This window comes from Hoplias malabaricus, chromosome 18 (genome assembly GCF_029633855.1).
Source record: "Hoplias malabaricus isolate fHopMal1 chromosome 18, fHopMal1.hap1, whole genome shotgun sequence".
NCBI classification, from domain to species: domain Eukaryota; kingdom Metazoa; phylum Chordata; class Actinopteri; order Characiformes; family Erythrinidae; genus Hoplias; species Hoplias malabaricus.
Window position 1 is genome coordinate 26,229,605 of NC_089817.1, and position 219,871 is coordinate 26,449,475.

General features: G+C 41.8%; 12 protein-coding genes across 24 annotated transcripts; 8 read left to right on the forward strand and 4 right to left on the reverse strand.

Annotated features, from left to right (window-relative positions):
* Positions 1-1,793: 1,793 nt before the first annotated feature.
* On the reverse strand, positions 1,794-12,351 carry gal3st1b (galactose-3-O-sulfotransferase 1b). 2 transcript variants are annotated; one of them, XM_066651690.1, is made up of 3 exons: positions 12,189-12,351; positions 4,105-4,253; positions 1,794-3,308 (listed from the first exon to the last, which is right to left on the reverse strand). In XM_066651690.1, exons 2-3 carry the CDS (start codon positions 4,221-4,223, stop codon positions 2,162-2,164), a joined length of 1,266 nt encoding a protein of 421 aa, XP_066507787.1. In that variant the 5' UTR covers positions 4,224-4,253; positions 12,189-12,351; the 3' UTR covers positions 1,794-2,161. The 2 variants fall into 2 exon arrangements, with proteins under 2 accessions (XP_066507787.1, XP_066507786.1); XM_066651689.1 differs by lacking the exon at positions 12,189-12,351 and adding an exon at positions 11,099-11,144.
* A 2,913-nt stretch (positions 12,352-15,264) lies between these two features.
* Positions 15,265-19,382, forward strand: srsf9 (serine and arginine rich splicing factor 9). Of its 2 annotated transcripts, none has more exons than XM_066650869.1 (5): positions 15,265-15,353; positions 16,750-17,130; positions 17,258-17,430; positions 17,593-17,765; positions 18,617-19,382. In XM_066650869.1, exons 2-5 carry the CDS (start codon positions 16,973-16,975, stop codon positions 18,836-18,838), a joined length of 726 nt encoding a protein of 241 aa, XP_066506966.1. In that variant the 5' UTR covers positions 15,265-15,353; positions 16,750-16,972; the 3' UTR covers positions 18,839-19,382. The 2 variants fall into 2 exon arrangements, with proteins under 2 accessions (XP_066506966.1, XP_066506967.1); XM_066650870.1 differs by lacking the exon at positions 15,265-15,353 and adding an exon at positions 16,018-16,043.
* A 1,007-nt stretch (positions 19,383-20,389) lies between these two features.
* triap1 (TP53 regulated inhibitor of apoptosis 1) lies at positions 20,390-23,027 on the reverse strand. Its single transcript, XM_066651469.1, has 2 exons — positions 22,662-23,027; positions 20,390-21,201 (listed from the first exon to the last, which is right to left on the reverse strand). The coding sequence occupies exons 1-2, from the start codon at positions 22,806-22,808 to the stop codon at positions 21,124-21,126; spliced, it is 225 nt and encodes a 74-aa protein (XP_066507566.1). The 5' UTR covers positions 22,809-23,027; the 3' UTR covers positions 20,390-21,123.
* Positions 23,028-25,216: 2,189 nt separating this feature from the next.
* Positions 25,217-46,232, reverse strand: sgsm1b (small G protein signaling modulator 1b). Its single transcript, XM_066650166.1, has 25 exons — positions 45,958-46,232; positions 45,804-45,847; positions 42,448-42,523; positions 41,031-41,193; positions 39,226-39,384; positions 38,284-38,351; positions 36,962-37,104; positions 36,561-36,692; positions 36,342-36,466; positions 36,041-36,108; positions 35,751-35,914; positions 35,540-35,666; positions 34,137-34,263; positions 33,905-33,969; positions 33,661-33,806; positions 33,110-33,238; positions 32,856-33,026; positions 32,124-32,195; positions 30,625-32,031; positions 29,739-29,863; positions 29,547-29,629; positions 29,080-29,189; positions 28,066-28,162; positions 27,467-27,634; positions 25,217-27,354 (listed from the first exon to the last, which is right to left on the reverse strand). The coding sequence occupies exons 1-25, from the start codon at positions 45,962-45,964 to the stop codon at positions 27,266-27,268; spliced, it is 4,065 nt and encodes a 1,354-aa protein (XP_066506263.1). The 5' UTR covers positions 45,965-46,232; the 3' UTR covers positions 25,217-27,265.
* A 2,479-nt stretch (positions 46,233-48,711) lies between these two features.
* Positions 48,712-67,653, forward strand: git2b (G protein-coupled receptor kinase interacting ArfGAP 2b). 3 transcript variants are annotated; one of them, XM_066650828.1, is made up of 20 exons: positions 48,712-48,963; positions 50,990-51,123; positions 51,441-51,553; positions 52,677-52,782; positions 52,925-53,011; positions 53,192-53,322; positions 54,462-54,556; positions 55,210-55,255; positions 55,452-55,500; positions 55,611-55,683; positions 56,861-56,958; positions 57,066-57,177; positions 57,286-57,428; positions 57,747-57,899; positions 58,292-58,504; positions 59,269-59,358; positions 59,909-59,991; positions 61,083-61,274; positions 64,104-64,167; positions 65,271-67,653. In XM_066650828.1, exons 1-20 carry the CDS (start codon positions 48,912-48,914, stop codon positions 65,487-65,489), a joined length of 2,253 nt encoding a protein of 750 aa, XP_066506925.1. In that variant the 5' UTR covers positions 48,712-48,911; the 3' UTR covers positions 65,490-67,653. The 3 variants fall into 3 exon arrangements, with proteins under 3 accessions (XP_066506925.1, XP_066506924.1, XP_066506926.1); XM_066650827.1 differs by having other exon boundaries at positions 55,449-55,500; positions 65,271-67,652; XM_066650829.1 differs by lacking the exon at positions 59,269-59,358 and having other exon boundaries at positions 55,449-55,500; positions 65,271-67,650.
* A 531-nt stretch (positions 67,654-68,184) lies between these two features.
* Positions 68,185-92,416, forward strand: LOC136674263 (glycolipid transfer protein-like). Of its 3 annotated transcripts, XR_010796030.1 has the most exons (7): positions 68,185-68,487; positions 69,735-69,793; positions 70,100-70,233; positions 70,626-70,776; positions 72,423-72,643; positions 91,856-92,049; positions 92,299-92,416. XR_010796030.1 is itself a non-coding variant. In XM_066650169.1 (6 exons), the coding sequence occupies exons 1-5, from the start codon at positions 68,385-68,387 to the stop codon at positions 72,603-72,605; spliced, it is 630 nt and encodes a 209-aa protein (XP_066506266.1). In that variant the 5' UTR covers positions 68,185-68,384; the 3' UTR covers positions 72,606-72,643; positions 79,692-79,815. The 3 variants fall into 3 exon arrangements, 2 of the variants coding, with proteins under 2 accessions (XP_066506266.1, XP_066506265.1); XM_066650169.1 differs by lacking the exons at positions 91,856-92,049; positions 92,299-92,416 and adding an exon at positions 79,692-79,815; XM_066650168.1 differs by lacking the exons at positions 91,856-92,049; positions 92,299-92,416 and having other exon boundaries at positions 72,423-73,678.
* Positions 80,104-99,717, reverse strand: LOC136674262 (protein FAM222A). The gene is made up of 3 exons (XM_066650167.1): positions 98,930-99,717; positions 92,220-92,356; positions 80,104-83,119 (listed from the first exon to the last, which is right to left on the reverse strand). Exons 2-3 carry the CDS (start codon positions 92,308-92,310, stop codon positions 81,753-81,755), a joined length of 1,458 nt encoding a protein of 485 aa, XP_066506264.1. The 5' UTR covers positions 92,311-92,356; positions 98,930-99,717; the 3' UTR covers positions 80,104-81,752.
* A 6,807-nt stretch (positions 99,718-106,524) lies between these two features.
* Positions 106,525-114,510, forward strand: LOC136674229 (ankyrin repeat and LEM domain-containing protein 2). 3 transcript variants are annotated; one of them, XM_066650125.1, is made up of 13 exons: positions 106,525-106,553; positions 107,382-107,746; positions 108,703-108,885; positions 109,022-109,212; positions 109,303-109,491; positions 109,578-109,700; positions 110,993-111,056; positions 111,136-111,317; positions 111,539-111,645; positions 111,723-111,844; positions 112,006-112,498; positions 112,586-112,717; positions 112,814-114,510. In XM_066650125.1, the coding sequence occupies exons 2-13, from the start codon at positions 107,392-107,394 to the stop codon at positions 112,989-112,991; spliced, it is 2,319 nt and encodes a 772-aa protein (XP_066506222.1). In that variant the 5' UTR covers positions 106,525-106,553; positions 107,382-107,391; the 3' UTR covers positions 112,992-114,510. The 3 variants fall into 3 exon arrangements, with proteins under 3 accessions (XP_066506222.1, XP_066506221.1, XP_066506223.1); XM_066650124.1 differs by lacking the exon at positions 106,525-106,553 and adding an exon at positions 106,761-106,892; XM_066650126.1 differs by lacking the exon at positions 106,525-106,553 and adding an exon at positions 106,761-106,892 and having other exon boundaries at positions 109,025-109,212.
* A 1,513-nt stretch (positions 114,511-116,023) lies between these two features.
* zdhhc8a (zinc finger DHHC-type palmitoyltransferase 8a) lies at positions 116,024-136,497 on the forward strand. Of its 2 annotated transcripts, XM_066651421.1 has the most exons (10): positions 116,039-116,274; positions 127,566-127,687; positions 129,099-129,256; positions 130,222-130,394; positions 131,030-131,132; positions 131,902-131,993; positions 132,411-132,540; positions 132,931-133,045; positions 133,967-134,064; positions 134,595-136,497. In XM_066651421.1, the coding sequence occupies exons 1-10, from the start codon at positions 116,171-116,173 to the stop codon at positions 135,534-135,536; spliced, it is 2,037 nt and encodes a 678-aa protein (XP_066507518.1). In that variant the 5' UTR covers positions 116,039-116,170; the 3' UTR covers positions 135,537-136,497. The 2 variants fall into 2 exon arrangements, with proteins under 2 accessions (XP_066507519.1, XP_066507518.1); XM_066651422.1 differs by lacking the exon at positions 127,566-127,687 and having other exon boundaries at positions 116,024-116,274.
* Positions 136,498-149,625: 13,128 nt separating this feature from the next.
* On the forward strand, positions 149,626-169,641 carry arvcfa (ARVCF delta catenin family member a). 3 transcript variants are annotated; one of them, XM_066651379.1, is made up of 17 exons: positions 149,626-150,147; positions 152,660-152,818; positions 154,243-154,353; positions 155,034-155,985; positions 156,155-156,338; positions 156,449-156,566; positions 156,908-157,076; positions 157,434-157,451; positions 157,692-157,763; positions 160,626-160,753; positions 161,002-161,152; positions 164,203-164,395; positions 165,937-166,048; positions 166,196-166,283; positions 166,485-166,561; positions 167,912-168,015; positions 168,414-169,641. In XM_066651379.1, the coding sequence occupies exons 1-16, from the start codon at positions 150,127-150,129 to the stop codon at positions 168,002-168,004; spliced, it is 2,646 nt and encodes an 881-aa protein (XP_066507476.1). In that variant the 5' UTR covers positions 149,626-150,126; the 3' UTR covers positions 168,005-168,015; positions 168,414-169,641. The 3 variants fall into 3 exon arrangements, with proteins under 3 accessions (XP_066507476.1, XP_066507477.1, XP_066507478.1); XM_066651380.1 differs by lacking the exon at positions 157,434-157,451; XM_066651381.1 differs by lacking the exons at positions 157,434-157,451; positions 157,692-157,763.
* A 919-nt stretch (positions 169,642-170,560) lies between these two features.
* On the forward strand, positions 170,561-177,347 carry LOC136675040 (uncharacterized). 2 transcript variants are annotated; one of them, XM_066651423.1, is made up of 6 exons: positions 170,561-170,784; positions 172,441-173,030; positions 174,181-174,217; positions 174,405-175,814; positions 175,982-176,358; positions 177,015-177,347. In XM_066651423.1, the coding sequence occupies exons 1-6, from the start codon at positions 170,715-170,717 to the stop codon at positions 177,102-177,104; spliced, it is 2,574 nt and encodes an 857-aa protein (XP_066507520.1). In that variant the 5' UTR covers positions 170,561-170,714; the 3' UTR covers positions 177,105-177,347. The 2 variants fall into 2 exon arrangements, with proteins under 2 accessions (XP_066507520.1, XP_066507521.1); XM_066651424.1 differs by having other exon boundaries at positions 172,453-173,030; positions 177,015-177,346.
* A 13,178-nt stretch (positions 177,348-190,525) lies between these two features.
* npffr1l3 (neuropeptide FF receptor 1 like 3) lies at positions 190,526-205,118 on the forward strand. Its single transcript, XM_066650883.1, has 4 exons — positions 190,526-190,809; positions 194,912-195,310; positions 197,564-197,663; positions 203,149-205,118. The coding sequence occupies exons 2-4, from the start codon at positions 194,950-194,952 to the stop codon at positions 204,089-204,091; spliced, it is 1,404 nt and encodes a 467-aa protein (XP_066506980.1). The 5' UTR covers positions 190,526-190,809; positions 194,912-194,949; the 3' UTR covers positions 204,092-205,118.
* Positions 205,119-219,871: the final 14,753 nt, after the last annotated feature.

Here is a 219,871-nt window from a genome sequence, read left to right on the forward strand (position 1 = left end):
CAGAGCACTAGAAGCAGTTAAAACCTTCATAAGACCCTGTACTTCTCTTTTGGACGAAGTGTTGGATGCAGCGTCCACAAACCTTTGGCCATATAGTGTATTTTCTATGATATATGATGCTCCCTCAATCCTTTGTAAACATCCTAATACATCCTTTTGTTTGTCTAAATAGTGATATCAGATGGTCTCATGGTTGTGTCAGGATTGCAATATTTATGAAAGGACTAGGCTATTCCAGTAAGGAATTTCTCTGCCAAGGAACCCACTGAACCTCATTTATCTGTATTTCTCACTAGTAAGAGCAAGCTTCCGACTCCAAACTGCCACCTGCAGATTGCAGCTGGAATTATACACTGTCTACAATGTCTTCAAGCATTTTGAGGTAGAATATCCCAGGACATCACATCTCTAGCACAACGTATTCTGAATTCGTACTTACATTTAGAAGTTTTTATAATGGTTGCTAGCTAAACCCCAACTCTACAAACCTTCAACCTTTAATGGTAAAACACTTTAGAGGTGTTTATACCTTATAAGTGCAAGAAAAAGATAAAGATAAAACAATAATTAGATTCAGAATTTAGAATATACTTTTACAAATGTACACAATCTTTCGCTTACTATAAATTCAGTCAGTCAAGACATGTTTTAACTTAGCACTGGAGCTGTGAGGCTAACATTGCTAACAAACAATATAAAACAGCCAATACCTAAATCATTACGATTTTTTGTTATATCTGTAGTTTCTTTATGTCATACTGTGTCTTATACCACATCAACAAATCTGTAAATGGGTTCATTTTAAAGATTCTTGTGACAAATGATTATCAGTGTTTGTTAGCTCATTAGCTTCATTCAAAAATCCACCACAGTATCAAAAAGACCTACTTGTTTCTACACTCATTGTCCATCATTCTCTCAGGTCCATTGAGCATATATGTGCACCCTGTAGTTCTATAACTGCACACAGTGGTTCATTGTTGCTCAGCATAAATAATTAGATACCTTGCCCCCTGTTCTTCAATTTTGAGAACACTATGGGACCACCACATTTTGGTGGTTATCATCCTCAGCACCCCGGTGATCTTAAGGTTGTGGTGATGTGTTAGTGTGTGTTGTGCTGGTAAGTGGATCAAACAGAGCAGTGCTGGCAAAGGATTTAAACACTTTGCCCATTCAATACCCCCTCTATTAGACACACATATAGCAGGGGGCTTGTGGCAGATTTAAGGCAGTCAGACTCACCCTGACTCGGCGCCAATAATCAAGGCCAAATTTGGGCTATAATAGAAATGAACATGTGCCACATCTGGGTCAAACATTCATTAACATTCATTACTATCTGGGTTGTTGGTCTATCTTGTAGGTGTAAAGTCAGAGACAGTAGCTCATGTGTTGTATAAGTGACATAGTTTGTATTAGTCATCTTCTAGTTCTTCATCAGTGGTCACACGACACTGTTGGCTGGATAGTTTTAGTGGGTGAAATATTTTCAGTGGGTGCAGTCACACAGCTCCACGGTCTTGGAAGTTTTTTGGTTCAGGTTCAGCTTTAGGTGACTGTCTGTGAGGAGTGTGGTGTGTTGTCCCTGTGTCTGCGTGGGTTTCCTCCGGGTGACTGTCTGTGAGGAGTTGGTGTGTTCTCCCTGTGTCTGCTTGGGTTTCCTCCAGGTGACTCTCTGTGAGGAGTGTGGTGTGTTTTCCCTGTGTCTGTGTGGGTTTCCTCCGCGTGACTGTCTGTGAGGAGTGTGGTGTGTTCTCCCTGTGTCCGCGTGGGTTTCCTCCGGGTGACTGTGAGGAGTGTGGTGTGTTCTCCCTGTGTTTGCATGGGTTTCCTCCGGGTGCTTCGGTTTCTTCCCACAGTCCAGAAACACACGTTGGTAGGTGGATTGGTGACTCAAAATTGTCCGTAGGTGTTCCTGCCTTGTGTCCAATGATTCCACATTAGCTTATATGCCAATGATTCATAAATATATGAATGTATGTTTCCATCTTTTTTGGAAATAATTTACAGCTGCAGACAATGAGATGCCTTTTAAGTGCTCTTTCACCTTGGTCCAAAGACGTGGGCAAATGCATCGTCCTACTTACACAGACTTGCTAAGTAGTAGTCTTCCTACCAGTCTTTTCTACTGTGCTATACCCTTTGGGGTTCTTGTTCGCTATAATGGTAAAAAATCCTTAAACCACCCCCATAATGTTGTGGCCCACAGATTGACTCCGAGTTCTGCCAAATAGTGGATCTCAGGAGTGAGCATTTTTCGGCAGAGCTCACTGTGTTCTTGGTCAATGTTAGTCCTCAGGTTGTATCCCAAAATAGAGCTTTCTCCCAGCGGCTGCCAGGGCTTCATGCTTTCATCCCTTATGTCCCCCTTTTCCACCGCCATACCACCATCAATACAGATGGCTGACATTTCCCTGTTCCTCCTACGCAGTTCCTGCACGTCCTTTTCCATCCGCTCCCTGCCGTAGGCATCCACCTTGGCCCATAAGGTGGAGTTAAAGTGGCGGTAAATCTTCCAGTCTGCACCATTCCAGTCACGGGCCTTGGCTGTCAGTTCAGGCGTAAGCTGGGATATACTAGCACCTCTCCGAACATTGAGCTTAAAAAACAGCAGGTCGTCCATCTGCCAGCAGAGGGCATCCTTCAGCAGTATGAGTGACTCCTCAAAGTGCTCGGAAATCAAAACCAGTTGGAAGCGTTTGGAAATTTCCTGGGTGGCCTTATCTACTGCTGGATCTTCTGGCTCCAGGGTGTTGTCATATCCAAGGTCAAAAAACTGCAAGTTCTTCAGATAAAATGAATTGATTCCATCTGGAGAAAAGTAGTGCTCAGGCTTGTTCAAAAAAGTGCTCAGTTTGTTGTCCCCATAGATTGTCCAGGTCAGAGGCACCACCGTCCTGAAGTAGTGGAAGGACGACTCAAAAACCATTGCTGGATCCCTGAGAATGGTGAAGCCGAAGGTTTCTTGTGGAAGAAGCGCCTGCACCTCAGGAGCATTGAAGCGCATGTGATTGCAGACTATATTGTAACACTCGCCTGGCCTGTAGTCCTGCACCTGCATACGGTCGAAAGGAGCTGGGTAGAAGAAGTCATTGCGACCATTGGGGAGTGCAAACTTCAACTGGTTCTTCTGCCCAAATCGCAGTAGAATGTTCAGGACGGTGCTGCTTGCTGTCTTGTGGGTTTTCAGGAACATTAGGTTCATCTTTGGTTTGCAGTGCTCTGCCTTTTTTGCTCCCCGATACAGATGGAAGGTCTCTCTTTTTGATGCTGCTTGTTGTGTACATGAAAGTGCTACTGGAAATCTGAGGATTTTAATGAAAAGACAGATTAGAAGGTTGTTATTTACTGAAATTTATGAGTCAAAATCAAGGGTCAATGAATTGTCTAGAACAATGTTTTATAATTGCCTAGGACATCTTCATTAGAGCTGGAGATGAATCAGGTGTAACAGGCAACAAATACAGTACTGTGCAGTCTTAGGCACCTAATATAGTGATATATATATAAACTAATGCCGTCTCAGTGAGTGTGGTGCTTGTATAAAGTTATATATAATCCCAGTAAATACAAAATAATAATAATAATAATATAAAACAAATAAGAAATATAAGATGATTTTTTCTATAAAGTAGTAGTGAGAGTGAGTTTGAAGAACAATGTTGTGTTCAGATTCTCACTGATTGCATGAATTTCTTAAATCAACAGCACACATTATTTAAAATCATTATTTATTCACCGCTAAAACTAGGTGTTGGATGATAACCTCAAATAATACGAGGAGATATTTGGAAAAGGTTAAACAACACATTTACACACAGAATATCACACTCACTGAAATAATGTTATTTGGTTTTATTCTAATGTTGGGTGTTATTTATTGTTTGTTTGTTTGTTTTTAGAAAATAAACACTGCTAAGATAAATAGCTTTACATTTAATAATAAAAATTATAAATAGCAGTAAATTTTAAAAAAAGGATAGTTTTTGCAGGATAGTTGCTACTCATTATTTCTTCCATTTATAATGTTGCATTTCTCCTCAGTATTTTGATACAAACTTAAAACGAATCTCTTTAATGACTTTTATTTTGGTGACATACCTTTGTGTATTGTCTTGGAGAGCAGGTGTGGAAAAGCAGTACAAAACCATAGTGACGCAAGTGAAGAGGAACCCCAGTATCAACTTTTGTATAGCTGACCTAGGCGTGTGATGGTTCATATTTCCTCTCTCTCTCTCTGAATTTGATTCCTGGAAGCATATTAAAACATAAATAAACAAAATGTTTCAATAGCCCTGTCATATGTTGATTATATGATATGAGTAATAACCAGCCTCAAAGCTGATAGGCAGAATGTTGAAACTAATAGAAAGTTTTGTTTACTTAGCTTGTTCACTGAGTGATTAACTCACTTGTATGTATTAAGTATTTACTTTTTCTGAGATATTCAGTTTTGAGTGAGACAAAAAGCTGTGTCTCAGTCCTCTATACCCCGCTGCCTTTATCTGTATTGTCTACAGAGATAGCTGTGTTGGTCAGCAGCATTTTCCTCCAGAAAAAAGTTTGAATTCAAATAATGTTCCTGACCAGCTGAACTTGAACTTGTGATGTGCTCGATGCCAAATGTAGACTACAATGAAACAGTGTCCTGCTGACATTCATTCATTCATTCATTCATTCATTATCTGTAACTGCTTATCCAGTTTTGGGGGTCCATAGCCTACCTGGAATCATTGGGAACAAGGCGGAAATACACCCTGGAGGGGGTGCCAGTCCTTCACAGGGCAACACAGACACACACACACATTCACTTACACACTCACACCTACGGACACTTTTGAGTCACCAATCCACTTACCAATGTGTGTTTTTGGACTGCGGGAGGAAACCGGAGCACCCGGAGGAAACCCACGCTTACACAGGGCCTGCTGACATTACTGAAATAAATTTTTTGTCAGGGGGACTGTCACTAATGATCGGGATTATGGGAAAGTGTTGCAACTCCAGCTAACTTATAATTTACATAATACCCTGAGGTGGCAGAGCTAGCTAGCATGCTAATTTGTAAATAGCTTTCACCTACTGGCATGTTAAAATGACTAAACTAAGAGAAATAAAAATAAATAAATACAATTTGAGGGCACACAATGGTGCCTATGTACAATTTAATTACAGTTTAAGTACAGAGACAGTGAAAATGGACAGTTAACATCTGCTAGCTACATTTAGCATATAATCTTTTGTATTTAAAAGTAGGAGGGAAGCGTATTTTCCCACGGTCCTATTTTGACCTGTTTCAGCATTTTATAAATGTCCATTGGGGGTTGTTGTTATAAAATTCTTCAAAACAGCTATATAAACTGATTAAAAGTACAGGTTATCATTTTAATGTCTCAAAAAACAGTTACTCGTGATAAAACGTGGGTTTAATTTTTAACCGGCAGAGAATATTACAGAGCATGGATGGTTTTGTGGATACAATTGTACTACAGAAATTGGGCTTATGTTGTTTTTTTTTTGTTTGTTTGTTTCTTTGTTTGTTTTTGATGCTATATTGAGCTAGGGATCATGAGATTTTGTCACAGCTACATGGCATAAAAACATAGGAACATAGAAATTAATCCATACAAATGAAAAAACAGCGGAATAAATAACTAATAAAAATAAATGCTGAATGTAAATGATTTTAATGTGTAAGTAACTCTAGACATATTGGTATTACACAGATTTACTTATCTTTCCTCAAGGTGAAGGATTCTTAAACTTGATCCATTTATGATAAGTAATAAATTATTATCTGCTTCAAACATATAAACTACTCTTCGTCACTTTTATTGTTGAGGTAGGGCTTGGCCCATATAGCAGTCGGTTAAATACAAACCGGACTCCAAAAAAGTTGGGACACTAAACAAATTGTGAATAAAAACCGAATGCAATGATGTGGAGATGGCAAATGTCAATATTTTATTCGTAACAGAACATAGATGACAGATCAAAAGCTTAATCTGAGTAAATGTAACATTTTAAAGGAAAAATATGTTGTTTCAAAATTTCACAGTGTCAACAAATTCCAAAAAAGTTGGGACAAGTAGCAATAAGTGGCTGGAAAAAGGAAACTGAGCATATAACAAACACCTGGAAGACCAATTAACACTAGTTAGGTCAATTGACAACATGATTGGGTATAAAAAGAGCTTCTCAGAGTGTCAGTGTCTTTCTGAAAGCCAATTCTGCCGTTGTTGCGCAGAAAGATAGTGCAGCAATACCAGAATGGTGTTACCCAGCGTAAAGTAGCTTTTAAGACTTAAGTTGTCATCATCAACCGTGCATGACATCATCAAAAGATTCAGAGAATCTGGAACAATTGCTGTGCGTAAGGGTCAAGGCTGTAAAACTCTACTGGATGCTCGTGATCTCCGGGCCCTTGAACGTCACTGCACCTCAAACAGGAACGCCACTGTCAAGGAAATAACAGAATGGGCTCAGGAATACTTCCAGAAAGCATTGTCAGTGAACACAATCCACCGTGCCATCCGCCATCGCCAGCTGAAACTCAACAGTGCAAAGAGGAAGCCATTTCTAAGCAAGCTCCACAAGCTCAGTTGTTTGCACTGGGCCAGGGGTCTTTTAAAATGGAGTGTGGCAAAATGGAAGACTGTTCTGTGGTCAGATGAGTCACGATTTGAAGTTCTTTATGGAACACTGGGACGCCATGTCATCCGGACCAGAGAGGACAAGGATAACCCAAGTTGTTATCAACGCTCCGTTCAGAAGCCTGCATCCCTGATGGTATGGGGCTGCATGAGTGCTTGTGGCATGGGCAGCTCGCATGTCTGGAAAGGCACCATTAATGCAGAGAACCATGTTCAGGTTCTAGAACAACATATGCTCCCATCTAGACGTCATCTCTTTCAGGGAAGACCCTGTATTTTTCAACAAGATAATGCCAGACCACATTCTGCAGCAATCACATCATCATGGCTACGTAGGAGAAGGATCCGGGGACTGAAATGGCAGCCTGCAGTCCAGATCTTTCACCTATAGAGAACATCATAAAGAGGAAGGTCCGACAAAGAAGGCCCAAGACGATTGAACAGTTAGAGGCCTGTGTTAGACATGAATGGGAGAGCATTCCTATTTCTAAACTTGAGAAACTGGTCTCCTCTGTCCCCAGACGTCTGTGGAGTGTTGTAAGAAGAAGGGGGGATGCCACACAGTGGTAAAAATGGCCTTTTCCCAACTTTTTGGGGATTTGTTGACACTGAAATTTTGAAACAACATATGTTTCCCTTAAAATGACACATTCTCTCAGTTTAAACGTTTGATCTGTGATTTGTGTTCTATTCTGAATAAATTATTAGATGTTGGCACCTCCACATCATTGCATTCAGTTTTTATTCACAATTTGTTTAGTGTCCCAACTTTTTTGGAATCCGGTTTGTATGTCGGTAATATGTTTGTCCAGTGTGACAAAACAAACTAAATGTATGTGCAAGTTAAGCTTTACTGTACAAAACAACGATCTTAAAACTACAGGTAGCACCGTTTGTTTATCCAGCCCTTAATATGTATAAAGCATGTTATTTATTTGCAAGTGTTTTGTTACACCTGAAATTTGAGATGAGGAAATTAGTCCTGTAAATTGTCTGTGTACATCGTCATGTAGATTGCTTGAAATGAGGTGTCATTCTTCGAGAGAAAGCTTGTCTGACTGGCTCTTTCAAAGAGTTCTAAATTTAGACTAGAGGGTTCAAGAACTTTCATGAGTTTGGCTTGTCACGTATTGCTTGCATCATTGCCACATTAACTTATATGCTGCTTAATAGCTATGACTTTAAATTTATAGAACAATCTATACAATACTACCTTTAAAATACCACCAGCTTAAAGGGAATGCCAATGTACTTTGACTGACACCTTACTAAAATTTCCACTTTAAAAAAATCCCCATTTAAATTAGACTTCCGTCTCAAATGACCACTTCAAATAACCCTTAAAACAACCGCCGATACATTTTGATTGCCACCTTTAAAAACATTCCACCTTAAGAAACCCACAATTTTATTAAGACGTCCCCCTTGAAAACAACAACATTATTTGGATTTCCACCTTAAAGAGACTGACTGTATATTTCTGTGTCCCTCACACCCTTCCCCCTCTCTCTCACTCTCTCCCCCTCCCCCTCTCTTTCCTTCTCACACACACTCACGCAGACACACAGTGGAATCCAGAATTCAATTAATTTCTATAGGGGTCCACCCTCCAAACAAATGTTTATAGCTCAAAATTTGTCTTGTTCATTTTTTAACCAAACATACCGTAGAGACAAGGGCACACTGTGGATCGATCTGGTGTAAAAAAAAATCATTTTGATCAATAATTGCTGTGTCATGATGAGTTTTTTTTTAAACTGTGCGCCGAGCTGCTTTGAAATACATTGAACTCTATGGGAGCCGAAACCCTCCCTAGTGTTGAACAAAAATTCATAACTAAAAATCCGTATTTTCGCCATGCTCAAAGCCATGGGTTGGAGAGCAGTGTAACAGTTCTCTGGAGGGATGGAGCATTATCCAACTCCTCTGGGATGATTTGGAGTTGTATTTTTAGTACTGAATACTGGAGGTCAACATTGGTCCTAAAGGCTTTTCAACTTTGAAAATTGTAATGTAAACATAAATTTTAATTAGTTTTTGTTACATCACAACAAACTATTGGAAGGAACTGTTAAGTAGAATAGTGGAAATATATTTAAAATAAGAAAAATATTTATCAAAAGAAGAATATCAGAAATTTAGTGGTAGACAGGTTTCTGAATTTTTAAAGGTATCAATAGGAAATTAACATACACTTAATAGAGCTCACACAATGGTTTTAAATAATTCTGGAAAAACAGGAACCATAACAACACAGAAGCAACATGAGTACACAGATTTTGCTGAAACACGCCCACTTGACATCTCGAAACTTAAATGCTAGTGATAGTGTCACTAATGCTATTGTCTGATATTCCTGAAGACAAACCTAACATGCTATTGACACGGTAGAGGCAGAGCCACTCTGTGTATTAAAGGAGTTCCTAGAAAGAACTATTTAATTGTTCTTCGTAGAACAACATTCAGCTTATTTCAAAGTGAAAAGGCCAGTGGACTTAAACAAAGAGACTTTTTTAAAGGCTCATCAAATACAATATACACAATATTCAAAAGCAGCTACAGCGTATATGGAGATGGGTTAAAGGTAATGGGCAGCGTGTTTACCCAGGAAACATGCTGAAAAATGTAGACATCATAAAAAGCATAGATGCATCTGTTCTCCATGGCGAATGCCTAGTGTCAAGTAGAAGGTCTACAAGTTTGCTGTAGTAACCGTTTTTATTCCGTGACAAATTCTTTAAGAGTAGATGTTGGAACATTTCTGTAAACATATTCCACCATTAGTTCTGGAACCTCAGTTCATCTCAGTGGTATTGGATCAAGCTCCATCACTCTGGAGAACACATTTCCAAATGCTCACACTCCAACACTGAGGAGGTTTATTCCACTTTTAGCCCACAATTGGCATTAAGCATTCTGACTTTGCTCAAAGCATCACATTTTTTTCATGCTTTTCTAAGGTGTGTGCACCACTGAACACCTGTGTCCACAGTGGGTGCATCTTAAGTCTCTGAATTAAACATTTTGGTAATATTGGTCCTTGTCTCTGGGGCATAGAATCAGAGGTGTTAGTGACAGGAATCAAGGTGTTGGTTTCGCTAAAATCCAGTTTAGGTTTTTGGCCCTTTAGCTGTTTAGAGAACCCGTTCTACAGGAAGTGGCCCAGCTCTGTGCATAAAGTTCAGTCAAAAAGACAGGATAGAGGTCAGGTGATAAACAACAAGGGAAAATATTCAGAGAAAAGTGCTGAAATGGGTAAAGAATGAAAAATGGGTCTCAAGGAGAAAAATAGCCATACGATTCAAATGTGTACATTTACACACACTTAGTCAGGAATGTTGACATTTGTACTTATTTATTATTGTATTATCTTGTTAACAATATGGCCAGCACATTATGGACACCTGTTTATATATACATATATATATATATATTAATAATGTAATTATTTCTACCTCATATATTTAAAATAAAAACATAAAATAGTTAGAATTTCACCAAAACACTGACCCCAGACACAGCCAAACTAAGTCAAAACAAATTAAAAAATAGTTTGTGTTATTTACTTGAGGTGATAAATACTAACCGTAATAGATTTATTTATGTTAAAAATGATGTATCTAAAGTAAATTATGTAAATCTAACAAAAGCTGTGTTTTGATGTGAAATGGCTTATTAATGAACAGTATTAGTGATAGGAATCATCAGTCATGATGGAAACCACACAAATATAGACCCATATAATTAACTCTAAATCAGTTATGTGTGTAATATTGAGAATTATTTAGTCAAGAAATACAGAGAAATAAATAACCAGTTTTGTTCAGGTACCACTTGGCCTCAGCATGTTGAGGTTTTAAACAATAATACATTTAAGGTTAAAATATTTAAACGAATCTCAGTGTAAACAAACATTTTTCATTCATCATCATTTCTGTGGGAAAGTTTTCACAAGCATCAAATATGTCAGACGTCTGGTTCCTGACAGAAACTCTATGAACGATTGTATCTTTGCGAGGTTTTCGAGAACAAATCATATCACAACAACAATAATAATAATAATAATAATACTCTGTAAGACTTGGCCATTTAATTGTGAAGAAGGTCTAATAAATCAGTGGACAACCCCTTTAATGAAGATAAAGAGGGTTAAACTTCATTGCGTTAATTTGTCTAGTTGTTTCGAATAGGCACCAAGAAAGTTAATAATGACCCTGAAGCATCATGTTTAACTCTTTCATGTGTAGTTTGGCACTTCAGAAACATTTAAATGTAATTCTTCAATGTAGATTTTATCATTTAAAAATATGGTTGAAAATTAATACAAATTGGATATCTATTAATAAAAAATATATAATAACGATAATAACAGTAATACTAAGAATATGTTCACAAGCAATAATCATAAAATGTACATTCTTACAAAAACATGAAGCACTTACACAAATGGGACACATCCATCTGGAGGCATGAGTAGAAGCATGAAAGGAAACTTGAGACTGCGGTGTATAGGAGACTGTGTGAGAAGCTGCTACCCAGCCACAACGGTTTACCCCGCCCAGGTTTGGTAGAATGGGGCAAACGTCAAAAGCCTGAACACAGCTGTGAGAACTGATCGCCTAAGATTCACATTCAGATTTCAGCTGTGGTGTGTGTCCACACTTTTGCATGCTTTCGTGTACGCTGGTCAGTTTAAATATCTTTGTTTCAACATTCAGGGTCCATTCTCTCATTCCCACTGAACATACAAGAGCCCTTTGTAGTTCTACAATTATACACTGTAGTCCATCTGTTGCTCTGCATACTTTGTTTGCCCCCTTTCATACTGTTCTTCAATGGTCAGGACCACTGCTGTGCCTGATATACTAGTATCAACACAACACACACTAACACACCACCACATTAGTATCATAAATATATATATTATATATGTAGTGTCGCAGTCACACAGCTCCAGGGACCTGGAGGTTGTGGGTTCGATTCCCGCTCCGGGTGACTGTCTGTGAGGAGTTGGTGTGTTCTCCCTGTGTCCGCGTGGGTTTCCTCCGGGTGCTCCGGTTTCCTCCCACAGTCCAAAAACACACGTTGGTAGGTGCATTGGAGACTCAAAAGTGTCCGTAGGTGTGAGTGAATGTGTGTGTGTGTCTGTGTTGCCCTGTGAAGGACTGGTGCCCCCTCCAGGGTGTATTCCTGCCTTGCGCCCAATGCGACCCTGAATTGGATAAGCGCTTACAGATAATGAATGAATGAATGAATGAATATATAAATATTCAATATATTCTTCCTGAAGCGTAAATCTGACCAACGTTGTAACTTTGCATATATTTGTATAGTGACCTTGTATTGCAGAATATTTCAGTATGTGATTGAGTTTACATGGGGACAGATAATACAAATAATACCCAAACCCCCTGTGAAAAATGTATATAAGATTCAAGTTACACACTTTGAAACATTACACTGTAAGCAGGTGAATTTAAAGGTTTATAACAATTCATAAATTAAAAGTCGAATAGCTTTAATGCTTCATACCTCATTAAATCGCCAGCTCTCAGGATCAGTCCAATCAGCGAAGCAACACTGTGCTGAAGACCTCCTTCATGAGCTCCTGATGAAACTTGATAATCCCAGCATTTTGCTGTAGACTGGATCTGCTGAAGGTAAAAGTCCTGATCACTCTACGCCTGCATCAACATTCTCATTATATTTGCTAAGGAAAATGTGTCACAGTACCACACACACATCAGATACACACAGTCAAACCTGTTCTGCTACATGTTGTGTCTTTGTGTGTGTGTGTGTGTGAGTGTAAATGAATTGTACTGACACTAACATGGGCAGGGCCTCAACAAAGAGCCAATCAGAAGCTCTGGTTTGACAAAGTGCCTGAAACCACAAACAGAAACTGGTAGCAGTAGGGAAAAGGCCCATGATGTATTCTATAAATCACTGCCAATATTTTGTGAGCTCTTGTCAGTAATGAGCACCTGAGAAAAATTGGCATATAGGCTTTAAACATGCACTACTTTTATCAAGTAGATGTATTGTTTTTACACTGTGTATATAATGTGCAACTTACATTAGAGGAAAAATCATATTACATTGTAGTCCTTGAATTACTGATTATAATCTGTAAAGTGGGTCTTCTACATATTAAACAAGCACTGAACCCAATTTGCCTACGACAACATCAAAGCGGTTTTGGCCCAAGTGTATATCCCACAATTCCACATGTTGACATCATAAATATTGGGAAGGACCACACAAACTCATTAACCCCAAAAAAATATATGATGCATACCCACAAACTCCATGACTTAAAAAGCACTTATGCACTTTTAATAAATGAAGAAATACATCATGTTAGTGTACACCAAACCGGTGTGAGGACCTTATGATTACAACTCAATTTTTGTGTTTGTGCCTTGATAAAATTTTGCTTAATATCGCCATTGTCAGTTTCGCTCATTATCTAAGACACTTTGACTTCCAGCCTCAGACAGCAGCTGTCAAAGTCAACATTTAGTTCATTGCTTTATTTGAGAGCCCATATTCCAAACATTTTATAAAAAATTATATAGCGTATATTAGAAAGCAGAGTCTTGGCCTAAGGTGATAAAATCTCAAAATCTTTGCTCTTCATTCCTTTCTGGATGTTTACATACCTAGTATGACATTTTCTCACAGCTTACACAAGTGTGTTCATATTTTAAGAACAACAGTCAGGAATGTACTCCACATGATACACCCAAAAAAGCAAAACAAACAAAAAATGTTATTTATGATAGATATCTACAAACACTTTTACCTGAAACGCTGGGACATTGTGCAAAAATAAAAATGTGTAACTCCTCACAGACAGTACCCCGGAGGAAACCCACGCTGACACAGGGAGAACACGCCAAACTCCTCACAGACAGTCACCCGGAGGAAACCCACGCTGACACAGGGAGAACACACCACACTCCTCACAGACAGTCACCCGGAGGAAACCCACGCAGACACAGGGAGAACACACCACACTCCTCACAGTCACCTGGAGGAAACCCACACAGACACAGGGAGAACACACCACACTCCTCACAGTCACCCAGAGGAAACCCACACAGACACAGGGAGAACACACCACACTCCTCACAGACAGTCACCCAGAGGAAACCCACACAGACACAGGGAGAACACAGCAAACTCCTCACAGACAGTCACCCAGAGAAGGACTTGAACCCACAATAGCCTGGAGCTGTGTGACAGCGACACTACCTGTTGTGCCACTATGCTGCCCTGACCAAGTTTATTGTTTTTTGTAAATATAAACACTTATTGTATTTGTTGCCTCCAAAACATTCCAAAAAATGCACAAGGGCAAAATGGGAAAGTTCAAGTTCAAGTTTTTAAACATTCCAGTTTAAGCATGTGTTTAAAAATGGTATGCACCAAGGAGGGTTTGTGTTTCAATATGTTTACTCATTTACTGAACATTATATTGTGTTATATTCTGGAAATTCAGTGAAATACCCATCTGTGTAGCACAAGGCTGAAAACTACACTTAAGTCCTCAGACAGCATTACACGAGAAGCAATTATGCTATGTTTAAAGCTACATGGGCTCAAAAGTACTTTTGGAAAACTGTAGTCCATCTCCTGCTAATGTGCTAATGCAATCGGAAAGTGTATTATGCAAGGAGCAAGTCATATATCAAAAACTAAAAAAGAAATATAAAATCCTGCAAATTCTTTTGGCCAATGCTCCTCTCAACTGGTATGACTGTGGATGTAATCAGTTTCATTTTCACGGTTCAGCTTGTTTTCATAAAAAATGAAAATAATTTCTTGGAGCCAAAGACCAGGATGGTATCAGCAAAAATTGCAAAAGACAAAATTTGCCATGGTATGAGCAGCATCAGTGCCCACAGCCTGGGGAACATTGTACATTGGGGTTTTGTAAAGGCATGCATGGTGACACCTTATTCTGGGAAGTCCATGGTTATTTCAGTAAGACAATGTCAGGCCTCATTTTGTATGTGCTACAGCAGCATGAGTTCATAAGCACAGACTGCGTGTGCTTGCCTGACGTGCCTGGAGTCTCCTATGTAGCATCATTAAGAGCAGAATGAGACATGAGTGACAGACACTTTAGTAGCTGAGATCTTGTATTAAGTCAAAAAGAACAAAAACGCCACCATTTAAAACTTTCACAATTATTATACTCAGTTCCCAAATGATTTATATGTGTCTTTAACAAGAAGGGTGACATAACACAGTAGTAAACATACTTCTGTCCTAGGATTTTTAGATTCTAAATTTGTTCTATTTGCAAACTACAGTCAAGTTGGGAAGACACTGGACATAATTTCAATTTCAATTTGTAACAATTAACTTGTGTCACTTAATTAAAGATTTAAGAGAATTTAATGAGATTTTTCTAGTTTTTATTAAATTTGACACAAGTTTTGGTAATGGACTGTATATTATGTATTTAATATTAATAAAAACAAGTATAATTGTTTATGCCGTTTATTACAATGAATGTTTGGGGGCGTTCTGCTTTGTTTTGTCTTTATGCAAATACGTAACTGTTTATTTATTAATTTATGCGGCGGTGGGAGGAGCCAACGGCAGCGCGCAGTTCCTGTAGCGGGGGAAGCGGCGGAGAGGTCGATTAGCTTCCGCGCAGCTAGCGGGTGTCTGTTTCCGCAGGTACGGTCTAGTTTTATTATTTTAAACAGGTTTGTGCGCATGGGTGCACATGGGTGCACAAAAATAACTTGAATTCTCCATATGCAGCTTGATTCAGCCTTCTCTACACAACAGAGAATAGTGTATTTATCCGCTAAGCTAAGGCTATCTGTATAGTCCTAACAAAGAGGCACAGCTCACAGTTAAACCTAATGGAGCTTTAGACGGTTTCCAGCTGTTTACGTTCCCAATAACACAAAGAATCGGCTTCAGAATAACATAAAAATAACACTGTGTGTTAAAACGTGACCTGTTGACTTTTCTAGACGGAAATTGACGTCTAATTATTCCAGGGTCTCATTATAATTGTCCGTTCCACCTTAAATACTGAGGCGCCAGAATGGAACCGCTGCAGCTTTTAAGGTGGAATGGAAAGTTTGAACAAGACACCTCGCCTTAACTATTAAGGAAGGAAATGGTGGGGATGTTAACTAGCCAACAAGGCTGTAAATAAGTTATACAAAAGTATATGGCATAAAATAAAGGTAACAAACAAAAGATAATTTGTAAATTGTTATTTAGGTGTTTAATATACATTTCTATAGTATTGCAAATAACAGATATGCATATTACCGTAATATTATTATATTATGCACGTTATAGGTTTATTATGCACCCTGTTTTTCAGTGTTCAGGACCACCACAAAGCAGGTATGACTTTCTATGCTGCAGTGACCCTGAGGTGGTGGTGGTGTGTTAGTGTGTGTTGTGCTTGTACTGATTGATGAGACACAGCAGTGCTGCTGGATTGTTAAAAATGGTGCTTTCTGACTGTCCACTCTATTAGATACACCTATTTTGTTGTTTTATCTTGTGGATATAAAGTCTGAGACAGTAAGAAAGTCTGTTGGGGTACGGTTTGTGTTGATCATCTTGCAGTGCTTTACTAGTGGCCACAGGATTCTGGTGGGTGGACTATGCTCAGTCCAGTAGTGATGGGGTTAGATAAGTTTCTGAGATGTTAGGTGCTGGATGTAACAAGTTCACTGTAGCTCTACAAGTTACTTTGAGTAGTCTGAGTGGCAGCTTTGTACTTATTCTCTCACTGTTTGGAAGGTACCAGAATGTTTATTTATGTAATTATTTAACCCCTTGTAATATTTTATTTCATTATGGATTTTGGTTTGTTTTCCCTTCTTCGGCTAAAATATTGCGATGTGTACTGTGTATTCTGAAAAGGCTTCTTTCTTGGAACAGAGCTGCAAAAGGGAAGTGGCGTGTTAAAAGGGGGCTTAAAACTAAAATAGATTTAATTGCAGTAGACATAGAAAGGAAACCTGCTTAGAGCGGATCACAAATATGTTGATCATGCTTTTATGGACAGAAATAACCACTCATTCATTTTCCTGTTTTTAAGTTTTCAGAATCTGGTTGCGGTCTTGAAGAAGTCCTGTGGTGGCTTGCTAGAGCTCATCATGTACTGCTTCACCTACTGCTCAACCCAGAGTTTAGAGTTTTAATTAAAGACAATTTTAGGACGACGGACTAGGATCAGGATTAACGTTCAACGCCTTTTTGTGGAACCTTGTATATCCTCAAGAGCTGCAGGTCCATTCAATTTCATTAGGCCTGTTTAAACTATGGCGGACGGGAGGATCTATGTGGGGAACCTTCCCATGGACGTGCAGGAGAGGGACATTGAGGATCTCTTCTTCAAATATGGAAAAATTCGGGATATCGAGCTGAAGAACAACCGAGGGACCATCCCCTTTGCATTTGTTCGTTTTGAAGACCCACGGTGAGTCCCAGGGCAGATGTTTCATTTTCACCATCACTGACTGACGTCAGGAAACACATGGAGGAGACATTTCTCAAGTGTCCCTCAGTAGAAAGAAAGTTAGGAGCACTTTACTCTCTTCCCATAGGGATGCGGAGGATGCTGTCTATGGAAGGAATGGATATGGATTTGGAGATAATAAGCTGCGTGTGGAATATCCTCGATCATCAGGAGCCAAATTTAGTGGACCTGTTGGAGGAGGACCAAGGGGAAGGTTTGGGCCTCCATCACGCAGATCTGAGTTTCGGGTTATAGTTACGGGTAGGTCAAAATGTCTTATCTTCAATGTTACAGGAACTGCATAGCATACTTTACATAACATATATGCAAATAGTTTTTGGGGTTATGTAAGATAACATCTAAATGTTTTATTTTACTATTTATTTTTGATTAAATATTTGAATACTGTTCTTATCCTCGCAGGCCTTCCTCCTACTGGCAGTTGGCAGGACCTCAAAGATCACATGAGGGAGGCAGGAGACGTATGCTTTGCTGATGTTCAAAGGGACGGCGAGGGAGTGGTGGAATTCCTTCGACGGGAAGACATGGAGTACGCTCTACGTAGACTGGACAGGACAGAGTTCAGATCCCATCAGGTTAAAGACTTAATTTCGGCATCTCAGCGTTGTAGTTATTAATAATAGCCTACAGGGGTTGAGCCTTGTGGGGAAAAATAAAGGATTGCAATGGTGTTTAATAAGTTGGAACTGAGCGTTGTTTTAGATACTAATAAAAACTGAACACACCAGAAAAACCAGAAAACATGGGATAAAACTAGTCGTTCTGAGTTTGTGCTGAATCTTACATATATGGCAGGCACTTCGGAACTGTCCTGCCGCCTTATGAGTCTCTCCTTTATGTTGGAACTGAAAAATGAGATTAAATGGAGCCAAACAAATACAATAAACGTGAAGAGGTTTCAGTGAAAACCATCAAAGAAGGAAGGCAAAAATGGCTAAAAATTAATGTCAACCCTTTTGGTTTGGTTGGTAGAGGCTCATTCAAAGGAACAGGAACTGAAACCAGTTGTTCTGAACAGAGCTGTTTACACAGTGGGAGAACGCTGATGTGATGTTAGATCCTTGTGCTTTTTCAACTAAAACATGTTAAAGCCATTTAATGAAGACCACAGAACTGTTTGCTTGTGGAAATGGGGTAGAATATGTACCCTTTAAACAAAAATTACACAGGCATAGTTGTTTCATGAATGTACACCATTGTTATTTAAGGACTGAGGACCATCACAATATGCCACGAAAACCATATTCTAATGTAACATATGTATCATTCTCATGACATTTTGTAATCCTGTACCAGTAATGACATATTTAAAAATGTGCCACTGAATGTAATTATGGCTGACAGTTTAAGACTGCTAGTTCCAGAAAGATCAATGCTGAAACATTTCTGTAAATGCATTTTAACATCCTTTCTGTTGGTTGTACAGGGGGAGACTGCCTTCATCAGAGTTATGGAGGAGAGGGGAACAAGCTGGGGACGTTCACGTTCCCGGTCCAGGTCTCGTGGGCGCTATTCACCACCTTATCAGAGCAGAGGATCCCCACCTCCTCGCTACCGCTCCCCTCCGCTCTCAATGTCTCGTCATAGCCCTCCCCCCCGACGAGCTCCACCCCAACACCACAGCCCACCCGCACGCCACTATCGGTAAAGAGCCAAGAATTGCCAGAGCTAGTGAAGTCACCCTGCCTCTCTTTCTTCTCATCTGAATTTTTTTTCTTTCTTCATATTTTTGCAATTTACATTCCGTCATACAGACACCCCGATGGCCTTCACTGTACAAAAACGGTCTCAACAACATGATTCCTCTTCTGGTTATGACAGTGGCTGGATAAATGCTACTTTCCAGAAAGGGTGAATGAATGTTACAGAGATGTTACAGATGGAAATGTAACTCCAATGTGGGCGTATTTACTCTGTGGCATCAAGTTTGACCTCTTCTCCACCTTAAGTGTTAATAACGAGAAGCAACTGTTGAGACGATGTGTAGTAATTTGGTCACTCTTAATCTCTCAATCTTTAAACATTGTTTGTCTTTTCTTTTAAAATGAAAGACTGGTCTTTTTAAATTTTGTTCCATTTTTGGCCTGTGTGCCCTACTCCCTTTTTGTATCATGACATGGATGTATGTAAAGTGCTTTTTTTTTTAATTAATTTTTTCCCCCCCTTCTTCAATTAAAGCATTGAATCATGAAGTTCTCCCAAATCTACACTCCTTATTACTGAGAAGTAATTATAATCAAACATGGCATAAGATTAGAGCTTCACGTAGGGGCCACCCCACTCTTCCCACCTGCATCCACAATTTCTGTTGTCTAAAGTGTACGCCTAAACCCTAAGGTCGATGTTGCCATTTATGATCCGATCAGCAACCAGCTACTTTTAACTGGTTGTTAAAAGGTACCCAAACCACCCACTGCATCACTAGCTCTTCACAGGGGTCATCAAGTTGGTATCTTCCCTCATCTGTGTTTTGCTGATTTAATCCTAATACACCTCCAGGATCTCTACAGTAAAGACTGGCGTCCCAGACACAGCCCTGTCCAAGCTAGGTTTACAGTCCTATCTTATCCTTACACATTAACAACTGTAAATCCACACTGCCCTCCCTGGTGACTAAGGCTGTACCGAGCCCCACTGGCACCGTTAATACATGCTCAGTGCCACCAGTGATCTTTATGGGCTACATTACCAACAACCACAACAGCACCTCTAGAAGGCATTTCATCAAGACATCTGTGCTCTCCTTATCCACAACCACTAACTAGACCTTTGAGCTGTTTCTGATAACCTCTTCACAGCTGCCTTTATTTTCCGGCCTCTGATGTTCAACGGCATAAGGAAGGATGTGGCAGACTTGGGTACAAATCCCCTAACACCAATTTCCACAAGTCTTACATGTACCTGCCACCTGCATTCCCTCACCTCAGCTGCCAAGTCTGTGTACTTCAGAATGTTCAAACTGAACTGTTAACTCTATGAAAAAAGCTGTTCCCCCCCCCCCCCCCGAGTACACCACCATGCCTCGCCTCAGTGTAGTAATTAGTAATACTAATTGGGTTTTGCAGGATGAATTTATATCTTAAGCAGTTCAGAATAAGTCACATTCCAATACCTAGAATAAGGTTCATACCAATGCCAAGAAATCTTGTCCATTTTAGCTAACTCAAACAAACTGCATGCACATTTCAGCCAAGGTTCCTCTCTGCCTTTTTCAGTATTTCACCCATTGTAACAAATTGAGACTCGTGATTGAGACTTCTGGTGATTTCACTAGATTCCCGTCATATCTGCCAAACCAGTCACATACAGACAGACATCCTAAAGCTGTCTGTCTCACACATGGGAATATGAGTACGAGTTTGAAGCACACAGCTGGTGGAAGAGTGGGCTGACACAGACAGTCTCATTTGAGTGAATGTGTGGTGCCTTGTGGTGGACTGGCACTCTATCCACTGTGTTTTCCTCTGGACCCCTGGCAACCCCAGACAGAATGACATTGTTATAGAAGATGAATGAAATGTAGCCAACTTATATCTTAAAAAAACATTTTAGAGGCAGGTTCATAATATCAGATTATTATTCCAGTTATCCAATAATTAAAACACATTCATCGCAAGAATGCACAATATCTGCCACCAGGTACACATTGCCTGAATGTCCAAAAAGCAATGATAGTTACAACAACCATTAACACCTTTATAGCATTTTCAGCAACTAACCTTGACTTCAAACTATTAACAAGTCTCTACAACACAGTCAACCCAACATTTCAGGTTTTCTCTACACCCAAAAAGTTCTCAAAAGCAAGCCTTCATATACAGTGCTTCCAGATGATGGCAGCATCACCAGTGCACAAACTGTCAGGAAGATATCCCTGACAACCATGTGGCACACCACATTTGGGAGGATAAATGCTCCCTGTTTCAGATCCCATCAACTGCCTGGCTTCTCTTTGTTTGGCCCCATGAACTCCACACCATCAATAGGGATGTCCTTTTCCTTGATGGCTTTCTGTAAAAGAGGAAAGACATTCACAGTGTTAGTGAAATTAATCCAATCTGTAATATTACCCCATACAAACAATAACTGAACATATCTGAGTGGTAAAACTGTCAAAGCACTGGCCCCAATCATCAGGGGATGGGACTTTTGTCGCTCTGAGGCTGGGAGCCCAAAAACAGTAATATGGTCTTACTGCACCATACTATCCCTGTTTGGTTAGCCTTAGTCTAGGACCTTTACTGACTCTTTGACTGGATTCGTGACACCTACAATGCATTTACTCTCATTGTCCATTCTCTCAGCTCCACTGACCATAAAGGAGCATTTTGTAGTTCTACAGTTACAGGCTGTAGTCCCCATTTCACATTAATGGTAGATCAATGACACTGATATGGTGGCGGTGTAAGTGCTAGTACAAAAAGATCAGACACAGCAGTGCTGCCTGAGAGTTTAAAGCCATCAGTGTCACTGCCGGACTGAGAACAGTCCACCTACTGAACATATCCATCCGACAGTGCTCTGGGGGTGGCGTGTTGTATCCACTGATGAAGGACTCTGAGTGGAGAGTAGGTGGACAGTGTTTAAAACTCAAACAGAACTGCTGTGTCTGATCCATTCATACCAGCACAAAACCACCACGTCAGTGTCACTCCAGCACTGAAGGATTCACCACTCAACTCTGTCTGTGGGGGTCCTGACCATTGAAGAGCATGGTGAAATGGGGATAAGCTGCATTAATCAATCTCCTATACACCAGGTGTTGTTCACCCTAAGACCCAATCAATAACCTGGTGCGGTAGTCAAGGTGACCTCCAGCAGCCAAGCAGGCGAACTACAACAAACATACAGCACCGCCATCTTGGAGTGCAGTTCTGAAACAAGTTTTCTCAGGTACAAAGTTCACTTGTGCTGGTGCCTAACTTGCTGTTTAAAAAAAAAAACACCAGGTAGACTTTTACCTCAAACGTACAGCTTCAAATTAATTGTGATGCTACTCTGAGCTCCACACTGCAGAAACAGCACCCTCTATATCTTTGGAGGAGGTCAGGAAACCACCCATCTCCCTCCTATCCCTTTATTCTGTAGGAGGGAGCCCAGGAGCAAATATACCCAGTTTTACCTAGTGTTCCTTTAAATCATATTCTCAATGTTTCTGAATTAAATTTGACTAGATATAAAATACAAATAAAATAGCCTAATGCACCTTTAAAACAACGTGTATGGGCCTCACTAGGCTGTACATTCTAGGGTTGAATAACAGTGAACTAGGGACTGGAAAACAAGGTCCTGCATAGTACGGATCCTCTATAGTAGCTAAATATACAGCGCACTGTGTGTATTCAGACGTCGATAACAAATAACCCATAAAACAGTTAATCTTAAGGCACTATACTGAGTAGGAAGCCAATTAATCCTAAGAGAGACAAACAGCGATCAATAAATCAATGTTTGAGCTCACGGAGTCGTACCTGGACGCAGGACTGATATTTCTTGAACGTCTCGGTGCAGGGGTCCGCACTGCGGTCTCCCTTCAGGAATTTCTCGGCGAACCAGCGGTTAAAGCACTGGTCATACTCCCGCTTCAGCTCCGTGCAGCCTTCGCCAACGCTGTTCATCCTCGGCGCTCAGTAGGCTTCAGTCTCTGAGCTGTAGTTTTGAGACTCCGCTGCAGTGTCTGTGTTTACAAAGAGAGGCACGACTCCCCGCGCTGAGCTCGCGGAACCCCGCTGCTTGCCTTTAGCTGTACCACGTGGTCAACGAGGTCCGGGCGCGCGCAAATGACGTAAGCGCGCAGTGTCTGACTCAGTTTGCTGCTAAAAACATTTAAAAATATCCTAAAAAGTATTAACTTTCTGCATAAAGTCTTTATTCACAAACAGAAGCCCTCCCCCCAAACTTCTAACCTTTCATGGTTAAGTTACGTCTACAGTCCTCACATAGTGTACAAATGTAGAGATTATAGCTAGGGTTACTATGGCCAGCAATTTGCAGAGAAACCTTCCTATTTAGTACGACGGAGGTTTAGGGCCACAGCGGTAAAAAAAAAAAAAAAAACAAGATTCCGAGATTAAAGTCGGAATAATTCTGAGAAAAAAAGTCGGAATAATTCTGAGAAAAAAAGTCGGAATAATTCTGAGAATAAAAGTCGGAATAATTCTGAGAAAAAAAGTCGGAATACATCTGAGAAAAAATCTCGGAATTATTCGCTGCGTATAATGGAGCAGACACAGTGTAACTGTGGAACGCAATGTGTTGCTTAAGTCCTGCTATGGTATAGATTTCAGGAATAAACACTCTTCCCTTCCACATCAGGGCCACAGTGTGATTAGTGTTTAAACCCTGAATCGGTGCACGAACACAGGGCATGTAGTTTCACGTCACAATTAATGATCACGAAAGTGATGGATACAGAACGAGTAGAACTCCGGCGCCCACGAAGCTCCATCGCGTTACGGCTCGGACTCGTACAAAAAACTAAAGCCTTATGCATGAATTATTTATTAAACGCATTCACAGACATGACGCAACTGAGATGCATAAAGGCTTTAGTTTTTTGTACGAGTCAGAGCCGTAACACGATGGAGCCTCGTGGGCGCCGGAGTTCTACACTTTTACACTGTGTCTGCTCCATTATACGCAGCGAATTATTCTGAGATTTTTTCTCAGAATTATTCTGAGATTTTTTCTCAGAATTATTCTGACTTTTTTTCTCAGAATTATTCCGACTTTTTTTCTCAGAATTATTCTGACTTTTTTTCTCAGAATTATTCCGACTTTTTTTCTCAGAATTATTCCGACTTTTTTTCTCAGAATTATTCCGACTTTAATCTCGGAATCTTGTTTTTTTTTTTTTTTACCGCTGTGGCCCTAAACCTCCGTCGTAATTATACGCAGCGAATTATTCTGAGATTTTTTCTCAGAATTATTCTGACTTTTTTTCTCAGAATTATTCCGACTTTTTTTCTCAGAATTATTCCGACTTTAATCTCGGAATCTTGTTTTTTTTTTTTTTTTACCGCTGTGGCCCTAAAACTCCGTCGTAATTTAGAAGTGTTTTTTTTTCCTTCTTTTATTTGTGTGTGTGTGTTTCTGAAACGCCATTTGTGTACGTATTATTTTGTCTTTTCATTCTAGCTTGTTAGCATGAGTTTTTATTATTATTATTATTAAGTACTTAATTTGATCTGATGGTATCTTGAACATCTAATGTGATTTTTCAACTGGTGAAAATAATTTTATTTGCCTTTTCAAATTTGAGTATTTGCATGTACAAGAAAACCTCACGGACCTATCACATATGTCACTGGTTTTGGAAAAATATAACCACCCAAACAGGATAGTATTAGTGTCTCCCAGCATTTACAGAGAGGACTGTTCTGAAACACTCTGAAAAGGAATCATATGACTGAATACATGTGCATATAAAATGTCCAAACATTTGGGAATACCCCATTTTAACCAATTCAAACTGGATTACTGACAACTGAAGTTTCTGCGAAACTTCAGCACCTGAAACTACGGATACTGGAAGCCTGTGCTAGCATTTCTCCTGCGGTGTTGCTATCAGTGTTTGAAGAGTGGGAGAAGAGGGTTGTGTTGACAATCCAACACAATGGGCAGCACTTTGAACACATTTTTATAAGTGGTCAGAAACTTGTAAATAACTCATGAAAGAATAAAGTTATGTTAAAACCAAGCACACCATCGTTTCTCTTGTGAAAATCCCAATAAGTTTGATGTGTCACATGACCCTCTTCCCATTGAAAAAACAAAAGTTGGATCCAAAATATCCAACTTCAAAATGGCCGCCATGGTCACCACCCATCTTGAAAAGTTTCCCCCCTCCCATATACTAATGTGCCACAAACAGGAAGTTAATATCACCAACCATTCCCATTTTATTAAGGTGTATCCATATAAATGGCCCACCCTGTATATAATTAAGTATACTTTTTTCACATTTGGTGCAACAGCACAATCAGTTTGCTATGATGGGAAAACAAAGCACCGTCATTCACCACAGTTCACATTTATTCCATATTACAATACAGATTATCGTTAGTGGCACAACATTCTGACAATGTACTACATTGTTACACAGATTACAATAAAAATATATAAGCATAGAGTATAGACTTTGAACATGGTTAGGTTATCTTTCAGTTACATTTCCATTCTCATAAATAAATTATCACTTTCAAATACAACACTTTGTACAATTCACAAATAATTTCATTCAATATATTCTTTGTACTCTTTTCTATTATTTTAGAAATAAAGAAATGACAATTTGCACAGATATAGACGGAAATATGGTCATATGGTTGAAGGTTAGTGTTGATAACACTGGCACTTGAAACAAGATTTTCTTTTTTTAGCAGATTCCTACTATCACATTGAATCCAGTGCTAAAAGATGAGCCAACCATAAAAAAAATTTGGTTGCTGGTAGTTGAGAGCTTACACACACACACATACACACTCATATTCTCTCTCACACACACACACACACACAGAGACTCACTCCCCATGTAAATGTTATATATGCCATCTACAGTAATGTATGAACAAGTCTCACATATAATGGTTTCAGTCAACACACATTCTTTTGCCGAGACACAGCTTATGAAGTGGCCTTGATGTATAATCATTCACAGAGCAGAAACAAACTCACGGCACTTGTCCCTAAACCAAGGAACTTAAGGCAAAAAGACGGATAGAAAATAAATATGTCTCAGATATTATCTTCTTTAATAGATTGTTTCGAGTTAGGTTGATTCGCTGAGTGAGGTACATAATTGTGTAGCAGCTCAACATGTCACTGAGTGACAAAGTCACTGGGGCCAAGAAAGCTTACAAAAATCACTGTTATTATCTTCTATAATACAAGTTCAGTAATACCTGAAAATAGAAAGGTGTGCTGATGTCTGCTAAGACTAAGCTTTCCGTGCAAATATTGTGATGCAATTGATGAACAAGCGATACTCAAAACATTTGGGACCTGGTAGGCATTCCCCTGCATTAAATATATTTCTGTTTTACAACAATGACTTCAGAATGATTTCAAAATTTGTGCTTTTCTTAGAATCAGTTGGCTTCCCTCACAACCACTACTGGATTTTGAGTCCTCAAATTTAAATCTATTCTGAATCCATTTCCCGGGCTTGGACTATTTAATCACTTGTAATTCACTGAACCTTTCAACAGCCCTCATCAAACCCCAACATCATAATGATAACTCTTTAAACTCCAAACGGGCACAATTTTAAACTCTTTTTCTTTTTTTGGGGGGTGGGTGGGAGTCTAATCCCCACTCACAACAAAAGGGCCCAAACTGGGACAAAATTCTGTCCAAGATTGACACGAACCAGTTTGTAATCTCACAAAGTGCTGAGTAAAAAACCTGAAAATTCTTTGCATGTGAAACACCTTGTGGTAGTCGTCACTCACTCACTCACATTAACACATTTCAGAAATACTCAACAAGGGGGTGCTATTCCGTGCTTCATGTCAATGACACTGAGTCCATATTTTAAACCAAGTTTCAATGTTCATTTCCACTCACTAGCTAGGACCCTCCCATCACACACTGCAATCAAGCTGGGACGGTGAAGCCTAACATATCTTAATGAACTGTGTTAGGAAAAGGATAAAACTGAGGTTAAAAAATATGAACATGAAATCTGAGCCTGACATTTCTTTGAGAACTGATGACTGAACCAGACTAAACTTGAGGGAATCCAACAGATCATATTTGGACAAATATTTCATACATTTCATATAAAATAATCTCTAATGTCTTATAATTTTTACAAAGTAAAATTAAATTAAGTAAATACTGATGTCCCACTAATTTTTCCATGTTATTGCTCTGCAGCATTACATTTGAATTGCATTTTTGGCCTTAAATTATTCTATACTTGGTGTAGAACCTGCCCTTAGCAGTGTCCTGTGGAGGTCAAAAGGAAGATGAGATAAAACTGCTGGGTCTCAATGCATTATACGCAGAAAAAGGGCACAAGTAGTTGTCTTCTTCATTAGACAATGGAGAGCGAACGGAGAGGGATGCAGAATCACTTGTTCTCTATGAGGATCTGGACCTTGTGGACCAGGTCTCGGGCCATGACCAGAAGTTTCGGGACCTCGTGCCTCTCAGCCATTTCTGAAATGAAACAGAATTTGAACAGAGTTTGTGGTTCTGGCTCAAACTGGCTATACATATGATTGATTAGTGCCAGCTGAATGTAGGTTCATTGTTCTAATATTAGACTCACCATTGAAGAACTTGATAATGTCAGTGAAGTCCATGTTGTTCTCCAGAATGATGTCTCTGTACAACTCAACCAGAGCCAGCGCGATGAAGAGCACAAAGTGGCCAGACGAGATGGTGCGAGCAGCCCAGATGGTCTCCCATACGGAGAACACGTCATCATACACCATTTCTTAAGAAGGGCACAGAAGCAACTAGATTTACATCATTATCATTTCTATGAGAATTGTTTTAAAGGGGAAATCAGTTCAAAATAATGTCATTTTAAATAATTCTTATTCAAATCAAATTCACATCAAAACAAAGACAATACAAACATTTTCATGGGTATAACGCCATCTAGCATTGAGCTTTGAAGCAATGCAACAACAAATCCACACAGAAATTCTGATTTCTGGTTCTGTCAGAAGGGAGGAGGCTGTTACTGCTGAACATTGGGACAAACTACTAACTAATACCCTAAGGGGAAATGGAAGATGTGTCCTTATACAGTACTGCCTTTGTTTCAGGCTGTAATATAAATTAAGGATTGTCGTTATTTGGACTACACTTATGATCTTGGTACACAGCAAGTAAATAATAATAATATCTCTCTGATCTCACCTCTCTTAAAATCTAGGAGGAACCAGCGGTAGCAGAAGTAAAAGTGAGTGTAGTCTCCATTTTGTTGCATCAGCTCAAAGAGTTCAGAGTCAAGAATCTAGAAAAAAAAAAAATAAAATAAAAATAAAAATCACATGGCACTTAGATAAAGGGAACTATGTTAACTTGTAGAATAGGACACAAGGGGGTGGGGATAAGGTCACGCCCCTCGCTGCAGTTGTATGCTTAGCTGAACCTATGCGTGCTCTTAGGTCCTTTACACCTTTATTTGCTACACAAAACATGGGAATTTATTTTTTAATTAATCCGAGAACTTACATTTACGTTTCGGCATAGTTGCTCGAAATGAGGGTAGGTACAGGAGCTTTGCCTGACGTAAACAAGGACTACTGACATGCAGACTGGCCAATTAAATGTTTACAGAGAAGGTTATCGACCAATAACGGTAGCTCTACAGTCAGACCGTCCAATCAGAAGATTTTAGGCTACTTCACCACGCCCCCTTCTCACTCAAGCGAACCAATCGGAGTAGAGGAGGGCGGGACTAGTTTGTGAAGGAAACTTCTCGAAGTTCTATGTAAGCTCTAGAAAAACAAAATCCCGGACGTTTGTGAAATTCCGCCCGGACATTTTTTTAGGTCTAAAAAAGAGGACTGGTCCGGGTAAAAGAGGACGTCTGGTCACCCTAGGTATGACGAACAAAATAATGTGTGGGAACTACTTTTTTAGGTTTGTAAACTAATTCATAATGTGTGTGTATAACTTCATAATGCAAGGGAATGACTTTAAAAGGCATGGGAATAACATAATAAGGCAGAGGAATGTGGAAATTAGGTGTGAGAACAAGATATTTATTTCACCTTTGTGTCACCTAAAGTTGTTAATGTGTATTATTAAATTAAGTCATTCACATGCCTAAATTGATTTTGAAAGACTGTCACAAACAGAGCTCATTAAAATAGTGCAGAAACACATAAGCCAATGCATTCAGAAGAAATGCATCTTATGTCTTACTTGAATTAGAGAACGCATGTTGGCAAAGTGAGTGTCCATTGCTCCTCCATGTGGAAAGTTCTGGTTCATCCTTTTCATGAGTTCTGTGAAGCAGCTAAAAGCCATGGCCTCTGAGAAAAGAGATTGACAGCTAAACTGTGAGCCACAGAGCCAAGAGCTCATAGGATATAGCTAATGATTTGATTGACATTTCTTCGTCTTATGAAAGTGAAGGAGATGTGAACAACCTTATGTTAAATCACTCTGAATAATTCTATGTTTCTATAGGTGAACTATTAAGACCTGTGCCTGTGGAGACTACCTCAGTGACAAGACGATGTAATTTAGTACAGTGGTCACCAACCTTCAACCTGCCAGCACCATCTGCTTTTTTAATTGGCTGGATCAGAGGTATTAGTGTTAATGGGGCTCTCCAGATGGAGTGCTGATGTCCACTGACATAGTATAGGACCTTATTGTGAACTTACCATCATCAAAAATAACAAGTAGAGGTGCGAGTAAGTCACACATTCCTTGGACATAGCCGATATCTAGATGCTGCCAAACATAGCTAGGAAGAAAGTAGAAGCAGACCGGAAAAAAATTAGTTTCAGGGTCCTGTAGTAAGCAGTGTTCGCATGTGGGAATTTTTATTAGAACAAACTGTGTTTTAGATTCACCTGCACATGATGTTGCGCAGTTTCTCCAAGTTAGCAGAGGTGAAATACCAGTAGTTCCTGTCACATCGTTGGACGTCCTTGTCGATACGATGCAGATTGAGGGTGTACAAATCTAGCAGCTCTTGCTTTACAGCATGAAACAACAGGGAAAATGGACACATCTGTGATTTTAGTACTATGCAGTGTTACAATAAAAGACGTTATTAATATTATTATTCTAGTTAAGGAGTATACAACAGGAAAACATTATACTATTAAGACTTTTTCAAGGAATATGCACCATACTTTGAGTATATGGAGTGTATACCAACCCAAAAACTGTGAAACAAGAACACCCAGTCAGTTTTTGTGGTCTGTCTAGGTCAAAAAACTTGGGATAAAATAAGCCGCTCTGATTTCATGCTACTTCTTACATAGATATAAGACACTTTAGAAATATGCAAGAGCAAAAAAACGAGGTTAAACAGTGCAATATTTACAAGAGTACTGATTAAATATGGAGAAAATGAGAACAGAGAATAAGACAACCGAGTGAAAATGGATCAAATCTGGTGTATCTGCTCCTTTCTCCTGGGCACGAATAGTGAACTGAGCTGTGACTCATTCTACACAAAGCAATGTAAATTGCACTGTGGACGAGCCAGGCATATATAGGGGACAAGCAAGGGCCTGCCTAACAGCAAAGCTAATAATAATAGTAATATAATATAATACTGTAATAGTAGCGTCACATCCAACGCTGACTTACGGAAGATACTCTACTCTTCAATTTACAAGATCCACATTTTGTGTAAAACTACTGTTCTTTTTAGAAGGCTTGCCCCACCCCTGAGAAGACAGTAACTCTGACTGCTTGTAATGATGCTTTTGAGTTGATTATACTCACAGAATATGTGGTTCCAATAGAGGAAACTGGAGAGGCAACATCATTTTTATGTTCTCCACCTACAGCCAGAGAATCAGGTTTAGGGAACAGACTCTCCATCTCGGGCTCCTCCTCAGACAGGGCAGATTCAGTGCCTTCTGGGCTGGTGTTCATGCCTGATTCCATGCACAGCTCTAGAGCAGGCATACACACTGCAGCCTTTTCTGGGGGGATTGTTAAAGCCAAGGGAGGACCCATTGTAATGGAAGCCTTGGCCTGCATATCCTCAGCAGGCATGAAAACCAACGCAGCAGGGATCTCCTCCATTTCTAGAGCAGAAGGGGAGTCATCTGACATATCCGGTGAATGCTTTGATAAAGACATAATGGAAACACAGCTCTCAGGTGCGGGTTCAGTCATTTGTTTGATTAATGCCTTGCTTCTGCTCTGATCAGAGTCCCAAGACAGTATTGTTTGTGCAGCTGGCTTCTCTTCCCCAGACGGATGGCTCATTGGCAATTCCATTTGTGGTAATTCAGGGAGAGATTGAGGAGGCTTTGTTTCATTTTCTGAAAGCCCCATGCTCTGATCACTTGTCAAATCCGGCACCGCGAGTTCTCCAACCTCTTCAATACTGCTTGCATCTGTGGTTCTAGGTTCATCCACAGAATACTGTTTCGTCAGCACAGGATGCTCGCATTTGGCTGGTGTTTTTTCTTTATCTTGCTTTTCTAAATCTAGGGTAGAATTGGCTTTATCTAAATCAGGCTCCAGCACTTGCAAGTCCTTGATCGCCTCTTCAGCAAAAGACCCTGAATGAATTCCTTGCTCGTTGCTGTCTGGAGATATTGTTTCCTCTGTGCCAAGATGTTCCTTCTGCTGCAGTTCTGGTAATGTGATGTCTGCTGTTTTTGAAACCTTGTCTACATGTGATGTCTCATTTACATCCACCTTCTCCTTCTGAGATTCAGATTCAGAGTCAGTCCTGCTACCTTCTTTAACTTCTTTGGCATCAGAATCGTCCAACTTCTCATCTTCATGAGCTGTGATCATCTTATCATCTCCTGGTCGTAATTCCATAGGATCGTTTTTTTCTACAACTGCTGAGTTTGGCACTGCTGGTCCTTCTTGGACCTTATTGTCAAGGACAGTGCTTTTGGAAGTTTCTTCTGCAACCTCAGAAGTCACCGCCGATGGCTCTGATGCTGGGATTTTGGTTCCAGACTCCTGCGTGGAAACATCTTCCGTGCTTGGAGAGCAGTCTGAGAGACCAGACGTGACTGAGAAGTTGCGAGAAGATGGGTGCCCAGAGTCTGGAGAACTGGTGCAGTTCGGGAGGGTGCCGTTTGGGATTTTGGGCTGTGGCTTCTCATCTTTTGGCTTAGGTTCAGATTCAATCGGGTCAACTTCGTCAACAGACCCGAACACCTGCAAATCAAAGACAACCACAGGTTAAAAAAAAACAATACCAGGGAAAGCTTCCCTTGTGAGAACCTTGAAGCTTGCTTGTTGGTGCTCACCTGAGTGCTACTGTTTGACTCACTCTGAGAACAGGCATGGCTTTGTTTCTCTGAGCTGCTGCTCTGGGAGGACTGGAGGACAAAATATAAAAGGATAAAACATAATTGTAATTAATTTAGACATTTATTCCATCATCTATTAATCTGTATAGAGAAACAAGTGTATAATAAAAATATATCTCATTGTGCAACGCAGTACTTTGCTGGGACTGGCATTTTGTGTTTTGCCTGCGAAACTGTTGTGTGAACTATTTTGATCCTGGGTGCATAGGAATTCTTAAATATTAGGTGTACAACACATTTTTCGTGTAACATATAATTGTAATTCCAAATGTATATCTCCTCCTGCTCTTTTGTCATTTTGTGGTAACTGTTGCTCATTTTCATTCATTCATTGTCTGTAACCACTTATCCAGTTCAGGGTCGCTGTGGGGCTAGAGCCTAACCGGAATCACAAGGTGCAAGGCAGGAACACATCCTGGAGGGGGCGCCAGTCCATTGCAGGGCAACACACACTCACACCTACGGACAATTTTGAGTAGCCGATCCACGTACCAACGTGTGATTTTGGACAAGCAACTGAATCCAACAGACAATGACAAAGACTTGCAACTACTATTTTGGAATACATCATTGGACCCTACATTAAACTACAATGCAACCCACATTTGAAGTTATGTGTTTAACCAGCTATAGATAGTAGGCACTCTTTTCTAGGGTAGCATCTCTTACGTCAGTGCTGATTGTAGAATCTTGCCGAAGGCTGTTGTCCACACTGGCTCCGGAGGCACATTTGGCAAGGGCCGCTGCATGCTGCTCCTTCTCTCTCTGCTTCACAATGGCCTCGCAGCCCAGCCACTCACTCATTGTCTGTTCATAACAGGCTCGAACCTGGTCATCTACCTGCAGAGATAGCACCAAATTCAGGATCCCTGCTTTGCATCCCAAAACTCACACCTCATTCACATAAATGGCTGTCCCCCTACCTCCTTTCTATCTTTGGGAGTCATGGTGAAATGGTAGTGGCCTAGCAGGAAAGGCCACACCTCTTTACGCAAGGTGGGGTCTACACCACCGTAGTACACCAGCCGGAGAAGCTCTGCCTCTTCATAAGACTGCCAGATGGAAACAAAGTAGGTTAAGGGAATAATCTTGTGAAAATAAAATAAACACCAGACCCTAAACTACACTGACTATAGGTTTGTTAGCAATGATATCCTAGTACAAAGCTCTTCAAATTCAGACCTTGGATCCACATTCTTGGCTGGGATTTTGAAATAACCGGTTGGTGTGACACTATAGAGCAACTGCTAATGGACCTGACAGACCAGGTAGTGTAATACCAGTCAGCCAGTGTAAATCCAGGTCTGGAACTTAGACCAAAGGTCTGGATTTGAAGACCTCTGGCCTAGTACTTACAAAAGTAAATATCCAAATTCAGATTACAAACGTGCCTTGGCAGGACAAATATATCTGGGTTAAATGCAAAACTTTCCCCGTTTAAATGAACAGGCTGCTCTTGAAAAGGTGTGCTCACCGAACTATCCTGAAGAAACATCTTCCATACTTGAGCAGAGAGGCCTCCTTTGGCATCATAGGGAATGTCAGGCTCAATGATTGTAGGATTGACCAGAGCTGAGAGATGTGTGCGGACTGTGGACAAGTGACGGCAGTATGCCAACCCTTTATGAAAGAAAAACAATGAGAATTATGAATGAAGTTTTTATCCATTTTAGAATAACATGTGGATTTGTTAGGTCTACATTGGTAATGCTACGTACAGCCATAGAAAGCACGGGATATGATCTGATACTTCATGGTCTCGCAAAGCAACTTCAGAGGGGCCCTGTAGAAAAAAATCAATATATATGAACAGTTTTATTACCACAGATGTCAATGTTCAAATAGTTACAGAGATCTTGGGAGACTTTCCTGGTGAAAGAACTAACTATGGGGTCATCCAAGCATATAGAAAAAAATGTATTAAAACTTGATGCTATGTGCCATACTTGCCTGTCATGATTGCACCCATTGGGAAGTCCACCATCAGAAGAACCATTCTGAGAGCAGGAGGAACAGGAAGACTTTCTTGGAGTGGGCTGCCACATACTTATGCTCTGGTCCATCAGCTCCGGGCCAACTGCATCATTATGAGAGCATCCTAAATATTATCATCTCGTGCATTTCCTTCACCTTCATCCTCAGTGTCTGCATCATATTTCTGTTCCAAGTTACATCTGAGAACTAGAAGCTTTAACAAATGAGTGGGTGATCAGGGTTGAAACTAACAAGGACAAACCAAGGTTAGAGACAAGGGGTCGGATTCACAAAAGTGCCTTAAGAAATTTTTCATAAAATTAATATAAATATCCTTCAAAAATCTTCTTAAGAATCGTCTCATTTTGTTTATAAACTCTTCTCTTAAAAAAAATTCTAAGAAAAATTAGTAGTCTTTAAAAATACATGTTCTTATTTAATTCTATCAATTACTATCAATAATGTCTAATTTAACACAATTAACAGTAGAATACTGTTAAATTACCGTTAGATTCTACATAAAGAAAATAATGGCAAACTTGAATCTGTGGTGTTTTTTTCTGTTGATTCCACCCTCCACTTCTTCCACCTTCACTTCTAATTCGTGTTTATGTACATTTTTTAACGCATAGTTTGATTATTATCTTCATCCATTTTGCTATCAGCTGCATGCCATTTTAAAAATGTCAATGCTTGTTTAAATTGTAAAAAGCAGCATAAAAGGCTTCTAAACTATTTGCCTACAGGAGGAAAAGCAATGAAGAGTGTCTTGAGAATACAGGGGGTCTTCGACTTACGACGTTGGTCCAATCCTACGTCACGTCGTAAACCGATTTTCGGTTCAAGTCGGAACATACGTACATACTGTACGTAAATAACATACTGTAAGCACTTATCCTATCCTAACACCTATCCTCCTCGGTCCCGAGCCGCGTAACCGTGTATTCTTCTGCCGCACACACCAAACACGAAGTTTGCGTTACGACGTTTACGACACAAAACCACTTAAGTCAAAACAAGGCTTTATACAGTAAATGGGAGATGTGTCGTAACCACGAAACATCGTAACTCTGGACTGACGTAACCTGAGGACCTCCTGTAGTCTATTAATTCAAATTATCGTAAGATCATATTTGAGAACATCTTTAAGAATTTTTTGAGAATTGCTCTTAAGAACATTCTTATCAAATTCTTAGTGTTCATCAAAAGATCCTGCGTAAGTTTTTTCTTAGGAACGTTTTTGCGAAGCCGAAGGTTCTATTTAAGATTTTTTTTTCAAAAACAGAGTGAACCTTGAGATGACTGGTAGACAAATGGAGATGCAGAGAGATGAGGGAGATATTCATGCCTGATGAAAGATCCTGCTGGTTTTAACATACCAAATTCCTGACTGCCTGGATAAATGATTCGGAATACGTAATCCGTCGCCTCGTCATCGTCCTTATCAGAAAAGGACTCACAAGAGCCGTGTGGACTTCTTTTCCGCAATTTTGGGAAAACCTTGCCCTGTTCAGCAAAAAAAGTAAATGTTAATTGTCCTCTGCAACCCTAGACAGAGCCATACGTTATTATAACGTATTTCAGGAATACCTTTCCTCTTTGGGACCACAGTGGTGGATCAAGCTGTCCGTGTGGAAGGAGACCTGTCTCCAGACATGTGAGGAACTGTAGCAGGTGACCTCCTTTTGGGAAACGGAATGGTGGTCTCTGAATCCCATCCTGACTCACCAAAACCACAGTACCGCCACTATCGACTGGAAACACAAGATGTTTCAGGAGCACGTTTCATGCATATATGGATATGCATTTCCGATGAAAAGTCAAGCATTCCGTTACTTTAACAAATACCAGTATGTCATTAAAGTCTCTGGAGACTTTACCTTGTTGATGGCAGTGCAAATATACAATTTCCTCTAGACGGATGGTCATTGCATAATCCCAGTACACACTACAAAAATAAAAAATAATAAAATAAAATAAAAAGCAAATACCACAACCCCCAAGTCAACAATAATCTCTAAATTTTTAATTAATGGAGTTGTATGTAATACCATTTTACACCATTTTACACCATTTTACAATCAGAATTACAGTTTTAGACGATACCAAATTCATAAATCCTCATTTGACCTAGTGTTCCTTGCAAAGGAACGAGACCCATAGATGTCTAAAAGTCTATACCTTTTTTCATAATCTAATTCTCCCATGTTGCCATTCATCAACTGGTTTGGTGTCCACTTCAGTGTCATCAGCTCCGCAGTCTGATGGAGCGAGAGGTATCCTGGGATAGCCTCCATGTCGTCGGTCTATAGAGACAGAGTGAAATACATTGTTGTTTGTACAGGCTTTCTCATCGAAGTCATAATAACAACTCTGAAATAATATCAGTTGATCACATACTGGCTGGACTAGGACGTTGTTCTTGCCAAAAAGTAGAGTAGCTCTGGAGTTCTGATGGAGGGACTCTACGTAATCCCGGGCCCACAAAGAGGGTCTGTCATCCATACTGCCACTTGACTGCCTCTTCTGGATCTACGTAAATAAGAACATATGGGTTGGGTTAATGTGCTTATCTGAAATGAACATATATTGTACTTGACATTCATAGGATCTGGCAAATATACAATTTATTTATGTTACAGGAAAACAGTGTTAGTGTCTTTCCCAAGGGCCCTTATTTGAGTAGCTTATGATTGCTTATCAAAGCAGGGAATCAAACCATGCAGAAGGCAACATGTTATCGTCTATGCTCCACCTCTACACTGAACCAAATTCTGAAGAAGAGACTCTAGACTACTCACGAGAGCAGGGCGTTTGGTTGGAGAATCCTGGCGGCAGTGGCCGCTGTGAATGCGGTGTCTCTGCACCAGCTCATCAGCTGATGGATCTGTCCAAAAGTGGTTGGCCGTCTTTGCCTTAGTATACTCAAGAGCGCAGGGGCCAACTGGAAGAGGCAAGATGGGACAAATGCTTTCTTAAAAGGTGTAACTCTCATTAGCAACTTGGCTAACAGTGAAAGAAAGCTACCTAATATCAGCTAGCTTTAATATATTGAGTTTTCAGTATCATGCATGTCTAGAATATAAACAAACCCATATACCACCAAGTGAGCCTTCAAATGCCATTTTACCATTTATTTTACACTCCAAAATATGTCTTCTTCAACAGATCCTACAGGTTTTAAGGGTTTTAAAGGTGTGACGAAATGCTTTAAATCGGTATTGTAAATTCTACAAAGAAGAAAACCAATGCTACTTCGGTCAGGGCAAAAAATTGTAAAAATCTGCTTTTAGAGTTAAACAAACTGTTTTTACTAGTTTGGTGTTCACAGTCACAGTCCAAAAACACACGTTGCAGGTGGATTGGCGACTCGAAAGTGTCCGTAGGTGTGAGTGAATGTGTGTGTGTCTGTGTTGCCCTGTGAAGGACTGGCGTCCCCTCCAGGGTGTATTCCTGCCTTGCGCCCGATGATTCCAGGTAGGCTCTGGACCCCCCGCGACCCTAAATTGAATAAGCGGTTACAGATAATGGATGGATGGATGGTGTTCACAGTGAGGTCTGCTCTGATTGGCTAGTTTGGGTACAAGTGGAGAGAGCATATATATAAATGAGTTGAGACTCATTAAACTGTTTAGGATTTTGGAATTGGGTCGGTTTACCACCTTCTTTCGCTTATGAGAGGAGACCACAGTGGCTGAGGATTACTGTGTGTTATTTCCATGTACCAAACTGTCCTTATTCATTTATGCCATATTAGATACAGTGTTCCATTCTATAGCAGCTTTAATTATTAAAATCTATTTAAAATATTTTAAAACTTATTAAAGCAAAATAAAACATTTATTTGGTAACAAAAATGCATTTTATTACAGAAATAGCCCATATCTTCATAATAAATGTCTCAGACATGTTCTTTGAGGCAATAGCTATCTATGAGCACACTTTCAGAGGCTTTAAATGATTTGCCACAACTTTGAACAACTGATTTGGCCCAGTTTTCTGGACTGAAGCATTTCAAATCAAACCACTCTCAGCAATTCATAAAAACATGTTTTATTTATCACACTATGAAGTTAATGATTTTATTAAGCAAAACACACTTGGAAACAAATGTGCTTCATACCCAAAAGAGATGCAAGGATTGGACCGTCAACAGGATCCCTCAGCAAAGCCTCCCTCTCATAGAATTTACTGCAAAAAAACACAAAATAAACACACATTCATTCTTTCATTCATTGTCTGTAACTGCTTATCTATTTCAGGGTCACGGTGGGTCCAGATCCTACACAGAATCATTGTGCGCAAGGTCACCCAGAGGAAACCCACACAGACACAGGAAGAACACATCAGACTCCTCACAGACAGTCACCTGGAGGAAACCCACACAGACACAGGGAGAACACACCACACTCCTCACAGACAGTCACCCGGAGGAATCCCACGCAGACACAGGGAGAACACACCAAACTCCTCACAGACAGTCACCCGGAGGAATCCCACGCAGACACAGGGAGAACACACCACACTCCTCACAGACAGTCACCCGGAGGAAACCCACGCAGACACAGGGAGGACACACTACACTCCTGATAGACAGTCACCCGGAGGAAACCCACACAGACACAGGGAGAACACACCACACTCCTCACAGACAGTCACCCGGAGGAAACCCACACAGACACAGGGAGAACACACCACACTCCTCACAGACAGTCACCCGGAGAAAACCCACACAGACACAGGGAGAACACACCACACTCCTCACAGACAGTCACCCGGAGGAAACCCACACAGACACAGGGAGAACACACCACACTCCTCACAGACAGTCACCCGGAGGAAACCCACACAGACACGGGGAGAACACACCAACTCCTCACAGACAGTCACCCGGAGCAGGAATTAAACCCACAACCTCCAGGTGCTCTGGAGCTGTGTGACTGCGTCACCACATGCTGCGCCGCAGTGCCGCACAAAATAAACACAAATATAAAACATATAGCAATATACAGTTGCAATAGCAGTATATATAAGGGATAAACAGGTGTAACTTTAAAATCCCAACCTGCTGTTCTCCACCAAGTACAGAACGATTTTGTCCAGAACTTTCTCAGTCAGTGCTGTGCGGATCCACAGGTGTTTGATGGCCTGGGGTGAGAGGTTGGCAACCCGCGGCTGCTTACGGATGCTTTCCTGGCTTATCTGAGACTGACTCTGTCTGGAGCTGTATAAGTGGAAACAATGGATAGAGTAAAGATTAACTACAGCTCTGTGCAAAAGACAGATACCCCTTTTTATTTGTTTAAATATGTAATTCATTTAAGAGATCGGATATATAGTCATTTACTTGGATGGGGAGGAGGAAAGTGAAAGGAAATAAAAGTGAAGCAGCAATAATTTCTAAAGCCTGTGTTAACAATATATATATATATATATACACACACACACACACATCATCATCATTAGGCTGGGATTTAGTCAAAGACTCCTGCCATTTTCAAGTTTTTCTGGCAACACTTTTGGTTCCATAAAGAACTATATTTGTCATGACATGTGTGACATGTGTGAGTGTGAAGAACCTTTAAAGGTTTAAAAATCTATCACTAACCGTAAGGTTCTTTACCTATTTGAACATAATGGTAAAAAATGAAAAAGTGTTATTTCTATACTTACTTTATATATACAGGGGTTAGACAATGAAACTGAAACACCTGTCATTGTAGTGTGGGAGGTTTCATGGCTAAATTGGAGCAGCCTGGTGGCCAATCTTCATTAACTGCACACTGCACCAGTAATACCATGTGCATCCAATGGTTCAAACACTGCGTCCTGAAGGCGGTGCCGTGTATCAGGACGACAATGCACCAATACACACAGCAAGACTGGTGAAAGACTGGTTTGATGAACATGAAAGTGAAGTTGAACATCTCCCATGGCCTGCACAGTCACCAGATCTAAATATTATTGAGCCACTTTGGGGTGTTTTGGAGGAGCGAGTCAGGAAACGTTTTCCTCCACCAGCATCACGTAGAGACCTGGCCACTATCCTGCAGGAAGAATGGCTTCAAATCCCTCTGACCACTGTGCAGGACTTGTGTATGTCATTCCCAAGACGAACTGATGCTGTATCGGCCGCAAAAGGAGGCCCTACACCATACTAATAAATTATTGTGGTCTAAAACCAGGTTTCAGTTTCATTGTCCAACCCCTGTAGATATGGACATAGACTAACATTAACTTGCTGCATGTTTCGAGTTTTTTCTCGCAACCTGAACACAGCTCATATTAACGTTCACTAACTCTCAGATCCTCCTGTGTTCCCCGTTATATACAAGCCGCTTTCATAACTGTAATTATCTGTCATTGTGATCTACTGTGCTCTCGTTACTGACCTCAAGCCCAGAGCTGGTAAAAACTAGTTTTATAAACCTGGCTCTGATGGTGAATTGAAGGCCAGTGAAGCTGATGATTGGAGCAGCTCTATATTTGAACAGGTGCCTTAACAAAGACTGAAAGAAGACCCACCGTCTGACTCACTTCCAAAACGTTAACCTCAGTGGCGCACTTTCAAAATAAAAGCTTGTGAAATATACCCGTGGTATTAATTTTTTTTGGGGTCCAGTTTGTTAATATAAAATATGGGTCTGAAAGGACAGGGAGCTTTCAAGAAGCCATATTTACAATTTACAAATCAAACAAAGAAGCAGTTATTTTTCCCAGAGCAACAGACTGGCCCCCAAGAGTCCTTGGAATGAAGTGGATCATGTGAAGCAAAAAAAAAAAACATAAAACAAAACTTCTAACATTGTAGTCACTGCAGATTTGTAAACCAACTGAACCACTGTGCATTCACTCGTACGTAGTACTCACTTGTTTTCAATGATCTGTTCCAGCTCCTGAACCTTCTTACACAGGTCCTCAGCGGGAGTGAAGATTTTCCCCACCTTTGTGAAGAGTGCTGCCAACTTATTACTGCGGAGGAACCCAGCAGCTCGCCTCTTGAGCCCATGCAACACACAGGCTTCCACCACAGCTGAGAAAACATCACATAAACACCAAAGAAAATAAAGTTCCTGTGTGGATCTAAGGTTGGATACATGGTGGTGGGGAAAAGATCAGCCATCTTTCACTCCATCTCCTCCCAGTGTTATTGATGGGTCCTTTGTCATTTCAAAGAACACTGTCCAACTGTTTCACAGTCCAATGCTGGAGGGCGGGCTCTATACCCTTCCAGCTGAGGCTTAAAGGAACGCTACATAATATCTGGTATTTTTTTTCTCCTGGGCTCCCCTACTGTCAGATAGTGTTATTCACTTCTGCAGCACTGTCCTAAAGAGGAGGGGGGTGGGGAAGGTGTTTCAACCCTCTTCCAAAAGCTACATAGTGAAGTTTCTCTAGTGCTGAGCCCAGATTAGCAAAGACAGAGGCTCTGTTCTCTCTATATCTATAGAAACTACTTTTAAGGTAACAATGACTAACTAGTGTTCTTTTAATATTGTGCATGGTACTTTAGGCTTTGATCTTGAGTGCACCATTCTATTGGCCAACAGATTTCTATGGAGACTGGGGTAAATGTGGGGTGGGGGGGGAGGCGTCACTCGTTAGAAAATATGTCTATTTTTCATTTCAGCATAGCCCTAAAATGTCCAGTCTAATATGATTTGTCTGGTTCTCAAACTACATGGTTTTCTACTTTTTAATGCGCATACAGTATGTGCACTGGAAGCAAAAAACGTGCACTCAGTAACATTATGTGAATGCTAAGTAGCACACTGTCACTTGCTGATAATACTACACAACATGGACTCCCTCTCTCTCTCTCTCTGTGTCTCTCTCTCGCTCACTCTCTCCCTCTCAAATCCTGTCATGAACAGATTGGTAGGTGGAGGTGGCAGAGCTTGACATTTCAGGTTGTTGACACACACGGATATGATCTCTGCCTTCAGTCAAAGCAGTGAATGTCAATGGTCATTAACCACCATTAGAGGCATGCCTTCACCACCCGCCAGCCTCATCAGTGTACAGTCCCCTCCACCTCTGCCAGACCTTTCATTTACCCAGAAACCTTTCAACCAGTTTTACCTCTTGCTTTGTTAATTGACATAGAGACAGTCAGGAACCGAATAAAAATAGGCACCCATTCCGCTCCAAGTGATTACCACGGAGTAAAAATATTCATCAGCAAACGGTAATGTAAATGAGTCACGTCTTTTACAGATCACAGTGCCTCATACACCAGAGATGTAACAAATATAGCGATGAAAAGTCAAGAGGGCAATGAGCTTACCACAGAAAGATATGATGTGGCTGCTGTCTTCGTGGACAAATTTTCGAGTTACGGCCTCCTCCATAATCTGCTTCACCTGACGAGTGGGAGGGACATATTACAAAGTTGCACAAAGCAAAGGTTTCTATTTGTGGCTGCAGCATTTTCCAGTTTTATCTCTATGTCCAATATCTGCAGCATTTAGATGTGGCCTAATGGGAGCAGTTTTGCTTTGGTTACTAAATAAACATTAGGAATCCCAATGGAATCACTGACATTTCATTCATTCATCCATTGACACAAGCATCTACCCACACACACCTCAGCTGCCTGAAATATCTCTGAGTAATGTGCAATTAAAATGACTAAAGGAGATCAAACTGAAGGAGAAATTTAGAAGCAGAAATAAGCAAAAAGTATAAAATAAAGTACAAATTATTAGGATACAGAGGGAAATGGGATTGAATTTTTCATCTTTAAAGAAATGGGAATGACATGAGGTTCTTTTTGAACCAAAATCACAGCTAGTACTTTTAGCGTAGTCCATTATTTTTCATCTTTAACAAAAGATGATTTCCTCTTGCTTCAGTTTATTTCCCAAACCCCATTTTTCTATCCATCCATCCACTGTGAGAAGAACATATGCGACAAATTTCTACTAGAACATTAACCTTTGACATCTGAGAGGTGGTTTTATGGAATAATTGTGATTGACATTTGTACTGGAGATTACTTGAAATGAAATAAGTACACAACAGATTTGAAAGCAAGTCTCTGGAAAAGAATATATGTGGGAATAAAGGAAAATAGATGATATATGACACGTTGACAATTGCTATATCACATTTATACAGGAAGATTCCTTTAAAGATGATGACGAAGGCTAGAGGAAGTGTAAATCCACATCTGAATTAAACATGAAAAGGCATGAAGGTAGAATACAGCCTGTGAGGTGTGTGTGTGTGTGTGTGTGTGTGTGTGTGTGTGTGTATGTCATTTCCACTATGCGTTCAACATGTTGGCAATGAGTCATAGGCGATGTAACCTGGCAGAGCCTGGGGTCACAATCTCAAACCTCCACAATGTTGAGTAAACTATATCCAACCTCCCCAGTGTCTACAGAGGCAGCGTGTTATTCTCAAGCTTTTGATTGGCAGGTGGTGAGTGCCACATGAAAAAAATAATCTTAATTATGGAGAACAGATTCATTCTTGTCAATGAAATGATAAATAATTAGACTACCATGGCCTGAGCTGTTTTTTTTAATAACAGTAAAGAAAAATAGTTGACCTCATAAAACTCTAGTCCTAAGACTAAAAAAATCAATATAAACCAAGTCATCGTCATCGTTTATTACCTTTCCCATTTCATGCCTGACTGTGTTAACTGTCTGCAGTGCTATTCTCACTTTTTCCTTTTTTATTCCTAGCCTTTTCCTGCACAGTTTAAACGGGATGAGGCCAGGCTTCATTGCTATAGGGCCACAGCTTTGGCTTTACACACTAAAAGTCAGGCCACTGCACCATAAAGGAAACATTCCACTGCTTCTTCCTCTGCAGGTGTTAGACCCGCCCACATTAGACCATGAATGATCTTCTCCGGCTCAGTGAGAGCGCATGTGATTAAGCTAAAGAGTCAAGCCAAGAGCCCACTTCCAGTGGACTGTGCAAGGCCACCACAATACAGTACAAACATCACCACTGCAGGGGTCCATCTGTGGATGTTTAAGAGACAACAGCCTTAAGGACTGCACAGGACTCAGAGACCACATTTCATGTATTGGTACCATGAAGGATTTATAAATGAGCATAACATGAGGTTCTTTTTGAACCAAATCACAGCTAGCACTCTTAGCTTAACACCGTTTGTTGATATTGTTAAGTCAGAAGTATATCTGCCCTCTTCTTTATCAGTTCCTCGGTATATGGCTTAATAAATAACTATACATAAGCTTTCATAGAAATCCTAATATCATCGTCAGTGTTTACTGGGTCCACACTTTGCATTTGTTTATTTCCAAAGTTCAGTTCAGTCCTAAGGCTTATTTATAAGGCTCTGTTTAATAACGTAGATTAATAAGTTAGTTCCAAAAATTGTAACCGCCACTTCCCATGCTTCCTTTACATTGGCGTGGATGTTAAGCAATGCATCCATTAGAAGGCAGCTCAGAGTCAAAGGTTTTTTGACAACATTGAAAACTATGGAGGGTGGTGCAGCAGGTAGTGTCGCAGTCACACAGCTCCAGGTTGTGGGTTCGATTCCCGCTCCGGGTGACTGTCTGTGAGGAGTGTGGTGTGTTCTCCCTGTGTCTGCGTGGGTTTCCTCCGGGTGCTCCGGTTTCCTCCCACAGTCCAAAAACACACGTTGGTAGGTGGATTGGCGACTCAAAAGTGTCCGTAGGTGTAAGTGTGTGAGTGAATGTGTGTGTGTCTGTGTTGCCCTGTGAAGGACTGGCGCCCCCTCCAGGGTGTATCCCAATGATTCCAGGTAGGCTCTGGACCCACCGTGACCCTGAATTGGATAAGCGGTTACAGATAATGAATGAATGAATAAATGAAAACTATGGCGATGGTGGAGGTGGTGATGATGTAACATAACTTACTAAGGTGAAAGTGGCAGTGGTGTAAATGTAAACGATGCTGGTCTGAGCTTGTGTTTTGCTTAAATTATCGGCCGCACTGCACCGCCGGTTTCTTCCACTCCATTCCTTCCATATCCATAAGCTTTCAGAGAATGTGCAGAAATATGGAGGAAATTAATGCATAGGAAAGAAGTGTCCGTATCTAACGTTGAGCATAAATTAGCTTTTAAAAGTTGCATTTTCTGCTTGGTGTGATCTGGATAATCTCAAACGTTTTCCGTGCTGCTGAAATCTGGGCTCTATTGTTGTGAGAAAAAAAACAAACAGGTCCAAAATGTCTTCCATTTCCTAATAATGTCTTCTTGACAGCTCTGCGTCCTTTCAGACCCAGTGCTGGGTTTTCTTCCCTCAGCTGAAGGATGGTTGATCTGAGGGGGGCATGAGGTCTTGAATGGTTGCTGGGGGTCCCAGGTTCTTTTTGACTTTGTATTACCCTTGGCCATCTCTGAACACCTTGTACCCCATGGGTGTGTGAAGTGGATGTAAAATAATGAATGGGCGGTCTCTGAGTTTTGCACAGTACTCCTAGAGACAGGAATACAGACAACAGGCAACAAAACAGCTGCAACAACATCATTTGTTTATCTGTTTACCGATCCCACAAAACATATAAAGTGCTCATAACATCTAAAGCCTGATGCATATGTTTTGTTAGGATGTAAATAGGCCTTTCTATTTTCTGATTTCTAGAAGTTTGATGAATGTAAAGCTCAAATATGCAGCCTTTATTACCCACCTCCTTCTTGACGCTGCGCAGCAATCTCTGTCTGGTCTCTGATTCTACAGGGTAAACACAAACAGTCTCACAGTCTGCTCAGTATTAAGGCCTTTAATTCTTACTGAAACCTCTCCTAAAGCCCCAAAACCTAAACAGCCCCTTGGTTTCCTACCTCCCATTTTGAGAAGAGCCCCAGGTCTCCTGTGAGTGATGGTAGGGTGGATGTTGTGCTGTAAATGGACGCAGGAGCGGTCACACACGGCCAGGAAAAAGCCTCGGTCTGTCACCGTGAGTCAATGCTGCGCATTTCTCGGGGTGGGGCAACGGCGCCGGTGAAAAGCACGCGGAGGGTCCGGCGCGACCGCGACCACAAGCTGGTGCCGTGACCTTTTTCCAAACACCCCCACAACGCACTTGGAAAGAAACCCTCCGCGCCCTGGGTAATTTTCCCTGGTTCGAGTCGTGTTTATGGAGCTCCTCGCACGCCTCTCTCGTCCGCGCTCGCACCCCGCGCTGATTGGTCGAGCCGAAGCCAATCCTCTCGCAAAGTACGCTGCGCACGTTTTAGCCCCGCCCCCATCGCTTTCTGTTTCTCTCTCTCTCTCTCTCTCTCTCTCCGCATCATTTCTATAAAACCTAGTGGTGGAAATATATTGATCCGGGCATGCGTGAATTTGTGGATTTACGAGCACACGTGACAGGCGTTTTTTTTTTAACGTGGGGACTATTCACGAAGATATCATTCTCCTCAGCACCAAGGACAGCAACCTCCAAAAAAAGGACGCTGGGATATTTAACCCCTTGCTTTCTTGGGGGCTTTGTAAGAGAAATATACAAATATAAGCCCCTCGTTTCAACAAAAGTACACAGAGGTAAATAACTCTACACCTTTCCCCCACTCCACAGTCCCCAACCCCACCCCACAACTGGACAGGATTGATTCCTTAAGTTTATGATGTCAGAAACCCTGGCTCTCTGATTCTGAATGTTTAAAACAGTCTTTGGAACCCTGCAGAGTCAAAGTGTAAATGCTTAGCCGTGGCGTCGACTTCTTTTTTTAACACATAATGCCTTCCAGCACAAACCCAACCCTGGAGGGGGGTATTTAAGGAATTAAGAAATTGCTGCCACAAGTTAAAGATATAATCCATGTGTCTGGTAATGTCACTGTCACACAGCTCCCTGGGGTCGTGCGTTCAGTGCCCGCCTCAGTTCACTGTCTGAGGAGTTTGGTGTGTTCTTCCTGTGTCTGGGTGGGTTTCCTCTGGGTGCTCTAGTTTCCATTCACAGTCTGAAAAACACATGCTGTTAGCTGGACTGATTATTCAACAGTGTCTGGTGTGACTGAGTGAGTGTGTAATGCCCCTGTGATGGGATCACCACAGTGGTGTTATACAGTTTGCTTTGCCATTGGTTTACTCCATGTTCAGGGAAAAAAATGCAACATTTATTAGCATTACAGGGGAAAACAATAACATATATGTCACAAATATGTAAAATGAACACAACACACCAGAACACACCAGAACATCTCAGTTTTACCCACTGCGGCAATTTTGTGCCTCCAGTCTCTGATAATGACACAAATTTCTAATTGACTTCATATGAAACTTATTATGACATTCATTATAGTAGTATAGTATACTACTTTAACAACTTTAGCTGTTCATACTGTTGCTTATCCGTGTCAAAGTATTTTAACTACATAGCTAGTCCTCTGTCAGTTTAATGCAGAGCATCGTTAGCTTGCATGTAGCTACAGACATTTTAGCTTTGAATTTACATCTTACTAATCTGATCTCTCAGAAAATTGTATATGAGAACAATTGTATCTGGTTTGAAAGATTTAGATGTTCAGGTTTTGAAAACACTGCCCATTTAACCCACAGAGAAATCCGTTTTAATATTTTTTAGTATGCTTATGACTGAATCACTACACGACTAGCAAACAGTTAGCATTTTGTCTTAGATCACGTTCAGCTATACAGAGAGTTACTGACCAATCACAGCGCAGGAGGCGGGGCTTGTAGGAACAAAATAACACCGCTCCGACACCTCCCCATTCAGGAGGGATGTTCGATTCCTGACATGTCAGTGTCGACTCATATTCTGATTCCAACTGATCTGAATCGAGGGAGTCGACTCTAAGAATAAATTCTAAGTTTTAGTTATATTTAAACGTAGATGTGAAATATGTAAAATTAACACTAAATTAACGCATCTAAAAACAGTGCCTGACTGAAATGTACTTGATTAAAAATTTTATTTTTGTATCAATTGATTTTGAATTGAATTTGTATTAGTATTGCTATTAATAGCAATCATTTTAGATATTCCTTAGTTATTCCTTAGATATTCCTTACTTTTAAAATTACAAATTTAAAGTAAGGGTGCCATGGTGGCGCAGCAGGTAGCGTCACTGTCACACAGCTGCAGGGACCTGGGGTTGTGGGTTCAAGTGCCACTCCAAGTGACTGTCTGTGAGGGGCTGGGTGTGTGTCCCCGGTGTCCGCGTGGGTTTCCTCCCGGTGCTCTGGTTCCCTTCTGGTGCTCGGGTTCCCTCCCGTGGTCCAAAAACCCACGTAGATAGATTGGCTACTTATAGTGTCCATAGGTGTTAGTGAGTGTGTGAGTGTTTGTCACCCTGTGAAGGACTGGCGCCCTCTCTGGGGTGTGTTTCTGCCTTTCGCTCAATGATTCCGGGTAGGCTCCGTACCCACCGCGACCCTGAACTGGATAAGGGTTACAGACAATGAATGAATGAATATAAAGTAGATGTGATTTAAACCAGACATGAGTGTAAGTTGATGGAAGTGGGTAAATTACTGACTGTAATGGACAGTTAATAACATGCTCAGAGAGGATTTACATTCCTGACCTGCTGGAATCGACTCTATTTCTAAACCAGCGGAATCGAGGATTCGAATCTTTTGTGAATCCATCCTACATCCCCGCTGTCGGGGAAGTTGAAAAAAAAAGGCTCAACAAGGGCGAGATTGTACTCAGTCTGGTTACTTGGCACAGCGCGGTACAGTTAATCAATAGTTATTCTGCTGTCTCAGATGTATTCCGTCTCATGAGCGTGAGAGAAAGAACCATTTTCCGAGGACTTTTTTGCAGTAAAGGATGTCAATGAGGCCTCGAAACAGGGAAATCTGCGCTGACTGCAGCGCCCTCGGTAAGAAGCAATCAAAACTAGCAAGCGTCTTATTCTAATTATAATTTCCACCTTAAATTGTGCAGTTTTACGTTATGGCGCCTCGGGGTCCAGTGGCTATCTTACAGCGTTATTTAAGGTGGAACGGAATTGAGAGTCGTCTTCAGCGTTCAGATTTGTGGTTGGCTCGCTAACAAACATAGTCTCTTATACATTGAACGGAAATAGTTTTAAATGATATAGACACATCTAATTCCGTTCTGTTTGATTGAAGAATGTTTTACACGAGCTTGTTGCGTCCATTTTCAGTTTGCCCGTTTATTTTTCCTAGTGGCTCAGATGCTAGCTCGCTATAGCACTAGCTCGGTGCCCACAAGTGGGGGAAAAAATAACGATACAGTTAAAATACTTTAATGAAGACAGTTTTGTAGCTGAGCTTTTGAGAAACGCAACATTTTAGCTACCCTGCGGGGTTCTTTTAAAAAGCCTGTCGTGTTTTGTCACTCAATTTGTCAAATTAAATCACAGCTTTTTACAAAACAATTGAAAGGGGCACTTTGGCCAAAATATAAATAAAAAAATGAACATGACTGCATTTGTTTACGTAAACGTTTAAATAGCAGTGTTCAAATATCTTGAAGCTGGGAGGAGGTTAGGAAAAAGAAATACAGTTTTGGGATTCAGACTGTATATGAAGGCTGTATTTACCAGTAGCTATCACTAGCTAACTCAGTAAAGCTTATGTTGCTGATAGAAATACTCTTTAACATTTGTATTTATTTGTTTCTTCATCAGTGGCTATGGTGGTCGAAATTGTTGTGTTTTAATACACTGATAATTACAGTGTAAATGGGAATACTGTGTATTTAATAAGAAACAGCAGTAAATTAAAGTCCAGAATACCCCTTTAACCATGGTGTAGTTTATATTTGCGATAGCCTACATACAGATGCTCAGAGAGAAAGAACAGAGATGTTTTATTCTCTTTTTTTTGTTGTAGTAGACATTTCTCATGAAGTGAAGCCTGACCTTTTCTGTATTTTGTTAGAAACCATGAGGCTACTAATAAAGAACCATATCAGAGACAGTTAAAATACATGGTTTACATATGACATTTTTAAAATTAAATGTTGAATCCTGAAGCAAGAGAAAAGCATTTACTAATAAAGTTCAGCCAAACCACTCGGTTTTTATTTAGTACTGGAGCAAATTTAATCTGAAAGCATAGTCTCCTCTGCATCATACCCATCATGATTAGAAATCGCAAAGGAAACCCACAAGACAGAGTGCAGTACGGTCATTACCCATGAGTCTCTGGCTTGATGGACATTGTTAGGCTGGTAGCCCATCATAATTAACTATGAATTATATTAAAAAAAAAAAAAAGACGCTCTGAGAATGACAGAGTATCACAGGCAAAAGTATCTTTTTTTGTTAGAATACACAGAGTTTTTTTCTTTTGCTTTCTTATGAAACATTGTTGTGGTCAGGTCTCTGAAAAGTATTCATCCTGAAACTAGAGGGGTTTGTAATGGTGACTCAACATTGCCAATTCCTGATAAGACCAGGCTTGACCAGTGTTTAGGAAGCTGGAGTGACTGCCTAGTTTCAATGCACTATACGTCCAAAAACAGACAACAGAATCCTGCATTTAGTCAGAAATCAAGAGGATTAAGAGGTTATTTGTATCATTTTTCTGCAGTAACAGCGGTTTCTCTTCCAGGAAGTTTTGCTCAAAGATATTAGACATTTTTTTGTAAAATATGATGGCATTCAGCCATGGTTATTTTAAGTACTGATGGTGAGTGATTCATTTGTATCACAAACCCCAGTCTAGACCATCCCAGATGAACAAAGTTCCAGTGCCCATGCTTGGCAGTACTCTATTTAGAGCACCCGTTCTAATGTAAATGATTTTCTGTGGAGATTATGCAAAGTGTGTGTGCAGTTGAGTTAGAGCAGCAACTAAAAAAACAAAAAAAAACAAAAAAAAAACACCTGATCACACACATATTTTTTCACGTATTTATTTTTGCCTGTTTTGCAGAGCCTCGTTGGGCCTCGATCAACAGGGGAGTCCTTATATGCGATGAGTGCTGTAGCATCCACAGGGGCTTGGGACGCCACAGCTCTCAGGTCCGTCACCTGACCCACACGGCCTGGCCTCCGTCCCAGCTACAGGTAAAGAGCAAGCATATGTGGAATATGTTTTTAGGCTCAGCCTAGTGCTGCACTGTGGATGGCAACTTTGAGGAAATGAGGTATTGTTTCACAGTTCCCCAGACATAAATAGAGCGAAGCAAAGTAGGGGCTATTGTGGTTTCTTCCTTTTCCTTCTGTGTTTTTCTTTATAACACGACTTTAAATATCTGTTTGTACTTTAAGGAAGGCTGAGTATTAAAACAAAATGTTGGCACTTGTTCATAAAGTTAAACTAACCACAATGCTTCATGTGATTCTCAGGCTCTCATGTTCCTGTAATTTGTGTTCATTCACAGATGGTTCAGACTTTATACAACAATGGAGCAAATTCAATCTGGGAGCATAGTCTTCTTGACCCTTCATCCATCATGAGTGGAAAACGCAAAGCAAACCCACAGGACAGAGTGCAGTGAGTGAACACCCACTTAGCTCCTTGTTGTTTAACCTTCTCTTTGTTACAAATAGCCACATACGTATTCTAAAGTAGCGTGAGCAGTAATTTGTTGGTGTGATATCGAGCTTGTTAACCTTGTGGCATAATTTGTGATAACTGAAAATGATATTTAATATTACATGTAAAATTATACTATACTGCATGATTATGTTATTAAGATGTAGGTGAAGTCATACAGAGTGGTCTGATTTCATGAAAAGCACTGTAACAGATGTTTATATAATTATAATTTTCATCCATATCATTATAAAATGCTCTGTTCTAGAGAAACGTTCTGAGTTAGAATTGTTGCCTTAAAGCCTTATATGAAAATTAATGTAAATTACAAAGGTATTTTTTTATTATAGATTTGTGACAATGTTTTTCAAGTACAGGGGTTAGACAATGAAACTGAAACACCTGTCATTGTAGTGTGGGAAGTGTCATGGCTAAACTGGAGCAGCCTGGTGGCCAATCTTCATTAACTGTACACTGCTCCAGTAAGACCATGTGCATCCAATGGTTCAAACACTGTCCTGAAGGCGGTGCCGTGTATCAGGACGACAGTGCACCAATACACACAGCAAGACTGGTGAAAGACTGGTTTGATGAACATGAAAGTGAAGTTGAACATCTCCCATGGCCTGCACAGTCACCAGATCTAAATATTATTGAGACACTTTGGGGTGTTGTGGAGGAGCGAGTCAGGAAACGTTTTCCTCCACCAGCATCACGAAGTGACCTGGCCACTATCCTGCAAGAAGAATGGCTTCAAATCCCTCTGACCACTGTGCAGGACTTGTGTATGTCATTCCCAAGACGAACTGACGCTGTATTGGCCGCAAAAGGAGGCCCTACACCACACTAATAAATTACTGTGGTCTAAAACCAGGTGTTTCACTTTCATTGTCCTTTCAGATTTCTCACAGTAATAAATACGATTATCACCATTTCATATAAAACTCAGAAGAGACATGAAGGTTCCCTAATCTTTTTGAAATGTAGATATAATAAATATGTTGAGATCTTTTTTTTTATAGCAGCTTTCAGCAGTTGAATTATGCCGACGTTTTGCCTTTAACATGAACTTCTTTTTTAGTCCTAATAAAACAGAGTTTATAAAGGCCAAATACCAAATGTTGGCGTTTGTCCATCGAATGCCTTGTCGAGAGGATGACAGTGTGACTGCAAAGGACCTGAGCAAGGTAAGAAATTGAGTTGTTTGCAATTAGTTGTCATTTGGTGGACACCTGTCCTTTTTCTATAGTAATATATTAATAGAGAAATCTGTATTAAATCTGAAAGTGTATGCAAATCTTTTATATTTATTTATTTGACTGTTTTTAGCAACTCCACTCGAGTGTACGGACCGGTAATCTGGAGACGTGTTTGAGGTTGCTGTCTTTGGGAGCGCAGGCTAATTTTTTCCATCCAGTAAGTTACAACTATATAGGAAGTCAGTGTTTTATGACAGGATAGGTGTTGACGTTCTGTTGTTTAACACAGCTGTGGTTGATTTGTTTCCTGTTTGTATATGATGTGCTGTTACCTTCATAGTCAGAGAGGTGATTGTAATTATTCTGGGACAAATACATAAAACATTCATTTCTGTAGGAGAAAGGGAACACTCCATTACATGTGGCAGCTAAAGCTGGTCAGCTGCTACAGGCGGAGCTCCTTACAGTGTACGGTGCTGACCCCGGTGCTCCAGACAGCAGTGGAAACACACCTATTGATTACGCAAGGTAACGCTGACTTACAACTGTTTTGTGAAATTGTGTTTTGAATGATTTGAGGCCTATGAGTGAGAACCAGTTTTTACGGCACATTCAGCTAAAATTCAGCCTCATAAGTTTAAAGAATTCACATTTTGTGTCTTGTCTTTTATGTTCTTTTACTACTACACCAAGCGTGAATTACACAAATATGTTCAAAAATCATAACAGCTGTCATAGCTGCTGGTGTAATTTAAGTTTCCTAGCAGCATCTGACCTCTGGATTCATTAGTCAGCTTGTCTAAAGTGGGGCTTTCATAGTTTTCAACCAGCGAATATGCGAATATGCTAGTGGCTGCTTTGATGCTGCAGTTCCCATGTTTACCACAAATCTAGCAGTGACTTCTTTATTTTTTTTGGCCCAAGTTTTTCTTTTAAAAACTGCTTAGGGCTGATAGCAGCACAAATCATTGAAAAATTTAGGTGCAGCAGGTTAGTGTCGCAGTCACACAGCTCCAAGGACCTGGAGGTTATGGGTTCGATTCCCCCTTCCTGGTGACTGTCTGTGAGGAGTGTGGTGTGTTCTCCCTGTGTCTGTGTGGGTTTCCTCCGGGTGACTGTCTGTGAGGAGTGTGGTGTGTTCTCCCTGTGTCTGCGTGGGTTTCCTCCGGGTGACTGTCTGTGAGGAGTGTGTTGTGTTCTTCCTGTGTCTGCGTGGGTTTCCTCCGGGTGACTGTCTGTGAGGAGTGTGGTGTGTTCTCCCTGTGTCTGCGTGGGTTTCCTCCGGGTGACTGTCTGTGAGGAGTGTGGTGTGTTCTCCCTGTGTCTGCGTGGGTTTCCACCGGGTGCTCCGGTTTCCTCCCACAGTCCAAAAACATGTGTTGGTAGGTGGATTGGCGACTCAAAAGTGTCCGTGTCCGTGTGTGTCCGTGTGTCCGTGTGTGTGTGTGTGTGTGTTGCCCTGTGAAGGACTGGCGCCCCCTCCAGGGTGTATTCCCACCTTGTGCCCAATGATTCCAGACAGTCTCTGGACCCACCGTGACCCTGAACTGGATAAGGGTTACAGATAATGAGTGAATGAATGAATGTAGGGATGAAAATGAAAAATAGTGGGGGAGATGATGTAAATTATAAAACCAAAGTGTGACTATCTTAATTTCACTCTGTAGACAAGCAGGGCACCAGGAGCTGGCCGACAGACTGGTGGAGATTCAGTTTGAACTGACAGACAGACTAGCGTTCTACTTGTGTGGGAGAAGGCCAGGTAAGTAAGCACTGGATTAAACAGTAGCAAGAGGAAGGGTTTTTTCACCAATAATTGTATAGGTATTTGCTTGTGAGAACTGTGAATGACCTTATATCACTGCTTAGATTTTGCTTTAATTGCATCAAATTTGCTTTCAATAACAAAAGATTCTCCCACCAAAAAGTAGTAGCATTTCTTACATATAATTCAGACTTTCAAGTGTTAGCTTTGCCCCAGAAAAAATGGTTATATTTAATATACTTTTCACCACTAGGTTTCTTGTTTGTTCGTGGTATTCTCCCAAACCAGAACCTGCTGTCTACTTTGGTAGATAATGAAAAACATATAAGCATGGTATCTAGTTACATCCTGACAAATGAGTATGGTTGTCTCATTTCCTGTGTTAGCGATGGCCTCACACTTGTTACTGATTCAGATGCTCTGAATCATACTGCACCATCTGAAAATAAACATTTCAAAGTGTCTTAAAGGGTGTGGGAGGGCAAGCAGCATGAACAATACGACTATCTTTCGCAAGACTGGAGAGTTCAGTTTATTAGGGCTGTGGGTTTAAACAAATGAAAAGTGAAAAAGTAAAGTGCTCAAGTGAAATTCACAAAATCATATCACTGTTTGTGAACAATAATCACATTTAATCACATTTATTTCAGATCATAAAAATGGACAACACTTTATCATTCCTCAGATAGCAGACAGGTAAGATTCACGCTCTTATTTATCAGTATGTTTAAGGGAAAATACACACGGTGTAATTTTGGTTTGATTCTCTCCTTGCTCACATTAAATGGATAAGAAATGTGTAAGTATAACTGATAGTGTGTATGTTTTAGTGTTTTATAATAATATCCCTTTGATATGATTGTAAGTTTTTACCTGTGGTCTGATACAGCAGTCTGGATTTGTCTGAGCTGGCTAAAGCTGCCAAGAAAAAACTGCAATCAGTAAGACGTTTTTAATTATCTTTATTTATTTTTTAATCAATATTAATTGGACTCATTAAGCCTTTAATACTTTTCTGATGCCTAACAAAAGAGCATGTGCTTGGTTGCAGCTCAGCAATCATCAGTTTGAAGAGCTGGCCATGGATGTTTACGATGAAGTCGACCGAAGAGAGACAGATGCCGGTTTGTATAAAGTCTTTCTGGTTGTTGTCATTGCACTGCATTTGAAATTCTTTAAATAATTGTGCGCTCTCATGCCAGAAAAAAAATTAAAACATATGTCGGGGTTAGTCCTTAACTCAAGCTCAGTCAAACTCTCTGCTGCCTCCTAAAGGTGTGTTATAGTATTTGTCAGAAAACTGTATATCCACTGTTTTTTAGACTCCCCTTGTATATTATAATTCAGATGGAACTAACTGTAGTGGACAGAGCTGTTCAGTTTGGGCGCACATCATGTACAATCTCCACAGAAAAAAAGAAATTAAATGGGATACACTGGAACAGCTGGACATGAGATTTAAATCATCGTGCCCAATACAGTGGAACCTCTACCTACGAACTTGATCCGTTCTGTGACTCGGTTCGTAAGTGGAAAAGTTCGTTTCTAGAGTCAATTTTTCTCATTTAAAATAATGGAAAAGCAATTAATGTGTTCCAGCCCCCACCCCGAAAGTCACCCTTTTTGCACTGATATATGTTTACAACACTCTCATATTATTAAAAAAATACATGGAGCGTTACTAAAAATAAAAGAGAAATACAGTGGTAACAGAAATAAAAAAGAAATAAAGTTGTAAGTGGTTACACATCGCTACCTTGAAGATGTGACGACTGGCTGGAGGAGTAACACAGGCACTGGCTGTATGACGGGAGGTGGGGGTGGGTGGAATAACGGAGAGTAGGCGGGTGAATGTGGGGAGACGAAGTGTAGACACGGCTTAACTTAGCATGAATTTCCATGTCTGCTATTTACACTAATGCTAAATTGCTAAAGCTACAATTTGCTAATAATTTGCTAAAAAAAGCTCACTCCAGTCTGGGCGCTGGGAGACTCGCCTATTGGGGTCAGTGGTCATTTCCAGCCGCCGGCTCGGCAAAGGCTCTGGTTTGTTTCTAGAGTCATGGTTCATTGGTGGAGGCAAAAAATATTCAAATGTCTGGTTCGTATCTTGGAAAGTCCGTTAGTATAGGCGTTCGTTAGTAGAGGTTCCACTGTATTAGCCTCTGATTTAGGGACATAAAGCCACCAGCATTCAGTTGTTATGGACCTAAGATATAATTCAGAGGCCTAATCTTTAAAAGTGCAAATTAATCAAGTGAAATGTTGCAATACTTTGTTTCATCTAATTTGTGTTTACAGTCTGGCTCGCGACTCAGAATCACAGCACTCTGGTGACTGAAACCACAGTGGTTCCCTTTCTCCCGGTTAACCCTGAATACTCATCCACCAGAAACCAGGTACAAACGAGCAGCACATCCTTCTCACTCTCTTGTACCTTGTCATAGGTTATATATCATATGATGTTGCTAAACCTTCCATTGTGTTTTTGGCTTGTGTAACGCAGGGCAGACAGAAGTTGGCGAGGTTCAATGCCCACGAGTTTGCTACGCTTGTTATTGACATTTTAACTGATGCCAAGCGTCGTCAGCAAGGGAGTACCCCTGACAACATCAAAGGTAGGGAGCTCTTCTTTTTAGCTTATCAATACATTATAGCAGCGTATATTGATAACCTCTCATTATGAACCGTTTGACATCTTATTTTTTTATCACTTCTTTTCTCAGATAATGTAGAGCTGATTCTAAAAGATATTGGGAGCCGCCATGGGAGTGAGAGTCAGGAGCTGGATCAGCCTGACTACGACAGTGTAGCCTCAGATGAAGATACAGAACGGGAGCCAGCCTCGGGGAAAGATGAAAGGACCAAGGTACCAAACATAAGCAGTCGTGTGTGATTCCTTCTCATTTAAACTAATTATAAGGAACAGGCTTAGTGTAAAATGTTATTACTGTATATACAGGTATATGATAAGAGTGTCCGTAGGTCATTGATTTAGTAAATTAGGCCACTTTAGGCCTTTTAGAATGTCCTTGCAGAGAACATGAGCGACAGGGGGCGGGGCGGGGGGTGGCTGAATCAAAGAGCATGAATACGAAGCATTTGTTTTGGTCTGAGATGCTGGTGCAACATCTAGTGGCAGAACGTGTCATATACAGAACCTGTAACCCCTCTCACACCCTCCCAGAGCTCGGAGTCATCCGACCTGTCTGACGGACCAATCACGGTGCAGGAGTTTATGGAGGTGAAGAGCGCTCTGAACGCATCAGAAGCCAAGATCCAGCAGCTGCTCAAGGCCAACTGCCACCTGAGTGAGGAGCTCAGGATCATGCAGAGCAAGGTGCATACCTCATCTTTTTGATCTCTAGACTATTTTAACTATTCTATTGTAATCTGTACTTTGTTTGGGCTCTGTCAAGCAGAACACAATGCATGCTGGTTGCTAGGACCCTGTTGCCCCTTTGCTTACTTACCGTGGTTATCTGATCTGCATTGTTCAGCAGCCTCTCTCAGAATCTGATCCTGTTCCCATAGCTTTCCTGGTGCCTCTGTCAAGGCCTGTTTCTGATGAGCCGTCAGATAGTGTCCCCATGGCGGGGTGCTTTTGTTACCAGCGTGTTTCATTTCCTTACAATATTTACTGTGCAAACTGTTTTCGTTTTAAGGAAGCAGGGTTAAAGAAATATATTTATATTTATGAAAACAATAAATGTTTGTTTGCTTCGTCTCCAGCTTAACTCCCTACAAAGTGAGAACACCTCTCTGAGATGGCAAGGGACCAATAGCATGTCTCACACGCAGGACCCCCAGCGCCGAGTGGCCTCTCGTGGAGGTCGGGCAATGTCCATGTACGAGACAGGCTCGGGCCTGAAGCATTACCACCACAGAGCAGATGGTACCCATGCTGACCCAGGTGGTCTCACCCTCCAGCCCCTTCCGTCCAATGTAAGTGCAGCACAAATGAGGACAGTGCTTGAATTCTGAGATTCCCACTTTTGCTTTGGGTGTGTTTACATTCTGTCAACAGTACTTTTAAGTATTTCATCCTGCATTTGAGGTTCAGTTAATCATCTGTCTTTGTCATATTCCTCTCATTGTGTAAAGCTTATTATACAAAGGAATACTTTGGCGGAAGAAGAGTTTCCCTTTAGGCCAAATGGAGACAAGCCAAGAGTTCTTCAGTTTTATTTTTTTTTTTTTTTAAAGTTTGCACTGGAGCTATGATGCTAAAGTAGCCAGCAAGATTATTTATATACTAATTATGTCTAATTATACATAGAATTGAATGCTGTCAGAACTAGCACTTCTAGTGTCCTAGCTACTCCTCCAGCGCCAGCCAGCTTTATTGATTTTAAAATAGAGAATTTTAATTCAGTTGAAACGTGAATACATGCCACATAATAGATAAAAGTTACATATGTCTGTCTTATTATAACTGAACTGAATCTGTTACCACATGCCTTGTGTTGAGTCTAGTGTGTGTTGAAGGTATTCACCATGCTGTTTTACGTCGCATAGGCTTGTATTACTTGTGAGCTACGTTAGCCTCAAAACTCCAGAGGAAAGCTTAATAACCAAACTCCGAACTTGGCTCATTAGACTGCATTTGGGCTAAGGGAATGATTGTGTAGATCATATTTTTTTTGCCAAACTGTTCCTTTAAGATACTCCCTGCCTTTTTACATAAACTGGATTTGAACCCTTTCTAGATTGGGAAGGGTCCTTCCGTGGCCGCCTCCTCCTCCCTCCCCACCTTCCCTTCCTCCCTGTCCTGGTCCTGGGATGAGCGAACCCAAAGGGTGAAGTACTCGCTCACTGAACAGGCCATCCGCTTTACGGAGTGCCTGGCTTCCCCTCTCCTCCCCTTCCCCAGCCCACCTCCACCCACTGCTTTATGTCCCCTCCAGCTGCATATCTGCATGCATCTTATATCTACACCTAGTTCGTAAAAGTCTCTTTGTAGGAGACACTGGCCTGCTTACTAATTTCACTGAAATGACAAGGCACACTGGCTGAAAAGCCTCGCTCACCATCACACACCTGATGTATGTCCCCATCTCTAGCTCATGCATGTGTTTCCAAAATGTCTCTCCCTCTCTGTAGCAGTCTGTTTTCCTAGAGTTAATTATCACATCTGTGTTATCACACTCTGTTGTGCACCTGAAGCATGAGGAATGCCTCTGTGCTGCAGCATGGCCCTGAGCACCCTGCCTGGGCTGCTGTTACCATAAACATGTCTCTGTTAAGCAAGCCATGTTGAATTTCTCTGTAATTGGATAGTCTCTGTGATGGAAGGAGGCATTGGGTTTATGAGGAGGGCTCTCATCTCTCACTCTCTCTCTCTTGCAGGGCTCCAGGGTGGAGGGTCAAAGCGACGTGTCTGAGAGCGACTACGATAACACCCCCAACCACGCAGAGTTGAATGACTCTGGGTATGGATCCTCACGTTTCATTTGAAAGTCTGAAGCCCTGCTTGTTCTAGATTAGATTTACCTGGGGAAGTCATTTAAAGGTGCTTTTCCACTACTCGGTTCAGCTCAGCTTTGGCTATTTTTTTATTTTTATTTTTTTTTTTTAATTTTTTTTATTTTTATTTTTTTTTAATTTTTTTTTTTTTTTAATTTTCCTCCCCCCCACTAGGCCAATCTGGTACCTGTAATTGGAACCGGTGCTGTTTTTAGTCCATACTCGCATGCGGTTCCAAGCAAGCCGAGTAAGGACTTAACGTGACGTGTGAACCTTACAGAGTGCTGATTGGCCAGAGAGACTTGACAATCACCATGAAATGTAGACTTCCAGCACAAATCACCAATTTACAGTAGTGATCAAATTCACCTTCGGTTGGCCTGAAAAGCACGTTGAGCCGCACTGAGCCAAGCCAAGTTGAATAGGTACCCTGCAGTGGAAAAGCACACAACTGAAAGGATCCATAATTATATTTCAGTACTAATCCTCAGTGTCTGTTTATCTGCTTGTATGAGATGTAGTCATTTAAAGAGCAGTTGTCAAAACCAAAGGGCAGTTCTGTCAGTAATTCTAGTCTTGAACTGACCTCATGGCAACTCATTAACAAAACCTGCTAATAGACTTGTACTCGATTACCCTCTCCAAAAAAGCTTGCTTATTCCTTCTGTGTTTGCAATGTTACAAACTTTAAATCTAATACAAAACCCCAGGTCCAGTTTGTCTGTAAGCATTTGACTGTCAGAGACAATTGTGTTAGATTAAAGGTGGTAGTAAATCTGACTTTCACTGAGATCGTCCAGCTTTGAGGCATTATCTTTGACTGCCACAGGGACTAATTCAGGCTTCCAACTCCAGTCCTGCTCTGCAGGTTTTAGTGATTCTCTAACACAGTGTGTTTAGCTCAGCAATTGGGTTGATAATTTAAATTAGCTAAGATATATATTCATACAGTTACTCAGAGCAAACAAAGCACCAAAATGAGTATTGAAGTGGTAGAATAAGACCAGAAACCACTGGATTAATGTACCTCAACACAGTTTTTTTTTTCATATACCAGGCCTGGGTCAGTGGGTGGCCCCAAGACAGCAGCTTGGTTGGGAGAGGGGGCGTTGCCAGAGTCAGCCGACTCTGATGAATGTGAGCCAGACCCAACACTGCCCTCCACAGAAGACGTCATCAGCAAAACAGAGCAAATCACCAAGAACATCCAGGAGTTGCTGCGGGCTGCACAGGAGAACAAACCAGAGAGGTGAATATGTGCTGATAAATAATGCATTGATATTACTTGATTCAGATACGCGTATTGTTTCTTATGAACAAAGTTTTACATTAAAATGTTATTGACAAATCTTAAGAAATCATAAAACGATCGTAATGTGGAGCTTAATTTGAATTGTGAATGAAGTCCATTCTATCCATGGCTTTAATCAGTACACACAGGCTTTAATCAGTACACACAGTACACACAAACATTTTTACACTAGAAACATTTCTGTGAGGATCTGACTGGGTTCAGCCAGAAGAACGGGATTAGTTCTGGATCCTAAAAAGCCACTCCTGCTCATCCCAGACCAGCTAATGTCCCGTTTCCTAGAACATTCCTGCCACATCTATATTAATGCCTTTATTTATTATTTAATACCCTATGGGACGAATATATAACACCCATGTCCTGACATTTTTATCTGAACAAACATGTATATATTTTTTATTCTTTTGAGGCCGCTCCCAGCTCAGCTTTGGTTGTTTCTGTGGCCTGCTGCTCAGCGCTGGGCATGCTGAGAGAGACCCCTGTCTGCAGGAAGCCGTCTCCTGGTACTGCGCCTCGGGGACAGTGGTTCATTTGTCAGAGTGCTCAGTGGTGGGATTTTGTAGAATGCAGCTGGCATTCAGAGCAGCATACCCCCCATGATTACAACAATCAGCTGTTTCCTTTGTAGAAAATGCTGCACATGTCTTGACAAATTATAGTCATTTTATTTACAAAAGTCAGGCTTTTTTTCATTTTAACCACTGTTAGGTTTTGTCACAAAATGGCTTTCATTGACATTGAGATTGTTGGTTTCCTTTTGCTGTCCTTCTATTATTGTGGGGAATGGCATTCAGCTACAAGAGCATTAGTGAGGTGAGGTACGGATGATGTGCTCTGAATGACAAACACCACTCCAGTTCACTAGGAATTGGGTGGTGCTACATGACTCCAGAGTGTACTCCGTTCCACTGACCATTGCTAGAGGCCTGTAAACCCCTCCAGCTAGCCCTAAAGATGGGGCATGGTGACCTTGAGGTCATATTCAGTTACTCTAGTTAGCTCCTTTAATGGAGATGGTGTAAGCTGTGTATATACAGTGGAACTTCTTTTTACAAAATGGGTTTTGAAGGTAGCTGAATTCACTAAATTTAAGGGTTGTCTACAAATATTTGGACATCTTAGCTGTCTGCTTCCTGCTCATGTGATCTCTCTCTCTCTCTCTCTCTCTCTCTCTCTGTGTGTGTGTGTGTGTGTTGTTTTTGCCCTTTTCATTGCCATATCCATGAAAATAAAGCACTGCTGGAGAGTTTTAATTCACGAGATGCATTTTGCCAGGAGGGAACTGTTTGGTATCGTACTGACACAAGCTGAGATTTAATCAGAAATTATGATGCAAGGCAGTTATTGTTATTATTTCATGAGGAACTGATACCAAAGAGTAACTTAACTTGTCTTTGGTTAATAACAAGAACCAAAGAATAGTGCAGACTTTGAAAAGCTGTTGATATCAAACTTGATATAAGTTGAATAATGGAAAATTGTATAATGAGTATATATTTATTTATTTATTTATTATATATTTATAAATATTACACAAGTAAAAAGGTAAGGTCACAGAAGAAAGGGAACATTATTCCTAAAGTTTAATGGAATTTATTGCAGATAATATGTATTCCGTGCGGCACGGTGGCGCAGCAGGTAGTGTCGCAGTCACACAGCTCCAGGGACCTAGAGGTTGTGGGTTTGATTCTCGCTCCGGGTGACTGTCTGTGAGGAGTGTGGTGTGTTCTCCCCGTGTCTGCGTGGGTTTCCTCCGGGTGACTGTCTGTGAGGAGTGTGGTGTGTTCTCCCTGTGTCTGCGTGGGTTTCCTCCGGGTGACTGTCTGTGAGGAGTGTGGTGTGTTCTCTCTGTGTCTGCGTGGGTTTCCTCCGGGTGACTGTCTGTGAGGAGTGTGGTGTGTTCTCTCTGTGTCTGCGTGGGTTTCCTCCGGGTGACTGTCTGTGAGGAGTGTGGTGTGTTCTCTCTGTGTCTGCGTGGGTTTCCTCCGGGTGACTGTCTGTGAGGAGTGTGGTGTGTTCTCCCCGTGTCTGCGTGGGTTTCCTCTGGGTGACTGTCTGTGAGGAGTGTGGTGTGTTCTCTCTGTGTCTGCATGGGTTTCCTCCGGGTGACTGTCTGTGAGGAGTGTGGTGTGTTCTCCTTGTGTCTGCGTGGGGTTTCCTCCGGGTGACTGTGTTTGAGGAGTGTGGTGTGTTCTCCGTGTGTCTGCGTGAGTTTCCTCCGGGTGCTCCGGTTTCCTCCCACAGTCCAAAAACACACGTTTGTAGGTGGATTGGTGACTCAAAATTGTCCTTAGGTGTGAGTGTGTGTGTGTTGTCCTGTGAAGGACTGGCGCCCCCACCAGGGTGTATTCCCGCCTTGCGCCCAATAATTCCAGGTAGGCTCTGGACCCACCGTGACCCTGAACTGGATAAGCGCTTACAGATAATTATTTAATTGTTTATTCCCAAACAAATTTGGCCCATTTTAACAATATTTAAAAGGCAACACACATTATTTTTATTTAAGGGAAAGGTTGTCTTATTGACATCATAGACTATGAAATACTGTACTGTCAAGTGGTTTGGAAGGGAATGAGTAGTAGATCAATATGAATAGGGTATATTTGTATCTACATGATCGTCTACACTTCAGTAATCTACGCTACGTTAGTTTGTCCAAGTGAAACTTTCCCACGGGAGAATGCTTTGCACCTCCATAATCTTTGGTATATATTTACATTTTCACTTGACAGCTGAATGACGTTATCTCTCTTGTCTGCCAATCAGCTTTGTTCCATGTGCCGAGAGAATTCATCAAGCTGTGACTGAAATGGCCACCCTTTTCCCCAAGGTAATCTTTTTGCAGTTGTCATGCATTTTTTTTTTTTTTATATTTATTCTGTAATTAATTCGGAATAAGGGTCAGTTGTCACAAAACAAACCCGGCTGTTTTCAGATCAGTTATAGTAGCTTAGAATATAAACACTCTTATACTGGATCAGCGATATACTGTAAAACATTAATACCTAGGCTTATTATTCAGCTGTAAGCTCGGGCCAAACTGAAAACTTTGTGGACGATAATGTTTAACATGTTCTCAGGCTAAAGTTATATAGCTAAACCACGTCTCGCCATTTTTTTATTTTGGTCAAGATTTCTAAGTACAGGAGGTCCTCGGGTTACGTCAGTCCAGAGTTACGATGTTTTGTGGTTACGACACATTTACTGTATAAAACCTTGTTTCCACTTAAGTGGTTTTGCGTCGTAAACGTCGTGTGTGGTGTGCGCGGCGGAAGAATACACGGTTACGCGGCTCGGGACCGAGGAGGATAGGTGTTAGGACAGGATAAGTGCTTACAGTATGTACGTATGTTCCGACTTACACCGAAAAACGGTTTACGACGCGACGTAGGAACGGATCAACATCGTAAGTCGAGGACCCCCTGTGTTGATCATTTTAATTGCCTAATTTTTAATAAAGAACGAAAGAAAATATGGAATTTCAGCGTTATTTGAGATGTAAGCACCTTATATTGTATTTAACCATCTTATTGCTGTCAAGGACATGTCTGTTGTGATACGTGCTGCTATTGATACATCTCCAAGGCCGATTTAAAAAGTATACATCATATGTTTTGTAATACACTATGGTGCTTTTGTCTAGTCTCATCAGTTCTGTTTAACTGTGTAATAGTTCAATCAAAGGGGTTCCATACTGTGCTCGCAGCCACAAAAAGTTTGAACCTTTCATTTGAAGTCTTTTTGAATTTTGCTTTTGCTTTTACTGATATAAACCTAAATCATCACCAGTAGGTGTTATCAGCAATTGATCTATCAAGAAGTGCCCCTTACTTGCACCTCCACCTTGCTCTGCCAGAGGTGGTGTGAATTTAATACACAGCTGATATGACATGGTTGTGATAAGCGATACTCTTTGTGTCTCCCCCTTCTCAGAGGCCAAGTTCAGAGATGGTGCGTGGGTCACTGTGCTTGCTGACCTCCAGCGCTAGCCGACTGCATGGCGAGTGTCACCGGGCCACGCCGGTAGACACCTTCCCTGCTGGCACGCAGCTGGTCACCCAGCAGGTCACTCAGCAGCTCATCCAGTGCGCCTACGACATCGCCAAGGCTGCCAAACAACTCGTCACGGTCACCACCAAAGAAAGCAACTGACCTGCCAGAGGCTTGGCCTGTATTTTCAGTGGACCCTAATGCTGGTGTTGGAGGACACATGCCCAGCATATTTTAGTGCAGTGGGCACCAGGCTTGACCCTGAAGACCCCCTCGTGATACTTAAGTGTAGGTCATTCTCCATAAGACACTACATACCTTCATAAGCCTTTTATGATTACTGACATAAACCTACATTGACTTATTCCTACAAGCCTCATAAATGTATGCTTTAGTGAATGTCAGTCTAGAAAAAGTTTACAACTGCTGTTTGTGGGTATTAGCCCTTATAGAGGTTTGTTTATGTTCAGCGTATTTTTATGAAAGGTTTATGTAGGTGTCACGAAGCCCTGTGACGGATGATGACCTTCTGTAAAGTGTTAGCTGACCTCCTCATCCAGCAAACTCTAGTTCTAACAACAATCTGTGACCTCTCGTCCAGCTAAACGTTTTAGAAGTCCTTGCTTTGCCAGATCTGATGCTTTGGTGTTAAGTGAAGGTACAGCAGGTTAGAACTAAACTCTGCATTAAAGTAGATCTCCAAGGGAATGTCGATGACCACTGCTTTAGTTTTTTCCGTGCTCTAACACTCCTGATCCAACTAATCAACTCAGGAAAGGCTTGTTTATTAGCTGAAAGGAGTGTGAAGTAGCAGGGAAACGGTAAAATATGTAGAGTAGGGGTAATCTAGGACCAGGGTTAGGGACCACTATCCTGTTCACTTCAACACAGTGGATTCAGCCATCATTAATATTTTTTACGGCATCAGTATTAAGTATGATAAAGTATTTTATGTTATTTTTTTATTTAAACAATTTCACAGTCCGATTTTGTTAACCAAATTTTAAATTATAATCCTCGGTATATAACCTAATGTTAGTGTTGACACACAACGGCATGTTCACATATATTTGAAGACTACGGGCAGTCAATCCACATGTAGCTCAGTCTGTACTGCCATTCACCGGTAACTCGAGTTTTGATTGGTGCAGTCTCTTACAGTAATAAAACTCTGCTGCAATCTGTTCAGTGGATATTTAGTCCTCTGGGACTTTCTGCATGTTACACCACTCTAATCCCTACCCTGTAACTTATAACAGATGTGTAGAGCGTCTTTTCATGTATGCTTTAGTCTATAAGCTATTATACCTCACTCATTTTATATATATATGTGTGTGTGTGTGTGTGTGTTTAAAAACATACACTCAACTGCTCTAACCTCCTGTTACCATGTCCCAGAGACTCAAACAATGTCTTAGATTCTGACGCATATTTGGGTTTAAATCAGACACAGAACCACATTTGTATTCTATTACTTTTCCTCTTCAAGAACTTTTTGTTAACAGTGGAAAGAAGCACCCCCAGTTATTGTTTATCATTGCGTTTATTTTGTACCTGTGCTTTGTGCAATTGTGAATAGAGATTCATCCAAAGGATGTGTTCTATTACTAATGTCTCTAACATCCACCAGCAGTTGCGCTTGTGATTTTTCTATGTGGTGCTATAAGTTTGTCCTTGTTTTATTATTATTATTATTATTAATATTATGATGATTATTATTATAGTACCTTGTATAATATACACTGATCAGACAAACTATTAAATGACCTCCTTGTTTGAACATTTTTTTTTATATATATTATTAGCTCCACTTACCGTACAGGAGCACCATGCACTTGTAGACATTACGGCAGAAAGAGAGCACCTCATCTGTTGCGGCAGAACATGTTCATCCTCTAGTCCTTCATCAGTGGACACTGGACGCTGCCCGGTGGGGGCGGGGTTATTACCAGTGAAAGGGGGCAAACAATATGCAACAGATGAACTATAAAGTGCACCTAAATGGAGCTGATATAAAGGACAGTGAGTGTAGGAACAAGGTGGTCATGTTTATGTTATGACTGATCAGTGTATAAATGCTGCTAGCTGTCTACTACATATGCAACTAATAAGGTGGTGTTGGCTAAATCCCATGCCTTTACTGTTACAAGTAGATATCTGTTCAATGGGCCATGTGGACCTCCTACAGGAACTAAAAGAAACGTTGGTTTTGCTTCTGTGAAAACCTTGCCATCGAATATAATAAACCAGAATTTATATTGTGTCATGCAAAAATCCACAGCTGACTTCCAGTGTATGCATGTTTGGGTGGTACTAAGAACTAGACCCATGGGGTCCCTGCAAGGTGTCCACATACAAGGATGCTTTTTTTATACATATAATTTAAGTCTGAAGACATTATTAGGTTTCTGTTTTAAAGTATTTTTGTGCATGAAAGGGTTAATTCATCTGCTTCAGAAACACTGCTGCTTCCTGAGCCAATGAGTGTGTGCATACAGTTCGTTTTTCATATACCAATGTCTGTTCTTAAATACTTGAGTAACAAAACAGAGTTGGTTTCCATCTTCATTCCGATTTCTGAGTGTCTCTATGGAGTTTAGCCAATGAGAGTATCACTGAGATCTGATTCTCCAGCTCATCCCAAAGGTATTGGATGTTGCTCCATGACTCCAGAGGATAAAGTTAACCTGCTTCATACCTCTCTGGCGGACGTTTGGCATTGGCATGGTTACCTTAGGCTTCGGAGCTTCTCTAGCGTTTCTATGGAGAGGACGCAAACAGCGCCCACCCACAGTGCGTGCACCTTGAAGGAGGAGTCTGCTATTGGCTTCAACAACAAGCACCTGGTAAGCACGCTTCGTGTTAATTTGCATAGCTCTCTCCTATTGGCTCGTTCGATACTTCACCAGTTGAATATTCAGCAGGAGCCCCGCCTACTCGCTCGCTGCGGTTGGAGACACTCCCCCGGGTTGTTCCGGGCTTTTCTTATTTATTTATGGTGCTGCCGTTGACATTCGGCTCAATTTCTGTTTGCGCTCAGTTTCAGCGCTTTTAAACATGGCTCTTCTGCTCGATAACCAGTTCGCACAGCTTCCTAGCACCAAAGAAGTTGCTACTAAACCTTTTTTGGACTCGGTTTGTCACCTTCCGCCTTTTTTTGGTGAGTAACGTTAGGAACTCCTCTTCCTCTCAGTGTACACCGCGTAGAAGAGAGTCTGTAGCAAACGTTAGCCTTAAACTGACCGCCAGAGTTATCTTAGCAACAGATAAGTTAAATTAACAACATAAGCGCACTCCTGCAACTCTCCTGTTTTCATAAAAGCTCCATTTCCTCTCTCCCCTCAAAGCTTTGAGAGCATTTGAATAAATTAAGGGAGCCGTTCCTAGTTCTGTCCTAATACTAAACTCAGGGTCATTAAATATTCAGGGATAGTTCACCCAGCTCCTCTCTCACTTCTAGGTCACCAGGGTCGACAGAAACCCACACACTTTAGCTGCATAAACAATTAAAATTTTATGTTTTTTTTATCATCGTTGTGTCAGCCTCCCTGACCATATAGTTGTTTATTTGTAGCTTTACAGTTACAACGTGGTGGTGTGGTTGTGCTGGTACGAGTGGATCAGACACAGCAGTGCCGCTGAAGTTTTTAAACACTGCACATTCACTGTCCATTATTGGTCAACCTTGAAGATGTAAAATCAGAGTCAGTGGCTCATCTGTTGCTGCACCGTATGTGTTGGTCATCCGTCACTGAGCAAAGGATGTTTTTGGTTGGTGGACTGGATCAGACACAGCAGTGCTGCTGGAGTTTTTAAACCCTTCAGTGTCAGTGCTAGACTGAGAATAGTGTATATGCAGTACCATATTGCTAGGGTGACCAGACGTCCTCTTTTTTAGACTTAAAAAAATATCCGGGTGGAATTTCACAAACGTCCGGGATTTTGTTTTTCTAGAGCTTACATAGAACTTCGAGAATCATTTCTTTCACAAACTAGTCCCGCCCTCCTCTACTCCGATTGGTTCGCTTGAGTGAGAAGGGGGCGTGGTGAAGTTGCCTAAAATCTTCTGATTGGACGGTCTGACTGTAGAGCTACCGTTATTGGTCGATAACCTTCTCTGTAAACATTTAATTGGTCAGTCTGCACGTCAGTAGTCCTTGTTTACGTCAGACCCCCGAGACGTGTTCTCTTTTTCACCTTCTCAGCTATCACCCTATATATGACTCTAAGCAGCAGAGTTGAGTCTGTATATATTATGCATATGTAATGAGCTCTGGAGTTTTCCAAACTGACTTTGTAATTTTATTTATTTATTTATTTATTTTGAATAAAATAGGTTGGTTTTAAAATGTATGGAAATAACATATTAACTTTTCAGTTATCATATTGCTTTGCTTTTTTTGACAGACTGCCTCGGCTCCAAAGTTTTCGCTCCTATTAAAGCTGACATAAGTGGAAACATTACAGTAAGTCTTAATGTCAAATTAATCTCAAAATATGTATTTTTATTTCAGCATATATAGCTTGGTATAATCACTTTCAGCAGTTTTCTAAAGACTGGCATAGCATTGTGGGTAACACTGCTGCTGCCTTCCATACTGCGGAACAGGGCTTAATTCCTAGCTCAGGCAGGAAAACAATGCTAACAAGTCCCTGGCCAAGACACCTAACACTGCATTAGCCCACATCTGTAACGTGATTAAACCATTAGCCTATCGGGATAAAATTATTCATCAAACGCCATAAACGTACATTCCCATGTTGTTTTTAAGAAAATCAAAGGCGTTTATGACTCTGACCCCGCAAAGTATGAGACGCTTCAGAAGATTCTGGAGGCAGAGAAGGACATCTATGGCGCAGAGTGGCCTAAAGCTGGGGCCACGCTTGCTCTCATGTGGTTAAAGAGGTGAGATGGGATTCTGCACCTGAATCAAACCAAAATCACCAGGACTTTACAAGTTTCACTATAAACTGTTTGCAACATTCGTTACAAGGCCAGGCAACATGTCATCTATAATTTATACCAGTGTAAGGACAATAATGGGCAAAAACTCTTAGCTACGAAGTTTACTGGAGGCTTTGGCAAAACTAATTTTGGCCTTGGTCTAATTTTAAATTTGTTAATACACTTACATATATTCTAATAACATGCGTGACCTAAAGTCATGCCTTTAAATAAGTTGCACTCTCAGCATAGGAATAACATAAAGCCACAAGAGGTTTGATTTGCAAAGGTAGACTCTACTTTTGTACTGTGTTGTATACATAAGGAGTCAGGAATCATGCTGCTTTCCACAGGGGTCTACGCTTCATTCAGATCTTGTTGCAAAGTCTGGCAGATGGGGAAAGAGACGAAAACCATCCCAATCTCATCCGCGTCAACATCACTAAAGCCTACGATCAAGCACTCAAGATGTACCACGGCTGGATAGTCCAGAAAGTTTTCAAGGTGGGTGTTACAAAAGTAAGGGAGATGGGGAAAAATGCAAATACAAGAAGAACAGTAAAGTACCAAACATAAGCAGAAATACACCTGCAGCAGTTGTTAGAAAGTATTTAAAGAGCCACATTATCACTAACCAAATATGCAGCACCTGTACTTGAAAGATGGCTAACACATAGTACGTATTCTGACACTATGTGCTGCACTGTTTTTATAGCTGTTATAGGAGTTGTTCATTCATTCATTCATTATCTGTAACCCTTATCAAGTTCAGGGTCACGGTGGGTCCAGAGCCTACCTGAAATCATTGAGCGCAAGGTGGGAATACACCCTGGAGGGGGCGCCAGTCCTTCACAGGGCGACAAACACTCACACATTCACACCTACGGACATTTTTGAGTCACCAATCCACCTACCAACGTGTGTTTTTGGACTGTGGGAGGAAACTGGAGCATCCGGAGGAAACCCACGCAGAGACAGGGAGAACACACCACACTCCTCACAGACAGTCACAGAGAGAACACACCACACTCCTCACTGACAGTCACCCGGAGCGAACCCACGCAGACACTGTGAGAACACACCATACTCCTCAGTCACCCATAGGAAACCCACGCAGACACAGGGAGAACACACCACACTCCTCACAGACAGTCACCCGGAGGAAACCCACGCAGACACAGGGAGAACACACCACACTGCTCACAGTCACCCGGAGGAAACCCACACAGACACAGGGAGAACACACCACACTCCTCACAGACAGTCACCCGGAGCAGGACTCGAACCCACAACCTCCAGGTGCCTAGAGCTGTGTAACTGCGACACCCACCTGCTGCGCCACCGTGCCGCCCTACAGGAGTTGTTGTAGTCAACAAAAGTGGACATACATAAATTTGGTCACAAAGAATAAACACACGCTAGACAGGTCACAGGAATCACACACTCTCACATTCACTCACCTATGGGCAGTTTCACACAGCCAATCCACCCACTAACGTGGTTTTGGATAGTGCGTGAAAATATGAGCACCCAAAGGAAACCCACACATGCAAAATAATGACCAGACGCAAACATCAAACCCAAAACCCCAGCATCTGGAAATGTGTGGCACCCACATTCCAGGTCACTGTGCTGCCGAAGACGAGAATACAAAACACAGTTAATACAGATCAGTGAAAATGAAATCCAGTGAAGGGTGTACTGACTTGTGTAATGACCACACCAGCACAAACAACTGGTTATTAATTATAATTTACTTACACACTTCCAACAGTCATTTGAAGTCACCATTAGCCACCCAGAGAGAGTCATGGACCCTGATTGGCTGTGGCCTGGCAAGGATATGAACTCAAGTCCCAGGCAGAGTGCACAACCTTCGTAGCTGATTGCGCCATGCGGGTTGTGTTATTGAATAAACGTAATGGAGGGGAGCTGGCGGTGGTATGATGCTGATAAACCCATAATCATAGATCAGATCTCAGTGCTATATTTATTATATGTAGCTGCGATGTTATAATGCACCTGTGAGCTGAGCTGAGTTGGCTGCTGCCCTCCATACAACAGACTGGGGTTTGATTCCTAGCTCGGGCAGGAACACCACACCGCATAGAAACGTATTCCTTTTTTTTCTCCCCCCACCTCTCCTTTAGGCTGCACTTCTTGCTGCACCTTATAGGTCAGACTTTCTGAAGGCCCTCTCCAAAGGTCAGGAGGTCGCGGAGGAAGACTGCCTGGCAAACGTCCAGCAGTTCTTGGTGAACTTTACATCCACTGTGGACGCCATCTACGAGATGTACACGGTTATGAACGCTGAGCTGGACTACACAGTGTGAACTCTTTTTGGGCTTCAGTTCCACTGTGATGTTCTCAGGTTGGACAGCATTCCACTAACATAACCCCCACACACACTCGGTCCATGAATGTCAGGTGTCATTTTATTTCTTTATCTATGTGTTTTTTAATGAAGTAATACTATATGTCCAGTGTGTTTTTGTTGACACTCCTAATACTACATTAAGCAGTACCCACTGTGGATAGAATAGTAATAGAAGCTGTTGCCGCAGCAACAGTCTATAACCCTAACCCTAAATGTATGCCCTTCGTTACAGAGCTAATGTTAGATGAGCAGGTGTCCTCATACATTTGGCCATGTAGTGTATTTTAACAGGGGCTATTCACAGACCTAAAGTGCATTATATGCATCATCAACTCACCAGGTCTTTGGAGGCTGTAGGCGCAAGGGATGCACAACATAGACATATTTTATTATTTTTTTAATGGATATTTCAGATCATTGACTGACTGCGTGAACCATAACATTTCATAACCTTTCTAACTATGGAGAATTCCTCTGATTTATTCCTCTGCATTCTGGGATTTGGGTATAAAAGCCATTCAGAGTGGTTTGAAACATAATAATTATAAAGAAACCTTATAATAATTTATGATAGGAACCAGAGATCAAACGTTTTACAACAAATATAGCTTTTTTTTGTTTGTTTTAATTGTCATCAAACACCGGTGAATCTACACTTATCTGTTTTTGAAAAGTAATCTTGATAATGGTATAAAAATATTACATTGATTAGAAGATCTAATCATATGATGTGTTATTAATCGTAAATATCATGTATTTCTCCATCAATAATGTGTTTAAAAAAAAAACAACATTTCAGGGCAAAGCCTTGTCTAATTACTATTGTATATCAATGTCTCAGGCGTCTGACGTTGTGTTCACTGCTATTTCATGTCATATCCTTCTGTGAGGAATGTTCTAGATCGTCTGGTTCCACCAACACTGACCGGTTCTGACTACGTAAGCTTCTCCAGACGAAACTGCTCTGAATTATTTTGTTTACATCTAAAGCGTTACACACAACATAAGGATTTTATTTATTCAAATGTGAAATTGGTACATTTTGTGCCTCCGACTTATTAAAAAAAACACAAGAAAGAGTCATTATCAGGGTACATATTATCATTGTATTGTATGTTATAATATTGGGGCATTGAAGATGAGGTCACGCCCCTCGCTGCAGTTGTATGCTTAGCTGAACCTATGTGTTCTCTTAGGTCCTTTACAGCTTTATTTGCTACACAAAACATGGGAATTTCTTTTTTAATTCATCCGAGAACTTACATTTACGTTTCGGCATAGCTGCTCGAGATGAGGGAGAGTACAGGAGCTTTGCCTGACGTAAACAAGGACAACTGACGTGCAGACTGACCAATTAAATGTTTACAGAGAAGGTTATCGACCAATAACGGTAGCTCTACAGTCAGACCGTCCAATCAGAAGATTTAGGCTACTTCACCACGCCCCCTTCTCACTCAAGCGAACCAATCGGAGTAGGGGAGGGCGGGACTAGTTTGTGAAGAAAACTTCTCGAAGTTCTATGTGAGCTCTAGAAAAACAAAATCCCGGACGTTTGTGAAATTCCGCCCGGACATTTTTTAAGTCTAAAAAGAGGACATGTCCGGGTAAAAGAGGACGTCTCACCCTAAGTTACAAACATGCAGGGCTTTAAATTCCACGCCGTATCATAAGAGGAGGTCAGTGTAGCAGAAAACGGGATTAAAACACTTGTAAAGACATAAATAAAATCGAAGAGACTCATCCACCTCAAGTTTAGGACCCTTTTATTAATGGCTGAAATATGTTGTGTTTAGCAACAGCTGGATTAGAGCCAGTAAAAGTGCACCTAATAAGGTAGGGCTTTCTGTTAAACTGGCAGCGCATAAAGAAGTGCCTCAGAAATCAACCAATATCACACTGTTACTGAATGCTGCTCAAAGATGCTGGTGACTGTTTTCATATGAAACTACTTTCACACTGACCTTTACCAGGCTTCGTGACATGACTGAGTAGCTGAGTGTGAGATTACACACAAGCGTGTGTTTATTCAGCTCCCAGGGTGTGCAGCCTACTGTTTAATATGTATATTATGCAACTGTGGACGTGATAAGAACATTATGCTCATCGCTTGCACACGGAAGAGAGCTTTCACAATAATGTACAGTTTGTTTGAATACTGCTTGTTGAAAGCCAGCATTGTGCAGATTTTACTCTTATTTTTGCATTAGAATACATACACCAGTGAACCAAAGCATTGAGACGACAGGCCTTACGTGTCGTGAAGGTGGGTGGTGTGTGTCAAAACGTGTCACCAGAACCCGGAGCCCAGAGCTTCACACTCCCTCCACTGGCTCCTTTTCTTCCCATTTCCCCTGTGTTCAACTGGTTGACTTTGAGGACAACTGTTAAATATATGGATGTTGAACGTATAATCAACATTATTTGTGTCATCTGTGAGTTGTCTTGATGCTTTGGTTCATCTAGTTATAGAAATACTTTCTCAAGCCCATCACAAAACTAATTTTATTTATCGTTATCATGTTTTAATCTCCACATTTAAAATGAATTTGAACAATTATTTGATGGATTTATACATTTTGCCATTAAAAAGAAGAGCTCTGAAAGCCTTTGTTTTATTATTCATTCATTCATTATCTGTAACCCTTATCCAGTTCAGGGTCGCGGTGGGTCCAGAGCCTACCTGGAATCATTGGGCACAAGGCAGGAACACACCCTGGAGGGGGCGCCAGTCCTTCACAGGGCAACACACACTCACACATTCACATCTACGGACACATTTGAGTCACCAATCCACCTACCAACGTGTGTTTTTGGACTGTGGGAGGAAACCCACGCGGACACAGGGAGAACACACCACACTCCTCACAGACAGTCACCCGGAGGAAACCCACGCGGACACAGGGAGAACACACCACACTCCTCACAGAATCGAACCCACAACCTCCATGTCCCTGGAGCTGTGTGACTGCGACACTAACCTGCTGCACCACCGTGCCGCCTTGTTTTATTATTATTATTATTATTATTGTAGATAATAAAAGTACCATTAAAGACTTTCCTAAAGCTGCGGAGTTGAACGACTCATTTCTAACATTTACCTCGGTAGGTAGTAGATAGCTGCTGTTTGCTGTTCAGACACTAGAGGGAGGCAGAGAGCTGTACTTCGTTTAACTAAACGACGATTGGGAGCAAGGGTGTATAACTGAATGTAATAATTAAATAACTGTCTAGTTTTCAGAGATTTTGTACAATAGCATATAAAAAACCGTCAGCATGTTGTTATTTTGAGATATGATATTGTAAATGTGTAAAAATTATAATATTAAAAAAAGACCCATGAGAATGTATTCCCTGGTTCTGTGATTGTTGGTTCAAGCCCCACTTCAGGTCACTGTCTGTGAGGACATTCCTCCATAGGTTTATTAGCTAAACAAATGTGTCCACAGGTGTATGTGAGTGACTTTATGAGCGTGTTGCCCAGTGAGTAGGCTCCAGACCCAGCGACCCTGCACTGGATAAACAAAATGAGTAATGAAAATGAATGAAGTATTCCCTTATTTCGTGAGGCACACATGGTGGGGCGACGGCTGGTGTTGACGCACAGCTCCAGAGTAAAGGGCGACTTGGAGTTTGCTGTGTTCCTCCAAATTCACATATTGTTTCTTTAGTAAATAATTTATTAATGTTTAAGTATCTTGGTGAATGGTGAGTGTGAACTGACCTAATCAGCCGTAACCTGTCAGAAACACTGAGGCAGATTTTGTATGTATTATAATAATAATAATAATAGTAATTTATTACTACTATTATTATTATTCCATACCTCAGCATTTGAATTTTTTGGGTGGGCGAAAATATTAGAAGAGGGCATGAATGACAGGCATTTTTGTTTCATTGAATAAACAGGTTGCTCTGGGTGGGCCGATGATTCCTCTGGGGGGCAATGCCCAAACCAGCCCAACCATAGACACTTCCCTGCTAATAAATAATGGAACCCAATTATACCTCACATATTAGCACCACGCTAACTGTCTAAATGATTGCTCCATTGCCTCAAACTGTGCTGATTTCCTAAGTAATCTCAAATAGATTACCTTATGGGGTATATTGCATTGAGACACACTGTTATCTATAAATATGGACAAATTCCATACACAGTTAAAGCTGTATTAGTAGCCATCATGAAGTCTGCTCTGCTCCCTAAACTTCAGATTTGTTTAATGCCCCTAAAAACATATTTCACAAGATCTATAGCATTATTCAGAATAAGTTGTGGCTTAAAATGTTTCTTTTTTATTATTAGCCATTCATAGTGGGTGGCACATGCAGGGTACATAGACAGTGAATGGAAGGGGGACGAAAATATCTTTTTACTGTGAGAGAGCAAAGAAAGCAAACAGTACGGTGAACCCACTGTTACTGAGCACTTCTTAAAGGTTAAACCACAAATTCTAAATCTATGGGCTAAACCGAAGTCTGTTTGGCCTTTGCTAACTCTGCTAGCCCCCTCAGCAACAAGGCCTGTGTATGCGCCCGAGTTTCCTGCTGCCTGAGGACAATGTGGATCTTGTGGCACCTCCCAGAGGAGCTTAATCCTCTTTCTGACTCGGAACAGGCCTGGTAATCCTGCAGTTTTATCGCCACAGCTGCTTCTGAGGGAAGCCATACGGTAGCTCACCACACGGAGAGACTGTAAAATCCTCGCTAACACAACTAGCCTCGCTTCACTGAAAAACCCTTAGGCCTTTAGGCTACAGATTTAGCTCTACTCTTTGAACTTTTAGGGGCTAAAGGAGATCGGCTGAGAACATAATCTAACGGTTCTAAAAACAGAGGTGGGTAAAGTAACTTAAAACTAGCCTCAAGTAAAAGTAGTGGTACTTTATTGAAAAAACAAACAGTAAAAACGGCGTGAGTGGGAGGGAAAAAGTATCAAGTCAATGAACTTCGCGTCAACTCGTGCTGAGCTCCCCACAGGCCTGCGGTGGAACGTTTTAATATATCCAGCTTTTATGAAGATAAAAAAATGTGAGTTATATGTTGGTTAAACGATAATGTATCGCAATATAAAGCTCCAAAGTTAGCGATATGTTTGAAGTAGTGAAAGATCCCACAGAACCGACTGAAATAAAATAATGACTAGATGTAAAGGTTAATAGTAGATTAAGAAAAGTATTTTTACAACATTAAGGCCCTTTCCAAGCCAGACTTTTAAAATTATTATTATTATTTGTGGGCAATTATTTTTTTAGGATACCAATTCGTTATTTCACTGTACCTTAGCGTATATTAAACTTAGATCCTTTTATAATCATGACTTAGATTCCTTTTCTAAAAGTAATCTATAATATTGGTATTAAATTAAATGAAACTACACACGTTGTAAGGATTTTTCATGATTTTATGAATCCTGGGGATATTCTGTCAAATTACTAATGATTTTAATAATAGTAATAGTAATAATAAGGGGACTGGACTACTATTGTTTGAGTGTATTGCATTTCCTCAAGCCATTTTACTTTGCCTTTCTTGCCAATACTAACTGCACCAAGGAGAATTAACTCATAATTTCCTGTATTATTTCCCCCTTTTAAGCTAACATTTCTTTCACTTCACATTTTTAGGGTTGACCTTGTGAGGAGCCTTTGTTCAGATTTGGTGATTTGCTAAAATGATCGTGAATTCACATTTTACAATCACAGGTCTTTAAAAGTGAAACAAATCCTGGTCCGAAAACATGAAACATTCGCTCTGCCGCTGGCAGCTGAGCTGAATCATCACTATATTTATCCATGTTGCATTTCCAATTGCATCCTTTACCTCAAGAGAACCTCCTGGAATTGCATAAACGATCCTGGGCCTTGAAATAAAGGGGATGAAGAAAACCCTGCAGCTGTTTTGCATATCCAGGAAATCTGAAGATAAGAGGCCTGTCGCATTGTGTAGGGCCCCCTATTCCACAATAACTGCATAATACGCTTTATTAAAAGTAATATATTCCGAGACATTTAACCCGAGAGGGCTGCACATTTTTCACACACAAATGCAACACTGCGGGGGAAAACCAGGGAAGGAGGCGGCGGCCTTATAGATCCCCAATTTCCATATATATGACTTTCTCAAGATTGTGGTGACTAAAGCTTGGCGCTTCTTCAGCACTTAATAGAAGGGGTAGACACGAAAGTTAAGGTGCTGCTATTGCCAGTAATGAAATCTATACAATATGTACATACATAGAATGTTTCTACAGCGTATACACTGTAGGTCTATCCATAGACCCACCTCTTTAATCAGTGGATTTAGATATGTACGTGCACCCATTGTGAATGGGCAGCTTGTATTATCTTAATATAAAAGCATTTAATGGCTATGCTCAATTTAATGTGTCAGCTGGAGGGGTATAAAAGCCAGCAGCGTTGGGCTGTGGAACAGTGGAACTACTTTCTCCGGAGTGGTGGACTGCCATCCAATAACCTTTAGATGAGTTGGGAGGGGTTTATTTGTTACCCAGAAGCAAATGGCCCAACATCAGTACCTCAAATGTATGCAGCTGCTCATCGAACCCTGTCCCCGCCGTCCTACAGGGAAATGATACACCATTTTGGTCATAGTGAACACATCATGTAAAACTGCATCTATGGTGTACAGGTGTGCGATACTCAGGGCAACACGAGCTTGCTCATGTTATCAACAAACATTAGACATAAGATAAAAGATATGTCTTAGGGCCAGGGGCACCGTGTGGGCTACAGCTCTGAGGGATAAGTACGGAAAAATCAACCCAGTGGCCACAATTATACCGGGTAATAAGATACGCCTGCTGTGAATCCAATGTGAATGACACGTAGGCTTTGGCAGATTTAAGTCTACTACTCTGTGGCTGGAACCAGTGGCAACCTCATGGCCTGGTTTCCATCAGCACCTCTCTCTCTCTCTCTCTCTCTCTGTTTGCTCTCTATGCCCTTGAAGAGCTGATAAAAGAGGCTGAGGAGATGTGTGCGAGCTCAGGTCACACTGAAAGCTGATTAGCCCCTGTCCCCAGGGTGGATAAAGCCAGAGCAACCTCAATGCCCTGCCCTCAGAGGGTATCGCTGCTCTGCCTCTTCTCAGCCGCTAGGCCCCAACTGCCACTCGGATGACAGACCCGGGAGCTAACAGTTTATGGCCTTTTCTCACCACAAGACACCCCCATATTTTAGGAAGTAAACTCGTTGAAAGTGCATCTTGTCCTTTGATTATGTTCCAAATAAATAAACATTTAAGAAAAACCTAATGCCTGCCTGAGTCTACAACTAATTCAGAGGTTGTGACTTAAGGCTCCACAGGGAATCGCTTGCATTCGGGAAATAAACCCCCCCCCCCCACTTCCCAAAGAAGAAAAAAAAGCCATGAGACGAGCAGAGATAGAAAAAACATCCCTAAATTAGATTTATTGACAATCTTAATCGTGGAGGAGGTTTCAGACAGTCATACATACAGTAGTAAATAGAGTCAGTGAAGCATAACGTGGGGGTAAGGGCTTATCTGCCAACATTATAATTGCACTTTTTTTAAAAACATCTAGCCCGTTGTGTGCCATTTTACTCAAACGCTGCTTCAAAATATTCCATTTTGATGAAAAGGAAAAAGAAGAATGAAACGAGATGAGCAGTTGTGTATCTGAACATCAGATACGCAGTAGTACCTTCTAACGTTTTTACAGAAATTCAAATGTCAATAAATATCAATGAATAAAATATGCAGAACACTGATGGAAAAGTCACTTTTAAGACTTCGGTCACAGTAACTCGTGTGGCTTGACATCACGTCACTGATGGAGCCAGCTCAGTAGTGGATACTTAATTATCTTCCCAGTCCATCGCTCGGATTCGTAAGGCTCATTAATAAAAACACCGGACTGGCTACAGCAGACGACAAACATCTAATAATCAACTCGCCAGAACCAGATCCCACACCGCGCTCTGACCTCAGGTGTGGATATTCGTATAAAACCGTTTTTGACATTAAAAAATAAAAACAAACAAAAAATTGGTCACGTATGAAACGGCTAGAATAAAGACTTTTATAAATATGCCCGTCTACTTGTAGACACAAACATAAGAACAAAAATGATTCAAGTTTCCTTTAAAGATGAAATTTTCCAAGAACCGACCCATGCCAGAGTATTCTTCATTATTATCTTCTTTAGAACAGTGCAATTGGAAAAAAATAACTATTATGATTGAGTACTATTAACAGGGCTTTACAAACGTCTGCCACCAGGGGTTCACTACGTTTTTATTCATTTATTAACTTTTTAAACTCGTGATTTTGGAGTAAACAGCACAGACCTGAAGATATCACAATGTCCTGTAACTAGTGGGCAGTTAAAGACTTGCTTCCCATCCTGTATTTGGCAGCTAATCTGAAAAGATCCATTCAGACTTTATTTTCAGTTGGTTCAAGAACACAAAAATCCCTGTTGGTGCTAAACAGTATCTGAGTATATCTGAGTACGTCTTAAAGTCAGTCCAGTTAACGCAGGTGAAACTGCAACACTCTGACCTTTTTCAGTCAGTCAGGATTGCTGTTACCCTTTTAAGCTTTGTAAAGACCCACTGAGCCCTTTACCAATGGCACGCATCCACCAAAAGGCATGTCTGATGCAAATCTACCCCTTGTTGCCTATAAGGCTGGGTATCAAAATTCAATACCGTTTTGGTACCAACTGATTTACACAAGTACTACCAAGTATTGAAACAAGCATTGATGTTCAATACCAAATTCCTATACATCAGCAGTCAGTTTGAGCATCTGTGAGTCAATAGGCATGCTTGATCCAAAATCTAGACCGCTGATTGGCTGTCTAAATTGTATTTTGTAAGCATATTAAGCTATTAACCTCGCTGCTTCTTGATTAGTCTGCAATCCATTCCAGTCAGTAAATACACCCACTTATTGTAACGTACACTTTTCTGGTTTGAGCCACACCCACTCTGTCTGTGATTTAAAAGAAGGTATCGATACTGGTATTGACAGCAGAACTTTCTAACAATACCCAGCCCGAGTTGCCTAGGGGGTGCCAACAGTCCACTCTCCACTTTCCCCTTCAGCTTGGCGCCCCCTATCTGAACACGGGCAGCTGGATGTGTGTGGGCTGGTGCTCGAGAAGCCGCGGCACGGCCACGGCCTCGTAGCCGCGACCCAGCATGCGCTCCTTGATGCAGGGTGGGTGGATCTCGCTGATCAGGCACTCCAAAGACTGCAGGCTGCTGCTGAGGAGCGAGGCCTGGCACAGGCCACGGCCAGGCAGCCCGCAGCACAGGCCTGGGCCAGCGGTGCCATCGCCGGCGTATGACTGAGGTTGGCGCTGGCTGTGAGCATGGGAGAGGCCCACAGAGCCTGGTGGCAGCTCCTGTGGATTGTAACAGTCGCTGTTGGGCGTGGCGAGGACACTGTTCCAAGGTGGAGCGAAGAACTGGCCGACTGAGAACTCCCCATGCATGGCTGCACAGTTTAGAGGCGAGGAGCTGACTGCTATGCTGGTCCCTGTGCTGAGTGCATGGGCCCTATATGGAAGTTGGGTCGTTCCTGTTGGCAGGCAAACATCTGGAGACCTGCTAATTGCGGCTCTGCTGCTGTTGGCACTGTACATGCGCAGGTGGCCTTGCTGATAGTGCTGCTTCTGCTGCTGCTGCTGCTGTTGTTGTTGTTGTTGTTGTTGATGATGATGTCTCTGCTGTTTGGACTGCCATACAGCATAATCCATATTGTCCATATAGCCTGAAGCTTTGGCCATATCAGCGGTTTGAGTGGGTAGCACTGCTCCTGAGTACGCCATGCTGCTCTGAGGAGGTCCCGCCACTCCGAAACCAGAGTCTGCCACAGCCGTGGCTGCCTGGTGCGAGGGGCTGGAATTGACTTCTCCAGGCACCTGCAGTCCATGAGTGTGAGAGTTTCTGGCCATCTGCCTCACCATGCTGTGGGCCATGTGGTCAGAATGGGGAGCCAGAGCCAGGGTCTGTCCTCCAGAAAGAGTTACAGCAGAAGCTGCCACCATGACGTTGTGAGGAGCGGGGATCTTAGGCACCTCAGGGGGCTTGCAAAGCTCCACATTGTATGGTCTTTGCCTGTGTCTGTTGACTATGCTGCTGTTGCTGGGCGGTGCGTAAGGCGCCACAGCCATTTGGATCGGTGACAGTTTAGTCCTCTTGCCGTCTGAACCCTTCACCACACCTTTCGTCATGGTAGCAGTTTTAACGATGGCCAGCAAGCCTTGGTAGCCCCCAGAGTAGGGGTGCGAGTAAGGGCTGAAGCGTTGGCCAGTGGTGTCCAAGCCATTGACTGTGCGGCTGATTTGTTTGTGCTGGGGGACCCTGATGTTGGAGGGGAAAATCTTGATCGACAGTGGACTGTCTGCCGTTTTCTGTGCATATGCGTCTAGCTCGGCAGCGGATGGGTACCGCGGACCCTGCATGGAGCTCAGATCACCTACAAATATAGACAGATTTAGTTAGAAAAGGCAGGTGCGCAGGGTGAATTCACAAACAATAAAAGAAACTCTGCCAAGTCCAGAGTGAAGGCTCCACAAATCTGAGGTGGAGAAGTAATCTGACAAAAAAAATTCACTGGATATTAGGTTGACTACATCCTCCTCTAACAGCCTACTTGATAATACACAAACTCAGAAGAAAAATAAATATCTCCAATTGAGAGTTTCGCTGTCTGACAAAGTGGATACTGTTGGGGTGCTCAGCAATAAACACAAGAAAGTGATGAATACTAGAGGAGTAAAAATGATCAAGGAGCAGACACAAGACAAGAAAAATTGTCCAATAAAAATGCTCTTACCCATTTTTCCCCCCCCACACTCTTCCTCTGCCTCATTTCCTCTTATGGATGTTCATCCTTAGACATCTGCATCTTTCTAAAAACTCATTTTGTGGAGGGAGACACCCCGGGCAATGTTTGATCAGTGCATTATGAAATTAATTTGGTCTTTCTTCAGGACAAAATTGGATTACCCTGGGAAATCAAGAAAGAGATGAGGAGGGGGTGGGGGGAGTAGCTAATTTTGTTTCAGTGGCTTGAGTGGAATTCATTTCATGCCGTTTGGCTATGCAACCCACTCAAAAGGGGCTCGAATATAAGCACAAGTAAGTGCTAGAGATCAGAAGAAGGAAGAAACTGTTAGGCTCAGCCACATTGGGATGGAACAACGCTATCCTTTTCCAAAGCAACTGTAGTTAAGCTGCATCAATCTCTAAATTATAACTCATAAGGCATCATGAAACTGAACCCCCCACAAAAAAATAAAACCCAAAAACAAACGAGTAAGATCACTCTAGGAAAAGAAAACAATGTTTACAGGCATTGGACACTTTAATGCCCAACAGATGGCCTACATTTTCTGTTTTAGTCAGTAATAGTGCTCTTCCACCTCTGCAGTTGAACAGACATACAGTACATAGCTTTGGGCAGTCTCTACAGTAGCACCAGTGCACCAGCCTAACCTGTGCGCTAAGTCTAATAATGGAAAATGGCAATCTCCAAGGGGACCTGCATTCAATGGTGTACGGGAAAGCTGAAGGGACAAACCAAGATTGGATTTAAACACTATTATTCAGGCAATTTCATGGTTGTTTAGCTTTCCGCAACAAAGGGAAGGCAGAAAAAGTGTTCCATTTCTAAGCAATAAATCTGCTGGCAGAAATTATGACCACTCCTCAGAATGACACCTTTATGGAATTTCTGACATGAAAAGAAAAGTGCTGAAATTAAGCGAGATTACTCGACAGTCAGCAGAATCCACCGCGAACCCGCACAGGAGGCAAAACAGGAAGGTCCGGTGAAAAGGGTTCTAAATAAAACAATTCGGTTCGTACTCCAATAACAGAAGCCATTTTAAGCGGCTGCTCAACCATGCGACGGCGAGCTCACTTGTTGTTCCTGTTCAGGATTGATTTGGGAGTTCATTTCATTTTCGAGCCCACAATGAGCCTCCGACTGTGAAAATGATTCAATCTACAAGATCCATCTCATAAAGGAAATAAATTGGGTGTTTAAAATGGAGGAAAGAGGAGAAGGGGAGAGTGCTATCAATGCGTCTCCTGGCACAGCACACTGCCTGCAGTCACACGGTGCTCACCAGGGGTCATTCATCACAATGAAGCACCAGGACTAGACAGACAGATGGGCAGGAATTTATATGTCATTGTTAAGAATCTGTGAAAGACCATTGGAGGTAACAGATCGCGAGAGTGGGGCCCATTTGACACAGATGCTTAAAACAGTAGCAGAAACACAAGACACTGCATCATTGCTTTGTCTGGCCTGGTTTCAAATTGGCTTGCAGTTTAGGAAACGCCTCAAGTAGCTTAGAATGCTCATATGTCATCAAAGGGCTTTGCACCTCAAACTGGAAATTATTTTAATATGCGCCCCTTTTTCTACCATCCTACAAGACTTGGCCGTAAAAGTCATGTTCATCTTTTTCCTACTTAGCTGCTGTTATTCTTTGGAATCATTGGTGCGAACAGAAACCTAAGGCGCTGTGAAGGTACGCTCTTTGAAAGGGGGAACAATTAGCAGTCTGACCCCAAGCACTTAATCACACGGAGCAGCCCAATTGTCAACCTCCCTGAATGCAGCATTGTCCAGGGCTACTCCAAAGCTAGAGCAGAAGTTAGCTAGCAGCGCATCTACTCAGAATCTTTCAAGCACACACATCGCTAAATCCAAAATGTTATTTGTTGTGTCTGTGTTACCCAGGGGCATTTCAGAGTGCTTACTAATTTACACTGTGTAAGCCTTTTAAGTGGCTTTTCCCCCACTTGCGTTAGGATTGCCTGAGGTGGGACGCTTGGGATTCAAACGTGAGTGGTCTTACGCATGCAAGGCCATTACCTGAAACTCCCAGCACTGCAGGAGAAAGAACAGTAGCTGAACACATGCTGCTTGACTGCTCAGCTTAGGGAGGCAAGGTCAACCCTTCGATCAAACAAAGCTCTCAAAAGTGACTTCTATTACATTAGGTCGGCCCTGGAGGGAGAAGTGGGGCAGAACGGCTCTGAAATCTCAATTAACACTCAGCTAATTAACTGCACACGCGATGTGATACAGAATGAACTCTTTAAAGTAGGGCGATAACAAGAACAAACGGGTACGAGGCACGGTGAGGGGATAAGAGGGAAGGAAAAGATGATGTAGGATGGGGGGAGGATTGTTTTGACAGAGTGCTTATTACCGTTCTGTTCACACAGAGCGTAGCCAAAAACAGCACGGAGCAATCTTAACACAGAAGAGGCACAAGAGCACCAGAACATTAACAGCATTTCCAGCCTGTTTAAGTGTTATCGCAGCTAACCCCTGGACTCCATCCATCTCCCTATGAACACACACGAAGCTTTCAGCCCCAGTAAGCTGCCTAATCTTTTTTTCCCATGGCTACACTTGAAGCAGTTCCCCTCAGATCAGAGAGGAGACCTCATTGTTTTGTAGCTGTTTGAGTTAATCAGTGATTAACTGGGAAAACAGCCGAGGCTAAAAAAGGAGCAGCACTCCCTCACTAAATTTCCACCCAGCCCTGGGTTTCAACAGACGCCTAAGAATCAAAACACAGGTACATAATCAGTAGCTTTACTTTCCACTAAGTCACCAGTGGCTATGTGGCAAAGCCTTGGTTAAAGCTATTAGCACGAGGCAATGAGGGGGAAATTAGCTGTCTGCATAAAACCTAAGAATGAGCCCAACAAACGTTTGTTGCATGTGTCTGGTAATAAACCTGTGTTTTACATGGCTTTCACTTGGAATTGAAACTAATGTCAAATTCAACTATTAACACAGTGAGTCCTACTTAGTCCTGTTCTTTATATAAGGGCCCTTTTAGTAGCTACCTGTGTGGGATTTCCCTGGATCATCCTAAATACCTGGAACCTTTAAACTGATCCAAATTCCAAGTCACAGATCAAGAAACTTTACAGAGCTGAGGAAACTGACACTTAATTTGACCTGACCTGCTTGGATCAGCACACATTACAAGATAAATGAGTTATTTGTCTAGCAACTAGGGTTTACCTCATCAATCACTGCATAAATACAGTGGAACCTCTACTAATGAACGCCTATACTAACGAACTTTCCAAGATACAAACCGGGCATTTGAATATTTTTTGCCTCCACCAACGAACCATGACTCTAGAAACGAACCCAAGCTTCCGCCGAGCCGGAGGCTGGAAATGGCCACTGACCCCAATCGGCGAGTCTCCCAGCGCCCAGACATGGAAATTCGTGCTAAGTTAAGCCGTATCTACGCTTCGTCTCCCCACATTCACCCGCCTACTCTCCGTTATTCCACCCACCCCCCACCTCCCGTCATACAGCCAGTGCCTGTGTTACTCCTCCAGCCAGTCGTCACGTCTTCAAGGCAGCGATATGTAACCACTTAAAACTTTATTATTTCTTTTTATTACTGTTACCACTGTATATCTTTTTTTATTTTTAGTAACGCTACATGTATTTTTTACTAATTTGAGAGTGTTGTAAACATATATCAGTGCAAAAAGGGTGACTTTCGGGGTGGGGGCTGGAACGCATTAATTGCTTTTCCATTATTTTAAATGTGGAAAATTGACTCGAGAAACAAACTTTTCTACTTACGAACCGGGTCACGGAACAGATCACGTTCGTAGGTAGAGGATCCACTGTATTTTACCTCTTTTTCATTATAACATATAATATTCCAAGAAATATAAAAATGTCAGAGTGGTTTGATGTGAAATTTGGCATTTTACAAAAAAAAAAAATCCTTTACAATGATGTTGGTCATATACCCTTTCGTTTGCACAAAAATAATCACTGAAACTAGATCATTTTTATTAATATGTAATATTAATGATAGCATTTCAACAGTGGTGAGAAAAGTCTTTAGGATTTTTTTTTCCTTCAGACACAAAAATGCCTACCTCCCCATGTGTATATTTAAAAAATGTCTAAAACGTATCTTAGATAGAACACAACTTAAAACAGTGTTATGAAGGTCTAGCTTTTAGAGGCTTTTTACATGCACTGGACATCTGTTTTTACAACCACTGTTGTGAAAAAATGACTACACAAGTTCTAGAAAGTAGCAATACACAATAAATAAATAAATATAATTATATATAGTTCATTATTTTAACTTTTTACAAAATAGAGGAAGTTCTCTCCCAATATTTGGGCTAATACTCAAGGCTAATTCAGAAATGTTTGATGCCTTTAGCTTGCTTCACGCTTGATGGGCAGATTCCACCATTAATGTTTTCTGAAAGTTAAACATCTTTAATATGCAAATATGAGATATAAGAACTGATAACAGGAGATAAACACTTAGCCGTACAGCAGCAGCAAAATGCATCAGGTAAAAGCCAAACAAACAAACAAACAAAGGTGCCTGCTACCTTATTGGCCTCACACTTTTCATTTGTTGAGTGATTCAGCAGTGTTCCATTAGTACCACAGTGGCTTAGTTGAGTGGTTAAAATGCTGCAGTTAAATCAAATGTGTAGGAGGTAGTCATCCTCTTCAACACAATTACATCAGTTAAAATACAGCAGTCCAAAACTCAGGGTGTCGATTTTAAACATTCAGTGGATCAAAGGCTACGTTTAGCAGGAATATCTCACTACCGCTATATTTTAACCATAATGGCAAGCACGGATATGGAGTCCTAGGGAGTCTGCAAGGCCACACACCAACTCCCCCGGGAGAGTCATGCCCTTGTGAAGTCTTCCCGAGCTTTCAGTGAAAAGGGGAAATAAAAGGGTGTGTGTGTGCACATATATATAAAGAAATAAGAGCTACAGGCCCTCTCTTTATAATTATTATTACTAACAGACATTAATGCTCACTGACATAATTCCCAAAGTGGGCATCCTTGTGTGGAGGTGTGACAGTGGAATGGCAGCTGGGTGATGAGAACCCAGCAGACCCTTTCATTAAATGTTCTAAGGTTAAACCTATTAGCACACATGTGAAGATACTTGTCCTGTCCTGAAGTTTCTAAATGTCACTGTTCACAAGTAAACACTAGATCCACCTGCCAAAGCTCATCTGACTGGATGTCTCGGTTTTGGACAAATGCACCCCTGCTCACCTCATCAGTCTCTCTTCCTTCCTTTGAGCCTGTTTCTGTGCCTCGGAGTTGCAGGCAGGACAATCCAAGAACAGAATAACCTCAGGGGTAGGCGCTTATTTATCTGTGCTTGAAGAGTCAGGCACGGATACCACTTTACACGAGTGTCACTTTCCATTTGGCTCAGGCCTGCCAGGCTGCATTGGGGGGCATGCGCGCTTCGTAGGGGCTCCATGCAGGCCAGCAGCGTGGGAAAAAAAGGCCTGCCTAAACAACCTAACCAGAGGCATAGAGCTTCCCATGGCGGTGCTCCCATTACTACTCATCCGTATGATAAGACAGCCACAGCACTCTCGTAGTTTAAATCATCTCCACGTTAATGGCTGACTGTGGGGGATTGGTTCCTCCGATGTTGTCTGTGTGCTTTTCTTGTGCTTGAAACTACAGGAGACTGACGGACAATGGAAAATGGAATAGAATGTGAATGGCACCCTTTCTACAAAGCTAAGAAGCCAACATCAAACCCAGAGGACGTGCCCTTTCAAGCGATCTTCAGCAATCAGCCTACTCTTGAGTGTTTGCTATTTCCTTCCACTGAAGACAATGTCGCTTTGGTTGGCCTCAAGGAAAGCCATGTTGGAAGTTCTGTAATGTCTTGGGGAAAGTAACAGCTTAAATGAAATGCTGTTCTTCAGACAGTTTAGATAAGAGTGTGGGAAGGTTACAGGAGACACTGTTCAAAAGGCTACGTGAGCAAAGTCCCAAGTTCCGCCTGGCATGTGTGGTGCCAACAGTCAAACCATGTTGCCAGGAATATGGCTGACTGATAAAATCCTGAGGGCAATACATGGTCCAGGAGTTGCTGAGGCAGACATATGCACTGTATATTCCTTACAGGGCTACAGTGGGCTCCCTTCCAAATAACAGATATGACACATGCCTCTAGGCAATTGCAGCTCCAACGATTCATCAACTACATTTCACTCCAAGCATGAACTCTCTAGAGACTGAATGGGTGGAAAAGAAGAATAACGCATTGTAGGGCAGTCAAACAGTCTCTGCAAAAAGAAAACTCCAGTTTCACTGCTAGGGGGAACATCACCTAAGCCCCAGAATGCCCAGCCCTGGATATCCTAAGCATGCATGTGTCAGGGTGTGTGCTGCATGGCATGGGGAGGGGCTGTCAGAGCGCATCAAGCTCTGAATGCTGCTGGGGCCTGCAGGTAAACAGGAGGAGAGAGAGGGGGAGAGGAGTGAGTGGGAGAGAGGTGCCCGAGGCTCTGCCTGCGGCAAAACAGGGCCCTTCTGTTCCAGCATTTAGCAGACAAGTGCTCCACTGATTCCAAATTAATATTTAATAACGCGGCAGACAATGAGGTTTTACCCCAGCTGGTTGTGGGGGTGTGGGGATTTGCTCCAAGTCTGCAGCTGTAAAGCAAAAATCACACACAGTTTAACCACTGCCCACGTGGAAGAGAGACACAATATGGATGGATGGCTTAGTGATAAAAGGCAGACTTGCTCATTTTTTTCTTCTAAATAGCTGAGGCTTTCAAATTCTGCTCACTACAAACCTCATTACTGTGGTAGGAGTTAGTTGACATTGTGCGGTTTATCTAGTCCCTAACCAAACTGCAAGACTCATCATCCTTGTGCTTCATAATGAGAGATGATGTAAATAACACACAGAGATCAATTAGGGGCACACAGGCAGGCTCTCTGTGAGCAAATAATCAGCGAATAATGATCAATGTCCATCGGATTCAGCGGCGCACAACTTACCAGGATGACAAAACGTGCTCTCATTAATTGTGAGTATAATGCATGCTGACAGTAATGATAATTAACAGACTCTGAAATCCATGTTTATGAAAATTCACTCTGAACCACTTTCACAAAGCAAGACAATGCGGGTTTATTAACACCGAGGAGTCTTGAGGGGTTTCGCACACTGTGTAAGGTTGCTTTGGCTGTACGAAGGGGAGAAATTAGATCAATAGTGTATGATGTGTGGACCCGTGAAAGTCCGGGTTGCCCTTAGCGACTGTGCAAAACTCTCAATTAGAGAAAGGTCAGTGCAGATCCTACAACGTTTGGAAACATGTCGGTCTCTGACACGGCCTTTCTTTACAAGCGCTCGTCTCCTCGTACACAGCCCACTACAACAAATCAGTATTGTCTCGTATGTGTACATACGCATAGTGATATGCAAAGAAACATACAGAAGATCTGAATCAGCCTTCAGTTCTCTGAAACACAGTTTTAGACTTTATGCGTCACTTCAAAGTGACTAGTGCTGTTCTTCCGACATCTCTCCCCAGGGGAACGAGACTTCATCTCTATGATGACAGCTGGGCTGGAGAGGAGGCTGTGGCAGGTTGGAGTCTGCCCTTGGAGAGGGAAGGCACGTCAGCCCGCGCTCTGCAGCGGCACTGATCAATGCCCTCATGAATTAAATTAAAGACGGTGCGATGGGTGTCACTGATAAGGGGCATGGGCAGGATTCAAACTGATCTGTGCTGGCGATAAACCTAGAACTCTCTGCGAGCTGGGAGAGGCCAAGGTGAACTTCCCCTCTGCCTTGCCTCTTATCTAATCTTCCAACAGGGTCACCACTTTAGTTTGCTGTTCTTCCCTCAGAACCGAAGAGGCCTAATTAAGGCAAATTAATTCTAGCAAGTAGCCTAATTCATTAAGCTATGTTTTGCATCAGAGAGCCCTCGTTTTTAAAGGGCTTCTATTCAAGTACCCCCATTAGCATGAGAGGTACTGCTTGGATACGAGAGGCAGACGTATGGATCCTATACGGCCACGGTCTAGTTATCTGTATAGGTTAGTCTAAGTAGTCTTTTCTGAGAGTCCTACTTCAGAGCACCAGAATGAAAACGTATCCACCGTTCTCAGCCCTAATGGATGAAAATCCATCGTCTAGATGGAGGATCCATCATCCACTCAATACGCTTAAACCATGAAAATCAAAGGTTAGGTTACCTCTGAAAATTGAATTTACTCAGGTATTTTTTTCCAGTACCTCGCTCCACTAAACCCATTTTTTCTCTCCCACAATTCCCTCTTTTCTTTCTTCTCTCTCACCACCCTCCCACCACTTATAAAAGCACCCCCTGCCATAGAGTCTTTCCATGCTTAGCCTGGGTCTGGTGAGATTGTTCCAACACCTCTGGATAAAGGACTAAGCTCCACTTCAAATCATGTGTTATTGCGGCCAGAGGGGCCTTCTGGTCCTGCAGTTGGAGAGGTGACAGACGGGGCTTTCAACTTCCCACATCAGACGTCCTTCTTCCAACAGCAGGTGACCACGCAGAGAACACAGACCTCACACAAAGAAACAGCAGCATGTCTGAAACTGGTAACAAACTTACATACAAGTGTAAAACCTTCTACAGCGCTGCCATCACAGGCACCATTTCTCATATACACAGGGCCTTCTGATCCTTAAAAGCCACATCTTTTAACGCTTACTTTTCTGATTGATGGAAGTGTCCAGGATCTTGCCAGTACACACTGGGTGCTGGGCTGATTGGTTCTGTCTTCTCTGCAGACACGCCAGCATGGTGCAGCTTTGGACTCTAGAGCTAGAGGAGGAAGCCTGGAGGATTCTGTGGAAAAACAAAAAAGGACAGTCACTTCTCTGAATATCGCATTAATAGCACAACCCAACATTAATATGACACCACACACAGCGTATTCTATCTCGAGCCTTCAGTCTGGAAAATGTCTACATCAGATACAGTTTTTAATAAAAAATAAAAATGCATTAATGTGTACAAATGTGCAAAGATCTTTGTAACAACAGGAAAAACCTTTACCACCATGTTGAAAAAATAAAATGCGTAAACACTTGTTTAGTTTTCCATCAATGGATAAAACTTGCTGTGTTCTCTTAGTTGTAATCTAAGCAAAGCCATCTTAAAAAATGTGTTCATTTAGCTGCACAGGAACAAAGAAGATAGTAGTGACTCAGCAAACGAGTGTCTTTTTGGTGGGATTTGGTGGGAGTGAGGTGCATGCCGAGCTGATGACGGCACTAATCAATCTCCCAGCATGCCATAAATCTCACCTCCCTCTGTTTCCCGCTGCTAAGCTATATAAGGAGATACATCCAGGGGCAAAAACTCACAGGGATAACAACACAATGCCACTGCAGGCTGAACAATCTAAGCTCCCCAACTTATCTCTATCAGAGGCTCTTTAAATGGAGGCATCTATCTAGATGTCTTTTCAAATCAACTTTTCACCTCTTTCTTTTTGGGAAATCGTCTTGGTGGGGATCAATGTGCTGTGACCTTTGTACCCAGCAAACTGCAATATACATTATTTAATTATGTCTGGTATTAAATCAATCTGCGGTCCTTACTGGTGATCGCAGTGCAGTAGCTAACCTAGTTCTTAGACTTAAGGCTAATCACTGTTGACGTCTCATATCCATCTGTTTATCTGATTCTCTCCTTACCCACCCCCCCTTTAAAAAGCATCCCTCTTTGATTTATTTCCCATCCAACTTATTACGCTCATTTTTCCTGCAGGTTCTACGGGGCAGCCATCTAAGTGAGTTCCTAACTGGAGGGGAGTGCTCAAAAGCCATCTGTATAAACTTGATTACCTACACCTCAAAGGATAAAAGAAACAGCCTGGCTTTCATTCTCGTCAGGAGCCTGGAGAAATACCCCCACCCAATCTTTTTTACCCAGTACACACAGAGAGCCTCTCTTCAAACCACACAGCCAGTCTGTGATCACAGACAGCTGAACAGCTAAAAGCCTTTCTCCCGACTATTTTGTGAGAGGACCAATTTCGCAACAAGGCTTCCATTACTGCACATTTGTCAAAAGAAGATACAGGTTTTGGAAGTGGTTGGGGGGGGTGGATGGGTGTATAGAGAAGAGAGACAAATACGGGATCTCCCGAGAAATGCCTGCACAGCTTTATCAACAGGAAATGAGAGACAATTGTGAAACTGACATCCATTACTCTTGTGAGTGGTTCAGGGATAAAAATGCATTAAGATGCACCCCCCCACACCCCCACTCTCCCACTTTTTTTTTTTTTGAGGGTAGAGCAAAGTGCTTTGTTTATTGGGGACAAAAATATATCCATCTACTCAAAGAAGAGAGTGAATAAGGGAGTAGGGCAGAGAAAGATATGCACAAAATAAGGCCAAACAAAGGCTGTACCAACCCCTCTGGCATATCCCATAATACGCGTGCTGCCTAAGAGGCCGAGTGGTTCGGTCCTATGCTCCTAGCTATTAGTGAAGCTTACTTTTCACAAGCGCTCACAAAGCCTTACGAATCACGAACGGCCTGGAGAAAAGTGCTCCCTATTGGCAACGTAATGTCTCTTTGAATGACAGCCAGTCTGTCTCCTTAATTCTATTACGCCAAATGGCCTCGAAAGCTTCTTTCTCCAGAGGACACCGTTCCGCCAAAGCGCACTTCTCGTGCCTACATCATGCGTCACAGCTCGAACTGCGAGTTAGGGTGACAAACTTTGAGCGGCAAGGACAGTAAATCCTTGCCACTTTTCCGTGGCATCAGTCCCGCTGATAAGAACGCTTATCGGCTGCGATGCGGCCTAGCGAGGGCCTGCCAGGGAGATAAGGGTCCTGCACACCACTGCTGATCTTTTGTCTCCCAAGGATTTCTGATAAGATCACATTGGCAGACAAATTGTCCCCTCCATTCTGGTATTTCCCCCCCTCTCTTTTTCATCTCTCTCTGCCTCTGCCGAGCCTGGAGGGGAGCTAGATGGAAGGTGTCTAATTGTACATGCTACAGTGCGTAGCTGGGAACAGAAGAGTGTGTGCAAAGATAAGGTCACGTTGCAGAAGGGAAAATTGGGGGCTGCTTGGAGAAGGGGGTGGGGGGGACATGACAGTAGCTTTATTCACTTATACCCACAAAGGACAGAATGCTGAGATCCTTTTAAATCAAACCTTATCCGTGTAGAATCCCTTTCAGAGCAAAAGAGTAAAACCAACAAATTAGTTACGGTGAGCTGATTGCACAACAAGCAGAAACAAAGTAGCAGTCACAAACTTTGAGTAGTTTTGACTGGCAGAAAAGGCACATTTGCTGCTTTAAAGTCTTGCTATCTTTACAACCAAGTCACATGTAACAATGTAGTAAAGTAATTATAATACAATAATTCCCCTGATGGAAACCATTTTAATCCCTTCATTTTGTTTACTTCCTTATAATACCTCCTGCACCTGAAGCAATCATATGTTGCTGAGCAAAATCAGAATAAAGCAGCCCTGATAACCCTCCCCTCCTACTCAAGCACGCACATATACAGAACCACTTCCCACTCCCAGCTTTACAGCTCTCAAAATCCTGAGTTAATAATTAGATGATAATGAAAAAAGGTTTAAGCCAGGCACTCTCACTCAATGGGGTAGATAGGATTAGCATGAGAGTGCTATGGTAATTTCTTCTCCTTCCCCTCGGTGTCATCCTGGCTGCACCCCAGGGGAACAAGCCAACAGTCAGTCACAGTGCTCAACATGATAGGAGACTGACAGTGACAATATATTAGGTGGTTAACTGATCGTGAAATATTAAGGCTGTATTTCAGAGGCAACACTGCTGCTCAGTCCTCACGTTAAGTTTTCTGTAGGAGTTTCACTAGAGAGAGAGACATACTGCCATTATGTCCACTTTCCAGCACCGAGTACTGCGCAATTAATACATCCCTCATGCCATTGATTCAGAGACTGAAAAATTGTGCTTAGTAGAAAGCTGGAGTCAAATAACCTGAATAAAATTGCCTTTACTCGACGAGAAAGAACGACAACTAAATTTTCGCGGATCGATTGAATAAATGCCATAATACGGCGGCAGCCATGCGAAATCGGGTTTACATCGACTTCTTTTTGTGTGCGTCTTGCAGGTTTGAGCTATGAGGAACGGAGTCAAAAACCCCTGCCCCCGATACCCAGTGGCATGGCCTGCAGACTCTTCCAAATCAGGAACTATTATGAGTGACAGCGATGGAGAAGAGGGATGGCTGCTCTGCCACCTCCTCCAGCATGAGCCCCCAGTATGGTGCTGGCAATCCGGCAGCAGGAGCAGGGGGCTGAATGCCACATCAAAAGCCTGCGTTTAGCCTTGCTGAATGCGCCACTGTGAAGAGGCTACGGCTGGCCAGCGCCGCCGCCGCTCCACGCTGAATAACCTCCCCTCTCTGTGGAAATGGGATCCTCTCCGAAACAGTGAAAAGATAGCAGAGCCATTTCCCACCGGCCTGGGGGCTGCCAGAGGAGGCAGTTTGACAGACAACGGCGGCGGATTCATCTGTAAAGCTCCTCATGCATTTTTAATGGAATCTATTACTTCAGGATTAGGAGATAAGAGACCGGGCCCTGGTTAAATTTTCTGATAGTTAGCATAATTGGGATCAGAGGCGCAGAAGAGACAAAGATTTCGCTCCTTTTCAAACATGGCTGGGCTGTATAACCTCTTAACCAAGTGCACAGGTGCCTCACACAAAGAGCGCAGAGATAAACAGCAACACGCTTGTTCACATTAGCATCAGACGTTGGAAAATAGGGTTACAAAAGGCCTCTCATTTCTTCTCACCTGTCTATGAGGTGTGAATGTAAATATACTCTGTCAAATGTAAATATCTTAGGCAAACTGAATTAACTCCTATCATTATTCCACTGCCAGTGATATATGGCTATATATATCAGCAGTATGACATGTTACAAAAAATGTGCTGGTGAGAGGCCTGTGTATGCATTGGAGCTTATGGCACACAGAGCAGAACTGGCCTGTCTTCTCTCCTCCGCCCATGTCCCCACCCACAGAGCAGGCTGGGCAATTCATTATGCTGTTAAGGGTCACTGGTTCTTTCAAGTCATTAAAAATGGTAATAAAACAGAGAAGTCATGAAAAAGATTGGCCAAATGTTTCCCGCAGGGTATTCACACGGGAAGAACTTTTCCCCCCTTCCCCGCTTAGGCCTAATGAACAGCTTGGCACAGAAAGACTCAGAGGAACCGAAGAGTTCCAGGAGAAAATGGACTTTACTCAGCACGCTAATCCAAAGTGACCTCCACCTGCTGCTTGTTCAATGAGAGCAGGTTAAAACACTTCAGCATTTCCCTAAAGCAAGTAAAATTATTACCAATGGCTTACATAATAACAATGCTGTAAATGAGTTACAGCTTTGTTTTTGCTTTGGTGGCAGGAAGATAAATAAAGAAGAAAACTGCTTGAAATGCTTCTGTAATCTTGAGTAAACACCATACAATCCCTCCCCCCACCTCCCTGAGCCCCATGCCCCTTAGCCCCCTTACACCCTGGCTCCTCATCCCATAAAAATAAAAAGACCAATTAGGCAGATTTCAAAGGATGGCAGCCAGCCTATAATTACACACGACATCCTTAGGAGATAAAAGGTGATTACTGTGGATGCAGGGGGAAAATTGCTTAGCAACCAAGAGATTGACATTATCCCTGTAAGTGGAGCTGGGTGACCATCCGTCCGCTCTGAGGTCACTTAACCTTCCCAGAGCACCCTTATCTCGGCCTTCATTTAACACACAGTCCCATCATATCAACTGAGGGGCTTCTTGCTAGCACTGAGACGGTAGAGAGTGCAGTCTGGCAAAGCTAACAGCAGAATCTACTGATACCGACGAATGCTGAGACATACTTTAAAAAGGGACACGGTGGAAGAGGGCAAACAAGAATAGAAATATGCATTGTTAAAGGGTTATATGAAACTGTAGCTTTATCCCATGTTCCAGTGGCATCTTGGCCCAAGTAATGAGAAAGTGCGGTAGTGTTTTGAGTACAAGCCCAAGGCCATTAGCTGGCAAATATGGACAGGAATACACACTGTAGCCGGACAGAGGGCAGTCAGGCAAAGGGATGACAAATCTTATGTCTTCATAGTGAGGTAGAGAAAACACTGATTGGACATAATTTTAAACCAGGACAAAGAGAAACGCACCATTTGGAATGCATCTTTCCTACTACCAAGAGAAATATAGTACTGTGGGATTATACTGATAACAGGCTCTCACTCAGAACCATATGCCATGAAAGTCAATGCTAATCTTTGAATGACTGTTAAAAATGCAGACTTGACCTTTCTCTTAAAAAAGTGTCAGGTACCCAACTTACAGTAAATGCAATCTAACAATCTAAAAGTAATTACTTTGGCTTTAAATGTCATCACAGTGCTTGTAACGCTCATCTGAGCGATTTATAAAATTAAGATTTCCTGCTGCGGCTTTTCAAACCACAGACCCTGTCAAATACATGAAGGCAGCCCAGTAAAACTGACTGGACGTCAGCTCATGATATATGAATAAAGCAATTTCCTTAAGGCTTGGCAGAAAAGGATTGGGGGGGGGGGGGGTTGCTCTCTTTTTCCCCTTTCAGTCTTAGCATTTAATTATGTTCCCCAACTCAAAAGGCCACAATGTTTATTTCATGCCGTGGATTTGCCTAGACGTAGCGAAATGTCAAATGAAATCAGGAGAAAGAGCAGAGCTTGGAGGAAAGATTCATAAAAGCTGCTGGTGGTAAATTATAACCCTTGTTTTTCAGAAGACACAGGGGAATGCAACAGAGAAATGCATAGCAATGGGTCGGCGTTTTTTTTTTTTCTTTTTTCTTTTTAATCCAAGCCAGGAAGGGCTCAGAGGAAAGGTGTCAAGAGCAGCCGTACTGGCAGGACACTTTCACATGGAGTCGTCTTGTCTGCACGACCCATGTTTTAGCACCTTGGCAGAGCAGGTAAGAATCGGCCAGCCCATAAAACTTCCTTAGCCTCAAAGGCGGTGTGGTGTTTATAGGCCTCTCCTTTCTTTCCTCCAGACCTGACAATAGAATTGCAGTCTTCACCGAGGCTTTGAAAGGCCAATAATCCACTTCAAAGCGTTTCCTGCAGCCATAGGGAGCTCTGGCACAAGGCCCCCTTTATTACAGTGGCAGTCAGCTGACATGAAAGGCAATATGGGTCTGGATAGACACCATTCAAGGGAAATTCACCATAAAAACAACAAAAACCTCAGAAACTGCCTGTGGATGAAAGGGATGTAGTCTCTACTTGAGCAGTTGGGATTGTTTCCTTACAGATTATACAAAGTGCAGGTAAATGTTATACATTATACAAATGAAAAATACTTAGAAGTTGTGAAAAATAGATATATTTACCATCAATTGAAACGCAGAAGGGACTCCTATATCCACAAATAGTTTCCCTGTGTGCTTTAAAATCGTTTTCTACCGACAGAAACCATCCCTGCCGCAATAACAAACCGTTCACAGTCTGGACGGGAGGATTTAATCGCGTTTTTTGACCACACACAAATGTCGAGGTTTATGAATGACTGAATCCAAATCTCACGAAGGGTTCAGCTTCCCAGCTTCCCCTAAAAACAAAAGGTTATCCAGGTGCTGGTTCGTTAGACCCGGCTATCCCAAGGCGTAGTTTAGAGCCATGAAAACGTTTCCCCTCAGTGGAGTGTCGTCGCCTTCGTCTCCCCGGGTTTCCGAAGATGGGAAAGCGGCGGCCGGACGAACCGACAACAGCGCTGCATTATCGGACACACGCTCTCTCGCCTTTCCTGCACCGTGTGAATAAAAGCCACTGTGTATTTCGGACCTATAACGTCCGAATCCCGAGCTCTTCGGTCAAATATTCAACGGAAAAACGCCACAGTGTGCAACGAACTTATCGGACCGTTGAAGCGCAGCTATACAGTGAGAGAGAACGAAGCAGAGCTAACCGTTAGCTATTCACATATAGCCGAGGTTAAACCTCCAACAGCAGCGATTTCGCCGCTTTATTCCGCTGCCCTGTCGTGTCCACGAACGGTCATCCACCGGACAACTCCACTCCAACCGCATTAACGGCCGTTTTACATCAAATAAAGGATTTAAAGCCGGTTAAAATGCAGCCGCGGCGGTTGACGTGACGCCGCTCTGTTCTCCATCCCACAATCAATACACGGCTGTGTACACAACAACGGTTCTCTCTAACCGCTCCACCAGCTGGAGGTCCAGCCAATCAACTCGCAGCGTCTGTTTGAATAAATCAACCACTCGGCCAATCAGTAACGAGCGTGGGCGGGGCTTGGGGCGGCGTCTAGGCTACAGCTCCTTCCCGAGCACGCTGAAAATTCGCGGAATTATTTAAAGGGAAAGCAGCGGCGCTAAACACACAGCTGCTGGGGTTACTGCTCTGACTTGGGAAAACCCAATTAGAGTAAGACAACACAGCTGACTTCAACTCGACATACCAGTGTTCAGTTCTCTGTCTGGGTAACTATGCCACAATACAATAATAGTAGTCCTTGGGCAAGACTCCACACTCAAACACTACACTGAGAAAAATTGAAACCACACAGTTCAGGTGGACTAAAGGCCTGGAGTTGGCAAACACAGGGCCAGCTATTTTAATCTTGAGTTATAGTGAAGTAGCTCTCATTTTATAGCATGGCCTTAGGCGATCTAAATTTGTCAACAGTGTCAGAATTCCACTGTAGCTTTGACTTGGTCCATATGGCAATGGATATCTGGCTTATATTTTATGTGACACACAAGTTGACATTGGGCCCAGGCCTGTAGCTAGAGGCTCTCAGAGGTTTATACAGTCTCCTGCAGATTGATGATGTTGGCTAAAGTAAAGAGTGTACCAGTTACATCAGTGCTATTCAGCTAAGTGTATTCAATCACTTGGAAGAATGCTAATCAAAAATTGCTTACTTGTCAGATACATCATTTTTGGATGTGCCCCTTGCATAATGCAGTATAATGTCCAATTGTTGGTGGACACTCCATATCATTAGCGAATTCAGCTACTTTAATGTGCACACATTGCAGATACAGACACCGACAGGATGGTTTGTAGCCACTGCACATTAGCTTAATATCACAGTGCTCAGTGCCTGGTGTGGGCTGGAAGGGTATAATGTATCACTAAAGCAGTGAAACCAATTGTAATGATAGAGCTTCATCCACCTTTGGGATGGGTTGGAATTTTGTCATCTCGAGCTAAACATCATAAATCAGTATCTGACTTTGCTATTATTCTTGCAGGTGAGAGCCATCAAGTCCTTGCAACAATATTCCAACGCCGTAAAGTCTTTAATGGTAGTGAAGGGGGAGTGGTGTTTGGGGGGGATTACCAATCCATTTCTATTGTAGCCAGATGATTTTATTGAACTGCAATGCTGTTATGTCTCGGCACTGTCAAAAACAAACCAAATCCTATTCAAAAATTTTATAGAATTTGACTTAAAAGCTTGAGCAAGGTCAAGCAGTCAGGTTTTGAAAAAGACCTTGGAGTTTGTGAAGCTATCACATAGTCTATTCCTAAGGTCTATTCGGATCTGAGTGCAGTGATGAGGACACTCTGCTGAATAAATCGTGTCGTCCTTCAGATGAGACATAAAACTGAGACCCTGACTCTGAGGTCATACAATATCCCTGAGCATTTCCTCAAAAAGTGTATGTGTGTTACCTTGACGTCCTGCTAAATCGGCCCAGTGTCTGCTTCTGGCCTCATAATCATCCCCATCTTCCAAAAACTGGCTCTGTGTTTCCCTCTCGTCTCCTCTCTACCTTACCTCTCTGCCGGAGGCCCTTCCTGACACAACCTTCCCATTCATGCAAGCATAGGACAGGTCCTACAAGCACACCAGCATGTGACCTGCAGTGAGTGGGACACTCACACTCTTAAACTAGTGGCTAGTTTCACAGGGCCTGTCCACCTTTGTGACATCATAATCATCATCAATGCATGTCTTGGGACTGTTGCAGCACCCATAGGAAACCCACTCAGTCACTGAGAGAACGCACAAACACTCAGTTTCCGTGGTAATTCAAACAGTGAATAAATGCTTACAGATAAGTTCAGCTTCAGCCACGTACAAACAACGTCGTTTTTCTCCTCAAACATACCCTTCCACCTTAAAAGAAGCGAAGCTTCAGAACATAAACAAACCAGAGAGAACTGCAGTTTCCAACAATCATAGACATTCCTATCACTGCTAACAAACACTAATCAACAGACTGCGGAGGAGGTTTGTCTCTCCTGCTATTGTTGGTCCAACTATTAGCGTGAAAGGTCAGTTGTTCATTATTTTTATGCTAATTTTTACAGTATAATCAAGTGAGCATAATAACTGCTTTTTTGCTGTTTAATTTAGCGTCAAACTTTAGCAAACATTCAAGTGCACTACATTTTTGTAAGTCCATGTTAAATAAGAACAACTGGGGTGGTTCAAAACACATTCTCAAATTACGAAAGACCCTTTAGATTCATACAACGAAGGCCCACCTTCACCAAACCCTTTTCAAAGAAAAATTCATGTGAAGAGGGAGCTTCATCTGGGCTTTATCATGCACATTCAAGGGGTGAAGGACTTTAAGAAGAGTCAATCCACAGAGAAATATTCAAAACCCAGCCTTAATTAAATGTGATGGAGAGGAGGGAGGGAGTGAGGGAGGTATATGGTCGGGTACCAAAGACACACACGGAAGAGGATCCCTCTTATTAGCATTATTGGATCATTTGAATTTCTTATCCAAGGCTAATTATGAGCGAGGGTTGCAGTCTTCATATTCATATGAAAATCTTTCAATTTATTCAATCCATCTCAAAATAACACAATGTGGATCGCGTGTGTAAAAATTCATTTAATTTCAACACTTTCCCCCCTTTCCCTCCGTTTGATGTTGCATTAGAAAATAATGACTTTCTCCACGACAAACGCCTTTGATATTGCAATTAACAAGAAGCAGCAGGGGAAAGGAATCGGCGCTTTAACTTCAAACTCCAGAGCAGTCACTCATTGGAATACATTTGCCTGTGTTTTAATTTCGACAGAATTAACCATCCTCCCTGTTACTTCCATGCAAACAGACTCCAATGGACTGAAATAACACCATCATCATCATCATCATCATATTTGCCTCTGTGTTCGAATGCCATTGGACTACTGTGTTTAAGGTGGGTTCATGTGAGGGAAACACGCACATGAATTTGAAAGCTATTCTAAAGCCGACCTTTTTCAACCTGAGGCTTGTGTGTGAATCTTTGGAGCTACTCCATCCCACTGACCTTCATCATGGTCTTCTACTGTGTTCTGCCCGGCCTGGGAATGGAGGACGGTCTCAGTCTCAGTCTCAGTAAAGTTCATCTTGGTTCCATTTTCACTTTTACTGGTAAATGAATATATGACAAAGCCCTACTTATTAACCCCAGTGAGTAATAGTGTAAATACAGCTTAGTAACCTGAAAAATACACACATTTAAATGGCCCAGATCACACAAGAAACATCACATCTCATCTTACCCCAAAGACAGTTCCACTGCTCCACATCCTGGTGCTTTGGAATTTATACTGCTCTAGCGTCTGTGCTTGGCACTGGGCATGAGGACTGGCCATTTTATTGCAAGAGATTTTCTATGGAGACTTTACATAGTTTACAGACTTAGTGTATGGATTACAGGAAGCTGTGCCAGTAATGTGCACACCTTAAATGAATGAAAATCAATGATTAGAAGAGATGTCTACAAACCTTTGGACACCTAGTGAATATTATAAATTCACTTAAGCTTATCCAGTTCAGGGTCGTAGTTGGTCCAGAGCCTACCTGGAATCATTGGGCACAAGGCGGGAATACACCCTGGAGGGGGCGCCAGTCCTTCACAGGGAGAACACACACACACATTCACTCATACACTTTTGAGTCGCCGATCCACCTACCAACGTGTGTTTTTGGACTGTGGGAGGAAACCGGAGCACCCGGAGGAAACCCATGCAGACACAGGGAGAACACACCACACTCCTCTCAGACAGTCACCCGGAGGAAACCCACTTGGACACAAGGAGAACACACCAAACTCCTCACAGACAGTCACCCGGAGGAAACACACGCAGACACAGGGAGAACACACCACACTCCTCACAGACAGTCACCCGGAGGAAACCCACGCAGACACAGGGAGAACACACCACACTTCTCACAGACAGTCACCTGGAGCGGGACTCGAACCCACAACCTCCAGGTCCCTGTGACACTTACCTGCCGCGCCACCCTAATAAAATTAAAGAATAAAGAATAAACTTAATACAAACGGAAAAGTGTGAAGATGCCGTTGTTGTCCTACTTTTGTGGGAGTCCCCACAGCGATCCTCTGCCATCATGGTTGACGATCCACACATCAGACTTGGGAACTGACTTGACCTTTCTTTACACAACCTTCCCATTTCACCCAGGCTTGGGACCACACAACCCCAACCTCAGAGGCTGGAGAGTGGATACAAGAAGAACCGAATTTTTAGTGATCTGAGCAGAGCTCCAACCCAGGACCCCATGGCTCAGAAGCTGTGCAGCAGCAGCATAGAATGTGAGAATGCTGATGTAGTTCAGGATGGTCCAGCTGCTAATAAACTTAAATAAAATGTATGCTTTGATGGTGGCTGAAACGTACACCCCATGTTTTTAGACAGTGATACGCATCCTCCTTGACAGAGACAGAAGATTTATGATGGTCGTGAAGTCAATGTTTTCCAGTCGCCATTATGATAGAGCACAAACTAAAAGACGACGTAAAGCATGCGCTATTCTCAACACACATTTGTGTGTGTCAGTGTTTTTTGGGGGGCTTTCTCAGAGCTTTTCAGCACAATTACTGTATAAACAGGCACTTCTGAAGGCTTATAAATCTTCATCAGATGGACAGCCGGTGAAATATGCGACTGTCTGCTTGTGTAAATTACGTGCTCCAGCAGCCCGTGCAGCAGAGCGCAGGGTGGGCGGACGACACGCTCACTTGGCCCAGGAAGCGGCACACGGCTCCTCAGCGCCGCCATAAATCACATGACGGAGCGGCTGAGGAGTGCGCACGGTCAGCGGTCAGCGGCCACAGCCAGCTGGCCTCCTCAATCATGGAGCCCCCGCAAGCACTGGACATGAGCCCTGGGATTGAGGGATGGAGGGGGAGGGCCTCCATTTGAAAAAGACTCCCCATGGTAGTGTACGTTATTAAAGGACGGGTTCACTGTTTTTCAACCCAGACCTTCTAAACACTGCCATTTCCCATAATGCATGGCATTTGACCTCATCCTTTACAGCCGTGGGCAAAAGTTTGTAGACACCACCTTTAACTGGTGATTCAAAACAAGCTCCCACTCAGTTGCGCTGGACACAGAGCTCCATAGAGACATGAAAAGAAATGAGACACATCTTAGAATTGTAAGTATTTTTTACTATAGTATTCTATAGAGGGATGACAGATATTTAATAGCCACCCCCCTCCAGTCATCAATAGAACCACTAATACTTATCTCTGTTCATTAAAATGACATCATAAATGACTGCCTTGCAAGTCATCCGAATTGGGTCATTAAGGCAATGATGTAAGAAACCTTGACTGTCTGAATCTGCTTGTTCTTTGACTGTCTTTGGAACACTGCAGTTTCATAGTGGAATATTTTATTATAAAACATCCATCCATCCATTATCTGTAACCGCTTATCCAATTCAGGGTCATGGTGGGTCCAGAGCCTACCTGGAATCATTGGGCTAAAGGTGGTATTACACCCTGGAGGGGGTGCCAGTCCTTCACAGGGCAACACACACACTCACACACATTCACTCACAACTCCGGACACTTTTGAGTCGCCAATCCACCTACCAACGTGTATTTTTGGACTGTGGGAGGCAACCGGAGCACCCGGAGGAAACCCACACGGACACAGGGAGAACACACCACACTCCTCACAGACAGTCACCCGGAGGAAACCCACGCAGACACGAGGAGAACACACCACACTCCTCACAGACAGTCACCCGGAGGAAACCCACATGGACACGGTGAGAACACACCACACTCCTCACAGACAGTCACCCGGAGGAAACCCACATGGACACGGTGAGAACACACCACACTCCTCACAGACAGTCACCCGGAGGAAACCCACGCAGACACGAGGAGAACACACCACACTCCTCACAGACAGTCACCCGGAGGAAACCCACATGGACACGGTGAGAACACACCACACTCCTCACAGACAGTAACCTGGAGGAAACCCATGCAGACACGGGGAGAACACACCACACTCCTCACAGACAGTCACACGGAGCAGGAATCGAACCCACAACCTCCAGGTCCCTGGAGCTGTGTGACTGCGACACCTACCTGCTGCACCACCGTGCCGCCCCATATTAAATATACATTATTATAAAATATATGCCCATGACACATCTTCTAGCATACAAGCAACACAAAGTAAAACAAAGTAAAAAATCGGTAACAAGGTAAAACGTCGATTTTCAGAGCACTTTTATCACTGTGATGTCAGTCACAGCCAACGTCACAGCCCTTCTCAGAATAACACATTATACAAATATTTTCCTCATGGATAATGAATAATTAAACATCAACAGCATTCAACAACACTTTGTAAACATGTTTTTGGCAATTATAGCAGTGATAAAAAGAACATTAGCACATTTAGAGTACTGTAATTAGCCTAGTTTCTGTCAGAATACCCTTAGTGTGTGAAAATTCCTTATACACGGTGTAGGGCCCTATTCAGGTCCTGAAAGCTTATGTACACAGATACGTAATGCAATAAATTCTTAATATTGTTATATAATATTTGCATTTCACATTAAAAAAATGTGCTATACACGATATATGAGTTTTTAAGATCATTTGTGTAACCTCATTAGAAAAACAGTGCATTAGCGCCACCTGCTGTTTGAATACTACAAACAAGGAGTTTCCTTGAGGAAGGGGAAGTTTATGACCACACGTGTAAGAAATGTTGAAATTCCTTTAAAAATCAGGGAGCTCTGCTGGTGACATGCTTTCAAAGTAAATTAGACAAAATGATGCGTAGGAACGATTTAATAATGCTTGGGAATTACTTAATAAGGTCTTAAAAAACTGCCTTTTAAGGATTGCTATGGGACTAAGTGTTGTGACAGAGCTCTGTACCGCGCATGCGCAGTGGTGTGTAAACAGAGTCCCTGCCTAGCTGTGGAGACTGTGGTGTGTTTAACAGTTTAAAATGAACTTTACAGTAAATAAGACTACGTTTCGGATTAGTAAGAGGACCCGCTGAGTTCTCCTGGGTGTGCTGCTGTTTAGACCGTGAGTGGTTTGAACCCTTTCTCCTTTAAGTAGTTCGCCACGTGTTTTAGAGAAAATGGACCAAGTTTGTCCCGAATTCCCCAGTCCACCTTAAATTTCGAGGCGCCAGAATGTAACTGCTGCACCATTTAAGGTGGAACGGAAAACGTATTAATTGTTTCTTTATTTCTATAGCTATTAGCGATTCTATCTAAATTACAATCTAATGAATGCTTATTAATTAAATTAAGTATGTTCTCAGAATTGATATTGTTAATAGTCAGTAAAGGAATATTGTAGAATCTATTTTTAGTGTGATGGCCTAATGACCTACATATCTTGAATGTTTAAATGTATTTTTATTAAATTACAGGGCCTTAAATCCACTACAATCAATTGATCCCAACAGATTCTTTTGTTATATGAGACTGCTCAGACACTGCTGAGAAATCGCAGTGCAGATCCACAGGGGCTCAGACTTCAACAATTATCTGTCAACTTTCCCTTCAGGCTCTACATCATGGAGGCGGTCTTGAGCAGACTGCAGACTCTCACTCCAGATGAGCTTCGGGAGGAGATCACAAGGGCTGGGCTGAAGTGTGGCCCTATAACAGCCACTACCCGGAGCCTCTTTGAGAAGAAGTTGGCTCGGACCCTTGTGGAGAGCCAAGGAGATTGTGGAACGACAGAATTCGACAGTGGAGCTGAACCGACTCAGCCTACAAAAGCACACCTAGAAGACACAAGATCTGAGAGAGAGGATTTGAATTCTTCAGCCCAAAGCTTGGACGATGTGAGTCAAGAATCATCTCCTGAATCACCCTCCATTTTTTATGGAGTGCTGCCTCCTGTGGATGATCCATTTCTTAACAATGGTATGTACAGAACATTTATGGTTGTTGTCACAACATCATCATTTTTACTTTGACACCAGGTGTAGTGCCAAAGTGCGTGAAGCCATTTTGACACCATGTCACAACTCATTCATCTGTCAAATGGCTTATTTAATAGGCAAGATGGGTAGTGTGACTGCATCACATTTCCAGGGTCTTTGGGTCCTGGGTTTGATCTGAAATTCAGGTCACGCTCTGTGAGGAGTGTGGTGTGTTCTCCCTTTGTTGGCATAGTAGCTCCCGTTTGCTTTCACATGTTTTTACACATGAAGTTATCCACCCTGTAAGTGTGTGAGTGACTGGGAGGAGTGTGTGGTGCCCTGTGATGTACTGTTGTCCAGTTCAGGCTGTGTTTCTTCTCTGTGCCCATTGATTCTATATATTCAATGGACCCTCTTCAGCTCTAATCAGATGTGGTTATAGAAGATGAATAAATTAATGACTGAATAAATGTTATGGTGTAAAAATGCTCAATTTTTAGAAACGCATCACCTCAGCTGTCCACTCATGTCGGGGAGGTACAGGCTTGGTGCTTTAAAAAGGAAGCATTACTTAAATAAAGCCATTTCAGGAGCATCTTGGGAGGAATCAGATGACTTCCAAGTAACATGTAATGTAACATGTATCAGTATTCACCACAAGGTGGCAGAAAATACATCAAATGAAACAGTGTGTTACAAGAATGGACAACAATCAGTCTCCTCCTCGTGACCAGGAAGTACCAGTTTGGTAAAACGTAGGAGAAAAAATGGCAAAGTATCTTCAGCATGGTTTTCTTACTATTGACTTTCTATCTCTAATGCATTGACTTGGTATTTTCTAAGGGGTAAAGTCCAATCAGTGCAGTGTTATATGAAATAAAGAATTTGTCATCAGACATCTCTAATATGAATAAAACTATGTTTTGAGAATGATTATAACATTGGTTATTTCTGTAGGTGCCCTACATGTGTATGTCGACCGGCAGAAAGCTCTGAAGGCAGTGTTGAAGATGAAAGGGGCAAGGTTCAAAGCTTTCTCCAGCAGAGAGGATGCTGAGAACTTTGCTAAGGGTGTGTGTGATGGTGGTCTGTCCCCTAGCAAATTCTCAGCAGAGAAATCCCACACTACATCTCCTGCAGGTAGGCAGCCGCACATCACAAACATTGTTTCTTAGGAGAATCTGAGCCATTTTAACCAAGAATGGCTGCTGACATACTTTTTATTATTAGAAATCTTATTAGCATACAGTGTTGAATTGAACTTCCTTTTAATCAGCAGAGAAATCAGTGAATCTGGAAATGGCAAACATGGAGAGAGCAAATGAGTTCAAAAGTCCACGAACACAAGACCTGACGGCAAAACTTAGGAAAGCTGTGGAGAACGGAGATGAAGAGGACTTCAGAAAGCTTGTGTGGAGCAACCCGAGATACCTCATCGGATCTGGAGACAACCCGACCATTGTTCAGGTACGGTTTTGTGGACTTTTGCCTTGTTTTTTTTATTCCAAATGATATCTGAACTTCACCGTGGAGTGGGCTTTGCTTCATGTTATTTAGGAAGGCTGTAGATACAATGTTCTTCACGTAGCAGCAAAAGAGAACCAACCAGAGATGGCACGTCTTATACTGGAGACCCTAGAGAACCCAGAGTTCATGTGTCGCATGTACCCCGATGATCAGGAGGAAATGCTATGGGAACGAATTGACTACATTGTGGACCTGTACCTTAATACACCTGATAAAGTGGTGGGTGATGCACTGGTGATATTGTTATATTGATATTGTTCTGAATCAAAAGAGAATTCATCATTTTTTTTATGGTTTTCCAATAGAACAATGAGACTCCACTTCACTTTGCGTGTAAGTTCGGTTGCTCAGAAGTAGTGAATGTGCTTTGCTCTCATCCAGCCATTGACAAGAACTGCAGGAACAAGTATGGTCAGAAACCTTCAAATGTAAGTACAAACAGGAATAGTTGATGTCCTACTGCTATAAAAACATGGACCTACATCGGATAATTAAATCGTATAGATCCAAGTGGAGTTATGCTTCGTTTTTGGGCCTGTTTTACACCTGGCATTCAGAGGTGATCAGAGATGGATCCCTTCCACTGAGTTTTCCATTACCTTGATTAACTTGAATATCTCTCGTTGTACAAGAAGGAAGGACAGGAGTTCTGTTTCTGTAAAATTCATTCCTCTGGCCAGTCGTGGTGCTGACCAGTTCAGAAATCTCAGCAGCCGCAGGATGGGATCTTTTCCTGCACAGATGCAGATGATTCACTGCCTGCTTTAAACATTTATTCCCAAGCTTTGAGAGCATATAATCCACTGAGAGCAGCATGTGAGAGACCATGTTTACAGCTAGTTAGAGGAAGTAAAACAGAAATGATGAATGCGTTTGTGTGCTGTTTATGCAGCAAAGTAAAATCAGATCTCATCTAGTCAGTCTGGGGATGCTTTTTAATGAAGAATGTTAACAGAATCTGGTAAATGTGTATTTAGATACTGTCCAGATAATAACCACCTTAATGCCAGGTCCAAACAGGCCCTTGTGACATCAGTTTTTCAGATATAGAATATATACATAGATACTAATGCAAAAAATAGTCACAGTTGTAAGCTGAAAAAGCTGATTCAAAAGTGATAACTGGTTTGTTGATCTGACAGAAAACTAGAGTTGGTCTATGGTGCAGTTTCTTCGCTCTCTCTCTTGGGTTTTAACATAACATCTGAGGAAAATTCTAGTGCTTTTCTGTACACTTTACATGTCCTGAAGGACTGGATGATATTGAAAATTATGAAAATATCCTATTTCATTGTTTCAGACAGGAATATATAAATACAGGAGGTCCTCAGGTTACGTCAGTTCCGATTTACGATATTTCGTGGTTACGACACATCTCCCGTTTACTGTATAAAGCCTTGTTTCGACTTAAGTGGTTTTGCGTCGTAAACGTCGTAACGTGAACTTCGTGTTTGGTGTGTGCGGCGCGGCGGAAGAATACACGGTTACGCGGCTCGGGACCGAGGAGGATAGGTGTTAGGATAGGATCAGTGCTTACAGTATGTACGTATGTTCCGACTTACACCGAAAAACGGTTTACGACGTGACGTAGGAACGGATCAACGTCGTAAGTCGAGGTCCCCCTGTAAGCTGTTCATACAGAATTCCAGATTCCTATGGGAAAGATAAGGAACTGGTGTAAAGTGGATTACCGGTTTAATTGGAGACATTGTTTTAATAGGTTGTATGCGAGAGGAAAAACAAATCTAAAGAAGTGAAAGAGAAGATCAAAGAATATTTGGAAGGTAAGTTGCTTGAAAAACAGGAAGTAGACTTGTGTTGTTGAAGAGCAATGCATTGACTGATTATAACCCTTTGCTACAGATCGTTTTTTCGTGCCTTTGCTGAGGGCTACAGACAACACTCTTAACCCCATCATTGGTGCACCGTGGGCTCCTGGCTCCTCTGAGTGTGTTGAACCATCACTTAACCCTGGGCTGGTGGATGATCCCAAAAACCCAGTGATGACTATTAGGGCGTTTGCAGGCCCTCTGAATGCATTGAAGGTAACATGTAAATTGTTAGCATTTATGTTCAGCATTTATCTGACAGCAAACACCTGTTTGTTTATAAACCTTTGAAGGAAAATTATATTTTGTACTTTGAAGCAAGATATATTTTGATGTTGATGGTTTGTGTATGACTATATTTTATCCTGACTTTTTCATTTCGGAAACATTTGTGCTACAGGATGTTACTGTTTTCCTAATTAAGCTCTCTTCTACAGGCTGAGGAGTTTCACAAGTTGTGGAAAGTGCCACCCCGCAACCGAGCAAAATATTTCCATGACATTTTAAAATCAGACCCAGATCGAGGAGCGGAGAGAGTGGGAAGGTATGCAGTAAGACTTTGGAATTACTGACTTATTTAAAATTGTACACAGAATTACAGCTGACAGTGTTTGTCCACAGGGAGTTGGCGCATGAGGTGGGGTGCCCCTGGGCTGAGTACTGGGGCTTCCTGAACTGCTTCATGGACCTTTCTTTGGGCGAAGGGTTGAATATGTTGGAGGTGTATTTGCACAAGAGCTTAGGTATTTTAACAAGCTATGCTACATACTTTTGTCTTTATTTATTTATAGAAACCATACCACATACGTAGACTGTGGTTGTCTGCCATCATTTGGAATTCATTGACAGTACGATTAAAACAGGGCATTAGATTGAAAGATCTATTTTCTTGTACTTCTTGCAGGACATAAAAAAGAACCTAGTTCTGTCTCCGAGACATTTCTGGATGACCATCTGCACAGTCCTTCTGGGACACCGTGTGATGGCTGGACTGAGGAAAACAGCCCCAGGTCTTTCCATAAAAAGTCCCCTGTGTGTGACCTGCTGCAGGAGTTTGAGAGGGTTTCTATGAGCCAGGCTTCTGAGAGTACAGTGGATTCTGGGTTGGGTTGTCTTGCTGGTTCTGCGAGAAAAGATGGCCAGAGCTCTTTCAGAGAGTGGGAGTGGACAGATGATGTTGATTCTAGCTCGGAGGAGTACTACACAGCAGATGAGGATACAGATGCCCTCTGTCAGGAAAATGGAAATGGGATTTTGGTCCAAAAATCTCCCTGGTGTTGTGGAGATGGGGATTTAAACAACTCCTGGTCTTCCGATTCTTCCTACAAATCCACGTCCAGTACACCTGAAGAGACGAAAACGACAGAAGAATGCTGGGAAAACATTTTTCTAGCAGGGTAAGCTATTACTGTGTCAGAACTATTTTAGTGACGTAAATAAAGCATCTTAGTTAATAGACTCTTTCAATTTCCATTTGTTTGCAGTGAATCTCCATCAAAACTGGACAACGATGTACTTCTGGCTTTGACCAGAGTGGACATTGATGAGCAGCTGTTTCCCTGCGTTACCAAATGGCAGAAAACTGTTCTGAGTTATCCTGAATCTCAAAGACAGAGGTGAGGTTTTGCCTCGTTGTCTTCCTCAGGCACCTGTATTTAGGGTGCATCATTTACTGTGTAAAGCATAATAGAGCTGTGTTACTCCTTTTACAGATGGCCAAACGTTTCAGTGATAAACACGCCTCTGGAGAACCAGACGTCAACCCCTCGCAGGCTTACAGCAGCCTGGTTAACAGGATCTCCCAGCTTTCTAAACATAAAGAAATTCATCCCTGGATCATGTGTTTATAACAGCACACCCAGCAGCCCTCCACCAACAGCTAATCATTGAATATGCCTCACACTTTCTTTGATTATGAACTTTAAGGAGTGATTTTGAAACTCAGAGTTCACTTCCCAGGTCAGTACTTCAACCATTTTGTAAAACATTAACATACAAAACCAAAAAGTTTATATAATACAACTGATGCACTAGGGATGTAAATGCCTCCCAAAGTTATTCATTCATTATCTGTAAGCACTTATCCAGTTCAGGGTCACGGTGGGTTCAGAGCCTACCTGGAATCATTGGGCGCATGGCGGGAATACACCCTGGAGGGGGCGCCAGTCCTTCACAGGGCAACACAGACACAGAGACACACACACACACACACACACACACACACACATCTACGGACACTTTTGAGTAGCCAATCCACCTACTAACATGTGTTTTTGGACTGTGGGAAACCGGAGCACCTGGAGGAAACCCACGCAGACACAGGGAGAACACACCACACTCCTCACAGACAGTCACCCGGAGGAAACCCACACAGACACAGGGAGAACACACCACACTCCTCACAGACAGTCACCTGGAGGAAACCCATGCAGACACAGGGAGAACACACCACACTCCTCACAGACAGTCACCTGGAGGAAACCCACACAGACACAGGGAGAACCCACCACACTCCTCACAGACAGTCACCCGGAGGAAACCCACACAGACACAGGGAGAACACACCACACTCCTCACAGACAGTCACCTGGAGGAAACCCATGCAGACACAGGGAGAACACACCACACTCCTCACAGACAGTCACCTGGAGGAAACCCATGCAGACACAGGGAGAACACACACCACACTCCTCACAGACAGTCACCCGGAGCGGGAATCCCAGCACTACCTGCTGCGCCACCGTGCCGCCCTCTTCCCAAAGTTAGTTTATATTTAATTGTTGCGTATTGGAAAGCTCTTAAATGAAGGAATTAATATAGAAATAATTTTAAAAACCTCTAAAACAACAAAATGTCTTCAATGTCCAAATAATTGCCTCAATTTGTTTTTTGTGATATTTGAACCCATCTCTTTTTTTTTTGTCTTTTTTGTTGTGTGGACATTTAATGGTGTTAGATCAGTAGATATTAATGGGTAATAAAATCTTCTCTACATTCATTTACATTCAGTTTATTACTTTCTCCTCCTGTGATGTTAAAGTTTGCAGATACGTGGATTTGTTGATCGCGATGATATCTTTGTACACTTTGTGAACGAGGAACAATTCTGGCAATAATTTAATGACAATTGTCACACACTGAAATGAAATTTTTTCATTTGCCAATTTGTAATAAAAGCTGGTTGTGCCTTATTTACTCAGTAGGGTTTACATCCCATTTGGGAGTTTCTAATTCGTCCAGACGTTTTAATGGTCATTGTATTTTTCCTTAGCTTGCTCTGTTCGAGATTATGACACTTAATATAAACAGCATGGATCCACTACTTCCATATGGCTGTAGTTATTGGTTATACAAGGTTTGTAATATAATATATTCTGTATAATTTTATAATAAATAAAGCACTTATTGTATTTGCATGGTAATTGTGCTGTCTGTTTTGTCTTGTATTGCACCTGTATTATATTTCTCATGTTGTTGTTCGCTAATGGAAGTGTGCTTACTGAATGTGAAAACTCTCTTCTTTTGTGACTTGACCTCATTTCTTTTCTGTTGTTTTACTAAGGTGCTCTTACAGGTTGTTTCCTGGAACAAGAGCAACATACAAAATATCTCCAAACGTTTGTACACGCCACTTTATAATTCAAAGTGCACCCACTGTGGAAACACGTTCAATTTGCATGTGAAAATTGAATAGAAAAACGAGATTAATCGGGATTCTCTGGAACAGATTCACATGGCCCAATAGCAAGTGACGGCTTAGAGAGCCATAAATCCTCCCAAGACTGGGCTGTGGAGCAGTGAAACTGTTAACTGGGGTGATGGAGTAGCACCCAGTACCTAGAGTGGCACTTGTGGTCCAGAATCACAACGTCAATCATCAGCATCAGTAGCTGATTTTACTAAGGCTCTGGTCGCAGAATCCAAATGAGCCCTCACACAAATGTTCAAACATTTAGAGTGAATCCATACTTTCCTGGAACAAACAACCTCTTAATACATTCAAAAGAAAACTTTGATGAGCAGGTGTCCACAAACGTTTAACAATGTAGGGCAAATGCAGTGACAATATTTATATGTATCTGTTAATGTGTGTGTTTTGAGAGTGTATAGAACCCTATGCTTGGCGGTAAGGGTTAATTACCAGTTGCATTGAGATGGGTGTTTATCATTGAAACAAAGGTGTGACGTTTACTGCAGTCTTGCAGTTTATTATGTAGACCACCAGAGGGAGCTGCACTTTCTGCAGATCAGCTTTGACTTTAAGGATTTAAAAAATGAATATGCAATGACATATATCTGCATATTAGATTTAATTAGAGCTGTGTTTTTGAATACACAATATACAGAAATGTGTATATTGGGGCTTATTGCGTTGGGACTTTAGCTGATAGCTGATGCCTGACATATTGGGCATAAAGAGCTTAGGTTGGCGCCCATTTTCATTTTATATTTCAGTGGAATTCGTTGCTCCCTTCAAATCCTTTTAGAAATATTGAAATTATGAAGGCCACCAAAATACTGTATTTACCAGTAGACAGATTTTCTAATTTGAAACACTCAAATTCAAATATTTTGGTTGAATAGATGGACACTATCAATTATCTGTTTTATAAAGTGTCTATTTTAATTAAAATCATTATATAGCAGTATTTTCACAGCTCCTTATATAGGCAGCAATATCAAGTCAGCTTAGTGAGTATTGAGACCGAGCCAACGTATTTTTCCAGTAAAACCCTAAACCGCTTAATCACTTCTGATTTGTGGTTGGTGGGTGCTCGTGGTGCCACGCCTCAATCGGTCACAAACCACGCCTACCTCAATATATACCACGCCCCTTTGTACAAACCACGCCCCCTTCGGACACTATTCCACGCCCCCGGTGTTTCCCCCCTCAGGAAAGTGGATGTATTTACGGTGAGAGCAGTGGGGTCCAAGCTGTGTTTGTGTCCGGTTCTCCTCGGCCCTCCTCGGTGTTTACGGACCTTCCTCGGCTGCGGGAGCATGCGCCGAGGTGTATGCGGTGAAGGCGCAGAGTTTGCGGGGTTTTTTTGGCCTGAAACAGAGGCAGAATGCCCAGCGGCTCCTCGCAAAGGCTTTCAGCCGCAGCGTTTATCCCCGTCTCCATCACCGCAGCGCTGCTCTCCGCCGCCTCCACCGGCTTCTTCGTCTTCACGTAAGTTCCCTACTTCCCTCGTCAGTTTACCTCAGAGATAAGAGTCTGAGCACATGTTGGGACCCCCACTTTTAAATACACTTGTGTACATTTTTAAAATTAATACAAGTCCTCATACTCTACAGAGAACGCATTAATTCACTTGTTGTGTGTGTTTATTTGCTAAATATGTGCTCAAACCATGGCCAAATACAGTATTATGCACAATTCAGTTGTGTTTTTTTCTATTTTCCCTTGTATTTAAAGCAGGTATGCTAAGAACAATAAAAACATCCTCCTAAAATTAGTACAACACTGCCATATTCAAATATGTGGCCTGTAGAGAATGTGTTTTGACTTATTTTCACTTAGAAACTCAAGAAAACTTCTTTGAGGTACCCAATCTTTTGCATCCTGTCCTGATTCTCACCTGTTGTGATTTGTGTATGTCACGTATTTCATCGTGAGCAGTGTAATCTTTTTCTCAACATGTTTGTATCTAATGTGTAATAACCAGCAAACATCCACCTTCCCCCTTCATCAGAGATGGAGCCCTGGATGCTTTACGAGGCGTAAACCAGTTAGATATGTGTTTGAGTGAAGCTAGGTATGTGCAAAACAACATCTGCTTTCTACCATAGCCTTCTGTAGAAGGTTCTCTAGAAGTCATGGCCAGCCCTAGCACAGTCAGCGCTTAGAAAACTAAACTTTTATTGCTGTCTGGTCATGAGATACTAGTTTACAGACATCACAATCAATCAGTTGAACAAGGTTTTATAAAAAGTGACTTATTAAAAGCCACATATTGATCTAATCTTGGCTGTGCATTTCCACTTTGAAACTTCAGTGGAACTCTAGGTAGTATTTTTCCTTGAAATTACAGCTTCAAAGTCATTGTGGTGCTTCACTAACCTGTCGTAGGGAGAATAGGCCCTCTGTCTTTGCTACTGTGGGCTCAGCATGACAGAAACTACACTATGTAACTTTTGGAAAAGGGTAAGAATTATTAGTCTTATTTTTTTATGTGTTATTTAGCTTTACTTGAAAAGGAAAAACTTTTTGGACATAAAAACTTTAGTTAACAAAGCACTGATGTTAACATTACTCCACAACGTTTATAGACTGCCTTTTATTTACTTTAACGTCCAGTCAAAACTGCCTTTAAAGGCTCAGCACCAGCGATATGAAAGTGTCAAACAAATAAATACAGTGGAATTTGAGTTCCTAACTTGTGTTTATTGAGAGTCAGAAAACACGTTATTTCTTACTAATTGAAGGAATAAGGTTTAAAAGACCGTTGGTCCCCCCCCCCCCCAACGGTGTTGGGAAACTCTAATAGGCGTCTTGCCTGTGACGTAGATGGTGGACAACAACTCTAGAAGCTGCACTTAATTTAATGCAAAATGACGAAAAGGTGTGTTGTTTTTGGCTGCAATCATTCAATGTACAGTGGGACATCTGTGCACAAATGGCCCAAAGATCCCAAAATATCCAGAAAATGGACTACATTTCTCAACTTTAAACGGGCACTTTGGAAAGGATCATCCTCTCACTCCGTTATCTGTAGCTCATTTCATTGGCGCTTTTCCAACAATATGGGCATGTAAGGACACCAACGAAAAGTGTTCAAGAGCCTCTGTAACATGGAGGTAAACAGGGTAAGGACACTCACTTCGCCTGTTTTAGTTGGTGTTAGTTAACGTTAGCTTGACTCGCTAAACTCGGTGTCTCAGATTATACTCGGCTACGTAGCTGCATTACGGAGGTTTATAGTGTCGGAGGAATTCGAGTTCGACTTCGATCACATTTACAAGAATAACGGTACCTCTACATTTGAGTTTAGCTTATTGCTAGGCTATTGTCATGAATAATGTTGGCTATTTAGCTAGATACTGTCATAACAGTCAGTCATAACGGTGTTTTACCGTGGCGTTGTTCAGCTGTTGTCCACCAGTGACGTCACGGTCGCGTTCAAGAATTTCCGTAGCGAGCTCGGGTTTTTCCGTCAATTTAATAAAATTGTCAGTTTTAAAGCAAATTAAGCAGCTATTTTCATTTTAATTCATACTTATATATGTCAGTAACTAAAATAATGTGAAATATTCATGGAGGTCCCTTAAGTGGTGCTTAGCCTTTAAGTCCAAGTTATTAATTTGTCAGGAGTTATTTCTGAGGAGACAGTCACAATGTAAACCAGTGTAGAGACCTAACAGCCGTGCCAGACCTGGTAAACCACCACAACCTGACACTCGTCAGATGAACAGCACTTAAAGCCTTCACTCTAGCTTCAGATTTGGGAGTGATTGGATCACATGAAGCAGAATATGCAACAAACACCTAAGACTGGACTTTGGATGTCCCCAGCAGTGTCCAGGCTGGGCACACTAATTACTGGAAGACTTGATATGAGGCTTCTGTTTGATTTATGTATGACTGACATAGGGACAGGCCAACAGCAGTTAATAAGGAAAACCCTTCAGTGGACCAACCCTAGTCTTCAGTCCAGATGATATTGGTGCTATGTGAGTGGGTAGATGGGATGAAGCTGCCGTGTTGAATCCACTGCTCTCTGATCTTTCCTGCCATATTTGTCCCAGTTTTGGTAAGGTACCCGCAAACACTGCTGGATATTGGTTGATCGGCTCCAGCAGATGGGAAACTGGGGATTAGGATTTGTGCATTCCCATCTGGAGGGAATATAACAGGGAATCAAATAGTGAATGCCCTGAGAGCTGAGATCATCTGCTCATCCAATATTTCTCATGAAATCAGGTGTTTCAAAATAGTGGGCCTCCTCTTGCTGCAGCTATGGCTGTTTTTCCACTACAACAGGGAACTCCTGAAAGTAGCAAACGGTGCTTCAGAGAACGTGGATCCACAGCTCCAAATTCTGAATTTACATGCTGGATTCAGTTCATTAAATCTTCAGGAGCCTTGTGTGGCTCTGATTAGAGCTGCAATAAAACACTGAACAATGATCACTAGGAACAAAACAATCAAGGACCAGTTAATTGTACAATATTGCTGCCAGACTCCGCTGGCGTAGATCAGACAAGACCGTTCTGTGGATTAAGGTTGTTGCGTAATTTTTGTTTTATGCTCATGTTGTTACACGTATAAGAGCCTTAGGGCTAGAATTGTAGCACCACGTTTGCCTTCATTTGTAACATTATTAGTGTTTTCCCTGTGTCTGAGTGGGTTTCCTCTGGGTGCTGCAGTTTCCACAGTCCAAAAACACATGTTGGTAAGAGGATTGTGTGTGAAACCGTCCATAGGTGTGAGGTTGTGATTGACTGAGTGTGTGTGAGGGATGCCCTGGTGCCGTCTTCAGGGCGTGTTCCTGCCTAACTCCAGTGATTCGCCAGCGATAAGCTCCGGGACCCACAGTATCCCTAACCAGGATGAGTCGGTTACAGAAGGTTACAGGATTAGAACTATGCCACTACTGACCACAAACACTACCACAGTCCTAAAGTAGCTCCACTACTCAGACGCCAGTGCTCTAGGGGGCATTTAAACTCTTGTAGCCCACACTTGGCACTGAGTGTGGAGTCCTTAGGCCGGTATGTGGCTTCTCCAGGATATTTCAGTTCAATTGGTCAGTGCTTTTCTATGGAGAATTCACTCATTAGAAGGAATATCCACAAGATTTTGGCCATGATCAAACGTGGCTAAATATGCATGCAATTATGTAAGCTCTCTTGACTTGTATTTACAAAATGGACAACTGAGTGTTCAATAGCTTTGGTAGTAGCAGCTGTTACAAAGCTTGAATTCTGTCAATAATGTAGTCTACTTCATATAAGACAGTGTACATATCCAGTCCAATGAGCCATAACTTTAAATTACCTCCTTGTTTCGTTCTCAGTGCTGCCGGGACACTGACATGGTGGTGGTGTTTTGTGGTGGTAGCAGTGGATCAGACACAGCAGTGCTGCTGAAGCTTTTATACTGTGCCCACTCACTGTCCACTCCTTTGGACACACCTACCTTGTTGGTCCACCTTGTAGATGTAAAGTCAGAGACAGTAGTTTATCTCTCGTTGCACAGTGTGTCATGGTCGTCCTCTAGTCCTTCATCAGTGTACACAGGACACGCTGTTGGCTGGATATTTTTGCCTGGTTGGTTATGCTCAGCCTAGAAGTGACACCGAGGGTTTTAAAAACTCCAGGAGCACTGCTGTGTCTCATCCACTCGTACCAGCACGTACCAGCTGTTTTGTTGGGGTCCTAACCAAAGTTTAAAGTGCAGTTATTAATTTACATCTTTTAATTTTAGAACTACAGAGTGCTCGTGTATGGTCAGTGAAGCTGACAGAAAGACACAGTGCTTTGGCTAAACGGTGTACAGCTAATTATTCTTATAAACCTCATTGTTCAGTGTTTCCTGGAGGCTTTGCCAGCTAAGGAATTTATTTTTTTCCCTTTCAGAAGCTTCCTATCCATCTGCAGGTGCGCTCACACTGCGGCATTACTGAAGCGCACAGCTGCTTTCCAGCCTGCAGTGGCAAGCTGATGTAAGGCAAGGTTTTAAAAGGGGCTTATTTATGATATTAATCTCAGGGGCTTGCCATTGAGATAGATTGCCTAGTGGCAGTGCCAATACAGCCACTGAGAGCACTGGAGTCCATCTGCTCTTTGGGTGCAACCATCAGTCTTACAACATGAAGAATTAATGTTGGACCTGACAGCTTTTCTTTGCTTAGAAATGTAGCTGCTCTTAATAGTCCCTCTGCGGTGCAAGAATCTTATCTCACTAAAGTCTCATTTATCTGCTGAACTGATTTCAGTGAACGGTACATATATAAATATAATGGAACTATATAAAATGGATCTGTGTTTAATCTTGATGAACGATAGGACTGCAATCTTTAAACAGTTCAGCACCACAGTGTTTGCGATTGCCATCATAATATTTCTCCAGAGTGTCTTCCAGCCAGAGGAGAGAGGCTTGAGTTAACAGCAGAATGTCTTTCCCACACACTGCGTTGAGCGTCCAATTTAAGGGATCAATAAGGCTTTTTTTTTTTTACCACCAACAATAGCAAAAAGAAAATGTATGAACACAATTTTTACATTTACAAGTGCAATACATATGCTTTAAAATGAATCATATTGCTTTATTAAACTGGTTCATTCAGAGTCTGTAAAGAAATTCAGGCACATCCAGGCCCTTAGGTGTCAGTATACTGTCTGATGTGGGGGATAAACTTTAGCGATTGCTCTTTAAAATAATTTAAACAATATGCAGTTGACCCCTCACTAGAGCTATATATATCATAATATATTTCTTAATTTCATTCAATACGATATAATTCTGATATCAATATCACAACACTAGGGGTGAGCGAAGCAGGTTAGTGTCGCAGTCACACAGCTCCAGGGACCTGGAGATTGTGGGTTTGAGTCCCGCTCCGGGTGACTGTCTGTGAGGAGTGTGGTGTGTTCTCCCTGTGTCTGTGTGGGTTTCCTCTGGGTGACTGTCTGTGAGGAGTGTGGTGTGTTCTCCCTGTGTCTGCGTGGGTTTCCTCCGGGTGACTGTCTGTGAAGAGTGTGGTGTGTTCTCTCTGTGTCTGCGTGGGTTTTCTCCGGGTGACTGTCTGTGAGGAGTGTGGTGTGTTCTCTCTGTGTCTGCGTGGGTTTCCTCCGGGTGACTGTCTGTGAGGAGTGTGGTGTGTTCTCCCTGTGTCCACGTGGGTTTCCTCCGGGTGACTGTCTGTGAGGAGTGTGGTGTGTTCTCCCTGTGTCTGTGTGGGTTTCCTCCGGGTGACTGTCTGTGAGGAGTGTGGTGTGTTCTCCCTGTGTCTGTGTGGGTTTCCTCCGGGTGACTGTCTGTGAGGAGTGTGGTGTGTTCTCCCTGTGTCTGCGTGGATTTTCTCCGGGTGACTGTCTGTGAGGAGTGTGGTGTGTTCTCCTTGTGTCTGCGTGGGTTTTCTCTGGGTGCTCCGGTATCCTCCCATGGAAATTACTCCACCTCAGGGCCACTTTCCAGCGTTCTTCACTGTGGCTTAATGACTCATGTAAAGGACGTATGCCATATTATGGGTAACTGCATGATGTAATTACATAAACAAGTCTGAATCTCATTAATATCATGATATGGATTTTTTTATTGTTTTAAAAATGATATTATTGTGAATGATACAATATGGCACAGCCCTACACAACACCCACAGCAACTTCACTAAATAGCCTCTCTCACTTTCACATTTACCTGCTCTTTCTGTTATAATTCTTCTCTTAAAAACGGCCAAGAACTGAAAGTAACATGACATCACCATCACACAAAAACACTTTGAAAATGTGTTTAAAAATCACATTGTTATTGAAACATTTTATAGTGCGATTATATATTGATGTTGAATTATTGTCCAGCCCTCCCCCTGACTCTTATCTCTAGTTACCACTCTGCAGTTCAAAAGCCATGTTATGCAAATGGACAGGATTGGTTACTTGGATTTATGATGTAAGAAACACTCACTCTGTATATCCATGATTTGAGACAGCAGTTTAAAAGCTGAAATGCTCACCCAGGAACATTGCCTTCTTATTTCGTGCGGACGTCTTCCAGCATATAAACAACATGTCGTCTTGAATAAACACTTGATTTAACCTGGAGGAGCTTTTTAAAGGCTCATATCTACACAATATCCCCATTGTCAGTGTAGTATCTGAAGTTTTGGTGAAAAAGCTCTAACTTGATCTCATTTGACTGTGAGACCCAGTTCCTGTGAAACTTATTGATGTTTATTGAGCTTGGAGCGACTGCCACTTACACTCATGGTGCGATGACAACAGAGACTTTCTCCTGGCAATTATTCGAATGGTTTGACGGTTTGAAAGTGTTTAATTGTACGTTTGAGACTTGACTCGGATCATAACCTACTCTTGAAAGTCCTCTGATGTTTCAGAAAGGTGAAATATAAACAAGAATAAAGACTATACGTCAAGCAGTTTGTAGGAATGACTGAATTCCATTACATTCAAGGAGCTTTTAAGGAGCTTCAAGGGGTTAGCCCCGCCTACTGCTCATTATCATATTTATGTCTATGAAGTTGAAAATGAGAACGGAGAAAGTGCAAGATATGTATCAGCAGCGGATGACACTCCTGCTTTTTTTTTCTTTTGTCCTTTTATTTTGACACTTGAGGCTTTCAAGCAGTAAACACAACTGTAGTCTTTGCTTCCTGTGGCTTATCAGATTTATTGGATATGTATGGAATGAATTTTGGGTCAAAATTCTACAAAAGCATAAATAAATCTGACGGTGTGGGCGTGGCTTGGTCCCAGAGGAGGTTACAGAAGTACATGTTGGTTCAGAATCATCAACCAATGGAGATCCGAGGTTAACACCTTCTTCTAAGACCCTCCCACCTGTGAAATGTGTTCCAAAACTCAGAAGCAAAAAAAAAAAAGCAGAAGCAAAGAGAGATTCCAGAAGAAAAAAGACTGAAAACAATACAAGCAAAGACTTGCTAAACTCAAAGGATAATGAGTATTAAATGACATCAAAGAGTATTAAAAGTAAGTAAGTATCTTTTAAAATAAACGTTCAATATATCTTTGTTTTTAATTCGTGTACGTTTTGTTCTTGATTTTAAGAATTTTTCCTTGCATATTTATTTATTTATTTATTTATTTATTTATTTTCTTTCGTAGAACTTTGACACAAAATTCACTCCATAGAAATGCAGCGTATAGCTGTGGAAAACAAAAACAAACGATTGTATTTTCTTTTTTAGTTTTATCACGTATTAAACGTTTTCCCGAAGAAGAAGCAAAGCTGAAGTGAAGCTAGGACTTTCTTTTCACTGTTAACTTTTCAATTTCATTCCCGGCCACGGGGCATCGCGGTGGCACCACGGGTGGCGTCGCTGCCACATAGCCGCGGGATCTCATCGTCCTTGTCTGATCCTCACCTTTGGTCGCTGTCGGTGAGGAGATTGCGGTGTTATTCTGGTGCCCTCCAGGTGCTCAGGTTCCCTCTCAGCTGAGTGGTGGGGGTGAAACTTCCAAAGCTGGGAGTGGGTGAGTGCCCTGCCATGTCTGTAGTGCTTTAATGCCATGTGCCCACTGCTGTCGCCATGAACAGGATGAAGTGATTACAACTGATGAATGAATGATTAAAGCTAAATTTGTTTAATATTTTTGACTGCATATTTGAGCACATGGGACAAAAACGAGTGTGGGGGTGATTTTCAATTTAATGTTTTAATTACAGCATATATTTTGGGGCCAGATTTAAGTCATAAGCTGCTGAAAGCTTTAAGTCCTGTCTGATATCCTTTCAGTGGAAGTCAATGTAAAATACTTTTAAAAAGTAATTTTGGAGCATTTCTATTGGTGCATTCCTAATGAAAATGGGAAAGACATTGGAGAAATTTTGTCTTTGGACACTGACAATATGCAGCTTATACATTAAAAGATAATCATTTTTACGAGTCTATTATTTCTCTTGTTATTTATTAATAAACCTCTGGTAGTTCCCACTATTCACGAACTCAGTTTAGACCTCGGATATGTCAGGCATCTATAGGCTCTATTTGAGCGTAAGGGGGAAACAGCATTTACGTATTTATTTATATAAATACATAGCAATGTTGTGGCTGACACCCAACCACGTGGGGGTTGAAGGTTCAGATCTGTTGTAATAACGCGTGCATCAGAAGCATTTTTGAGGATGCACAGACTTACATTAGAACATTATATAAGTCATTAGTACGTGACGGATACATATTCACGATAGGCCTTTCTGCTCAGGCGTTCACACTAACAGCATCGAGAGCTCAGATTTAGAAGTGCTTGGCAGTTTCATTAGGAATTGGAGCTTGTCTGTGTGGGCTGCAGTGTAATGAACTCTCCCTGTGCTCCAGATGGCCAGAAATCAATGTTGGTCAGGTCTTGTGGAGGCATCCGGAGTAATCCCTTTGAAAAGAAATCAGGTTCTTAAAGGGAAAGGGGCTTTGTCCTCATGAGTTTTCTACTGAAAGGCACCTCCTGTTCATGGAGTGACCCATATAGCATGAGTAATGTACTTTGTTGTCGTCTAGGATGGGATGGGTATTTTTAATGCAGTAATCCATCACACGGAGGGCTGCTTATCCACCATTTCGACTGAAACTAAGACTACTGAGAGGTAGTTTAGTCACTTCGCTGTTGTAAAAGCTCCTCATGCGTTCATTAGTGAGGATGAGGACGAGGACTGAACGGTTGGATGGTGCTCCTTCGCTCCAGAGAACCCAAAATGGCAAATTCTTATTGATACTTGGTACTCGGCAAACTGAACTTATGCTCATATTCAGCTGCTTCTGTCTACAAACATTTGGACACACAGTGTGTGTGAAATAAAGCCAGGCCTTTGATGCTGCACACATTGTGTATTTGCCAGAAATGATGTGAAAATACTTTCTCAGAAAGTGATTGGACCCACTCTAATTGGGAATCAATAGCTTTTTATAAGCCTCTTGGAGTAGAAGGAAGTCTTTGGCACCGTGTCATTGTTTACGTACTTGCGAACCCAAGCCGCTGCAATAAATAACGTCCAGAGACATAAACAACATTAGTCAGATTTCAGCATTTATGAGGATTCACGGGCTCCAGTATCGTCTCATTCTGCTCGTTCCCCAGATGCCAGGAACAATTTAATCCTTAGAGGAGAGGCCTTTGGAGAAAATGATTCCCCTCGATTTGAGCACATTGTTGACATATGGGTATTGTGATGCAATTATGGCTTTTATGGAGTTTTGTCACCAAGTTTTATTCCTCTGTTTAAAGAAGAAACGCATTCGATTTCTTGGCTGGTGTCACGGGAGGTTTTTGCATACGGATTCCCGGAGGTTGCTGATAAGCGGCCGATGGTTCGTGATCCTGATTCCGTAATCTGGGGATTATGGGACTGCAGCTGGCGAGGCAGCACACGCATTCCTTTAGGGAGAGCCTCTCCACCCAGCCCCTCCCCCTGACCCTCATTACTGGAGACACCAGCCACATGGAGCCGGACCCAGGACGAGGCCACTGACCTCTGTGCTGGTTGAAATGGTGTCCAGACTGGCGCTTAATGGGATTAATTTGGGTCTATAAAATGGAAGTGGAGCATTGCGTAATCGCAAAAATATAACATCAAAACATTTGAAGACGTTTCCGTAATAGATGTTTTACTACAGCGCAGACAACCTGCACTAATATTAAAAAAAAAGATGCTGGTCGATGATGGACTGTAGAAGTAGCCTCGCAGTGGATGGCTTGATTTTACACCACATTTTTAACTGACAGTACTTCACTGAATTGCGTTTTAAATTAAAGCTGAAGCTTCATGCTACTAAACTGTTAGCTTCTGAGCTAAACACTCACCGTTAGACGTCATTCTTCCTCAGTTTAATAATGTCTAACAAGGTTAATCAAGAGCTGGTCTCTGTTAACGCCACACGGTCCCTTGTGTGGCCGTTCCACCGGTGGAATGGAAATCTACCCAGATATTTATGATTAATATTGCACATCATAATGATGCACACACCTCTCAACAGTAATGGCCTTGTAGAGGTAACAGTTTTCAAGGCTGCAGAACCCATCTGTAAATCTAATGCTTTTCAAAACATACCAGTTTGTTCCATTAAAAAGAAGCTAATGTAAATTATATTGAAGCTTTGCGTTATAGAAAATGCTGATATACGTCATGTTCATCGAGCCCACACTCTTTGAGCTCTGCTTTAGAGAAAACAAGGCTAATGAAATGGGCAAAAGCGTCCATCGGGCAGTTTGCTGTAGAGACCTGGCCAATCAACAAATCATGATCAGTGCATCCCCAGCCTTTCATTTAAGAATCAATACAGAAGAGCCGACCAATACAATCCAAATTTGTCTGACAGCTGAATGAGTGTGTGTCTGATCTACAGCCCCATCAGTTGTCCAGAGGAAACATGATTACCTTTCCATTTAATCTCCGTCTGTGGATTTGAATCAACCCTCCCACCCCTCACCCCCGACTAATCTCATTTTTTTTTTTTTTTTGGGCTTTATCCACACTTTCATCTTGATAGTGTGAAGCTATATTGTACCCACAGGCTATAAGGGTAGATGAAAAGTCTTAGTTAGACAGGCCAGTGCGGCTTGAAATCTTTCAACATCATCTGATCAAAAGGACTTCTAAGGGACTGAATAAAAAGTTCCATTTTCTGAAGAATGCTGAAGCAGCACATTCAGGCTTGGCCTTAGACGGTCACTACACACATCTGAACTGCAGTAAACGTTGAGGAATGCTGGGCTGTAGCTGTAAACATGGTATCTGACCTCTCCTTTGTCCCCCGTGTCTCGCAGGTGTCCTTGGCTGGCTGAGAACATGTCTCTTGCTTTCCCACCATGCGTCGCCATCACCTTCCTCTTTGTCATGGCCAATTTCACCATGGCAACATTCATGGATGCTGGCGTGCTCCCAAGGGGTCAGTCCTGTTACGTTTATTACAGCCATGTCTGAAATGCTGAAACACTCTTATTGAGGAATTGTGGTCTGTTTTCAAATTTTCTACTGAATGTGCGATTGTTCATACTTCAGACACTTCTATCAAGACAGACTTATAATGTCAATGTCATATTCCTGCTTAAGATGGGTACTGAATCTTACGGTGGTTTCCACTGCACCTACACTGCTTGACTCTGCTCGGCTCTACTTGCTTTTTGGTACCGGGTTAGACTTCCATTACCACAGCTCCCCTCTGAAATGAAAATGATGATGTCACTAACACGGACCCCAAGATTTTTGGTGTGTTTTTGGGATCGAACACATATTCCGCACATCAGTTCAGACAGATCAGGCTTTCGTCTGCCACCAATACAAGGAGTGTTTTAACCTCTTCAAAACATTTCATTCATTATCTGTAACTCTTATCCAGTTCAGGGTCGCGGTGGGTCCAGAGCCTACCTGGAATCATTGGGCGCAAGGCAGGAATACACCCTGGAGGGGGCGCCAGTCCTTCACAGGGCAACACACACACACACTCACACCTACGGACACTTTTGAGTTGCCAATCCACCTACCAACGTGTGTTTTTTGGACTGTGGGAGGAAACCGGAGCACCTGGAGGAACGCATGCAGACACAGGGAGAACACATCAAACTCCTCACAGACAGTCACCCGGAGGAAACCCACGCAGACACAGGGAGAACACACCACACTCCTCACAGAAAGTCACCCGGAGGAAACCCACGCAGACACAGGGAAAACACACCACACTCCTCACAGACAGTCACCCGGAGCGGGAATCGAACCCACAACCTCCAGGCCCCTGGAGCTGTGTGACTGTGACACTAACCTGCTGCGCCACCATGCCGCCCCTCTTCAAAACAGTATGGTTTAATTTTCCCAAAAAAAAAAAAAAAAACACCAAATGTAATCACTTTTAGCCAACTGGATGTCGGCTTTTTGTCGTTGTTGATAGGTTTTTCTGGCCATTCACCAAGCAAGGTTTACACCTCAAGTTTTAGTTCCTACTCTGCTCGTTGGAACCATGATGTACCAGGTAGCACATTTGCTAATGGAAAAGCAAAAAGCGGTTGAGTCAAGTAGAAGAGTGTAGGTACCATGCAGTAGAAAAGCAAAGCTAGTTTACCATATGGAGGGCAGAAGTGTCACAGTAAATTACATAACCAATATTAACAGTCCGATTGGCTTGTTGTGAAGTACTCTCTGAATATTAAAGGTTTCTGCGTTCACAATGGGTGCATCTTATAGCAGCTGAACTCTCTCTCTATATATAGTTTTTTTTAATGTTTTTGTTGTTAGATTATGACATATTTTCATTATTCTTCCCAGAAGATTAATATGTCAGTGTAATTTTAATATATATGTTGTAGCTAATGAGGATGAAGACAAGGACGATGATTTCCGAGCTCCTCTCTATAAGAACGTGGAGGTGCGGGGCATCCAGGTCCGGATGAAGTGGTGCGCCTCCTGCCACTTCTACAGACCTCCACGCTGCTCCCACTGTAGTGTATGTGACCACTGTGTGGAGGTGAGTGAGGGCTGGGTGGGGGTTGGAGAGTGTGTGTTTGTGCATTCATATGTGTCTGGGAGAGGCGGGGGGGGGGGTTGAGAGAGAGGCGTAATGAAAAAGCAGGTTAATCCCCTTTGCCCGATGGTTTTGTCTCCTCTTAGATGAAATCTGCATACAGTCAGCCGTATTTAGGCGGCCAACAGAGTATTATGCACTGTCTGCCATTCTTTCAATTCTCTAATGAGAAAAAAAATCCTGCTGTTTAAAAGTTCTCTGAGCCGGTGTTTCCCTGTAGCAGAACACGAGCTCCCTGCAGATACAGTTAGAAAAGTGTATAAACATAATATAAGAGTTATAACAGTGTTCAATTCATATTTATATCCTTCTCAGTGTTAGGACCGACCTGATATATCAGTTGGCCAATAATATTGCGTGATATTATTGACCTGCAAATTTATCGGTATCTTTATCATTAGCAATTTTACCTTTTTTAGGACATTTAAAAACAAAAAAGAAGTAGTAGTTAACATCATATGTCCACTTCATTTGTTTTGAACATTTTATAAAATGTATTATTTCCATATTTCCAATATTATACACAGCAAATTCATTAGTGTTAAATTAACATTGAGAGTGTTAACGAATGTACGATTTCAACACTGGAAAATTTGCTGGGTATAATTTTTAATTGTGTTTATTTGAGTCTTAAAAATGTGACAATAAAGAATTGAGAGTCTTTCCTGAACAAAAATTGAATTAAAATAAATATTAAATGATATCTGTTAATAATGGTTATTGCAATCTTTGCACGTTTTAATGTTTTTGCACCATGTTGTTCTTGTTAGTCAGGCCCTGTACTGTACTTACAGCATCTTTTGATGAATATACATTGTAGTAACATTAATTAAAATAAGAACGAATTTAATTTATATGTGGATTAATTGCCTGTGATAAATAATCGACAGTGAATTTACAACTCTCAGGACTTTGACCATCACTGCCCATGGGTGAACAACTGCATCGGAAGACGAAATTACCGCTTCTTCTTCCTTTTCCTGCTGTCTCTCACCGTGCACATGGTGGCGGTTTTCTCTGGAGGTCTGCTGTACGTGTTGGAGCACCTGGAGGACCTGTGGGCGTTACCTGCAGCTGTCACGTATCCTTAACCTATACTCCATACAAATTAGTGACTACATACAGAAAGAGCAAACTTGATCACTCTCTGTATTCTGGTTCCAAACAATGGAAATCTATTCCAAGAGCTGATTTCACACAATTTGCCTCTAAAAGTACAGCATTAAGTGCACATTACACAGTTTTGGTTCACCGTAGTAAATGGTAACATCTCTGTGAGCAGTGAAGTTCATAGCTTTGGATTTATATCTCCATCCCTACACGCCTGGAAACAGTCTGGGATTAGTACGTAGCTTACTGTCATTTTATTTGAGGGATACTTCAACCAAACTAATCAAGTTAATCTGTGTAAGAATATATTATGTGTTAATACTGTTGATACCTCACAGCATTGAGTGATAACACTATGATGGTCTTAAAGGGTTAATAAGATATGTTACCTTTCATAAATTACTATTATATATTTAGGGGCACTCTTGTGAACAATTGTAGTCCAACTGATGGTGGTAGAAGTCTTTTACATTTTTACATTGGCCTCTCATTTTCTATTCACGGTGTTGTCCATGACACTATCCAACCTTTCATTCATCAATAGCAGCATTAGCATTGGCACGAGTATCTCTGTAAGAGCACTGCTCCTTGACTGCAATGGCTCAGCCTGGCTGTTATGAGTGTGTCGGGCCTTTTCTTCATCCCTGTCATTGGTTTGGCTTGCTTCCATCTAGTGCTGGTGGCAAGAGGACGAACCACAAATGAACAGGTGAGATCCTAAATAACTTATTAGAGCTAAATCACTATGGCGCTAAATATCTGTTGTAAGTATCATTTTTGAAATTGAGATCTTAGAGATACAAGTCCAAATTCATCCGTCCATGATTCTTAATAAAGCTTCATAAATCACCTGCTAAAAGATATTTGACCATAATTATTGCGTACCTAGGGTGGCACGGTGGTGCAGCAGGTAGTGTCGCAGTTACACAGCTCCAGGGGCCTGGAGGTTGTGGGTTCGAATCCCGCTCCGGGTGACTGTCTGTGAGGAGTGTGGTGTGTTCTCCCTGTGTCTGCGTGGGTTTCCTCCGGGTGACTGTCTGTGAGGAGTGTGGTGTGTTCTCTCTGTGTCTATGTGGGTTTCCTCCGGGTGACTGTCTGTGAGGAGTGTGGTGTGTTCTCCCTGTGTCTGTGTGGGTTTCCTCCGGGTAACTGTCTGTGAGGAGTGTGGTGTGTTCTCTCTGTGTCTGCGTGGGTTTCCTCCAGGTGACTGTCTGTGTCCGTGTGGGTTTCCTCCGAGTGCTCTGGTTTCCTCCCACAGTCCAAAAACACACGTTGGTAGGTGGATTGGCGACTCAAAAGTGTCTGTAGGTGTGTGTGTGTGTGTTGCCCTGTGAAGGACTGGCGCCCCCTCCAGGGTGTATTCCTGCCTTGCGCCCAGTGATTCCAGGTAGGCTCTGGACCCACCGTGACCCTGAACTGGATCAGCGGTTACAGATAATGAATGAATGAATGAATATTGCGTACCTCCTTCCTTACAGGTGACTGGAAAGTTCCAAGGGGGCGTCAACCCCTTCACTCGAGGTTGCTGTGGCAATGTGGAGTTTGTCCTGTGCAGTCCAATCACTCCAAGGTGACAGACCTGCTTGTGTTTCTATACTGCATATTCCTACAGAATTCATTAGAGCCTACATTTCTAAACAGGGCTGAGTGCAATTATTTTGACCCATACTGTGATTTAAAGTTGTAATTTAAAATGTACTTAACTGTTATTTTAGCCTAGAGGATGACATTATTTGAGGCTCGCATTCTGCCACTTAACGCCACTTAACGCCAACATGCGTGTGATGTTGTTGCACTTGGGTGTTTGGATCTGTGCTTTTAGGTTAAATTTAAAATAAATATAAAGTGTGTTGATTATAAAGGCAGTGACTAATGGCTGAAAATAACACTCTTGCAAAAATGGTTTCAAATTATTACTGTTTTAAAAAATCTATATTTGTTTGTTGTCTTGCTAAAGCCACATCACATCTTTGCTCTTCATTTTCAGATACATTGGTAAGATCGGAAAGAGACGACCTGTCTGTGTACAGCCCCCATTCCAAAAACCAGAGTCTCTCAAAATGTCCCCTTTAAAAGCTGCAGACAATGGGATCCAAAAGAAAACGCTTGTCATAAAGGTAGGAAAAAAGCCCCTCCCAAGTTGCGAGTGGTTATTTAATATCGTATAATACAGTAATGTCATAGAGTATGACTACCACAGTCAGCCAGACTTTAGCTCTGAGCAATCCAGCTCCTAATCTAACAGGAGTGTACCACCTCTCTCTTTATGTCTTCTCAAATTATACCTTATGGGCTCGTGAAGAGCCTATTTTAAGATTTTAATCAAGGGATATGAATGTGTCGTGCAAATGAACTGTCTGTGTAGCAGCCTTTGTTTCCTTTCTAACGGCAGGAGGCAGATATCAGGGTGTCTTTGATGGTGCCTTAACTAGAGTCGCGCAGCCCCATTTAATTCTCCGCCACTTGTAATGGGTACATTCATATTTTACTTGTTTATCTCCTGACAGAGGCAGTCCCCAGGAGTGCTGGACGTTCCTGAGCCTAAAAGGCCAAACACTCCACCCCCTCTGCCCCCTAAGCCTGACCCTGTTCTGCTCAAGAGCCACCTGGCTGCGCTGGAAGGTGGGCGTTCGTGTCACTATTGTACCTTAAATGTTTCATCAGTGATCTATTGTAGTTTTGTGCTCTGCACAGCGCCAGGGTCTTGGGGTTGTGGGTTCAGTGCCTGCCTCAGATCACTGTCTGTGGGGAGTTTGGCTGTGTTTTCCCTGTGTCTGCAAGGGTTTCTTCCACATGCTCTCGTTTTCCTCACATAGTTCAAAAACACACGTTGCTAGTTGGATTAGCCATGTGTCTATAAGTATGTGTGTGTGTGTGTGTGTGTGTGTGTGTGTGTGTGTGTGAGTGTGTTATAGCCAGTGATGAACTGGTGTGTTCCTGTCTTGCACCCAGTTATTCCGGGTAGGATCTGAACACACCTTGAACAGTTACAGAACATTAATGAACGATAAAAGTACAGTATAGCACTTATAATATTTTGCGGCACGGTGGTGCAGCAGGTAGTGTCGCAGTCACACAGCTCCAGGGGCCTTGAGGTTGTGGGTTCAATTCCCGCTCCGGGTGACTGTCTGTGAGGAGTGTGGTGTGTTCTCCCTGTGTCCGCGTGAGTTTCCTCCGGGTGACTGTCTGTGAGGAATGTGGTGTGTTCTCCCTGTGTCTGCGTGGGTTTCCTCCAGGTGCTCCGGTTTGCTCCCACAGTCCAAAAACACACGTTGGTAGGTGGATTGGCGACTCAAAAGTGTCCGTAGGTGTGAGTGTGTGAGTAAATGTGTGTGTGTGTCTGTGTTGCCCTGTGAAGGACTGGCGCCCCCTCCAGGGTGTATTCCTGCCTTGCGCCCAATGATTCCAGGTAGGCTCTGGACCCACCGCGACCCTGAACTGGATAAGGGTTACAGAGAATGAATGAATGAACTTATAATATTTAAATTTCTATTAGATTTGGAATTTTTTTTTTCTTAACTGTTAATATCTTGTCTTTCTCAGAGAGCTTACTGCACTCCAGAACTGGCCTGAACGTGAGCAAAATAGGTCCGATTATAGAGTCACCTTCCAGAATGCATTACCAGATTCCCAGGGATCAAGTGAGTATAGAAAACGTAAAGTGTGTGTTTTTGATCGGTGTGTTTGGGCAACACATTTTGTTTGACTGATTCCTGTAAGAACATGGAAAATTCTGTAGATTTGAATGTCACCAAACTACAGCTTTAAAACATGCAATTTGAGTTGTTGTCAAGGTACCCTGCAGTTATATGCAAAATTCGAGTGCCTTTGGTCAAATTACATGCTCCCATAGTAAATGTTTTGTTTTTCAGGGGTCAGTGTTTTGATTTTCCAAGTGAGAACAAGCACACTTTCTTTACCGAGAACACACTAGTGCACATTACAATGCAAATTACTATTTTGTGTTGTATATAATGCAGCAGGCCTTGTACAGGGTGTATTCCTGCTTTGCGCGTAATGAATCTGTGTAAGCCTCAGAACCACGGAGAAGTGCTGAACGTTTAAGATAATTCCCTATCAGACAATTCTTAAGAAATCAACAACACATGTAAACAAGGCCCAGGATGTCCATATTTCTGCAGTGACTGCACTTTCATGTTTGTTCATTCAGATGAGGAGAAGGGAGAACCCGTATCTCCATGTGATCAGTAGATCCCAGGACCAGTCCCCCGAATCCAGCCTGGATCAGCTGGAGAAGCAACCTCCTCTCTCGGCTCACTCTCTCCTGCAGTCCGGCACACTGCCGTTGAACTCGCTCACCCTCAACTCCCGGTCGCTCAGCCTGAAGCATGCCCACCATCGAGGGGATCGGTCCCACCTGATTGGTCAGCGTACCGAATCGCTGGCTCCCCGTCAAGCGCAGAGTGTCATGAGTGGACGTGCTGGTAGCCTTTCATACGACAGCCTCCTTGGGCCATCTGATCTTACCCAACGGGGAGCTTTTCCTCTGGTTTACCGTGCTCCCTTTCTCCCCATGGACCCAAGCAGGGGTCCAGCTGACCCCCAGCATCCATCCCCCCGTGCTTGCAGCCCTGTTTTCATGGCCGCAAACAGACAATCACCACAGCACCGCGAGTCCTCACCGGTGCGCTACGACAACCTCCCGAAAGGCCTCATGGGCTCCATACAAGAACTCGAGGAACGCGACAAACAGCAGCAGCAGCTTCAGCCCATGATGCAGGACGCTCTTTGCCTCTATGACACACCCGGAAGGAGAAGCCTACCACCCGAGCCTCCGTCTCGAGGCCCCACACCACCAGCCTATGGCTCCCGAGAGTTCCTCATGAGCAGCGCTGCATACGGCTACAACAGCCGGACTCAAACGGCTTGCTCCTCCACGTCCTCACTGAGCCGAGCCCCCAGAACTTCCAACTCGCCTCTGGGCTCCAGTGTGGCCCTCCAAGGCCGCTCTCTCTCTCCTTCAGCCTACCGTTCCCTCGAGCGTCAATCCCAGCGCTCACCCTCAACACTGCCCGGTCCATTGCCCACCTCCTCTTACACTGCCCACAAAACACTGGCCTTCATCACTTCCACAGAGCGGAAAGACCCATAGTGCTGACTCTCCTTCCCTGCGCCCTTATATGTTATAATGGAATATTATAAAACCATTATTATTGTGTCCTGGACCAGTTACCAATGGCTTCTGATAGCAGAGAGGCAGATAAGTTTCCCCTGTGTCTGGCAAAGACATGTCCGTAGACTTATTCTGCTCAGATAAGCCATTTCAGACTGTGATGAATTAATTCTAATTCACAATATTTTTATCTCTTTTTGGTACACTCTTAAAAATAAACGCATTCAACAATGTATTTAAAAACAACGCTATAAAAGAACCAAAATCTACACATTTTCACAGAAAGTGAACACTGCTCTTGGGTCTTAAGGAAATGTCTGGTCAAAGCATGGTCATTATGAGGGGAAAATACTCAAACAAAGGGTGGTACAGATCTAAAATGTGTATTTCTAACAGCAAAAAAGCAGCCAGTGATCTCCCAGTATCCACATGGGTTTCCTCCCACAGTCCAAAAACAGGTTTGTAGGTGGATTGGCTACATATACATGTCCATACCTATGAATGTGTGAGTGTGTGTCGCCTGCGAAAGACTGGCGCCCCCTCCAGGAATAAGCGATCACACTTAGTGAATAAATAAATGGAAAAAAAAAACAAAAAAAGGGCAGCCAGATCAGAGCGGCTTGTTGAATCCCATGTTTTCTGACTTGGGTTAGCCATAAAATTGAGTTGAGTTGTCTTGGATTAATGTTTGTATGTTTGGTAAGCGTTCCAAACACCAAAATATATGCACAAGCACTGAAAGGACAAAAGCCATAAAGTTCCTCCGGAAAAAGGTTTTCATTAAGAAGCCAAACCAAACCTAAGATTGAGCCTAACATACTGTAGGAAAAATTCAGGAGTACACTATGCATATAATTACCTAGCATTATAGCTATCTATCCAGCTAGCAATAATATTTCTAGGATTATTCTAGAAATTAGCTAGTTGGCTAATTCGCTAATCTAGCCTGTATGTTCATATATATATATATATATATATATATATATATATATATATAATATCTGTGATTTCTTTGGAGACAACAACCTTCATCCAGGTGCTGGAGGACCAAGACAAACAGCAACAGCTGCTGCTGCCTCATGCTGTCCCACAGCCGCTCGTCCAGGTGCCACCATTTTGTGGCTACTCCACACTGCCCAAAAAATGTTGGCTTTCATTTTGTTACCTCAGACCTCAAATCTGAGTCTTGATTCTCCCAATTCAGGCTTTTGTGAATTACGATGGTAGTCGTTTTTTAACATGTTTTTGCCTTATTTCATACAAGAAGATAATAAAACCAACATTAATATCAGTATTTCAAGCAGTGTTTACCAATGGCTTCTGTGAGCGGAGAGACTGAGGAGGATAATTGTTTGTAGCAAGAATAGGACGATTATTAGCTTGATGCTAAAAGGCAGTCAAAATCAATTTCAGACGGTCAGGATGTAATTCATATTTAAAGGTTCAGTGTTTGGCTTAGGTAGGCACAAAAATGGAACATGTTAACTCAATATTTCTCAACTCTTACTAAGAAAAATGAAAGAAAATGTCACCTCCACTGGGAACTCCTTCTTGGAAGGTGGAGAGATTGTTTTAAATTCAGAGTGAGATGTCAAATCAAAATGGCTGCTCACACGGGAAGTGGTAATGAATGAAGAAATGTCTTTTGATACCTGGCTGCATTACTGTGTACCGGGGGCAGGGAAAATGATATTAACCATTAATATCATACTTCAGCTTGCCCTCCCACCGCCCACAACCTGTGATGTGTTTCAGCTGCGATGATAGCGAAGGAGAACGTGTTCTGATATCTGAGTCACATTGACTTGAAAAGGACAAAAGTTCATCGGCCACAGAAAACTGCCTTTGATTAGCGGTTTATTAGTGCTGGTGTATATTGGGCTTATTCCAAAATAGCTACTTATTTTTTATAATTAAAGCTACTTTTTTCTTTACTTAGTGAGAGATTACTGGAGTTGGCCTAAAGCCTAGAGATCAAACATTATTTGATCTTACCACACTTTATGCTTGATCAAAAGAGCTGTAGATTTTCTACTTTTAACATGATGTAAAAGGGATGTGTGAGTGTGAAAACCCTTAAAAGAAAAAGTTGTAATTAACGATTTTCCCAGCCCAGTGCAGCCGAGCTGGACGCCATTTAGGAATCTTTATTTTTCAGAGTGTACAGCATTGGGACGTTTTGTAATTTTTGAAATTTGTGTTTTTTGTAACTTGCTTTCCTAATAAAGTGTTATTGATTTATTTACCAGGTGCCGTCTGCTTGTTATTGTTGGGATTGCCTCTTGTGTGAATACAGGGCCTCTCTGCGACTAAAAATACCGTCTTGACTTCATACGGAAGCAGGGTGTAGTGACTTGTATTGTTTTCTTAAAGGCCACAAGGAATGAGGCTACTCTCCCTGCCTCCACCCTAATCCTGTCTGACCTCTACTGCTGGCTTTGGATCTCAATAAAGCCTTCAAATGCTTCCTGACAATACTGAGGGATAGTAATGACATATATCTCCAATGGGCCCTCTAGTGTTCATGAGAAAAACTGAATGGAGATAATGTATGTGTTGTTTGCCGAGATGGAGCTCAATCCTTTACCTTTGGGATGAGATGTAGGACTTCCAACCTCTGTTCCTGACCTCATTAATGCTCTTGTGGCTGAATGCCATCAAACCCTCACACATCTTTGATGGCACGTTTCAGTCCGTCCTTTGTGCTATTTCTAATTTTTTTTAGAAATGTGTCTGGGGGTATTTTCCTTATTAATACGCTTGATTTTATGTTATATAATGCGTAGAGCGATATAATGCTTTTTACGATAATGTCTGATGATGATTTTGTCTATCTTGCAGTCGACTGACAGCTGGCGGATGACAACTGTGCGCAGAAGGCTTCTGCTTCTTTTCCGAAACATCATTCTGACATATGGCACTGCAGTGGGACTCTTGGCACATGCCCACATGATAGTAGACATGTTGTTTTTCCAACAGCACCAGATACAGACCAAAAAAAAAAAGCTTTCGTCTGATAGTTTCTTGCTTTCAGATCATTTTAAGATGGTTCAATTCCGTGTAGTATTTGTTATGGGCTTTCACTGTTTAGCTGTCAAACACACCCTTCTTCACACTAACTTTCTCCACTTGCTTGTCCTTAAAATGTGAGGATGCTGTCTCCCATCGCACCTTTCATCTCAACTCAGAGCCATGACCTAAAATACGTCCAAAGAGAATACCTTTTGATGAGTAACTCTCAGTATGCCGGTCGTATCGCTCCATGTGCTGTGGATACTCTACAGAGGAGCCGCTAGAACAGAGAGCAGTGTGGAGCTGAATTAGAGCAGATAGGCTTTGTGAAGCAGAGGGGGGGGGGGTCTAATTAGTGAATTCTATAGACGCCACTCCTTATCTTTGAAGGCTGTCCATGCGCTGAAGTCTTTTTTACTTCACACGCTCCTTGGGGAAAGAGAAATGCAGCCTTCTGACAATGCGCATTTAGAAGAACCCTAGTTATATAAGGAAAGCATGCATTAAATGGGAATGCCTGGCAACTATGGAAACAGATTAGACTGTGGTTAAAATAGATATAGATGAGGAATGAGTGAATAAATAAGAATTGGCAGGGGTTTATGTAACCGAACGTCTTTAAAGGGGAGGATCTGGAGTCAACCAATCCGCACACTGAAACAAGACCACCCTGTCTTTTTTTTTTTTTTGTGGTCAGAAAACAGGATTAGAGTTGTCCTGATTTTGTGCTGCATTTTACACAGTGCAGAACGTTCAGAGTGGCTCCACCCCCTCATCCGAGTCCCTCCAATCACAGCCCTGGACATTGTTTATGTATGAGCATAAAAATATGGAGAAACTGAGAACCGAGCTGTGGATTATTCTCATTTAAAGTGACAGGCACTGAAATGAAGCTGTTTGCAACAGGGCTGTTTAGACAGAGGAGAACACTCCAGTGCTGTTTGATCCTTGTGGTATTTTTAACAAAGCATGCCACAGACTCCAGAACTGTGTTCACTTGTGGACAAGGGGTCGAATATATCCTCTTTAACATGACTTCTATCACATTACTCTATATGTGTCCACCATGTACACTCTCAGAAACATAAAGGAACTCAGCTCTCATTGAAGTGTTATCTGTGGCATTTAGCAGACGCCGCTCTTATCCAGAGCGACTTATAAATCTTGTCTTGTTACAGAGGAAGGAAAATTAATTATTAGGAATCTAGCTCAAGGACTCTTATTGTTGTAGTATAGTGCACTTACACAAGCAGGTGCATTAAAGGGTCTTAAAGAGGCCCTGCTCTTTCACAGTTTCACAACTCTATATATACACTGTCAGAACATTTGTCACTGTGGTGGTCCCTTTTGCTGTCTCTCTGGTGGTACACTGAAGGGTACATTTTCCATGAATTAGGGAACATATTTGCACCTTATTCTATTATAATTGTAGATTTTAAAATGGTAGAGTGGCACGGTGGTGCAGCAGGTAGTGCCGCAGTTACACAGCTCCAGGGACCTGGAGGTTGTGGGTTTGTTTCCCGCTCCGGGTGACTGTCTGTGAGGAGTGTGGAGTGTGGTGTTTCCTCCGGGTGACTGTCTGTGAGGAGTGTGGTGTGTTCTCTCTGTGTCTGCGTGGGTTTCCTCCGGGTGACTGTCTGTGAGGATTGTGTTGTGTTCTCTCTGTGTCTGCGTGGGTTTCCTCCAGGTGACTGTCTGTGAGGAGTGTGGTGTGTTCTCCCTGTGTCTGCGTGGGTTTCCTCCGGATGATTGTCTGTGAGGAGTGTGGTGTGTTCTCTCTGTGTCTGTGTAGGTTTCCTCCAGGTGACTGTCTGTGAGGAGTGTGGTGTGTTCTCCCTGTGTCTGTGTGGGTTTCCTCCGGGTGACTGTCTCTGATGAGTTGAAGTGTTCTCCCTTTGTCTGTGTGGGTTTCCTCCGGGTGCTCCGGTTTCCTCCCACAGTCCAAAAACACACGTTGGTAGGTGGCTTGGCGACAAAAAAGTGTCTGTAGGTGTGAGTGAATGACTGGCGCCCCCTCCAGGGTGTAGTCCCGCACTGCGCCCAATGATTCCAGGTAAGACCCGCCACGACCCTGAACTGGATAAGGGTTACAGATAATGAATGAATGAATTTTAAAATGTTGTCATTTTCATACACTTCATTTTATTTCCAGGAAGTTTTTTTTATTTGATAAAGTTTTATAATGAAATCTTAAAAATATTCACCTCTCCTTCTGGAGAAGATATATAACGTACCTTTAGGGAACACAACTGGACTCTTAAAAGCTGTTGTACCTTTAAAGATACATTTACACTTTTTGTACCTTAGGTAAACAATACTGTACCTCTACCGTACCTTTTTTGTAATTACATTTTTTACATTTATTGTTAAATTTTTTTTATTTTTTGAGAGTGTACATGTACTAGGCCTGTATGTTCTGGATTCCACATTGAGAATGACTGCAATTGACGATACAGTATATTGGTCTCTCATAGGTAGAGCTCCCTCTAGTGCCCATGGCAACAAGTGAATGGCACAAGTCTATGTCCACTGTTTCAGAAAAATAAGATAACACCCCTCTGGCGACTAAGTTGTCCTTTGTTTAAATTACAGACTGTAGTCCACCTCTCTACTCTGTGTGATTTTTTTTTATTATTATTATTATGTTTTGTCTGTTTGGAGGAGGAAGGACCAAGCATCCAGATACTGACCTCTGATTAAACATTAAACAGTGCAGCAGCAGCAGCAGCAGCAGCAGATGAGCTATCATCATCAAGCTGGACCAATAAAGTTGGTGAGTGTAATAAAGCGCACAGTGTCTGTTAGTGTGTATGCAGTGTTTCAGCGCTCATAATCATGTCATTACCACATCAGAGTCCAGAATATACATGTCCAGATGTTTTTAGACACCCCTTATAATTAGAAAACGCTTTATATGCACCCATTTTGTACACAGATATTGCAGTACACCAAGAGTACATGGGATGAAACAGGATGCTCTGGAGCAGCTGCACATGAGTCTGAAGTCACCATGCACAAAGCCAAGTGTGGGCTAGAGGAGTGTAATAAAGCCCACCCGCAGTCAGCTGTGGAGCAGTGGAACTGCATTCTCTGGAGAGATGGAGCTCCATCGAACACCTCTGGGATGAGTTGGGGTGGCTTATAGCGTCTTCAGTGGTTTGATCCACAATACCAGCAATATACTGGGGGCAGATGGAGTGAAGAAACAGCTCTTTCTCCTCACTCAACATCCACAGCTGAAGTACATTTGAGCAACGCAGTAAACATTTAGCCGTTGATTCAACGTTGTAATAACGTAATGACTGTCGTCTAATCAACGTTCCCTTAAGGTTGAAAATGAAAGTTGAAAAGACGTCTAAACACAGACATTGAAAAGACGTATTCTGGACGTCCATTGACGTTATTAATTGGTCCTGAAATAAATGACTTGTATAAAACGCGTTTTGGACGTCCACTGACGTTATCGATTGGTCACCACTTAACTAACTTATTAAGATGGATTTTGGACGTCCATTGACGTTCAAAATATGTCCTTGACGGACAGACTACTTTTAGACCTATTTCGAACGTCCAGGGACGTTCCTTGTTTACTGGGAAGACACCGTACCCTCAAATACTCCCCAGGTGCCTAGGTGGCTACCCCCAACCAGATATGGGTTTAAATAAGTGGCACAGTTTGTTCATCGCGTGGTTCCTGACCTCTGCTGAAGAGTGAATGGGGCTTGCTGTAATTGTCTGTGAATATATGTTTTCCCTTTTAGTCTGACGCTGAGTAATGAACAGCTTATAATGAATTTGACGCGTTGACTGGAAATTTAATTCACGAAGGGGGGTCTGTGGCTTTTGTGCCGTACTGTATAAACATATACCATTGTTACTTTTATCATAATAATGGGTAATTATTACAAAGCTTGGAGTCTGGCTGGTTTCTGGAGCTCCAGCTTTCATGGTGAGGGCCTGCGAGGCGGCGAAGGGCCATGGCGTCGCTTTAAACTGCCTTTGATCAAATATTAACGGCGACCCGTGCGCTTGCAGCTCGTTATCCGCACGCTCCACAGGCTTTTTTTTTTTTTTTGACCGTGTTTGGGTTTGATGTGCGGCGCAGAGAGGGCCAGCCTGGGGTAGAATGGGAATGAAGGGGCAGGAGCTGTCGCTGAGGACAGGACTGGGGTGAGTTCCTGGTTACAATATTTTGCATGTACTGAGGTAAAAGTTGGATGGGCTTAAGCTTTTGATTATTTTTAGCTCAACTATATTGAGCTGGGAAAGAATAATTCACGTTTACTCATTCATAGCTCTTTTAGCCATTCACTTTTATTTCCAAATTCTCTTTCGAGTTGAAAACCATTCTCTTCCAGACGGATATGCGTTTGCTATCAGCGACTTTAAGCTTTGGCATTTTATTCATTTATATTCCAAAAAGGAGAAGAAGGGAGCTTAACAAAGTTAACTTGCTATGCTGATAGATGCTGGGTGTATTAAAAAGTTCCCCTGCAGAGAACAGCTTGCAAAGAAGCCCAAATACAGAAGCTTTTTCTAAAACAATATCTCAGGCAAGGACAAAAAAATTAAGACATTTTCTTTTTTAAATAAATAAACAAATAAATAAATAAAGTGCCCAAATACAACCACGTATCATGAAACAATCACTCAGGCAACAGTAGGGTGACCAGAAGTCCTCTTTTACCCGGACATGTCCTCTTTTTTAGACTTAAAAAAATGTCCGGGCGGAATTTCACAAACGTCCGGGATTTTGTTTTTCTAGAGCTTACATAGAACTTCGAGAAGTTTCGTTCACAAACTAGTCCCGCCCTCCCCTACTCTGATTGGTTCGCTAGAGTGAGAAGGGGGCGTGGTGAAGTAGCCTAAATCATCTGATTGGACGGTCTGACTGTGGAGCTACCGTTATTGGTCGATAACCTTCTCTGTAAACATTTAATTGGTCACATCAGTAGTCCTTGTTTACGTCAGGCAAAGCTCCTGTACCCACCCTCATCTCGAGCCGCTATGACGAAACGTAAATGTAAGCTCTCAGATGAATTAAAAAAGAAATTCCCACTTGAAGGGAGAAAACAGGGAAAAAATTAAATTAGCATTTTGAGATCTTTCGTCAGTCCGAATAAAGCTGGATCCTAAATTATTAATCACTGATCGTGCCAAAATACACAAAACACAAAGAAAGACTCCGGCTGAAACTGTGATTGCATTCACTTTGAAACAGATGGTTAAACCAAGCATGCCATGATGGTTCAAAACTGTCTCCCCGTGTTCACTACTAGAAAAATCGCATATGTTCTTAGGTAAACAAAAGCATCTGTGAAATTCTCTATACGGTCCTTGGGTCTCAGCTGCCAAGATCAGCAAGTGTCAGATGAGCCTTATATGTAAAGACAGCTGCTGCTGCTGCTGCTATATGATTGATTATGACACTATGATATTACATATCAGATATAATAATCTTTTCAGTCAGTATATTGTTTTATACAACAAAATATATACACACTATGGGTGGGCTGTGGCCTAATGGTTATAGAATAGGGCTTAGGGCCAAAAGGTCGCTGGTTCGATTCCCATAACTGGCAGAAAATCTGAGGCAGTGGGAGTGAAGGAAGAGAACTCTCCCCCTCTCTCAATCATTGGCTGAGGTGCCCTTGAAACTGCTCCCCGGGCGCTCTGGGTGTCTGTATGTTCAGTGCCACATGCATTATTCTACTTTACTTAAAATGCTATGTCTCTATTTGTCATTTAATAGTTAATACACTATTCAATAATACACAAATAGCCTACAATATTGCATCATTTAGAATGGCTTAGAGTTTCCTGTGTCAACGTAAAGGCTGGGCCTTGTTGTGCAAGCTAATATGCTAAAAACAAATAGCCACAAGCTAAAATGCTAGCCTTGATATGACAGTAGATACAACAGGTAGAATCACTGGGTCCTGGGTTTGTGGGTTCAATATTCACCTGGTGTGTTTTCCCTGTGTTCCTTGAGTGAACCGACATTCCTATAAGGACTTTAAATGTATTAATATTACTATTAGCAGCACTAATTATAGGATTATATCCCAAGTATCTTCATGCTGATACGTTACCTTATGTGACCCCCATTTTATCGAAACATGAAGGCAATTTAGAAAAAAAAAATGCAGTTCTATTCAGATAAACATAGAATAATTTGTGTTAGGGCTGAGAATACTTGAAACCATGCAGCACAGAGGATCTCTGGGCCTTCAGTTAAACACCCCTGGGCTACAGCATTGTTGACATAGGTCCTGTGTTTTCTTAATTGCTGCGAGATCAGGCCAAAGCGCTGTGTTATTTCAGTCTACATGTCCTACACGGTTATGGAATCGTGCTGAAGATTAATGACTATGTGCTGTTACTTATTATGTTGTAAGTCTCCAGCCCATTCCAGGAGGATGCCATGGCGGTCCACGTTTGCTTTGTATTCCCAACATGACTGAACCGGGGCAAAGATGATGATCTGGCCCGTGCAGTGTTGAAAGCTGCAGCAGCACAAAAAATATAGATTGGTTAGCAGTCCTTGAGCACTGGGCTGGGAAGTGTGGTGCTGTATCATGTAAATAGCAAGCCGTCGCTTAATTAGCCACTCTTGCATGATACCGTACAGGACAGGAAGCTCAAACCTGGCATCTTTCAGGGTAACCGGACAAGCCTTGAAGTCAGCAGAGATTTGCTTTGAGCATTGAATGTGTTATTCTCCTGCTCTCCTGGAGGACATGACCCCTGCATTTGTGATTTATACGGCTTTGTCATAGACGTGCATGCCCCTTGCTCTCTGCCTCTATCTGTCTCTCCGCGTCTCTCACTTTCTGTCTCTCTACCACATGCGAAACAATCCCATTTTCCTTCTAATTAAGATGCCGGAGCATCAGGGTCACTGCTGTCCGGCTGATTTTGCGCTTGAAATGCGGTGACATTCCGCAGCATTCGTACAGTCTTCGGTCTCGCATGATGAAATGCCTCCTGCTGACAGCAAAGAAACCGGATAAATCATCCGCCCAGATAGCTGCTCGCCGGGGAAAGTTGTCTTACATTTATTATTAATCACAATTCAGACAGAGTTGTACCCCATTTATTATTCATCATAAAAGTTGCACTGGGCCCTCACCCAACGCTGTGCTGCCCGAGGGGGGAAAGTGTGCTCCACAAGTGTCTTTAGCGCATTATCCTCTGTGGCAGCATCCACGGTGCCTCAGCCAGTAATGTCATTAACGCTGCTCTTTTTCGGGAGTTAAACAGGTACCGCGTTCTGAGTCAAACTGCTGTGTTGACTTCCGACTTAAGCCCTTGAAAAGGCTTACCATATTTCCCCCGCCATAAACAGACAGCGCCGCCTTCCCTCCCTCACCAAAAGGAGCACGGCGTCTCAGTCTCTCTGTCAAACGTCATTTGCGCTGAAGCCTCTCAGGGCCTCGACACGGGCCGCTGTTGACTCTTATTATGAAAATGAGCCCAGCTCTGTGCAGCGTTTCCAAGCAAAGCACAAAATTTCAAAGGGGCATCATCAAAACGGTCGCGAAGGAGACAGCGACGTTGTACATGTGTAGCCATTTGTCTGTGGGCTGAGACATTCTTGCAGGTGGGAGCGATGGCATGTGCTGCCTGGGCCCGTCTGAACCGTGTTTGTGTGCTCCATCCCTCACTGGCTTACGGTAGCCGCGGGGCTGTTCGGCCTTGATGTTTTTTGGTCATCGCGACAGAAAACAAGCTCCCAGCAAGAGCAGAACATCTCGTTGGACACAGAGCCAGCTGAACCTCCCTGGCCGTGCGGTTGTGAGGCTAGTAAACAAGGTATTATCATATTAAAGAGGGGGAAAAAAGCACCAAATGGTCGAACACAACACTCTACTCTATGGTAATAGGTCCATTACTCAATGTGTGGGTGTTTGTTTACGGCCTTGGTTTGGTTACGACGCCGATTTTAACATCACCCCTCGACGCGCTTCTCCTGCTCTTTGCTTGCCACCAGAAGGCCGTGCAATTCCCAACCTATCTCACCATTATTTTAGGGACACTAATATCATAAAAGATGGGATTTCAAAAGAGACAGAGAGAGAGCTGAGAGAGAGAGAAAGAAAGGGAGCGTGTAATCTTAATTACTATTTTGATAAGTAGCTTACTTTACATATGTGAACGTGCCATTTGAGAAGGATTAATCACTGCTTAAACAGAATTAAATTACATGCTAAATCATTCAGTTGATGGTAATTCTTCACCAGAATGAAGCGCGATGAGGGGTGATGGCTTGCGCCTTGACTGAAGACGAAGCAGGGAGACTGCCAGGAGGGTTCTGCCAAACGGAAGTAGGTCTCTTTAGCAATATATGGTGCTAAATTAATGATAGTTATACTTCTACAGTACTTGTCTACACACTCAATGTGCTGTATGTTCTTTGAAACACAGGGAGGTGCATCAGCCACGGCCAGTGTGCAGCAGCCACCACTCACTCACCACACATTGGCCGAGACGAGATGAGGGGGCATGACTGAGCCAGTTTTTTTTGAAGATGGAGAAGACTCTGAGCCAAGAAGTGGGGTTTTGAGGTAACTTTGGGAATTCTTTTATATCCTCAGGAACGTTTGTTCAGTACAGTGTCCCTGTCACTGCACCCAGGCATTGGGATCCACAAAGGTCACATGGACAGCGGCCACTTCACAGGGACACACCCAAGCTTCTCACTGAGGTCCTCCATCCAAAGTACTGGCCCGGCCCAGTCCTGCTTAGTTTGGGTGGATTTGAATGCTCTGATGCTCAGGTGCTATAGCTGTTGGCCCTGATTGCCTTCTTTCCTGTGTAAAAGTGGGTGGTCGATACTTTCTTGACCATGTGCTCTGTCAATTAAGATTTACAAAGTGAGAGGGAACTTTTAAAAATATTATATATCACCATCTTACAGTGCCCACTTCTAGAGGAGGATGAAACAAACATATTACCACAACAGTTGATAAGTAGATAATTATTAGTGTTGGAAAAGATACAATTAACAGCACTGTCATCTGCCATCCGTGTCTAGGAGTCTGAGGGAGTCCAGCTTCATGTACCAAGTTAACTTCTTAGTTTAAAAAACTGTCAGAGAAACTCAAATTCATTCCAAAGAAAAGGCTTAGATTTGATACGAAGTCGGAGGCATGTAATGTTGCGCACACACACCACTTTCACCCCAGGTCACAGTCTGTGAGGAGTTTACTGTGTCCTCTCTGTGTGTGTGTGGGTTTCCTCCGGGTTTTCCAGTTTCCCCCCACAGTCCAAACACACGTCTACACTGTCAGAAAAATTGCCACTGTAGTTGTACCCTAAAGGGCTCATGTTCAGTACCTTTAGTACATTATTCTATATTAATTAATTGATTAATTAGTTCATTATCTATAAACGCTTATCCAGTTCAGGGTCGCGGTGGGTCCAGAGCCTACCTGGAATCATTGGGCGCAAGGCGGGTATACACCCTGGAGGGGGCGCCAGTCCTTCACAGGGCAACACTCACACACACACCTATGGACACTTTTGAGTCGCCAATCCACCTACTAACGTGTGTTTTTGGACCGTGGGAGGAAACCGGAGCACCCGGAGGAAACCCACACAGACACAGAGAGAACACACCACTCTCTTCACAGACAGTCACCCGGAGGAAACCCACACAGACACAGGGAGAACACACCACTCTCCTCACAGACAGTCACCCGGAGGAAACCCACGCAGACACAGGGAGAACACACCACACTCCTCACAAACAGTCACCCGGAGGAAACCCACGCAGACACAGGGAGAACACACCACACTCCTCACAAACAGTCACCCGGAGCGGGACTTAAACCTGCAGCCTCCAAGTCCCTGGAGCTGTGTGACAGCGAAATATTGAAATATTACAAATATTCACCTCTCTTTCTGGAGAAGGGGATGTAATGAACCTTTAGCGAACACAACTTGACTGTTGTACCTTTAGAAACAGTAATGTACCTGTACTGTATCTTCTAGTGTGAGCGTAGGTAGGCGGACTGGCTGTGTGAAATTGTCCACAGGTGTGGGTGTGTGATGCCCTGTGATGCTGGGTGTGTTCCTTCATAGCACCCAATGATTCCAGGTTAGGCCCAGGACCCACCGTGATTCGGAACAGGATGAATCAGTTACAGAACATGAAGGTCAGGTGCAGACTCAAGGGGTATCGGAAATCAGAAGTGGGGCTGCATTCTCAGCAGTGATGGCACATTATCTAATACCTCTGAGATGGGTTAGAGTGGCTTTTGTGATCAAGAATTAATCATCCAACATCTGTACTCAACCTCACTGATGATTCTTACTGTCAACGTCTTCCCAGACGAGAGCACATAGGCTTTTACTGGAGAAACAAATAAATTAGTATGGTATTGTCTGATACTGAAAGATACAGTGTTGATATCGGAACAAAAACTATGGCATTCCGCCACAGCTCACTAAGATGTAATTGTCTTATAGCTTCTACAACAACGCACAGTGTGTTACAGCTACACAGTTAGCCCCAGCTATATTTATTTTTCCTATTACAACAATGACAGCCTCTACAAAGTTCAATATGTCCAACAGAGTGGAGCTGCTTGTGCATCTCAGCTGAATAGAATAATTAATTTTTAGCACCTCATATAGCCAGAGAATGTCTAGCTTTAATTAGTCTACAGTGTTTCTTTGTAATGGATTGAGCGGGGGGCTTAACTGGAGTGTGACGGTGGATTTGACTGGCTTGCTTTCATCCGCGGAACAGTAAGCGTCCTTCACTGCTTCACTCGTATGTGCGTTGCTAGGGCTTGGCTAGAGCAGTCTCTCTCTCTCTCTCTCTCTCTCTCTCAGACACACACACACACACACACACACACACACACACAAACAGGCGCACATGCACAAACACACACGCACACATACATATACACATCCACACATTTTTAACCCCCCCTCCCTCCCCTTTCCCTCTCTCATCGTGTGGACCTAAGCCTGTTAGCCCCAAAGGGAAGCCTGCCTCTGTGTGTGTGTGTGTGTGTGTGTGTGAGTGTGTGAGAGAGAGAGAGTGGGTTAGGACGTGTGTGCGCATTCTGCTCCACAGCTGAGAGAAGAGAGAAGAGCTGAATCCCTTCAGATTTCAATCTCGGCACTCACTCTGTTCGGAGGCACCCCCTTTCTGTTCCGAACCTCGGATCCCCGTCCTTTTCACAAGGCTTTTTAAAAAAAAAAAAAAAACGTCCTGCGGTGGGAAGGGGGCTGAGACCACCGCTGTTGAATCAGCACAGAGAGACTGGGGGCGTGCGCCTGAGTGTGTGTGTGTGTGTGTGTGTGTGTGAGAGAGAGAGAGAGCATGATCGAGTGCATGTGGACGCATGAGCCGGGAGGAAGGATGGCTGCTTTCGCCTGAGCCGTTTCTGAGAAGACTCCTATTCCAGGGAGCACACACACACACACACTAATACACTACACTGTGAAAAGAGGAGAGGGAGAGAGAGAGAGAGAAAAAGAGCGAGAGAGAGGAGACTAAGTCGTCAGCCGTACAGCTCCATCGCAGAGGAGCAGCACCATGCCTGCGGAGGTGAAAGAGGTGAGTGCTGGGATCGATGCTCCTTTTCTCCGCATGTTTCTTGGCCGAGTGCCTGCAGTGCCCTCACACCGCATGTGGAGTATGCTGGACTGCTGCTGCGAAGGGGCTGGGCGCTCTGGATTTTTCTCCGCTGTGTGTGGTAGGGTACCTATTTGAGAATGTGAGGGGTAAGAAGCTGCAGAAATACCTGTAGCGATGGGTTGCGATTGTCGTCGAACTCTAACCGACTGCGGTCCTTAGTGTGGAAGGGTCTGAGCCTGTTGTAAATTCACAGCTTTGTTGCTTAATTAATCAACTCGGGGTAGGTGTTGAGGGTGATTGTGGTGGTGAGGGTGAGGGGGGGGGGGGGTTATACTGGAGCAGTGCTTGGCTGAAGAAGCATAGGGAGCTGAAAGGGAAGGGAAAGAGAGAGAGAGAGGGGGGGGGGTCCTGTTATGATGATGTTTCCTGCTAAGACTAGCAGGCATACTGCAGAGGCAAGACCTGTGATGCTGTTGTGAAAAGAGCACGCTGTCGGCATGAGTCCGCCCAGGCAAATTGACAGCATGCATGAAAACTTCTGTCGGCAAGCCCTGGATGTCAAAGACAGAGAGAGAGAAAAGATAGGTGAGGTCTGGGAGAACATCCGCAGAGGAGACGGAGGACTAACTCAGCCGGAATGCCTAAACATGGGTGCTGGCTCGTGCACAGTTCAGTGCGACTTATAGTTGGAGTGGCCTGGCTATAACTCGGGGCGGTGTGAACAGTGCATGAACCATTATTTCCCCCCTCTGAACTTTTGTCGTCGGTGGATGATTCATCTGCCATATTCTGAGTTAGTGACAGATATCGTGGCTGGCATGCATCTACGGTGCCCTTGAGCGGGTCACGGTGGCTCTGCGTTCTCATTAAAAACGTTAAGCCGCGTTGTTTCCTCGGCCAGTGCGGGAGGACTGATAAGACTGTCCACAAAGGGGACCGGGCGCACACGTGAGGGAGGGATTCAGAGGCATGGCCAGAGGAGGGAGAAAAATGAGGAAAGGGTGATGGATTCATTATGGCATGAGCGGTAAAGGCGAAGATGTCAGAATATTATCGGGGATGACAAGTAGTGCCATCAAGGTAGGCTTAGTTTGGAAGCTTAGGCAGACCTCTTCGGAGGATTCGGGATTGGGGATTCTGCAAGGATCACATGAATATCCTCATGACCCATGGGCACCTTAGTGATCCAGGCTGGGAAGAGCTTGAACGCAAAACCTCTCTGACAGATTCTCACACTTACCATTAACACATCCATTTCAAACCTATACCTATCCAACGGGTCAAGTTCGTGCCAGTACCTCAAGTTAATGACAGGAGTTTCAAAGATTACATGGTCCTTTCTGGGTCTCAGGAACGATCGTGAACGTTTTCCGTTTGCGTGGCTAAGCATACAACAACCGTAACGGATGTTTGTTACAGGGCATCAAGCGGAACCAGAGGATATCCTCGTTGACGTGCTTACATCTCTCTTTTCATCAGTGCTGGAGAAAAGCTGTACCCTCTGGCATGTGGAGCTTTGTTGTTGAAAGACCAATGCTTGTTTGCAGCCATTTTTTTTGCCACACGCGTCTACTGACAGTCCATCCATCCTAGCATCCTCCTCTAAATGCACGACTGCCTCTCTTAACCGTCTCATCATGCACTGTCATTTAAAGGAGATTGCTTTATGATTTGACGACGGAGCTACCACACTAGAGGCCATAAAGAGCTTGATAGATAGTAATTACTCCAAGAGATGGGAGAGAAATGCGCTCTAACTGAGAAGCAGTGAACATTTGCATTTCTGAAATATGTATCACAAGGAAATGCAGTCATAATATTGGTTTCTTAATAGGCGAAGAAACTGGAGTAGCTTATGAATCTGCCGGTGCATTGCAAAGTAATTATCTCAATGCAGAGCACTGTGGACATGCAATTAAATGGCTTTACATAAGTCTCCACTTTTTAAACTAGGGCATTTATTACTTGTTATTCCTATAGGTCAACTTACAGACTTGTCACTTTCTAGAGGAAAAGCTTGTAAGGAAGATGTATTCCGAGTTTGTTGTGTCTAGAAAGTTCTGGAAGGAGAAATCTGTGGAGGATGTTCAGAGGCCCGGCTCATGCATTATTCACAGATCTTATGTGTAGGAAGATATACTTCTTTTTTTTCCTTAAAAATGTTTGTGAATTTTATTTTTTTTTTGCTGGGAGATGAGAGTAACTTCTCTAAATTGCCTTGGGTGATTTTAAGACCGTATTTCACCACGATACTGTCAAAGTTAGTTTAATTATTTGAGGAACTACTCTATGTTTGAGCGCATGAGGCAAGGCTAATAAAACATCACAATATCCGCCTCAAAGAATAATACGCCTTTGCCCGCTGAGAAGGGCTCAGGTCGGCTTGTCTTTGCTTTAAGATTCTGCTCAGGCCAAGCTCTGCCGAAGAGAGAGGTCTACCACTAAGCCTTCTCTTGACTGATCTTTCTTCTGTTCTACTTTGGTCTAAAAGGAACAGAGCCCCGAGGATCCTCTGGTGGTGCCCTCAAAGAGGCTGACCAAAGAGCAGGCTGAGGAGGTGCCTCTCGTAGAAGATACTCCAGACACTCCCTCCTCGGACCTGTCCACGGTCACCTCCACCAATGGAAGCACACAGAACACAGAGGCTAATGTAGGTTGCGTGGAGTGAGGGTGGGTTAATGGGGAGTTCCACAATCATGGAAGTTGATAGAAGCTATGTATCTGCTGCCCTGTGGTGACATTCCATTAGCTTAGTCACTGCTGACTGAATAGCAACAGGCGATAAGCCTGAAAATGGTCAGGATTATACAATGTTTAGCTTTGAATGCACAAAGAAGACTTGTGTACATACTTTGTTCCTTGATTTGTGTTTGTGGGTAAAAATCCATGGCCGTGGTTTGGTCAAACACAGAATTTACACAGTTGTTCCCTCTTAGCCCAAATGTAGCCGACAAGCCAAGACATGTTTGTCAAAGGGAGTTTGCTTCTTCTGGTTAGCACTGGAGCTACAATGCTAAATGTCCAACAAGCCAACGAAGCTTACAGCCACCTGTTAGCGTCATGCAAACTGCATGCTTAAATCATCCCACACTAGCTTAAACCCTCATCAATTTTTAAACAACATCAAACGGACTCGCTTATGTGATTTCTAATAATGTATGAAATGCTATTTTTCATAGTTTATACTGGTCTGTAAAATCCTGATGCTAACCACTGAATGTAAGTTTCTGTTACTTGTTGGTACTTGTTTTGAACTTAGTAGCCGCAGGGCAAAATCAAATATTTTTCAAACTCATGAACCAAACATTTCTTTAGTTGCTGACCACATTTGGGGTACAGGGGAAAAGTGTGTTGTTTTTTTGTAAAATACGTTATAAGTTTAATCTTGAATACGTCTTAAATTCAAAAGAAGAGACAGGATGGAAACACTCATACCACAATAAACAAATAAATAAATACAATTAAATTAAATTAATTAATTAATATATGTGTATATATAGAGTAATCCAATTTTAGACACAAGCTCTGTATGTGTGTGTGTGTGTGTGTGTGTGTGTGTGTGTGTATGAATATTTAGTGTGTATATACAGCTAGAATGTATTTAAATCATTATAGGGCCTTAAGCCACATCCTACTTGGGAGTCTCCATCCACCCCAATGATATATTTTTGCATGTAAAACCAAAATACTTTTTTTTATTTTAATAATTAATAATAATTAATTATTAATAAATAAAATACATTTCAGGTCAGTTTCCCAGACAGGTATCCAGAATTGTTTTGGACTGTATTTTACTTTTAATGGAGAATCTGTGTAGTTCAGGCCTAGGCTAAATCCTTGTCCGGGAAACAGACCAAATGTATGTTTACGCATCGAGTGTCTCAGATCAGCTTTGCTCATTTTCCTGGAGCAATATCATGATTAGCATAAATGGAAAAAATAACAACATACTCATGAGGTCTTTTGTAACAGAGGGGTTCCGGGCAACTGCTTAAAGCAGGAAAGATCCCTGCATGTATCACGGATAATGCCTGGCATTCAGTCCACTAATGATGTCATTTCGTTGGGCTGCAGAATGATGAGAGTTCGGGGATAGGGACAGAGAAGTCCTCCAGTCCTGACACTGAGTTGAACCCCCTGAGTGCCTGCAGCTCTCATGAGGAGGTTGTGCCAAAACAGCTGGAGGTGAGCTTGCAAATGTAAAAAATCTCATACACATTCATTGAGCTAATTCATTGACTCAAAATGCTTAGAAATGCTTAAAAATATCACTCATGCTTGGGTAGTTTTTTTCAAACCAAAACTGACCACTGTTATCATGTCAAAACAGATATCAGTTATGTAGTCTCTGGCTTCAGTGAGTCCAGTAGTTAATGTCCTTGCCTGTGCAGCCATGTCAGTACATTTAACATAAAAACGCTAAGCCTTGTTAAGATGTGAAATGTCACAGACATGGTCAAAATATTTCACAGATATGACCAAATTGCTCAGTGGAAACACAGGGTTAAAGTAAACTGGATCCACTTCATTGCATCAAATGCTCTGCTGCTGGCAATTTACCCAGCTCAATAGGAGCTCCTCTGAATCGCATTTCATCAAAGTCCACATTAAACAAATTTTCTGCTGAGTGAAAAATTGTTGCATGTGTAAGTTGTGCATGTCAGGTAGTTAGATAAATATATATTCGACACTGACTTGTTGCTAGAACGGCAGAAATCATTATAACATTAACGGAATCCACAGAGGTCTTTTATAATAATCCTCTGTCATCTGAGATTGAAGGAGAAGGGTTAATAACTCAACGATAATACTCAGAAAAACATGCTGAGAAATAAACTTCGTCCTATTCTTGGCTCCCTTCTCAGGAAAGTACAACTGAAGCAGCAGACACATTTCCGGCAGTGTGCAAAGGCTCCCAGGATTCAGAAGACATTCTCCTGCCAAATGTCTCGTTGGAAAAAGAAGATGATTGTGTTCCAACCCAGACTGCCACTGTAACCCCCCATACTGAGACAAACACCTTGTCTGACACTGCGGATGACACTGTCAAAGATCAGCCTGCTCAGCACAGCAGCACTCTTCAAAGCCCTCGAGTAGCCCTTACTAACCACGGCACCATGCCCCACGGTTTCCAGTACCCTCCCCCTTACACAACCCTGCCCACCAGGAATTATTTACCAGAGAACTGCTATACCCTTCCACTTCACCGAGATTTTGGTCGAATCGCTCAGAGTGCATCCGTGTGCAATGGAGCAAGTAAAGGAGACCAAGACGCTCCTGATCTGAGGTCAGGAATCGCTGCCATCAGTCATCCTATGATGGGAGGAACCCTCCACTTGAGGCCTACTATGGACCTTGCAGTTGACGATCATTTGGGTCCTCTGCCACATCCTTATCTGCAAGACCTCTACAGGATGCAGACCCTGATTCCGCAGAAGCGTGCCAGCATGGTGAGCCTGGACACAATTCGCAAGGACCCTCGCTGGAGGGACCCCAACTTGAGGGAGGTCATAGCTATGCTCAGCCACCCCATGGACCCGGTCAAATCCAATGCTGCGGCTTACCTGCAGCATCTCTGCTACGAGAACGACAAAGTGAAGCAGGAGGTCAGGCAGCTCAGAGGTATCCCTGTATTGGTGGGATTGCTGGATCACCCAAAAGCCGAGGTCTACCGGAAGGCTTGTGGTGCCCTACGTAATATTTCCTTCGGCAGGGATCACTTCAACAAGGTTGCCATCAAGAACAGCGATGGCATTCCTGCACTCCTGAGGCTGCTGAGGAAGACCAGTGACATGGAAGTCCGAGAGTTAGTCACAGGTTTGTGTACATTGTGCCAGATTTAAGTAAATTTGGGTTAAAGGGTCGGATTACATACGTAATTAATTACATAACATATGTGTTGAACATTTGAGGTTATTAACCCTCTACTCATACGTGATGAGGTTCCTCATACCACTGCCCTTAAGGCTGACCTCTAACCTCCCAGGAACGCTGTGGAATCTCTCCTCTCATGAACCTCTCAAGATGGTCGTTATCAACCATGGCCTTCAGACATTGACTGATGAGATCATCATCCCACACTCCGGCTTAAGAGGGGACCCCAATGACCCTTCCAGACCAGGAGATCCAGAATGGACCACAGTTTTCAAGAACACATCTGGGTGTTTAAGGTACTTTGTGGTGTGCCAGATGCCAGATGCTGTCTGTATGTCTGTCTCCTGGACTTCTTTAGTAGTGACAGAAAGGTGTGTGTAGCTTACAGGAGCTATATCTCCTGCAGGAACGTGAGTTCCGACGGAGCTGAAGCTCGCCAAAGGCTGCGCGAGTGCGAGGGACTTGTGGACGCACTACTCCATGCCCTTTACTCGGCTGTGGCTAAGAGGGATATGAATAATAAGGTAGGCATACACAGTAAGATCATTGCGAGATCTGCTTAATGTAAGCAAAGGTCGGCCAAGGGAAGAACAGATTAAAAAACAAAAACAGTCTGCAGAGATTGATGAAAATCTATAATGTACAGATGTTTCACACTTGGACCTGGATATTGCTTCTAATATTACACTCCTATTGTTTTGTGCAATATGAAACTCCACCTGCATTCCCATGGGGGACTTTCGCTGTGTCCTGTGACACAAAATGAAATCGCTACATGGTCGACTGCGGTCAAAATTATACCTGTTATTTTTATCTCTGTCCCGTTTACTTTCTTCAGTCCCTTTTTTGATTTTGCTCTTCCCAGTCTGTGGAGAACTGTGTCTGCATCCTTCGCAACCTCTCCTACCATGTGCACAAAGAGGTTCCAGGGGCCGAGAGGTTTTACAACAACCCTGCTACTCAAACAGCAAAGCCAAGGAGCCACCAGAAGAAGAAGGAAGAGATGGACTGTTTCGGTGGACGTAGTACCAAAGGTCAGCTACTTAGTGGCTAAATGTTTTTGAATATCACTTTGCTACTGCACTTATCAATGAAATTCCATCAGTCTTAATGTGGTGTTCATTGTCGCATAAAACAAGATCCTGAGTCACAGAAGGTTACAACCACAGATTTCATCATGGTCTGTTTGAATTTATCGATATCCTATAACGATTTACTGAAACCAGGGTCGATAGTCACCTTCTCATAATATGGAAGATCTGAGCAGTGAATGATATTACTGGCTGTTGTAATCTGCCACATTTAGCTTGTAACATGTATTCTGCCATTGTGCGTGTCTCCTTTTCATGTGGTTGCTTGTACACTGTTGGTCCGACTGTCTTCATCTGCAGAGGAGTGGTTCAATCAGTGTGAGTCTGCTTCTGTTCCTGCCTTGCCTTGTGTGTTTTTTTTGTAGTCAGTGGTGGAAAACCTTGATGCTTTATTCCAGTCATGTCACATACACTCGATTTATTCAGCACTCCCACTCCAACACCCACAGTGCCTCCCACACATACACTCAAGCTTTGGACAATGCGAGCGCTTGTTGCTTGAGATTTTTTTTTTAAACGCGCCAGCGTTGCGTTGCTGATAGTCCTGTGCCTTTTCAGGCAGGAGGCACGGAGCAAGCGACAAAACATACAGCACTTTGGAAATGCCCAAGCGCACGCTGCCGACGAAAGGTGCAGAGTTTTACCTTGGCTTTTGCCTTCGATTTTTTTACATTCATCCTCACCACTATCCATATCCATGTTTCATTTAGTGCCTTTCACTGCTAAAAGACTTAATCCATCCTTTTACTGTGGGCTAATAATAAACGTTTTAATGTAAGAGTGGGCCACACTAAATGCAAGCACTCTTTTTGAAGCGTGTGGACTGCCAATGAATGGAGCGGAAGGTTCAACAGCGTAATAAACAGGGTAGGACTGTGGAGATGTAGGCAGCATATGCAGCCTGTGTTTAGTCTGATGTCGAGTATGTGCTCAGTTGGCAGATGGAGAGAGTGTGGGAGCATGCTTTGCTGAAGAGAGCAGGAGGGTCACAGGAAGAAGACAACGCTTCCGGTGGGGGGTGGCTTTGAGGAAAGTTGAGCTGCAGGAGCCGGGAGGAGCCCAGAGCTGAGCCCAGTGTTTCACACCAAGCGACGGAGGCTTAAGACCAAGCCAAGACAGGTTTTGCTGTGTGTAGGAGGGTAATTAAGCGTTTTTGGCTGCTGTGTCACACATTCAGGGCAAGGTGTTTTAAGAGGAGAGGAACAGCAGGCTGATGCTACAGTGATACACTTGTTACGCTTGTGTTTGGGTGTCAGCGCATCACGTTGGATTAGCAACATTTTCCCTCTGTGTGGAAACATATTAGATCAATGAGATAAGCTTTTTGCACTGAGATGAAGAAGAAAAAAAGAAGGCCGCTTTGTATTTAAGGACAAGTGTCTTGTAATTTTATGGAACTGGGTCACCAAGCCTAAGAACGACTATATCTCTGCCTCACTGACTCGAAAGGCCCAGCACGCTGTTATCTAAACCCTTTCTGATACTACCCCAGCTAAATTGATATCAGACGATCTATTAAGGTCTGGGATCAAATTCAGAACTACTTTATCTGTGTTTGTGTACTCTCCATTCTTCCTGGCACGCATCCTGCCGCCACTCTGACTCTGTACTTTTATATCCCTTCTCTTTGACAGCTTGTGATCTTATGTCTCTTGACTAGAAATATAAAGGTCCCTGTTGGTGTCAGATTTAGTAGCTGTTAGGGTTTTTTGGGAATCCAAGATAGGGTTAGAACATGCCAGAAAATGATGAGATATCTTGGCGAGCGAAAACACTTTAAATGTAGTCGATATTAGTCCTGGGCTGACAGCTGATATAATCCAATATCACATTCATTTAAATAAGTATTACGCCCTGTGAAGGATTAGTGCCCCATCCAGGGTGTATTCCCAGTGATTCCAGGTAGGCTCTAGACCCACCAAGACCCTGAACTGAATAAGCGCTTACAGATAATGAATGAATTATGCCAGTGTTATGCTCATTATAGATTATTAGCTCAATTTCGCATGCCAATTTCTTTTGTACAAGAATTCTCATCTGTATTCAGTTCACAAATGTAAACTGTAAATAGAAGTGAATTAGATTAGTGCTCTAAATACTGAACTACCAGAGTGTACTAAACTACACACAGACTCTGAACACAACTTGGGACGATTATAACATAGACTTTTATTCAAACACCCAATGGAGAGGATCTAAAAACTCCAGAAGAAGGGTCACAGTTTGACGGTTGATTTGATCGCCATCTACTTTTCTATCAGAATTAGTTTGCTGCTGGATGACGTAACCTGAGATGTCCCCAACAGGGACAATGCAAGCTATAGAGAGTAAGGCTGTGTAAATGTCACACATGATATTTCATTGCGATCTTTTAGCAATTGGAAGTCTCTAATTTGGCGTCGTCAGTTTGAGATTTGTTTATAAAAGTACTATAAGACTATTCGCCAAGATTCCAGATATTTAAAGTCATAAAGACAAGATGTTGAGACATTTCTGTGAGGATTTCATGGCATTCTGGCGCTCAAATATAGTGCTCCACAACTCTGGACGCTTTAAACACTTCTAGCCCATATTTGACATTGGACCTGACCTTAAGCTCAAGTGCAGATCCTCCAAAGCAGGGTTATGTAAGGGTTAACCCTAGTCCCGAGCACTTTGATGTAGCTGAATTCAGTAATAGTAGTAATGGTAATAAATGTGATAAGACAATTCGACGTGCCAAGTCACCAAATGGTCATTGCGGTTTTGCTGAATAAGGCATACCCCATCACACGGTGTTATATGGTGCATGTAATACCTTTTATTGATTCGTCCCGACTGTCAAGAAGTCGAGTGGGTGTTGACAAGGCAAACAGCGTCTGATAGCTTCATTCCCTGGCGGAGGCTCTGGTCCCTTGAGTCACCCTTCTGTCTCCTATGGAAAGGTTCAGCGGAGATAAGTAGGTTTGCTCCAGAGGATCTGGAGGATCAGAAACGCGGCTCATTGCTGTGCAGGCTGAATCGTTAAAAGACTCTTGAGGGCTTATAAAAGAGTTCTTAAGAATTTCGGCTCTGTATTCCAGACTAGTTGTGGATACACGCCTTAGGTCATCTCTTGCCATTGTGCATTTCAAATCTCGACGACGCTGTTCGCTGGGGCCTGTCGCTTGAGAGAAGCCTCTGTTGGGCGGGAGGCCTTTAAAGGTCTTATTCTAACCGACGTAGCAAAGATGGGAGCTTGCATAGCATATTAATGCAATATTACCACCATGCACAGAAAAAAACCTGCACATTTCATCTTTTTTTTCTGCTGTAGGCTACGCTGTCATGATAAACATACATCACATTATTATGGCTTTACTGCACACACTGAATGTCTGTTATATCCATTTCATATGGAGGTTGACTTGGTGGATTATGAATCACTCATGTTGGCCTTCTCTGCTTTTTTGTAGCTCACGGCTTTGATGTGTGTGTGTGTTTGTGTGTGTGTGTGTGTGTGTGTGTGTGCAGGTCTGGAGCTGCTCTACCAGCCCGAGGTTGTGAGGCTGTACTTGTCACTCCTCAAGTTGAGCCACAACCAAAACACTCTGGAGGCTGCTGCAGGGGCTCTTCAGAACCTGTCTGCAGGACAGTGGGCTGTGAGTGGGACCACTGGGCATGGAGAGGGACAGGCAAAAACAAAGAGATAGAGTGAGAAAGAGACATACTGAGACAGTGAGAGAGCTTTTTCAGAGGAACATATACCGTGGCTGAACAAGAAACCTTTTTCTTTTTCTTTTTTACAACAGAGCGAAATTATCTTTTGAAAGCCACACATGTAAATGAGACTCCCTTGAAATTAATGCATGCTTTAATAGCTTATCATTCTGTGTCTCCTCTTTCTCAGTGGTCCAATTATATCCGAGCGACTGTGCGTAAAGAGAAGGGCCTGCCAATTCTGGTCGAACTGCTCCATTCAGATGCAGATAAAGTGGTGAGGGCTATCGCTATAGCTCTCCGCAACCTGGCTATTGACCACAAAAACAAAGATCTCATCGGTAAGAGAGCAGTACATTTATCTTCTTTACTTCACTTTCACCCAGTTTTCACCTCGACGTAATTTATGGCCAGTTGGCACCCATTCTTTAAACCACATCAGTATGTAGAACTGCTTCTGATTGATCTTAGTTACAGTTAGTTCACAAGCATTAATAGAAAGCCCAAAGTCCAAAGTTTTCACTGAACAACTTTTACAACTGAGGTTTAGAGTCACAGCATTAAAAAAAACTCTGAGAATAAAGTCAGAAAGATTCTGAGATTAAAGTCGGAGTATTCTGATGCTTGTATAATGGGGCGGACACAACCACAGTGTAACTGAGGGATGCAGTGCCTTACTATGGTATAGATTTCAGGAATAGCCGTCTGGCACATCAAGACCAGATTGTTATTTGAAGTTGAATGCTGAATTGGTTAAAAATCAGGCAAGTATGTTCACAGGATACATTTAATGATCAGGAAAATTATCGAGTGGAACTCCAGTGTACCCACGAGGCTCCATCGCATTATGGCTTATGGACTCATACAATAAACTAAAGCTGTATGCATCACTTTCTTTCAGTGGCTGAACAGAACGGGTTGGTTGTCATGTCGTGTGGATGGAAGTGTTTAATAAATAATTTTTTCACTTCATTGACTGCTTCTTTCACAACTGACTCTATGGTGCACATACTAGGAGTCTGTCTGTCTTTCTATATATTATAATAGATAATAATCCAAACTGTATTTCTCTAAATATTCTGTCTTTATTCTCAGAATTATTCTGATTTTATTTTTAGAGTTCCGACTTTATTCTCATTATTGGGACTGATGTTTTGATTACACTTTTTATTAATTTGGGGACTGACAATACTAATTGCTGCAGTTTTGCAATGGAATCTTTGCTGGATACAAGTCTTCAGCTTCTCTAAACTTTGTGGTCACCGTTGTCTTATTCTCTTCTTCATGAAGTGGCATAGAAGACAGATCCAGGATATGGAAGGAGATTCCGGATCAGGAAAGCACTCCAAATAACCATTGGCTTCATGTATCTCTAAAATCCCACATCACACATACGCAGTGGGCACTGATTGACTTTGCATCTTTTTCTGGCCCCTTTTTTGTCTTTGGCACAGATAACTCAGTGTCTTTTTCCTTTGAAACGTGGAATCATCTGACCACAGCACATGATTTCACTGTCTTTTGATCCATCCAGGACAGGGGTCGGCAACCCGCGGCTCCAGAACTTTGATCCCTCTGATGAAGCTCAGCTTTTGAAAATAATTAATGAGTATTTAATTCAAATGTACTATATTTTGGTTCGTTCATTTTCAAAATGTAATTCTATGAAGATTATGGCGATCTTGTAACATCTAAAATACTTTAATATTTAATATTTAAAATATTTTTGTCGCTCTTAATACACGTCACAACTTCCAACGTGCGACAGAGACGCAGAGAGAGGACCTACGACGGAGTTTTAGGGCCAAAGCGTTGAAAAAAAAATTAAACAAGATTCCGAGATTAAAGTCAGAATTCCAAGAAAAAAACTCGGAATAGTTCGCTGCGTATAATGGAGCAGACACAGTGTAACTGTGGAATGCAGTGTGATGCTTAAGTCATACTATGGTATAGATTTCAGGAATAAACACTCAGTTCTCTTCCACATCAGGACCACAGTGTGATTAGTGTTTAAACCCTGAATCGGTGTGAACCCATGGCATGTAGTTTCACATGATATAATTAATGATCATGAAAATAATGGATCCAGAGCATGTAGAACTCCGGCGCCCACGAGGCTCCATCGTGTTACGGCTCGGACTCATACAAAAAAACTAAAGCCTTTATGCATCTCAGTCAGGGGCTGCGTCATGTCGTGTGAATGCATTTAATAAATAATTCATGCACAAGGCTTTAGATTTTTGTACTACTCTGGATCCATCATTTACGTGATCATTAATTGTATCGTGAAATTACATGCCATGGGTTCGCACTGATTCAGGGTTTAAACACTAATCACACTGTGGCCCTGATGTGGAAGAGAACTGAGTGTTTATTCCTGAAATCTATACCATAGTATGACTTAAGCAACACACTGAATCCCACAGTTACACTGTGTCTTCTCCATTATACGCAGCGAATTTATCCGTGTTTTTTTCTCAGAATTATTCCGAGTTTTTTTCTCGGAATTCTGACTTTAATCTCTGAATCTTATTTTTTTCAACGCTGTGGCCCTCCATCGTAGAGGACAGCATTTTTGTTTGCTGCCAATGGATAATAAGTTCGCTGTTTTTTTCCATTACTACAAGGACTCAAATAGACATTGAGTGTTTTACTTAACCGTCAACACGTCTTTTTTTCTGAGTTAAAAATGTTTTGCTGCATGAAGAAATGTTATTTCATTTTCTCTGCAGTCCTTCATTGATTTCATAAATGTAACACAGTATAGTTTGTTTATACATAGCACAAAGGCAAAAAAAAACATGCGCAGTGTTATTTCATTTAAAATTTCAAAAGGGTTTTGTGGCTCCCAGTGTGTTCTTTACTGTGTGAAATGGGTCCAAACGGCTCTTTGAGTGGTAAAGGTTGCCGACCCCTGATCCAGGATATACTTGAGCCAAGACGACATGGTGGCAACTCTGCAAACAGTTGTGGTGTAGTTTTCTAGTTGTGTTACCAACAGTCAGGTTTCATTTCTTGATGCAGGGCTGGACTGTGTTAAGTGACAGCTGTGTTCAAAGTACTCCTGAGCCCATGTAGCTATATTTATCACAGTAGTGTGATGGTTTCTCATGCAGTGTCGTCACAGTCACCCCCCAGAGTGGGGCTCGAACCCACAACCCCAGATTTAAGATACCAGCTATTAGAACTGAAGTCCCAGTGATAGAACACAATCTTCCTAGAAGAGAGTGGACAATCAGTAGTGTTACAGTTACATAGTAATTACCGGCTATGCAGTTTATAAAAACCACAGATATGTAGCCAGTGTGCCGCTTTGTTGTTGATGTTAGCCCTGCCTTTGATGCTGATTGGTGTAGTATCCACAATTAAATGGTACTTTTACTGCTTGTAGGGAGCTATGCCATGAGGGACCTGGTCAGCAACTTGCCCAGTGGCCAGCAGCGTCCTGCCAAAAACCTGGAAGGAGACACAGTGGTGGCAATCCTTAACACCATTCATGAGATTATCAGTGACAATCTGGAGAATGCTCGCTTCCTCATTCAGGGACAGGGCATTCAGAAGCTGGTGGCCATAAACAGGACAAGGTAACAAGGTCTTATAAATTTGGCACTACTGGGCATTAAAAAATATAATGCATGTATCCAGCTGTGTGGATGGGTTTGGATACCTGTGGTCAAACACAGAGATATCAGTGCAACTCAGTTAACTCAGTGCAAAATTATCATGGGGAATTATTTGTTTTAAATGGTCTATACTATTTATTTTATGATACAGTTTTAAAATCTGGGATAAATAGTGTATAGTTGTATGCCATGTTTATATTCAAAGGCAAGAAAACCTGTTATCTGACCTGGGGTGTCCTAACATTTGCGTACAACTCAGCTCCATGGCTGTTAAGATTAGTGGGCAGAGTTGTTGTTGGTGTGGATTTCTTTTTTTTACATAATACACTCTATAATACACTCGAAACACATGGGAGCAATACAGCTTCTGTTGTTTTGTTTCATCATCAGAAGAAAGCCTTTGTACCCAGACAGAACTTTGAGAGATATCAGTGGCACTGGGGGATGAACTTAAGAAAGCAAGATTCACTTAAGTCACAGCATGGCGCGGTGCATGATACGCAAAGCGGAGATAGCGTTTCACAGCAGACAACAATGACAACTTGAAATCAAAGTGCCGGAGATATAGCACATTTTCTGCTCTTGGTTAAACTAACTTTACCAAGGGGCTAAAGCCACCACAGTAAGTCTGCACGTTAGAAACGAGGACACCTTAGGGAAGTCAAATGAAATATTAGCGATAGCATACAAGCTTTAAATTATTTGGGGGCAGCCATGGCCTTGAGGTTAGAGAAGGAAGCTTGAGGCCAGTGCCCTCGAGCAAGGCGCCAAACCCCCAAACTGCTCCCCAGGTGCCGAGGTGGTTGGCAGCCCCCTGCTCTGGTTGTGTGTTTGTTCACTGCCCCTAGTGTGTATGAAGAATTGCTCACTAGTGTGTGTTTGTGTGTTTACTGCGACGGAGGGGTCAAATGCAGAAAAGCAATTTCCCTAAGGGGATCAAGAAAAGTGTTTCTTCTTCTTCTTTTTCTATAATTTGTTGGATTTATGGCCTAAGCCTTAACCCTGTCTCCAGGAGATCGCTGGTTCAATCCCAGGTAATGCCTAAGTTGTATGAGGATGGGAGTCCAAATGCTAGCGAGCATGGGAAACTCAGCTGATGTGACAGATCTGGGCAGTTTGTGGTATCCTCCAACATTCTGGAGACTCACAAGTCTCAGAAGAAGCACATCTTTGCCGTCATGCTCCCACCTGTGTTCATTTAGGACGATTAATAACTGTGGAGTGAATTTGGACAAAATTCAACAACAACAAAAAATGTAATAATAAAATAATAACATGTATTTATATGTCATGGTTAAATAAGCAAAAGCTTTTTTTCCTATTCATTTGTTATTTTGGGTTGTGGCCATTTTATCGTGACTATAATTTTTATAAATATATTCGACTAGTGTATTTGAATAGTGTGTATTTTAATTCACTTTTAGACGTAATCGTTAGTTCATCAATGCAAAATTTCACCCAATCATTTGCTCCAAAATAAATCTGTATTCTCAATCCCACAGCCAATCTGTCAGAGAGACCAAAGCGGCGTCACATGTGTTGCAGAGTGTGTGGGCCTACAAAGATTTAAGACACACACTTTCCAAGGGAGGATGGAATAAAACGCACTTTAAGGTATCACCTTTTTCAATCATATACCATGCCATGGCGCTAAACAGAAGGCAATGAATAGCTGGTCAAGGTTCGTTTAAAAGTAATGGGAAATAAATGAATTGAATTTCTTTGCTTGATAGTGAATGTGGATGTGCTTTCTATCTCCAGCCAGCAGTCTCTGGAGCCCCCAAAAAGCAGAAGAATGCCAAGCTGGGCAATGATGACATCACACTGCCCTTAATGGAGAAAAACCAAGGTCAGCACTATCCCTGGGCTTTGTCCCCTAGCTTTCAGGATGTACACATTAATGATGCCCTACTTACAAATGAAATGTGTGTGCAAGCCTCTGCGCGGCATGTGGATTGTGATGCATTCATGCGTTGTAGTTGAGACAGGTGGCATTTATGAGGGGAACACATTTGTTTGAGCTTATATAAGCACGTCTCTCCTTCCTTAGATGGGTACTGCAGCAATGATCAAAGTGACAGGGTTGGAGATGGGCCATGCCATATGATAGAACGAGAATCCTTCCAGGTAAATTCACGCACGTCATTCCTTTCTGTGGTAATATACTCACCTACGTCTTGGCCCAAACCTGAGAAAAGTTTCTAAAGTAAATACCAAAGCTAGAAAGGGCACTGATCCAGGAAAGAGCCAAAAAGATATGTAAATGTTAAAAAATACAAAGCCTCAAATCCAAAAGTGAATAAACTGCAGTATCAAAAACGTGATTCATAGTTGATACGTCACCCTTTACTGTGCTAGAAATAATTAGCATCCAGCAGTGCTGTTTCTGAGAACCATTCCTCAAATATTGATTGCAAAGACATCAGCTGCATGCCACTTCATTGTATTCTTCCTGTTTCATTCTTCAGATTTACCCGATTACAGACTCTGACCGAAATGAAGGCTGCAGTCTGCCCTCTGGTGGACATTTCATAGTCTTTAAATATGAGAGTGTCTAAAGTTATGCCTTTTTCACACATGAACTCCAGAGAATTTCTAGAGGAACTCCAGCATATGCAGCTCTCGCAGTGGAAAATGAAACACGTGCTTTAGATGTTGTCCAGCGCCTGTGCAGTGCGTGCAGGAGAAGCTCTGGAACACTTCTCGTGCCGTTCTCGCATGCGCTGACTCTACTAGCCGAATATAGCCAGGGATAAATGTTGTGGATGGTTGCGTTCACACATACAGCTCCTCCGTGTAAACTCTGGACATTTCTGGATTGTGGATGTGTGAAAGGGGCATTAGAGAGCAGGCGTTTTAGTTAAAAAAAAAAAAATAAAAAAAGAAAATATATATATATATATACACAGGGGTTAGACGATGAAACTGAAACACCTGTCATTGTAGTGTGGGAGGTGTCATGGCTAAATTGGAGCAGCCTGGTGGCCAATCTTCATTAACTGCACATTGCACCAGTAAGACCATGTGCATCCAATGGTTCAAACACTGCGTCCTGAAGGCGGTGCCGTGTATCAGGACGACAATGCACCAATACACACAGCAAGACTGGTGAAAGATTGGTTTGATGAACATGAAAGTGAAGTTGAACATCTCCCATGGCCTGCACAGTCACCAGATCTAAATATTATTGAGCCACTTTGGGGTGTTTTGGAGGAACAGGAAACGTTTTCCTCCACCAGCATCACGTAGAGACCTGGCCACTATCCTGCAAGAAGAATGGCTTCAAATCCCTCTGACCACTGTGCAGGACTTGTGTATGTCATTCCCAAGACGAACTGACGCTGTATTGGCCGCAAAACGAGGCCCTACACCATACAAATAAATTATTGTGGTCTAAAACCAGGTGTTTCAGTTTCATTGTCAAACCCCTATATATGCTACATAATCAAACATTCAAATTACTATTTGTTTTTGCAGGGTGTAAATGATAAGAGGCATTTCATCAGGGCTAGTAGGCCAGCTGTTGGCTTAGTGGAGCGAACTCCTCAGCCCTTGGACTCTTGGGTGTGAGGCCCCATCTGGTGAGCTCCATTGCCAAATTCAAGAATAAAATTCCCTCTTGTGTTTTTATGCAGATATATAATGCCATCATTAAATAGCGCATGAAGCACATTCTCTCTTTGGGTAAAAAGGCCTAAAAAGCTTATTTATTCATGTCTTCCCAAACTCTCACATACAGCTTTGATTGAATGAGACCTTTGAATAATAAGGTTCCCTCTGAAAATGATTGGGAGGATATAAGAAAGCAATTTCCAGTCTCTTTGGTTTAAAATAACCTTCTCTTTTCGGTCCTCATTAAGGACATTTCCATTGTGTTACCCAGTGACCTTTGACCAAATCGTCAATTTCAGAAGTATAATACTGAGGTCTCATGATGTATGACTCTTTTTTTTGGCTTAACAGTTCTTTTTTTTTATAGATGTCAGCACACCATCAGTGAGAAATTGGCTTCGTCGGATCTGCATTAAAACTGCCCTCATCCGAATTCATGGTGGGTATAAAGCGAAGGAAGTAAAGCATACCATTGCTTTTCCTCCAGCATCCTCAGAAACCAGAAAAATGGATTTTTGTTTATGGAGAACTTGACTGATTGTGGCTGTCAGTTTTTTTTCCCATGCAGTGTTTTTCTCTCCTAACTGCTAAAATAACCTATGCTTTTAGCTTCTCTCTTAAATTATGCCATTTCTCCAGGATCATTTACAGATATTGTATAATCCCAGTATTGTTTGATATTTGATTATACATCATATCCTTGTATTATTTCAAATTTGTCCGAAAAGACATTGTATAATAGTGATAATATTCTTTAACTGTAGGCAAAACAGACTGGTATTCTATCATGTTTTTCTATGTACAGCAATGAGATGCGACCAGAGCGTACTATGAATATTAAATGTGATTAATAGTATAAGAAAATAACAGAAAACAACAACAGACATCATTGTGCCATATTAGTCAAGCAAGTCATTCCTACTTGATTGATTTGTTCCTTCACATAAGTGTTTTAATTGCTTGAGAAATAAAAGGCTTTATATCTTTTCTTGTCCTTTAAAAGCAAATGGATGTTATCTCTTTCCCTGTGCAGGTCGTGTTGTCCACAGGGTAACAAAGCTAGCAAACTTTTTTTAAACTTCATGCACTTGATTTATACCTCACTCACTCACATTTAGCAGGATATCATCCACAAGGTGGCACTAACGCCACATTTACTCGTAGGCAGCAGACGCTCATTTGAAATTGGATTTGCATTTGGATTTTCATTTTATTCAATTTTCTTCACACATTCTGGGAAATTCTGCAAACTGCAGTGGAAACCAGAACTGGAATCTTCCAATCTGTTAATAGAAGTTCATGTACAACAAAATTTTAACAAAAACACAATATAAAAATAATGTTCATTCACACACACATAGTAACAAGGCAGGGAGTAACAAGTTAGGTTTGATCACTCCGGGGTGTCTCAGGAGCAGACCACATGAGATTTAATCACACTGAAATAACTCAGGAATGGACCAAGTGAGGTTTAATCACACTGGTTTACCTCAGTAGTGGCCCAAATGAAGTTTAATCACACCAGTATAGCTTTTGGAGAAAGCAACTTATACAACACAACTCTAGTTCGAACTGTACATTTTTGTGTTTTCTCTGCTAGCAACACAAGTTCTATCCACATCCAAAATGCTGAGCCTGGAAAAGCAACAACAAATCTATTCTTATTACTGTGCAGTGAAGCATCACAATCATTACCTTAAAATTAAAGCTTCACAATCATCGCGATGCTTCACTGACATGAAATAGGGAGAAGAGATCCACTGTTGTTGCTATGCTGGGGTCAGCACTACAGAAACTGCATTATGTAACATTTGGAGGAGCATACACACCCCTCCCCATTGAGTTCAGTACAGTGCTATAAAATTGATTTATACCGAGGGAGAATTAACACCAGGAAGGAAAAAAAAACCAAATCTTACCTATTGTTACTTTAATGTGGAATTCTGTTTATCAAAACTCAAGTGTTACATTGGCATTGTGAAGCTTCTCATTTTGTTTCATGCTTTTCTGTGGATGTTATACAAACTGTATAGACTTTGCACCTTAATATACACAGGGCGTTTTACTGCAAAACCCCCATCCCTCAGAATTTATTTCCAGTTGTTATTTTATTTTCCATTAAAATTCTAATTAGAAATACTAATAATAGCTTCAATCGTCCTCTTTTTGTTTACATTGTAGACAAAGTGACCTCTGGTTCATATTACCACCATTTTAGGTACAAAATGAGTTGGTATATTTCTCTATAACTCTCTATTTTACACAGTAAAACCCTGAGTGACTTTGTTCACATCATATTCACTGAATTATTAAGACATTTTCAAAACCGTAAGGAATTCCCCTTTAGTAAATTATGTTCAGAGGGCATAAAATAACACGTTATTCAGGAGTAATGTTAACAAAATGTCCCCATATTTAATCGAACAGATGGCTAAATTCAGTGTATGGATGAATAATTGAGATTAGCCGGTTAACTATGGAAACTGAGGCTCCAGTTCAAATGACGCGGTTTGACTGAAGCTAAAGGGCGTCGAACCGAACGAAAACAGAACTGAGGTATTTTTCAAAAATTCACTCGGTGTGAAACGGGGCTTTTGTTTGAACTCCCCGAAACCCACCCCATAAAACACGCTCATTAGGTTTAAAATCGGATTTGAAGAGACCAGTAATGAAGACGAAGCAAAAACTGCCCCAGAGCTTCAACACAGAAACCGTTGGAAGGAGCAGCCCATGGCCAGGTACGTTACGTAGCGTTAAGTAACACACAAAATGAGCAAAACAAGTGACTTTTCTTTAACGTCGAAATTGTTTACTTGTTTAACCGTTGGTATAGTCAAGTTTTACGTCCGTTAAGAAATTTCACATAATTAAAAAACCCTCATATTTTATTTAATAACTTCCACTGTGTACACCAGAAGAGTGCAGTAAGCATTTTTCAGTGCTTAAATATGTTCAACAACGAAAAAATCTTTAATTATTAAAGTACCCCTCTGGTCATCCATTAAGCCACAAAAAACACATCTCTATTCTTCAAATATCCATATTTAAAATTATTTCCAAGGAAAAAAGATATATCCCCTAGCTAATGCTTCGACTCCATTCTGTGTGAATCTAGTCCCTGCCTCAGTCCTATTCCCACAGGCTAGGGTTCCCGGGTTTATGTTCCAAGAAACTTTGGCTGTTTGTTTGGTGTTTTCTCTTTTTTTCCCTCCTCAAATATCAGACAATTATCATTCTGTATTATGGCTTTGTCAATTATTAATCAAAACCGTTATTTTTTTTTTTTACAGCTTAATAATTTGATAATATAATATAGGGTGAACAGATCTGAGATGGTGAAATAGAAGACACGTCTCTTTTACATGTCTTTTACACCTTTATTTGCTACACATGGGAAAACATGGGAATATCTTTTTTAATTCACCCGAGAACTTACATTTACGTTTTGGCATAGCTGCTCGAGATGAGCGTAACGGTAGCTCTATAGTCAGACCGTCCAATCAGAAGATTTTAGGCTACTTCACCACGCCCCCTTCTCACTCAAGTGAACCAATCGGAGTAGGGGAGGGCGGGACTAGTTTGTGAAAGAAACGCTTCTCGAAGTTCTATGTAAGCTCTAGAAAAACAAAATCCCGGACGTTTGTGAATTTTTTTCATAATAATCATAATAATAATAATAAGTTACATTTATATAGCGCCTTTCTAATACCCAAGGTCGCTTTACACAAAGAGGAGGGGGAGAAAATAATAATATATATAGAGGAATACACTTATGCCTGCAGAGTGCAGAAGTACTGAGAGAAGAGATAGGTCTTTAGCTGGGTTTTAAAGGCAGAAAATGAAGAACAGAGACGAAGACTTTGTGGTAATGAATTCAAGAGCTTGGGTGCCATCACGCTGAATGATCTTAAGTCTAAAAAAGAGGACATGTCCGGGTAAAAGAGGACGTCTGGTCACCCTATACAATGTTAAATATTTAATTTCCATTATTACTTTTAGTCCTGCCTAAAAAAACTAACTTTACGACACTTTCCCTACAAGGAAATGTAATGCTATTGCACACATTGATATAAAAGATATTTCATAGATATAACAAGTTCACTTTATGTTAATTTAAAAAACCTATTAGGTAATATTTAAGCGATATCATTAAAAACTGTGTTTCCAAACTTTTGAACGGCAGTGTAGCTCAGTTTGAAAAAGCAGCACTTTTTGTGTTGGCTTGCTTTCATAGTTAATGTGACACTGATCGTACATTATGGCCTTTACTCTTTATAATTTTCAGGAAGTGTTGACATGTTAAGTTTTTAATCTGGTTAGACTCATTAATTTTTAGGAGGCAAATTTAATCATTGCACCATACAAGAATGAAGGTCGCTTATCTCACTGCTCAGCTCTCTTATCAGGGACTGCAAATGACAACACACATTCATCCACGGCGACGCCAAGGAAAAATTATGACCTGGCTGCTAAGATGACTGTTATGCCTCATTCGCCGGGAAATAATAATGACCACAGAGAAAAATGCTCTCCAAGTCTTCCCACCAGTGATAGACCTCCACAGCCCACCAGCAAAGGGGCTGAGCTGAAACCAAGGGGCTTCGCCTGTTTAGATTCAGACATCCACTACAAGATGAACCCAAAATGGTTGTGGAAGCTACCGCAGTGGAGGCGTTTTAACAGAGCCCTGAGGGTTGCCAGCCCTAGACCTGTGAAAAGGAGGCCTCCAGCTTCTAAAAAACAGATAATACAACAGGGGACAGAAGATGTAGTGGTCAGCACATGTCCATTCGCTCGTGTAGTCAGGAACTTGCAGCTGCGCACTTCCAGCTCAGAGTCCTCCCCTTCTCCTCTGGTCACTCCTAAACATCGCCAGGCCACCAATGCTTACCGGACCCGCCGGTACCTGAAGCAGTTAAAATGGTACCAGGCCCTTCAAGATGAGAAGAAGCGAACCCAGAAATTAGATCAGCAGTTCTCCAAGGTTGGTACACTCACAAAAAAAGGTATATGTACGAACAATGTAAAAATACAATGGTCTTTAAGTCCAACTGTGTACCCTAAGGCTATGTTAGATTCTCTTTGGTGTTCCCTATCTAAAAATACAAGAGATGCACCCCAGTGATGTGAAAAGTACTTCCCAAGTAATAGTTTTTTTCCGAGACTGTTGGCAAAGGGGGTCAGTTAAGGGCTGTGTTAATGAATTAAAGCAATCTTGAGTAGCCCTTCACCGCTCACACTGTTTTCCCTGTTTCAGCACACTCATTTTAGACATGAAAATGAGCCTGATGAGTTAAGTCAGCATGTTCAGAGCTGGGCAAACACTTAAAATGCAGCACAAGAGGCACTCTAGACTCATGTGAAAATCTGATATATAGCGGTATGCGTCCGTGGGGCAGCAAGATGAATGATTATATTATAATCCATTTGCAAGAGTGCAATTTTCTAATCGCAAGAGCTACCGTTTTTATTACAGTCTGCATCATCAAAAAACGTTGTCTTAAGTTTTAGACTGGGAAATTAAATCCACAATTAGATGTTTTCCCCAAATCGTTCAGCCCTGTGTGCTTGTATATTAGAAAGACTAATATCCACTCACTATCCACTGTATTAGGTCCACTTTCTAACACCATGTTATGGTTCTACAGACTGCAGTGCATTTGAGCTCCTTAAAACTTCTAACTTATTAACAATGGATGGAATAGGGACCACAGCAGAGCGAGTATTATTTGGGTGGTGAATCATCGCCTGACATTTTTAGACATTAGAAATTCTGAGCGACATAAATGTTACTAATTGTTTTGATTCGGATGCACTGAAAATTAAATGTGTTAAGTAGATGTAGAATAATGCGATGCATGTTGTGTATTTATCATTTAATATGAACATAATGACCCAGAGAAAAAATAATACAGTTATTATGTTGCTAAATATCATTTTTCACATTGCTATGATTGAGAGATGCTTTAATATGTGTAACACTACGGCCCGGGGCTCATTATAGCACCACGTTTTTATGCTCTTTGCCAGTAAACAAAACCCAACTATAAGCTATTTTTCTTTACACATACATTTCATGAAATCCTGTCTGTGAGTCTAGACTGAACATTTGCCTATCTTTTATTTCAAATCAGATGACTCGGTCTCCTGCAGATTCCTCTGTTGTGAAAGGTTAGTCGGTTCCAATGTTTACTTCCGAACAGTTCGATGTTATATTTCAGCTTCCAGTAATTGCATTTTTTCATTTATACTAGGCCTTTTGTTTGTCTGTTTAAGCTAAATGTCCTTGTGTGTGTGTTTGCGTGAGTGTGTTTATATAAGGCCTCTATGAATATATATTTGATTCTGTTTGATGCAGGCACCACAAAATGTCCTGGGTTGGAAAGCCTAGGTTTAACATATCAGAGACAGAAAAGAAAGAGAGGTTCGCCATCAGAACGAAGCCTTCCAGCTACAAAGAAGTTGTCACGGAAGACCAGTCGCAAGCTGTGGCGTCGCCAGTTGGACAGCAGCAGCACGGACTCCCCTGTATCAGAGTCCAGCACCGGTGCCACCCCTTTTCATCTCCGCTCTATGTCCTTCAGAAGCCCTGACACTCTGATGTGCGCAGCTTCAGACACGTTTGCCTCGCCACAGGCTACTTCCTCAACCAAAAAGGAATCCGCCTTAGCCAACATTCCCACAGTTTCACAGCAATGTGTGAACGACAGCAGCGATTCTAGTTTAAGAGAACTGAAAGAGTCAGGAGTAGCAAGATGTCCAGTATCCAGGTTAAAGATTGTTGATGTCAGTACCAGCTCAGGTACGTTCTCTCCTACACACGACACAAAATCTCCAAAAACTGTGAGATTCAAAGACTTTCCCAACCCTGGTGATTCACCGCCTGCGTCAGCCTCTCGTATCTCAGACGATGCCAAGTCTTTTGTATTCTCCCCAAGTCATTTGAGACTGCCTAGCACTCCTCATGTCAGTAAATGCAAAACAAAATCAGCAAGACCTCCCAAAAATCCAGCTTTGGTCAAGTACAAGGCGCAGCTTAACACCTCCAGTGACCTTGAAGTGAATGAGAAACACCAACCACGTAAATCTGATTTGGCCTTAACGTCACCACATCCTCTTCAGTCCACATCTGAGATGATTCCTTCACTGAGGCCCACCTGGAGAGGAGCCCAAAGGGTTAAAGACCCTCATCAGATAAAAAAGAACATCAAAGATGTCTGCCAGATAACTTCAAACAATCCTTCTCAGACGGCAACGAGATTGCAGGCTCACCCCCAAGCCCAGTTTAAGACGCCATCCCTGAAAAGATCAGAGAAGGCTTCTGCTTCCAAAGCAACAGTGAGCACTATCAAATGGCCATGTTCTGCAAGCCAGGGGAGTCTGAAAACCGTTAACCTCACTCCAGGGTATAATTGTGCTGGGTGGATGCAGACACCTTTCCGAAAACCAGATACGCCGAGACCGAAGAGCTGCCCTGAATTTTTAAAATGGAAGAAAGTTCTCAAGCAAAGAACTGAAAGTACTAGACAAGCTTCTAGGAGTGTGTCCATCTGCCAAGGACACTCTGTACAGAAAAAGGCAGGATTGCATTCTCAGGTATTTGGAAATCTGTCGGAACCTTCTCCTGAGCAGAGCCTTAAACTCTCTGACCGTTCAGTGTCTAACAGCAAGTTTACACAGGAGTGTGGAGTTAAAACCCCAGAAATACAGTATTCAGGTGGAGACACATTGACCCACAGTGGCTTGTTGAGTTCAAACAGTGTTCCAGGTAAACATACATTTAAAATCCTCTCTGGAAATCAGTAGAATTCATTCTGTCTGTGTTGAGATGTACCCACTGGAGCTATTAATATATGTATGAGTTTAGACTGAACAAGACAACCATGTATATTTACAAAATTTATTACAAACCACGTCTTCCGTTTTCTCCCCTAGCTGCGGCGCCGAAAGCAGCAGTAGAACAGCTGCAGCTCAAAATCCCATGTCCTTCCCCAACCCTCCAAATCATCCAAGAGCAGTCTTCCAGTTCGTCCAACCCAGAGATCACCCAGGCCACATTCGGCTCCATGAAGCCTTTTAGGGGTGTACAGCAAGGTGAGGCAGAGGACACTTCCACCGACACCACATGGCATCCAGGACCAAGCCCTGATTCTTCAGCCTTCAGCGTGAATGCCAGCCAAATGTCGGCCAGGACCAGCCTTTCAGGAGACAAGTGCTACATTTTCAAGCAAATGGAGCTTACTCAGCTTTCCCACAGCCAGGACACTTCTCGGCTGGTTCAAGTCGTGCCTGTGCCCTGCAGGCTGCCGCAGGTGAGGCTTTTAAAGTAGTCGCCAGACTTTATAAAAAAAAAGAATTCAATATATTTCTACTTTTTAGGAGTTTGGAATCAGTGCTCATACTAATAAAAAGTTTATTTGTGTATAAATGTATTCTAATACTATTAATACTGTTCAGCAATACAGGCATATCATAATTTATATGATAATAAATATGATGTATGTGTAAAAGCTGCAAATGTTAAGGAGGACTACAGTGCAGGATCATTACAATTTTTATATTGTAGCCTTGTTAAATTTCAGAGATTTCAAATAATTCATAGGACACTTGGAAGCTATAAATAACGTATTTAAATAAATCATTGAAATGTAGCCAGAAGGACAGATGTAGAAGACTTTAAAATGTATGAGCACACACCATCAGAAACCATTAAAAACATAGTTGAGACACAGGTAAGTTTAGCAGTGATTTACATCACCTTGCCTTTTAATTATACATTTTAATCATTTGGGAATTGAGGATACTAACTGTTGTCTACTGAGACAAGTCTGTCACAGGCACATCCCACGAAAAGTGGGCTATGTTTCTGCTTACAATGAATGTGTCGTTTTCTCCTTGCATAATACATTTTCAAGTTGCATTTCTTTGATTGTTAAGTGACAACAGTGTCAAATGTGCTTATGCCTAGGGAGGAGGAGGTATCCACACGCAGCCTTTGAGTGAGCCAGAGAAAAGTGGGCGAGCTTCAGAGTCTCACCGAGAGCTTCACACACAGTAATCCCTCTCCATACACTTCCTAACATTCCTGGACAAGGATATAGTATTGATACTGGACACTTGTAGAAAACATAATAGCAGCGTGTAGACATTGACGTCTCAGTTGTATTTGCTGTGAATGAACATAGGATGGCAATGTTGTGCAAAGGTGGGAATGCAGACCATTTGTCCTGCTCAGTGTCTGTGGATTTGCAAGAATAAAAATGGCTATAAAAAAAGTTTAACAGCATTTTTATATTTTACTGAGTCCTGGTGTGAGGAATCTTAAGTGAAAGAGCTGTATTTGAATTGACGTTAATGCATTTGGAGCAAACTGAAGTGAAAGCTTACATATAAAAGTCTTGAATTCGTAATGAAGTGATTTTTATGGCCAAATGTTTTTGTAAATTCCTTTAATGCATCTTCTATGAATGAAGAATGAAGAGCTTATACGATTCGTGCGTACACAGTTGAACACCTGTGTCCACAAAGGCTGCACCTCAAGGTTTCTACTCTCTCCTTTTTCCAGCGAAATACCTGATGCCAACCATTTTTACTTCCCTGTCACTCAATGCTTAGTTTGCCATAACGTCAGAACTGCATATCCCTGCATCTTATTAATGGCCTTCAATGTCTAATCTTCATGCTGTCATCTTTTCCCCCCTCCACTTGAAATGCAATCTGAAAGATCATCAAGTGCCGTGATTGTGTGCGATTTCTACTACACTTTCAGCCTCACCCCGTATGATGGGTTAAAAAAAAAAAATCAAAGGCAGCCCACTCCTTACCTTGTGTTTTGTCCCCCACAAGCAGATGTGTCACTCGTTGAAGATTGCTTTTATCATGATTGCATGATAGTTCTTAGAGCTCTGTGGCTCTAGACACTCACGATGCAAGTTGGTTAGGGCCCTGCTACTGCGCCTCTTGTCAATGTGGAGTTGATATTTACAACTTTTGATGAAAAGATGAAGCAGAACTATTCTTCTGGTCACAGAAAGAGAGAAAAAAAAGTCATCTGTGTGAACTGCAGGAACAGCACTCTGGTAATAATCTTAATTTCCTCCAACTCTGTTGTCAGTAACTAACAGTAAGGTTAAGATGAGGTGGTAGCTTGCAGTGAATCTCTCTCGATCAAAATGCATAAAACTTGTGTTATTAGGTACATTTAGAGGATTGGTTCGTAAATTTTTAATAAATCAGAATGTTTTTTCCTTCTACACTTTTACCATTTTGATACGTTATTGTTCCGTTTTGTGCCACTCTTAAGTGTATCACTGCATTATGCAAAACATAAGTTATATTCATTCATTCATTATCTGTAACGCCAATGTGTGTTTTTGGACTGTGGGAGAAAACCAGAGCACCCGGAGGAAACCCATGCTGACACAGGGAGAACAAACCACACTCTTCACAGACAGTCACCCAGAGGAAACCCACGCTGACACAGGGAGACCACACCACACTCCTCACAGACAGTCACCTGGAGGAAACCCACACAGACACAGGGAGAACACATCACACTCCTCACAGACAGTCACCCGGAGGAAACCCACACAGACACAGGGAGAACACACCACACTCCTCACAGACAGTCACCCGGAGGGAACCCACGCAGACAGAGAGAGAACACACTACACTCCTCACGGACAGTCACCCAGAAGAAACCCACGCAGACACAGGGAGAACACACCACACTCCTCACAGACAGTCACCCGGAGGGAACCCACGCAGACACAGGGAGAACACACCACACTCCTCACAGACAGTCACCCGGAGGAAACCCATGCTGACACAGGGAGAACACACCACACTCTTCACAGACAGTCACCCAGAGGAAACCCACGCTGACACAGGGAGAACACACCACACTCCTCACAGACAGTCACCTGGAGGAAACCCACACAGACACAGGGAGAACACATCACACTCCTCACAGACAGTCACCCGGAGGAAACCCACACAGACACAGGGAGAACACACCACACTCCTCACAGACAGTCACCAGGAGGGAACCCACGCAGACAGAGAGAGAACACACCACACTCCTCACAGACAGTCACCCAGAAGAAACCCACGCAGACACAGGGAGAACACACCACACTCCTCACAGACAGTCACCCGGAGGGAACCCACGCAGACAGAGAGAGAACACACCACACTCCTCACAGACAGTCACCCAGAAGAAACCCACGCAGACACAGGGAGAACACACCACACTCCTCACAGACAGTCACCCAGAAGAAACCCACGCAGACACAGGGAGAACACACCACACTCCTCACAGACAGTCACCCAGAGCGGGAATCGAACCCACTGTGTGACTGCGACACTACCTGCTGCGCCACCATGCCGCCCAACATAAGTTATATCTACTAGCAAAACACTTTGCTAATGTTGGCAATATCAATGACAGCTGTATCATTAGCATCAGAATTAGACAGATTTCACTGGAGAACTGTGAACAAACAAAAATAAATGAGCAGCAAATTAATGAGCAACAGCAAAAGCAAGCAAGAGGGCTTCACTTAAGTAAGCGGAGGGATGTATAGCCTCTGGTTATGGCTTGCCAGCCTAATTTAAATAATCCTGTGCACATACAGGTGTGCTGAAGTGTATTCCCATATCTAATATTACCATGTACTGTCCTCAGTGAGCGTATACCGCACTTATTTGTTTTGTTTGATAAGGTATGACCTGATTCAGCTCACAAAAGGCTAAAAAAAATTTAAATGTGGGAGTTTTGAAGGTTATTGTGTTTTTTGAAATACTTTTAATGTAACAATTAGGGGAAAACAATAGCTTTTATTCCTCAAGGCACAGACGTTGCTTGCAGAAATTCTTATGCAATAAGGCAGTGATACAACAAAATCCAGCAGCTGTGTGTTTACTTCCACATTATGTTATTAATAATTTTATCACATCGTGGGCTCCCCTGCTGAAAGACAATTGACTAATTTGCTAGCTGGTTTGGTATGAGAAATTAAGCTGACACATCCAACCTCTACAATAAACAAACTTAAAACTGCAGTCCATAAGATTTGTTAAAACTGAAAGTCACATTCCAGAGTCTTGCCTCTGCTGCGTGTCGGTCTTAAAGCCTGAAGTATTCAAACCAATTTGAGAGCTATTGGTCAGATTTGGCAGGATTCTTTTAGACCAGATCAGATTTTCCTTTTCCATACTTGTGTCGCATGCACAGGCTCAAAAACAATTTCTGGCCTGATGAGCTGGTTATGCCCTAAATAAAAAGTGTTTTCTGGATGTGGCTCACAGGACTGATCTATTTTATGCTGAAATTAGAGTGAGAGAGAACTTGAGTGATATGATTAGAGCTCACTCAAGACACTTTTTTGTTTTGGTACCTGAAAAAATAATGTTTAACACTTATTCATTACCAAGTTCGAACTGAGTTTCCTTTGAATGCTTCTTGTGTTCTCTCAGTATCCACATGGGTTTCCTCCGGGTGCTCCGGTTTTCTCCCACGGTCCAAAAACACGTTAGTAGGTGGATTGGCGACTCAGAAATATCAGTGCGAGTGTGTGAGTGAACGTGTGAGTGTGTGTCGCCCTGTGAAGGACTGGTGCCCCCTCCAGAGTGTGTTCCAGCCTTGCACCCAGTGATTCTGGGTGGGCTCTGGACCCACCGCGACCCTGAAACTGATAAACGGTTACAGACAATGAATGAATGACTTAATGAATGCTTCTTTAACATGAGCAGGCTCACCATTATTAGGTAAATCCATAGAGGGAAATGGAATGCAGCACAACCCTCACAACACATTGAGATCAACTGGTCTTTATATACAAACCGGATTCCAATAAAGTTGGGACACTAACAAATTGTGAATAAAAACTGAATGCAATGATGTGGAGGTGCCAACATCTAATAATTTATTCAGAATAGAACACAAATCACAGAACAAAAGTTTAAACTGAGAGAATGTATCATTTTAAGGGAAAAATATGTTGTTTCAAAATTTCATGGCGTCAACAAATCCCCAAAAAGTTGGGACAAGGCCATTTTTTACCACTGTGTGGCATCCCCCCTTCTTCTTACAACACTCCACAGACGTCTGGGGACAGAGGAGACCAGTTTCTCAAGTTTAGAAATAGGAATGCTCTCCCATTCATGTCTAATACAGGCCTCTAACTGTTCAATCGTCTTGGGCCTTCTTTGTCGGACCTTCCTCTTTATGATGCGCCAAATGTTCCCTATAGGTGAAAGATCTGGATTGCAGGCTCGTCATTTCAGTCTCGGATCCTTCTCCTACGTAGCCATGATGATGTGATTGCTGCAGAATGTGGTCTGGCACATTATCATGTTGAAAAATGCAGGGTCTTCCCTGAAAGAGATGACGTCTAGATGGGAGCATATGTTGTTCTAGAACCTGAACATAGTTCTCTGCATTAATGGTGCCTTTCCAGACATACAAGCTGCCCATGCCATAAGCATTCATGCAACCCCATACCATCAGTGATGCAGGCTTCTGAACGGAGCGTTGATAACAACTTGGGTTATCCTTGTCCTAGATGACATTCCGTCCCAGTGTTCCATAAAGAACTTCAAATCGTGACTCATCTGACCACAGAACAGTCTTCCATTTTGCCACACTCCATTTTAAAAGACCCCTGGCCCAGTGCAAACGCCTGAGGTTGTGGAGCTTGCTTAGAAATGGCTTCCTCTTTGCACTGTTGAGTTTCAGCTGGCAAAGGCGGATGGCACGGTGGATTGTGTTCACTGACAATGCTTTCTGGAAGTATTCCTGAGCCCATTCTGTTATTTCCTTGACAGTGGCTTTCCTGTTTCATGAGATCATGAGCATCCAGTAGAGTTTTACAGCCTTGACCCTTACGCACAGCAATTGTTCCAGATTCTCTGAATCTTTTGATGATGTTATGCACGGTTGATGATGACAACTTAAAAGTCTTTGCTATTTTACGCTGGGTAACACCATTCTGGTATTGCTGCACTATCTTTCTGCGCAACAATGGTGGAATTGGTGATCCTCCTACCATCTTGGCTTCAGAGAGACACTAACACTCTGAGAAGCTCTTTTTATACCCAATCATGTTGTCAATTGACCTAATTAGTGTTAATTGGTCTTCCAGCTGTTCGTTATATGCTCAATTTCCTTTTTCCAGCCACTTATTGCTACTTGTCCCAACTTTTTTGGGGATTTGTTAACACTGTGAAATTTTGAATCAACATATTTTTCCTTTAAAATGTTACATTTACTCAGATTAAACTTTTGATCTGTCATCTATGTTCTTTTACGAATAAAATATTGACATTTGCCATCTCCACTTCATTGCATTCAGATTTTATTCACAATTTGTTTAGTGTCCCAACTTTTTTGGAATCCGGTTTGTATATATAAAGTGCCAATTGTTGTTTTTATACAGGTTTGCAAAGATTACAATGTCCTGCAACATTTTTTATATGTTTATTTACCATAGTAATGTTTAAAACAAGGTAAAGTATGAGAGAAATGTCTTTATCGTGTTTTAAAGCCCTACATTTTATTACGTGAAAGCATGACCTTATGAAAACCTTGTTTGTGTATTCTCTGTTCACCACAAGAAAGAGGATCTCCTCTGAGAATCCACTTATACACTATTGTTGTTGAAGGCTAATAAGAGTGCCGGATGTTTTTGGCCAGTTGAGCAATCAAGGAAAGATTGTTTGTGATTGAAAGATGGCTTTATTTGTCCAGGTTTTTTGTAGAAGTGCCTGGACCATTATTTTAAAAAGAAAATATCTGGAGAGTTTTTCCCCTCGGATGACTCCTTTATCCTCTGTGATTTTAATGAATGTTTGCCAAGTGGTCAGAGGCTCAAGAGGTCAATTTATGGGCAATCTGCTGTCAGACATCTAGGCCTTGCTTCTTGACTTCTATTTAGGTTAAAGGTGTGACCACAGGAGGTTTCATTTGGTCATTTGACCCTTGTACCTGGCACTCACGATAATCAGTTGCTTCAGTTTTTGGGCACAAGTGGTCAGTTTACATATCTGGAATATTCATAGAATAGCAAGATATAATATAAGACTCTATGAAGCAGCTGCACATGAGCTTTAGCCTCACAATGCCCTGTACTAAGCATTAGCCACTAGGGTCATCAAGGGTGTAGAATTAGCATGGACAGAGATGACGTGTTCCCACCAATATCCACCGATTATAAAATTGCCCCCACCATTAACTAGATCTTCTCCAAATAAATAAATAAATAAACCCAGATCTGCCTACGTCTTATTAACCTTCAGGTGCATAAAGGGTTAAACCATATTCTCTACCAACCCGGTCTCACACTCTCTCGTGAGTCACATATACAGGAGACTGCAATTTGTGACATAGTCGCATATTTTATACGACAATTTCAGAATCGTAAGTGTATGGGTAATTACCATAGAAACCGTCATATCAGGGGCCCGTGTTGTGCGACAGTAACACAACAACACTTCCTCATTAAGGTGTCTTTACCATCTGTTAATACCACGGTCCTATTTTTTTTTACGGAAAATAAAACGTTACTAATTAATTATTTGCTAAAATATCGAAGCACATAATGGCTAGAGAAATGTCCTTTTCAGTATTAACCTTTTGAAAATTTAGTCAAAATAACGTTATATAACGTTAACGTGAAATAAATGTTCTTGTTAGAGTTAAAGCTAAAGTAGGACACCAATAATAAACATTACTTAGGAGAAACCCAGTAAACAAGGAACGTCCCTGGACGTTCAAAATAGGTCTAAAAATAGTCTGTCCATCAAGGACATATTTTAAATGTCAATGGACGTCCAAAATACGTCTAATAGTCGTCTATTCAATGTCTGTGTTTGGACGTCTTTTCAACTTTCATTTTCAACCTTAAGAGAACGTTAATTAGACGGCAGTCATTACGTTATTTCAACGTTGAATCAACGGCTAATTGTTTACTGGGAATATTATAATAAAATACTTTATGCCTTTGTTGGAATAACAACAATATGTAATTCCCATTATGCCTTTTAATGACACCTGTAACGAGGAAGAGTTTTCGTGTTACTGTCGCGTAGTGTTTCTATAGTAATTACCCATACACTTATGACTGTGATATTGTCGCGTAAAATGTCGGAAATATGTGACTATGTCACGAACTGCAGTCTCCTATACACAGTAATCCCTCGTTTTTCGCGGGGGATGCGTTCCAAGACCACCTGCGATAAACGAATTTCCGCGAAGTAGAGGAAAGATATTTTTTTATGTATTTAACGAGTATTTGGACTTTTAAAACCCTCCCTGTTACTGTTAACAACCCACACTTTGCATTAAACAGTCATTCTATAATGTTTTTCAGCTGGAACTACATGTGATATCCTACCACTTTCTTTAATAGAGTCATTCCTAAGCTGTGTTTTAGCGTCAGTAAATTTCACTCGGATATGGACATGAACAACACATGTACTGTACGTAAGAAATACTTGTAAATGATATATTGTGTCACCTACAGGCCCAGTCTAATACATGTAAATAATAAAAAAAGCCCCCTTGAAAAAAAGTCAAGTTCACGAATGAAATGAGTACATCATAATAACAGCAGGCTACAATCGTCTGTAGCTATGAATAACAAGGTTTGGAAATTAACTGCACAAAAAACTGCCAATTGTCAGTTCTCTTACAGCAAGGCCGTAGATTTTCTTGACAATGGTGGTGACCTATGAACTTACCCCCCCAACCAATGTCAAGAGCAAATCTACCCCCTTGAGGGTCATAAACCCTTATGCACTGGGCTGTCGCCATTAACAGGGAAAATGTGTTCCCTATTAATAGCTTTGATTTCCAAAAATATATGTTTAATGTTCAGGTATCCACACTTTTTCCATAAAAAGTGAGCCTTCCAAAGGGAAAGTTTCTACAAAAATGAAAGAATATAAAATCGGAACATACTCGAATACACCTGCCCTCAACTGCTACAGTAAACACAGTGTAAAAGCATATCTTTATGATGCCAGTCCCTTTCAATGTTCCCCAAATTACCATTAGGTAGAAATCTGACTTGTAGGAGGCTCCCATGTGGCACAGCAATCTGAGAAACGGCTCTGTCATCAGGAGATTGCTGATTCAATCCATATCGAGGCCTTGGCTGGCAGAGGCCAGGAGTCCAGTGGGAGACTGGCCTCAGAGGAAGCACAGTTCACTTTCACACTTCTGAGGCCCCGCCCACACATCTGTTTATTTTAAGAACAGGTTTTTGTCTGCTTTTTGACTTCCTGTCCACACAAAAATGGCGTTTAAGGCACTGAAAACAGAGGCAAATGCAAAGTGGTAATTTTTGAAAACATTGTTGTCTCTATTAATGTGGATGAAAAAAATGCTGAAATCACACAGCGTGCTCGTCTCTGGCGGAGGTTCAAACAGCTCCTACATTGGTTCTCAGTGATGTAAAACTGGTGTAGAAGCGAGTTTGAGGCCGGAGGGTTGCCAGGCAAGAGAAAATTCATTCACGGCTGAAGTGCTCTTGAGTAAAGCGCCTAACCCCCAAACTGCTCCCCAGGTGGTTGGTAGCCCCCTGCTCCGGTTGTGTGTGTGTTCACTGCCACTGATGTGTCGAATGCAGAGAGGTTATTTCACTAATGGGATCAATAAATGTGTTCTTCTTCGGCAATATTCATTCATTCATTCATTATCTGTAACCCTTATCCAATTCAGGGTCATGGTGGGTCCATAGTCTACCTGGAATCATTGGGCGCAAGGCGGGAATACACCCGGAGGGGTGTATACACACCTGGAGGGGGCGCCAGTCCTTCACAGGGCAACACAGACACACACTCACTCACACCTACAGACAATTTTTAAGTCGCCAATCCACCCACCAACATGTGTTTTTGGACTGTGGGAGGAAACCGGAGCGCCTGCAGGAAACCCACACAGACACAGGGAGAACACACCACACTCCTCATAGACAGTCACCCGGAGGAAACCCACACAGACAAAGGGAGAACACACCACACTCCTCACAGACAGTCACACGGAGCGGGAATCGAACCCACAACCTCCAGGTCCCTGGAGCTGTGTGACTGCGACACTAACCTGCTGCACCACCGTGCCGCCCTGCAATATTAGAGAATTAGAAATATATAATGGACAATTTTCATAGTGCACTACATAGGGAGTATGGAGTGATTCGGGATGAAACCACTGTGCTTCTCTCATGCTTCGTGGTGTTTTGATGTCCCTCTTAAACAGGTACTATGGCCCCTTCCTTTACTGTCATGATAATGCAGCTGTTTTCATATTCAGCCACTTCACTCATCCTACCTAAAGTTATTAAATTGTCATTCATCACTCCTGAGTACCCACTTCCTCTTCTCTAGAGCCTGATGCCATGGATCTTTATACAACTCTAACCTTGACAATGACAATGATGATTTTAAGACTCGTGTGAGCTGCTTTGAAGTGTCCCGTTTCAAGTTGGCATTTTATTTTTATTGATATTAAGCCAACTGTGTGTACGCAACATAGCTAAATTCAGTTATTCTGAGGATATATACAATGTTTTTTAACATGTAGTGTAGTTCTTTCAGTTCTCCCCAGGCAGGCATCATCTGGCAGTGTGGAGTCTTCCAGCCAGAGGATGAGATTTATAGCCCAGTGATATAAAATTAAGTTAAGGAGAGTTAGCCTAGCATTTGATTTACTCCTAAAAAACCTATATTTATTCTGTGAAATTCTTAGCTTCATGGAAAAAGGGGTTTAAGATTGAGTCCAACGTTTTAAAGATTCATTCATGAGGCATATGGAAATTGTTGTTTGATAAATTCAGCAGATTTGGAAAAGAGGTCATTTTGCATTTTACTCCACCTTTAAAAGAGTCCTCCAAAAGTTCTCAGCTTAAGAAGAGTTTCTCAAACATAGGAAGTCCTTTAGAACGTCCATCCATTTCTGCATGAATGGATTCTAAAATGTGATCTGACTTTCAATGAGGTAGTGAGGAAAAACCTAAAAACACTCTAGTTATAGCACAAGATCAAAGTGACCTTATACCAAATATATGGCCAAAAGTGCACCATAATACCTGGGATACCTGCTCATCCAGCGTGAATGTTAATAGGGAGTTTGTCACCCTTTTTCTGTTGTAACAGCCTCTAATGTACGGGAAAGCTTTATAATTTTGATGGCATCCAGCCATGAGAGCAGGTACTGATATTAGATTATTAATTCTGGATCACAAACACCACTCTAACTCATCCCAAAGGTAATAGATGGGGGCTCCTTCACTCCTGACTTCAAAGCAGGCTGTGGATCTTTATTTCCCTCTAGCCTGGTCATGGTGAATCCTTAGTTGCTTTGTTATATTATGTATGACATAAATGTATACAGTGCAGATTTTAACACCTTACACTTGACCTCACAGTTATTTTTTAAGTGTTTTATTCAGTCTTTAAAACATTGTGTCAAAAACAAGAGAAAATGATTATATGTTTAGTGTAGTAATCTATGAAAGAGCACCACAGCTCTACACTGTGGCACTACCTCCACCATGCTTCACAGATCTTACAAAGACATAATAGTGACATTGTAGTACTAAATATCTTTATAAACCTTTGTTTTAACTTTTGATTAAACCTTGATCCACTGTTGCTAAGTGATATATGGTGGCCTCGTTTGAGGCTGACCGTGTTTGTTTGTTGCTAGTTTGTTTATTAGAGTTTATTAGTGTAGTGTTTTTAAGAAGACATTATATATATATATATAGCTGTCACCCTAGGGTTTAAGAAATGTAAAATGTGCCCTTGCACTGATTTTTGAAGGGCACTCAATCCTAGGGAGAATATCAGCACAGTGAAACGCCATTTGCAAAATATCTGCATGATTGAGGACTGAAGTAGGCCTAAATCTCTCCAGTCTCACTTTAAAAGCCTTTCTGCTGGAGTGCATATAAATCTTTTTTGATCAGGTCATATTGCACTTCATATTGGTCTAAATTTCCAGTGTGAAGTGCGTGTATGCATATTTATGTAGATTATAATATGGCTGACGGTAATTTTCTGACAATAAACTGGAAACGGACTGGAAAACCCGACTGTAATTGTTCAATTTGATTAGCATTAAACATCATTTCAGAGTTCAGTGGGTACATAAAGAGCAATAAATCCTTTTCTTCAAGGATTCATCCCCATGTTCTAAAAAAAGCCATTACAGTGACACCTAGAGGCTTGGATGTGTCAGTGAGTCTGTACTTGTTTTAAACATGACTGGCCCTAATGAGGGGACCCTCTCCATGGAGCCTAAACTGGTTTTTCAAGGGTATAAATGACTTACCGTTTACTTTTGAATGCACCTACTATCCTATAGCATTACATTTCCTTGGGTAAAGTTATGGAACTTTGAGAGTGAACAGGACATTACACAGATCATACCATGGCTACAGAATATTCAAGTATTTCTTTAGTCTTATATTCTAATCTTAATCATAGAGATAGCATTGGATTTTGTATTAAGAGTGAGGATAAGCCCCTTAAAAATGACCTCCATGTACTGCCATGCTCCCAGTGGCACTTTAATTAATGTTTCAGACCACAAAGGGGAGAGATAATAACTTGTAGGAAATTTCTTGATGATACTGGACCCCCCTTGGAAGTCTTGTAGTCATGGAGAATTTTACAAAAGATGTTTCAGTCTTTTTAAACTTATTAACTTAGTCCCTTCAGACACAGTGACGTGAAGAAGCCATGTGAGCCGTGGTTTACTGTAACTAGTAAAAGTTCAATAAAAGTTTATGCCAAGATGCGCATTTATGAACAGGGCTTTGGAAAAACAGCATTTATTTAAGTTTGCAGCAGGTTAATTTGATGTCATTTAATATTCGGTGCTGACTAAAAGGAATGGGAGAACAAATATTATATCTGAGTCCATTACCATAATAATATTTTATACACCTTTATGAGCAAATATAGACACCATCCAGAGAACATAATTAGCATTTTAGAAAGCTTACAGCATACAACTTAGCTTCATTAATAAATTGGATTGGACGGAGTTAATTAGTTATATAATTTGGTATTAAATTACAGTTGTATTACTGTGTTATACTGACTTGAGTTGTGCTGTGTTGAATTGAGTTGTGTTGAGTTTACCTTCATTAATGAATGAATAATGCTGAGTGGTTAGATAAATAGATCAGCATTGTTTTGAGTTGTGCTGATTTGAGTAGAGTTGTGTTGAGTGGTGCTTTGTTGATTTGAAGATTTGTTATGGGTTGAGTTGTACTTTGATACCGAGTTGAACTGTGTTGAGTTGTGCTGGGTCAAACTACTTTGTTGTGTTGAGGAGTGCAGGTTTGGATTGTGTGAAGTTGTGCGTGGTGGAGATGTACTTTTTTTTTAGCATTCTGTGGTGTGCTGGGTTGAGTTGCATTGTTGTCTTAAGTAATGACGGGGTTAGTTTGAATTCAGTGAATACTGTGGGTTACTGTGCTCTGTTGATTTGTGCTGCTTTGTATTGTGTTACGTTGTGCTGGGCTAAGTTGTATTGTGTTGTGTTGAGACGTGCTGGGCTAAGTTGTAATGTGTTGTGTTGAGATGTGCTGGGCTAAGTTGTATTGTGTTGTGTTGAGACGTGCTGGGCTAAGTTGTATTGTGTTGTTTTGAGATGTGCTGGGCTAAGTTGTATTGTGTTGTGTTGAGATGTGCTGGGCTAAGTTGTATTGTGTTGTGTTGAGATGTGCTGGGCTAAGTTGTGTTGTGTTGAGATGTGCTGGGCTAAGTTGTATTGTGTTGTGTTGAGACGTGCTGGGCTAAGTTGTATTGTGTTGTGTTGAGACGTGCTGGGCTAAGTTGTATTGTGTTGTGTTGAGACGTGCTGGGCTAAGTTGTAATGTGTTGTGTTGAGACGTGCTGGGCTAAGTTGTATTGTGTTGTGTTGAGATGTGCTGGGCTAAGTTGTATTGTGTTGTGTTGAGATGTGCTGGGCTAAGTTGTGTTGTGTTGAGACGTGCTAGGCTAAGTTGTATTGTGTTGTGTTGAGACGTGCTGGGCTAAGTTGTATTGTGTTGTGTTGAGACGTGCTGGGCTAAGTTGTATTGTGTTGTGTTGAGACGTGCTGGGCTAAGTTGTATTGTGTTGTGTTGAGACGTGCTGGGCTAAGTTGTATTGTGTTGTGTTGAGACGTGCTGGGCTAAGTTGTATTGTGTTGTGTTGAGACGTGCTGGGCTAAGTTGTATTGTGTTGTGTTAAGTTGTGCTGGGTTAATAGTGTGTTGAAGTCTGTTAGGTTGAGATGTTTTATGTTTTGTACGTTGTGCTGGGCTGAGTTGTGTTGTCTTTAGTTGTACTTATTTGTGTTATGTTGTTTTTTTGGGCTGAGTGTTATTTTGACTTAAGTTGCTCAGGGTTGAGTTGTACTGTACTGTACTGTGTTGCTGAACTGCTCTGAGGCGAACAGTGAGAGTTTAGTGGCTGTGTATGGCTCCATCTGCTGAGCTGATGCTAACATGCTCAGAGACACCACAGACTCGCCTCAAACAGCGACGGTGCGAGCCGCAAAAAAGGACCAAACAACTCAGTCTGGAACCCCAAACTAACGAGAGACATTAAACACAGGATAAAGGGATAAAATAACATTAAAAACCGGAAACACATTTAAACAACGGCACTCTTCGAACCGCTGTTTTTCTCTCCTTTTTCTGAGGGGCTGACTGCACTTTAACGTAAATATTCAACGTACACTCGCCCAGGTTTGAGGAGACTGAGGTAAGAACCGCCGCTAACAGTTACTTCACTCACTCCTTATTTGTCCAATATTTAAAATCTGTTTTTTTTTATTTCGGTGAGTTTGTTTATGATATATATTTAATGTGTGTGTGTCAGGTGTGCTGTGGAGTTTTGCAGTTGTATTAAGGCGGTATTGGACTGAGCACTGTGTTATAAGTTAGACATTATGAGATAAATACACAAAAGTGCGGTTTTAGATTACATTTATTTTGTGATTTTCTGAGTGAAAATTAGTGTCGTTTCTTCACAGAGAACAGAGAATTGTGGGCATTAATATACGAACATTTGTTGTCATGTAGACCGATGGTTGTGTGTTACTCTCCTCAGCAAATCTGTGAACATTTGTGATTAAACTCACAGTTTTAATTTAACGCATATAGTGGTGAGTTAACACGGGTAAATCTGCCGTACAGAAAAAGTGCACAAAATTTTGCAACACAAATTCATACAGAAATGCAGCTGAATAAGAGAATTTTACAAGAAAAGTTGGGATATTTTAAAAAAACTTAAACAATAAAAATAATAATTTGTGATTTGTTTATTCTCTTGAATATGTATTTAACTAAAATAAGCAAAGTTTTCATTGAACTACTTGATTGTATTTTGTAAATATAAAAATTAGAATTGTAGAGAAATTTTGAAAGTCAGCACAAAGGCATGTTGACCACTGTGTTATTTTACATTGCCTTACACTGTTTAATCATTTGAGAACTGAGCAAGTGGGTTTTTTTGCCCATTCCGACTTGGTACAACACTGTCTGTTTCTCTTCTTCATGATGCACATTTGGAGACAGATGTGGACTGCAGGCAAGCCAGTCAAACACATGTAATATGTGTCTGTAAAGCCATGTTTTTGTAGCACTTACAGGATGAGGCTTGCTATATTTTCTTGCTGAAATAACCATGGACTCCTCGGGATAAGACATTGTCTTACTGGCAGCACATGTCTTTCTAAAATCACACTGTTCACCTCCACATCAATGGAATATTCTCACATGCCAGAGTCACTGATGTACAACACATAAGGTGAGAGCTGTTGGCTCTTAGCATTTTACATGAAAACATGCTGAAACACGGAAGTAGGCAGAAGGACTTTTTTCAGTTGGATTTGTCCTGAAACTCACACTTACTGGTTTAACTGGTTTAACCTACACCAGATTTAACTTACGATTATTTGTATAAAACATAATACGACTCGATCATTATAAGGCTGACTGCAATGTTCCCACAATAAACGATAGACTTTAATTGTTAGTTTGATTAGCATTAGACATTATTCTAGAGTTCAGTGGGTACATAACGAGCAATAAGCCCTTTTTCTTCAAGGGTCCTTTTCCATGTTTTACAATACCCATTATACTGACACCTAGAGGCCTGGATGTGTCAGTGATCCTGTACTTGTTTTAAACAGGACTGGTGCAAATCGGGCGGCACGGTGGTGCAGCAGGTAGTGTCGCAGTCACACAGCTCCAGGGACATGAAGGTTGTGGGTTCGATTCCCGCTCCAGGTGACTGTCTGTGAGGAGTTGGTGTGTTCTCCGGTTTCCTCCGGGTGCTCCGGTTTCCTCCCATAGTACAAAAACACATGTTGCAAGTGGATTGGCGACTCAAAAGTGTCCATAGGTGTGAGTGTGTGAGTGAATGTGTGTCTGTGTTGCCCTGTGAAGGACTGGCGCCCCCTCCAGGGTGCTTTGCGCCCAATGATTCCAGGTAGGCTCTGGACCCACCGCGACCCTGAATTGGATAAGTGGTTACAGATAATGAATGAATGAATGAATGGTGCAAATGGGTGAACCCACTCTCTGGAATTTATGTTGCAGCGTATTTAAAAACATTGGGAAGGTGCACAATTAGAGTGAAATAATTTTTGAAGACGATTCAAGTACCACAGGTTTAAAATATTTAACTAAAAATTGATTAATATAAATTGATCATCCTCTGAAGGCTTTAGAATTTTCTAGAATTTAGAATATGATTCCTAAAACATACTCAGATAAGTTGGGACAGGGGCACGTTTACCACTGTGTTACATCATCTTTCTTTTAATTACACTTTTCATGCACCGTTGTACCATGACCGATATTGGCTTTTGCACCTTTAACTGATAACAGTTTAGATGGTCCCTCTCATTTTTGGGAAATAAACCCACCACAGAATACTCTTTCACCGTGTTTCAGATGATGTAAGATGAGCTCAGGCCCAGTGAAACGTCTTCATTTGAATATTGAATTGTTACATCCATTACTTTCGTCAGTCTTGTTGCATTACACAGAAGATATTTCCGTCACGAGTGTTGATCGAGTTCTCTTTGAATACGCCTTCAATGTGAATACTTTCACAATTTTTAGATGAATCCACTTGGGAAACAGCGCAGCACAAAACCCTTTACAATATGGTTGTCAACACATTGGTTTTCCTCCATAAAGGTTGCCAGGTCCTCAAATTCCCTAAACTTACTTTTGTGCTGCTTTAATTATTATTGCTTAGGAACTGTTGATGCTAATTGTCGTAGTACTTCAAGTGGAATCTTTACCTGTTCTTGCGTGATACAAGATTTCACATGGCTCAGGAAACTTAACAAATCACAGGTCCTTGTTTTGTATTGTACTTTACAAAAAAAAAAAAAGTGAAAATTGGGTTTTAAGAAGCTGTAAAGTAAAGTAGATTACCTTATTACAGCATTTGAAAAAGCATGATATTATAAACAAACATAGCTACTTACAGGTCATTACTGGATTTCAAACGTGTCAACAATGTCAACACATTTAAAACAATATCAGAATTGTCTCCTATAACTCATATAACATCTGGATATGCATTTGCAGTTCAGAATTTGATTAATATTCCACTGATTGTGTGGCTTTTTTCTAGTGCTGTGTCACCTGCTTAGCTTTCCTGTGAGTGTTGCCATGTTTGCAACCTGACATCATGATTCATCAAATTGATAGAGCCTATTTTCTCCTCAATTATGTGGAATGTGGCATAGCATTGTAATTATGCTTCTGATTGCATGCAGCCCTCTTTTCTCATGCTCCAGGGAACATTATGAACATTGAGATCTACATAATATTCCTAATAACTGCAATACGTTTATTCTGCCAGCAATATTCATAATCAATTACACAATAGAATGTGGACAGGGGAACACCAGGTTGCAGCTGGATTTTTCTAAATCAAAGGATTATTTTAAAATGGCAAACAGCATGCTGCAGATACACTTAGACATATGTATATTTCTTCTCCAAATGTAACTGGGACCTGAATTTACAGCACCATTAAAGTGTCTATATTGGAATTTAATTACTTGCTAGTTAAGAGTGCACTGTATTTGAAGACTTCACTGAACCACAGTAACCCACACAAACAGCAAGTGTTGTCCATCAAACATTGACAGTGATGCTGCTGTGGAATAGTTTTAAAGCTTAATAACAGATTACGTGCAACATCATTTAAAATCAATGGAGTGATATTTTATTTTGGTGTTATTCACATTTTGAGAACAGTATATAACATAAAATAATGTGAATAAATGTGCACAGGACTAAATGCAGCTAGTTTGGAACGTTTGATCTCTTTATTAAAAAGAGGACTATGCTCTGTGAGGGTTGAAATGTTGCAATCCATAAGCAATCCAAAAGTCCCAGAACAAAATAGATACCTGGGCACACATTCGACTTACTCTCCCCTTCCAGGCCTATAGGGGGCAGATGTATGTGGGTGTCTTTTTGTGTTTTCAGGTGTGTTCACTTGTCATTTTGTGTCCTAATGAAGGTCTGAGCAGGCTGCTACACGCTGGCTTTTTTATACCTTGCCATTTGTTAAAAAAAGGCTTTTCATCATTTCTTTTAGACAGTGTCCCCAGGTATCTCCTTTGCTCTGGTGTTTTTGGATTTTTCAGTGTGGATGCTTATGGATTACACTCTCCCAGTGCGTATTCCTCTTTTTGATGTTTTTGCACCCATGTCCATGACTTTTTATATATATATATATATATATATTGCTTTAACTTCGTAATCCCTGAGCACTTCCCTGTTTTCTTAACTTATTTTAACTTAACTTTATTCATTTTTATTCACCACAGGGTGAGAAACTTTCCCTTAGGTTTTGCCGTCTGTGCTCATGGAAGAACACTCTGAGAGAAACAATGATGGTGTGGATGGAGAGTCAAGGGAGCCGCCCACGTTATACATGGTCTCAGCCTACAGCATCAACATCACCAACTCCACCAACTCCACTCCAGTGGTACCCCTGTACTTTCCGTACTATCAGCACACTCTGCCAATGGCGGCGGTGTTCATTCTGGCCTACCTCTTCATCTTCCTGCTCTGTATGATTGGCAACGGTGTGGTGTGTCTGATAGTCCTGAGGAACCGCCGCATGTGGACGGTCACTAACACCTTCATCCTCAACCTTTCAATCAGCGATCTGCTCGTGGGAATCTTCTGCATTCCCACCACTTTAGTGGATAATCTCATCACAGGCAAGTGGCATCATCTCAACACAAAGTCAGGCCTGAGGGCTGGAACCTAAACGAAATCTCCAGAGCTGTACGCTGAACTTATGCCAGAAGAACCACTTTGTGTGAATGGAACATGTGGGAGTGAAGCATCTAATTAAAGTTTAAAGAACCTCCACAGGTTAAATATATGCTGTGGAATCACATACAGTCCCAGCCTAACGTTTGGAGACCCCGGTCAATCTTGTTTTCTTTATTTTTAAATTATTATCTACAATTTACAGAAGATTACTATTGGAATGATCCAATAAACATCATCATAATAATCTTTTCTGCAGTCGCGGTGGCATTAGAGTGAGCAACCCCTGTCCCCCACAGCCTCCTCCAGCTCTTCCTGGGGATCGGCAGGTGATTCCGGCTGCGCTGGGGCAACGTGGCAACCCTTGGAAGCTGCGGGGAACGGAGATGCCTGGGCTTCTTGGCTCACCCTGTTAGCACTGGGACCTTGAAATGGATTAAGCAGAAAAATGATGATGTTTACTAGATAATTCCATAAGTGTTCCTTCATCGATTTGAAGTCTTCAGTTCTAACCGATGTAGAAAAGTAATAATAATAATAATAAAGGAAATTGAGTGAATTTTGACATGTACTGTACGTTACCATGCAAGAAAGTGATCACCCTTCATTAAATTAATCGCCAGTTAGAATGGTATGTTATTTATGTTAGAAATTTTACAGCCGAAATTGCAGCTTTCAATCTCTCCAGGATGCGCTTTTAGGCTTTTACAGAAATCTTCAAGCATATTTTCCCACTAATTTTTCCTTCTGCTTCTCACAACCGCAAACACATTCAACGATGCTGATGTTTGGAAACATTTTTAACGTAACATAACTTGCCTCCCTGATAAACTCATCCAAATCCAAGGTCATTGGATTACGTCAGTCCCGAGTTACGATGTTTCATGGTTACGACACATCTCCCATTTACTGTATAAAGCCTTGTTACGACTTAAGTTTTTTTGCGTCGTAAATGTCGTAACGTGAACTTCGTGTGTGGTGAACTTCGTGGTGAAAGAATACACGGTTACGCAGCTCGGGACCGAGGAGGATAGGTGTTAGGATAGGATAAGTGCTTACAGTATGTTATTTATGTACAGTACAGTTTCGACTTACACCTAAAATCAGTTTACGACGCGACGTAGGAACGGATCAACACCGAAAGTCGAGGACCCCTTGTATTTTAAAAATCTCCCCTTTAGAGCACATTCATCAGATGCGTACATATAGATAACAGTCAGAGGCAAAGTAAAAATGTGTGGACAGTGGCTTCAAACATAAATAAAAATAATACACCGTTATTAAAGATGATATATTTAGTTATAGTCTGCTAGCATTAGCCTTAACTAAGTATTGATTTCTATTTGTTATTTTTAAATTTGTTATTTTTATTGGACTGAACAGTCTATATGGGTTTATATTTAATATTTTGTAGCTCATTTGCTACACTTTTGTACTTTTTTTGCCCAGCTGGGCTAACTGAAGCTCTGCTCTGGAGAATCCCATCTGAACCACAGCTAGTGTAACTAATCTATCTTAGATTTTGTGTTGCATCTCTAGATTAGAGCTGGTAATTTGAAGACTGGACCTTGAATGTGAAACTCTGTGGGTTGGTAGTTTTCCACCAGCGAGCTTTCATAGCTGAGAGGAAGATAACAGAGCAGATTATTGCTGTGATTTTAACACAGCTAGACATATATCGTCAAAGTGCCCGTCTTCCTCTCTGATATTCGCCTGCAGTAGAATTCACTCTCTCTCTCTCTCTGGCTGCCTTTTTTCTTTGAGAAAATCATTTTTCACATGCTGCACGAGTGTGGGAGGCAGTGAGATATACGATGAATATCCAAGGCCTAGACACATTAAACAAAATAATCAATGATTTCCACTGCCCCATTATTCAGAGTGATAAGTCCTGTATTATATTGGAAGTCTACATCTGTTACATGAGGCAGATATTTCATTTGGGTTTCTGTGTTGTAGCCTCGCTGTAATGGTTTTCCACAGTGCTGAGATTATATCATGTATGAAGATGTATGAATGTCTGGGCTGTCAGGCGGAGTGAAAGAGTAATGGCACTCATCGCTCCCCTTTAATGCACTCAATTTGATGTGATGCGAATTATATATTTTGCAGCCCATACCACCTTGGCTAGAGTTTAGAGGTAGAGCAGGAGGATTGTCCTTTTCTAATAAACTCTTAATGTTTCTGTCAATACACAGGCTGGCCTTTCAGTAATGTGATATGTAAACTGAGCGGCCTCGTGCAAGGGATGTCCGTCTGTGCCTCGGTTTTCACGCTGGTGGCCATCGCGGTGGATAGGTGAGTTTAAGCTCCTACGGTGCACTTTTCTTTTTTGACAAACGTCAGATCTTATTTCAGACCAAGTGACTTGGATTGGACCTGTCAGTTTCAACGCTCAGCTCCTAACAGGTCAGCCCTTAATCTCTGTGCCACTTACCTCAGTGTTGTAATTGCAGGGAAGGACGACTAAAATCTTTTTTGAACAAAATACATTTTTTAGGCAGAGCCTTTCAAGGAAAAATGTAAATGCCCAGCCCGAATCTTTCCTGAAAATATACAAGTGAAAAATGTGTGCTTATTATATTGATAAAAGGTAGTGGCTAGGATCCAGAGATGTGTGAAAATTGTATATTGTCTCTTTGACTGAATATGGAAAATTTCTGTGCTGCAATATTCACAACCACAACTTTCACACAGGATGCAGGACATTATTTTGTGCTGTAATCCTGTTTTTCATCAAAAGGGCAGTCAGAACCCAGCTGTGATTCATGTTTTTATTTGCACAATTTTGACCATTTCTTTCAGTGTTCTTAAAAAAGTGGGGTGGGTGAAGCCGTTAAATTGGTATTCAAATTTCCACCACAAAAATATCTCAGCGCCTGTTTTATGACTCACTTGGTATGTGATGTATTTACACATATACCAACTCACTATATGCTGCTTCAAAGAGGCTTTTATGTACAGAATCCATTACAGCCCACGTATCAGCGTTTCATAAACAGCAGAGAACCAGGCGTCAATGGTCTTCCCTCACTTTTTTACAAGTTAATAGGCCTGACCTAAATTATAGGATTACTTAAGCGTGAACTATAATATGCTAAAAAACATCTTGTTAATGTAGAAAGACATTTTAGATAGTCAGAAATTCATGCTGCATAACATCAGGACACAAACTTCACCACTTTCCCTGTGTTCATCGAAGTTTAAAGGGGTTTAAATCAATTCCTCCAATGATTCGTTTTGTCATTATTCATTCATTCATTCATTGTCTGAAACCGCTTCTCAAGTCCATTGTTGCGGTGGGTCTGGAGCCTACCCGGAATAACGGTGCAAGGCAGGAACACACCTGGAGGGGGCGCCAGTCCTTCACAGGGTGACACACACTCACACATTCATTCTCACACTCACGCCTACGGACACTTTTGAGTCGACATCCCACCTACCAACATATGTTTTTGGAGCACTCGAAGAACCTTTTGCCTGATTAAAGGGTCCTTTCCATCATTAATGTTCTTCAGATTGACGTAGAATGTGGTTCTCTATAGCACCTTTTTAGAAAAGGGTTCTATATGGCACCAAAAAAATGGTTTCTCTATTGTGACAGAAAAGAACCCATTAATCATACAAAAGTTTCTTCATGTGTTCAGGGTTCTAAATACAGGGTGGGCCGTTTATATGGATACGCCTTAATAAAATGGGAAAGGTTCGTGATATTAACTTCCTGTTTATGGCACATTAGTATATGGGAGGGGGGAAACTTTTCAAGATGGGTGGTTACCATGGTGACCATTTTGAAGTCGGCCATTTTGGATCCAACTTTTGTTTTTTTCAATGGGGAGAGGGTCGTGTGACACATCAAACTTATTGGGAATTTCACAAGAAAAACAATGGTGTGCTTGGTTTTAACATAACTTTATTCTTCCATGAGTTATTTACAAGTTTCTGACCACTTATAAAATGTGATCAACATGCTTCTCATTGTGTTGGATTGTCAATGCAACCCTCTTCTCCCACTCTTCACACACTGATAGCAACACCGCAGGAGAAATGCAAGCACATTATCCGTAGTTTCAGGTGCTGCACATCTCGTATCTTCACAGCATAGACAATTGCCTTCAGATGACCCCAAAGATAAAAGTCTAAGGGGGTCAGATCGGGAGACCTTGGGGGCCATTCAACTGGCCCACGACGACCAATCCACTTTCCAGGAAACTGTTCATCTAGGAATGCTCGGACCTGACACCCATAAGGTGGTGGTGCACCATCTTGCTGGAAAAACTCAGGGAACGTGCCAGCTTCAGTGCTTAAAGAGGAAAACACATCATCATGTAGCAATATCGCACATCCAGTAGCTTTGAGGTTTCCATTGATGAAGAATGGCCCCACTGTCTTTGTACCGCATATACCACACCATACCATACATATTTTTGTTCCAACAGTCTTGGAGGGATCTATCCAATGTGGGTTAGTGTCAGACCAATAGCAGTGATTTTGTTTGTTAACTTTACCATTCACATAAAAGTTTTGCCTCATCACTGAACAAAATCTTCTGTGTAAACTGAGGTTCCTGTTCCAATTTTTGTTTTGCCCATTCTGCAAATTCAGCTGCAAAGACCCGGTTACTGCGTTCTCCAGACATCAACACAATTTCTGTTCACTCCTCACGTGTTAACCTCTGCGACATGTCTATAAACAAAGAGAAGCTTGTAAATAACTCATGAATGAATAAAGTTACGTTAAAACCACACCATTGTTTTTCTTGTGAAATTCCCAATAATTTTGATGTGTCACATGACCCTCTTCCCATTGAAAGAACAAAAGTTGGATCCAAAGGGCAGACTTCAAAATGGCTGCCATGGTAACCACCCATCTTGAAAAGTTTCCCCCCTCCCATATACTAATGTACCACAAACAGGAAGTTAATATCACCAACCATTCCCATTTTATTAAGGTGTATCCATATAAATGGCCCACCCTGTAGAACTATTTCCTTTAATAAAGACCCCTACAAACATAACTGAAATAATGTGGGGGGGCCCACACTGTGGAGCATAAACCGGTTCATTCAGTTACTACAAAGCAGTTAATTCACTTAATAAACAGAAAGTAGTAACAAAGCAGATTTACAGAGATCCGGGTCAAAGCCTCTTATGAGCAAGACATGGGCGACAGTGGCATGAAAAAACTCCCTCAGCACACGAGGAACAGTTCATTTAACAGTTCCTTAAGCAAGATTCTGTAGGAGAAACAAGGCCAAGATCTTGAACAGGATTCATTCAAGCCAGGGAGAGCATCAGAAACAGGGCAAAGAAATATAATATATGCAAAACAGTGGTCCAGAAGCCAGTCAAAAGAACAGACGTGTTGATTGTAAAGCGTCCTTGGGTGTCTACAAAGACGCTATATGAGTGTAAGTATTAATAAAAATAATTAAATGACTACGTGAGAAAGTATGTCTGCATCCAACAAAGCTCGAGCTCAGTACAAAATACACAACTACAAGTAGATCAAAGATAGAGGCATGACTTGAGGCATGATGTGGATCATTGTTTAAACCTGTTTTAAACACTGGATGTGGATTAAACCCAATGTTTAAGGGTGACTCTAGTTACTGTTTGATTGTGGATAACATATTTACATATAAGTAGTGAGACAGATAAGGGTTATATTCAATCATAGAAGATTTTGAAAATGAAACTGGACATTAACAAAGACATTAACAGTAATGTAAACACTTATAACATTTTTTAAAGGCCCGTGGGATTAAAAAAATAAATGTAATTGAGAAACTACCCCAGACTATGGCTGAGACAGGTACATTGAGGATGAATGGATTGATCTACATGCTCAGGGCTGCCACACTGTAGTCTACACCGCACCGCAGTGGTCAGGCGTGGTTAAGACTGAGTAAATGTTATAGCCTCTCTTCAGCTGAACATAAAATTACATGTACATTGTGCCATAAGATCTCCAGGCTTTCCATAGAGGATCCATGTAGTTTATTGTTATTTGGTTTAACTATTAAACATAAGATATACAAAAGTACACTATTTCTTACATTTTTATTAAATATTCTTGTGTTTCAGAGTTAAATGGTTAATATATGAGTCTTACCTTAGAGGCTGTGGACATTTTTAAAAGGCCGTGCCCACCTCTTTGCTTTAGTAATAGCCTCTTAGTGAGGTGAGGTAATGACGCTGGGTGATTAGATCCTTCACTCCAGACGGATTAAATTTGTACTGTAATTTTTCCCCCAGTTTTAATTTAGAATTATTTTAATGACTGTATTGTATGTACTTCAATTGTAATTTCATTAAAGTTCAAGGTAAAAACCTTTTGAAGAGCAACAGCCATAAAAACAGTTTAATGCATTTCGCCCAAGTACTTCAAAACATTTCACAAACAAACAAAAAAACTCTCTAATAAATGTGGACAAATGACAGAACTGAATGCAGCGTTTGCTTATCACACACAACACACGAGCGGGATTTAAACTCACCGGGGACCTACACAGCAATATTAGATGGGGGAATGCAGTTTAATACACCTGGGTGTGTGTGTGTGTGTGTGCATGGGATTATTTAAAGTAGGTTGGGAAACACAGAAAGCTTCAGCACCTCATTTTATGTCGTCTCAGAAAGGTGCATGTATACAAGAAAATGTTCAAATGTTGAAGAGCCTCCCGTTAAAATGAAGTTTCTAGGAAGAGTTTGTAAATGGGTGTTAAACCCTTTTATACTGAGTCGACGAACATTTGGACAAAGGGTTAAAGGCGCTGTAATTATTCAAAAATTAAAATTCTAAATTTAAGTTATTTATTCTTGTGGATTGGGAGAGGCTCTCCAGAATTGTGGGGTCCTTAAACCCACTTCTTGTGTAAATCCCTGTGTTGGTTTCCGTGTCTGTATGTCACGCCTTCGTCCTGTCAAGTCTGTTGTCCCCGGTCATGTGCTCCTTTTAGCACATGGCTATGTTTTGTTTATGTCCTTGTCTCCGCCCTTGTCCCGCCTTTGTTCCGCCTCCTCGTCCGTGTCATGTGTTAACCCGTCCTCCTTGTTATCTGTCCAGGTGTGTCTCGTTTGTGTCAGCATTTAAGCCCTCTTGTCTCACGTCCTGGTTGTCGTTCATTTCACTTCATTTTGTATTGCTTGTTTCCTTAGTCATGTCGGTTTGTGTCATTTCTAGTCATGCCGTTTCGTTTCCCAGTCCTGTAATGTTTCCTGTGTAGCTTGTCTGTGTTTTGTTATATATTTTGTTATATTAAAACTATCAGAGTTCTAGCAAGTGCGTTCCCCTCTGTCAGTCCGCCTCGTGATCCGTGACACTGTAGGTGTGAGTGTGTGAGTGAATGTCGCCCTGTGAAGGACTGGCACCCCTGGTAGGCTCTGGACCCACCGCGACCCTGAATTGGATAAGCGCTTACAGACAATGAATGAATGAATGCTTATTTAAACTTACAGTGTTAAATGTATCCCTTTTGAGTTAAATTAACATAAGTCTTTATTATGTTTAATGCAAGTTATATGAGGAATTTATAGAAAATAATTGAATTTTTTTATCAAATTTTTATGGACAAATGCTTTGATATTTTCCCTGCTCTAACACACACATCCAATTCAATTGATGCACTCATTAAAGCCTCCCCTGAGTTGTCATGGTTAGGCGTGAGTGTGGTACTTCAGGATCACGGATTTTGTCACACAGCTCTTTGGAAAAGTGGTACCACGATAAATGACTTCACATTGACTCCAGCTTTTCTTTCTCATTTTTCTTTCATCCTAAGGTTCCGCTGCATTGTTTACCCTTTTAAGCCCAAACTCACACTCTGCGTTGCCAAAGCAACCATTGGACTGATATGGCTCTTGGCTCTGTTCATCATGTTCCCCTCAGCTCTCATGTTAACAGTGGAGCAAGAGAAAGGCCATTTCATGGTTCACGAAAATGACTATAACCTGACCTACCCTTTGTACTCCTGCTATGAGGGCTGGCCCCAGCCGAGAATGAGGAAGGTGTACACCACCATCCTGTTCGCCCACATCTACCTGGTTCCTCTCATCCTAATCGTCCTGATGTACGGCCGCATCGGAGCCAAACTCTATTTCACCACGGTGCTGGTCAACGTCGACCAGTCGGATGCCGTCCCCCAAGGGAAGTCGCCCATATCGCAGAGGAAGATAAAGGTGATCAAGATGTTGATCGTGGTGGCCGTGCTCTTCATGCTATCCTGGTTGCCCCTGTGGACGCTTATGCTGTTGACAGATTACGCTCAACCTGAAGGAGAGCAGTTGGAGCTGTTGACGGGCTACATCTTCCCCTTCTCCCACTGGCTAGCCTTTGCTAACTCCAGCGTCAATCCCATTATCTATGGCTACTTCAACGAGAACTTCAAGAGAGGATTTCGTGCTGCCTGTCAGCAGACGTCCTGCTGCGACAGAGGGAAGCTCAGTCACAAGAAGTCCAAAAGAACCACTAAGGCTTGCTCACACCTGGATAAAGCCCTCAGCTCCAACCCTCTCAGCTTGGCTCTGAGGAACAGAGTCTACACGGACAGCGACTTAACGGGTTGCGTTCGTCTGGAGATGGAACAGCGACGGGTGTCTACGGAGATGAGAAGCTCCGGTGCCGAAGGAGGAAATGGTGGGGTGTTAATCAAACGGGAATTACTAGAAAACATTGAGAGGATCTCTCCAACAGGGGCTACAGTTTACCAGGCCTGGGAACTTTGAACTGGTACTGTACAGCCAGACGCATTCCCAAACAAGGCAGAATGACTCAAACTACCATTAAGCATGTGATTTGTCTTGGTATGTAGGATTCAATAGAGCAGTATTTGATCTCTTAGCTTTTTTATGTTTGATAGCATTCACAGTTTTACATTCTGGTGAAAAAGTAGTGTTCTCTCACTGCATCACGCAAATACATCACTGGGAATCCTTACATACTTAACAAATCCTGATTCTAGCCAATGATCTAGAGGCCAGTATGTTTTTCTTTGTTAAAAGTAGTTATTGGACAGTAGGCAAAATAATGTAGTCTTTCAGAATGTACATCCACCTCCAAAGTAGAGCATTGATTTTGGCCTCAAACCTGAAAATCTCACTCTAGACAATTGCAGCACTGCTGTAGGAGGCGGGTCAGCGTGTTTAATGTGAGCATAATTTTTAATTTTGTCCAAAGTATTAATTTAATCATTTATTTTAAAAAGAATGAAAAAAAACAAACAAACGTATATATATATCCTTGTTATTTGTCATTTCTGAAGATCCATTGTGTAACTTTTGTTCATTGTGTGTTCTCCCTGTGTCCACGTGGGTCTCCTCCAGGTGCTCCGGATTACTTCCACGGTCCAAAAACACACATTGGTAGGTGGATTGGTACTCCAATAGATGTGTGTTGCCCTGTAAAGGACTCTGATTGTGGGTAGGCTTTCGGTGGTGAATCATTCTCAGCACTGGTGGTGGAGTGTTACTGTGTGTTGGGCTGGTACAAGTGGATCAGACACAGCAGTGCCGCTGGAGCTTTTAAACACTGTCCACTCACTGTTCACTCTATTAGACACACCTACCTTGTTGTCTCAGCTCTGCAGAGGCATTGGTGATAGTGTTTGTGGAGCTGGTACAAGTGGATCAGACATAGCAGTGCTGTTGTAGTGTCACTGACGGACTGAGAATAGTCCAGCAACCAAAAATATACATCAAACAGCACCCTGTGCACAGCGTCCTGTGTCCACTGTTGTACTAGAGGACAACCAACACCAACTGTGCATCAATAGATGCAAGTCTCTGACTTTACATTTACAAGGTAAGTGTGTCTAACAGAGTGTGTAGTGAATGGACACTGTGTTTAAAAACTCCAGCATCACTGCTGTGGCTGATCCACTTGTACCAGCACAACACGTCAGTGTCACTGCAGCACTGAGAATGGTCCACCACCCAAATCATGGGGGTCCTGACCATTGAATACCAGAGTGAAAGGGGGCAAACAAAGTATGCAGAGCAAATGATGGACTAGTCAGTGATGCATTGTCATTGGGGCGATAATTAAATCTGAGAATTTGCTTAATCAGTGTCCAGGAAACCGGCTCATAAATGTTTAAAGTCTGCAAACGATTGTAATCAGGTCATATTTGTTCTCTCAGCTGCTGAACCAATGAAACATAACTGATAACCACTCACTGTTTTGCTGCTAGCAGTGCCCTGAATGTCAATGAGACAGAAGAATTAGACAGACGTTAAAGTGAAATGCAGTGGTCCCCACAAGGCAAAAGACCCAAGCAGAAAATTGCTTGAATTTTCTGGGTGACCTTTACATAAAAGTCTCTTATTGTTACAACAGATAACAGACCTGTCCTAGCTTATGATTGCTTGGCCTCAGGAGGAGTTGGTAATTTGTCAAATAATGTAGGAGTAAAGTAGCCCAAAATGAACCGTAACTGAATTCAGTATTAGCAACACGAGTTTGAAAATGCCACTCGTACTTGGCTTGAAAAGTTTTCTCAGCTGCAGCGCTATAAATATTGGGCAAACTTTGTTTTAAAAGGGTTTCCAAAATGAGTGTCCAGACTTTTGTAACGGGAACAGAATGAGTGTATTTACTTTCGCTAAGACCAGCATTTGTTTGGGGCTTATTTTCTCGGGACTCATTACTCATGGGCTGTCATTCCATTAGCTTCTGCCAACTTTCATTTTCCAAACTGATAACTTTTCCTACGTTGCCGTGGCTGTCTTGTCAAAACGTGCAACAAAGAGCCGACAGCTAATTTACAAGTGTTGCTTTTTTTGGGTCATGGGAGGTGGGTGTGGGCTGGGGGCTGGGGGCGTACAAATAATAAGAATCGTTTAGGTGTTTTCTGTACTGTGGCTCAAAATTGTGTTCATTTAAATGTGTAACAAGCAGTAGGCACCTCGGGGTTCAGTTCAGTGTGCCACCATATGATCTTAAATCACTTCTCGGTGTTTTGCTGTGTCTCCTTTTTTGATATTTACAGATTCATGATGAATTTAATATCATGAAAGGAACACCATGTATGATTGTGTCTTTTTTTGCTTCAAGGGCTCCCCCTAGTGTTAGTTACATAGTGCAGTTTCTGCAGTGCTGAGCCCAAAGTAGCAATGACAATAACTATTCTCCATATTAGAGCTCAGTGAATCATCACAGTGATTTTGAAACTGTAATTTTAATGTAAAAGTATTACATCGTGCTCCTTTAAGTGGGACATATGCTTTTAACAATAACTGATTTATCGAAAATACAATGTTAAATAACGTAATACTGAGTGATTCAACATGAAACCTCTCACTGAAGGTTATTTCAACTTTAATTTTTAATGCTGTGACTGTAAACTTGTGCCATTGTGGCTGTTTTTTCTCTTTAAAAGACAGACACAGAAGTGACTTCTAATAGGTGCCAACCTCTTTAAACCAATCTGAATGTGGCTGGATCATGTGTAGCAATTTACATTAACGTGTCATGTGTGTGAGCAAACTTAACTGTTTATATATACCATGCGTATATGGATATATATACCTCCAAAACAGCAGAAATAATGTAACGAGTAAAGCCCATTTTCATTGAGGTTTGTTTTACTTGGGGAGCTGCGGGAATGTCATTTTACAAAAGGACATCAGTAATGTTTATGGATTAGAAACCTTGGTGAAAGTAAGGGAGCTGGGAGGTGCTACTCGGTTCACGTATTGCCATCACACAGTGGATCAGACACAGCAGAGCTACTGGAGTTTTTTAGTAGCTAGAGGGCTACTGTTCTGACAATAGCCCTCCCACCAAAAAAAAAACTGGAAAGTGTTTAAAACATGCCTGTAGCCTGCTATTTTGCCTAAAACTTACCTATAGCTACCACAAATTCCTCTTCACCCTGTGATCCTTTAGCTCTTTTGTGGATTGGAGTGTGGTGCATCATTCAGCAGCTGAACTTGTCCTTCTACTTAAACCATATATAAAATCAATTAATGCCTCCTCCAGCTCCTCCATTCTCAAGAAAACCCACCAAAAACCCATTTACCCCAGGGATATGACGGAAAACACAGTAACATGTCAATTCACACAGGATTATATTTATTTAAAAAAATATTTTTATTTATTCAGGTAAAAGACCCAGGAATCTTTCGCTCTTAAAAATAAAGATTCTACAAAGGGTTCTATGAGCGATGCCAGAGAAAAACACTTTTATTTTCATAAAGAACCATTGTTTGAGAGATGTGTAAGTGTGAAGAACCTTATAAAGGTCTAAAACTCCATCACTTGATCTTAATGTTCTTTACCTACTTGAACATTATTAGCAAAAATGATTCTTTATGGAACCAAATGTGGTTCTTGTATGATTTCGCTCAATAAATAAATAGTAGCACCTTTATTTTTAAGAATGTTCCTGAAATGGGAGCACACACTCTGGAAAAAATGACTGAATTGGTGTTTTCAGACAGGGTTAAAACTACTGAGATACTCAGGTAATAATTACTTTACCCCGGTGTCCACAGGGAAATCTAAACCCACACGAATAGGGCTTGTGACATACGACGTGTGCCAATAGCACCTGATTTTAAACGGCTCGTTGTGGTGTTTTACATAAACTAATTGGGTTCCGACTCTAGAGAGCGTTATGGGTGGAAGAGATGGGTCTGTGTATGAAGGAAGGGTAAGGGTTAGGGGGTTAAATATGGCTACAAGTAGACTACAATTTTATTTTCTCAATTGTTTGGCAACAATGCAGTATATTCATCCATTCACCGTTTCAGTGAAATGATTCAAAGTAAATTTTAAAAAATGAGCACAGGAAAAATAAAAGAAATTTCCACTTTTATAGTGCAATATAATCTTGCCGTTATAAATTCCAGTGGAAAGCCGTGATGTCTTATTTTTTCAGACTTTTACAGTCCTGATTAATCTGTATGTTATAATTCAGTTCACATTTCTACCTAAAGCTTGACTGTGATATCTTTGGATTTGGCTTCTTTGCCACTTAACATCTCCTGAGGTGGTTGTTACCCCTAGCAATGAGCCATCAATTAAAAGTAGCAACAGATTTAATTTCCAGTATTCAATATGCCGTGGACAACTTCTTGGCATATGTTCGTAAAATCTGACAGAACCAGCTGTTGGAGATCTGCTTGGCTAGAGTGAAGAGAACATGCTGCTCTTCTGATTGGAGTGGCTTTTCCTTGCTCTTGCATCAACTCTAGGATGGATGTGCGAGATAAAGCACTCAGGAGACTCACCTCCCTCGGATGGTTGTGGTGTATTTGCACATTTTATCTTCACCCCTGTGTAGTATCGTGGAACAAAACCTATTTTGGTAGCTCATTATATCTTTGGCCTTGGATTGTCCTCCAACACAGACAGTCCGGCATCATTATAGACTGGTTGACTACAACAACAGGTATTAAACATCACCATACAGCGTGGGGGGGCAGGAATTTTAATTGAATAAGTCCTATTAGGGGGCATAATAATGTGGTCGATGTTGTTGCTCCTGAGCCATGATGGATGTGGGGGTCTTGTTAGCCTGGTCACACTTTGCTAGTGCCTACAGAAAAAGCTCTGACTGCCATTATTTCCTGCTGCTAACAACTTCCAGGCCTTTGTTAGAGATACAGTGCTCTGTGAAAGTGAACAGAAATATTGTATCACCAAAAATTGTTGGACCCCTGCTCATTCAGCATGTCTTCTGAAATCAAGGGTAATAGGGAAGGAGTTTGTTCCCTTATTTACTCTTCTGGGAAAGCTTTGCACTAGAAGTTGCAATGTTTTGAGGATTTTGTGGCATTTAGCCACAAGATAGATCACAAATATTTCCACAGCCCAATGATGAGGGGCTTTAAAATCCCCCCTACCCTACACTTAGTGACCTTTTGGCCTTTTTCCATCTACTTGACTTGGCTCTACTCAGCTTTTTTGCTTTCCATTGGGCAAATTTGGTAGCTGTTGCCTGGAGCAGGGTTCTTTTTTAGTTCCTGCTCGCTCGAGGTTCCAAGTGATCCAAGTAGGGACTAAAAGTGATGTGTTAATCTTGCCAAAGAGACTTGTCAATCACAATGAAATTCAGACACCCTGCACAAACTTTTAAACTTTTAAAATCTCCACGCTACAGAGGAGATCACATTTGTTTCTAACTGACTCACAACAGCAGCTCATAAAATAACACCATGGCCTTTTGAATAGGTTCAAATGTTCCTTATGAAAGAATCCAGTGATGTGTCTGAACTGATACGCAAATACACAATGGGTAATCAACACTTAATGTTACATTCGCCATTGCTGTGGTTTCCAAAGCCCACTGTTCCAATTAAAGACAGAGTTGTGATGTCACTAGCTATATTTCAGTGGGAGGAGCTCCTCCTTCTAGAAAAACACGTGGGTTGGTGGATTGGCATTTTCAAAAGTGTCTGTAAGTGTGTAAGAGTGTGGTAGTGAATGTGTGAGTGTGTGTCACCCTCTGGCGGTGGACTCCAGGGTGTTTTCCAATCTTGTGCCTAGAGATTCCGGGTAGGCTCCGGACCCACCGTGACCCTGGACTGGATGAGCAGTTACAGACAAAGAATTAATTAATGTGTAATATGTAAGATACATATGATTTCTATCAGCTTGTATTTAGTATTTTGTAACATGGCTTAATATTATATTTAGTTTTCATTTGAGATGGTACTTCATTGTGATGTAGTACACACTCAATATTTAATCATCAGAGAAAAACAGAAAATTACAAATAAACCTTGACATTTATATAAATGGGATATATTCATGCGAATCACTTGTTCAGTGCTTGTGGACATTCATTTGGAATCTGCGGCCAGTTGTACAATTTCAGCATAATTTGTATTTAATTGTAATTGTTTGATTGTAGCCTAGTTTGTAAACTGCTATTACTTTCAAGTTACTTTCAGTTCATGAGTTCATGAGCACTACATTACACTACACTACACTACACTACACCTCCAAAATGTTAAAAATTTTGTCTTAGAAGTTCTCCAGATCCAAGTAATCAGCGTGTAAAGTTTGGACTTAGTGGCCCATTCATTTTTTCTCCAAAACCTGGACGCAGAGTTTTATGGCTCTTTTCTAACGCCTTTTTTTAATCAGAGCCTGTTGAAAGCTTTAGATCATTATTGAGTTGTTGTGTCATAGAAGAAGGGTGAGCTGAAACAGCTGTGGATTTCTTTTTAGAGCTAATGCACAAGTGGAGCTTGATTGTCTCCTGTCTCTCAGAGAGACTAGGTGATCTTTATCTGATGTTAGATCTGATGATACGTTAGTGCTGGGCCAGGTCTGACATTGTTATTAGGAGGACGTTTATTTCACTGATTTCCCTTTGAATTTTCCACTTACCCAAGTAGATTTTTTTAAATTCTGTATCATATTTTGAGCTGCATTGCTTAGTAATTCAATTAAAATTACAATAAAAGGTTTCAATGTAATTTTCTGTTTGTAAAATGTGCTTTTTTTCTGATGCTGAAGTGAATGGTGATATGAATTTTAATGCAAGACCCTTTTTATATAATTCCAATAAATAATCACCAGAGCTCTCCGCTCTGTTTGCACACTAGAAAAAGGTCCGGTGTTTGTACACAGCACTAGCTCCGTAAATAGGAAAAAAAAACGTCTCTTGGTCTAAAATTGCTCAGGAGCTCTTCCCCTGTTGCCCTCCCAGCCATGTCAGAGAAACGGCATCTGGAGGCGTTTGGACACTGGACCTCAGAATATTCAATAGCATGAAAGAGACGAGGGCGTTGCTCTATTTTTGCTCCAAAGGGGGTAACATTGATTTATATTTGCTGTTACACCCCAAATTCATGAGACTAACTACATGAAAGTAGACAGATAACAAGGGTGCTACAAACCTAAATAACTCGAGTTACAAATGAGCACCTCTGGTAATTCACACAGTGAATTTAGACGTAAACCACCAACAACCTACAAACCTTTCTTACTCAAACACACCGTTCCACCTTAAAAGATGCAGATATTCTGTATTAACACAAATTGCTGGGGGAGCGCCTTTGTAACATGTTGCAGAAACGTGCTATCATATTTTACTTTTACCATATTGCTCAGTAATGTGTTATCACAATATAACATAGACACTGTGACAGAGAATGTAAAGACACAAGCCTTGAATATAACCGTATTTAAATGTAAACTTGTTTTTTGTGATATTTATGTGTTATTTGGGTCTAAAAAGGAAGTATTTTGGATTTCATCCTTTCGTAAAACTCCATCAGTGTGTTGATCTTGTTTGTAAACAGTATATTTGTTGATCTGTCGAGACTATATTTTGTCTCTCTTGTCATGTATTACCCTGATGTCATGTTTGTCAGATGTGTCTTAACTGATGCCAGGTGAGACTGTAGCCAAGGGGAACTGTTGTGAAGCTGTCAGTACGACTGCATAGGTTCTCGTCCCGTATATATGTGAGTCATTGCCCCGTAGGAGGGGGTGAGTGACAGCCGGCTGCCATTTGCCTTGAGCTTCCCCTGTGCAAATGATCATCAGAGCTGCTTCATTTCCAGCCCTCAGCTCAGCAAGAAGCTCACTGCCTGTTGCCACGTTGGCCCTAACAAGAGCACACACTTGTTCTCAGTAGGGAAGAAGGTTCATTTCCTCTGTGCCGGTTTTAAATAGTAGCATTTAGTCTCAGCTGACAATTTGTCAAAAAAAGAAGCATGACATCTTTGTGTGAAGTACCACAAAAATATCACATACGGCATTCACGTTCAGTTTAAAGAATCCGCAGGACTGGTTTTCCGCAAATTCAGGCTTGGTTCATGGTCCAAGAAATGTAATTACAAATGGACTCATCTCAGACATGAACATTAGAAGATTTACTCAGCACTAGTCTATTGGCAGCTTCATATCCCTTAGAAGTTGGTTGTGTATCCTGTTATTCTTGACATCTCATTAAGCCCATGTTTATTGTTGTCATTGACTCCGATTCTATATACCATAATATTTTCAGAAAAGGTTTAGGGCATACATTTGTGTGTCTGTCTTTATTTTGGAGGGGGGTGCCTGAGACAAAGAGAGGCGGCGTGTCCGAAACTGTGTCCTGTTCACTATAATAGTGCACTATTTTTGGGTTCTGCCATTTTGTTTGAACGTCCGAAAACCTAGTGCAGAATTTTTCAGTGCACTCAAACACTCCCAAAATCCATTAGCGTACAACCCATGTAAACCAACTGGCACTAGTAGATAGCAGATACCCATAATGCACTGCTTTGTTTGGTAAAAACCTGCATAAGTTAGTGTCTGAAAGCATTCGCTACCCTCCTGAGTTCAATAGTGCCCCTTATAATGAGTAATATGGAGAATAGTGAATAGGGAGCCATTTTGGACACAGCTAGGGAGTCGAGGATGGGAAGACTCGAGTAATTCATGGGTGGAACTGAACCTAATACACGTACTAAACAGATAAACACTTGGTTGATATTATTGACACTAATCTTCCAAGGTACAAGCAACATGATGTCACAGCAAAAATGTAAATAAGCTGCTAAAAGTCCTTAAGTACTAAAACACTGAAGACATTTTGCTTCATAATATTTACTAAGTGAGCTCCTGTCCACTGGTGGTGCTGTTCTCTGTTACTCACCCATGAGCTATGAAAACTCTATAGCAATCTGTTAGTCACAAAATTACTCAAATACCAATTTTAATTAAATATTTACATGTTTACCATGGTACCAGATTGGCTTTGAGAGTATTGTAACAGGTTTAGTTAATATTATAATCATATTATATTAGTTATTAGTGTAATAGATGTATATAACTAGTAAATTATACCTAGTCTGTACTAAGTAGCCTACATTTACTTTGCTGTAAACTAAACTGTAAATTTTATAAACTAAAAAGTGGACCAAATTATCCCCAAGAAGTACAGAAATAGTACACTTACAACTATACTATTACTAAATTGATATTAGTTTACTTAGTATATGATGTATACTTGGGAAATATACTTTACTTAAATTTACTTTGAAAGAGAACACTGTTGTGAAAACATCAACATTACTGTGGCCAAGGACAGCTAATATCATTACGCACCAAGTCTTGTGCAAATACTCTGCATGTTTATTGGCAAGAACGCTACAATATATTTAATTATGAACTGTGAACACAGTCGAAGAGGCCGTGCTGGATAACTGGTATAAATTAACATGCGTCAGACAATTCCCTCAGGCCTTGTCCACACACATCTCGATAATAAACCACTGGTGCATTCTATTACATACAGATACGATGGATTTTTTCTTTATATAAAGTATAAATTTATATGTGATAGAATGCACCAGTGGTGTTGGGGTATCATTATCGCAGAAGCCTACTCCACATTCTTTCAGACCCAGAGTTCAGTCTTAGAATCTGGTTGTAAATCTTATGGTGGTTTAGTTCATTTCAAATTAGAAAATGTTATGACAACTCAGAAATAAATACAGTAATACTGCTTGCCTTACACTCATTATAAAACCAGAGCAAAGAGAAACCAGGCATGCCAAGATTTGCCAGACCATCATTAGCCATATAGACATTGTGACAGAGGTGTTTGTGGCATTTCAAAAACAGGAACTGCCCAAAATACATACCCTTTTCACTGAAAGATATGGAGAAGCTTTGGAGCTTCATTTCAATGTCTTTGTTTACATGTGGTTTTTATTGCGTGATAATACGGAGGGCAGGACTAATAAAGGCAGAAATGAAAAAAAGAGCACGTTTTGTTCATAATATATAACACTGGCATGAGTGTTTTTCTTGTTCATTTTATTTAAAAAATAAATACTAGATGATCTTCCACCAAAAAAAACAAAAAGACCAAGAATGTTGTGTTTGTTTTAAGAATTACAATTACTTATATATTCAATGTAAATGGTTAGAGTAAGACACATTAATTTTAATGTGGCTGTGTACAGCTCTATGGAGTTTTATAAACACACTAACGCCATGTTTCCACTCCACAAAGTAACACACTCACGTGAAATAAGACAAATTCAGCAGTCCTCTCTCTCTGCGAGATATAATACGTGTGTAAATGTTGCCGTTCTGAGCCGTCCTGCTGAGCTTGTGACCTAACCAACACTGAGCCGAGGCTCTGACCAATGCACATGGTGTCACGCCAAACACAGTCCCAGAAACACACACAAACGGAGCGTGTTTCTGTCTTATTTATTATTCAGCCATGGTTCATGTTGAAGAACCTACTGTTATTTGGTTCCAGCTGGGAACAAATTTTGATTGTATTTGTGTATCATCAGTCTGCTTCATATGGAATACAACGAATATGTGAATACGAATAAATCAGTTTTGATAGAATTTCAATAAACTTGTTTGTGTTAAACATGGTGAAGTGCGAGTCTTTTAATTCAACAGTTGGTGTAGATGTGTGCACAAAACAAAGTCAGGGGAAGAAGAAGAAGAAGAAGAAGAAGAAGAAGAAGAAGAAGAATCATCCCCAGGGTAGGACCCTCCCCCCTTTCTCTTTTTTTCTCAAACACTGAGGAATTGGGACATTTTGGTGTCTGTTGATGTAATGCTTTGCCACTGGGTAATAGTGAGTTTTACCATACCCTGATCTAGATGTTTAACACCTGTATTGTAATGGAGGGGCGCTGCTACACATCTCATTTATAAAACTCTGCGTGGATTCTGGAGTGAAAGTGTGCATGCGACCAAAGCATATATATATATATATATATACAACAGTGCACCCCAAAAAAAATCTGATTATAAAACCGTGGGTACGCAGCACGTCAACACTGTTTTCTCTTTATTATTCACAACCTTCTTCAAAACGTGCGCAGGTGAACCAGCCTCATATTCAGCTTTCATAATGCCCAATAAAAGGTCAATGCAAATAACCTCATGAATATTTAAATATGAGCCTCTCTGTTCTTTTCCAAGAAATAGTTGAGGACCAAAAGACAAAAAGGAGAAACTTTGGAAACTACGTGGTTATTGTTATTGAAGTTATTTTTCTTTCGAGGCGAAGAGAAATGTGTTGTTTTTTGTCCTCAGTCGTGGCATTACAAACAAACACAAGTTAGTTGAGTGACAACAACAAAAGGTGTGTTGTTTTTGGCTGCAATAATTCAATGTACAGTGGGACATCTGTGCACAAATGGCCCAAAGATCCCAAAATACCCAGAAAATGGACTACATTTCTCAACTTTAAATGGGCACTTTGGAAAGGACCATCCGCTCACTCCGTTATCTGTAGCTCATTTCATTGGCGCTTTTCCAACAATATGGGCATGTAAGGACACCAACGAAAGGTGTTCAAGAGCCTCTGTAACATGGAGGTAAACAGGGTAAGGACACTCACTTCGCCTGTTTTAGTTGGTGTTAGTTAACGTCAGCTTGACTCGCTAAACTCGGTGTCTCAGATTATACTCGGCTACGTAGCTGCATTACGGAGGTTTATAGTGTCGGATGAATTCGAGTTCGACTTCGATCACATTTACAAGAATAACGGTACCTCTAAATTTGAGTTTAGCTTATTGCTAGGCTATTGTCATGAATAATGTTGGTTATTTAGCTAGATACTGTCATAACAGTCAGTCATAACGGTGTTTTACCGCGGCGTTGTTCAGCTGTTGTCACCAGTGACGTCACGGTTGCGTTCAAGAATTTCCGTAGCGAGCTCGGGTTTTTCCGTCAATTTAATAAAATTGTCAGTTTTAAAGCAAATTAAGCTGCTATTTTCATTTTAATTCATACTTATATCTGTCAGTAACTAAAATAATGTGAAATATTCATGGAGGTCCATTAAGTGGTGCTTATCCTTTAAATATATGCTTTTTCTTCATCAATCACGTTTCAGACCCTTCGTAATTGAGGCCCCTGGTCCCTGTCTGTGAGGAGTTCTCTCTGTGTCTGTGTGGGTTTTCTCTGGGTGCTCCTGCTTCCTTCCACAAACCAAAAACACAAAGGCGGATTTTACAGCACGAATTACTGGGTGAGTGTGTGAGTGACAGGATGAATGTGAGAAACTGACCACAGGTGTGTGTGTGTGTGTTTGTGTGTGTGAGAGAGAGTGAATGGGCAAGTGTGTGTTGCCCTGTGATGGGCTTGTGCCCTGTCCTGGTTTAGTTGCTGCCTGCACCCAATGATGATACTGGGTATGGCTCTGGACTCCACACGACCCTGAACATTATAAACATTGTTTACAGACAATAAATGAATGTATTAATTAATTAATTAAGGAAATCTGGAGCAATTTGGTCATTTTTGGTTGTGATTTTTTTTCCACATGATAATTTAAGGGTAGAAGTCAAACCCTCAAAAATGGTCTATGAGGAGTTCAGTGTGTTCTCCCTGTGTCTTTGTAGGTTTCCTCACACAGTCCAAAACCATCTAAAAGAAAGAACAAATGGAGATACAAGATTATCAAAGAAAAAGGCACCAGGTTCACAGAGGCAAACTTCCAACCCCTTTAAAACATAAATAAGCAAAATAAGCTCTGCCATTTTCGTAATAGCGATGAGAGTGACAGTGTATTGGGGGCTTTTTATGCTGTCTCCAGCTGGGCCACTTCTCCCTGACTGCCCTGGAGGCTCCTCGTTACAGAAAGTGAACCCAGCTTCAACCCGGCATCAACAGAAATGTACCATAGATAGACATCACTTCAGGCCAGAAGGCCCTGTTAAGGCGAAAATCGTGTTTTCAGGCAATAGACTGATGAATGTCTAAAAACACAATGACTTTCTTCTAACCCCACTCATGTCTTTTTCTCCACACAGTGTTAAATGTGTGGTTATTGCTCTGTCAAACCCGTCTGCACCTGGAGGACCTCTGGTAGTATTCTGTCGATTCACCTGCCACTGAAAAGCAGCAAATGCAGGTAAAAAAAAATAAAAACCCACATAGTCCAACTGACTCACAGATTATTTTCCCAGACAGGAAAAAAGGTACACTTTGCCACCACATAATTGCTCCTGTTTTGATTCCAGCAATCATATGATTGCAGCTGTTGGAGTTCCTCATCAGTCTGAAGGAGTTTTTGCTCTTTGCTGCTCTTACTCCAGTGTACAGTCATTTCTGTACACGGTCAATAGAGTGCTGAGCTTTCAATGCAACGTTCAGTGATGAAGAGTACGTATGCCTTGATAACAGAAGGGGCAAGATCTCTATGATTTTTAGGAAGAAACATGTATTCCAGGTGTGTTCAAAGCCCCAATGGTATAGATCTTTTAAATAATGAAACACACAAACATCCAAATCACAGTTGCTCCCAAATCACTGGGCTCTTGTCGCTGGAAATCAAGAGGTTGCCATTTCAATGGGGATTTTTTTTTTCAATCCAGGACAGTGCTACACACTTCATTTAATTAGCTCCTGTCAAAACAGCCATTGAATACATGTATAGCTTTAATTTCATGATGAATGAACCAATAGAAATGCTCCAAAATCTTTTTACATTGACTTCCATTGAAAGTTAAGAAGGTTTTTTCCCTTTATTTTAAATATTTTACCTCATTCTCCTTTGACTTTCATCCATCCATTATCTGTAACCCTTATCCAGTTCAGGGTCACGGTGTGGCCAGAGCCTACCTGGAATCATTGGGCGCAAGGCAGGAATACACCCTGGAGGGGGCGCCAGTCCTTCACAGGGCAACACACACACACTCACACATTCACTCACACACTCACACCTACGGACACTTTTGAGTCGCCAATCCACCTACCAACGTGTGTTTTTGGACTGTGGGAGGAAACCGGAGCACCCGGAGGAAACCCACTCAGACACAGGGAGAACACACCACACTCCTCACAGACAGTCACCCGGAGGAAACCCACGCAGACACAGGGAGAACACACCACACTCCTCACAGACAGTCACCCGGAGGAAACCCACGCAGACACAGGGAGAACACACCACACTCCTCACAGACAGTCACCCGGAGGAAACCCACGCAGACACAGGGAGAACACACCACACTCCTTACAGACAGTCACCCGGAGGAAACCCACGCAGACACAGGGAGAACACACCACACTCTTATTCATGTTAATTAATCAAAGGCACTTATAGTACAGGAGCTGTTATATATGAGCAACATCACACTTAAGGCTGTGTTACACAGAATATCATCATGGCTGTGATTTTTCTCAGTACGCAGCATGCAACCTCGTGCTTTCTACTGAATCACAGCTGTGCTGATTCAGGGACATATTCTTGGCCTTTTCCACAAGTGAAAGCAGCTCTGGGGTCTTAATGAAACATCTGTGACACACAAGGATAAAATACCACAAGGATCAAACAAAACAGCAGTGTATTCTCCCTGTCTAAACAGCCCTGTTCAGAACGAGCGGTTTCAGCTCTGCAGGAGCAGAAGCCCTGGATTTTGGCCATTTTTAGTCTGTTCTCTTTCTCCTCAATTCTCTTTTTTAATTGCCACTCCTTTCTCTGTACTCACTGTGTTTGTTTGGCCTTGTTTAACCATGTCTTTGCACTCTCAGATACATTTTACATAGGAAGTAAACTCAGGATGGACTAACTTCACAGTTTGTGTGTTGGTAGGCACAGAATCTTTTTTTATTGTTTGTTTGTTATGATATACAGTATACACCCCCTTTAAAGTTATGCACAATTTCTTTATTTTAATAAGATTTCTCAAATACTATATAAGACAACTCATTGGTATTAGAAAGAGGAAAGTCAAAGGGGGCGGCACGGTGGCACAGCAGGTAGTGTTGCAGTCACACAGCTCCAGGGATCTCCGGGTGACTGTCCGTGAGGAGTGTGGTGTGTTCTCCCTGTGTCTGCGTGGGTTTCCTCCAGGTGACCGTCGGTGAGGAGTGTGGTGTGTTCTCCCTGTGTCTGCATGGGTTTCCTCCGGGTGACTGTCGGTGAGGAGTGTGGTGTGTTCTCCCTGTGTCTGCGTGGGTTTCCTCCAGGTGACCGTCGGTGAGGAGTGTGGTGTGTTCTCCCTGTGTCTGCATGGGTTTCCTCCGGGTGATTGTCGGTGAGGAGTGTGGTGTGTTCTCCCTGTGTCTGCGTGGGTTTCCTCCAGGTGACCGTCGGTGAGGAGTGTTGTGTGTTCTCCCTGTGTCTGCGTGGGTTTCCTCCGGGTGACTGTCGGTGAGGAGTGTGGTGTGTTCTCCCTGTGTCTGCGTGGGTTTCCTCCGGGTGACTGTGAGAAGTTGAACTGAATAAGCGGTTACAGATAATGGATGGATGGATCGTATATTTGGCTCCACCCACACGAATAAACTCTCAGTGTTGTTGTTCCAGCACGCCCAGGATGTCTCTTGTCCAATTAGGATATATGGTCAGAACTAACTATTGTGTTTGAACTATATTAAAACATCTTTGTCTTTGGAACATTACTGCACACGCAGCTAACAATGACATCATTGTGACAACACAATTTCATGTTAGATTTGTTACAGCATTGTTTATTTATTTATTTTCCCTCTGATCTCTGGTCCAGTGTCCAGTGCTAAATTTTACTGGGGTGACACACCTCAGATCACTAGGGTAGTGCACTAACCGTCCTGGGATG

What these genes read in the sequence shown, in the direction of transcription:
- npffr1l3 (XM_066650883.1), top strand. Translation starts at nt 194,950, where the DNA reads ATGGAAGAACACTCTGAGAGAAACAATGATGGTGTGGATGGAGAGTCA. An exon ending in AGTGGATAATCTCATCACAG is followed by an intron (nt 195,311 to 197,563) that starts GCAAGTGGCATC and finishes GTCAATACACAG; the next exon opens with GCTGGCCTTTCAGTAATGTG. An exon ending in GTGGCCATCGCGGTGGATAG is followed by an intron (nt 197,664 to 203,148) that starts GTGAGTTTAAGC and finishes TTTCATCCTAAG; the next exon opens with GTTCCGCTGCATTGTTTACC.
- LOC136675040 (XM_066651423.1), top strand. Translation starts at nt 170,715, where the DNA reads ATGAAGACGAAGCAAAAACTGCCCCAGAGCTTCAACACAGAAACCGTT. An exon ending in AAGGAGCAGCCCATGGCCAG is followed by an intron (nt 170,785 to 172,440) that starts GTACGTTACGTA and finishes CTCACTGCTCAG; the next exon opens with CTCTCTTATCAGGGACTGCA. An exon ending in GAGTTCAAACAGTGTTCCAG is followed by an intron (nt 175,815 to 175,981) that starts GTAAACATACAT and finishes TTTCTCCCCTAG; the next exon opens with CTGCGGCGCCGAAAGCAGCA.
- srsf9 (XM_066650869.1), top strand. Translation starts at nt 16,973, where the DNA reads ATGGCGGACGGGAGGATCTATGTGGGGAACCTTCCCATGGACGTGCAG. An exon ending in GTTCGTTTTGAAGACCCACG is followed by an intron (nt 17,131 to 17,257) that starts GTGAGTCCCAGG and finishes CTCTTCCCATAG; the next exon opens with GGATGCGGAGGATGCTGTCT. An exon ending in CAGAGTTCAGATCCCATCAG is followed by an intron (nt 17,766 to 18,616) that starts GTTAAAGACTTA and finishes TTGGTTGTACAG; the next exon opens with GGGGAGACTGCCTTCATCAG.
- sgsm1b (XM_066650166.1), bottom strand. An exon ending in GAACAGATCATTGAAAACAA is followed by an intron (nt 39,385 to 41,030) that starts GTGAGTACTACG and finishes CCACTTATACAG; the next exon opens with CTCCAGACAGAGTCAGTCTC. An exon ending in CTGCGCAACATCATGTGCAG is followed by an intron (nt 29,630 to 29,738) that starts GTGAATCTAAAA and finishes CTTTCTTCCTAG; the next exon opens with CTATGTTTGGCAGCATCTAG.
- zdhhc8a (XM_066651421.1), top strand. Translation starts at nt 116,171, where the DNA reads ATGCCCAGCGGCTCCTCGCAAAGGCTTTCAGCCGCAGCGTTTATCCCC. An exon ending in TGCTGGCGTGCTCCCAAGGG is followed by an intron (nt 127,688 to 129,098) that starts GTCAGTCCTGTT and finishes TATATGTTGTAG; the next exon opens with CTAATGAGGATGAAGACAAG. An exon ending in TATGTGACCACTGTGTGGAG is followed by an intron (nt 129,257 to 130,221) that starts GTGAGTGAGGGC and finishes TACAACTCTCAG; the next exon opens with GACTTTGACCATCACTGCCC.
- gal3st1b (XM_066651689.1), bottom strand. An exon ending in CTCCAAGACAATACACAAAG is followed by an intron (nt 3,309 to 4,104) that starts GTATGTCACCAA and finishes TAAAATCCTCAG; the next exon opens with ATTTCCAGTAGCACTTTCAT.
- git2b (XM_066650827.1), top strand. Translation starts at nt 48,912, where the DNA reads ATGTCAATGAGGCCTCGAAACAGGGAAATCTGCGCTGACTGCAGCGCC. An exon ending in ACTCATCCACCAGAAACCAG is followed by an intron (nt 56,959 to 57,065) that starts GTACAAACGAGC and finishes TGTGTAACGCAG; the next exon opens with GGCAGACAGAAGTTGGCGAG. An exon ending in TCCAGCCCCTTCCGTCCAAT is followed by an intron (nt 58,505 to 59,268) that starts GTAAGTGCAGCA and finishes AACCCTTTCTAG; the next exon opens with ATTGGGAAGGGTCCTTCCGT.
- arvcfa (XM_066651379.1), top strand. Translation starts at nt 150,127, where the DNA reads ATGCCTGCGGAGGTGAAAGAG. An exon ending in CACAGAACACAGAGGCTAAT is followed by an intron (nt 152,819 to 154,242) that starts GTAGGTTGCGTG and finishes GTTGGGCTGCAG; the next exon opens with AATGATGAGAGTTCGGGGAT. An exon ending in AGAGGGATATGAATAATAAG is followed by an intron (nt 156,567 to 156,907) that starts GTAGGCATACAC and finishes TGCTCTTCCCAG; the next exon opens with TCTGTGGAGAACTGTGTCTG.
- LOC136674263 (XM_066650169.1), top strand. Translation starts at nt 68,385, where the DNA reads ATGGCTCTTCTGCTCGATAACCAGTTCGCACAGCTTCCTAGCACCAAA. An exon ending in TCACCTTCCGCCTTTTTTTG is followed by an intron (nt 68,488 to 69,734) that starts GTGAGTAACGTT and finishes TTTTTTTGACAG; the next exon opens with ACTGCCTCGGCTCCAAAGTT. An exon ending in ACATAAGTGGAAACATTACA is followed by an intron (nt 69,794 to 70,099) that starts GTAAGTCTTAAT and finishes GTTGTTTTTAAG; the next exon opens with AAAATCAAAGGCGTTTATGA.
- LOC136674229 (XM_066650125.1), top strand. Translation starts at nt 107,392, where the DNA reads ATGGAGGCGGTCTTGAGCAGACTGCAGACTCTCACTCCAGATGAGCTT. An exon ending in GGAGCGGAGAGAGTGGGAAG is followed by an intron (nt 111,646 to 111,722) that starts GTATGCAGTAAG and finishes GTTTGTCCACAG; the next exon opens with GGAGTTGGCGCATGAGGTGG. An exon ending in CCTGAATCTCAAAGACAGAG is followed by an intron (nt 112,718 to 112,813) that starts GTGAGGTTTTGC and finishes CTCCTTTTACAG; the next exon opens with ATGGCCAAACGTTTCAGTGA.
- LOC136674262 (XM_066650167.1), bottom strand. Translation starts at nt 92,310, where the DNA reads ATGCTGGCGTGTCTGCAGAGAAGACAGAACCAATCAGCCCAGCACCCA. An exon ending in CACTTCCATCAATCAGAAAA is followed by an intron (nt 83,120 to 92,219) that starts GTAAGCGTTAAA and finishes CTATATTTGTAG; the next exon opens with GTGATCTGAGCTCCATGCAG.
- triap1 (XM_066651469.1), bottom strand. Translation starts at nt 22,808, where the DNA reads ATGAACAGCGTTGGCGAAGGCTGCACGGAGCTGAAGCGGGAGTATGAC. An exon ending in AATATCAGTCCTGCGTCCAG is followed by an intron (nt 21,202 to 22,661) that starts GTACGACTCCGT and finishes CCTCTTTTACAG; the next exon opens with AAAGCCATCAAGGAAAAGGA.